The sequence below is a fragment of the Lontra canadensis genome, unplaced genomic scaffold (assembly GCF_010015895.1).
Source record: "Lontra canadensis isolate GAN:19392208 unplaced genomic scaffold, GSC_riverotter_1.0 scaffold52, whole genome shotgun sequence".
NCBI classification, from domain to species: Eukaryota; Metazoa; Chordata; class Mammalia; order Carnivora; family Mustelidae; genus Lontra; species Lontra canadensis.
In genome coordinates this window covers 1,214,228-1,502,585 of record NW_022631046.1, presented here as the reverse complement: position 1 = coordinate 1,502,585, position 288,358 = coordinate 1,214,228, and the positions used below count along the sequence as shown (strand labels likewise).

At 34.3% G+C, this 288,358-nt stretch overlaps 3 protein-coding genes and 2 non-coding genes across 10 annotated transcripts; 2 read left to right on the top strand and 3 right to left on the bottom strand.

Annotated features, from left to right (window-relative positions):
• Positions 1-13,038: 13,038 nt before the first annotated feature.
• ALX1 (ALX homeobox 1) lies at positions 13,039-33,837 on the bottom strand. 2 transcript variants are annotated; one of them, XM_032874142.1, is made up of 4 exons: positions 33,713-33,837; positions 29,970-30,274; positions 26,871-26,999; positions 13,039-13,641 (listed from the first exon to the last, which is right to left on the bottom strand). In XM_032874142.1, the coding sequence occupies exons 1-4, from the start codon at positions 33,801-33,803 to the stop codon at positions 13,321-13,323; spliced, it is 846 nt and encodes a 281-aa protein (XP_032730033.1). In that variant the 5' UTR covers positions 33,804-33,837; the 3' UTR covers positions 13,039-13,320. The 2 variants fall into 2 exon arrangements, with proteins under 2 accessions (XP_032730033.1, XP_032730032.1); XM_032874141.1 differs by lacking the exon at positions 33,713-33,837 and adding an exon at positions 33,171-33,531.
• Positions 33,838-50,785: 16,948 nt separating this feature from the next.
• LRRIQ1 (leucine rich repeats and IQ motif containing 1) lies at positions 50,786-261,296 on the bottom strand. 4 transcript variants are annotated; one of them, XM_032874162.1, is made up of 28 exons: positions 261,224-261,296; positions 257,061-257,208; positions 255,635-255,746; positions 250,021-250,112; positions 248,273-248,390; positions 247,239-247,462; positions 242,529-242,603; positions 237,311-238,936; positions 230,162-230,314; positions 228,049-228,199; positions 211,099-211,292; positions 210,458-210,585; positions 204,391-204,464; positions 197,796-197,889; positions 181,971-182,150; positions 179,350-179,796; positions 177,340-177,550; positions 170,659-170,778; positions 158,466-158,555; positions 157,694-157,815; positions 157,063-157,158; positions 156,750-156,832; positions 149,892-149,993; positions 79,065-79,197; positions 78,355-78,405; positions 77,138-77,198; positions 68,100-68,220; positions 50,786-51,426 (listed from the first exon to the last, which is right to left on the bottom strand). In XM_032874162.1, the coding sequence occupies exons 2-28, from the start codon at positions 257,205-257,207 to the stop codon at positions 51,284-51,286; spliced, it is 5,148 nt and encodes a 1,715-aa protein (XP_032730053.1). In that variant the 5' UTR covers position 257,208; positions 261,224-261,296; the 3' UTR covers positions 50,786-51,283. The 4 variants fall into 4 exon arrangements, with proteins under 4 accessions (XP_032730053.1, XP_032730054.1, XP_032730056.1 ...); XM_032874163.1 differs by lacking the exon at positions 78,355-78,405; XM_032874165.1 differs by lacking the exon at positions 179,350-179,796.
• Positions 89,345-89,450, bottom strand: LOC116877518. The gene has a single exon (XR_004384658.1). It is a non-coding gene; the product is annotated as a U6 spliceosomal RNA (small nuclear RNA).
• Positions 104,754-104,857, top strand: LOC116877521. Its single transcript, XR_004384661.1, has one exon. It is a non-coding gene; the product is annotated as a U6 spliceosomal RNA (small nuclear RNA).
• Positions 261,297-261,343: 47 nt separating the features above from the next.
• On the top strand, positions 261,344-285,944 carry TSPAN19 (tetraspanin 19). Of its 2 annotated transcripts, XM_032874166.1 has the most exons (9): positions 261,345-261,418; positions 269,648-269,740; positions 269,824-269,896; positions 272,504-272,628; positions 276,131-276,205; positions 280,454-280,564; positions 282,553-282,696; positions 283,995-284,078; positions 285,344-285,944. In XM_032874166.1, the coding sequence occupies exons 2-9, from the start codon at positions 269,675-269,677 to the stop codon at positions 285,410-285,412; spliced, it is 747 nt and encodes a 248-aa protein (XP_032730057.1). In that variant the 5' UTR covers positions 261,345-261,418; positions 269,648-269,674; the 3' UTR covers positions 285,413-285,944. The 2 variants fall into 2 exon arrangements, with proteins under 2 accessions (XP_032730058.1, XP_032730057.1); XM_032874167.1 differs by lacking the exon at positions 280,454-280,564 and having other exon boundaries at positions 261,344-261,418.
• Positions 285,945-288,358: the final 2,414 nt, after the last annotated feature.

The window sequence follows — 288,358 nt, the reverse complement described above, 5'->3', positions numbered from 1 at the left end:
AAATTATATTGGGATTTCTGGGTAGCTCATCGATTAAACGTCTGACTTCGGCTCATGTCACAATCTCAGGGTCCTAAAAATGAGCCCAGTGTCTGGCTCCATTCAGTGGGGAGACAGCTTCTCTCCCTCTCTTGCTACCCTTCCTCCCATGCTCACTCTCTCTCTCTCTTTCTCAAACAAGTAAAATTTTTTTAAAAAATAAATTATGTTTATTATATACATGATTACATATATTAAATATAGTATTTATATCTATCTATTATATATGTATATATGTGTGTGTGTGTGTGTGTGTGTGTGTATATATATATATATATATACACATACATATAAAAGCAGAAGAGGGTTGGGATTTTATGTTCAGTCAGTGGAGCTTCCCTCTGCATTTGTGTCTGGAGCATGCCAGTAAGTGATCAGATATATAGCTCTACTTTGTACCACATTGAATGCAATCACGGATATGGTTATTGTGGTAAAAACATCTGCAAAGAATATTGATAGTGAGAAAAGGACAGAGTAGAGCAACCAGAATCACATTTAAGCATAGAAGCGTAGGCTGGGGGCAAAGAGGAGAAGGAGTAGGGTGACTGGGTGAGTACGGTGCCACAGAAACCAACATGGAAAGCTCTCCTGAGCAGGAAGGAGGGTGTAGTCAGAATCAGAAGTACCAAATGAATCCGAGCCTTTGTATTAGTTTCCTCGAGCTGCTGTAACAAAGCACCACGTGCCAGGAGGTTTAAGTCGCCTGGGATGTATTCAGTCTGAAATTGAGGGGTTGATAGGCATTGCAATTCTGGAGGGTCTGAAGGGGAATCTGTCCCACACCTCTCTCTTAGTTTTGGTGGTTGTTGGCAATCCTTGGTGTTTCGTGGCTTGGAGACCCACCACTCCAAACTTTGCCTTCATCATCACATGATATTCTCTCCCTATCTGTCTATATCCAAATTTCTCTCTTAAGAATGTCAGTTATTGGATTAAGATCTGTCCTAACTCAGGATGACCTTATATTAACTTGATTCAGTCTGTAAAGACGTTACTTCCAAGTAAGACCACATTCGTGGACACTGAGGGTTAGGACTTTTAGGAAGACACGATTCAACCAAAAACAGAACTGATCAAAAGAATTGAAAAGCTGGGCGCCTGGGTGGCTCAGTGGGTTAAAGCCTCTGCCTTCGGCTCAGGTCATGATCTCAGGGTCCTGGGATAGAGGCCCGCATCGGGCTCTCCGCTCAGCGGGGAGCCTGCTTTCTCCTCTCTCTCTCTATGCCTGCCTCTCTGCATACTTGTGATCTCTCTCTCTCTGTTTCAAATAAATAAATAAAATCTTAAAAAAAAAAAAAAAAAGAATTGAAAAGCAACCATTGGATTTAGTTTGCTAACTTGAAAAAAGTAATTTTTATGAATTGGTGGAACTCAAAAGGCTATGGCAAAGGTTTGAGTATTCAGTGAGGGGCAAATGAAAATGTAAAGATATTGAGTGCAGATATACCTTTATAGGAAGTTTTGGGGCAAATCTGGAAGCAGTGAAAGAGCATGAAGATCTTTTTGCCAACTTTTATTATCACTATTTTTTAGCAAATGAGATGGGTTGTAAATGGCTGAAAGGAGAAATTTAAACAGACAGGAGATGGCAGAAAAACCATGACAAGACTGGGAAGGATACAGCACAGAATGAGGATTAGAACTAGAAGGGAATGTCTCTTCCCTTAAAATAAACCAGAAGAAAACAACACTTATTGATATAGGTACAGTTGTAGGTGTAGCGGCAAGAAATTGGCAGTTCCCTTAGGATGGCTCTTTTCCACCTTTTTTCTTATGAAGAAGGTGCAGTGAGATGGGAGAGCACTACATTAAATTAAAGATTTGAAGAGCAGACAAGCTGCAAAATGTGTATGGTGGAAAATAGGAAGCAGGAATGACAATATTTGGCCATGCAAAGCTCCCTTTGGGACGGAAGACACACATTTTTAGTGGAGATAATATACATTCTTTTCATGGAGCTAATCTGCACACATTCCTTTTTAGCAACTTCATTAGCCCAGGTGGAGGCAGGTGTGATAAAAGGAAAACAGCAGGCCTTTGAGCATATTGGACAAAGAGTAGTTGAAAGACGGGCTGTGAGGTGTACGAAGGATAAGAAAGGAAGTAGCTATGGAAGAGGGTGTCAGGGAAAACAGGCTAAGATCGAGGGATAGAGGATTTGATGAGGTTAGATAATAGGCACACTGAGGAAACGAAGTTAAAATGTTTGACTGGTGTGGGGGACTGCCAGAGGACGAAAAGCTGGGCTTCCATTTGTCCACGACGGCACAATTCTGGGTCGGCCAAAGCGCTGAGCTGTCACGGACATAGATGCCCAGAGTGAGGGGGAGGCAAGAGTTACTGCAGTTAATGCTGCAAGACACTGAACAAGTTATAATCTGCTTGTTACAGTTTTTAAAATACTTGAAGTATTTCTACATCAGTCAGAAATAAAATATAGTTGGAAAATGTTAAAATATAGTTGGACAATGTTAAGAGTATATTTGTTCTAAAAATATGCAGCATCCTGCTATAAGCAAGGTTGTGAACTGGTGAATTTTATGTAGGGATCCTCTCTTCTTCTTTGTTGGTAGTTTTTCCTAATAGACCAACACAACCCCTCCTTCCCAAGGACCCCTTTGCTTTCCTCAACAGTTCCTCCAAGCCCCTAAGATTCTGTAGTTTTCTAATTGGACTCTATCTGTTTCTGTATACCTTGGATTTTCGAGTCTGTTCTCTTAAAAATGTTGACTAGGTGAATAAGTAATTCATGTGGGTAAACTGAGAGAGGGCGAAGCAGAGAGAGCTCAACTAGATCAAATATCCGGGCCAGTCCTTGTCCTACCATTTACTAGCTGTGTGACGTTAGGGAATCTTCAACTCTCTCTGCTTCAGTTTTCTTATCTGAAAAAGGAAATAAGAGAACCTACCCATTTGTCATGTAGTAAGCCCTGTTTAAGGGTTTGATAAATAAAATGAGTGTTAATAAATTTATGTTCTTTCCTCACATAACCTGTTGGGACTCCTGGATATAATATTCTCACTACAAAAGAGAACTCAAGTGGAAGGCACAATTTCACACCAGTGAGCATGATTGATGATCCGCTCTTTCCCCAGATCGTATGGGTGTAGACATCTTCAACACCCAGGCAGTGCCATCTACTGGTAAATATAATAATAATAATAATAACTATTATTATTATTATTAAATTATAAAAATAATATTAATAATGTGAATTTAATATTTCCCTCCATAATAAATTTTGCAAAGTTTCTGAATTTTTAAAAAATGCATTGAGATCTCAGATCTTTTGCTAGTCTGATATCCTTCCCCCTTACCCATATTTCGTTTGTTTTTCCAAAGGTAGATTTTTGTCAACTAAAACATAAACTGAGCAAAATACATGCACAAGATTTTTAGAAAGGATGACATTCAAAATATCATTTGTAGGATGAAATGATAACTTTTAATCTGTAAGTGTCTAAATTGCTGAGTGGTTTACAAACTCAGGCAGAAAGACAAATGAAATAGCAAGACCAAAGTGTTGCAGGTCGATGAGCAGCCTTTCTGTGGCTTATCAGCTGGGTTTACTCAAGATTATGTCAATCAGTGTAATAGCATTGGCTGAACATGCCCTGCAGGGGAAGCAAGGAGGCTGCTTTTTACTATTGCTCTTGTCCCAGCGATTGGTAGCGGCTCTTTCCCTGAATATCACCTAAGACTTTAGACTTGAAGAATGGGTTTTAGCTGGGTATGGGCTCTGGGAAAGAGGAAAACAGATAAAAGAACAAGGGAAAGATAAGGAGTGGGGGAAGAAACTATAGAAAAGAGACCAGGCATCAGGAAATGAATCGATTAACTAGTGAGTTGAGAAAGATGCAAAGCACAATCTTTTCCGTAGATATTATAAATTGTCCTCGAATGGAGTTTTCCGTCATTTTATATAGGCTGTCATGCTTATTTCTACTTTTGGTTTATACATTGCTATCAAATTGGTTTTATGGATCTCTTTAATAATTTCTGATCGATACAACCTATTGATGATGGTAATTGACTTATGATAGCTGAGGTTAAATCTGTATGTTTTTTTTTAAGTGTCCATGAAATTCTGTTTGCCTGGAAAAACTTTAGAGATGAATTCTTATCCCAGAGTTTAGCTTCTTTTCAGGTTTTCAGGTGATCAGATACCCTGGTCTTTGCAAAGTGGCTGTGAGGGCATTTAAAAAAAAAAAAAAAAAAGTTTCTATTGGAAGACTAGGATAAAGGCAATCTGCCCCAAAGGGGTTTGTTTGTTAATTGCTTTGGTCTACTTTACAAGGTCAAATCCATTCTCTTAATGACGAATCTCATCTGTTCTGGCAGAGAAAGAAATGTTTTCTTTCACTTCTACGTGTGGCAAGAGCTCATTCATCTCAGTAAGTTCTGAAGAGAAATCTAGCTACATCAGAGAGAGGAGTATTCAAAGGGCAACTGATGGCCAGGAAGATATATGGAATTCACTTTCCTGAGACAGACGTTCAAATGGTAACAAGTGATAGAAAACAGCTCTATATTTCAGCGTGATGTGTGTTCACTCCTGATGATTAAACCCCCTGTGAGCCATCTGCGTTTAATGGGTTAGAACTACTTTGTAGCTGCAGTTTTTTCCTTCCACTGCTCTCTTATTTATTTGAGAGGAGACCGAACTCCACTCTTTAAAAGTTAAGCATGTAAGAAACCCTGCCAAGAGAATCAGAAAGAAAAGGCAAATTTATAGCCTAGTGTTGTTTTAAGCATTTAGTAGTATAAATAAGAAGTGTAGATAAATGTGTACAAGTAGACGCATAAGTGACCCTCTGTTTATCTCAGTTACATTATTTGCCTAAATTCCAGAGCCGAATTAACCCAATTAGTTTATATAATGGCTAATGCTGTCCTTCAGTTGAGCTATTAGGGATGTGCATAACTGATGCTAGATGGGGGATGGTGTTATTTTACTTATAAGTCAAGCCTTGGGGACTGTGATTTGTATCCAGTATGCAGATAAAAATCAAAATCCTGTGTGGAAATTACTGTACCTCAAAGCAATGTACACTGTTGGTGTTATTAATGCAATTAAATCAAACTTCTGTTTAAAACACCGACGATGATAATGGCTTTCTGTAAGTAGTGCTGTCTTCCTCAAGACTTGTCACATTTTACTCACATCTCATTACTTTTCTCTGACTTACAAAAGTCGGCAGCCATAAGCACTCAATAAATATTTGCTGAATTGAATTGAACTCTGAGAACGGAGAGGTGAGGTGGCACTGATCATTAGTGACACTTCTGGGATCCGAATCTTGATTCTCTTCTGCTAGATTGTTAGTGATCTCAGCGAAAGCCAATCAAACTATTACACAATTTTAAATCTAAGAAATTTGCACATAGGTACAAAAAGTTAATCTGAGTCACATAACTACGGGAGCCTGGCAAATTCTCTCTTGCCATGTATTTTCACTCTTAATACTTTAACTAATTTAAGGGTTCACTGTCTGACTAACATCTAGCTACACAGCTCTCTTCCTAGATCATTACAATTTTCTTCTAAGGTATTTCTCAGAATAATTTTTTTTCCTGCCTTTTTTCTCCTTTGAACCAGAAAACATCTCTACAAGGGGAGCTGTCTTAGGGCTTAAAAACATCGATCAATTTCACAGCTGGGAAAAGAGGGATCAAGATAAGAGAGCAATTCCTCGTTAAACCTCTGTTTATAGAATTTAGGCAAGAGTTTTGTATAAAGTGAGACAAACTTTGACCGTACCGAGGCAGACAAAGAGTTAAATTAAAGACACAAAAGCAACACCCAACTGCTGCTTCTTTTCCTTTACCCTTTCATGGAGCGGGGAGTATTTTTCCTGCAGTGACCTCAGAATCTTCTGTCTTTTTCTTGGTCAGAGATCAAGGGGTATACCAGGGTGAAACCTTCTCCTTACTGAACTTTTCTATCAGCTTTTTGCAGATGTGTATTTTGAAGCTGCACTTGGGAATTTTTTCCCCCATTTTTTCTGTTATGTATTTATAGAGAAACCTTATTAAAATACGTGTGCTATAATTTCGTGAGAGACAAATTTTAACAAATGTCATCTATCCAACCAAACCGAATATCCCCTGAACACAAAGGTCATAGCTTACATTTATTCAAAACCTCCACTAAGTAATATTATGAGTTTGGCACCCATTCGTTGTATTACTTGAGAGTAGAGACTTATAAAACCTCATTGAATAAGATAAATTATTTCTCTGGTGAATCTGATAACTTTGGTTCAATTAATAAAATAATACTAATAAAATAAGGAGAATAAATATTTAAAATTAGAGAAGAAATTGTGGTATGATGTAAACAAAACATTGAAAATATGGTGGTGGGTATTAGGGAGGGCACGTATTGCATGGAGCACTGGGTGTGGTGCATAAACAATACATCTTAGAACACTGAAAAAATAAAATAAATTTTTTTAAAAATTGAAAATATTTTAACTAGCATGTTGTTCATGCTAGTTTAGCTTTTTAAAACGGATTTGGGTTTTCTTTCAGAGAAAAAGAGGTAAAATGATACATTATTATAAATTCCTAGTCATCTTTTTTTAAAAGATGTTATTTTTTTTATATATTTTATTTATTTATTTGAAAGAGAGAGAGCACAGAGGGAGAGGGGGAATCAGACTCCCCGCTGAGCAGAGACACCCCCCCCCCCCAATGCTGGGCTCAATCCCAGGACGCTAGGATCATGACCTGAGCCAAAGGCAGACGGTTAACTGAGTGAGCCACCCAGGCGCCCCTAAGATTTTAATTTTTAAGTGGTCCCCACACCCAACGTGGGACGGGAACTGACAACCCAAGATCAGGAGTTCCATGCTCTACTGACTGAGCCAGCCGGGCACTCCCCCCTATTCATGTTTCAGTGTCGGACCCAAAACACTTCTTCTCTGCAGCTTTCCATGACTTACAAAGGGTTGAATTAATTGCTCACTTACCTGTTTTCCAATATATTTTGCAGGAGCTACGTCTGTGTCTTATTATAGCTCTTTATGGTCACTGTTCACCACCCCAGGCAGCATGTTAATTTCTCTAAGGTCTTGGCACAAAAGGGGTTCTCAATAATTTTGTTTGTTAATTGAATAAAACTGAATTTGAAGATTAGAAAAAAAGGAGGAAGAAAAAAATTAACATTGACTCAATAGGAGGAATAATTGGAATCTGTTTTAAAAAAAGTATGTCATTTAAGCACCTCACAGACTACAATAAATTATTTTTAAATGCATATTTCAATTTTTTTTTCTGCATAGCCTTAAGAATAAGAAGGCAGAAGGAGAGACTTTGGATTTAGAAATTTCTTATATTCTCTGAGTATAAATTACCTCCTCCATGAAATGCAGATGATAAGAAAGCCCCTTGATACAAAATTGTGAAAGTCAAAGGAGAAAATAAATGTGAAAATGCCTCGTTAACTTAAAGATTTATGTAAGTTTTTCACTGTTTTCAATGCAAGTTTTTCATTGAAAAAACTAAGGCTCAGAGGGACTGAATGACAGACCTAAAGTTTTAAAGCTAAAAAGTGGTAGAACTAGAAATCCTAAGGCCATATTCCTTCCATGACACCACCTGAACCCTTCTCTCTTTCTTCAAAAGCCTGGTCCCTACCTGTCTGGGTGGCTCAGTCGGTTAAGGGTCTGACTCTTGATGTCAGCTCAGGGCATGCTCTTGGGGTTCTGAGATGAAGCCCCACCTTGGGCTCTGCACTCACTGGGGAGTCCGATAAAAACTCTCCTCCTCTGCCCCCTCACCCTGCTCATGTGCTCTCATTTCCCTCTCTCTCTCTCAAAAAATAAGTCTTTAAAAAAAAAAAAAAAAAGCCTTATTCCTCTCTGGTGCATCCTGGCTTCTCAGTGATCCTCCTTAAAATCCCTCATTTATTCATTCGTCCATGAATGCTGTGGGGCTGCCTGCTTTAGAAAGCTCCATTCTCTTTCAATCTTACCCTCTGCTAGTAAGAGATAACCTGGCAAACTATTATGTACTCGATATTACTCCTCCCATAACGTATGACTAAGCTCTGGGGTGAAAAATTATTGGACATGGAGAAATAATGCTGACCCATAAAAAGGTTTTTTTTTTAATCCCTTCTGCTCCTTGAACCCTTCTGGCAGTTTAGTGGTCTTGTGAACCCCTTCTTAGAGAAGGTATTTTAATAAATAAAATGTATAGGCTTATGAAGGAAACCAATTATATCGAAACACAGGTGTCCAAATATTTATAATATTAATTCATAATATTTGTGTATCTTTACTGATAGATTAAATAACAAAACCCAGCAACAGAGCTAAAATTTATCTTAAGGAAAACTGTCCTGATAAAGTGATAAACTTGAATTATAATTATTTCAAGATATTTGTATTAACTCTAATGTAATATGCAAATACCTGTTCCTTTTCTTGGTGACAAAATCACAGTACTGTTAATACCACTGAGATCTGTTGTTCTTAGTCATAAATAAAAGAAAATGCCAAGTTTCTTTTAGGGGTTACGGAAACTAAGGGCCTATTTTCCCATCTCAGGATAAGGACCCTCTCTGACTTCTAAACAAAGATACATCCTTCTCTACCTCCACTCCCACCTAAGTCATGAATCTCCTCTAGTGATTTAGTAAGATTTTTAAGGATTTGAATCTTTTGTATGTTCATCATTTGAACAGCATAAATAGTTTGTAGGGTGCTCCTTTTGCCTTCTACTTGAAACTTGTGGTGTTTTGACAATGCTGGTGATGATTCCGAATTATTCTCTTAAGTCTTTAGAGTGTATGTTAAGGGAAATAAGTAAGAAAATAATACAAGTGTACATGATGTGAAAATACATGAAAAACTTCAGGAAGTAATGCCTCTCAAGTCAGACATGCTACAGAATAACGTCATGCACATGAAATACTCAAGTGAAGTCATTTATTTGCCCCTGAAACTGAAAGAATGCATAGTGGTATACAGTGCTAAGGCTAGCAAGGAAAGAAAAGGCTTTTTTCAATTCTCTCCTCTTCCATGCAGCAGAACTGAAGAATTAGCTACCCCTAGTCTGGAAACCTTGTTCACAATTTTTGCAATATATTTCTAGGATAAACAATGGCGACATGTTCACTTACAAAGGAGAGTTATTAAAACAGAGAAAAAATCCGGTCTGAGCATTTTCCATGCCCTGGAAAACAAGGATCATGTTTAATCTGTTTTTGAAGATTCCTGCCATAAATGAGGACTCGACTGCTAAGCATTTCACTTCTGATTTTGTTTTCACTTGGATCATTAGTGACATTGCCACCTGGCTTGCACAAAATATATGTAATGAGATTAGACGCTAAGAACAAAAATACTATTTAATATAGCGTTTTATTAAAAGAATCCCTTACCAAAAGCCATAGTTTCTTCAATGCAAAATATGAATAGCTATAAGGAAATCATGTCTGCTGAAATTTCTGATGCCCTATTTCTTAAAGTAGGGATGGCTGAAAGTTAGCAATTATGTTTTAAATAGTAAACATACATCTACATTTCAAAGAGAAAAGAAGTGAGCCCAACTAGGATTTTAAAAATAAGATCATTTCTATTTCTCCCAAAATATTTGGCAGCAAATAAAAAATGACTGAATTAATAATTAAAAATTATATCTAACAATTACCCATCATTTATAATTCTCCTTGAATTAAACATTGAAAAACAAAGGCCAGGGTTACTGGTACATTCAGAAAATTATTTAAATATTTCAAAGAGTTTATGCAAACACTGTAGTTGATCTTTCCACTTCTTTTTTTAGCCAGAGCATTGGTTTAGCTGTTGACAGTCTAAAACTACAGCATTATACGGAAAACAGCACTATATAAAACATAGGGAGGTGATAAAAGAATTGCAGATGGAGGTCAAATAAGCAGCTAGTATATGAGACAAGAAAGCAAAGATACTAAAAGGAAAGAGTAACGTATCATTTTTGTAAGAACCCGTTAAATGCATAGGTATGCCTTTTCTTCCCTTCCTTGGAGGTAAAAAAAGAAAATCAACAGCCTATTGAAACAACGAAGCTAATACATTCCGGTAATTTATATACTCAATTTCATGAGTTTCCTCAAGGTTATATAGGTTAAGTAACTCTGTTATTCTTTGGGGATAGTTGTCAAGAATGAGGGCAAAGATTACAGTGGCTTTCTTTTTCTGATTTCATGAGAAGTTATTTAAGGAGAAAATAATCACTAATATTCTCAAGGAAATTATGTCTTCAAAAATCCACAACCCATTTTCTGAAATTTCATTTTATGTTTATGAATGAAATTGCAAACCTTATCTAATTCCCCAATAAATTTATCTCCTGAGGACCAAATCTTAACCAAATTGCTCAGGAGAAAGAGAAGAGTACTAGAATCATCCCTTAAACTGTCTATGCAAAAAAAAAAAAAAAAAAGTGTGAAAGGGATAAGTAGGGGATGAAAATGGCATGGGAAAAAATGTCCAAGTGGATCAACTACTTCAAGGACCCAAACTCCCAGGATCACTTCTGTTAGTAATTTGAGCCCAAATAAAAGAATTAAAACACTCCTTAATGTTTCCTCTCTTAGGTGTGTAAGCTCAACACTTTTATTTTAAAGACTTCATTTATTTATTTACTTATTTATCTGAAAGAGAAAGAGCAGGGGGAGGAGCAGAGGGACAGGGACAAGCTGACTCCACACAGAGCACAGAGCCCAACTCAGGGCTCCATCCCACAACCCTGAGATCATGTTCTGAGCTGAAATCAAGAGTCATATCCTTAACAGATTGAGCCACCAAGGCAGCGCTGAGATTTGTGAGCAATCTGAATTCTAGTATATGAAATTGAGATTAACCTCAGTGCAGAAATTGCATGAGAAAATTCAGGAAGTGCATTCTATGCATTCTTTGTTTTAGCTTTATCTTTCCCATTGCACCAAAAGTTCATTTTCTTATATCTTTATTTAAATATGTAATAAAATCCAGCCAATGAAAAAGAAAGGTTAGAATGTTCTCACCAAGATTTGCATTCAATTCTTAATTGCCATCATAAAATGTGAGGCATGGCTGAGAGGGTAAACTTCATGCATGCATCAGTCCAGGAAGGCTGCGAACTCAGAGAGGACAAAGCCATGGTTCTATTATTTATTTTTTTAATCCCCAAAAGTGCTTCACACATTGTAGGTGTTAAAAAAAAAAAAAAAGTGCTGATTGAATTAAATTTATACAAAGCATTGCAGATATAGAAACTCAATTAAAAAGATGTTAAAATTTAAAAAGAATAAGTTACAGAAGCTCTAACTAATTATTAGAATACAATGAGAAAAAAAGTGTAGTAGGAAAACTAAGGGATGATGTGAAATTCACACTTGATTAAAAAATGAGTTTTTCCCCTCATTTTAAAAATATAATGTATTAGCTGAGGGACATTAACATTTCAATTAAGAAAGCAGGAGAAAATGAACACGAACACTACTAACCTGGGAATTTTTTAAAAGAAAATCTTACACTTTCGCTCTAAGTTTTAGTTACCAACCTCCTATTGACCAGACACATGAATGTATTAGAAGTCCTTCTTTTTTAAAACATGAAGGATATTTGACAGCTGCCTAAACAATCCTCTAACAAGAGTTCCTGCATGTAAGCATAATTCTCAGGGCCAAAGTTGAACAAGTTTGTCCTGGGAAGAAAACTAAAAAGAAAGAACCCAAAAGTAATAAAGAACAGAGTTATTATGAAGTCAAGGGATGTTTGTTTAGGACATCACTCATCTCCATCATCTGCTTGATTTTAAAGTTTTATTACAAAAAATGTCTAACTGCTATAAATATTTTTCCTACTAGGAAGAGACACTGGATTTAAGTACCTTTTCTGAAATTTAGTTTTTAGAATTCTTTTATTCCTATCTTTTAGTCTAGAGGGTTTCCAAGCATATCCCTAAATTCCGCAGGAACCACAAGGAAGATTCTAAGGGAGTACAAAGAGCAGAACTTGCTCTGATCCAAGCCATGGGAGCCATCTTCATTTCAATTAATTTACTTTGCCTTTATGAATTAAGAGTCTTTTAAGGAGGTTGACATTTCACTCATCTGAAAAAGCTTGGAATGTGACAGGGGAAAGGGAGGAGAAGTAAATCAAAGGGGTTAGCAATTTTCCAGATGCAATGTATTTTTCTTTTCTTTTCCACCAGAAATTTTAGAGAGCCTCTGACATTTTAATTCCCTATGCAAAACCACAGTAGCAAAAAAATGCTTACGGCTTATATATCAAAAAACAAACACACACACATGTGCACTTGCATAAGCCCAAGAAATAAATATTAATTTGGATTTGCTGCTCTTTTAACTGAAAATGTTTCATAATAAAGCATAATGTGACATGTCAAAAAAAAGTTTCTTCTGGTGTATTTATTAGAAGTTTGTGCATACACTTTAATTGACATACTTTTAGTTTAAAAGCAGCAGCACGTTTTGTAACTTACATTTTTCCTAGTGGGTGATGCTAAGTCGGTTGGTGTTGGCTTTTTCACTGAATTGGTGCTGACTTTTTCATTTAAAAGGTAGCATTTATAGAAACTATTCTCATGACTGTATTTTAAATCACACCGGAATATTTCAGTTATCACCTTTAGCCACATGGTTCCAGGAAAGTATGCCCAAATATTTCATGCAAATGCTGGCCATTTCAGAAGAGTTCTATTTCATGGGAAATTCACTAAAACATCTATAAGTAAAAAAATCTTTTAGGCCTGCAGATAAATTCTCGGCAACGGGGGATATGCCCATTGTGTCTTGGAGTCAGAGAAAGAGAAATAACAGTCAACTCCCCAAAACACCCTGCTTCAGTATTTACCTGACAGCTTTGGTATCTTGACACTTTCCCAGTGCATTTCCTCCTTTATCAGATATTATTTTACAAGGGATTTCTTGTTATACAGAACTGACATAAATCAATCTATAACAGAGGAATTTGTTTAATACATTTATTCTTTTAAGAAGTTGCATGGTCGTATTTCATCGACTTGTACAATAGAAAAAAAAATTTACTACTAAAACAGAGTTTGTGGAGACTGATGGATGGTAAACCTATTTAGTCTTTTCAGAGGTTCATTCTTAGATTTTAATGTTAAATAATAACAACTATTCATTTAAGCTGGTCTCACTGTATATCTTGACCTTTAGCAATTCCACACACAGCAGCTTATTGTGGTATCCTTTAAATATGAGAAATAGAATGTTTTACTTTGCCATTAAAGGAAAAATAAAAGAGTACTGTATGTTACATGGCCCATGAAATATTGGCAGTGTGCTCCTTGGCTTTCATTCGAAGAACTGCGATACTGGAAGACCTCCTTTCAAATTCTGGCTTTGTTTCAAATGCATGTCCATTGGTAGCCCCAGTAAGAAGAGAGTCAGTGAAAAAATTGTTGAGGGGCACGTGGCTGAACTGGTTCTGGTGGTTTGAAAACCCTGTGTAACTGGAATCTGTCCGAGGCGAGTGAGAATAAGGTGTCATGCAGGAGGACGTGTCACGTGGTAACATGCATGAAGTAACCACAGAACCACCACTCGCATTTCCTGCCCACAAATTGTTTTGAATCTGGAATATATAAAACAACAAATATTACATTTACGCATTCTCACTTTTGTTGCTTTACATTTGTTAAACAGCGTTGACTCAATTTTGTCAACTAGTCATTGTTTGCCCATTGGGTGGTCTGTAATGACATTCTGAGTACATAAAGTGATTACTAAAAAGTAATTATTTGGAAGATTCTTCCAATCTGTTATACTGTAATAGATCACCAAAACCCACATATCTGACATCAAATACTCTCAAAACATGTCAGTCTCTTGAGGATTCTTTTTATAGTCATGATTTTTAAAATGAAATCTAGATTTAGTCAAGATTCACGACAAATTCACGTGTTTAGAAGAGCAGTTTAAAATACGGTTTTAAGTTTAAATATAGCTTATCTTTCTAAACTCAATGACACAATTTCATTATCTGAAGTTCTGCAGTTGGACTTAGTGTGGCAGCTTTTGTTGGAAACCATTCCTGATAGTTACTCTGTAGATTCTTTAATCAAACTCATTATTGGGAATGTTTAGTCTTTCATTGCCTTCTATTTCCTATAGTCTTAAATATATAGCTCTGTGAATATGAGCAATATATACATATTTTAAACATTTTTTCTACGCTTTATCTATGATATGGTGAGGTTACAACAGAATTATGACATGTAAAATAAATTAAAATTCTAAAACATGACCATTACCAAATAATGAAAACAACTGAGAAAAATATGCGGGTACTAGCAAAAATATTATAAGAGTACAATTAAAATACTATATAACATTTTATGTAAGACTGAAAACTAGATTGTCACTTGTGTGCAGAAAATTCAACATTTCTTAGTATTAGGAAACAACAAACACAAATTTCTCTAAATTTACTTGCAGGTAAAGGAGACACTAAGTAGAATTAGTATAATATGAGTTTTAAATAGGAGGTATCTTAGACCAGCTATTCAAACTAAGACAGGGAAAAAAAAAGTGATCCATGCATTACTGAGAAGCACAGAGAAAAATCATGCCAACAGTAGTAGCTGAGTTAAAATGAGAGTTTGAGCCTTAGAAAACAAAACTTTAAAAGTGCAATACTATTACAAAAATTTGAATTACAACAGAGCAGTAATACCTATGTTTATCACATCTGGCTTCCTTTTTTAAAATCAGGATAATTAGTATCATATCCTCAATTGGTTTTAACACATATACAAATAATGTTTGCTTATATTTATTTTTACATAAAAATTCCAGTCTACTGCATATAACCTCTGGTGTACTCTCACAATACTCACACTTAAATCCTTATTTTTAGGACAACTTATTTTCAATTAATAGCATAAAATGTCACTGAATCTTCTACATGGCACTGGTGGAGATGTTATTCGGTCACTCAAGAAAAGACTGCTTAACCAGTTTCAAACATAAGAGAAAATCTGAACGACTAATTTCATCTGTTAGTTGGGACTTCAAAGATTGGCACAATGCTCACTTCAGTGTTATTTCAGAAATAGTTATTTATATAAATAGATTTATAAGCTGCTTTAAATATATTAAACCTGCGAGACATAACATATAATGGTTTGCACATTTTATTAATCTTAAAGTCACCATGGGTTATGTTGTTTTAATTTGAGCTGATTCTACTAAATGGATCCCACTTGAGCCAAAATATAATGACTGGTGCCACTGATTGCTGAGTTATGTATCTCAAACCAGTAAGAGGGACTGTTAATGTCATTACTCTGTCAACCTAGCTCTTCTAACTTGATCTGGGTGACTTTCCTCTGACATTCAATCAAACATTGTGCTACACTGCAAAACCCACAGTCACATGTCTGACAAAAGGGCTTTCAGGAAATGAAAGTGAACTTGCTTGCTTATTTTTGAAAAAATAAATGAAAGGCAAAATAGCGGTAAAGAAAGATTATTTACATTTTAAGTTTGTTAAAGGATTCCTCAATTTATACATAATATTGCTGAAATTTATTATTAAAATCATCTACTCATATTTCAAATGCATAGAAATATATTTAATAACTAAGTTTAAAAAAAGGAAATGAGGATGATAAAGGCAAGGAAAGTAATCTATGAATGTAAATTAAGAAAGTGTTCTTTCCCTAAAGAATTAATATTAATCTATTAATTAATCTCCCTAAAATAATTCATATTAATCTATTATAATTCATATTCATATAATTCATAATAATTCATATTCATATAATTCATAATAATTCATATTAATCTCCAGTTTCCCTGGCACAAACAAGTATTTTTAGTTTGATCAAAACTTCTTATCTGGACATGATCAAACAAGTTAAATGTGCTACTTTTGGTGACAGAATTTCTAGCGTATAGAAAGAAATGTTTTCTTAACAGAACAGACTGGTAAAGCACGTTACTACAGCAATATTTTAGTCGGATTTGAGAAGATACCCATATAGTCCCTTGGGTAGTGATAATGTTGCACATTTTTACTGGTATGTCCTATCTCCTGATCTCTATCTCCTCCACCCCATATCTTTCTTTCATTTAAAAATTCTTGGCTTGTCTTCATCTGACTTTAGGGTTTTATTTGGTTTTGATATCGAAAGTTAGATCCAAATCATAAAAAGACAATATCCCCAATGAATTGAGGTTTTGCTTCCTCTGAAGCATTCCTTCTGGGTGATTAAAGATCTGATGACAACAATCAAAATCATCCTCAAGACAGCTAATGGCTATCAATTAATTACTGCATGCAGGGTATTAGATGTACTGTGAAGACTCCTCGTCATTTCTACACACTAAAAGATGCTTCTTTGCTTTTAGTAGCCCCATTTTGTAAAAGGTAAAACTACAGATACAGAGAGCTTAAGAACCTTCCACAAGATGTGTAACTGCAATGGTAGAGGTCAAATCTGAACCCAGAAAATCTTAAGAAATGCAACAATGATATAAAAACTAGTCTTACAAGCTGAAATTATTTATTTACTTATTTCTAAGTTTAGCTTTGTGGGGGTTCATAGGCTCTATTCTCTGACAGCAAAATCCCCAATGTTTGCTCATAACTTTTTATTCATCCTGCAGCTTAACACAATACATAATAAGCACTTAATATAAATTTATTATGTGACTGAAAAAAACTTGAGGAATATGAAATTTGAACTGATGCATCTTGCAGATATAACCAAAATTTTATGGACAATTTATGCTCATGTATCTAAATTTGTTTCATGATATGAGCTCCATAATCACTGTTCTGTATAATCTTGACAATTATCGTGAAAATTTCATCCCCAGACACTATTGACTGTATTTCTCTAGGTAGTTTTATTTCCCATCAAGTATTTACTCTTCATCATAGACACATCTTCTTGGAGATTCCAACCCATTAAGCATGGGGTGTGGCTTATGAGATCTGTATTAAAATGAGGGCAATGACAATATTACAGGAATTCTGAAAATCACCAGGGAGTAGGAGACACTACTGAAGTCCAACTTCCTTCAAAAGGCAAAAAAGCCCTCGTACACTTTCAGTTATATTTAATTCTTGTAATAAGAAGCTCACCTCTTTAAAAATTTTTCATTCCCTTTAGGGGAGCTCTGTAAAAAAGTGAGCTGTTATCTTCTTCTATCACTTCTATTTCCGTTCTTTAAAAATGATACAGAAGAGGTAGCATCCTTCTTTCATGTGAAAATCTTCAAATAGCTTAGGCAATTATGACACAAGTCTCTTTTTCTTAAACATTCCTCAAAGGCAGTATTTCATCAAATAAGAAAGCTGTTAGAGCTTGTGGTTGAATAAATCTGCTGTCAAGGTAGGCTCAGTCTATGGGGCCTCCACCCCTCCACCAATTCTATTTTTATACGAGTGGTCATGTTAAAACTATGTTCTCGAACCTACAAGGCCTATTGTCTAAAACTGTATATATATTTGTTAATAGAGAAGCCACACAAAAATCTCGCTAACTCATTAGAAGAAATATATTTGCTATTAGATTTTGGAATGAAAGAATACATTTTTTTTTCCTAAATAGGATCACTACTTTTCTTTTTTGGACTATTTCAGAGACACCTACAATGGTGGAGCTCAGTACCAAATAAATTTTAGGTTTGTTTTTTTTTTTTTTCAGGCCTCTAATTGCAAAATAGTAAGTAGCCTCACAACCAGGAATACCATTATTAAATAATATCCACGTCTTACTTTCCAATGTGCCAAAAAAAAAAAAAAGACTGCCTTTACATTTTTTCTCTTTATTGTATTTAAAAGAAGTAGAAAATCTAAAAACATTCCATGTTTTAACCTGCTTCACAATGTTTTACAAAAGTTCTAGGGGTACCGTTCAAAGCATTGTCCAGGAACTTAGCCAACTGTATTCCATTAGCATGAATGGAGGTTCGAATGACTTACTACACTCTACTTTGAACATGTGCCCCTTAATGTTTTTCTAATCAAATGATAAGTTAAATTTTAATTATTCCATGACTTTGAATTTAGGAGGAAAGTTGTTGTTCTTGTTGTTGTTTTGTCTGATTCTTTCCAAATAGAAATAAAATTCATTTAACACTCATTTTTCTTCCAAGGAATTAAAAAATAATATATAGGAAAGAAAGGGTCAACATGTATTTGTATTTTACACACACACACACACACACACACACACACCACAAACACACAAAGAGTTTTTCACTGTGGATATATATTCATGTGTTGAAATCATATGGTAAATAATGAATGATAAATTACAAATCTCATTTACCTTTACCTTAGAAACTTGATATATTCTTTTATAATCAAAACTAAAAACAAAATTTTAATATATTAAACCTAGAGTATTTTTCTAATATATTTACTGATTTTATTATAGTAAGCAACTTTTCATATTTGAAAAAAACCTTTTAAGAGAAATGCAAGTTTGTTTCTCTTTGCATTAGCTGTAAAGTACCATGAGGTATAAAAAACAGTTTCATGATAGCATCACATATTCTATTTCCTAATGTCACTGCAGTTTAGAAGCCACTACTCTATGGAATTTAATCTGTATCTAAGAGACACACTTAATAACATGAAATCAATGAGTAACAATCATTCCCTAATTTTAAAGCAACTCTAAAACTAAATATTTTTCCACTAAAACAAATTTATTTAACCTTACTCCTTTTCTCTATATAGATTGCTCTTACCTGCCACCAACATTCATATGTACACACATACACACACACAGCCCACACACACATGCTATACTCATACTACCTTCACACCATATGCCTACACATGTCCCTGTGGGAGTTAAAGGTTGCTTTAAAAAAAAACACAGGTCAGGGATTCACAAAGAGGTATCTGTAATAATGCTTTAGCAATAGCGTCTTTGCATTAAAATCCCAAAGTTGATTTTTGGTTTTCCTCTTTGAGAGAATGTTTACATTTATTGTATATTATTGAACTTATTATATAGATTTACTACTACATTATCACTTCTATAATTGACCAGATTTTTATATGTTCTCTTTAAAAAATGCTAACATGACTTTCTGCAAAAGCAGTTTAATTTTTTAAAAGGCCATTAAATTCTTTATTAGCATAACCCTCCCTTTAAAATTTAGGGTGATAAAATGTTAATAAGAATCATACACTTAGTAACTTGAAGATATTTTTAGCTGTTGACTGATTTTAGGGTTCTAATAACTTTTTTAGTAACTACATCAAGAAGTTGCTGGCAGAGAGAAAGAGTATAAATGTTTTTCTAAATAGTAAACTTGCTACCAGTGAGTAAGTCTCACTCGCTACCAGAGAATAAGTGAATAATTCTCAAACACTGACAAGTTTGTCCATCTGAAAAAAAAAATCCCAATTAAATTAATTACAATGTGAAAAGATTTATCTGAGTACGTTCTGGTATACTTAAGATAGAAATGAGGGTACATTTTCATCAGTGCCTACTTATTAGCTGTAATTTTCACATTAAAAAAACAGATAATATAAAATTATTAAGATTTTTTTGGAACCAATTTACATTTCAAAAATTTCAAAAGTATACCTTTTAAACATATAGTATCATTAAGATGTAGTGATTAGAAATTACTTATCAGGAAAAGGTCATATATTAAATATTGGTTGCTACTTTAATTTTTTAAATAAAATTCCATCTTAGAAATGTGTGCAGAGATTTGGAACAAGGAAGGGTGAATTTTCCATTAAAAAAAATCACTATAAGATATACCAATCATATGAGACAAAAATCTGAGAAAACTGCCTTACAGAAAAGTAAGTATATATATATATATATATATCTTTTTAGTGTAAATATTAAAAGCACTAATCTTCATAAGAAATGGTAATGTCTGGAAATTTTCAGAATGACATCACATTAATGTGTTTAAATTTTGCATTATTTAAATACTATTTGAAATAGGTGCTCCAAGTCAAAAGCCTAAGAAACATTAAGGACATACTTTTTCTCTTCTTTTAGTGTTGGATGCATTCTTAAACTGTATGGTAGTTATGGTCATTAAAAAGACTAGTGGGAAATCTCACTTTATATTCCTAAAATGACACTTTTCAAATCAACTCACTTAAGGACAGAATAAAATAATAGGATTTGCTATTTTGCTCATTATTCAGCAACAATGATCAACATGGAGTATTTTCCAATTAACTGTCATATTATTTTTTATGTATTTTAATATATGCATGATAGCCATTGTTGACAGTGCTTGATTCATTTTTAATGACACAATTCTCCAGTTAAAACAAAATCCACAATTATAAGAAACAAAGATTAAAATATAAACTAAGTTTTCCTTGTGAATTAATAATTTAGAATATAAATCCAATATGCACAGAATATTTTTAAATTTAGAGGTTACATGAGGCTTAATAAACATGGCAAGCAAAACCTCTAAATTAAAACATATTCTAAGTTAAGGAGGGCACGTATTGCATGGAGCACTGGGTGTGGTGCATAAACAATGAATCTGGGAACACTGAAAAAATAAAATTAGGTTAAAAAATAATAATAAAATAAAAAATAAAATAAAATATATTGTGAGTTCACATTAACAATAACAGCATGTGCTGCAGATTTTAACCTACAGATCGTTGTCATAGACTTCTCAGGCTTAATTTCCCTCCCGGTTCTTCTCCATCCCCTGTAAGATAGTTTTTATATGTATAAGCAACAATAGCACTCTTCAATAATTTATTTTTGCATTTGCCTTATTATTTATTTTGGTAATATACTCAAATGCTGACAATACCTGCTTCATGTTACATGTAATTTATTTTTAATATGTACTTAAACATATATATGAAATATTCTTCATAAAAATTATTATACAGCTTGTATATTTTTATACATTAAATTATATTAGCAATTTCATATTAATATGACTTGTTGACCCAATGATGTTAATATTTTTGTCCCTCCATTCCTCCTAAGAGAAGTTTCACTGTATCACTATGGGACCATTTCATTGGTTGTTTCACAAATATGAGAATATTTATTATACAGTGCATCAAGTATAGCTACATTACTAACATTAAAAAAAGATTCTTTGTTATTTATTTACTGTTTCAGATGCCTTTCAATTGCTAAACCACAGTGGCTGAAGGAGACAAGTTCCATATTCTTTCTTTAGCTTAAGGGAACCTTTAAAATTAGTAGAGAGCTAATGCTACTCTTAAGAGGGGCAGAGTGAACAATATTTTCATAATCACTATTTAAAGAAATATGAACATTTCCTTAAAAAACTGTAAATTACAATTTTTGAAACAGAATTTATTAAACTAGAAATACTGTACAGTGTTCATCTGTATTTTAAGTTGCTCCAATGACTATATATATATAAATATATATAATATAAATAAATATACATATATATATAAATTATTTATAACTTGAATCCAGTCTTTGGTATGTTCAAACTCCCAGTGACATACATTTATTAAGTCATTAAACAACAGAAAGCAAGACACTGCATGGGTCCTGTTGTATATTATGTAAACAAAGATTTAGTTATGATTCTCACTATACACTAAGTAAAACCCTATGGAAAATTTTGGTGGGAAACAACTTCAAACCTTTTAAAAATTTTTGATGAAAATATTTTCTTCATGAGAAAATAATTTTGGTGGATTAAAAATACACTCAAACATTCCATAAAGTACTGTATTTGGTTGTCTTAATTTAAAGAGGAAAGTACATTTAACTAAATCTGATCTTCCCTAGACTCTTAAGTAGTGAATTTACTCAAAAATCGGATTAGTTTAAATGCTACAATAACAGAACATTCACACCCCTTAGCTACCTCTCTACTGTAGAATCAGTAATGACTAATGGCTATTATAGAGTTGTTACTATTTATTGAGCACTCATTATGTACTAGGCAATGTCTTAAGTACTTGGCAGAAACTACTGTTTCTCATCTTCACAAACATCATATGAACTTGTATTCCCGTTTTATAAATGAGGAGAAACATGCCTAGAGGTTAATTCATTTGCCAAAGTTCTAAAATCTATTAAGTAGCAGAGTCAGGATCTGAACCCACAAGTCCCTGGCTGTGAAGCCCACAGTCAAACATTAACACCTGGTCCTCCTCAAGTTCCATGACTTGGTTGTACCAATTGTTTGGAAATCAATTTAATTGTCACAAAATAATCGTCACAAATAAGAAAAAGTAATCTTCCACACCACCAACTCTTGCACCAATAATACCTCCGTTTTACAAAGAAAAAATCTGAAGATCAAGGAAGTCAGGAGACTTACCCAAATTTACCCAGAAAGTAAATGATAAAGTTGATGCACATGTGATCTAAGCCAAACCTAAGGTCATGAAACTAGAGATTCTTTTAAGAATGAAGGCTGGCTCTAATCATCCAGAAAATGTTTAGATCTTGAAAACTATTTTATTCAACAAAATAATTATTTTAAAAAATGCTTTGGTGTCCATAAACTAGAAATAAATTAGAATCTACTCTTGATAGATCCTTGCTTTTTCAACTCTAAGACAAAATTACATAGGTCCTTTTGGTCTGCTGGGTATGGGTTGCATTAAGAAGTGTCTGCAGAATTTGGTATGAATATCACCTAGTTTGTAATCTTGCCCAAAAAGGAAGATATTTTTTCTGGATCATTTATATAACCCCCGTGCCTCACACAGTACCAAGCATATATTTGTTGCCTAAAATGCAAATAACTCTGGAAGAAAAAAAAAATTAAGTTGAAAGTGTTCTGCAAAATCTTTGTAATCTCTTTCTTTCAACGGAGGAAGAAATTGAGACTCAGAGAGGGAAAGTGAACTGCTAAGGACCGCAGAGATCCAGAAATCATCTCTTTTTACTGAGAATTGATTAGTTTGGGGTTCATAAGATATTCCAGAATGTTGAAGTGAAACGACTTTTTTTCACATCTATTCAGTGTATACATAATTTGCTTAATACTGTTGTAATCTTTTTTTGAAACATAAATACTTTTTTAAAAAGAATACCTGAAAACAGTCTAAAAAGTGTCTACATTTTTTAACCGCTTTATATCATTATTTTATATATTTAAAAAATGAAAGCATGCTTGCTTTCCAAAATGATTTGGTCTTTTAGGGTCAAAATTGAAATATTTCATTGCTCAGTGATGCTGCTTAAAGAGCTCTGAATCCCTGCACTCAGAAAATCTGGACTTAAGTTCAATGAGTTAATGGCCATACGAAAGAAGCCTGGGTTAAAAAAAGCCCTCAACTGCTAGGTATTAATTTTACCAGTAGGGCTGTTGTTACTATTTTTTAATGAGATCAGTGGAAACAAAGTATTTAGAACACTTTAGAAAATATTAATTATATTCATAAATAAACCTATTATAGGTTACATAGAGATACTTTTATAATTGGCAAGATTATTATCCGCATTGAACAGACCTGAAGAGACCATTTTCTCAACCATTTCTGTTTTCATGTATTTCTGTGTGTGCTTTTGTTTTCCTGCCAAGTTGTTAGTTCTTTATTTCTGTCCTGTTTCTAGTTTCCAACTTTTTGGTAATTAATATTTTTTTCTGTAATTAGTAACAGTAACCAAGCTCAGTGTCTTATTGCACTAAGTTGTTGGATTCTGTTTTGGTTCTTATTTTTCTGATTATAATTTCTATTTTCAAGGCACATGCTCAAAAAAAAAGTTTCCTTTAGGCTGAAGCTTGCGAGACATGATCTTGGCATAATTATTTCTTCAAAATAAAAAAAAGTCAACCACATATTTTTAAGTTCAGATGGAATTTTCCTGACTTTATCCAATACCCACAGTGGGGAGTGAGAGACATTCTGATTTCAGTATTTTTGGCAACCAAATGTCTAATGACTTACCAATATAAAAAGTTACAATAGATTTTACAGTATTGTTTTATTACTGTTGATGAATTATACTGTCAAAATAACTTCAAAAACAATAACTTCAGCATGTGATGCCTGTGTTGCCATACTTAATTTAAGAGTTGGTATAACCAATGCACATAAATTTTGGAAAAACCACAGGGAAAATTAGTGCAAAATTCCCATGACTTGTGAAGGGAAATTTTTAAATTAATCCTTTGTTGGAGTGAAAAAGACTATCAAATGTATAATTTGATTGTACCATCTCCCTTCCTGCTTGAGGTACTTAGTACTTGAAGTACTAGTAGGTTACCTAGGTGTGCTAACAGACCATCTCTAAAGCTATGAGGCAAAGTAACACAATGGCAAGATAATCCTAGGAAAAAAGAATGACTAAGAGTGTATTAAGTTACATTAAGCCCTTATAAAGAGTTTAGTTCGTGCCCAGCACTCTTCTAAATGTTTTATGTTGCACTGAAGAAGAAAGGTAAGTTAGAGATAAGGCAACCACCAGCAAGGCACAGGGAAGTGGGGAAAAAAAAAATCAAAAACCCACAAACAAACAGAAATTGGGTTTCCAAGGAAAAAAACGAAAACGAAAAACGAAAAAATAAAAAGATGCAAAAAAAAGTATGTTGTAGTCAAGTGTGATGGAGCACACTTGACTAGTAAGAGTATATGAAGTCCATTTGAAAAAAGTTCATTAATTTGTAACTTTACTATTTCTAAATTTATCACAGTGAAGTAGTTCGAAATATTTCAAATACCTGCCAATACACACCATCTCGGTCATATTCATTATTATTTTACTGGTTCTGTGTTTAGTTCCTGCTCCCCTGAGCGAAACTGCAAACCTGCATAATGCAACTTAAGCTTTACGCTCCTTTGGTATTCATTTATTAATTATTCAATCTTTTCAACACAGCCGTTGGGAGAGAGTCTATTGGATGGGTTAAGATCTTGCACGTAGGAGCCAGACTGTCTGCGATGAGATAGATCCCAGCTTCGTCCCTAATGAAGGTAAGTATCTCCTCTCTGTGTGTCTCAGTTTACTCATATGGAAAATGAGGATAATTCATCAATAACACCTATTGTGTAAGATCGTGATAAGGCTGAAATGAGTTACTCCATGTAACCCTCTCAGAACACGGCCTGATCCTATAAGGGTCATGGCTGTGTTAACAATCACAAACCCACCACAGTGCCTGCTCTCATGGAGCTTAGAACCTACCAGGGAGACTTCCTCACAGCACTTTGTTCACTACTCAACTAGGACACTCAAAACTACTGGGTGAATCAAAGCTCATTTGCCCTATGTTGATAAGGAGCAGAATATATATATATATATATATATATATATATATATATATAATTTACTATATATTTAAAGGCATGTATATATATATAATTTATTATATATTTAAAGACATGTGTATATATATAATATATAATATTTATTATATATTTAAAGGCATATATATATATATATATATATATATATATATGCTTTTAAACTGGAGGGAAAAAAAGGAACTCCTTTAAGATAAATTCCTAGAGTAAGAAAAACAAGGTTCTCCTGAGGGCAGGTATGGACCTTTATTCCGAAAGCTCCTGTCGTCTTCTAGTAGACTGCAGTGGCAAGGCTTAGCTGCAGCAGCCCTTCACAGGCTGTCCTGTGAGGACACTCCTGTGATCACGGGTCATTGCTGTCATCACGGGCTGATTCCTTAACTCCCCATGGGTCTCGTTTCCTAACGTTTAGAAGGACGGAACCAGGTGATCTCTGAGGCTTTTACTCACATATGATAATACATTAATAAATTTGGTGAATTTATCTGGAAGGGTGAAGCTCTCAAAATAGGTTTTTAAGAATCATAAAAAGCATCAGAATAGAAGGATGCACAAAGCTAAAGGACTGAATTTGTGCTCACTAGGTATGAACTTAGAGTTGAAGTAAATGAATACCTTTCAGTTTGAGGTTGCAAAGATTTGGTTACTGGACTGTCAAGGTCTTCCCCGAGCATATATGTTACATATTTGTTTTCAAAATGGTCTGTAACAATGTATATCCTTAAACAGTAAGGAATGAAATAACAAATATCTCACTCCTTATAACACAAGTGTTCCTTATCATGTATCAAATATAGTTCTGAATATTGTAACTCAGGAATAGGAAAAATGAATGTCCAATTAAAAAGATAAAATGTATCTTGTTTACATGAATTACAAACTGTGAGAAAGAAAAAAAAAAAGCCTCAAAATTAAAGGGAAATAATGAGAAGAAAAGGAATTTCTACATGCTCTTTAAAATGAGATGAGAACTCCCATAGAAAGCGGTGGATGTGTTTTTAAATGTGGTAAATTTTTTAAATGATCTTCAGTACTAATACTATATATGTTTTAAGTAACCAAAGGCTAAATGTTTCCCTGAAACAATGGACTAGAAACAAAGCTAGAAAGACAACATAGAAAAAGAGATATTTTTAGGTGGAACTGAAGGTTTCATAGACCACACCAGGCACTAGGTTAGGGGATGGCTCATAAAACATTAGCCACAGAAACAGCATGCCAAGCAATGCTTTATTTATTTGTTAAAAAAGTTAACAAAGGAAATAAGTCTGAATAGTTAAAATGTAGACTAATTAAAAGGCTTATACTATGAATGATGCTACTTCAGTTGTTGGCAATGTGTGATAAGGAAGGGACCCTAAAATATTTTTGAACAAATGGCTCTAAAAGTAAATAATAATGAAATAAATTTTTAGTAAAATAAGCATCTAACAAACATGCAAAAAGTCTTCTGGAGGTTAACATTTTCATTCTTGACTATTGCATCAGACATAATAAAGCCAATGATAATATTTCTTTTAGGAATATACAAACCACATCTATTTTTCGCGATCAGTATTCTGTGACGTTTACCATACCTGTGGATAGCTGTCAGTCCTTGGCAAAACTGATATATCATAGGTGGCAGCAAAATGGCTTTTAGCTTGTTGTATTTGGCCATAACGTTCTCTTTTTCTCCACTTGGCCCTTCGATTTTGAAACCAAACCTAATTTTTTTAAAAAGTAGAATTTTAGCTGAGGAATATTTGAAAATGCAATGGTGTTGTTAAAAGACACAGATCAGAAAGAACAAACCAGGTGTACAAAATCACTAAGAAAGAAATTTATGTCACAAAAGTAGCCACAAGTTTTACTTTCTATTTCACCCTGGTAAGTGGTATGTCCATGAGGCAATATAAATTAATAGAAAGGGAGGAGATACTTTAAAAAAAAAATATTTACTATGTCTCAGACTCTGGGTTTGTTTTTTTTTTTTATTTTGGAAAATAAAAAGGAATTAGATTATATGATTTTGAAGACTCCTTATGTCTCCAAATTATCATAGATAATCTTCCTCTCAGAGAATGCTGCAAATCTGGAAGACATTCATGGTTTTTTAGTATGGGGTTATGCACATAACATTAACCCAGCCAAACTATAACCAAATTAATATCTGGATCTGTCAAAACAATTATCTTTAGAACATGTCACAGAGTGAAGACTGTGTTGGGTTGTACCCATACCTTAGATAATCTTAGAAAAATTTAAACACAAAGATTACATCCAAACATATGGTACTGGCAGAAATAATTATTTAGAAACAGAAAATATTAAGATCACATATTAGATTGAGCATGATAAAGACTATAGGTAAAATGGAACCATCTGAAATTGAACTCTGGTTTTAAAATATACAAATGTGCTTAGTACATAAATTACACCATTTATAATACTTATCTTCCCTTATAAGAAATGCTCAAAAATCTCCAAATCATTTTTCCAATATAAGAGACTTATAGGTAACACAAATAATAAGATAAATGGGAAGATATACCCATGTTCAAGAAAGCCTATGAGTTACTAGAGCCTCTATAGAATCACTAAGCTCTCATCCAAATTTCTCTATTTCTATACTAATAATATTTATCATAATAACCATCTTCCTCATCACTAATTCACATGTGGAACTCTCCAGAATCTTCACTTAATATTTTAATGGATTAAAGGGAAACACAAAAAGTTATATTCAGTATGTGTTATTTGATATTTTTGAGTAGACATTTCACAAGCAGCTGTCAGGAAGCTCTTCAGCTCTTCTGAACTATGTTCAGAATACGAAATACTTACAAAAGAAGCTGGAAATCACATTATCAAAGTGCAGACTGTTAAAATTTACTTAAAATTTTTACTTTTTCATAATCAATTATAATCTTCTCTATCTTTACCATCATACTTATGCATACATATTAAGCCTCAGTTCAATATGCAAGCATGTGCTGCAAATTTAAGGTGGGACTTTAGTTTCCAGCAATTAAAATAAGGCTATGAGAGCTACCTGTTTAGTATGGTTTCTTAGAACACTGCTGGTAAAGGTGTATTACACACAATGCCTAGGGCCCATAATAACAACAACAAAACAAAACATAAAATATTTTCTCCCTGTCTTCACAGACACTAGGAGTATAGTAAGGGAATTTAGTAATGAAGTTTTTCTTTTTTTTTTCATTGAGAAAAGAGATCTTTACAATCTCCTTAAAATAGGTATGAATTATCGCTCTGATATGAAAAGCCAGAGAGAAAACCTGAGTAAATTACATTCAGGTTGGCTCTCTGTGCATGTTTTTAGACAAAAATTAATCAGGAGTTGATGAAATGTTAAGGCGAAAACATCCATTGCGCATAGCTGATCACTCTATAAGTAAACAAATTTTTCTATGGTTACAAGTGTAACTAATGCAAATATATGAACACAAGGCAAAAAATAATAATAAAAATAAAACAGCACACATATGGGACTGATGTTAACACTTGACAATTCAGAATTCTTCATTAGCATCAACTTTCTGTATATTTACTTCCTGAACTAAAATAAACTATTCTCTCTACAAGCTAAAGAAAAATCCTGCTGCTTGGTATTCCCACACCACAAAATGTTGCCTTTAATGATGAAATGGCCTTGCAATGGCTTAATCTTCAGAAGAAACACTATTACTCTCATGACAAAATTCTTCACTATCTTATTCATTTCTCTATTCTTATACTGTATGGGAATTGCAAACTCTAATATTCTCCTGTTTGGCATAGTAAAAACGCACAAAGAAACAGACAATTCCCTGAAATTGTTGTTACTTGAGAACCAATAAAATGTTGTTTAAGAATACCACCTCTAGTAAAAATAAAATATGCCTAAGAGATAGAAATTTACTTAATATAATTTTTTTCAAATGATTTAAAAAGTTTAGTATATTGTGCCACCCAATTTGATGATTTGAGTATAACTTAAAATATAATTGAGTATATATTTTTAAATTACTTTAAGAGCATTATTTCTATTGCTTCTGCAAAAAAGATACAAACTATCTACATTTAAAAGTTAAAATGGAATGGCAAGGCAACTATTAGAGCTAGAAAAATTATAAGTGAGCTATATGACCTTTATGTGTAGTAAAAATAAGTTATTGTATATGTAACAATTGCAAATTTGTAAGATTGTTTCATTTTTTTCTTTGTTTTATTATAACCCCAACCTAATAAAATTATAGATCTATGGGCCCTTACACAAAGAATTTACCAATTACCTGGTGTGTAATGTAAAAAGAACCTTAATGTCTGATAAAATAGAAAAAAAACAAAATAAAATAAATGTATTAGTAAATAGATAGCTATGATTCTGGGTTTTTGCCCTTTAAAAATTAATATTTAAATTAGAGATATTTATGATGTTCTGGTTTTTTTTAATAATCATTAATTTGTATGCCTATGTAATAAGTCAAGTGTTCTTTTAGGTTTTTGTGTGAGTGATTAAATTCTTTGCAAGGAAAAAGAAATTTTAGTAGACCTACATGCATATAGTACATTGTTCTATACCTTTAGTTGGAGAATCAGTTTCTTCTTTTGTGGCAAAATGCAACCGCTGAATTATTCTAACAGTATCTCTCACTCCCAACACACACCCAAGGCCTTCATTTGGCTCCTACCTGCACCCTGGCCTCCGTGAGCTCTGTCCTCAGAGCAAGCTGTTCTCTGACATATACATCCGGGTAATGGGTTTTCTGAAAGACCTTCTCTAGCTCCTCCAGCTGCAGGCTGGTAAAGGTGGTTCGGTGTCTCCGCTTCTTACTGCTGGATACGTTGCTGTCACATTTATCCCCAAGTTCATCCAGTTCTCCCTTTTCTGGCATCCCTTTCACGGGAGACATCCGGAGACTGTTACAGTTGTCCATAGCTCTATTTAGTTCGGTGTGAAGAGGCTGTCCTTCTACTTTAGTGATCCCATAGTTCACTGTACCCAGAGGGGGGAAAACAACAGTTCTGAGGATTGTGAAACATTTCAATGAAGAAATTAAGTTGAATAATTTACAGCATCGGAAGGCGGTCTGTTAATGATTTACCGTGCCAGTATTAATCAAACATCATATCTTGTACTATTATTAATCCACTTTGGGCAGGTTTAAAGCCATTTCAAAATGTGTGACATGGAACTCAAATAATTTACCAGATTTTACAGTTCTATTTTACAGGGCTAACGTAATAATGATTATGCACATAATTTAGAATCAAATAAGGTGATCAAATTAAAAGATGTTCTAGATTTTTTAAAAAAATTGAGCTTAATCTTTGAAAAGTGAACCATATTTAATATAAGTAGTGTATGTATTTATTCACAGCAGACAAAATTGAGCTACTTACATGGCTCAATACAGTTCAATTTGTAAAAATTGAAAATTTTCAATTTTAAAAATAATTTTTCTAAACCCAAATCCAAACTCTTCCCAAAAGTTATCTTCCTGCTCCACACAAAAGGTATGGACTACAGATTTAAGATATGTTTTTTTCTACTGTATGTTGAATATTTTGACTGTATATTCATGTCTGCTTTTTAACGTTTTTTTCAAAAAGTGACCTGCTAAATTAATGACTTTCATGTCAGTTTCCGGAAGTGCTTCTTTTAGAACAGAATAAAATTTAAGTTGACTTCTTTAGTGTAAAAACTCACTTGTGATTCTTTCTCAATAGCTCATATATATGATTAGGTCATAAAATATGTTTTAAGACAAAAAGCTTTATTTTTCCCTAAAGCAGAGACATTAAAACATCTATTAAAAGATTACAAAAGATGTCATCTCTCATTCTGTTTAGGAGTGTTTTACTCTCAGTGATTTCCTCCAGATTTGATTGCATGCTTGCAATATGATATAAAACAAAAATCTATCACATGGTGCCACACACACACACACACACACACACACACAGACATGCAATGGACGCACGTAATAAAACTGGAAAGAGTTTTTGAAAAAGTAAAGAACCGAGCTGGAACAATAATTTCCAAGGAGCTGCCATACTTTTTTCATTTTTATCTGTTTTTAAATTGTCTCATAATGTATTTTAGCAACTGTTCTAATCATTATACCAATGTTTTGAACTTTAAGACCTAAAATAACTTAAATGCTTAATATCTGTTATGCAAAAGATGTGATGTAAAACTAGATATAAAGAAGAGCCATGACTGATTAACAATAAGGTTTTGTCTAGGGCTGAGTTAAATAGGGGAACTTCGGTAATTAGGGATGGGGGAGGGGAAGCAGCCGTGAGGCTAAGGGCATCTCAGGAGAAAGACAGGAGCTTTCCTAAATTTAGCGAACTTTGCCTACATTCATCTTGCTTAATACTTTCCAATAAAATTCAACCTAAAAGTGTGATATTTGTTAAAAAGTTGTTAAGGTATCAAAAATCACCTATTTCTCTTCTTATTTTGGATTCCCGACAATTTAAAATAGGATGTAGTCCTATCCAGCAGTTGTTAGGACGTCAGAGAATCGTTTTTTTGTTTTTTAAATCCTGTCCATTCGAATAATTTTACGTATACATGTAAGAATTCCAAAAATAAAGATACTGCAGTCTGAAATACAACTAGGAAGCCAAAAATTAGCATACCAAAAATAAAAATTAATTGCGTGTGTCTTTCTAAATAAATGACAAACGATTTAACTGATTTTCTCTGTCCTTCCCACCTATATTTTTGGTTCAACCTTTCAAGTCAAAAGTAATTTGCAACGCGGAATTAGCAAAAGATAGGAGGTTTTTTTTTTTTTTTTTAACTTACTGTGTACAAAGTATTTAGAAAATGAGATCCTATGAGCCAGTACCTTGCTGGATTTTGACTCTCCATTAAAACAGGGGGCGGGAGGCTTGTTGTAAATATTTCACACTTAATTCGTTTGTTATTTTAAAGCAACCCGCTCCTTACAGCTTAACTGTGGAATATATACAATGATAAGGAAAAGTCCTCTTGGAATTGTAAACTTGCTTTAGCTGTCTCAATCTTAAAAAAATAGGTTTGTATTGGGTTACAAGATAGAAAAGATAGATGGTTTGTTTTGATAACATTTTGACTTTGAGATACTTGGCCGTTCAAAGTTGAAGATTTCACCCAGAAGCATTCCGAGAGAGGGCTCTTAGGTGACTTTTAATGTGGAGTCAGAAAAATAGACAATACAGAGTTCGGGAGTGAGTGCTTATATTGGGAATTCTTTATCCGAAGCTACTGAAAGTGATGTGGTGTTTAGGGGAAAAAAAAATTATATGTACTGTATTGCAAACCCAAAGAATCAGAAGTCACAACTTCACACAAGCTAATCTACCGATCTTCCAATCTCACAAAGAGAAATACTGCTACGTCTTGGGAAACTTTTCTTAAAAGGTTTTTCACCTAAAGGAACTCAAAGTTTCTTATTCGTGACAACAGTGACATCCTCTAACGAGCTATGATCGATTTCTGCTCCGTCTGCGAGGGCAGCGCGTCGGGCTCACAGAGGGAGAGCGCTGTCTTGACTCAATTACACTCTCTTTACCGCCCTATCAGTTTACGCCTGGGTCCTGGACAGAGGGAGTCCGGGACCCAGAAGGGACAGCACTCGACAGCTAAAAGAGAACCGCGCGGAGGCAATCTAGCGCCTCGTCCTTCCTTTGCCCTTCCAAGTCGGCGGCAGCCAAACACCGCTTCTTAAAACGCTCTCTGTTCCATTGCCTTCCTCCGCCCTCCGGACTCTTTCGCTCCCCCTTTCCTTCCTTCCTTCCTTCCATCCTTCCCTCCTTCCTCCCCGCTTGCCTGTCCCGACACTTCCCCGCACTTCGGGTTTGCGGAAGGGTGGCCGAGGCTCGGGCAGGCGACTCACCGCCGCTCTCCTGACAAGGCGAGGCTCTCTCCAGGCGCACGTGATGCTCGGCGCGGGGCAGGGGCCCGAAGGCCTGCACGCATTTGCCCGCGGACGCTTTGCTGTAAAAGGACTCATTGTCCAGCGTCTCCATAACGTGCTCCAACGCGCCTCCTGCGCCCATGTAGAAGTCACTGTTTTTACTCGGCGGGCTCTTGAGGGCAAACTTCTCGCTCAGAAACTCCATAATCCTGGAAGGCTGTCGCGGAGCTCCTGGGGCGCGGAGGCTGGAGAGCGCTGGGGGAGGGAGCAAGTGGGCGGGAGAAGGGAGGGCCGAGGAGGGAAGGGGAAGCGAGCGCGGCGGCGCCGGGAGCTTCCCGGCTCCGAGCCCTTTAATACGTCCGGGATGGAAAGGGGGCACCCGAAGTTGCTTTTATATCTTGAAACTCAGCTGGGCTCAACGGGCAACCTCCCAGTTCTAATGAATATGAAAATAGGCAGGCGACTAACTCCACCCAGGGTCCCTCTCCGCCCTCACCCCACCCCCACCTTCCCCCACTTACCCGGGCAGGGCGCGTCCAGGCCTAGGTTAGACAGACAGCTCCATTTCAGACAAATGCCAGGAGGGACGAGGCCCCCGACACCCAGAAACATTGTCGCCGCGACAGCGGACTGGCATTTCGGAAGAGCTTGGTGAGATCGCAAAGCAGTTAACCCTCCACTCCCTGCTCTCTGCGCCCTTCCGGGCCGGCTGCGCGACACCCGCTCCCCACCCCGCCCCCACGCCGGCCACTCACTACCAGAAAGATTTAGAGGCGTCTTAAGAACTTGAAAGGAAGTATTACTCTAAAGGGCTTTTATTTCATCCGTAAATCGTTTATGTGGAAGATCCACATTAACCCGAGTCGCAAGAAGCCAGTTACGTGGGCAGCTCTTCCCTGGGTCGGCCGCGGTGGAGCGGCTTCTGCTTCTAACCCGGAGGAGCTCCGCGTCCGGCGCTCTCTGCGCTCACGAGCCTTGGCCTTTCCTTTCTTTCTGGAACGCCGCGGCTTGTGGACGTGCTTGCGATGGGTAGGAGAGGAAAGCGGAGCCAGAGGCATTGAAAGCAATATGCCAATACCAATCTACTTCTTCACTCTCCTCCCAACGCTCCCTTTGGTCCACGATTTTATCATTCGATCCAGATTTTAGGAAAACCTGTTAGGAAAAGAGCCTCCCCCAAAGGGCCTTTAGTATAGGCCAGAGGGACGCTCGTTACACAAGGCTTATGAAAGAGGAAGGCCTTCAGCGTGGTTTTTCAAACAATTAGTTTTAAAAGGTGGGGTGGAATTACTGTGAACTGCGCTTGCCGGGAGCGAGGGGCGAGCGCGGAGCTGGGCGCACTAGCTAGGCGGCGTTTCGGGCGCCGGCACGGCCTGGGCCTGGGTTTGGGTTTGGACCCGGGGAAGGGTGGTGGGGAATGCTAGGTTGGGCGGGGAGCTGGCCGCTCCCTGAGGGCAGGGCAGCACTGCGGGGTTGACATCCCCTATGAGTGGCTTTGGGATTGACTCTGGCTTCCGAGAAGCCCGCGGCGTCTTAGGGAAATACGTTCAGTGCCTTGGGCACGAAAAGGCAGCCATTTGCAACGGGCTCTTGAGTTGGCAAATACGGTGAAAAGCTCCCACAAATTGGGACTATGCACTGCACCTTCCCAGGAAGGACTGCGTTCGAGGGTCCTGACAAGCCTTTCTCGCGCAGGCCTTCGCAGCGCCCGTGGCGCTTCCCTAGGCCAGCCTGGAAACGACCCCACGGCCTTGGACACGCTGGGCAGCCCCGACTCTGAGAGTAGTGAAGCCAGACCTAACCCTGGCAAGCATTCTGATGGGTTTGGAAATGTCCAGCTTCTTGCGGCCCTGGCTGGCGCAAGACTCCCTGGTAGACCCTCTTCGAGGCCAGGACAGGCCCGCAGCCTCGGAGGAACCACCTTGGAGCTCTGCGCACCTCTGCGGGGCTTCTTAGTTAGCACGGCCCTGGAAGCGGGCAGGCCTGGAACATCCAGACCTGGGCGAACCGAGCCAGAACGGACGCCGGGAGGAGCAGCCTCTTTGCGCCCGGGACCTTTCTCCCGAGAGGGGGCTGGGGGCACAAGCTCCGTTCACGTGGCGCCCCGCTCAGCGTGGCCTTGAGTGCGCTGTCGGGTTCTCGAGAGTTGACACTATCCCTGGAATTACACAGCTTTTGCTGTCTTCTTATTACTATTTCCCAAGCCCTGCGGCCGGCACCAACAGCGAACTGTTAAATCTCAAGGGGGCGCGGTCAAAAAACTTTCCCGGGGCTGAGCTCCGGGAGATAGCCAGACTGTATCGGTACGCAAGAACAACCCTGGCACCATAGGCTGGAAGGAAAAAAAAAAACAAAACAAAAACAAACAATAACAACAACAACAAAAAACCAACAAGGAAATGCTGGCAGGAGGTTACCCCAGGTGACAGAACCACACTTAAGGCAGAGTAGCAGCCTTGCGCTTCTTCCCGGGCACTTTCTAGCTAGTTCTCTAGCTGTCCTTGCCGGAAAGTTGGGTGTCCATTTATCCACTCATTTCTGCGTGGGGTGATGATTTTTTATTCTCCCCTAGCCCCTCTGTACCTAACCTTCAGAGATATTCTGCAAGTCTGATCTTCTGCAGTAAACATGAAGATAAAAGAAATGGTCATTTAATAGGTTTTTAAAAATTTCCCAGCAGCAAGAATAACGCCTTGCTGACTTGAGGAAACACAAAACAACTCCTTAAACTTAGTTACGTCGCAGAGCTCTGTCAGCTTGTTTATAAATATGCGTCTTAAGAACGCTAAATTTCCTGAAAAACATTCGATGTATTTTAAATGAGAGACATATGATGCAAGCTCTGGGGTACTTGTGTACCGATAAAGATCCAGCTCATAGAAGAAAAACTACAGGGAAGCCAAGGAGGATAGCTGCTTAGTAAACGGTTCCTATCCCACACCTCAAACCCATTTTTGATTGTAGTGGCTGGAGGGATGGGTGCAAGGTGTCACCAAGCACACTTAATATCCCTGGAGCCTCCTGCAAACGCAAATCTATTACACGGAATGCTGTGTTTGGGGACATGTAACCACTTGTGCCCATAACAGAAGGAACAGCTAATGGCAAACTCCCATAACGAATGCTTAATCTGCAGTTTTTGGCAAGAAGTTGGGTCTCTGGTTGCCAAAAGCTGCATTAAATAGATTTTGAGAGGCTGAGATGGAGTTTATGGTAATGACACAGCTTTAGCCCTTGGAGCATTAATAATGCATTTAAAATAATACTAATTAAAATAATAATAATAATTAAATCGTTTCTCAAAGTCACAAGAAGAAGGACAAAATCAGATTGGAGGCTATCCCTCCTTCTGTGAGATCTACCTGAGCTTTTTCTGCCTGATGCTTTGAGGATAACCTTCCTGGAAATTGACCGTAGCACTTCCATAAATACTTTCTACCCAACCCGGCATAACTCTTCCCTCCTCAGCGGGCTTTTAAAGCCACCCCTAATCTTCATTCTTTTTCCTTCCTTTCTGCAAATCCAACCAGTCAGCTTGCTCAGGGCCGCAGGGGTCAGTGTCCTGAGGAACCAACGGCTGGCAAAAAGACCCAGTTTATTAAGTCAGGTTCTAATTGGGATTTTATCTGCGCAGGCGCAGTCTATCGCCCCCAGGCTACCATTCCCTTCTTTGCTCCACCGTTCTATTCTGTCTTTGAGGCTACTAGTGATCTCTTTCTGCACTCTGAGCCTGGGTTCTAAGCTCAGGATTTTGCTCCCCGTCTTTCATGTCAGTCAGATCTACCAGGAGTAAAGTTGCTGTGCCTCCTCTTCTCCTCTGCTTTTTTCAAATCTGAACTTTCTCAGTGGGCACCAGCCCTCGCTGGAAGTGGTGGGAGTGCGGTGAGAGGGGTAGGGAAGGGACAGAGATGGGGAACTATCAATTTCTTTTAAAGCCTTACAAAATTAAGAACATCTTTGAATCCCATCACCTTCAGGTCTCTGGGTGCTGTGAAGACATTGATGTTTCTTCACATCGCTTTGGTGGGGGGTGGGGGGTGGGGGGCAGATGCGACGCAGTGCCTGCGGGGGGCGTCAGTAAGTAATGTACCCTAGTCCAGAAAGCAAAAGGATGAGGGTTAAGGGACCTACTGTAGATTGCATTGCAACCTCTTTGAAAACGTGGGTTTCTCCTCATTCCTCTGGTAGGATCAGTTGCTAACAGGGGAAAGGCTATTTTGTGAAGGGTCTCCAGTGCTCCGATTTGAAGTTACATCTAACATTCCTGCAATCAGTTTGTGGTTGTTGCTGTTGTTGTGAGGTGCCAACTCCCCAAACACAGCAATTTGGAGTGGACTTTTTTTTTCCCCTTTATTTAGCTCCCAATAGAGCCTAGAAGTAAAGTAATTGAATACATTGAAACTAGTTGAGAAGCCCACTAAAGTGACTAACTCTTCCAGACAGGGACACACACACATGTAAATTCATATAAGTCAAGTTCAGTTAAGAGGTTGGCCCTCTGTCAGCTTGACTTATTTTATTTTATTTTTTTTTTTTTACTTATTTTATATTTAAAAGAAATTCTCATGGCCTAAAAGCTGCAGTTAATGTTCCCCTCCCCCATGAGAATATATTCTGGGAAATGAAAAATATTTTGAGTACATACATCAAAGCAGCAGTTGAAGCAATGTGTAGACCACTCTAGTTCCTTTCCTTCTCAGCTTATTGAAAGAAACGTCACACTTATAGAGTAATAGTGGGAATGTCAAGATAGTATTGCAAGGACTTTAGTCTTAGCACTTTCTTTTTGTGGTGAGAGTTTGAGACCTATTACTAAGTACAACGAGGAAAAATGCGTGCTGAATCAGATGAACTATGCCAAATGTAGAAAAGCAAGGGTCTGGAGAGGGGAGGGAAAGCTGGGTGGAAGGAAAAGTCTCATGAAAAAGTACTCAAATAATTGAATGTCATGTATGATGGCAAGAAGCCAGGTGGCCTCGTGTTTGTGTATGCTCTGCTGCTGTTTCCCTTCCCTGGCTTCATCTTCAGCCTTCCCAGGGCTCTAAAGACATAACAGATACAGAAATACATTTTGCATTGAAGCAGCTCTAGAGGTTTCCCTCAGAATAAAAATATATACATACACGAAGAACTATTTAAGCTTTTCTTTTAAATACATGCCCCAATCCATCATCATCTACTCCAGAAAACACACCTACAGACTAATGTATAACTTTGTCATGTTTTTGAAGCTTCTGTATTTCAACTTGAAAAAACAATTACTCGAATTTTAATCAAACCTGTCAGTCTGTCAAGTGTCCTATTACAAAGCTCTCAACTATAATAGATTAAATTTACCTGCAATTGCAATAGTAACATTACGTATTTTGGTATTTCAGAAACTCACATGAGTTTTCAGAGAGCTATGCTTGTCTTTGAATTACAACTTGTTTCAATAATAGTTTTTCACATAGTTGCCCTTTTCTCAAATAGAGAAATAGATTTGACTTCTCTTCTCCTAAAGGATCCAAATTAAATATAAAAATCTGAGTATTTTCCCCCACGAGGAAATATTTTGACTTATCTAACATATGTGATGGTTTACATTTACTATGACATTGTTTACATTTGCTATAGAAATGCATTTTACAAATATAAAAACATCCTAATTCAACCTCGATAGTCTAGTCACCTTTGTTCCTCACTATGGCTGTTGTCATTGCTCCAGGAAATTCTGAATACGTGAAATAAAGGATCACTAAAGTAAGATCTCCTCTGTGACACATATACCTTTAAATAGTTTATAATTAAGCTAGATTGTAGTCAGGTCCTAAACTTAGATTTTACTAGTAATTAATCATTTACTTCTAACACATCTTCCACTATTATATTTGAGTTAGTTGTTTAAGGTTCTATCCATTGCATTTTATATACCTTATTTTTCCTGATTACGTAGATAAGTCTTAAAGACAGAGCCGCTTCTCTTCAAGATGTTGCGCATACACACCCACGCATTAAGTATCCACGTTTCAGGTACAGACATAAAGAACATCTCAGTATAGACAGAGGCAAAAATAACCTGACGGATGTTTCTCCTTTGGACTGGAATGATACAATGTAAGTGTAAAAGTCCACGGTCATTAAGCAAACCCCACCAGGGTACGAGTAATACGGATTAATGGACGGAATCAAGGCAGGTTCAAACAGAAAGCAGCAGACTCTCTGCGGGCTAGACCCCCACCTTCTGCGCCTCTCCTGTGCCCGCGTATACCCTTTACCTCTCGACAAGGTCAGGAGGACAGAGTTTGCACAAAGCCAACGCTGTGCGCTTAGAAAGCACCTCCTTGTAAGCTGCTGAAAACCATTCGCAATCTAGTTCAACCTCTTTGCCGTGGTGCTTTGCAAATTCGAAAGAAAGACGAAAAATACAGAGATGTTCATTACACCCTGGTTTATTTAGAGACAGGGGGAGGGAGGGCCGACTCCTTTATTCGGAAAAATCATTAAAGAACCATAGAGAAAGGTAAAGACTGATACTCACTTCTCCTTTCCAACCTGTCCCGCTCGCCCCACCCGGCAACGTAAATTCCTGATGTGAATTTTGATAAGTGAACTTTAAATTGCAGAGTGTCGCGAGCAGATTTTGGGAACAAAATGCTCTCTGTGGCTCGCAGCAGGAAAGCCGAGCTCGCCGGCCGCCCCCTCCTTGGGATGCCGGCTCCACCCGGGGCTGCGAGCGGCGCCGCCGGCGCAGACCCGCGTCCCAGACCCAGTGCCCTCGCCCAGTAGCTGCCGCGGCCCGCCCTCACGCCAAAGCTCTCCTGTCAGGAACTTGTGCCTCGTCTGTGAGCGGAGCAAACTCCTGGAGGCAAGTCCAGCCGTCCCGGGGCACCGGCGGGCCGCCACCTGGTGCGCACCTCGGCGTGGGAACACCGTCTGGACTGCCCGGGGAGGTGGGGGCGCCGCAAGGGACCGCCCGGGTAGGCCTCTGGGGGTAAAGGGTGCATCACCAAACCTCCCCCTGATGTGACTCAAGGCTGTACGCGAAGTTACCTACGAGCGAGGAGGACGCTGTAGTGGATAGTGCAAGTATGGGGGAGTCTATTCTGAGCAGAGAGAACGCAGTTTCGCTTCTCCCGTAAACTTAAAAGAGCCTCCACGACTACAGAAAGAAGTTAGTGGTTAACCGATTTGCTGCTAATATTTCACCAGTGGTGCTTTCCCTCCTTTAAAGTCTAACTCTTGGAAAAACAACATATTTTAAGCTTTCCATCCAAATATTTATATTGGCAAATAGATCATCCAGCCGTCCCCTGGTTAGGACAGTGCCCTTTTTGTTTTACAAGTTGGCGATCAGAATTAATCCATATCGCAAATTGCTGCAGATTTAGGGGATAAAGCAGAAGACCTGTGACGGACTCTTTTTGACAGCGTGTGTGCGTGTGTGAGTGTGTGTGTGTGTGTAAAGTAACGCACACATCACTCTTCTACCTGTCTTCCACAGCGAATGAGCCGCTCGCTGTCCTGGCTGGGGAAAGCCAGGGTTCAGCCTGAACGCAAGAGGTTCTCAGTGAACGCGTTAGGTAACAGGCAACAGTCTAGTCTCTTTGAGGATCTTGTTTTACAGTAAACATTTCTTAACCTTTACCGGATTTTTTGATATCCTTTTTGTTAAACAAAGCTGACGCACTACCTCTAGAGCAGGGTGTCGCCCAATGCGTGGGGAGCCGGCTGCTAAAAAAGGAATCCCAGGAGCTCAACGGATTACGTCATTTTTCAGTTCCCAACATCACATGGACTTTTGTGATAAAGTCAGAGTAATTAAACTCTTACCTTCACAGTTTGCTGTCTGAGATCACAAAACCTCATGAACGCACGATTTATTAATAAAGTTCAAGTATAACAAGCAATTAAAATTTACTGCTATTCTCTCAAATACTTAAGGGAGCATTTGTTTTTCATGTTACAAAAGGAAGGAAGGAAGGAAGGAAGGAAGGAAGGAAGGAAGGAAGGAAGGAAGGAAGGAAGAAAGGCTTTAAACAGTTTACTTAAATTAGAGTCTTTGTAAGATTTCAACCACTTGTGCAATATATAGACACATATAATATACACATGCAAAATATATTCATATAATAAACTCCGTTCTTAAGGAGGATTTTAATTTTAAAAGGAACTGACTTGAGGGTAATCTCTTTCACGTAGTTACTTTCAGAGAATCTAAATATTTCCAATAAAGTTCATTTCTGATTAACATTAATGAAATTATTTCTTATGTGCTATCTTTGATTCACATGGGCTACTTTTGGGGAGAGGGGTTTACCGTAATTCTTTTGCTACATTAAGAATTGCTCAATACTTGAATTAAGCAAAATCTAAGTGATTATTCTGTTTAAATTATGTCCTTTAATTCTGCATTCTATCTAATGTTAATACAATATTGAATACTGTCTGAGAGTTTAAAAAGTAATATGTCTTGACAAAATGAATTAAAAAATCTTATCAATGTACTTTTATTTTTCATGAAATGAAATAGATGTATGAGCAGTGTCTCATTTGAGCTACACAAACTTTTTTGGATATCTCTAACTGCTGGATCAAAGTTGAAGCAAATGGTATAGGATAGCAGCTCTTCTCTGAAGTATCTCATGCAACTTTTTAGTTCCAGCAGTGAACACAAGAATCCTATTCATCATTTTTAAAATTTCCTTCCAGTATTATTTATTAAAGTTGGACCTTAATTCTAGTAATATTTTCTCCAAAAACTGAAACACAGGTGTTGCACTTATGAAGTTTTATATAAGTAGGTATTCTTAGGAGGGATAAAGATTTAGAATGCAAGAAAGATTGGGAAGCAAATATTTTTGGAGACAGTGGAATGATGGAATTAAACCAATGGAGACAAACATAAAGTTTCAAATTAAGGTTAAAAAATAAATATAGAAGAGGGCAAGCAAAGCTTATAAGGGACCAAACAATAAAGATCTGAGGATATTTTAAGTGCACTGCATGATTTAGCTGCTAAGGTAGTTAGAACAAACTTCTCCTACATTACATTAGCAGAAGTGAAGCATCACACACAGAGAAAGATTAATCCCAACTGTACACTGTGTTATGCAGAAATCTCCAGAACTGAGAAGTGCTCTGGAAACTAGAGAAACTCATCATTTTGAGCTCTTCTAACCATTCAGTGGGTGAGTCAAAGAGGATTTGGAAAAGTTGTCATGCAAAGAATGGTTAAAGGAGTTAGTGATTTTTAGCTAAGAGAAGATGTGCAAAAGTCTGATTACATTTATCCAGCGATAGAACTAGATGGATGGGCTTCAGTTAGAAGACAAGATTTTTAATGCAAAAAGCAAGATTTTTTAATGCAAAAAGCAAGATTTTTAACAATGAAAGTTCTCTGTGACAAAAAAGTGAGCAGATTCCCAAAGCTGCATACTCTGGGCAAGAGATTTGACATAGGTAAATCTGTGTTCTATAAGTCTCTTGCAAATCAAAGCTTCCAGATGGCATCCTTCATGCTTACCATATCATTATCTCTCTGAAGTTTCCATCACCCCAAAATTACTGGACTATTAATTTCCAAATTAGGATTAATTTTCTCTAAGGAAAAAAAATAACTTTTTCCATATTTTCCTTTAATAATGAGCTGAAATTAAAGACTACATTTTGAAAGCAAATGTTTTCTGTCAGATTACCATAGTATCATTCTGGCCTGCCCACATTTTTATTATTTAGATAGCTTTTTCAATTACCTATTGGTAACAGCTTTGGCTAGGTGGTTACACACAGTGTCTGTGGTAATGGGTGTGTGTGTATTTGTTTCATGTGGGAAAATACAGACTAGATTTGGATTCACATGGTTTAGGTCCACATTTACCACCTGCTGGTTGTGTGATGCTGAGAAGGTATGTAACCTTTTATGATTCAGTATCATCTTCCCTAGAAGGGGGCTAGGACTAGTACCTATCTCAACAGATGAGAGTAAATATAAAAAGAATTAGAACCTTTAGGGAGAATGCCTGGCCATATTAGAAGCACTGTGTGTTTACTGTTATGACTTTTTAAATTCAGAATGGGAAAGCGCTTAATAAAGATTATGGACACAACAAAAATAAATGAGTGGTGTTATAGAATGAAATGTAACTTTAAAAAAAGAAAATTCAACTATATAAATTGAAAAAATGAAACATGCAATTACGATTATTTAAGAAAGAGAGAGAGGGGATCACACATGAAAAACAAATCTCCACAAGGATTCTATGTCCTGACATGTGTGTACTAGTTTGAGGCAAGTGTGCTTGCTGCAAACTACAATTCCATCAGGTTGTAAACATAGGTATTACCTCTAACAAATTTTCCTGTTCCCAGGTCTATTAATAACCATCTATTTGCATACACCTCAAACAAATACAGTTACCTTTTAAAGTCTCAGCTTCTCTTGTTAGAATATTCCTATTGTAAGCCATGAATTGAAAAAAGAATATACAATTCTTATCAATTAAATAAACTACATGATTTCTAAGACACTGCTATGGACTGAATGATCCCCTCAAAATCCGTATGTTGGAACCTTAATTCCCATTGTGACACTATTTGGAAGTGGAGCCTTTAGGAGGTGATTAGGGTTTTATTTTTGGTCCTGAGAGTGGAGCCTTCATGATGAGATTAATGCTCTTACACAGGGATGAAGAGATGGGAAGTCTCAATCCATACCATGAGAGAATATGGCAGGAAGATGGCCACCTGTAAACCAGGAAGAGGCCTCTTGACCAAACTGACACCCTGATCTCAGAATTGAAGACTCCAGAATTGTAAGAATTAAATGTTTCTTGTTTAAGCCTCCTACTCTATGGTATTCTCTTATAGGAACCCAAGTCAACTAGGACAGAGACTTTCATCGTTCTTTGATTCTAATATATTCAGAGTAAATAGTAGGAATTCTAGTTTTTTCTAGCCATTATTAGACTTAGAAGTCTCAGCACCATGTTCCTGAAGCTTCATGGAATGCTCTCCCTTGAGCAGGGCAGCTCGTTCAGGATACCACTGTCCGTATCCATGTTCCTGTGGGAGGAGCTTCTGCAGAGAGTACAGCCCATGTCTATACTCGGAAGCAGCCTCACTCAGATTGAAGTATATCAGCATATATGAAACCAACTCTCAACAGACTTTGGTGGAAGTAACTTTATTGCTATCATGTCATATTTGAATCAAATTAAATTTTTCCCTGATCATGTCTGTTTTGAGGTTATCCCAGTAATTATTGGTAATAATAACATTGCCTTCCTATTTTTGAAAACCATCACATAGCCATTTTCCATCTAAAATCTACAGGTAGGACAGATCTCAGGGTACTTTATCCAATCCTGCTTCCCAATGACATTTCTCAATAATTCCCTGTCTCTCTCACCAGGCTCTCTCTTTTCTGTCCAATAATCCAGTCTCTGGATTGTTCTTTCCATTCCCTGGACATGTCACTGTTAGCTGTCTCCAGGTATCTATTCAGTCTGTATCCTTTGCCTAAAATGCTTTTCTCAATATCAATTCATCTTTTGAGGCCAATTAAATAGAATGTGAAAGCACTCTTTTCCTGTCCATTCTCATTTGAAACTAATACTTCGCATACTCAAAACATTTTTTGTCCCTTTTGGGATGCTAAAATAGAAGTTCCTTATACTGTTGTTTATTGGATCTAGGCTAACACTCATCTTTTGAAGTTAGTTTAAATTCATGAAGATTTAAAAAAAAACAAGTTTCTTATTAATCAAAAAATGAATAAAGATTAAAAAAGAGATAAAACCAAGGGATGGTTATGCTTTTCTTTGTCTTCCTAGAGAAACAATGAGCCAATATTTCCCTTTGATGGGGAGGGGACAAGAAGTGGAGAAATGTGAGAGAATGGAGCATGTGCGCCCATCTAGCCAGTTACCTGGCATCCTTTTTGGGACTTGATAATGGAAAGATGTTATGGTTCCATTTTGGAGTATAGAGCACTGCCTACAGAGTTCCGGTTCTGGCATATTAACCTATTTTCTAGAAATACATGTTTTACTTGTCCATGTGAAGAAATAAACTACATGCTTTTAGAAATGTATGCTTTTTACATTTCCAAAGTATTCCGTATACATTCGGTGGAGAATGCTCAATATAAAAGTGTTTTTTTTTTCTATATATATGTATTTGAAAAATCAAATTCTACTGTCATTTTGAGGCAAATTTAGAGAAGCCAGTTTTAAAGATCTTTTAAAAATATTTTCCATTATTTCATAGAAATACTTGCTAAATAAGGTATGCAGAATCAATCCAATTTTTGGCTTAATTTTGGAAGATGGGTCTGGAAAGATTTTCTTTGCCAAGTCATCATTTATTGAGTACTTATGATACCGAAAGTACTGAGCCAAGGGTTTCTCATATACTTTGTCACCTGACTTCATAGCACCCTAGGAGTTATAAGCCTACTTTAGTGATAAGCAAGGAGACTCATAGAGCTTGTCTACTTGTCTAAGATGACATATCAGGGCACCTAGGGTGGCTCAGTGGGTTAAGCTTCTGCCTTCGGCTCAGGTCATGATCTCAGGGTCTTGGAATCGATCCCCATATCCAGCTCTCTGCTCAGTGGGGAGCCTGCTTCCCCCTCTCTCTCTCTGCCTGCCTCTCTGCCTACTTGTGATCTCTCTCTCTCTGTGTCAAATAAATAAATCAAAATTAAAAAAAAAGATTTAAAGATGATATTACAGAGTGAGGATTAGAACATAGGACAGATTTGGCTCAGATAATGATCCCAGGGTCCTGAGATCCAGTCCTATGTGGGGCTCCAGGGTCAGCAGGGAATCTATCCCTCCCTTTCCCTCTGCCCCTCCCCAGGCTTATGCTCTCCTGTCCAGTTCATTCTCTATCTCAAATAAATAAATACAATCTTTTAAAAAAGAACATAAGACAGATTACAAAGAATATGTTCTCTTCACTTTCTTCTGTATGCTTCATTCCAGAACATGTACTGAACTGAACAAAATTGCTGTGCTGACTTCTTACTTTCTTTTATGTATTATATTGAGTTATTCTAAGCACTGGATTCATTTCAAAGTTAATAGAAAGTCCATGGCTAGACAAAATCTGAATGATTCAGAGAGAGATGAGAAACAGATCTACCCTTACTATGTCTGTGATACATATCAGTCAGAAACCATCTTATTTTTATACCATTTTATTTTTCCCCAAACATGTTAATTTTAGGGGCTAGGATAGCTGAAGGTTGTTTTGTTTTTTTCTCCTGTAAGATAATGTCCATATAATTCTATTTGATGAAAAAAATGTACCAGAGGTAATAGGTTAAATAAAATACATTAATTTTATCAATGTTTTACATTTGTAAAGAACTGCCAGCAAATTTATAATTATGTATGTGGCTCACATTTTATTTGTACTCTACAATGCTGATCTAGAACAATTCTATGAGGACCATAAACAAGTTTGAAGTTTCTATTACAGTTTTTGCAAGACAAAATTAATTTTAGGAAATCACAATGACACTAAAAAAAAAAAAAAAAAGCTTTTACATTTACTCTCTTGGTTACCCCTGGTAGATGCATTCAGGCTTCCATAAAGAAAGCATAGACGAAGTAATTTCTCATCTTTCCTTTTGCATTGGAAAAGTGGTTATGCCAATACCTAAAATGTAAGGATGCTATGAAGATATGCTCAGTCAGGGTAAAAATAAACATTGAAATAAAAAGGTTGTTATATAATTAAATTAGTTCACTTTTCTCATAACTTCCCTAGAAAGGATGTCCTTTCTGTAGCACCTTGGCCAGCTACTGTCTGAAGGCAAAGATGACAGACAAGGGCCAGAGAAGCCCTTACTCTAAGCTCTCAGTGTAGAGCAGAACTTACCAGTCATGGCAGTCTTTCCTGCTGCTCTGTGAGTTCTTCACGGAGCTCTAGAGTCTTTATGGTCCTTTCTGCAGGTGGTTGGTCCAGATCTACTAGAGGGGGCTCTCGCTCTAAAGTGCTGGTAGGGATATGTCCTAAGTGAAAAGTCACGTGAAATGTTTCACTTCAATTTTGACTCAGGTGAGATTCTGGCTCCTAGGAACAGTACATGAATGGCATAATATTTGGAGAGGAAGGAAAAATGGTGGTCAGGCACAACCACATAAAGCACATGTTGATTATATGCTTTCTAGAACTTAGAAACACTCTATGTGCTGTTTTCAGATGTATCATATTCATTTATGCAAATGTTAGTGGCTTTTCATGTTTTATGTATGTTAGTGGCTTTTCATGTTTTATGTATTAGAATAAAACTGGATTTATAATACAGTAAGATGCCAAATATAATATTGTTCCCATTAAAAGACCTTATTTATGTCACAGATCAAATCATGCCATTTGAAAATTAACAGCTGTACATATGTACAACCTGAGATAACATAGACTAAAAGGTGAGTGCTTGCCACCAGTAACATAAAAGACTTTGACTTGACTTTATAAGATGGTCTCTTATTAAAAACAAATAAAAACAAAATGAACATATATATATGTTAATTTTAACTGAATTAAATTTAATTTTACTATCTTAAAGTCTAGAACCACAAGTGAGGTTATTTTTCCTTTTTATTTCATAATATTCACTATGTTTAGCAGAATCAAAGTTTTCTTTTCTTACAAACTAGAAATTTTGTGCCCTGTTTTCTGGGGTCACTATATTTTATCTACCATCTCACCAATTATTTTCCGCATCAATAACACCCTACCTAAGTTACCTCAGAAAAGAGCCTCCAGATCAGTTACATGTAATTACAAATTTTTCTAGTACTTACATCTTAATAAATACAAAAAAATCAGTAATATATTTTATTTAAGCCAAAATACTGTTATTTTAACACAATCAATATAAAATTATTGGGCAATTTTGCATTCTCTTTTCATACTAAATGCTCGAAATCCACTGTGCGTTTTATATTTACATCATCTCTTAATTCAGACTAACTGTATTTAAAGTACCAGGTAGCTTACATGTGGCTAGTGGCTAAGGTTGTAGATACCATAGGTCTAGAATACAGTTCTTTAGCTTCTGGAAAGAGGCTTTCTCTGAATCTCACAACCATCAGTGACAAAAACAGCAGCATCTAGGTAAGCAAAGATATCATGGTAGATAATGGATTTCATTCCGTAGGGGAAAGACAGAATTACCTCTCCTTTTTGTGATGAGTTAGAAATTAGCCCTGGCAACCATTATTCCAAAGAATGAGAAGGGGTTCTTTTTCCCCTAAATTAGAGTATTCACTGGATTACTCACTTTCTCCTAGTAGAGTCATGTAAACCTTAAATTCAGATGGTGAATTATTTTCTGGGCCTTAAAGATGATAGAAGCTGCATTTGGTAGAAAATATGGTAATAAAGGAAATAATAAGGGGGGACCTTACCAACTTATTTTTCTTTTCAAAAAATAAGCAAAAATGTTTCTCTTTTTAAAGAAACTTATAGTTCCTTCAACTATAGCATACTATCAGTAAGATATTGTTAAAATATACCCTACGTATTTAATTTTATTAGTCTGAACTTTGGCTCAATGTTACCTAGATTTTGAGAAAAATGAGAGAATATGAGCAAATTACAAGCAACCAAGAGAAAATCATGACAATGGCCAATTCCATAACAGCATAATCAAAACATGGAACATCCAAAGCTGCTTATGTTGATGATGTGAGGATTTAAAATTAGACAGAGATCTCTTAAAACACCACTATTTATTGTTCATTTGCAATTTTCATGTAAAAACCTTTTAATCCCTGTCTGTGCCTTCCAACTTATTCTTTCTGGCTAAAACGCATTATCCATTGTTTTCTCCAAAAAAAGAAAAACTCAAAACTAATTTCCAGGAATCTTTGTGTATTCTCCCTTTGCCTTTAAGGCAGAGTGTTGCCTTTAACAGTGCTTTGGCTTTTGCTATACTATTCTGACTTTTCTGCTTTTTAATGTGGTGGTTGTACCTTTAATTAATTTATGAGCACAACAAGAAATTGGGCTTTGGAATGCTTCTCAAAATACCTAATGAGCTCTCCTATAATGCACTATATGCACAAAGATGTTGGCAGACCGGACTTTGGGAAGATGATACCTCCATAAACCAATGTAGTTAACTCTCATATCAAAACGTTCTGGAATCTCTAAACATTGCCCAACACTTCTACCAGTCTTTTTGTGATCAGGGATTCACGATGCCATTCTCACTGGAAATGCCTGGTGATTCTGATAGCACTGGGGTGAGGGACAGGTAGGAAGGTGAGAATTGAGTTGGGAAGGGTTCAGGAAAGACAAAATGTCATTTGGGGTTGTGCATTTGAATAGTAACATTGCCTGGGTCCATCACTATCAATCCAAAATTCAGTCAGCTAAGCAACAATATAGGCTCATCTTTTTGCCTTCCCAAATCTTAAAAGACAAATATTTGCCTTAATGTCTCTTCACAAATGCAAATAAATTAATGTTAAAAAATGATGCTTGAACTCTGATTTTGCAAATGAACATTTTCAGGCCAGACACAGTAAACAAAACTACAAAGAACTTCCAATTTAACACCATAATTAGGAAACTATTTTGTTGACATCTTCATCAATCATCACCCACAAATTTAAGAAGCATCAGCACCCATCATCTTCCTCAGAATTAATATCATGAAACAATTACACAAATCACAGAATAAGGAAACTATAGACTAAATTGTTTTTAGGCACTAAAACAGTTTAATCACAAACATTTCACTTTTCATGCTAACCTTTCCATTTCATTGATTTGAACATATGAACCATAAAACCCCATCAGTTTCAGCTCTGATGTGGTTTTCTCTTGCAGGGTTCACAATAAGTTGAGATAAAACATTTTCCATCATTACATTTTGCTGGTCTGCGGATGCTCTTAGGAAAAGGACGACATAACAGCATGTTCATAAAGCAACTACACATGGAGCTTATGCTCCGAAGCTCAATTTCTAGGCCACAACATATGAATCTCTGTTTCCTTTGACTGACAGCTCAAGGTTCATTAATATTTCTATCTCAATCAAGTTAAAAGAGATTTATAGGTCTGAAATGCAATAGAGCTCTAAAAGTCGATAGGGGGCATGAACCAAATAAATGCATCTCTAAATCTGCTTAGTCAGTTTTAGATTAAATACTTCAGTAGTGAGTAGGAAAAACAAAGGGAAAAAAACTAAAGTTTAGTGGATCCTATTACACAGCAACACACTGGGAAGTCACTGGAGAACCTAGCTTGGTGAAAAAAGCTCCAGACTCAGGAAAATAAAAATCCTAAGGAGCAGGAGAGGTAAATACAGTATTTTGCACATTGTATTTACTAAGACATCACAGAATATTAACCACAAAATAGTAAGAATTTAATAAAACTGGTCTGTAACTAAAATAGACTAATATAAAATTCTAAGATGGAGCTTCGAAAAGATTTTTTAAATAAATTTTGAGGCACCTTAACTAAAATTAAAATGATAGAATACATAACAACATAAATATTTAAACTGATATTTCATTCTAGTTTAAACAGAAAGCATATTTTCTTAACTCTAAGATGACTTAAAGTAAAAAAAAATGAAGGCCATTTTCATTGTCTACTCTCAATATTTTATATATTAATTTATCTTTGAAATATCCAATGATAATAATCTGGTCAAATAAAAATTTATCAATGTATTAATTATTCATTAATACTATGGACAGTGTCAATAAACTATAGTTATATTCTCTTACAATATGTGTATGGTATTACAACTTATTACTGGTAACAAAAACCATCTTTAATACATATGTCATAAAATCTTTAAACAAAAGAAGAAATTGGATATGCAAATTCCATTCAAATATTTTAAGTATTAATTCTGGAGGCCATTCCTCATAAACAAAGGGACCATAGCAAAACTGTATTTTATAGATTGGAAATCAGATAACTCCATCAGCAAACAAAATTGTGGAATATGTATAATAATACAAATTAAATGCAGTACTCTAAAACCTTGTGTTCAATTGGTAACATGACCAGATATCCAGAGATCTCTTGAGAAAACCGTGTGCCATATGTTTTGAATGCTGAAGCTTGAAGAATTAGTTTGAAGTTTTCGCCTTCTTTTTGCCACTTCCCCATCCACCACTGAGTTGTACGGGATAGTCACGGAATGATATACGTCCTTTCTTAGAAGGTCTTGTATTTGTTATCACGGGTGCAAATATTCCCTTAACTGAAAAACCTAGACAGTGATATTAAATGGACACGTTCACTTAACTTGATTCAAGTAGAATTACATTTTAAAGTAAGAAATATATTTGTCAACAACACACATTTTAGAACTATATGGTGAATTTTTTTTGAAAAGCATACTGAGTTTCCTTTTTGTTTGCAAAATTATCAAAGTTTCGTATAAAATACATTTTGTTCAAATAAAAGGAAATGATTGAAAAAAATAGATATGTTTTCTTCTACCTACAAATCAAGACTGGTATCTCAAGTCTGAGATTATATATCTTCCTAGTTTTTAGATATCTAAATTTGTTTATATTTTCATAGTTTAAATTTTTATCACTGTGCTTTCAAAAATGAGTATGTTATGATTAGTTTTAGAAATAGTTCTTTTGAATTAAGGACTTCTTCAGAAAAAAGAATTCTTGGTAAAACAGAAAACACATTATATCTAGAATCTGAAGATAGTCATGGGTTCTAGTCTGGCTGCATAAAACCCAGTTCTGTGACTCCGAACAGGTTACAACCTTTTTAAGCCTTAGTTTTATAAAGGAAGAAAACAATCCATGCATTGCACAGTTATTGTGAAGGGTACTGACTTTCTGATTATATTGCAATTGTGGTAAGACTTTTGAGAGTGCTTTGTAAACAGGTGCTATAAAATGGAAGAAATTATTATAGTCAACAATTTAGAACTTATCCAGAAAAAAATACAAAAAAAATTGTTAGAGTCTATAAAGAAATAGTTGTTGAAAGAATAGGATGGTGGATTAAGAATGTTTTACTCAGCAAGATCTCAAGATGCCATATTAAAAATGCTATTAAAGAATTATGATCATCTGCTTTAAATCTCCTGAGGATTAAACAAGCACAGGGCTGGGTCTGTGGGGAAAGAGTTTGAAAAGCAGCAGAGTGAGGAATTTCAGAGCTCCTATAGAACTGTCATGAGGCAAAGCTTCAAACCATATTACTCTCCATTGCGATGCTATTATGCTTTAAATAAGTTTAGGAGGGGAAATATCTATTTTTTTTAAATTACTGCTTTTCCAACTAAAACTTAAAATATTTTTTTTAAATGTCTAAATAGAAAGGTTAGGAAACATTAGATCGTTTGTGGAAATTTGCCTTAATTTCAAATTTGGTGCAGCATGATGGTAAATATTGATTGTAAAACCCATTTTATATTTAAAAAGCCCTTTTAAAACTGTACTTCTTTGAAGGTATGTGCTATGGTGAGTGCTGTGAATCGTGTTAAGACTGATGATTCACAGATCTGTACCTCTGGGGTAAATAATATATGTTAATTAAAAAAACACTATACATCTTTTTGGATTTTTATACTAAAACTGTGAAAACAAAGGCAAGGTAGTTAATGCACTTCTATAAAGGTAGCATATTTTATTTTTAGTCTACAAAACGAATATAGTGAAAGGCAGGGGAAAAAGCTATCTATTTAAGAGGGGGTATGCTAGACAGAGAGTAATATCTAGGGATCCAGGCTCAACTCTGTAATGGAGTTAGAGACAGAACATAGCTCAGGAGTTTAGAGACCTTCATAGCTGGCACTTACAGGCAGTCAAAGATGGAGGGGTGAAAACTATGCCAGGTAAACTTGGCTTCCAAGTGCTGGCCAGAGTTAGCCTGCATGAAGCTACTCCCTGTAATCAGGCAGAGTACTTTGCAAAACTGTGTGAACTCTTTCAAGCAACAGGAATATTACTAATTCAGAAAAGCAAGAATTTCCATTTTTTAAAGAATTTCCTAATGATAAAATAGTGGCCTAAAAAAATGTAAGAAAGTCTCCTAAAAACTTATCATCTTTCTACCTGCTAGTTACAGATGGAAAATGTATTTTTTTCCCAAATAACAGAATGGAAAGTCTTCTTGTTCTATTTTGGAAAACAACAGTAAAAGCAAACACTCACGTTGCCCCAGCAGTAAAAATTCTTTAGTGAATAAACTCTTTCCTGGGTAGTAAGTATGTATGCAGCAGAACACATGATTTGGGGAGAAAGCTGAGGTTGAAGACCTCAGGGAGGTCTGAGAACTGAAGAACAACTGCGACACATCTAGACCTCAGGTATATTTATTTAAGACAAAAACAAAAAAAGTAAGCAGATTTCTACAAATGGCTGACACAAATGTTTTCTTCCAATAGAGACAGCTAAATCAAGTTCCTTGCAAGCATTAACCAAGATAATATGTACAAGTATGCACTTTAAAATATAATCCAATCATATAGTTCATTATTGGTTAATATTTTCTATGAAATTTATCTTAATAGTATAAAGATGTATTATTTAATGCCTTTGCTCTTAATATAAGCTTTTTATCAAAGATGGCAAATAATATATAAGGAGGGAGACACTTTCTGTACAAAGTATTGGAATATTTATAATTTCATACACTTCTAAAATAATTATATCAAAATAAAATAAATTGAATTGCATTAAAACATGGCTTTTACCAAATCCTCATTCTTAACAGTGTTTCTGCATTCTAACGGATTTTTCATTTGGCTACAAATTTACTGTATGGTACAAGTTTTCTTCCTATTATTGCTCTGCTGTCTCTGTTATTTTGAAGCTGTTGATGAGTCTTCAAGTCTTTTTGTACTTTTCTACAATGTAACCCTATATTTAAAGGGCATTTAAGGGGCAGCTTATAAATTTTTCATTGTTTTTTGTACCCCCTTCAGCAAATAATTTATCACATACATATTGTGTGATATTTTAAAACACTTGTATAGTAATTTTGAAGTATATTTTCAGTGGAATGAAAATGCTATAGGAAATTAGTCTTTAAAATTACATAAATACTTATGCATACATATAATTTTAAAAAATACATTTTGATGAGATTAAAAGCTTTCATTTTATTTTTTTGTTACTTGTACAAAAATAATTTGGGCAGTAATCAATATAGCTTATTCTCACATTGCATTTAGTGAGACTCTTCGTGTTGTCATATAAATTCTTGAACCACCAAATACATGGAACATAAATCAAGGAGTAAAACAACACGTTTATAAAGGAACCACATATTGGCATTTATTGTAAAGCTATTATTACCTTGTCCTGTAACTACTCTAGAAATGGAAAAAAAGAAAATAAAGAAGCAATTTAATACAGTCAATGTATAATCATTCTAAAATTACTTACCCCCATGAAAATACAATAGTGAGAGAATCTTGCCTCAAAAAATTGACATTAGAGCTAGACCTACTGATGGGCTCCTGGAATAAAAAAAACGACTAAAGGACTTTTACAGTTTTTGTCTCTTTCCTGCAACATTATTGTTATAGATTTTATGTTTCTTTAACAACCGTCTGCTGCATATTTGCAGGTGATCATACAAATTATCCAATCCATTTCTTACATATATGCTGAAAGTATGTCTTGATAAGTATACTCTATCTTCCAATAAGTCACTTCTTTGCCACATAATCTGTGTTCTGCTAAAGATTTGTTCTGGTCCTTTAAAAATTTTTTTTGGTTAAATCCTTGGTTCTTCAACAAATGTCAAGGTCTATATATGCTGTGTTTTGATAAGTAATTTAATATGTAAAATGCTTTGAATGACTCTTCTGGTATGTATAAAAAAAACTTCGTTAAACCGGTCAAAATAGAAATTTCATGATGTATAGTAATACGTCATTGGATTTTCATCAATACACCCAACACTGGGTGTCTGGATATAGAAATCCTTTCAAAGTCCTTCCCATATTGTACTGCTTAACAGCAGATACAGCACAAGTAAAGCATGGAGAAAAAAAAATTCAGCATTTTAATGAAAGTGACCAGAACAAATTTTTAGCAGCAAAGCGTTTACATCACTTTAAGTGCTATGAATGAGTTACACTGGGTAAGTTTGAGGTTGAAGTAGTTATCACAGTGTTCAAATAACGGTTGCTTCTTAAGGTCATTGCTATGTCCAACCTTGAATTATAATGACCACTTACGGTCAACTTCAGTTCGTTTAAAGTCTAATGCTGAGAATGAAAACAAAACAAATAACAAGTTTTCTGTATTATATTCAGATTTCCTCAATAAATCATGGTGATTTTGCTTGTCTCTCAAATTGTTTGCAAGCTTTTTCAGTGACTATAATTTTTTTCCTATAACTTATAAAACTATTAATAAAATTTCTGTTTCTCAGTATTTCAATTGGACAATGACATTTACAATTATTCATCTTACCCAATATTTAAGTGACACATATGTCACAAAGAAAATCAGTTAGGTCTGGTACATTTGATAGAAAATAACCACAGTATTTGTTATTATTGGTAAAAATCATGATGCCTACTATTTCTAAATCAGACACATATAATTTGCCTTGGCTACATGTATTTATTGAAAAACAGTTCTTAATGAGCATAGAAGCTAGTACATATCAAATAGAGTGAGGAATTTTATTTTGATAGATACTGTATAGATTTTTACTTTTGTACTTTGCCTATTTCTTAATTTTATAGTAGCTATGCTTCATATTTGATCTAGAATTTTTAAGGCCTCCTTATTGTACGCACTGTCTGCCAGGTTTTACTATTTGTAACACACTATTGTGTTGATTTCTTCTTGAAGATACCTTGTGGCTGTCTCTACACAAAGATGGATAAAATGTGGTGCTAAAAATATTGTCTTATTTCTATAACTTCTGTGGTTCTTATACTAATATTGTTCAATATTATTTTTTTTCTAGAGGAATGTTTTTGAGTGATTTATTTTTGGTTGTAAAATACAAATAGATTTTGTGATTTTTTTTTCAGAACTGGGTTTGCTTTCTGACATGTGGCCTTTAAATTAACTAAAACTCTTCTTTCCATTGTAACTATTCTATGTAACTTTGATTAATGCAATTTTATGGTTTCCTACTACACTAGTAGATACTTATTGAGTGTTTAAATTTCCAAACTGACTAGGAAATAAAAATTGTAACTCATTGAGGACTTAACAATCTAAAAGCTACCCAGCTATCCACTTTCTACTGCACACTGTTTCTTCTAAAAATCAGATCATATGTCCCTTATCATATTAACAAGGGACATATGATTGGACATATGACAAGGGACAAATTGACTCTTGTCAATTCAGGTAAGGTCTATTCCCATCTCCTTTAATAGTTTTTTTTTTAATTGTTTATTACTCTATTCAATTTATTATATTTACAACCAAGTGTCCATGGTTCTTTGTAATTAAAGAACAATGGCATAAATGATGCTAATAATTGAGAGTAATTTCTACCCTTAATTGATATGTATATTCCTTTGAAATAACCTAGTTCTTATGTAACACTGTATTTTAATTTCTAATAATCTTGTCTTACCCCCCACTTTTTCATGTTAATTAATTTAGCCAAAGTAAACTTTTAGCAAGAATATGCATTTTAGGGGTGCCTGGGGGGCCTCAGTGGGTTACAACCTCTGCCTTTGACTCCGGTCATGATCTCAGTGTCCTGGGACTGAGTCCTGCATCAGGCTTTCTGCTTGGTGGGGAGCCCGCTTCCTCCTCTCTCTCTCTGCCTGCCTTTCTGCCTACTTGTGATCTCTGTCAAATAAATAAATAAAATCTTATTAAAAAATGCATTTTAAGTAAATCTTCAAATGTTTATCAGTAAGCAGTTATCCTTTGGAATTTAAACATTTAAAACCCAAATCAGATTTTTGAGATCATTTGGGGTCTTTGAAAGCTTTAATTTAAAATCTTCATTTTAGGGGCACCCGGGTGGCTCAAACAGTTAAGTGTCCAACTCCTGATTTTGGCTCAGGTCATAATCTCAGGGTCCTGGGATCCAGCCCCACCTAGGGCTTGGCACTCAGCAGGGAGTCTGTTGGATTCTCTCCCTCTCCCTCTGCCCTTCCACCCTGCCCCCTTACAGAGCTCTCTCACTCTCTCTCAAATAAATAAATAAATCTTAAATTTGTCCTTTTATTTACACAGTCATTCAACATGTCTTTATTTAGTGCCCACTTTATAGCACACACTGTTCTCTTCTCTTACGGTGGACCTTCCCTGTCAATTTTCTTCCATGTGCCAAATCATATTAGTAACTATCACACTGTAGCTGCTTTCCATTTTACTCTATTCTAATAATTTCATCTTTACAGTCCTCATATGGAACTTGTATAAAACAAATACTTATTTCCACATTCCCAGATAGTGAAGACTTGTGGATAGATTTCCCAAAAACTTTTCATGGAAACTTTCATTATCCCTTTTCATGCTCATTAGTTCTTAGCAGGGAGACATTTGGCAACAATAAACATCACTAGCCTGAGGATTTATTGTATTATGGCACTTCAGTTTCATTCATTCGACAAATGCATTTCACATTTTACCATACCCATTTATTTACTCACCAATTTAGCTAGTGTAAGAAATTGGTGTTTGAAAGCAACAACTATAACAACCCCCCCCCAAAATTCAGAGTATCGCAGTTTATTTTAAAAAAGGAAATGAAAATGAAGGAAAGGCATAAGAACTAGAATACTACAGTTAGAAACATGATGCTTTAATCTAATATCAATAGAGCATACATGGATCCTGTCCTCAAAAATATTACAAATGTATTTTTTGTTTTTTTACAACAAATAAATGTAATTGACATATGTACAACTAGTTTTCTCACACAAGTAGAGTTGAAATTTGTCATTCTCTGGATAATGTCAGATGCTGGTGAAACTGCTCTTTTAGATCTGTAAACACTGTTCTGTGGTTACTAACTGTGTAACTGTGGAATCATTGTTGACTGTTTCATTAAATTGTCTTAGGCTTGGAAATACTCAGTATCAAGCTGTTGAAGGACATTAAATCAATAGTTATTTATTATGTGCCTACTTTGTACCAGACTTTTAATACATATGTATTAGATGATCACCAACCATGTAAATATGGTCTTGGTATAATTGAGTTTGATTATCTAGTTCAGGTTGTGGGAATGTTTTAAGAGTTAAAGTGTTGAAGTGTTTGATTAATTGTCAAAGTTCAGGAACAAAAAAAAAAGACCTATCAAATCTGTATTTTTAAGGCTTCTGTCAAAAAACTTGAGACCAGGAAAAGTCAGAGTTAATGGTTTAAGCAGTAATAAAAAGGGCCTTAAAATTTACAACTTTACATCGTTAGAGACCAACTCTTGCTGAACAAAAATTTTTAAAAATTCTATGTGATATAGCTCTAGCTTTTTTATTGACATATTACTTTAAAGCAAACACTTCAGATTTAAAAAAAAGAAGAAGAAGAAGAAGAAGATAAGCAAAGCCAGATTTCGTATATAGAACCAAAAAAGTTTAACTTGGTCATAATTGTTTATAAAGTCTTATCTTCACCTTCTTTTTATCTGGAAAATATATATCATCTGTAGTGGGATGGAAGTTTGAACAATTTAAATGGACAATATGACAGTTTTTAGTTCTTTTAAAATGAATTTTTGCAATAATCAGCATAGACAGTGGTATCATGGAATTATTTTATTAGAAGATTTTGTAGATAGAACACTATCACTTATGCCATTTTGTATAGCAGATAATTAAAAGTGCATATATTTAACAGCTCTTTATTATGCATTTAGCTTAACAAAATTTTTTGCTTGACAACAGTTATATTACTTTTTCTTCTCAAAATTATTATGAGTATTAGGTAGCCAATGTGAGATGCATATCTGTTTTTTTATGCCTTGGAATGGAAAGAACTGTCCATTACCTGGAAATAAGGCCTATGAAACTAAAAATGAATAAAATGTATCATTGAAAAACAATATGGTCTTCAATTTCTGTAAGTGAGGAAATATAAGAGAAAGATATTTCTATAGGTGTATCCATATCTATGCCCGCCTATATTTTTATATTATTTCATAAACCGTAACATGCTTTTTAAATTTAAGAATTACTGAAAGTTTTTTTTCAGACTTTCTTACCCTTTACTTATGCTACTGTCTCTCTGTTTACCCCTCAAGGCATTGTAGATGAGTTGTTACCAGAAGTTTTGAAGTTGTTCAAAGAATACTCCCATATTTGAGTTGATTTTGGCTTTACATGAACACATATGTTAATAAAGTAATATTAATGAGTAGTGTCTCCTTGAACTTAGCAAAATTTGATATGGAATACAAGAGACTACATTTTTTTTTCAAGATAGTATATGAAGAAATATATCAGAATAACGTAACTATCTAGATTTTTTTAAAGGCCAGGTACAAGTAAAACCAACAAGCTAATTAATGGACAATTGAACCAAAACTCAATTTATTCTTTTTATGTATAGTTTCAGCTTATGCTGAAAAAAATACAAATATTTACATGATTAAATATAACTTTTACTCACCTTTGACTGCTCTATGTGACAGAATATAAGTTATATGTAAAACATTTCTAGACATCCAGTGAGAAAATCCACTGATTTGTAAATTTAAGTGACACAATGTAAAGGATCAGTAGGAAGTAGCAGAGCTGTCAAAGACGTCAAAATGCTAATTAGAGAAGAAGATGTGGTATATACTACAATGGAATATTACTCAGCCATAAAAAAGAATGAAACCTTGCCATTTGCAATGATGTGGATGGAGCTAGAGAGTATTATGCTAAGTGAAATAAGTCAGTCAGAGAAAGACAAATACCACATGATTTTATTCATATGTGGAATTTAACCTACATTTTTTAAAACATTTGCTATATTAAGTATAATTCTAAGGTAGAGAGGCTGACCTGCATTTTTAAAAAGTTCAGAATTTTGATATTTAATTTGAATTAAATTAAATTTGAAATTATACCTATAAAATAGCATCCTACCTAATATATATTAATTACTCAATAAATGTTCATTGACTAAGACTGCCACAAATCACTTCCAAGGTACAATTCATTCAAAGTTAAAATAAAATATTATTAATATTAACTTCATCTTCAAAAACAGAACCCTTAAAAAAAGATACTGCCTCTCTTTCCTTCTAGTTCTGGACTATAAATATACTAGAGTTATCTTCAAAACATACTTCAGAAGGGACTATAGCCCTGGTTCTCTCATATTCTGCATGAAAACAATCAGATTTAAAAGCAAGGCCACCCTTCACAAAGTCTTAAAATTAAAAAAACTGAAACTTTTCCTATAAAGGACAGCTGCCTAACATGTTATTCCTTTGTTTTTCCTATCATAACATTTTACATTGGTACAAAACATCATAGATTTTATTAATTACTTTCAGGATAACCTATTCATTATTTATCTTATAGCTGTATGTCTATACCTAGTTTCCTCTTTAGTGTCTTCAATATTAAATTTACAAACAACTTCTTTCTAAAAAGTAAACATCTAGCTAAGGATTAAGCTAAAGATCATTTCCAAGTACACCCTATGAAATGCTGATTGGGTCCTTATTAGGAATTTTTCTTTTTGTCTTTTCTCACATTAATAAAAAAAGGTAGTAGGACATCAAGATACCCACTACTAAGTATTTATAGCACAATATACTTAAGCCAAATTTTTACAATAGGCATGTTGAGTTTCAGAATCACTTCTAGCTTTTTAAGATTCAACTTGACTCTACGAAATAGCTATCATTTCTTATAAATAATGGGGTTTTCTGATCTTTTTTGGGAAACATTCAAAGGAAAACATTTTTTTCCCATCTCAGTTGAGTATACTTAGCTAAACTAATAGGGACAATTTGAAAATATTTGAAATCAGTTTCATAAGTATTATGGTGTGGAGAAAATTTTCAGTTACAAACATGATTTTCATACTATAAAATACCGGAAATAATAGCTTTTGTTGTTTTTTAATTGGGAAATTGTCACAAAGTTTTATCATTCTATTTGTGGAATTATGGAATTCTAAAGCTATCAGGACTCTTGAGTCTCCTTTATATTTGTTTTTTCTTTTTCCATCTTTTTTCACATGAGGGCAAAAATAAATAAGAATATATTTGTCTAATTTTTCATGATATTTTCTAAATGGACAAACTGAACCTGAAATATCTCATCCAAGCTCACAAAAACAAAAGTGTGAGAAATGGAATTCAGATTCAGATCTGGCTTACTCCAAATTTATTTCCTTTATTCCAGGCTGCCTTTTACCTACTAGATTTACAAAGGAGTTGTAAAGGACTTAACTAAGGTCACAATCTGGTAAGGAGCCATGACAGGATTAGAAGTCTGTTTCCCTGTCTCTTAACATATACTCTTATCAATGCCACACTCTCTCTCACTTGTTTAAAAATGCAACTGGCAGGGGTGCCTGGGTGGCTCAGTGGGTTAAAGCCTCTGCCTTCGGCTCGGGTCATGATCTCAGGGTCCTGGGATTGAGCCCGGTATCGGGCTTTCTGCTCAGCAGGGAGCCTGCTTCCCTCTCTCTCTCTCTCTCTCTGCCTGCTTGTGATCTCTGTCTGTCAAATAAATAAAATCTTTAAAAAAAAAATGCAACTGGCATATTAATTATTTTTTACTCTGGACTTCATCCTTCTAGTTTAGCAAGGGCTATGCTACACTTTATGAAAGTCATTCCTGGGGTGCCTGGGTGGCTCTGTTGGTTAAGTGTCAGACTCTTGGTTTCTACTCTGCTTGTGATCTCATGGGTGGTGAGATGGAGCCCCACATGGGGCTCTGCCCCTTAGCAGGGAGTCTGCTTCAAGATTCTCTCCCTCTGTCCCTCCCCCATGGTCTCTCTCTCTCTGTCTCTCTCTCACACAAATAAATAAAAAATCTTAAAAAAAATAAAGTCATTCCTTAGTTAACTATTTTCCCTAGTTAATGACATAGTTTTACAGGCTGGAAGTAGCCTCTAAAATTTATCAGAAAGCAAAAAAGAATGATGGAATGACATTCTCTTAACAATTTGAGGTCTTCTTATGCTTTTCCTCAATTCTTCTCAATTGTGAAAATTTTTTACAATTTTCCTCACCCAAGCATATTTCCTAGCCTAAGATGCCATGAGTAAAATAATACTAGGCCTTATTTGGTCCAAGCTGTGATTGTTTTAAAGAGAAGAACAGTGAGTCCAATTTACTTTTGTAAAGATGTTTTATATATATATAAAATATATAAAATTCACATAATTATATATGATACATTTGCATATATAAATATATATGTGTACATATATAAATATATATAAAAATTTATATCCTATAATTAATAAAATATAGATAATTCATCTACCTATATAAGTTATTATATTCAGCAAGTAGTAATTTAGTGCATGCATATGTGTCCGTTATCAATTTATAAGCAATAAATATACCTTTCATTATGTTTTGTGATAAAAGAATTTAAGCATTTCTCCTTTAAAGTGAGAAAAATTGTTACGCTTTCTCAATAGAGGGTGCTGAAGGAACACTGCTAGAAGAAGGGTTTTGTAATCTCTGGCATAGATGGGGATGGAGTTGGCCTTGTGGGTTCAGGACCTCTGATGCAGCCTTCCTGAGCCACTGTCCCAGAACATGATTCCTCTACAAGGCCCCAGCTTCATCTGAGCAATAATCTGCATGCTATCCTCTCCACAGGGAAATCAAAGGGAAACCACCTTCTGCCTTATCAGAACCATTCTCCTTGCATGCCTATGCTACCAATTGCTCATTACTTACTCCCCCTCCTCTATTCCAGAGAATTGCCTATTGTTTGCCCAGTAACTCCAGATCAGCTTTGGTCTAGCCAAACCAGGGGACTTGTCTGCTATCTGGTGGCTGAACCACACCTTCTCCAAGGAAGTCTGAATCCCTTCCAAGTTTGTCCTTCCTTGGGTGCTCTCCCTCAGCCCTAGGGTACCATATATTTCTTTATATTTCATAGCCGAAATGGATAATACTCCAGTACAGATAATAAGACTTAAACTTTCCCTGTTTAACCTACTGTATGATAGCTGTCTTCTGATTGGACCCAGACTATTACAGCATATGTTTATATAAATCATAAACTCCATGAAGGCCAGATATACTGGTGTTGCTCAGCACTCTCTCACTTGTGTGATGCACTGAGACTTCATATTTTTGATTGAACAAATGACAGGATTTTCTTCAAGTCAGTTGGATCCATGGGAATCTGAATCTCATGATCGGTTGTTTGAAAGACTTACTTGCAAGAGAACCCTTAGTGTTTGGATAGATTGTACATACCAGGATTCTGGACAGATCAGGTGCTCTTAGAAGCTTTGACAGATACTGTTGAGGTCTACCAAACAGTTAATCTTTTACTCTCCTCCTTTGTCAGAACAGCCTGCCTCTCACTATGGAGTAGTAAAATGTCAAATACTCTCTTCCTAGCACTTATCTGGCATTTCCTGCTTCACAGTGAAGCGTATTCATTCATTCAGTCAGTCAGTCAGTCAGCCAGTCAGTCAGTCAGCCAGTCAGTCAGTCAGTCATCCATCCATTAATTCATTCATTACATACATATTACAGGGCTTGCATGCCAGGGAGCTGTTCTAGGTACCTAGGATTCTACATTAAATTCCCTGCCCTCCGGGAACACACATGCTAGCAGGGGAGAAGGAGAATAAACAATAAACATAAAAAAATCAGTATGATACTGCTGTGGTCAATAAAATCTGAAAGGAAGTCTGATTAGTACTACTGAGAGAGATTTTCGTCCCTGCGAGGGACCAAGCCCTTCAAAATTCTACTTTACTTTCAAGCTTACCTGAAACTGGGTTTCATCTTTAATTAAATCTTAGTTTGTGTTACTTCAGTGTATACAAGCTCTGGTCCAGACATACTATTCAATGTTCAACAAACATATATTCATATTTTACCCTTTGCTTTTGTTAAGATGGCTTTCTTCTACTTCTTTCCTTACTTACATCCCAAATGTCATTCCAGGTACAAATCAAATATTTTTCCTCTGAGAAGCCTTTCTCATGCATTTTAACTGCATTAGCTGCTTCTCTTGTAAAATAAATACATTTTTCCACACTCAGAAAATTAAGTACCATATTAAAAGGCATTATATTCAAGAGAATTTAGATATACTTAGAGAAAAAATTGACTTTGGGCTAATTATGCACAATTACAGGAGTACTGTAGATTCTCAATCCCTAGCTAACTCTGGAAATGGAGTACGTCCTAGAACATGCAGAAATTATTGGGAGGAGGCAACCGGGAACCTAAACTAGGTATATAGTGAGCAGTGATCATTTAGTAAATGTGTAAGAACTACATTAATTATGTTCTATTGTTACAGTTAAGCTATTATATGTTAGTGCAGGGAAGAAAGATAGCACTGGCTTTGGAATAAGAAAACATAGGTTCAAGTTGTGGCTTTTCCTTGCTAAATTTTTTGGGCCAAAGGCAGAGTAAATAAACTCTGAGTCTTATTTATATTAGCTGTCAAAGAAAAATAATTAGTATAAATAAGAAAAGCTCATTAACATAAATGTGTAAAGCTATAAATTGTTATAGCAGTAAAATTATTATTAGTATTATTGTTATTATTATGCATCCTTTAAGTATCAAATGGAAAAATTAGTTGAGAAAACCAAAGTCATTTAAGGAAATCAAATATTTTGTCTAAATATTGTGTAAATGAGGAACTTATTTGCATACTCATTTTGTAAATGGTATTTTAAAAATAAGAATGTGACCTCTTCTAACTTTTAGATTAGAAGGCCATATAGCAGAAGACTGTCTTGGCCTTTTATAAGAAAGCAGAAAGACCTAAAAGAAAAGGAAGAGAACTTAGGAAATTCTCTAAGACAGTTTTGCTTGAGATGACTGGCGTGATGCTGAAAGTATGCTGTTCTGGTGTTATCTGACACACAGAGAAGGCAGACAATTCTACTTTAAAGTTGTTTAAAATTATGCAACAGCAACATAAAACATACAACAAAAATAATATAAACAAGTACTTATTATATTCTAGGCAATATATCACATACTTTATATTTTCACTCATTTCTTCCTCGCCCAAACTCAATGAGATAGACATTATTATCCATTTTCCCAAGTTAACTTGTTCTTAGAGTTAAGGTCACACAACTTATGTGTGATAAAGGAACTGACTTTATCTGATTCTACAGAATACCTGATACAAATATTATAACAATAGAGAAAGAGAAATATCTAGAAAAGTTCAAAGGTCAATAGAGTTTTAAACCTGCAGTCCATAAACTACTCTCTAGATTTGGCTTGGAAAGCTAAAAGAAATACTTTAGTTTTAATAAGGTGACAAGTTTTTTAAGAGAGAGAAAAAGCTGGAGGAAAAAGAGCTTTCAAAATACCAAAGCTGTACAGGGTTGGCCCAGGGCCATGGAGGCCTAGGAACCAAGGACATTGATGGTTAAAGTTTTCTGTGGATAATAGGGTACCCAAAGTTTTTTAGTTAAGTAACTATTAAGAGTAGGTTTCTTATAAGATGAGCTAGTTAGGCCATGCACCGCGATACTAGTGACTTTAATATCTTACTTCAAATTATTCTTCTTTATGTCTGTGTGTAAGTGGCAATTATAAAGACTATTAAGTACCTGTTTTGTGCCAGATATTGTTTTAAATGTTCAACATTTTAACCCAACAACAACTCCTCAAGGTAGGTATAGTACTTGTCTTAGCATTCCTGTTTTAAGGATGAGGAAATTGTCATGGTACAAGTTCAAGCAAACTGATGTCAGGGCCCACACTTTACCATTATATTATATAGATGTTGTAGTAAACTAGTAACTATAATAATTCAGTAAGTGGTATTTTATTCATAATCATTCTTTTATTGGATAAAAACTCTATTTTTCTAAAATGGTTTATCTTAAAATGTCACTTAGTGAGCAGATTTAATGATTAGTAGTATTTGTTATAATGTCATTTAGTGACAACCAGTTGGAATCAGTGAGGATAGCCATATTACCCTTAGAGAATGTGTTGTTGAATCACTATATTGTATGTCTGAAACTAACATAAAACTGTATGGTAACTATACTGGAATTAAAATTTAAAAAGAAAATAAGACTATTTAAAAAAATTAACTCCATATAATCTTGTATTCTCTAAAATCTATAATTTGATGTCACGTAAGTGAGAGATAAAGCTTGTACATTTTAGCATGGTTGCTGATTTACTGAGCTATTAATGTTTTAATAGTCAGATGATACATTATATATAGAAACTTTGATATTCTGTAATGTGACAAGGCAAGTCCTTTGTTTTGTACACTGCTCCAAAATGATATGAGTTCATAATATATAATTCTTAAAATGGAAATAACACTATTCATTATTATGTGTAACACAGTTTGATTACTTCTGAATGTAATATATATTTTGAAAGTTGATATAATTAACAAATTATATTAATAATGCAAAAATTTTATATTAGATCAATAATTAGTGAATAAACCTAAAACACAAAATGTTTCTTTCTTAACCATATTGACTAGAACAAACTTTTGTGATCAGATTCTATAATCAAGTAAAGAAAATTCAAACATTCTAAGAACTTTGAAGCTTGGAAATATTTTTAAATTAGATATATTAAAATCATTATTTCAAGACCAAATTAAAATTTATCAAAATCACCTTGTATATATTAATGGATTTAAATGACTAGACTCTAATAATGCCACATGTCTGTGAACATGTGAAAAGTGAAAGACAATCATTTTTAAGTTTTCATTTACGTAGAGCACCAATTTTGGATAATTTGAATTTCTCACACTGAATCAAGTATTAACTTTGTGGGGTGTCTGGGTGACTCAATTGGTTAACTGTCTGCCTTTGGCTTGGGTCATGATCCCAGGGTCCTAGGATCAAGCCCCACCTCAGGCTCCCTGCTCAGTGGGGAGCCTGCTTCTCCCTCTCCTGGGCCCTGCCCCTGGTTGTGCTCTGTCTCTCTCTCTCTGTCAAATAAATAAATAAAATCTCAAAAAAAAAAAAAAGTGAGTAATAACATTTTTTCAAAAAAACCTTAATAATTATAGCAAAGTGTAAGTTAATATGTGGACTTTTGAGGTTCACTATACTTTGGGGAAAGTTAAAAAAATATGATAGCAAATAAAACATCTTTCATACTAATATACCAAAACATTTTAGCAGATATTTCAAAACCTCTAGGATATATGAAGAGTTTGAAAAAATTAGACTCTATTACCACAAGATACAAGTATTTTAAAATGTTTATTTTTTTTCAGAGTTAATGCAATTAATTGCAATGCAATTCTTATTGAAATCATATTAAAGATAATAGATGTGTGACAAGTTTACAAGTGTAAAAAGTCATCATTAATAAATATAAACTGCCATCTACTCAGCAGAAATAATATTTAAAGCAGGGTATTGACAGTGTAGTATTCGTGTCTAAAATCTGCTATTTTAAAAGTTTCCTTTAAAAGTTAAGGTTACCTACAATTAAATCGATGAAAAAAGGCCAAAATACACTAGTTTGATATATAAATCCATTCCAATTTACAATTAGCCAAAAAGTTCCTTTAGAATTAAATGATCATATGATTCAATATAATTCATGGCTGGTAAGGGAGTAGAACACTGAGTTACATAATATAATTTTAAAAAATTGATGCTGTTAGTTTTGTAAATAATTTAATTTGGTTTATATCAAAAGAAGACATTTAAAGAAAAAAAAATTCAAACACACACTTTGAGGCAGTTCTGGTTGCTGGCATCCTACCCCTTATCTATAAAAGAATGCTTGTTGGCATTATGTTCCATCAATTCGTTTGTGATTTCTAAATTAATTCTGAAGGAAACCACAACTTACTTGAAGATCCCGCTGAGTGTCTGTGTGCCTGATTTTTTTTCTCTCTCTTCACAGACAAAGCACTTCCACTGGTCATGGAAAAAAGGTCTAAATCCGTGTCTTCTCTGCTTACAAGTCTTGCCTGGGAGCAATGGGAGAGAATGTATACAATCATGAAACAAAATATGGCATTTTCTGAATGCAGCTCACATTACCCCAAATAAACAAACAGGCTCTGTCAAACAACCTTCTTCAAAATGATACCACAATCCTTTAGTGCTGCCCAGGCAGAACAAATGCACTATGTCAAAGCATTTTTTGCAAATAAGAACCGATTTTAAAATTGAGGTTTGCGATTTGAGTGTGTACAACAAAAGAAAACCTTTTAGTACAGCAATTTTGATGAAAATCAATCTTAAAGGCAACTGATGAAACTTTAAACAGCTTAACATCATTTATTTACCAAGAATATTATTTAACTCTTAATTGAATGTTAGAAATGTCATATTGGATTATTTTCTGCAAAATTTATATTTTACCATGACAAGTATTAGTCTTCTCAACAATATTCCTCAAAGGGCCTTTCATCTCATGTTTATATACTACAAAGTCACAAAAGATCTCTACCTTCTCATTAAAACCATTTTTAATATAAAATGTTATACATTAAGTCTAATTTAAGGTGATTATAAATATAAAGAAAATTCAAGATATATTAAGAACATAGAATTAAATAATTGATCACATCTAAAATTACTATTTGAACTACCTGGGACTGAACTTAACAGTTGAAGAATCACTTCTTGCTTATAAAATATTATTTTACTTAATGTTTAATATCATTAAGTACCAATTTATCAGGATTCAACCCTTAAGTAAGGGAAAATGTCATGATGGAAAGCAAAGGAGCCTCAAAATAACTGGGATTTAACCCAAACCACAGGATGCTTGAAATCCTGTGAGAAAACACTGTCCTAATGTTCGATGTGAGAAGAATTTAAGTAGGGCAAAATAAAGCCATAAAACCATCACTGTACGTAAAAAGCTATCCCCATATGATGGGCTACAAAATCCCATGAAAACAGAATCTAAAAATCATTCTTTTTCAAATTCAGATCTTTGCCCTTCTCCTTTACGTTCCCCTTCCCAAATTCTTCTCACTGTAACAAGCATGGACTTCTCATTGTTAAGTAAGCAAGTTGGCTATTGCTGAATTCAGAATAGAAACCATTTTATGTCAGTCACTTGTTTGTTTGTTTGTTTTTTTGTCAGTCACTTTTTGATGTATCCGGCTAAGCGATACAATTGTATTGTCAAAAGACCTCAGTAGAAATACTTTTAAAAATGAAATAAAAAACAGTTGGCTTCCACTTTATACTTGTGATTGGTATGAAAAACATACATTTTCTTTCTGAACTTTATTTCAGTTAATGTACAAAAGCACATATCTATTATTTCTATTACAATAGCTCCATCAATACTAAGACTTAATAAGAGCCAGTCAAGAATAAGGGGGATATAACAAAGTGATACTACAGTTTTGGTGAGATCAGTTACAAAACAATGAAAAACAAGGTAACAACACAGGGACCCTCCTGCTAGCTAAAGAGGCTTTAACTACAAGACTCAAGGTTTGAAAATCAATAAAACTACTGTGAACATTTGTGTGCGGGTTTGTGAGTGAACCTGTTTATTTCTCTAAGAAAAATGGCCAGGAGCCAAATTGTTGAGTCATATAAGTGTATATTTAACTTTATAAGAAATTGACGGGTTTTTTTCAAAAAATAGTAATTTTTTCAAAAAAATGCAGCCACCATTCTCAGCAAATGTATGAGAAATCCAGCTGCCCCGCATATTTGTGAGCATTGGTACAGTATTTTATTTTAATCACTCTAATAGGTGTATAGTGATATTATATCGTGGCATTAACAATTTTCCTAGTGATTAATAATATTTAACATCTTTTCATATGCTTATTTCTATATTGATAGTCTCTTTGTTCATTTTGTTCATTTTCTAATTTCACTATCCAATTTAGATTTTTTACAGATGGCTACTGTGATGATTAATTTTCTGTGTTGACTTGATTGGGCCACAGGATACGGACATATTTGGTTAAACATTATTTCTGGGTGTGTTTTCTAGGGTGTTTCTGATGAAATTAGCATGTGAATCTGCAAACTAAGTATACCAGATTGCCCTCTCAGGCATCATCTAACCCACTGAGGGACTAAATAGAACAAAAAGATGGAGGAAGGGAGAATTCACCGTCTCTGCTTGACAGATGAAGCTGGAACATAGGTCTTCTGTTTTAAGACTGGAACATACGCAATCGGCACTTCTGGTTCTCAGGTCTTCAGAGCTGGACTGGCTCTTACGCTATCAGCTGTCTTGATTATCAGGCATTTAGACTTAGACTAGAACCTATACCATTGGTTCTGGTTCTCAGGCCTTCAGAGTCAGACTGGAGCTACACCACCCAGGTAGCTCCAGGATCTCCTGGGTCTCCAGCTTGCAAATCATGGGACTTCTTAGACTCCATAATCAAATGAGCCAATTCCTTATAATAAATAGTACATAGTTTCTTATAATAAATACATAAATCTATCTATAAAATCTCTTTATATATATGTATATACATCTCTCCCTCTTTCCCCCACCCCATTCTCTCTCTCTCTCTCTCTCTCAATTCTATAGATAGATAGACCAAAGGGCCAATGGTGTAAGTTTCAGGCCAAGTCTGAACATCTTGAAATCAGGTAGTATGACTCTTCTTTGTTGTTTTTCAAGGTTGCACTGGCTATTATAAATTCTGTTTACATATACAAAGAGATTTTGTATAAGATTTTATATATTAGTTATAGATAAATACAGTTATAGATATCCTGCTGATTCTGTTTCTCTAGTGACCCCAGCCTAATATAAATAGCAAATGATTCCTTTGTACCTCTTTCCAGTAATTTATCCTCAGAAGCAACAACTGTTCTGATTTCTTTTACCACAGTTTTTTTCTCTCTTGAACTTAACATAAATGCAATCATACAGTATTTTCACTTACTCTACTGTTTTTGATATTCACTTAAGTTGCTGTATGTAGCGGGAGTTCATTTCTTTCCATTCTGAGTAAGTATGCCATTGTAAGAATATACCACAGTTTATCCATTCTGCTATTGATAAACATTTATGTTGTTTGATTTTTTTGTTTTTATCAATAGAACTGCTATGTAATTTTCATATAGGTTTTTATGAAGACATGTGTTTTCATTTCCTTTCAGTAAACATCCAGGAGTAGAATTAATGGGTCATAGAGTAGGAGTATCTATAACTTTATAAAGTGCCTATTTTCCTAAATGGTTTTATCATTTTTCACTACACCAGTAATGCATGAGAATTCTAATTATTCCATATCTTTGCCCACATTTGTGCTTTCTGGATTTTAACTTTTAACAGTTCTAGTGTTGTGTAGTAGTGTTTCATTTTTGTTTTAATTTAAATTAGTGTGCTTATTAACCATTCAATTATCTTCCTTTGTGAAGTCTCTCAAAGCTTCATCATTTTTAAATAACTTGAAGTATTTGTCTTTACATTGTTGATTTGTGGGAGTTTTTTCTACATATTCTGGATGCAAGACCTTTATTAGATGTGTATATGTGGGGAAGATGTTTGTATGCAGAGGGCTGTGGAGGGCAGAGAGAGGAAGGGAGAGATTGAGAGAGAGAGAGAGAGAGAGAGGAGAGAAAGAAAATACAAATTTTTCTCCCAGGATGTGATTTGACTTTCATTTCTTTTTATTTTCTGAATTATGATTAAGTACAAATACTTTACATCTGAAGTACATTTTATCTTTTTTGATTTATGCTTTTTGCGTTCTATTTAAAAAAATCTTTGCCTTCCCCAGGTTTTTGAAAATATCTTTTCTTGGAGAAAGTTTAGAATTTTAGCAGTTACATTTAGGCCCATAATTCATCTCAAATTCATTTTTAGGATGCAAGGTAGGAATCAAGATTCACTTTTTTCCATGTATACAGTTGTCCAGCACTATTTGTTGAGAAAAAAAAAATTATTCTTTTCCTCTTTTAATTGTTTTAGTACCTTTAAGGAAAATCACCTAACCTTATAAGTGTGGTATTTTCTGTACTATTATGTTCCGTTAATTCATTTTTCTGTCTTTTTGCATATAACATATAGTTTTGGTTACTGACTGGGGCTTTATAGTAAGTCTTGAGATCAGGTAGTGTGAGTCTTTTTTTCAAGATTATATTGACTATTCTAGATCTTTTGCATTTCCACACACATTTTAAAATTTGTCCATTTCATGCGGTGCCTGGGTGGCTCAATGGGTTAAAGCCTCTGCCTTCGTCTCAGGTCATGATTCCAGGGACCTGGGATCGAGGTCCACATCGGGCTCTCTGCTCAGCGGAGAGCCTGCTTCCCCCTCTCTCTCTCTGCCTGCCTCTCTCCCTACTTGTGATCTCTGCCTGTCAAATAAATAAATAAAATCTTTAAAATAAAATAAAATAAAATAAAATAAAATTTGTCCATTTCTGCTAAAATGCTTTCTAAGGGTCTATTGAATTTACAGATCATTGAGAATTGGCATCTTACAATTTGAGTCTTTATACTCATGAGTATGATATATCTCTTTGATTTATTTATTTTTCTAATTTTAATTTTTTTAAAGATTTTATTTATTTGTTTGACAGAGAGACACACAGGAAGAGAGCGAACACAAGCAGAGAGAATGGGAGAGGGAGAAGCAGTCTTCCCGCTGAGCAGGGAGCTCAGATGAGGGGCTAGATCCCAGAACCCTGGAATCATGACCTGAGCCGAAGGCAGATGCTTAAGGACTGAACCATCTGGGAACCCCTCTTTGATTTTTTTAAAGCAATATTTGATAGTTATCATTATAGGAGCCTCGCACAACTTAATGTTAACATAATCCTTAAATATTTTAATTTTTTTACATTGAAGTGAATAGAATATTTTTAATTAAAGTTTGTTGCTAATACATAATAGGGTGTACAAAGTCCTCTTTTAATTAATTATGACACATTTCTTTCCATAATGACTGTACCAGCTTTTACTTTGGCCATACATCAGTGTTTCCACATTATTGATAGCACTTTGCATTACCCAGTTTTCTGATTTTTTCCGTTCTGATGAGGATAGTCACACAACTTCTTAGTTTTAATTTTTATTTCTCTGATCATATAACTGAGCATCTCTTTACATTAATTTATGCATTTATCGTAATCCCTGTAAATTGTCTATGTATGTTTTTTCTATTGTATTTATATTTCTTTTTCATTAGCTGACTTTATATTATTTATTTGCAGAAATTGTTTCTATATCCTGATATTAAGCTATTGTTAGCTTTAGTCACTGAAAATAATTTGTTCATGTCTGTAATCCATCTGTTAACCTTTTCTATAAAATTCTTCATAGGAAGTAATATCTAATTTAAAACAGTCGAGTCAATCAAAAAATTTGCAATATAACTTGTATCTTTTAAGAGAGTATTTCTTTACTGTGAATTTGCAAATATATTCTCAATTGTTTTATTTGATCAATTTTATAACTTTACTTTTCACACTTGAGTCTTCAAATCTTTTAAATTCCATTTGATTATTATAGTGTGTATGGGTTATATACAGCCCTGCTTTTCAACACGAGTTTGCTGAATTCTATTTACCAATTTGACCTTTCCCACCTTTGTTATATACCATATTCCAATATAGTCACAGGTCTATTTCCAAACTAACTATTCATATCCATTGGTCTATTTATCTGTACCACAAAGTTTAGTTTTATACTGTCTTTATATCTTATGATGCAAGTTGGCTCTTCTTTTTCAAAGTTGACTTATATAATATTGTGTTCTTATTCATCAATACACATTTTACAATGAGATTTTTCAGTTTCCTAAAAAAGAAGCTATAATTTTGGTTCAAATTAGTTTTACTTTATAGATTTATTTGGAGACAGTTAACACATTTTATATGCTAAGTTGTATCTATGAACAATAAACTTAATGAATATAGTGGATATTATCATATGCCACTCAGATCACTTTAAACAACTGAGTCAGATTCTCCCAGCTGCTGAAAAGTATGGCTCTTAGCTGAATATCTCTCTGAAAACCGTCCTTAGCTAAAGATGGCTGTCTTGCCCAAACCATACCCTCTCCTGAAGAGATGCAGGAGAATAGGAGCCTGATCCTCTTGCCTCAAGCTGGGACAGCTTAGAAGGGCCTTCACACCACTGGAGCTCACTTCCTCTCCTGCAACTCTATTGAATTTTACCTTTTCCCTCTGCTCAATTATGCTTCTTTCACCCCTCAAAGGAGTTGTTTCTGAATGCCTTCTCCAACAAATGTTCTGCACTCAAGTACAGGAATCTCGGAATATGTTTCCTGGAGAACCTGAACCAGGACTGTCTTCTACAGAAAAATCCTGGAGTTTGGGGGGATAAAGTTAATCAGCAATACAATTGTATGGCTCTGTGGCATGTCTTCTGATAATATATTTGGAAATAAGTAAAATGATATCTTATTTTCATTTTTCTTATTCCTGTCTGCCACACAAAATACTTTGATCTTAGACAGAGATGTTATTTATTAGCTTCTTTAAAACCCAGAATTTGAATGTTTTATTATATCTTATTCTTACTCTTGAAGGTTACTGGAGAGTATTCTGGATAATATTTATATCTATCTCTGTTATTAAGAAGTGACTCCACTCTTTTTTGGTATGCATTGTTTCTGCTATAATGTCAGCTGTCAATATAATTATTATTCCTTTGTAGATAATCTTTCAATTCACTATGTCTCTCTTTTATGATGTCCAGTCCATAGTTTATTTCAATGGTAATATTTTATATAGATAGATTTTTTTTAAAGATTTTATTTATTTATTTGAAAGAGAATGAGTGAGAGAGAGCATGAGAGAGGAGAAGGTCAGAGGGAGAAACAGACTCCCCAAGGAGCTGGGAGCCCGATGCAGACTCGATCCTGGAAGTCCGGGATCATGACTTGAGCTGAAGGCAGTTGCTCAACCAACTGAGCCACCCAGGCACCCTAGACAGAATTTTTAGTAGGCTTATTAACATATTCATAATTGTTTTAATCAAAATTTTATCATTTTTGTTTCATGATTTTCTATCCTTTTATTATGGGTGTTTTCCTTATGTCTTGGAGGAAAAGTGGCAGCAGTTCCAGATTTTTTTCTTTAACTTTACTTTTAGTTATGGCCTGGTCCCAAATGTGCAATTATCTGCCTCCAGTTTCCCAACACATTCCCACGACTCTGCAAGATATCTATTTTGGGCATTCAATTAGTCCAGTATCCTTTTGACATAAGTCTTTAATCCCTTCTCCTACCTCCATTTACATGAAAATAGAAACAAACAAAAAACTTATTTCTGTTCTACTATCATTTACTTTGTTTTTGTATTCACCTATATCTCTTCAATATCAAAAAAGCATTTATCATTGCTATGTCATTGTCATATATTTGAATATAGTATAATACAATGGGATACAGAAGAAGGAGATTAATGTCAAAGCATTAATCTCATAGAGCCATCTTTTTTTTTTTTTTTTTTTTAAGTAGGCTCCATGGCCAGCATAGAGCCCATTGTGGGGCTTGAACTCATCACCTGAGATCAAGGCCTGAGCTGAGATCACGAGTAGGATGCTTAACCAACTGAGCCACCCAGGCACCCCTCTCATAGAACCACTTCAATTAGAAATCTACCCAGTCTGTTTGCATTCATTTTTAGAAGTATAATCATTCAATGTTAATATCAGTTTCTTTATCCTGGCATTCCTTGGGACTTTTATATTCCCCATTCTTGCTCCAAAGTGACAACTCAACACTCTGTGTGCAATTGTTAGTAATATGCATGGTGTTCATTGCTTGAAATATCAATTTTCCTAGGGCAATCTACATGCCACTCTGCCAGATGAGCCTGTATTAAAATGCAAGGAAATATTTGTTTAATGAGTATTTCAAACTTGTGCATAGGTTCTATAAATATTTTTATAAACACATTAATTTTAGCTATTGCCCTAATTTTGCTCCCTTTTCAGGAAGATACATTAATTTTAGCTATTGCCCTAATTTTGCTCCTTTTCAGGAAAATTCCTTGAATGAATTGTTCATGAGAATTATGAATATAACTACTCTGGATACCATCATACTAGATGTATTAGAAAGTGTATTATCTTTTTATGCTAAATTCTACTTGGCAAGCTAAATTAAAATCAGTTTCTTGGTGAACATAGAATCTGAGCAAGGAGTATTAATTGGTTGATATAAAGGGAAGGTGTCATAAAGTTAGGGTCACCTGAGGCATCCATTTTCAACTGCTAAGGAGGCCGTACACTTTTATCATTGGTTAGGGTACCCTCTTCTCTGGAAATTTCCGGAAACACACTGAATGTTTCTTGTTTTGTGGGATCCATTTCTCTAGACTCCTCACTGGCCATCCTTCTTTTGTTAACATAGTCTTCCTTCTAATAGCCTATAGTACAATTGACTTTAACAATGCACATACAGTTATATTGTCTAGAGTTTTACATTCTGGTCACCACGTTTAGAACTTGGTTGTTCCTAAAGCTTCAGTAATTTACACTTTATTACTTAGAGTGGTTGAGTTTACAATTACTTGTTAATTTTTATCTGCTTTGATTTTCTAAGTTGTGAGAGTCTATTTCTCTCAGTAACCTACTCTTAAAATATTCAAGTAAATAAGTTCATTATGCAATTCCCGTTCAGAGTCACGTTATTTTAAATATGGTAGCAAGTTAATATTTTTAAATCTACCATATAGAATCAATATTTTAAAGTAACAGCAGATTTTAAAGTTATATTACAAATCAAGAAAACATGTTATTATTACAGGTTATTATTTTAATGTATAGTATTTTGAGATTACCCCAAAAAGATTGAGTTGTGATATTTTCATAATTTACACTAATTATGGACATATTTTAAAGTGTCAGTTACTGAGGATGAGCATATACAACATTTTTCTGTAACTTTAAGCATATTTCTTACCACAAGCTGAACTCTTCCACCATTAAGTACTTCTGGATCTAACTCAGGCAAGAAGTGATTGCTGCAGAGTGAGAAAAACAAAGATTATATTATTATATAAATGTAGAAGAAGAATATGAAATAAATGCCCACCAAAAAGTTTGGGAGAAATTAGTAATCTATAAAATGGAAATAATAGTTTTATTAAATATATAAAATAAATATAGTAAAGTATAGACAAAGATATATACCAATTTTCATGTTTTCATTTGTTTATAATTCTAAGGATATCATCTTATGAATTACACTAAAATGATTTATACCAACATAAAAGAAATTGTGCTTGTATTAATTGGAGTACTTAGTAAAATAAAAGTTCCCAAATGCTGATTGCTTTACTCCTACTTTCTTTTCTCACAATTAAATAATACAAAAATATCCAGATTATAAAATGTTGTTTTAATTTTACTTTCAGTCTTCACTTCCTTTTCCATATTTTTAAAGGAATTACATGGATGGAATTGACCACATATGAAAGTCTCAATTTATATATATATATTATAAAAAGAGATTTCATTTTTTACATATTTAACCTGCTTCTAAATTGTTTTAACCTTCATAATTGTTGTATTTTGTTAGTCATTTAAATAGTTATTACATTATATCATATGTATTGGAGATTATATTCTATAGAATGCCTGGAAACATTCCAAAGCATTATCTACATTTAGATTAAATATTGATTTATATATTTAGTTAGTGTTTATATTAGCACTTTTTTATTTTCTTATTTTATTTTTATTTTTTATTATTTTATGGATATATGTAGATAAAATGAAAGTTTTGAAAAATTATGCCAAAAGTATTATTTCTAGACTTTTATTTCCCTAAAACTTTGGTTCAGTGGTTATGCATATATATTATACATTATGTTGATTTTTAGCTTTTATGCATTTTTAGCATTATGCATTATACCACATTGCTGTGGGCTGAATTTTGTTTCGTCAGAAATGATATGCTAAAGTCCTAACTCTCAATACCTCATAATGTGATGTATTTGGAGATAGAGCCATAAAAGAGATAATTAAAGTAAAATAAGGTCATATGGGTAGGCTCTAATCCAATATAACTAGTGTCCTTATAAGAAGAGGAGATTAAAACATAGAAAACAGAGATGGAAGGATGATTGTGTGAGGGCACAGTGAGAAGGTGGCCCTCTGCAGACCATGAAGACAGACCTCCAAAGAACCAAACTTGCTAACTCCATCTTGAACTTGTACCCTCCAAAACTGTGAGAAAATAAATCTCTGTTATTTAAGCCACACAATCTATGGTATTTTATTATGTGGTAACAAACTAATATGTACTTTAATGTAACAAAAATTAATTGATTACCTATTATATTCATGTTTCCTTGTTTGTTATTAAGGGATATAAACATTTGACATCCTCAACCTTGTGATCGTACCTCTACCTTGTGAGATAGATAAGATACTACCACCTCACTATAAACGAGTGGAAACTGAAGAATGGAGACATCATTGGAAATTAGTTACATGACTGGTAAAGTGGAAGCACAGTGTTGAATTATAAATTTAACTGTCAAATGTAAATGATAGAAATGACACAAAACAAAATATAACCTCCCATACATACTATATTTATAAACAGTTTATTGATACCATGCATTTTACTTTATAAAATAGAATCATTTGTGTGTTTCATCTGTTGGTTTTAAGCATTACAGAAACAGAACTCTCAAATATTTTAAGGTGAAAAATATAAAGAGTGATTAAATCTATTCCAAAGAAGAGGCCTTTTATAACCTGGCAATGGGTATATTAGCCTTTGGCTATAAAATCATGTTTGTTTTAACACAATAACCTAGGTTTCATTTTTCAAGGTATGTTTGCAATACAAAAATCTAATTTAAAGGAAATGACCTCACCATTTCATATTTCTCGAATTAGTTGTTTCATGAATCCCAACCTGTGTGTGAAGCCATTGGTATGTGTATTCTTTACTCCTTTCTAATTTTTCATCCGGAGTGGCATCCTTGTAGATAAGTTCTTCTTTCTTACCTGGGGAAAAATATGGAAATTCTATTTGTTATTTAAAAGAGATCAAATTTTGGCTGAGTAGATCAGTCTAGGCAAACAATTTCATCAAAATAAAAACAAACTAATTCATGGGAGCATAATCATCTGTAAGAAAAATGTCTGTCACTTACAGATTAAGTAATTTTCCTGCTTGAGTTTCAAAATCACCTATTTTTAAAAATAAAGACAATGGTTCAATCTAGCCAACATCTTTCAGGACTTGCTTTTTTTTTAGCTTTTAAATTAAAAATTCAAAGAATTATTCTTGGTAGATAGTAAAATTCTAGTATAAAAAGAATATCTGTCCACTATGATGTCTTTGGAGGCTTATTTTAAAGTCTAGTTCTTGCATTAACCTTGTATGTACATAGAATTCATAAATTTTATTGAGGGTATTTGAAATAGAGTTTTAATTTTGTATATAAAACTAAGCTTGGTTTGTGTAAGCTAATACAATATTTTAAGCGAGGAATATAATTATACAAAGTTTAGGGAACCTGTGCTTATGCCAGAGTAGCCATTTCAAGAAAGGAGGTAAGGAAGCATAATATAAATGGATATGGAAAATATGCAAGGGGAGAAATTATATAAGGTAAGAATATAAGGTAACAACTATATAAGAGTAAAGAAAAAGAAAAAAAAATTAAAAATCCAACCCTTGTATTTATATGTAAAATTTATACATTTGTGTCATTTTAAAAAAAATCTGTAGATGTTCTGCTATGACAATGCCATGCTTTTCAGAATTACACCAAAGACCTGCTGTTTTAGAGCTTTCCTTCATGGACTAGATCTCATTTGGAGGCATTTTCGTGTTTAGAGACTTATTAGCTTGGTAGGATTGACTGATAGTACATCAGAGATAGGCCCCTCTTGAAAACTAATGCAGGGTAATCAAACTAACAAGAATCCTATAATTTAAGACCTAATATTTTATATGTTAATTTATTAATTCTTTCACTATAGATCTTTGTATACCGCATACCTTCAAGCTGTTTGGAAAACAAATGAAGCATGGTGCAAGGCCTGCTTCGAATGCTTGGTGCATGTGCCACACGCAGTCATACATATACGTACAAGGTTAGCATTTGTCATTCTGAACATGCCAGGAGTGCTACACCTACCATGTAGATTTTTTCCTTAAAAATTGTTGCTGAAATTAGTAAAATGACTCTAGTTTAGAGATATTGTAGCCAATTCTTAGAAAAGATAAAAATTAGCATGTTTTTTCTCTAGACTCCGTGTTACTTAGCAAAGTTAACTTGCTGTTGCTTCTCATGCCACCTTATGTTTCTAAGATGGCCATATCCTTTGTATCCTGAGCTTAAGCCAATCCCTCCATACCTGCTATATTGAAGGAACAATTACTTCACATGCAAAGGCTGACCATTGAATCCATGAGCAGACACCATTCTGATAAGTGGTCATATAGGTATACAAAAATTATAAGAAAATCCAACAGAGGGAACCTTTGGCATTGTCACTTCCCATTACTGCACAGCATTAAGTCTTTTCCCTGGCGAAGTCCCAGCCTTTTACCCCCCCTTTTTTGGTTGACCAGACCAAATGTTGGACCCATAAGTGCCGTGACAGAAAAAAGTGAGTGGCCACTGATAATCAACTGAGCCTATAGCTAGAAACTTAACTACTCTTGATAAGTAGAGAATCCTTTTGTAACGATTTTACTCTCTGATAACACTCCGTAAACCTTAAGTGGTTTTACATCAGAGTTCAGCTAAGGTTCTAAAAAACAATCCCTGGGTAAAGATGAGAGATTTCACTGTAAGGATCCAGTTCATATTAACCTTTTTCACCCTAAGGCATAGATTGGTAGATTGGCGTGTGTTCAAGTGTAATAACAGAACAAGCATATTGGTGAAGTTGGCTGGATGTACTTGAAGATACTGTAATTTACATACTGAAGAAATTGATTCCATTTTGGCTAAACCATTTCAGGATTACTCCTGTCATTGAGAAGAGGAAAATAAGATTAACTCTTTTAAACTTGTAGAAGAAGTTCTGTTTTTAGCATCTCACATAGGAAGAATAATGGCAATTTGGATTACTTAATGGGTGCTTGTCATTACTCAGGCTGTCTAGTAAAATCTTTCAGTTGTAGAAGAGGCACCATTTTACCTGCAGAACTCAAACCGCTTTACTTCCTGTCCTTTCCTACTTTTCTGAGTCTTGCTTCATGAATTTCTGGAATCCTAACCGAAGGAAAAAGGTCTTTCCTTTGATTCCTGCTTTTAGCCTCATTACTGCTGTCTACATTTGCTCCTTTTCTTCAAAACAAAAATTTGAGTAATTTTATTTAAACAAATTGTTAAACTTTTCTTTATAAAATGAATACATTCTTATTACAGATAATTTAGAAAATGCAGAAAAGTAAAAAGTCAAAAAGAAAAAAAAGGAAAGAAAATCCACAAAAATCCCACTATCCAAAGATAATCACTGAATAATATTTGTAAGGCATTTACTCATAGTTCTTTAATAGATTTTTTGGGTTTTGTTTACATAAAATTATATGTATTCTATGCATTCCATTTTTCTATTAGTATATATCAAATGTATTCTATGTAATGGAAATCTCATCCTAAACATAATATTAGTGGTTATACACTATGATGTACCAGCCTGTTACATGATAGGTTTCTAATTATCTATTTAATTGATCTGTTTTTCAGGTGGGATTAAAGATAACATCTCTAAGGGCACCTGGGTGGCTCAGTGGGTTAAGCCTCTGCCTTCAGCTCAGGTCATGATCTCAGGGTCCTGGGATTGAGTCCCACATCAGGCTCTCTGCTCGGCAGGGAGCCTGCTTCCTCCTCTTTCTCTCTCTGCTTGCCTCTCTGCCTACTTGTGATCTCTCTTTGTCAAATAAATAAAATCTTTAAAAAAAAAAAAAAGATAACATCTCTAAAACTAGAAATATTTTGAGAAACTTGATATAATCTATATGGTCAAATAGTTGTAAAAGCTTTCACCAATTTACCATAGATTATATGAGATTACTCATTTCATTGAGTCCTTGGCGAACACTGGGATGTTAAATATTTTAAAGTTCTCGATAATATGACACAAATATTGTCCAATGTGGCCTTAATCTATACACTTTTTACTGCTAATGAGATTGAATGTTATTCCACGATTACTTATTAATTATAAATCAAATAATGTAAAATACTTTCTTATTCACGCCAGTTCCTAGCATTTCCATTTCCGTTTTTAACTGACCATTCATAATCCTTTATCTATTATCACTGGTGCAAATATTTTCTTTTGCCTATTGTTTGATTTCAGTTCTTATTGTAGTTTCAAAAGGAGCAACTTTCTCTCTAGGCATACAAATTTAATGCTAAATATCTTCTAAACTACAAGTCATTTTCTCCTAGGTTCATATCTCCCATTCATATCTCCTAGGTTCATATCTCCCATTCAATAAACTCATAAAATAAGATATAAGTTTTCAGGGACAAATTCTGCACTCTTTTAAAACTTCCCCTTTCACACTAAAAGCTATTGGTTAACAACATTCTTTTAAGAGACGTCTACTCCTTCTTTCTACTTCTTCACTTTCCAAATCCACCTTAATTTAATCCAATTGAAATTGTCCTTACTAAGAACTGTCTTAATCTAACAAACACAATTATTTCATCTTAATTGACCTCTCTGCTGAATTCAACGACATGGGTCATTTCTTTTGTCTTAAAACTCTCAAGTTTCCCTTTCATGTTTCTTTATAGATTCCTTTAGATGTGCTCCTCATTCTACAAGTATCCAGGACCCTTACCCCCACCCCACTCTTTGCCTGGCACTGTGCTGACTTCTGATGATAGTCAGCCAGATAGACATTGTGTATTACCTGATGGGACTGGCAGCCCAGAGCACTAAATATCACCAGCCTCTATTTTATTCCTGTTCTCATATCCAGCTGAACTTCAGAATCACAACTTGTTTTTAACCATCATAATTCTACTAAGTATATTTTGCCTCCTGAATTCCCAAGTCATCCAGACCAGGTATTCTGGAGTCAACCTTGGCTGCTCACTCCCTACAGTACCAACATCTAATCAGAAACTAGATCTAGTCTACCTGCTGGGTATGTTGCTAATAACTGGCTCCTCCTTTCCATCCCCACTATCCACTTTACTTCAGGCTCCATTTTGAAAGGAGTGAACAGGCTTCTTTGTGGTGATGGAAGTGCACAGGTACCTCTCACCTATCACAGTGGAAGAAGCACAATTTCTTCTAAACACAGTGCTTTCAACTCTGCTCTGAATCTCAACCTTTTTATAGAATCTAGGATCTCTTATCCATCAGTACTTTCTTTTCCTCTGTATTTCTAGTACCTGTCAAAATGGCTTTTAGCTTCCCCTTTAGCTACTCTTCTCTCTCCTTCCCTAATCAGATAAACTTCTTGAAATGGTAGACAAAGACCAGTTTCTGTTGACTTATTACAGTTCATGCTTCAGCTCATTGCAAGATGCCTCCTTCTTCACACCATTTCACTGGAACTGTTCACACCAAGATCATTAGTATTGCTAAATCTTTGGGACTTTTTGAAGTTATTATCTTACTGACTCCTCTTTAATATTATTATGCATTGTTGTCCACCCTTCCTTCTTAAAAGTCTTATTTCTTTTGGATTTTGTTTCATTGCACTCTCCTTGTTTTTTTATTGTGTTGTGTTTTTTGTTTGTTTGTTTGTTTTTTCTTTTTCACACCTTTTGTCTAAACCTGTCTCCTTCAAGGGCTCCTTTTCCCTTGCTATCCCTTCTAATCTCATGATTATTTTCTAGGGTTCAAACCTGGCTTCATTTACTCTTAGGCTATACTTTTCCCGTATGAGGATATTCATTCAATTTCTTCAATCACTTCCATTATTTCCTTTTGAAATACGTATCCATCCAAAGCTTTGCCACTTAGACATCCCACAGGTAATTTAAACTGAGTTTTTAAAAAAGCTGAACTCATGTATTATCCTACCTTTTCCAAGGTCCCATAATGCTACCACCATTGTCAATGTGTAAGTCAGAAACCAGAGTCTTGTATGAACCAGCATTCATCCTCACCCTACATCTGCATACTTTACCTCCTAAATTCTTTTCAATCTCATATTTCCTGGATTTCTCTTGTCACGAATTTATGTCAGACAACCATCATTTTTTCTTATTTACTGTAAGAGCCCTCTCACTCCTTTTTTGTTTTTTGTTTTTGGTGTGTTTTTGTTTTTGTTTTCCTTTGGTCTTGTTTCCATGTATATATCTCCATATTGCAAATGGTCTTGCTAAAATACAAATCTAATTACACTGCTTCATATGTTAAACTCTGGATCTCCATTGCCTCTGGATAATGTTCATTTTTTGTAATAACTTCAGACACATTTGTTAGGTTCTTGCCTCAGTCACTCAGATATGTTAGAATTACTCAAAATGGTCTCTTCTGCTTATAGGCTTATGCTTCAGATTACTCACTTTTGCCAATGGTGTTTTTTTTCTTCATATCTTCATGACATGACAGTTTGGAAATTATGTTCTTTGTGTTAAGTCCTTGATCTCCCAACACTGCATTCCTTACTCAAATTAAGTTGCAGATGCCCTCTAAAAGTTCCTATAGAGACTCTGTAATAGCATTTATTACATTGTATTTTATTTTCCTATTCATGTGTCAGTTTTGCCTAGTATAAATAAGCTCTTTAAGGGGTATAAGTAGGATGGTGTTCAAAAATATTTGTGAAATAATGGAATAATTGTCATAATTGGTTAATGGTCTGTCAGTGTCCTGACAAATGTAGAGCTAGAATTTAGATTTTTAGTGTGTAGACAGACCTGTGCATTATGGAGGGTTATACATTCCTATTTATAACTAACTTAATCATTATAATAGAAACTTCAGCTCTGAAAGTCAGAACTAGTTTGGGATAAAAACTGACAACCAAGGATGGCAAATTAAAACAACAACAACAACAACAACAACAAAACTATTCCATCATATAAGGCTACTTTATAAAATGTTCACAGTGTACACAATCCTAGAGGAAAGCAGTTCAGCTTTAAGAAGTTCACTAAAAGAGATGAAGTCTCTTTTGAAATTAATGGAAATATTCTTTTCTTCATGAAAAACAAAATAAGTGTTCATTAAACCCATATGCTTCAAATAAATGTTTTCTAAAATTTCAGTATAGCATAAATATCCTACACAGAGGGAGATTAAGATTCAATTATCATTTGGGACACACACAAAAAGGTAATTATTTATATTTTAAATACATATGGCAATTTTCCCATGACTATTTTCTTTTCCCTTAATGGCCTTTCTTAGTAATATAATAAAAACGTATTCTTGTTTCACAGATAGAGATGAGTTCATCTTTTTACCAAAAGCTTTTGGAGGACATAGTTGCATGATGAGCAAAATGCTATGTGCAATGGAAATATTTTTGGTAACTTTGATAAATGGCTGATTCTATGTATTCTCATGCTGGAAACACTAAAAATATGTTTCCATTTTAAAGTATAAGCAGTCTGTACATGTTTATTAAAAGAAGTTATTGCATCATACCTCACAAATAAAGCACAAATAAAATTGGAGTTTGGCATAAATGTTACACTAACAGAATTTTAAATTCATTAACATCTGTATAAATACTTGTTGATAGGGTGTTTATGGCTTCTTCCTTAACCAATCCAATCTGTTGCTGGAAAGTTGATGGCATTGGCATGGAACCAGTAACTCTCTAAGATCCATTTATGTGTGACAAGCTACATTCCTATTCTTTTAAAATATATCTAAATATATATGTAATTGATCATTAAGGAAAATGACTTCATGAATAAAGAAGATTGTTGTTGCAAAACTTTAAAAACAGAAATTTTGGGAATAGAGCCAAAGCTGTATGTAAGGGTCAAAGGCTAAATGCAGCACTAATCACTCCTTTACATATTTCATTATATTTTATGGTAGAGAGGCTTAAAAAAAAGTACTAGAATGAAAAATACTTGCTAGTTTCTGACATTTAGATTAATTCTCAAAATTTGTCAATTTGGGGGTTGGGTGATACATAAATTATATGAATGACCTTTAGGAAAGCAAAGGAGAAGTTAGTTACTAAATTGTCTTTTAAAATCTATAGATTTTAATTTTTTAATTTTCAGTATTATCGAATTGCTCTATTTAAGTGACTCCCTCTGGAATAACAGAAACATTCTTTCACAAAGTTGATGTAGTTGTGTGTTTTAACCAATTATAACAAGCCTTTTGTATTCAACTTGCATATAATTCTACTTGAAAGGATACGCTTTGCCATTTGTATTGGCCAGTTGAATTGAATCTCCTCACTATCTTTACAGTGGAGCACCATATACTACATAAAGAGTGGTTCCTTAATTTCTTCTGTGAGAGCCACATAAGTCAAGAAGATTGCAGGTTGTTAAAGTGATATAGTCATACGTATAGTCATATTAATGCATAATGTGTCTCCATGTTCACTGTTAACCAAGACCAGGACTAGGGTAAGTCAAGTGGGGGCAAATGAAATATTTTACTTTGGGCATAAAATTTAAGGGGGTGACAAAAATCTCAGGAATCAAAGTAAATAATAATGTAATATTTTAAAATAAAAATTAATGCAGGGACGCCTGGGTGGCTCAGTTGGTTGGACGACTGCCTTCGGCTCAGGTCATGACCCCGGAGTCCCGGGATCGAGTCCCGCATCGGGCTCCCAGCTCCACGGGGAGTCTGCTTCTCTCTCTGACCTTCTCCTCGCTCATGCTCTCTCTCACTGTGTCTCTCTCAAATAAATAAATAAAATATAAAAAAAATAAAATAAAAAAAAAAATAAAAAATAAAAATTAATGCAAAAATCCACGATAAACAAAATGTAAATGTTTTAAATGACGGGATCAGTAACACTGCTATACCAAGCTGTATTGGAACCTGAGATTAAAAGGAAAAATCTATAATACTCATCCTTCACTGTCATGACATTGGCAGATTTACCCATTTCTAAGTTATAATAAGTGTTAACAGAATATTGCTTTTAGAACTAACTGGTAGCCATTGTCTAAGATTGCTTTCTGCATTTCTGATGAATCTAGCACACCACTTAGTTTTTCACTAGAAAAGCCTCTAAAATTGTGACATATGAGAAGTTAATTCTAGGATAAATCAATTCAGCCTGTATTGGAGAGTCTACACTTTAGTCATTTATTTGCCTAACATCTATCCTGCACACAATAAGTTGGTGTTTTCACTTACTAACTGTGCAAAGTTGAGCAAATTATCTACCTTCTCTCTGCCTCAGTTTTTTTCTCCTAAAATGTGTATGATAAAATAAAGTAACAACACATATCATACCTGACATGTATTAAGGATTTAATAACTCTAGCAATTTTGCTATTTTTTAAGTTAAATGAACCTGATTATACTTCGCCTTAATGCTATCTCAGTTGCCATGGGCCAAGACTTAACTATCCTAGAGGTGAGACTATCTGTAAGAGTCTCTAAATCCAGGACAAGATCAAGTTTCCAGGGAGTCACTGGAAGAATCCCAGGATTAACCACAAAACTAGACAGAACAATTTTCTGGGAGAGTCCAGGAAGTCCTTGTTCAAAGAATTCTAAATCTATAACAGGTATTTTTTTAATGTATTCTATTTCATAATATATGAGGATTTTAGTGTGTCTTTAATAAGGAAAAGTTAATTTTCAAAAGATAACAAGGACACACAGTCCTAATTGATTTCAAGTTATTTCAAATAATTTTTAGCAATTGCTCAGTAATAACCATGAAGGAGGTTCCATTGACATGATTCTCTCCTGTTTCACTCTCTTAATTTAATTACTCTTGGAAAATATTCTTCTATCCAACCTGGACTCCCTTAGGGAGTGTTAATACAGTAGGTCATCCAAACTAGGGCCCACCCAATAGAATAATGCATAGGCTGGTGATGTAAGCAGGTTGGTTTTCAAAATAACGTGGTTATAGTGGCCAAATAAATATTACTGTGACCTGTTTTCTGTTTGTTTGTTTGTATAGTTGGACTTCAGGTTCTTGCCATATATAAAAGCTTCTGCTCTGGTAAAAAGATACCACTAATTCTATTCATTTATGTATATTTATTGATCATGGTCCAAATATATGGTTGAGTTCCTTTACTAGTTTTATTTCAAAAGTACTCAGTAAGTGGTATTATATGGATATACTAATGATAGAGGCTTGATGAATCCAATTAAACATTTTTTGTATCATTGTAATCATTTTTATAGCTATAAAACAGAAATATTTATCATATATATGTTTATACTTTCATAATGCATTTCTCACTATTAATTTCTGCCTCTAATGATTTCTCTACCTGTCAAATAAGAATACAGATATGCTTCTGTTACAGAGCTAACATCACATAAAATGCTGAATATATATTAAAATATTGCTTGCTCTATAACAAAACTAGTAAATATAAGTAAAAATAATTTTCCTTCACAATCTTTTTTAGAGAGAGAGAGAGAGAGAGAAGGCGGGGAGGGGCAGATGGGGAGAAGAGAGAGAAAGACAGAGAATCTTAATCGGCTCCACAACCAGCATGGAACCCAACTCCACGCTCAATCTCCAACACTCAGGGCAAAGCCTAAATCAAGAGTCGAATGCTTAAAGGACTGAGCCACCGACGTGCCGCTCTTTCACAATCTGAATGACAAACATATTAGAGACTAATAATCTTGGTTCCAAACTTGTTGTTTTCCATAGGTAATCACTTAAACTAGTAGCCCTATAGACTAAATATTTTAGAGTCTTCTAAGTGTATACTTTATTAATGCAGAATTTTTATCTTTCATTATATTTTGTTTAAAAAGATAGATTTTTATTTTATGTAGCAGAAATTCATTTGTAAATGAATCAGAGCCTCCTAGTGAGGAAAAAAAGTCAAGATAGGCATTACCAGTCTTCCCTACATAACTAAATTTTGGCTTTAAACTACTTATATAAATATCAAATTGGGGAAGATTTTTTTTTTAAGGGGAAAAATTGGGGGTGGGATTTGCAGCTGGAAGGGACTTCAGTTGGTCAAGTCACTTTGCTTATTAGAGACAAAGTTTTGTCATTGCTCTACATTAGGAAGGAAAGCAAAATATGGAATACTTTATGAATCTGCATTTTGTCCTGGTGCAGAGGCCATGCTAATTTTCTCTATATTATTCCATTTTTAGTATATGTGTTGTCAAGTGAGCACAGAAAGCTCTTTTTATCATTTTTATTTTGTTATGAGATATACAATGTACACAAAATTTGCATATAGCAGGTATTTAGAATTTCAAGCTTTATAAGTAATTTAAAACACATAAAGATTATATATTATATAAATTATGCATACATTGTTTAAAATTATTATATAAATACACATATAAATACATGTTCCATGTAACCTCTGGTCATTCAAAAAAACAAAACAAAACAAAACAAAACAGAACACAGCTTGCACATGAGAAGTCCTGCTCAAAATTCTCTTCTCTTAGGGATAACCATTATGCTGAATTTTATAACATTGATTTTCTTGACTTCCTTTATAAAATTTTCCTACCTATGTATTAAGCAAGCTTTGCTTGCTACAATTCTGTAGGTATTCTCTTGTGTTCATTTGTTCAGTATTGTTTGTGAGATTCATCTATGTTGCTGTGCATAGATGCAGTTCATTATTTTTCAGAATCATACTGTATCCCACAGCATAGAGGTATTAGAATTTATTCATTCCATTGTTGTTGGACACATGGGCTGTTTCTATTTTTGGACTATTAAGAAAAACACTACTCTATCCTTGTACAAGTTTCTATAGGGCAAGCATTTAGGAATGTAATTGAAGGATCATATGAAATGCATATCTTCAAATCCACCACATGTAAAACTGCTTTCCAAATGGTAGTACCAAACTGTAGTTCAATCAGCAAAATATGAGTCTTACTGGTTATGTTTTTTCCAACAATTATGTTTTTGAGGCTTTTTTTTTTTTTGTACTTTGCAGATTTAATTTGCATTTCTGTGCTACAAAATGAGATTAAGCACCTTTTTATATGTTCACAAGTTACTTGGATATCTTCTTTGGTGAAAAATATGTTAGAGCTTCTTGTTTTTTTTTTTTTCTATTAGGCTATTATTTATTTATTTTTAAAAAATTTTTTAAAATTTAAAAATTAAAAAAAGTTTTTTTTTTAATTAAAAAATATTATTTATTCTATTAGGCTGTATTTTAGTGACTTTCAGGAATTATTTATATATTTTGGATATGAGACCTTTGTTGGATATATGTAACAAATACCTTTTCCATCTCTATAGGCTATTGTTTCACTATTATATTTTTGGATTTATAGAGATTTTTAATTTTAATGTAAATATATTTATCAAGATGATGAGTATTTTTAAAGAAATAATTAGATATCCAATGTTATATTCTGCCACATTGTCTTCTATAAGTTTTATATTTTTGCTTCTTATATTTAGGTCTTTAATGTGGACATAATTAGTTTTATGCATAGATAATCACTTAAGTAATATTTATTGAAAAGTCTATTGCCCACTGATTTTTTAAAATTAACTTTAATTTTTTTCAGTGTTTCAAAATTCATTGTTTATGCACCACACCCAGTGCTCCATGCAATATGTGCCTTCTATAATACCCACCACCAGGCTCACCCAACACCTTCCACTCCCTTCCCAAACCCTCAGTTTGTTTCTCAGAGTCCACAGTCTCTCATGGTTTATCTCCCTCTCCAGCTTCCCCCAACTCACTCCTCCTCTCCATCTCCCCATGTCCTCTGTGTTATTCCTTGTGCTCCACAAGTAAGTGAAACCATATGATACTTGACTCTCTCTGCTTGACTTATTTCACTCAGCATAATCTCTTCCAGTCCCATCCATGTTGATACAAAAGTTGGGTATTCACCATTTCTGACGGAGGCATTATACTCCATTGTATATATGGACCATATCTACTTTATCCATTCATCCGCTGAAGGGCATCTTGGTTCTTTCCACAGTTTGGTGACTGCGGCCATTGCTTCTATGAACACTGGTGTACAGATGGCCCTTCTTTTCACTACATCTGTATCTTTGGGGTAACTACCTACTAGTGCCATTGCAGGTCATAGGGTAGCTCTATTTTTAATTGTTTGAGGAATCTCCACACTGTTTTCCAAAGTGGCTGCACCAACTTGCATTCCCACCAACAGTGTAAGAGGGTTCTCCTTTCTCCACATCCTCTCCAACACTTGTTGTTTACTGTCTTGTTGATTTTGGCCATTCTAACTGGTGTAAGGTGGTATCTCAATGTGGTTTTGATTTGAGTCTCCCTGATGGCTAATAATGATGAACATTTTTTCATGTGTCTGTTGTCCATTTGTACGTTTCTTTGGAGAAGTGTCTGTTGATGTCTTCTGCCCATTTTTTTGATGTGATTATCTGTTTTGTGTGTGTTGAGTTTGAGGAGTTCTTTATAGCTCTTGGATATCAGCCCTTTGTCTGTAGTGTCATTTGCGAATAACTTCTCCTACTCCGTGGGTTGTCTCTTTGTTTTGTTGACTGTTTCCTTTGCTGTGCAGAAGCTTTTTGTCTAGATGAAGTCCCAAAAGTTCATTTTCGCTTTTGTTTCCTTTGCCTTTGGAGACATATCTTGAAAGAGTTGCTGTGGCCGATGTTGAAGAGGTTACTGCCTATGTTCTCCTCTAGGATTTTGATAGATTCCTGCCTCACATTGAGGTCTTTTAACCATTTCGAGTTTATCTTCGTGTATGGTGTAAGGGAATGGTCAAGTTTCATTCTTCTGCACATAGATGTCCAATTTCCCAGCATCATTTATTGAAGCAACTGTCTTTTTTCCACTGTATATTTTTTCCTGCTTTGTTAAAGATTATTTGACCATAGAGTTAAAAGGGTCCATAGTTGGTCTCTCTATTCTGTTCCACTGGTCTATGTGTCTGTTTTTGTGCCAGTACCAGGCTGTCTTGGTGATGTCAGCTTTGTAGTAAAGCTTGTAATCAGGCAACATGATGTCCCCAGTTTTGTTTTTCTTTTTCAACATTTCCTTAGCATTCAGGGTCTTTTCTGGTTCCATACAAATTTAAGGATTGTTTGTTCCATCTCTTCAAAAAGTGCCGGTGGAATTTTGATTGGGATGGCATTGAAAGTATAGATTGTTCTAGGTAGTATAGACATTTTAACAATGTTTATTCTTCTGATCCATGAGCATGGAATTGTCTTCCATCTTTTTGTGTCTTCTTCAATATCTTTCATGAGTGTTCTGTAGTTCCTGGAGTACAGATCCTTTACCTCTTTCGTTAGGTTTATTCCCAGGTATTTTATGGTTCTTGGTGCTATAGTAAATGGAATCGATTCTCTCATTTCCCTTTCTATATTTTCATTGTTAGTGTATAAGAAAGAAACTGATTTCTGCGCATTGATTTTGTATTCTGCCACATTACTGAATTGCTGAATGAGTTCTAGTAGTTTGGGTGTTGAGTCTCTTGGGTTTTCCATATAAAGTATCATGTCATCTGTGACGAGAAAGAGTTTGACTTCTTCTTTGCCAATTTGAATAACTTTTATTTCTTTTTGTTGTCTGATTGCTGTTGCTAGGAATTCTAGTACTATGTTGAACAAGAGTGGTAAGAGTGGGCATCCTTGTTGTGTTCCTGATTTCAAAGGGAAGGCTGTCAGCTTTTCCCCATTGAGGATGATATCCGCTGTGGGTTTTTCATAGATAGATTTTATGAAGTTGAGGAATGTTCCCTCTATCCCTATACTTTGTATCATTTTAATCAGGATCATTTTAATCAGTATCTTGTCAAATGCTTTTTCTGCATCAATTGAGAGGACGATGTGGTTCTTCTCTCTTATTTTATTGATTTGTTCTATCACATTGACTAATTTGCAAATGTTGAACCACCCTTGCATCCCATGGATAAATCCCACCTGGTCATGGTGGATAATCTTTTTAATGTACTGTTGGATCCTATTAGCTAGGATCTTGCTGAGAATCTTGGCATCCATATTTCATCTGGGATATTGGTCTGAAATTCTTCTTTTTGATGGGGTCTTTGCCTGGTTTGGGGATCACGGTAATGCTGGCTTCATAAAAAAAAGTATGGAAGTTTTCCTTCTGTTTTTATTTTTTGAAATAGCCTCAGTAGAATGGGTATTATTTCTTCTTTGTATGTTTGGTAGAATTCTCCAGGGAATCCATCAGGTCCTGGGTCTTGTTTTTTGGGAGGTTTTTGATCACTGCTTCATTATTGTTAGTAATTCTCATATCAGATAAATTATATTTTAAACTAAAGACTGCAGTCAGAGATAAAGAAGGGCACTACATCATTCTTAAAGGGTCTATCCACCAAGAAGGTCTAACAATTGTAAATATTTATACCTCCAATACGGGAGCAGCCAACTACATAAGACAACTGTTAATCAAAATAAAGAGTCACATTGATATGAATACATTAATAGTAGGGGACCTTAACACACTACTCTCAGTAATAGATCATCCAAACAGAAAATCAATAAATCAGTAATCAATAAATCAATAAAAAATAAACAAGAGCATTGAATGACACATTGGACCAAATGGACCTCATAGATATATACAGAATATTCCACCCTATAAAGCAGAGTACCCATTCTTCTCAAGTGCACATGGAACTTTCTCCAGAATAGACCACATACTGGATCATATGGTAGGAGCCTCTTTAGTTTTGTAAGAAAAAGACAGTTTTGCCAAACTGTCTTCCAAAGTGTCTGCCATTTTACATTCTTGTCAAGCAACGAATAAGACTTCTGTTGTTCCACATTCTTACCAGCATACCAATACCAAAAGACTGACATTATTCCCTGCATATTTGCAGACCACAGTGCTTTGAAACTGGAACTCAACCACAGGAAAAAGTTTGGAAGGAATTGAAACACTTGGAAGCTAAAGACCACTCTGCTTAAGAATGTTTAGACCAACCAGGAAATCAAAGAAGAACTTAAACAATTCATGGAAACCAATGAGAATGAAGACACATTTGTCCAAAACCTATGGCATACAGCAAAGGCGGTCCTAAGGGGTAAATACATAGCCATCCAAACCTCTCTCAAAAAAAACTAAAAAATCCAGAATACACCAGCTCTCTTTACACCTTAAAGAATTGGAGAATCGGGGCGCCTGGGTGGCTCAGTGGGTTAAAGCCTCTGCCTTCGGCTCAGGTCATGGTCCCAGGGTCCTGGGATCGAGCCCCATATCGGGCTCTCTGCTCAGCGGGGAGTCTGCTTCCTCCTCTCTCTCTGCCTGCCACTCTGCCTACTTGTGATCTCTGTCTGTCAAAAAAATAAAATCTTTAAAAAAAAAAAAAAGAACTGGAGAATCAACAACAAATTAAGCTAACCCCACAGAGGAAGTGAAATAATCAAGATTAGAGCAGAGATACCAGAGATACAGTAGAACACATCAACGAAGCTAGAAGCTGCTTTTTTGAAAGAATCAATAAGATCCATAAACCACTGGCCAAACTAATCCAAAAGAAAAGAAAGAGGACCCAAATTAATAAAATTATGAATGAAAAGAGAGAGATCATGACTAACACCGAGGATATAGAAACAATCATCAGAAATTATTATCAACAGTTATATGCCAATAAGTTAAGCAACCTAGATGAAATGGATGCATTCTTGGAAACTTACAAACTTCCAAAACAGAATCAGGAAGAAATTGACAACCTGAATATTGCCTACTGATTTAGAATACAATCTGTCTTATAGTATCAATGAAGCATATATGCCACTATCAGTTTTCATTTTCTCTACTATTTTACTTTACCCTACCCTGCCCTATCCTAGAATTACTACCATTCCATCCTATCTCATCTCATCCTATCCATACCATAGCATCCATACCATACTATACCATACTACACCACAATATATTCAATGTCTTTTTTATGTCAGCTCTATAATTAGAGTTTATTAATAATAAATTATGGTATTTGACAAGTTCTCTCAATTTATTCACCCTGTTGAGTGTCTCTTGGCTATTTGCAGATTTTGACTTTCTATAAAAATCATAGATTCTGCTTGTCAATACCCATAAATACTTCTTGTGATTTAACTGTTAATTTTGGAACAATTTAAATCTTTGAAATTTAGTCTTTCAATTCATAATTTATTTAGTTTTTCTTTAACATTCTTGATAGAGTTTTACAATTTTCCTGATAAGGCCTTGCACATTTTTTGTAAGACACATTCTGATTTTAAAAATACTCTCACTAAAAAAAATAAAAATACTGTCACTTCTAGGGGTAGCTGGGTGGCTCAGTGGGTTAAAGCCTCTGCCTTCGGTTAGGGTCATGATCCCAGGGTCCTGGGATTGAGCCCCGCATCAGGCTCTCTGCTCAGCAGGGAGCCTGATTCCTCCTCTCTCTCTCTCTCTGCCTGCCTCTCTGTCTACTTGTAATCTCTGTCAATTAAATAAATAAATAAAATCTTAAATAAATAAATAAATAAATAAATAAAAATACTGTCACTTCTTTACCCATTCATCATTGATGGACATTTGGGAGAGAGGGAACAAGCCATAGTGACTCTTTTTTTTTTTTTTTTTTAAGATTTTATTTATTTATTTGACAGAGAGAGATCACAAGTAGGCAGAGAGGCAGGCAAAGAGAGAGAGTAGGAAGCAGACTCCCTGTTGAGCAGAGAGCCAGATGTGGGACTTGATCCCAGGACATTGAGATCATGATCTGAGCCGAAGGCAGAGGCTTAACCCACTGAGCCACCAAGGCACTCCATAGTGACTCTTAATGATAGAGAACAAACTGAGGGTGGATGGAGAGAGAGAGGTGGGGGTGGATGTTAAAGAGGGCACTTTTGGTGAGCACTGGGTTTTGTATGTGAGTGAGGAATCACTGAATTCTACTCCAGAAACCAATATTGCACTGTATGTTAACTAACAAAGTTAAAATTTAAAAAATACTGTCACAGGTCAAAATTTTTTTCCTTCCTGGTTGCTTGCCTATAATGTTAGGTTTAAGGGTAATTTCAGTATCATATTTTTCTAGGAATTGACCATTTTCTCCAAATTTTCAAATATACTGTTGTAGGGTTGTTCACAATATTCCCTTACTATAGTTTTAGTCTGTATCATTTGTCATTCTGCCTCATTTTCATTCCTGATACTGGTTATTTGTGCTTTCCATTCTATTTTCATAATCAGATTTGCCAGGAATTCATCAAATTTCTTTCAAAAAATTTACCTTTTTGATTAATTGTTTTACTTTAAAAAGATTCATTGCCTATTGTTTTTATATTATAATATATAGATTTTTATTATTCAATTATTTTTAAAAATATTTGTGATTGACTCACAAATTTTTCAGATATTTCTTAATTTCCAAGAGGGTAAAGATAATCTAGTTATCTTCATTTATCATTCATTTACAGTTTATTAGTATCATTACTAGTACTACCATTGTATTATTGATATCATTCATTTATAGTTTATTAGCATTATATTCAGAAAATATACTCACATGATTTTAATCCTGATGTTATTTTTGAGACCTGACTTAAAGCCAGCATAAGTTAAAGTTCCATAAATGTCCTGTGTGTGCTTCCTCTAGTTGAGTGTTTTATTTATGTCCTTTAAGCAAGTGTTATTAAATCAATTTATCAAACCATGACCTTAACTGATTTTTTTGAGTGCTTGTTTTATAAATTACTAAGAAAGATATAGTAAAACTCTCAATATAGTTCAGAATTTTTGACTTCTCTTTGGTACTTCTTTAATGTTTGCTTTATATTATTTAAATTTACATCTTTGCTTTATATTATTTAAAAAATAATAAAATTCATTTTTAGAGCAGTTTTAGGTTTAAAACAAAATTTTATGTTATAGAAATTTCTCTATATACTCTCATCCTTTATATATTCAAAGTCTCTCCCATTACTGACATACTTCCACTCCCCACCACAGTAGTACATTTGTTATAATCTATGAACCTACACTGAGACATCATAATCATGCAAAGTCCATAGTTTACATCAGGGTTCACTTCTGGTGTTATACTTTGTTAGTCTGGACAATTGTATAATGACATGTATCCAACATTATGGTAACATGTAGAGTAGTTTTCACTGCTCTAAAAATCCTCTGTGCTCTGCATCTTGACCCCTTCTCCCCAACCCTGGCCATAGTTGGAATCGTACAAATAACATTTTCAGGTTAGCTTCTTTCACTTAATGATATGCATTTAATGTTCCCCCATGTCTTTTCATGGCTTATCTCATCTGCTTTCCTTGTTCATAGTATTCCTTTGTCTGATGTGCTGCTGTTTATTCATTTATCTGTTCAAGGATGTCTTGGTTGCTTTCAAATTTTGGCAATTATGAATAAAGCTGCTATAAATATTTGTGTGCCAATTTCTGTGTGGATATAAGTTTTCAATTCATTTTTTTAAAAGATTTTATTTATGTATTTGAGAGAAAGAGTGTGCGCGAGAGAGAGCACAAGCATGGGGAGGGGGAGCGGGAGAAGCAGACTCCCTGTTGAGCAGGGAGTTCAATGTGATTCCAGGACCCTGGGATCATGACCTGAGGTGAAGGCAGATGCTTAACTGACTGAGACACCCAGGCACCCCAAGTTTTCAATTCATTTGAATAAATACCAAAGAATGAGATTGCTGGATCATTTAGTAAAAATATTTCTAGTTTTATGAGAAAGTTCCAAACGGTCTTCCAAAGTGACTGAATATTTTGCATGCCTATCAGCAATGAATGAAAGTTCTATTGCACCATATACTTGTCAGAATATGGTATTGTTGAGGCGCCTGGGTGGCTTAGTGGGTTAAAGCCTCAGCCTTTGGCTCAGGTCGTGATCCCGGGGTCCTTGGATCAAGCCCCACATCGGGCTCTCTGCTTAGCAGGGAGCCTGCTTCCTCTTCCTCTGTCTGACTCTCTGCCTACTTGTGATCTCTGTCTGTCAAGTAAATAAATAAAATTTAAAAAAAAAAGAATATGGTATTGTCATCATTCTAGATTTTAGCCCTTCTTATAGTTATGTAGTGATATCTTGCTGTTGTAATTTGCATTTCCTTGAGGACATAGAATGGTACATCTTTTCATATACTTATTTGCCACTTGTATATTATCTTTGGTAAAGTGTCATAAAGGTCATTGGCCCATTTTTTAAACTGGGTTACTTATTTTCTTTTTGTTGAGATTTAAGAGTTGTTTATTTTTGATAGTAACCATTAATTAGGTAAATGTTTTGCAAATATTTTTCTCAGCCTGTCTTTTCATTCTCTTGACATTGTCTTCAGCAGAACACAAATTTTTACTTTTATTGAAGTCCAACTTATCAATTATGTCTTATGCATCATGCCACTGGTGTTGTACCTAAAAAGTCATAGCTATGCCCAAGGTCACCTAGATCTAGATTTTCTTCTATATTATATTCCAGGAGTCCAGGAGTTTTCCATTTTATATTTAGGTATGCAAAACATTTTGAGTTAAATTTTGTGAGTGGTAAAATGTCTGTGTCTAGATTCATTTTTTTTTAATTATGAAGATAACCACTCTGTTCTAGCACCATATGTTGAAAAGACAGTCTTAATGTTTTTATTATCTTTGTTCCTTTGTCAAAGATCAGTTGGCCATATTTGTGTGGGTCTGTTTCTGGGCTGTCTATATTCTCTCTTCCATTGACCTATTTGTTTATTCGTTTGCCAATAGCACAGTCTTGGTTACTGTAGGTTATAGCAAATCTTGAAGTCAAATATTGTCGGTCCTCTAAATTTGTTCTTTTCCTTCAATACTGTGCTGGCTACCCTGGTCATTTTGCCTCTTTATATAAATTTTAGAATCAGTTTGTTAATATTCACAAAATGACTTGCTGGGATTTCATTTAACCTATAGATCAAGTTAAGAAGCACTGAAATCTGGCTAGTATTGAGTTTTTCTAACCATGAACATGGTATATTATCAATTTATTGAGTTCTTTTACTTATTTCATCAAAGTTTTGTAGCTTTTCTCATACAGAATTTGTACATATTTTGTTAGATTTATACCTAAGCATTTAAGTTGGGGGTGGCAACATAAATGGTTTTGTTTTTTTAACTTCAAACTTCACTGTTCATTACTAGTATATAGGAAGGTGATAGGCTCTTATATATTAATCCTACATCCAAAACTTTGTTGCAATTGCTTATTCGTTTCAGAAGTTTTGTTGGTTCTTTCAAATTTTATATATAGATGATCACGTCATCTGAAAAAAAATCATTTCTTTCTTCCTATTCTGCATACCTTTTATTTCCTTTTCTTGTGTATTGCATTAGTTAGGATTTTTAGTACAAGGTTGAAAAGAAGCGGCTAGAGTTAATATCCTTGTCTTGTACCTGATCTATTTCTTACCATTAAGTGTGATGTTAACTGTAGTGTTTTTGTAAAAATTCTTTATCAAATTGAAGAAGTTGCCCTCTATTCCTGGTTTATTGAATTTTAATTTGAATGTGGATTTTGTGAAATGCTTTTTTTGCATCTATAGATATCATGTGATTTCTCTTTTTTAGCCTGTTGATGTGATAGACACACTAATTTTTGAAATTTTTTTTAAGATTATTTATTTGAGAGAGAGAGAAAGAGACAGAGAGAGAATAGGAGTAGTAGGGGCAGGGCAGAGGGAGAAGCAGACTCTCCACTGAGCAGGAAGCCCAATGTAGGGCTCAATCCCAGGCCCCCAGGATCATAACCTGAGCAAAGGCAGACACTTAACTGACTAAGTCACCAGGTGCTCCATGATTTTTGAACATTTAACCAGCTTTACATACATGGGATAGATCCCTATTGGTCATTAGATAATGTATAATGTGCATGATTCTCTTCATAAATTGTTGGATTTGATTTGCTAATTTTTTTTGAGGATTTTCTGTATCATGTTATTGGAAATCTGTAGTTTTCTTTTCTTGTATGGTCTTTGTCTGTCTTTAGTATTAGCTTAATTCTGTCCTTACAGAATGAATTGGAAAGTATCCCATCTTCAAAGATCTCCTTTGAAGGAGATAACAAAGAATTTGTATAATTTCTTTCCCAAATGGTTCATAGAATTCACCAGGAACACTTTTAGGCCTGGCACTTTCCATTTTGGAAGCTGATTATTTTTGGTTTCATTGATACTCTATTGAATTTCCATTTAGAATTTTATTGATTTCTTCTCTAATTCTTTTTTTTCTTCTGCTTACTTTTGATTTAATTTACTCTACTTTTCCAAGTTTCCTAAGGTAGAAACTTAAATGATAGATTTTATATCTTTCTTCTTTTCTAACATATGCAGTCTTTGCCATAAATTTCCCTCTAAGCACTGCTTTTGCGGCATCCCACACGTTTTTATGAGTGGTGTTTTCATTTCAATTTCATTGAATTCAAAACTTCTATCAAGTTAAAAATATTTTTAAATTTCTCTTAGTTTAGTAAAGTTTTCATTTCTCCCTAGAGACTCTGTTTTTTCTTACCTAAATATAAGGATTCCAGCTTTATTTTGGTGTTTTTGTGATCTATTTTTCCTACCATTTTGCTTTCAAGCTTACTGCACCTTTAGAATTTAAGTTTGGCTTTTGAATTAAAAAAAAAAAGATCTAGAAGAAACTGTTATCTGCTAACTAAGTTATTTACATGTAATGTAAGTACTGGTATATTTGAGTTTGTATATATACACATGTATCTTATATATACATACTTAAATGTGTGTGTGTGTGTGTGTGTGTCTTATTTTGTGCTTTCTATTTGCCTAAATACACTGTATTCTTTTCTTTCTTTTTTCCTTTCTTTCTTTCTTTCTTTTTTTTTTTTTTTTTGAGAGGGAGAGAAGTGGGGGAGGGGTGGAAGGAGAGGGAGAGAGAATCTTAAACAGGTGTCAGGGTCTTAAGGGTCAAGACCCAGAGATCATGACCTGGACCAAAATCAAGATTCAGACACTTTACCAACTGAGCGACCCAGGCATCCCTGGGTACACTATGTTCTTTTTCTTTACTTTCTTGGCTTCATTTTGGATTGAGTGCTTCTTTTACTTTATTGTTCTGTTTTCTCTTTTTCTTGCTAGTGTGGAAATAACATTGTTAATATATATTCATTTTAGTTTTTCTCCTGGAAATCATAATACACATGGTTAACATAATCTAAAATTAACCAATTTTTCCCTCCTGCTAGGGAATACAAGAATCATAGAATATTTTAACTCAATTTCACTCCATTTTGACTTATATGTAAATTTTCTCTGATTTGACTTGTGACATTTAATTTTACATGATGTGATTATTGCTATTCGTATTGTCAACTTATATTTGATTTTACCAACATATTTCCTATTTCTTATTTTTTTCTTTCTTCTTGCCACATGGATATTTCATCTGGGATTTTCTTGAGAAAAGGACTGTGCCTTTAAATAAGTTTGTTTAATAACTGCCTACTAGTAGCAAAACTCAGTTTTTGTTAATATGAAAATGTCTATGGTGAGGTCAGCTGGGAAGACGGCAGAGTAAGAGGACCCTAAGCTCACCTCCTTTCATGGATACAACTAGATAACAATCATAATCAGCATAAGTAATCTGGAAAATGACCCAAAGACTGGCAGAACAAACTCCAAAACTAAAGGAAGAGTGAAGACACAGTGAGAATGAAACAGACTGTGGATGTCCCCACTGGGGAGGAAGCTGGTGGCACAGAGAAGGGTATAAAACAGACTCTTGCACCAGAGAGCCCACAACACAAGGAAGACCAATCTCCATAATTTTTGCCTTTGAAAGTGAAAGGGGCTGAAATTTTGAGGGTTCCTAAAACCAGTGGGACCTAAATCCTGGAATTTTAAAAATCACTGGGCTTGGCTCTGGGAAAGTACAGATAGCCTTAGGAAGGGGAGTCCCCACACTTAAAAAGACAGCATGACAAACAGTCCATGCAGTTACAGTGTAGACCCAGCGTTTGAGAAACAACAGGGGCAGATGGGAGGGAAAGTGATTTGCTCATCTCAAAGTGTGGCCCAGAAAGACAGGGACCATGGGGACACCTCTCCAGGAAAAAAGGAGCTGGCAGGTGCCATTTCCCTCCCTTCTCCTCCAGCATAAACAACAGTCACCTGTGGACACCAGCATGGTGCTAACACTCAATACATACCTTATTTGCACCAGGCCTTGACCCCTGTGCTTAAGTGGATCAGCCCTTCCCAGTCATGCTCCCTTCAGCCCCAGTGCTACAGGTCCCATCTTCAGAAGACCAGTGCAAACCCTATTAATCATTTATCCTGACCCACATGTTGTGCAGGACCTCATTTCCAAAGATGTCAGGGGCAGATCTTTCATAGGCTGGCCTGTAACCCTGCTGGCCATAGGAGGCAAAAAGAGTCTCTATAGACCACTGACTTGAAGAAAAAAGAGGCCAAGACTCAACAGCAGAGCACATGCAACACAGAAAGGAGACACTCCCTGCAACACCAGGCCCTGGGGAGCAGGGAACACTGTACTACTACAGGGCACTATGGGACCTCTTCTTCATAAGGTTGTTATCAATAAGAACAAGAGAAATGGCTGACTTTCCTAACACATAGAAAGAGAAAAAGAAAGTCAGACAAAATGAGGAGACACCTGCAGATTGAAAGTGAGGGGATGGAGAAACATTATCATGCAAATGGATGCCAAAATAAAGCCAGTGTAGCAATACTTATGTTGGACAAAATACACTTTAAAAAAAGACTGTAATAAGAGACAAAGGACACTATATAATAATAAAGGGGGTAATCCGAGAAGAGGATATAACAAAGGTAAATATTTATGCACCCACCATGGGAGCACCCAGATACATAAAACAATTAGTAACATAAAAAATAATTGATAGTAATACAATAATACTAGGGGACTTCAACACCCCCACTTACATTGATGGACGGATCATCCAAGTAGAAAATCAGTAAGGAAACAATGGCTCTAAATGACACACTGGACCAGATGGATTTGACAGACATATTCAGAACATTCCAACCTAAATCAGCAGAACACATATTCTTTTCAAGTGCACAAGGAACATTCTCCAGAACAGGTCAAATATTGGGCAAAAAATAAGTTTCAACAAATTAAAAATATTGAAGTCGTACCATACATCCTTCCTGACCACAATGATATGAAACTAGAATTCAACCACAAGAAAAAATCTGGAAAGAGCACAAACACACCAAGGTTAAATAACATGCTACTAAACAATGAACGGGTCAACCAAGAAATCAAAGAAATAAAAAATTACATGAAAATGAGAACACAATGGTCCAAAATCTTTGGGATGCAGCAAAAGTGGTTCTAAGTGGGAAGTTTATAGCAATACAGGCCTAACTCAAGAAGCAAGAAAAATCTCAAACAAGCTAACCTCACACCTAAAAGAACTAGAAAAAGAACATGCAAAACCTAACCCAGCAAAAGGAAGGAAATAATCAAGATTAGAGCAGAAATAAATGATAGAGCAACTAAAACAAAATCAACCAAACAAACAAAAAAACAATACAACAGATCAATGAAACCAGGAGCTGGTTCTTTGAAAAGATCAATAAAATTGATAAACTTCTAGTGAGACTGATCAGAAGAAAAAAGAGAGAGACAGACAGAGGACCCAAATAATCAAAATTACCAACAAAAGATAAGAAATAGCAAACAAGACCACAGAAATACAATTGTATTTCAATATTGTAACAGTATTATGAAAACCTATATGCCAACAAATTGGACAACCTAGAAGAAATGGATAAATTCCTAGAAACATATTCTCTACCAAAACTAAAGCAGGAAGAAATACAAAATTTGAACAGCTCAATAACTAGCAGTGAAATTGAATCAGTAATCAAAAAGTTCCCAACAAACAAAAATCCAGGACCATATGGCTTCACAGGCAAATTCTACCAAATATTTAAAGTAGTTAACACCCATTCTTCTCGAAATATTCCAAAAAATAGAAGAGAAAAGAAAACCTCCAAATTCTGAGGCCTATATCACCTCAATACCAAAACCAAATAAAGACACAACAACAAAAGAGTACTATAGGCCAATATATCTCATGAATATAGATGCAAAAACCCTTAACCAAATACTAGCAAACCAAATCCAATAATAAAAATTATAAAAAAAAATTATACAATTAAAAAAATTATACTCCACAATCAAGTAGTATTTATTCCCAGGATGCAAGAATGGTTCAATATTCACAAATCAGTGTGATATGTCACATCAATAAAAGAAAGAATAAAAACCGTACGATCACTTTGCTACTTTATCTGTTTACCAGGGACAAGGAAATTTATATTTAGTTTTAGATCTTATATGATGAGAATAGACATTAATCTTTGCAGTAAACACACATCTTAGGGTTTTCTAAATCCCACAGTTGGCAATTGCAGGATAAATTATATCTATAAAAAATCATTTGCTGAATATCAGCTACAAGGTGAAATATAGTCTCTTAAAGAATCCAGTTCTAAATGCTATATTAATAGTGCTTGCTTCAGCAGCATATATACCAAAATTGGAATGATACAGTGATTAGCATGGTCCCCACACACGGATGACACTAAATTATTAAAAATTCACAAATTAATACTGATTTTGTTTTATTTATTTATTTTATTTTTAATACTGATTTTAATAACAATCAAATATGATTTGACATAAACCACAGCCATGCCATTTTGCCTTACTAACGGATGTGCCCCCCCCAAAAAAATTATTTGGTAAAATAAAATTCTGTAAGCCAAGCATTTTTTTTCACTTTTATCAGTTTTTGGACAAAAATAAGGCATAAAGTCCTAAATCTTCGATTAATAAAATTTTGTTATATTATTATTTCAGAGTTCTCATCATTTCCTCTGAACTGTCTTTAATTATCTGTAGTATCTAGCACTTCTAATTTCTCTGCCCCCACAGAGATTTATAAACCAACAGTTAGCAGACACCCTCTCGATTAACTGCTAGCCTCTCCTTTCTGGGTCTTCCCCCTTCCCTCCATATGCACATTGTAAAGAGAATCCCAGTGGGCATGTTTACTAAAGAGTCACAGTTGATGGGACTCTGGATGGGATGCATACTTGCCAAAAAAGTTATATAAGGTAACCCAATCTTCTGGAATGGGTAGAGTTGGAAGTGGAATCAGAATTGATTCATTCTGTTGCTCTGATGGCTGGAGCATTGACATCTCTAAATCTGGAACTGTTGGGAATAGTATTTTTGACCCTGGGGCCTGGGAAGCAGAGTCAGTCAACAGTGAGAGGGAAGAGTAAAGCTGAGACAAGTGAGAAAGAAATCCTGAGGTATAGAAGGCTCTAACCTCTTGCTTCCTTAAGCTCAGTTGCAGCTCTAATAACCCTCCCCCTATTTTAAATTATGCTAGTTCAAAAAGGCTACCATAATTGCAGCTCCAAAATTCCCAAGTTTGTATTATTAGGGAGACGATGTATATAGCTCTGGCATTCAGTTATCTATAATTTCTAGCACCTGAATTTCTGCTCCCTCAAAATTAAGATTTAAATAAGTTATAGAGACCTGTAGTGGAGTAGTATAAAATTTTCATCCCTCAGATTACTGCTGATGTTATGAAGCTGCACTTAGATATGTTGACTATTTGTATAAAGAGATGAAATCTGTAACCCACCCAGTAACATTCCAGAGCCCTGACCATGTGTCAGGCTTTCTTCAAAATATGTTAAATGCATTATCTCAGTTAATCTTCACAAACACTCAGTGAAGTAGGTACAGTTATAACCAGGGATGAGAAAAGGGAGGCACAGCAAGAGTTTGGTGACTTGCTCACAGGTAGTAATTCCAGGTCAGGCACTCAGACCTGGTAGTCTGACCAAGGCATTTTGTTTTTTGGGTTTTTTGAAATAGCAAGTTTCTCCCATATATGTATTTAATTATTTGTAATTGAAGTATAGTTGACATATAATATTATATAAGTTTCTGATGCATAACATAGTAATTCAACAATTATATGCATTATAAAATGCTCACCATAATAAGTGTAGTTACCATCTGTCACCGTAAAGGTTCTTACAATCTTTGACTACATGCTCTATGCTGTACTTTACATCCTCATGACTTTTTACTGTATAACTAGAAATTTGTACCTCTTAATAGCTTTAACCTATTTTATGTACTCCCCCTCTGGCAACCATCAGTTTGTTCTCTGTATTTATGAGTCTGTTTCTGTTTTCTTTTGTTTGTTTGTTTGTTCATTTGTTTTGTTTTTAGATTCACACATAAATGAAATTATATAGTATTTGTCTTTCTCTAACTTATTTCACTTGGCATAATGCCTTTTCGGTCCACCGATATCATTACGAGTGGCAAGGTTTCATTGCTTTTTATGACTGAGTAATATTACATTGTATATGTATAGACCACACTTTCTTTATACATTCATCTATCAGTGAACACTTGGGTTGCTTCTATATCTTGGCTATTATAAATAATGGTATAGTAAACATTGGGGTACATATTTATGTAAAAAAAACTCCATATGATCATTCCAATAGATGAAGAAAAAATATTAGACAAAGTACAACATCCATTCATGATAAAAATGCTTTGCAAAGTAGGTCTAGAGGGAATATATCTCAACATAATAAAAGCCTTATATGAAAAACCCACAGCCAACACCATACTCTATGGTGAAAAACTGAGAGCATTTCCTCTAAGGTCAGGAACAAGACAAGCATGCCCTCTTTAACGACTTTCATTCAACATAGTACTGGCGATTCTACCCACAGCAATTAGACAATATAAAGAAATAAATGACATCCAAATTGGTAAGGAAGAAGGAAAACTCTCAGTATATACAGATGACATGATATTATATATAGGAAATCCTAAAGACTCTCCAATAACTATTAGAACTGATAAATGAAATCAGTGAAGTCGCAGGATACAAAATCAATGTGCAAAAATATGTTGTATTCCTATACACTAATAAGGAGTAGTAGAAAGTGAAATTAAGAAAACTATCTTATTTACAATAGCCCCAAAATAATAAAATATCTAGGAATAAATTTAACTAAAAAGGGAAAGATTTGTACTCTGAAAATTATAAGATATTGATGAAAGAAATTCAAAGAAATGGAAAGATAATCCGTGCTCATGGGTTGGAATAAAAATTACTGTTAAAATGTCCACACTACCCAAAGCCATCTACACAATTATTGCAATCCCTTTAAAAACACCAATAGCATTTTTCACAGGACTAGAAAAAACAATCCTAAAATCTGTATGGAGCCACAAAAGACCTCAAATAGCCAAACAATCTTGAAATGAAACACAAAACTGGAGGCATTACAATTTCAGAATTAAAGTTATATTATAAAGCAGTACTAATTAAAACAGTATAGTGCTGGCACAAACATAGACATATAGGTCAATAGAACCAAGTAGAGAGCCCAAAAATAAGGCTACAGTTATATGGTCAATTAATCTTTGATAAAGGAGGAATTAATATGCAATGGGAAAAAGATAGTCTCTTCAACAAATGATGTGGGGAATACTGAACAACCTCATATGACAGAATCAAACCAGACCACTTTCACTACACACAAAAACAAACTCAAAATGGAATAAAGGGTTAAATGAGAGACCTGAAACAATAAAAATCCTTAAAGAGAGCACAAGCAGTAATCTCTCTGACATCAGCCATAGCAACATTTTTTAGATAGGTCTCCTAAGTCAAGGGAAATAAAAGTAAAAATAAATTATTGGGACTACATCAAAAATAAAACATTTCTGCACAGCAAAGGAAACAACAAAACCAAAAAGCAATCTACTAAATGGGAGATGATATTTGCAAGTGACATATCTGCTAAAGTGAAAGTATTCAAAATATATAAAGAAGTGATACAACTCAACACCCCAAAACCAAATAATTCAATTAAAAATGCACAGGAGACATGAACTGACATTTCTCTGAAGAAGATATACAGATGGTCAACAAAAACATGAAATGATGCTCAACATTATTTATCATCAGGGATATACTAATCAAAACTACAATGCAATATCACTTCACACTTGTCAGAATGACTGAAATCAAAAAGACAAGACACAAGAAGCGTTGAAGGAGGTGGAGAAAAAGGAACCTTTTTGTACTGTTGGTGGGAAAGCAAACTGGGGCAGCCACTATGGAAAAGAGTATGGAGGTACTTCAAAAAATTAAAAATAGAACCACTATATGATCCAGGAATCACACTAATAGGTATTTACCCTAAAAATACAAAAACACTGAATCAAAGGAACACATGCACCCTTGTGTTTATTGTAGCATTATTTATAATAGCCAAACTATGGAAGCATCCCAAGTGTCCACCAATAGATGAATGAGAAAGAAATTATTGTATATACACACAATGGAACATTACTCAGCTATAGAAAAGAATAAAATCTTGCCATTTGAAACAACACAGATACAGGTAGAGCAGATAATACTAAATGAAAGAAGCCAGAGAAGACAGATACCATATGATCTCACTTATATATGTAATTCAAGAAACAAAAACAAATGAGCAAAGGGAAAAAAGAGAGAGAGAGACAAACCAAGAAACAGACTCTTAACTATAAAGAACAAACTGGTGGTCACCAGAGGGGAGGTTTGTGGGATGGGGAGAGATGAGGGAAATAGGGGATGGGGACTAAAGAACATACTTATGATGAAAAAAAATGAAAAATAAGTAAAAATATACAATCATGATTGAAAACAACAAAAAAGTAAATATTTAAACTTGTACCTCAAAAAAAAAAAAAAAAGAAAGAAGGAAAGAAAGAAAATGTCTCTGTTTGTTCTTACTCTGGTGAATTTCAGTTTGACAGTAAATTTCATTCATACCACTTCCAGATCTTTGAAGATACCCTACTCTCTCCTAACTTCTCATGTTGGTTTTAAGACATCAGCTGTCAGTCTAACTGCAACTTCACTGCTAATGTGTGTCCTCTTTTTCTCAGTAAGATTTTTTGTTTTGTGTTATGTAAAATTTTACACTGATGAGTAGCTCTGGAATTTTTTTTTAATTTATCCTGCTTATGACTCAATTTCTTGAATCTGTCGATGATGTTTGTTATCCATTTCAGAAAATTTTTCAGTCATTATCTTACTGGATATGGCCATTGCTTCATTCTATCTTGCCTATATTCCAGAATTCTATTTAGGCATAATGAAAACTTCTCTAACTTTCTCTCTGTATTTTTATTTCCTAATTTTTTTCATATATTGGCTTCTCTGCACTAGATTCTAGATAATGTTTTCTCACATATTTTCAAGTTCATTATTTCTTCAGCTTTGTTTGATCTGCAGGTAAACCCATATTATAGATCTTAATTTCAATTATTTTATTTTTCATTTCTAAAATTTATATTGTTTTCTCAAATCTGCTCTCCCTTGCAGGTATTCCTGCAAGATAGCTTCTATTGCTTAAAGTAAGTATATTTATCTTATAATCAGTGTCTAATAAAACAAATATAAATTATTTGTACATTTTTTGCGATTCTATTTTTCTATTGGTTTGACTCATAGTGTCTTATTTTATTATAAATAAAAATATTTTTTCCAGAGCTTATGTGATTTCAATTCTATCAGCTATGTAGAGATACTATCAGGTTGTCATCATGTTATAATAAATTTACATGTAAGATTGTTCTTAAATTATATTATGAATTTATGTTTGTTTCAGAAAAAAAATTTATCTATCCTTCTTCATTCCCCCACATGGAAGTTGTTTACCATTTGTTAGCCCCCTAATTCTTTCACTTTTTCTGTCCAAATTTATTCCTGTATTCCAATATCATAAAACTCATATAATGCTTCTTCGTCCAAAAACATTTCTGCGTCTTAAGTTTTAACAATTCTTTATCTTTTGTTTTCTATGTACTCACTGTAAGCATCTTTCCTAAAGTCAAGGCATCACATACAATTAAAGGATTCTCAGTCTATATACAAGAAATATTAACCATAGTTGGCTTTTAGTGTATTTCACTAAGGTGGAAAAATAGATTATTAAAATACTGCTCATCTTTTTTAAATGGTGCAAATTTAATATAGTTTGGTGTGGTGGAGAGAGAATTGAATTACAAATACAAATCACTCCAAATCTTAGTTTCATCAATTATAAAGTGGGAATAATACATGTCTTGCCAATCTGTGAGGAAAACTTATGAAATTATTTATGTACTGTAAATAAGAAACCACTATCATTTTCTTGTTTCTGGTGGATACAAACCTTAAAAATGACAATTTTGATTTTTGAGCCAAGGTTTGCATGATTTCAAGACTTTTTTCTCTCTCTGTAAAAGAATATTACATGTTTCCTGGGATAAAAAGTTTGTGCTAATTCACATAACACCTCAGTTCTAAAATATTTTACGTTCATGTTTTTTTTTTCCATTTTATGTTACTTTATTTCTTTTCAGTGTTCCAGCATTCGTTGTTTATGCACCACACCCAGTGCCCCATGCAATACATGCTCTCCATAATACCCACCACCAGGCTCACCCAACCCCCCACCCTCTACCCTCCAAAACCCTCAGTTTGTTTCTCAGAGTCCACAGTCTCTTAAGTTTTGTCTCCCTCTCCAATTTCCCCCAACTCACTCCTCCTCTCCATCTCCCCATGTCCTCTGTGTTATTCCTTATGCTCCACAAGTAAGTGAAACCATATGATACTTGACTCTCTCTGCTTGACTTATTTCACTCAGCATAATCTCTTCCAGTCCCATCCATGTTGATACAAAAGTTGGGTATTCACCATTTCTGACGGAGACATAATACACCATTGTATATATAGACCATATCTCCTTTATCCATTCATCCGCTGAAGGGCATCTTGGTTCTTTCCACAGTTTGGTGACTGTGGCCATTGCTGTTATGAACGCTGGTGTACAGATGGCCCTTCTTTTCACTACATCTGTATCTTTGGGGTAACTACCTACTAGTGCCATTGCAGGTCATAGGGTAGCTCTATTTTTAATTGTTTGAGGAATCTCCACACTGTTTTCCAAAGTGGCTGCACCAACTTGCATTCCCACCAACAGTGTAAGAGGGTTCTCCTTTCTCCACATCCTCTCCAACACTTGTTGTTTACTGTCTTGTTGATTTTGGCCATTCTAACTGGTGTAAGGTGGTATCTCAATGTGGTTTTGATTTGAGTCTCCCTGATGGCTAATAATGATGAACATTTTTTCATGTGTCTGTTGTCCATTTGTACGTTTCTTTGGAGAAGTGTCTGTTGATGTCTTCTGCCCATTTTTTTGATGTGATTATCTGTTTTGTGTGTGTTGAGTTTGAGGAGTTCTTTATAGCTCTTGGATATCAGCCCTTTGTCTGTAGTGTCATTTGCAAATAACTTCTCCTATTCCGTGGGTTGTCTCTTTGTTTTGTTGACTGTTTCCTTTGCTGTGCAGAAGCTTTTTGTCTAGATGAAGTCCCAAAAGTTCATTTTCGCTTTTGTTTCCTTTGCCTTTGGAGACATATCTTGAAAGAAGTTGCTGTGGCCGATGTCGAAGAGGTTACTGCCTATGTTCTCCTCTAGGATTTTGATAGATCCCTGCCTCACATTGAGGTCTTTAATCCATTTCAAGTTTATCTTTGTGTATGGTGTTAAGTTAGTGTTTTTTAAAACTACTCTATTGTTGATAAGCAGTAAGTAGACACTCATGGTTACTGACAGCATTCCTCAACACAAATCAATCAAGAAGATGGGATAACGTTCACAATTCATTTCTTTCTTAAATTGAGAAATTAATGTTTTTCTACTTCAAGAACTCTGAGGGTTTTGCAATTTGATCACACTTTCAGGTAGAAGACTAGCCTGATACTGTTTTATGAATATTGCCACACGATACAAGATTCCTGGGTCAGGGACAAAGGGCTTTATTACTCAGAGCATAGCAAGCAACCTGAGTATCAGCATATTTGTGGTGGTTCCCTTTGCTCCTTAATTTCCACAAGCGTGAAATGAAGGAAGTCCAGGTAGATACTAAGCTCAAGGTAGGTTTGTGTCACAGCTGAACTGTCCTAAGTTTAGGGAACTCAAGTATCTTATAATGGGTTATAATTTAGCTGCTTTTGTACTGGTGAGAAAACATTACCTCTGTTCTATTGGACAGCAAGCAAATCAGCCCTTTGCTTCAGAGGAGATATCATCTTTATCTCATAAGGCTGTTTGGTGTATAAACATTTTTTAAGAGTCTGGAACAGAAAGGTAGTTAGTGCCACACTTCCAGAACATTTAGAAATGCCAGAGAATTGTCTCATGACATTACCCCTGGTCAATTTTGAATGTGAAGCCAGTAACACCTCTCCTTTCCTTCTATTAGAATTCAGACTAAAGTAACCCTATAGAAATAGTTAATCTATCAAATATATTATCTCTTCTTAATATCTATGATTGAGTATTCAATTTGTAAAATTTTTCTCTTGATAAAAGTTTTCTTAATTTGAAAAACAAATAACTAAGCCAAACCACTTATACTTAAGTTTTAAAAGGAGAAAACAAAAAGGGAAAGAAAAAAATCAACAAGTTCTACTATCTTCAGGTTAAAATATGCTGTTTTGTCTTTTTTTGGAGGGGGGCAGCACAGAAACATAAGTAGCTAAAAATTATTTGAGTTTTTCAGTAAGCATAGATAAGAAGTATGCTTTAATCATAAATTTACTCATTCTCCAAATGTATGAAAAATCTATTATTCAGAAAGTATTTCCCATAATAAAGTACAGCATTACAGAATTCTGTAAGGTTTTCTTTTTTTAACAACTCATACATAATTTTTATGGCAAGCATGCTCATTGTGCTTTTCCATAATTTAATATCTGAATAGGTTTAGTAGAAATTTATAAATTCCTCTGAGACAAAATATGGAAAACTTTATTTCAAAATTATTCCTTATTTTCCAAAAGTTATCCACAAGAGAAAAAGAAACTCTGTGTTTTCTATTACAGCTGGTATATTAAGAACATTTTAAAATGTCATTCATTTCCATATTCAGAAATATGACATTAAGAAGTATTTTGTGGGAAAATATGGCTTCCTGATAAAGAGAGGAAATACTGTGGGCTTTGAAGTCAGCCAGATATAGGTTCAAATTCATACTATTCTTATATAAGCTCAAAACCTTAGCTTCATTCTCCAAATAAATAAATAAATAAATAATAGGGATAATTACCTTTTTCTTACAAGGATGTGTGAATATACAATGAAATACATAAATTCCCTAAAGAGTATTCTGGTTGTTCAACAAATAACATTCTATTCTCCTTTCTCCTGAAGCTGCTATCTCAAAATATGAAGACTAAATCTTAGACATTAATTCCTTGGGTACAGATATTTATTAGAGCTCCTTATCATGTTGTCCAACTACTAACCTAAGGATAGGAATTGGTCTTTATGTATTTACTTAGCTGTACTCAAAGATAAATTCATAAATGCAAATGGATTTCTTTCATAATAATGAGAAAACAATCACTTTATTTCAAATAAGAAAACTAAGATTCAGAAAAGTTAAATGATTTACTCAGGATGCAACAGCTGGTTAGTGACAAATCAGGAAACTTCTTCTAAGTCTTATACTTGTGCCCTTTTCCTTGTATTGTGAATACCAAGGCAATTGGTGAGTTTTGAGTTGTTTGAGACCACGGCTGAGTGTGTTCTATGTTTATATAGGTCAAGAACACTCATTAATATATTTTGAGTTGCAGAGGCAGAGGACAGAAAGAATTTCTTAAGCAAGTTTATAACATTAGATGACAATCCAAAATAGGGGTGCCTGGATGGCGCAGTCAGTTAAGCTTTCAGCTCAGGTCATGAACTCAGAATCCTGAGATTGAGCCCCCAGTCCAGCTCGCCATTAGTGTGAGTTTGCTTAAGATTCTCTCACCGTCTCTCTTCTCCAAACCCCACTTTCTCTCTCTTTCACTTTCTCTCTCCATCTCTAAAAACAAACAAAAAAATTGAGTGTGCTATCTTTGAACATTTTTAGAGATTTTATTTATTAGAAAGATAGGGAGCACACATGAGTGGGGGTGGGGCAGAGGGAGAAGGCTTCCCTCAGATCAGGGAGCCTGACACAGGGCTGAATCCCAGGACTCTGGAATCAAGACCTGAACCTAACGGCAGCTGCTTAACCAACTGAGCCACCCAGGCACCCCTTGTCTTTAGAATTTAATAGCTAATTGTATAGATAGTGCATAACAACAGTATATCATGTTCAACAATTTTTTGCTCAGTTCATCTAATTTTATGTTCTATCCACCTATTAAATTTACATCAATTTTAGTTAATTTTTATGATTTTATCATATTTCATCTAGAATTCCTACTCAGGTTTTTCAAAGCCTCCTAATTTTACCAATCTTTTGTTGATTCATTATGCTTTCAAATCCATTTTTAGTTGTAGAAAGACCAATTATTGTATGTATTTCATCAAATTAAAGATGGCTATTTTTATTTATTTCTATATCTGAAAAAGCTATTACCTGCCTGGTTCAATGGACTAATTTTGTTGTTTGCTTTTTTTGTTCATTTTCACTCTAGTAACTTGTATTCCAAGGTGTTGAGTGATTTTGTTATTGTTTTAGTTTATGTTCTTTAAATCTATATTAATGAAAAGTTTTAGAGGTGTGAGTTTAAACTATCCAACTCAGAAAGATTTCTGACTGCTTCTGCCAGTTTCTGGAGGATACATATACCTCACCCTGGAAAGATAACTCTGAAGCAATTACTTGCTACATCTATATATTTGTGTTTTCTTTCTTTTTTTAAATAACTTTTAACATTTTTTATTTTTAATAATATTTATTTATATATAATTAAGGAGTAGAACCTGCTGATTTGATATACATATATGAAGTGAAATGATTACTAGAGACAATTAATGTATCATATCCTCACACAGTTATCATTTTTTGTGTGTGTGATGAAAGCACCTGAAATCTACTCTCAGCAAATTTTCAGTATTCAATTCAGCATTATTAACTATAGTTATCATGTTGTACATTAGATACCTAGACTTATTCATCCTTTGTCATTTCTCACTTCTGAGAAATTTTCTACCTTTTTTGCCAGCTTACACTTTATTTCAAAATACCTTTTGGAGAATTGATGCTACCCTAACTTCAAGACTTACTATCAAGCTACAATAACCAAGATAGTGTGGTATTGGTAAAAGAACAGAAAAATAGATCAATGGAACAGAATAGACAGCCTTCAAACACACCCCACACAATACAGTCAATGGAACAAAGGCAATACAATGGAGGAAAAAAAAATAAGTCTTTTTAACTATTTGGGCTAGAACAACTGGCCATCCACATGAATGGGGCGGGGGGAGTGGGGAGAGACAGAGACAGAGAATCTTAACACAGACCTTACACCTTCATAAAAATTAACTCAAAATGGATCATAACCTAAATGCAAAACACAAAATTTTAAAAATTCTAGGGAGTGACAGAGTAAAAAGTCTAGGTGATCTTGGGTTTGGTTTGGGTGATGACCGTTCACATAAAAAATAATGCAGAAAATAAATAATTAAGAACTTCTGCTTTGTGAAAGACACTGTCGAAAGCATAAGAAGACAAGCCACAGACTGGGAGAAGATATTTGCAAAAGACATGTCTAATAAAGGACTTTTACCTGAAATTAAAAAAAAAAAACCTCCTAAAACTCAACAAGAAAACAACCTGATTTTAAAAATGGGTATGAATTTATAACATTGAGATATCACTATATTCCGATTAGAATTTAAAATATGAAAAATCCTATTAAAATTTCAGAACATTGACAACATCAAATGCTGGTAAGAATGTGGAACAACAGAAGTCTTATTCGTTGCTTGACAAGAATGTAAAATGGCAGACACTTTTGAAGACAGTTTGGCAAAACTGTCTTTTTCTTACAAAACTAAAGAGGCTCCTACCATATGATTCAGCAATCACTCTCTCTGGCATTTATTCCAGAAGTTGAAAGCTTATGTCTACACAAAAACCTGCACATGGTTGTTTACAGCAGTTTTACCGATAATTGCCAAAACTTGGAAGCAACCAAGATGTCCTTTAGTAGGTGAATGGCATGTATTCTGTTTGTTTCCAACTATGTGACATTCTGGAACAGTCAAAACTACAAAGTGAAAAGATCAGTAGTTGCCTGAAGTTAAGATGGAGGGATAAACAGGTGGAGCCCAGAGAACTTTTAGAGCCTTGAAACTATCCTGTAGGATACCATACTGATAGATACATGTAAAAATACAGATTTTGCTTCTACATTTCATGCTGCCTTTCTGAGGCTACATAGTATTGGAAAGACATACATTTACACTTCTCCATAACTTGAAATCATTAACCATATAATTGTGTCATTTTGCTTTTCAGTATTTTTCTTCATTCTTCAATTACGTCCTACTTTGTCTTTACTCATCTTCTATTTTCTCCCCACCTTTACTTCAACTGTCTATTTTCTTCTACATTTTTCTCAGTGCTCATATTATGGCACGAATACAGACCACATCTCTGGCAGCAGTGAAAGACGCTGAGGTACAGCCTATAAAGTCACTTCTTGAAAGGGCCATTCCTTTTAGAGAGCAAATGTCAGAACCATCAGGAGAGTGCTGATATTCAGTGTGTCTCCTCACTACTACTGAATCTAGCCATTTGCTTTATCTCAGCTTCATGTGTAGGACCCAAGCTAACTATTCTTGAGTATGAGCTACTTCACTAACAGGAAGCATACATGGGCATTCTGTGGTGAGGGAATGCCTTTGAATTAGTTGTCTGTTTGTCATTTACTGAGATTTTGTCCATTTTAATTTGATCTTTCAATCTCACAAATTTTGAGCCTGTGCTTGCTTGGTTTGGAGATTAGCCACCTTGTTCTGTCTCTATTTCTTAAGGCATCAGCTCCAAATAAGGTTTGCTATGCTGAGTCTCATTTATCCATATATAAAATTGGGGGACCACAACAATTCCTTTGTCTTATTCTCAGGGTTGAAACGTATTTTTAAAAATGATATATAATTGGTATGATAGTAACAATTTTTAAGCTTTATACTATGGGCACTGATAATTAGGAGACTAGCTTTGAACTGGAGCAGAGTACTGGAGAGTCCCTACTACACAGGCCATTAATCCTATATTTATTAAATATCATGAGCTTGGGAGAGGATTTCCAGGGAAGAAGCAAAAGCAGCAGTGGGGTGGGGTGGCAGTAGTGAGAAGATGCTCAAGAAGAAGCTATTTACCAATTGGTTAAGAATGTATTTCATTATTTTAACAACTGCTTCATACTTGCATATGCCAGTCTTATTTTATGTCAGCTATTAAAATGCTCTCCAAATTTTAGAGCAGTATATTACTTCATCATACGTATGATGCTTTGATCTTGATCTTGCTGGAAAATGACAAAGATATTCATATCACGTGTCAGCCAACACCTGGCTGACAGCAACTTTTAAACTTCCATTTATTATGAGATGCATTCTAAGTTCAGAGACTTTAAAATGCAAAAAAAAAAAGTGATATGTTGGAATCAATGAAATGCTGAATAAATTATTAATATTTTTGTTAGCACACTCTATTCTATAACATGAAATGTAATTTTCCATAACAGTCAATATTGGATTATTAAATTGTCCTACCCAGAACCAGAATTATGTTACATGATTTTTGATTACTACTGTAATATAAACTTGTACATTTTATGTGAATTGCTTAATGCTTGTATTGTCTACTATTGCCAGGCATTATTCTGAGAGCTGAGGATCTAGTAGCAAACCAACAGTCTTGAGCTTCAGCATACAGTATAAAGACATTTTAATTACAGTCATTAAATATATACTCCCACTAAGAACAAGTCAGTCAGTCTTAGGTTCAGCGGGAAGGGAATTAATCTTTGGTAAAAGCTAATCAGGTACATTTCTTTATAGTGTGATTTGAAAAGCCTTTTAGGCTTTTCAAATGCATCTCAGTGGCTGCTATGGGAAATAGCCAAGAGATCAGACCCACTTCCTAAACCGGAGCAGATGTACTTTTAGCTGTTTTACACACTATATTGAATTTGGAGTAATATTTCATTTGAAGAAAGAGGTTTTCTGCTAAAATATAAAGTTTGAAAACCATTGATCTGGTGGACAAAGCACTAGTCTCAGCATGAAAATGTTTAAATTAAATTTCCAACTACAGTGCCCATTTATAATTTGACTTCAAGTAACCAAACCACGTCTAAACACATGACTGACAAACAAATGATTCCAAATGATTCTGATCCTAGCTTTCATTTAAACTGTGAAGAAAGCTATGCAAATTATTCTATTTGGGCTGCTGTGCATGGAACACCCTTTATCCCTTGCTGTTATTACAAGAATTCTGAAACTACCCTGTGTCCATCATGTGTAGGGATAACCATGTTTCTCTCTCCTTTGGGGGGCATATAAAAAAAAATATATCACCATAATAGCAATGATAATATGTGCTGAGATTATGACATGCCCTTCACATTACATTAATTTTCATTTAATCCTTATAAAACTCTTGAGGGATGCTCCCCATTTTCAAAGTGATAAAAAGGAGTTTCAGAGAATTAAGTAGTTTGCCCATGGTGACAATGGTGAAACTATAACTTAAAGTCAGTGGTCTGTCTTTTCTAATCCTTATTCTCACCACACTATACCATGCTTCTTTGCTACATCAATTTTCTCTACCCTACATATGGTTAGAGGAGGGAGACAGGGGATGAGAAGCAGTTTGTACTTCTCTGAGCTGGGCAAAGGTATAGACATAAAACTAGAACAATATACCTGCTTGAAAATAAATGAGCATTTGTTCTAAAAAACTAATACATCATATGGACTTCTTATTTGAAAAAATGTTTTTCATTTTGCATATTTCACTAGTTGTGAAACACCCCAATTAAAATACTCAGGTATATATATACAAAATAGTAGTTATATATCATGGGGTGGATAGACAGCATATGTAACTCAGAATAAAGGGCTGACATGCAGGCAGATCAACCTTCCTGGCTAAGAACCAGGAGTTACGCTTGTTACATAGAACTCTCAAGAGTACCATGCAATCAGAGGTCACAATCGAGGCAACAGAAGCAATGTCACCATATCAGAGAATGGGCCAATTCAGATCTGCTCCTTGACAGTCACTGAGGTCAAGGCTTGCGGCAAATAATTGTATTAAACAGGAATATTCCCTGCACACTTTTAGAATTGTCATCTGAACAAACAAGTCCAGGTCATCTCTAGGTTAAATCTGAGTTCTTTTTCCTGGTACTTATAGCGTACTTTCTAGGCTTAATCCCTTACAGTTTTTAAATTTACAACTATAATTTTCTTTAGATCAAGTAAATCCTTAATATTTTTTTGTTTTCTGACCTTACTGAACAACAATGAACCTTCATTTAAATGCATGCATTTGTCATTTAATTCATTTTGTTATTTGTTCTCAAATGCTATTTTCAAATTTTGACTATAATAATAAATTTAAATTTCATACTGTTAGTGTATAAAGTCCATTGCATTTAGATAACAAGGAAAATAACCTCACATTCAAATTAAATAATTTCAAATTTTGTCAGCTAATTACCATTTATCTATCACTGCATGTACTTTACACAAAAGCAAGTAAATTCAGAATAGTAATTTTGGATAAAAGATGCAGAATTTACAAATAGTAATTAATATATAACAAAAGGTATATTTGTAAATAAGTAGCTAAAACATGCATTTAAATCAAATATGATAAATAAAATATATATAGGATAGAGTTGCATTCAGGCTTATATGAGATACATGGTGTCCAATATTAGTTCATATTTTCCAACAATTTAGAATTTATGAATTATTACTACTACATCCTAAGTAAAATCAAATCATAATTGCAAATTTACTTGATTTTTAATTTTAGTCAATGTTTCTAATTTAATAATGTTTAAAACATCTTTAGTCATGCTACCATTTTAGTTATTGCTTAATTTAACTAAAAATCGTCGAGAGAATATTTTTACTATAAGTTTTACTTCTTTACATATTTCCCACAAATCATGCTTGAAAAATCATACATCCTTGGGATTTCTTTTGTTCACATAAATTCCAAGAAATAAGAAAATCAAGGTCTTGATGATTGGTTTTATTTTATGTTAATTTATATTTCACTCTTGAAAATTCTTATATTTAATACTCAAATTATATACACACATACACACAACATCCACACAATTCCTACACATACACATACACACAATTCCTTGACATGGTTCCAAATAAAACATACAATAAAACAAATTATAAAACTGAAAGATTAAAACTGGCAATAGTTCAACATGCAACTGAATAAGTGAAACTCGGTTTTTTCATGGCTGTATGATTAGTATATTAACAATACAAAAGTGTGCTCCTTAAGGATAATGTGACACATCACATTCTAAAACAAGATCTGAGATAACAATTTTCTGTTTAATAAACCCTATAGCATTTAGTTGGTTAATTTATAATGATTCTTCAGAATGTGTGAGATCAAAACTTAAAATTTATATTGTCTGATAAATTGTATGCTTCCTGTGAAAAGTGTAAATCTCAGTTTAAATAGCTCAGACTGAGTGTCAGTTTCAGAGACTTTTCTCAATATTTACTTTTTAAAAATCATGTTTTTAAGTTTAGTTCTAATATATTTTTAATTCATAAGTTTATTAACTGTACAAGGGGAAAAGTATCAAATGTATGTTAAACATTAAAACTGTTATTTTAAGGAAACACTTCTTGACCTCATTAAAATAATTAACATTTCATAACATTATATTTTACATCCAACTTATGGAAAAGCAAAAAAAAAAATTATCAAAACAAACTATAGTCAATTACATTTTCAGATCAGCAAAATGCACTTGTAAGAGTCTTCCTTCCCCTAATCCAATTGCCAAAGGCATTTTAGCAGCTCAGATAGGTGAATAGAAACATTCCTGCCATACTTTCTGAAATGTACTTGGTTTTTGTTGTTGTTATTCTTTTATGATTTTCTCCTTTCTGTAGCTTTAAATCCTAATAAAAACAGAAGATGACATTCATATACACACATGCACACACACACACACGCGCACGCACACACATACGTACTCCACACATATACATCTAACTGGAGTTCATTTTTAATGTCACCCTTCTCAAACTATTCTGGTGAGGTATTGAAATAATATTATTTGCATTTTATTTACTTACTTATTTTATAATCTGAACAACTTGAATAGAAAGTGAAATTATACTATAATCTTGAAGTGACAGTTCATGATTTTCCATCCTAACAGGCAATAAAATCAATGGTTTTGATAGTTTTAAATATGATGAACAAATAGAAGGTAATATATTTCATTTTGATTCTTTCATATTCAAGATACGTAACTCCACTTTAAAAGGAAGAATTTTAGTTAAACTGTCTTCTACTCCTTTAATTCTATGGCATTTGACTTGTTTCTAAAATTATCTGAGTTTCGCACTCTAAGACCTGGGTCACAACCTTATTTAGGGACAGGAAATAGTTATCAGGTCACTGAGTGGTCAAATGAAAAAGGATTTGAAATGCTTCAGCACTTAGGACCCTATTCATTGAAATGATTGACTCCTATGTTGTTTAAAGGTTGAAGTTTCTTTACTGGAATTAGTCAGCTTATGCCTATATGATTACAGCAATTTTAAGAAAAAAAATCTGCAGAGTATAAAAAGAGAGATTATAAAAGCATAAGAGTGTACATGAACAGTCTTATACATCTACAAAAAAGGAATAGTCTTTAGGATATGCACAGCTATTTTATTTAACAACTAATCTGAGTCCAGGGCTAATATAACTCCCTTGGCAGTAGGGTGCTATAAAATGGGGGGGGGGCAAAAGCAAAGGGAACATAAAAGTTGCTCCTCTATATTATTTTTCTTCTGAAGCACACTTATAACTTGCCATCCAAGTTTGCAGCACATTTTAGTATCATACAGGATAAAATCGTGTAATTACTCCTATGTAATAATGTTTAACCCAAGCCCATGACAGACTTTCTGTTCTTATATTCACCTGATATTATTTCAAATGAATGCAATCTACCTCAGATGATGGAAATAGACAAAATAGGAAGAGGTTGATACAAAATGAGTAAATATTGGATTTGAGTCATTTAGCATTAGATCAGTTTCCCTAGAGTCGATGATCATTACTGGAAGTCAAAATTATCATTTTGCACAGTTTCCAAAGCCTTTAGTATTAGGGATTTTAGGCAAAGAGAAGCTTGTGGTTGGAAAAAACATATATTTTAAAAATGGATGAAAATTGGTAGATGAGAATGAAGCCAAAGTATTGCTTGAAAAACTCACTCTCTAACGTTCAGAAGCCTAAGAATAGGACATTATGAAAATTGCACCAGATAAAGGTATTCCATATTTACATAACTTTTATATATGATCACTAAAACTAGAGAAGTCGATGTTTTCTTCCACAAATGTTAAAGGAAGCAATCCTATCAGTGACAGAAAGTTGGAAAATTAGGCACAGATTTTATTTTTAAGTTTTATTTTATAATAAGAAACCGGGCTATTAAAACTATGTAACCAAAGCTGGAGTGCGTGCACTGGAAGGCCCCTGCAGTCTTTTACAACTTTTCAGAGGCCTCGGTTGTGAACTGGGTTTGCACTCTGCCAGCAGAGCAGCTCTGACCCATGGAGAGCACTCCTTCAGATCAACACTGCCTCAGGCCTTTCTGCTTTCTCCAAGAAGTCTTACATTTCAGGCATCAAGTTGAATTTCTTCTGGAGATGATTAACCCAAACCCATGACAGATTTTTTCCAAGATATCCAACCCCTTATGTTTATTTTATCCTGGCTCTTTTTTGGATGTACTGGACACAAGTAACTTACTCATTTTACATGTTAAAGGGCTGGTGGAGAGCCATTAATTCCCTTAAAAAATGAGAAAATACTTCAGTGCACTGGGCGCTATTGTGAGAATTCACATTAAATACATGATTTAAAATTTTAAGAAAGGTGTTTCTCCTCTACTGTAGAATTTTTAAAAGCATTTCATCACATCCCAAGATAGGGATCTTAGACTTTTCGGGAAATGCATTCTCGTGGTGTATTAAAAAACATAATGTTAGAAGGATCAGTTACTGTTTCCATAAGCCCGTTTGTAGGGGGTTTCAACTAACCTAAATCTTGGCACACACAAATTTAGTTAATAGTCAAATAAAAAGATATAAAAAGGGTCTATTCTCCTTCTTATATACCAACCCCTGTCATTGTTTCTATTTCTACATTTTCTTATTATTATGGGTGAGATAAGTTGGAGGAAAATAGTTCAGGTGTTTTTACATACTTCTCACAGGAAAATATTTTAAACTCAGAGGTGACTGGATGACATTTTTAGGGATGACTATTAGTAATTTTTAAAGAGGAACATTTTTTCTTCTTTGAAGAAACAGTGAGAAAGGGTAAGATTTTTATAGATTTTTTTTTTGGAGAACACATGCAACTCTCTTAGGACCTAAGTTTCCAAATGCAATGGCATTTATGACCATTCAAGTTAAAATTAAAATATTTTAAACATTAAAATGTTCAAATGTATAAATTATTAACACATACACATAGCAATAGAAAAGCTTACTCAGTAATATATTAAAACATTTACTCTCCTAAAATTGATAGAAATATCAAAGAAAAAACACATAAGGTTAAATTTAAGGGATATAGTATCTGTTAAGACAAACAATTTAAGGAAAAATGTATAAATTCCAATTTAACATTGCATGCTAAAAATAAGAACTCATTTTCTCAGATGGAAGTCTGTATATATGAACATGTACAAATATATGAGAATGGAAACAAGTACAACATGAAATTGGAAAGCTTCAAATTACACACCAGCACAAACACAAATAATTCCATTTAAACATAAGCATCTCATTCATAAGTGGCAATTTTGAGAGATCTGCAACTTTGAGCTTGATAAAAACTTTGAGTTTAGCATTTGGATGGTGATAAAATGTTGGCTCTACAGTAAATAAGTTTTAATTTCTTAAAATTAAGTGTAAATATTATTTACCATAGTAATTCATCTAATTAATTTGTAAATAGTACTTGATATGATCTTTTCTCCTTAAATAGGAAAATCTCATATAGAACTTAAGGTCACTGATACAAAGAATTACAGCATATAGTTTAGAAAACTATGAGGGATAATTTATTTCTATATAATATTGATAACACCTCAAATTAGTGAAAAATTATAAATCTTAGGATCACAACAATTACAGAAAATCAATTCATTGTTTCAGTTCAGCAATTCTGTGTTTGTTTCTTCTATTCTTCTTGAATAAAATTGCAAAATAAATTTTATCTTTATAAAACATACATCAATACCTGAATCAAAATATTTTATCTCCGAGTGGGGGATAAAAACTAAGTTAATTTTTATAATTAGATTTATTACTGGAATGTTTAAAGATATCAGTTTCTTCTTTAATTCATGCTTCAATAGGCTACCTAAGTTCAAGACCTTATACAGAGTGAAGAAAAGAAATGACAAGAGATAGCATATACACTGGGGGTGGGAGGTTAATGCCAGAAGTGTGACTGATTGATTGATTGACATCACTTGAAAAATCTGGATTAAAGCTGCCTATCAAATCTGTCCAGCTAAAACTTAGAGTAAAATGAATCATTGACCAGAATCTGTACCTTGTCTTTTCACTCAAGTATATGCATTTACCTTCACCTGGAAAATCCCTTTCCACCTAAAATTGATCAGCTAAGCAGGATAATACATTTCCCCTATACACATACCCCATATTTTAAAGTATAATTTTTCAAAATGTATCCAGTCACTATAATCAAATTCTAACTTGTACAAATTTCATTGTAAATGGCTACCGTTCCTGATAATAACAGCAGTTAAAATGTATTGAGCTTACTATACATTAGGTACTATTTCCAGCATTTTACATGTACTGATCAATTTGCTCAACTCTCAGAGATAGGCATTATTTAAATCATTATGCCAATTTCAGAAAGGAAAGAGACATAGAAAGGTTAAGTGGATGACAAAGTCATACCTCTGGCAAGGGGTGGAGTTGGGGTTTAAACCTAGATAGTCTGGCCCTACTCTCTTAACCATTAAGTTGAGTATCATTTTATAATTAAAATAATGATTTGTAAAAATCTTGCAGAAGGTAGTGAAGCTGTGGGGAAAACTCATGGGAACTCACAATTCTATTAAACTACTATAAAATCTTGATGGAAAATAGAATTATTTAGTTTTCTAGAAACATAAAAAAACATACCTTGACTTTAATATATTACTCATCTCTATCCTTACAGAAAATGTTAGAAAAAAAAAACTATGAACCTTAAAAATGAAGGGATACTGTTTATAATGATGAAATTTTTCAAGATCCAAAGCCTCACAGCTGGTGAAGCTTAAGTAGGAAATGATTAAATGAATTCCAAAGTTTGCTAAATAGACCCGAAGGGTGGCTGAGGCAGTGGGACCTAAAGCTTGAATGTGAACACTGAATGAGTTGTAAGTTTAAGTTGGGAACAGGCCAATATATGACTTTGAGTAATAGCAATTGGCAGGAAGAGTGTTTCTGAGAATCCAAAGATATTTTTTTAAAGTCAGAACTGTTTATTAATTCAACAAATACTTACTGAGTGCCTAGTATATTTGAATCTAATACTCCTGCTACATTTTGGGGATGGGAGGAAACAGAAATATGACTAAGACTGGATCCATGACCTTGGAAAGATTTATAGTCAGGAGAGGAAATAGATAAAAACATAGTTATAGGACAGTATTAAAGAAACATAGGCAAAGGCCTACAGAAGGTGGCATTAGGAATGATGTGCGGATGAAATGACATTTATCTGAGTCATGAAGGATAAGAAGTCTGAAGCTACAAAGGTGATTAAAAAAAACATCCAAGTTATATAGTATAGATACAGTCCAGAAACAGTTCAATATGGTTAGAGAATATTTTAGGGAGTGTGGAGATGATACAAGGTAGTGCTGGCGAGGTAGGCTGGGAACTGTATATAAAGGGCATTGTATGCTTCAGATTTTGGAATTTGTTCTAGAGGAAATGGAAAGGCATTGTAAGATTTTAAACAGAGGCATGCTATAGCAGAATTGTAGTTTTTGGTGTTTTTTTTTTTTTTAAGCAGAATTGTAATTTAGAAAGACATTGCAATACAAACCGATGACAGCATTTACAATACTGACAGATTGTGTGGATATTAAAAAGCGGGCTATCACAATATTTCAAGGCAAGAGACATTGAAGACAGTAGCTGATGTGGGGTGGCTGTTCATATTCAACAAATAAGAAGGAAAACAGAATTAAAAATGATTTTGATTTTTCTAAGTTGAGTAATTCTAGGTAGAGTGGAATGAATACACACACTTCATATTAGACTTGCTGGGTTTGAAAATCAACAGGGGGAAGGATGGAGATAGACATTTAGTTGTTACTGCCTCTAAACATTATAATGTACATGAGAGGATTAGGTGTTATATCTTTTTTTTAAATTTTATTTTTTATAAACATATTTTTTCCCCAGGGGTACAGGTCTGTGAGGTGTTATATCTTTTTTTAACTTTATTTTTTGTGTGTGTGTTCCTAAAAATTCATTGTTTATGCCCCTCACCCAGTGCTCCATGGATACATGCCCTCTGTAATACCCACCACCAGGCTCAACCAACCCCTCACCCCTCTCCCCTCCAAAACCTTCAGTTTGTTTCTCAGAGCCCACAGTCTCTCAGGGTTTGTCTCCCCCTCCGATTTCCCCCATCTCACTTCTCCTCTCCATCTCCCAATGTCCTCCATGTTATTCATTATATCTTGTTCATTTCATTATGCCACTGGAATAGGTCTGAATTATTCTTTGATGATGTTTGCTTTTGCATATTGATGGAAGTGTAATATCTGACAAAGTAAACATAGGCTATAGAAGTAAATACATATGTGGCTTGAATATACAGTAAGGTCAGAGACAAAATTTCATGAGATACTGATACTTAAGGAACAGGAAGAGACACAGAAGACAACTAAAAAGGAGTGGCCGAATACATGGGAGATCCAGGAGAGAGTGGGGATGAAGATGAGAGGGGAGAAGAGAAGCTCCAGGGAGAGAAATTCTGGAAGAAAGGGCAAGTAATGTGAGGGCAGAAAAGAGGTCCTGAGGTTAGTAATTGAGAGGTAGACATTGATTACTGTATGGAATGTAGTTGAGGGGGAATGATGAAGATGTATAGTCGCCATAACTTTATAAAAGGATCGTTGGTATATGAGATGATACATTTCAGTTTATTCACTATGCTTGTGTCTCTCACTAGACTGACCTTCCAAAGCAGGAACTCATTTTTACTTGTGCCTCCAGTCTCAGGTACAATGAAAGAAAATAGAAGCTCAAAGATGCTTACTGAATAAATGAAAAATGCAGAATGACTAGAAGGTGGGGAATAAAGTCCCTGACTAGACTGTCTATGGAGGCTGCTAAGTAAAAAAGAGAGATGGGTGGGGTAGTAGCTTGAAAAGGGTAGAATCACATTTTCAGTGGCAGACATGCAGCTTGTTCATATGTTGATTTTAAAGAAGTTGGTGGATACAGTAGTAGACAGAAATCTAAGAAACAAAAGACAGGAGATAACTAAACAGTATCATGGGATCAGGCAGAATAATATCCAAAGCAGGGGCGAAATTTTAGCCCTGGAAAAGATGTGGGAAACCACTGATTGAGAGAGAGAGAGACAGATATTGTTGAAGTTTGAAATTGCTAATTGAAATAAAAATAATGGCCTGCCGCATACTGAGGACTGTGCTAAGCAGTGATTTCACTCCTCACAACTACTCTATGAGATAGGTGTTATTCTTCCCATTCAATAGATATGAAGTTAAACACACCCATACCTTGTGGCCACTGTTTCTTTGCCTTTTCTCCCTACCCTACCGTGTTCACTGTATTTACTCCAGTCTAAGCTACCGTCTCCATGCTGGACTACTGCAGTGACTTTTTAACTGGTCTTACCATGTTCACTTTATTTCCTTTCTGTCTGTTCTTCACAACACGTGGTTCACAACCACTACTTGAAGAACAAATCTGACCATTCCATCTTTTGCTTACATTGACTGTTGTTCTTGGAATATAGAAAGCCAAATCCTCAACGTGGACCAGATGGGGCAGACTGAAATTGCTCTGTGCCCTGCCAACTTCATCTCATTCCTTGTTCTCTGGTCATACCAGCCTTTGTTCAGTTCCCTGAATGGCATAGGCTATTCTGGTCTTCAAAATCTTTTAGTAGGCCTATACCTGGCCTGGACGACTTGTTATATACAACTTCTCCATTTGCCTAGTCGCTCTTACTTGAACTTCAAATTCAGTGTCACTTCTTCCCTTATATGATTGGGCTAGTTTCATAAAGAGTACCCCTTACTTTCCCTCCATAGAACTTTATTCAGTTTGTCACTATATATGTACATGGGTATTTATAAATAAACCTTACTCCCATCTCTGCCAGATAGTGAACTCTATTACCCATTGTCTGTGTTTATTTCATTCACTACTGTATCTTCATCTCTTTGTACAATGCTAACCTCATGGTGGACATTCAGTAAATATATATTGGTAGATTAAATAGGGAATAAAAGGAATTAAGTCTTAGTCCACACATTCTAAAAGCTAGGATATTCTTGTATCTTCCAAGCATTTTTATTCAATGTATCTAATGACTTACGTGGTATATATTATTTGCTCCAATTAATGAATGAGAAAATTTAGTATAGTAAGTTAAATATCTTCACCAAAATTACATAGGTTTGGACAGGATCCAAACTTGGTTCTACCTAATTCCAAGCTAGAGTATGTGTTTCTGCTGGGATGGAGAAAGCAAAAAGAAACAGATGAATTAAAGACTCAAAACAAACAAACAAAACTAGGCAAATGATTTGATACAGAGTCATGAAAAACAAAGCATAAATATTATTTGTGACCCATCTATAAATATTCCAAACCAGAAATTACTATCATTGTTAGATATCCTGGTCTAAGTCAATGTTCCTTTAGATTTACCTATGTATTCATCCTACCTCACTCTTCATTATTTCTTATATCTCCAAGATTTCAGCTGGAATCCTTTTCCTGTTGCTTAAAGAATATCCTTTAGTATTTATTTGGGCTAGGTATATCAGTGAAGAATTCTGCTTTGCTTGTTTAAAAATTCTTGTTTTACTTTAATATGTTTTCATTTATTAGCTTTTCATTCAAAACCAGACCCTTTAATGTATGATTTTAAAAATATCTCACTTAATCATTAGGAAAAAGCATCAAGGTTATATATGACATGTTTTTAAGAATGGAAAATGGTTATCCCCAGTTCTCCTCTCCATCCCCAATTTACACTCTTAGAGACAACCCTATGCAACGATCTTTGTCATTTCTTTCACTACAGGTTTGCATGAATTTTGATGTCCTTATTTTTGTGTTTTCATATTACCTATTGACTTCACAGTAGGAAAGAGGAAGATTAAGCACTTTTACAACATCTCTACTATACACATATATACCTTTTCTTACCATTTCCTAAAAATCTCATAATTTTTGTTTAGACCATGATTCAGTGTTTATCTTTTTACAACATGTAAATACATTTACAGCTCAGCCATATATGGTATTGGAAAAGAAGAGTTAATAGCTTGTACTATGGTTTTCCTCTAGACACAGGTAGGTATGAGGATTTGAACCTCATGTCAAGAAATTATTAGAATTTAATCTATGCCACATGAAAGATCAATGGGAATGCAGCTGTATCAGACCAAGGACTTTTACCTCACATTTGAGATTGTTTATTGAGCAAAAGCAAGTAGTATGAATGAGATGCAACTGAACCAGAGAATTGGGAGCTAGCTATATACCCCTAAGTGGACTAGGTTATTAGTTGAGAAGACTGATTATAAAAGCTGTTAGGATCCCTAGAGCTGATGGCTTCCCTTAACTGAAGCTTCCACAGACTTACACCTCATCATTCATGCCCATGTGTTTCCTAAGTGAAGGAGTAGGACACTAGATGCTCTGCCAAGGTGTCACAATGTCCTCTTTATATTAACCATGCTTTGTGGTTTCCTCTCCTTTGTCCTTCCTTAAAGCTAGGTAAATTTAGCGTTGCGTGAAGCCTATTGTGTTTCACGAATTTAAGTGTTCACTTGAACTCAAACAGCTGCTCATAGAAAAAAGTAGCACAGCAGTTACAGATAACATCTTACATCATGTACAATTTTTTTTTTGTTTTCTCACATTTAGTTATCTCATTTTTTTTTACATTTAATTAGTTTTCTATGTGTACTATCATTTCCAAATTCCCTATTAGAAGGCTACATCTACTATACTTTCATGCATTAGTATTCTATACACTTATCCATAGGTTACTCCAAAACTCTCTTCCTGAAGTATATATCTCCTTTCAAATATGTTTGAGCACAGAGACAATCAGAGTTTTTTTTTTCCTCTGAGACATGGTACATGATGTTTTCTTTCATCTTGGAATATTTATTCTCTAAATCTGTATAAGTTGTCATCCCAAATCTCTCCTCCCATCACTGTAAATATTCCTTTGTCTCTTTCTTTGCTAGATTTCATGAATTCCTTTTTCATGGTTGACCTCTTCATTTTTATGGAGTAGTTCCTCCAGTACTTACTGAGCAAGTTTGCAAGGGAGATAAATTAAGACTTGGCATGTTTTATATTTTTAAATTTATTAATAGTTTGTATGTTTACAGAATTCTAGGTTGGAAATAACTTTTTCTAAGAATGTTGAACATACTGTTCTATTATCTTCTGGATTCTGAGGTTAACTTTGGGAATCCAATGCCTTTTAGATAACTCATTCATTGCATGTTCTCTTTTTCTTTCTGGAGGACTTTTTGGCTCTTACCTTTGTCCTTAGTTTTATGACATTTTTCAAAGACATTCCAGAAAGATGGGTTTATTATCATTCATTTTTCTAACATTCAGTGGGCTCTCTTGTTATAGAAACTGGTATCCTTTAGTTTGGGGAATTTTTTGGAATGATTTCTCTGATCATTTCTTTCAATCTATTTGTTGTTGAATGTTCTCTTTTTGGATCTCCTGTTATTTATCAAGGGTTGGACCTCCTGGAATAAGTCTCTTCTCTACATTTTCTCTCATGTTTCATATCACTTTGTATTTTTGCTCCAGTTTCTGGGAAATTTCTTTTAACACTATCTTTTAACACTATCTTCTAATCTTCTGCCAAGTTTTCATTTCTGATATCATGTTTTTATTTTCAAAAAGATATTTTTGGTTCTCTAACCTCTCTTTCTTATTATAGTATCTCATACTTATTTCATGCATGCAATCTTTTTTTATGTCAGTGACAGTATTCGTGGAGTATCTGAAGAATTTTTTCACCTGGTACATGTCTGTTCAAGTTATTACATTTATTAGTTTTTTCTCTATCTTTCATGTTTTAAATTTGCTTCAGGCCCTCATTTTTGTGCTTATAGTTTAGAGTGGTGGTCTATAAAGTTGATAGGAAACTCTGTACTAGTAAATGAGAACCCTTCTGAAAATTTCACCTTAAGATGACTTACCTGAGTCTTATATTGGAAATATCTAATGTTAATATTTAGATGTTTCCTCTTGGACTTATAAGAATCTCCAGAAACACTCTTGCAATCTCTTTCCTGGAGGTTAAAAGCATGGTGCTATGAAATGAATGCTTGTGTCTCCCCAAAATGTCTATGTTGAAACCCCAATTCCCAATGTGATGGTATTTGGAGTGGGGTCTTTGGTAGGTAATTCAGGCTAGATTAAGTCAAGAGAATGGGGCATGAAGGGATTAGTGGCCCTGTAAGAAGAGGAAGAACGAGATCTCTTCTCTCCAAGGGGAAGTCATATTTGTACATAAGAAAGTGGCCATATGTAAGCCAGAAAGAGAGCTCTCAATAGGAGAGCTATATCAGCTGGTATCTCGATTTCGGACTTCCCAGCCTCCAGAACTGTGAGAAATAAACTTGTTTTTTTTAATCCACCCACTTGAACTGACTACAAAACATGATTATCAGAATTTTGAGAGCTGATAAGGGTTGGGGCTTTAGTACTTAACATGTATAACTACACTTATGCTTCTTAGTTTTAGCAAGGTGTCAAGGATGTTCCTGAGTTACAGATTCTGTTTTATTCTACCTAAAAAATTTAACTTCATGAATTTTGCACAGGTAACCCAAGTCTCTTCACACTACTTCCACTGAGCCTTATATCATCAATTCCTAAACTTTTGAGTTTAAAATAGTTCTCATATTGTTATTGCTGCTTTGAGTTTTTGTTATTTATTACTCATATATTTATGTTCTTATCTAAAAAATTATATTGCTGCTGCACCTTCCTTATATTCCTATATTTGTTAGTATGCATCATAAAAATTATCTTTGCTGAAGTTTTAGTGAGGGTTTTCAGATCTATCACTTTTAGCTAGAAGGCCTTATATTGTCATTTAATTCTCAAAATATCGTGAGAAGTAAAGACTGGTGTTCCCAGTTACAGATGAGAAACAAAGATATAGATCATATAGCTAGTGAGTATCTACACACAATTCAAACCTGACTTCTCAGTCCAAATCCATTCCTAATCTCATGAAGCCTTCTTTAGATAGAAAATGAATCTTCTTAATGATGAACTTTCTAAGGTATTGTAATACTTCTTTGAAACTTTGACAGGATTATTGACTATCTCCAAAATATAGAAATTTTCCTATGTAGCAAGTAGGTCGATATCCAATACAGATGGGCGGAGATTTTTTTTTTTTTTTCATGGAGCAAGGGACAATACAGATTAAAAAAAAAAAAAAAAGAAGGAAAGAAAAGGTTGCCATGGGCTTCCTCTCCCAGAACAATTACTGTTGCCCACTTTCTTTGTGAAGTTATTTATTTATTTATTTAATTTTTTAAAGATCTTATTTATTTATGTGTCAGAGAGAGAGAGCACACAAGCAGAAGCAGCTGCAGGCAGAGGGAGAAGCAGGCTCCCCACTGAGCAAGAAGCCCAATGTGGGACAATCCCAGGACCCTGGGATCATGACCTGAGCCAAAGGCAGACTTAACCGAGTGAGCCACCCTTGTGTCCCTCTTTGTGAAGTTTAGCTCAGGAATCTAAGTGTTTTCCTCCTCCTTTCTTGTGGCTATACAAAGAAACAGCAGGTGGGGAACTGGGTGTAATGAGTGCCTTGCTTTCATTTTTGAAGATAAAAGTTTTGCTGGGTATAGACTTCCATGGTGGAACTTACTTTCTTTCAGTACTTTGAGGACATCATTACACTTGTATTAGTCAGCCTGGGCTGCCATAACAAAATAGCACAGATTAGATGCTTAAACAACAGAAATTTATTTTCTCACAATTCTGGAGGCTAGAAGTCTGAGAACAAAGTGCCAGCCAGTTTAATCTCTCAGATGCCTTTCCTTGGCTTGCAGATGGCCACCTTTTCACTGCATCTACACTTACCCTTTTCTCTGTGAGAATACACTCTTGATGTCTCTTCCTCTTTTGATAAGTATACCAGTCCTATAAGATTAGGGACCCACTCACCTGACCTCATTTAACCTTAATTATCTCCTTAAAAGCCTTATCTCCAAGTATAATCAGAGGCTTAGGTCTTTCAACCCCTGAACTTGGGGAGGGGCACAACACAACTGTGGGGCACAACAATGGTCTTCTGGGTTTCATTGTTTCTATTTAGAAACCAGCTTAATTATTCATTATGATTGCTCCTTTGAATAATAATAAATATTTTTCTTTGGCTCCTTAAAGAAATGTTCTCTCTCTCTCTCTCTCTCTCTCTCTCCTTCTTTTTTTTTTTTTTTTTTTAGCAATTTTTACTATGATGTGCTGCAGTGTGGTTTTCTTTGTATGTATATATGTTCTGAGGTTCATGGAGTTTCTTAAATCCACAACTTGAAGTTTTTCATCACTTTCAGTAAATTCTCAACCATTAACTTTTCAGATATTACTTCTACACCATTCTCTCTCACCACGGCTTCTTGGACTATAATTACACGTGTATGAAACATTTTTGATGTATTTCACATGTCTCTTCTCTTTTCCCTATTTTCCATTCTCTTTCATTTCATGCTTCTATTCAGATATTTCTATCAGAGCTATTTTCCCTTCTAGCAGCTCTCTTCTCAGTTTTGATTAATCGGTAGTTCAATCTAATTAGTGAGTTCTTAATTTCAGTTGTTGTGATTTTAAGTTATAGACTTTCCTCTTAAATATTTTTATAGGTTTAATATCTATTGAAATTCTCAATTTCTTCCATATCCCTAAAGTTATTATGTATATTTCTTTAAAAATCTCCATTATCTGAAATCTTGTTGGGTCTATTTTTGTCTATTATTATTCAATTATGATGTCTCATATTCTTCTATACCTATTTTTTTAATTGTGTGCCAAATATTGCATAGGAAGAAATGTAGAGATAAATTGAAGTGTGAGTTGATGCTATCTATTTTTGGAGATGGCTTATGTTTGTTTCTGGCAAGAGGCTAGTAGAAAGTCTATTTGCAACTCACCTATACTGATGACATTATCAAAAGCTTTGCTAGCTTCTCAGCTCTATGTATTTCTTTCTTTTTTTTTTAAGATTTTTACTTATTTATTTGACAGAGAGAGATCACAAGTAGGCAGAGAGAGAGGAAAGGAAGCAGGCTCCCTGCTGAGCAGAGAGCCCAATGCGGGGCTCAATCTCAGGACCCCGGGATCATGACCTGAGCCGAAGGCAGACGCTTAACCCACTGAGCCACCCAGGCACCCCATATGTATTTCTTTCTTGACTTACAATTCTTTACTTCCTTGTTAGTTCTCCAATGACTTCAATTTGATTCTTTAAAAATAATTTTTCCACTTTTTAAGTTATTCTCTTCAAGAGGATTGGTTTGGATTTTATAGTTTCCTAATACTAGAAGTGAAAGTCCTCTTGTATTTTTTGAATGGAAAATACTAACATTTCATAGCCTATATATATATATATCATAGTTCATTTCAAAGAACTCTACGAGCTCTTTGAGAACTCCCTTCCCATTTTTTTTTATTTCCTTGAAGATTTTATCTATTTATTTATTTTAGATAGATAGAACAGGAATGCTGGCAAGCAGAATGGGGGAGGGAGGGAGTGACAAGCAGACTCCCTGCAGAGACCAAGCAGGACCTGGGGCTTTATCTCACAACCCTGAGATCATGCCCTGAACAGAAATTAAGAGTCCAAGGCCTAACCAACTAAGCCAACCAGGCACCTATCCCATTTTTTAATTATATATGCAATATCTATCTATCTGTCTATCTATCTATATAGTGTGCAAATATTGCATAGGAAGAAATGTAGAGATCATTTGAGATATATATATATATATATATATATATATAGTATATACACACACACGAAGCATATATAAGGTGTATACATACATGTAAATGATATATACATTAGATATGTGTGTGTCTATACACACACACACACACACACACACACCCCAACCAACACACACACTGTAGAATATAGAATAAATATTCTCTTTTGGCTGAATTTGGGGGGAAGCAGAAAATAGAAACCATTCATAACTAATTGAATAAAGAAGAATTTAATCAGCTTCTCTCTGACCCTGGACTACTACTTCCTGAATCCACCTTATCCATAAGGTAATTATGGTAATTTTGAAAAATTTAATAATAATTTTTTTAAAATTACATAATTTTTAAATCTTTAAAGTTTGTTTCATGCTCTACTGAACTGAATTCCTAATCAGATTTTTTTCCATAGAAATTAAAATAATTCTGAATCTTATATTTAAAAATAGCATGATAGTATCTAGAATACATTTAGGGAGTTTTAATTACAAGCATGTCACATACACATATTTTCTTTTTTATTGAAATATTTATTGACTACCAAATATATACTTGGCTCTATTCTAAGTGCTGAGGATAATACTGTGAAATGTCTGCCTGACATAGTTCTCCCTTCATGGAATTTACATTCTATTAGTGGAAAAACAACATATAAGTAACTTTTTTTCAAAGATTTTATTTATTTATTTGATGTTGGGAGGAGAGGGAAAAACAGACTTCCCACTAAGCAGAGAGCCTGATGCAGGGCTTGATCCCAGGACCCTGAGATCATGACCTGAACCAAAGGTAGATGCTTAACCAAGTGAGCTACCCAGGTACACTATATGTAACAGTTTAAATTAATAAATAGGACAATAGCATATAAATGCCTTAAATGGAGCAGGTGCTGTGTGAGAGAGTAACTGGGTAGAGAGGAAAAGGCTACTTAGGCAGTGTTGTAAGAGAAAGCTCTCTTATGGGAGTGAAAACATAAACTAAACAATGAGAGAGTCATTTGTGCAAAGTGTGGAGGGCAGAGTTTCCAGGCAAAACAATGAAATACAAAAGCTTCAAAGGAAAGAGTTTCTTATCATATTTGAGGAACTGAATAAGGGTCTGACATTTACAGTCAGGTGGGCCATGATATGGAAGATAGCTTTTGTTCTAAGAGCAATGAGAGGTCATGGAAAGATTTTAGATGCTTAGTTATATAAAAAGCTACATATTAAATTTTTTAAAAGTAGGTTAAAATTGATCTACAATTATCTCCAAGTTGGGCCTCCCACCTACTTTTCAATTTTATTTTATTGCTTTTGACTTTCCCCAAATCCTCTTCTATTAGTCATCTTAAGAAATTTTTTTAAAAGTTCATACAAAAATTAGACAAGATATTTCTAGCTAATCTTTATTTGTAAGTAAGTGCAGAAAGATTTTCACTTTTTTAATAAGAATAAAGTTAAAAGTTTTATTTTCTACCTCAAAATGTTGTTGTGAGGATTTCATTACTTCTTGTAGATAAAGCACATAGAATAATGCCTCATATAAGCAGTAAGTGATAAGCAAAAGTAAAGAGGCTATTATATCATACTACATTTTACTATATGATAGATAAAATTTTATTCAGGATACTGTGGGAACATAAAGGGTGGTGTTCTAAGCTGAAATCAAAAAAAGTTTTCTTGGGGCGCCTGCGTGGCTCAGTGGGTTAAGGCGTTGCCTTCGGCTCAGGTCATGATCTCAGAGTCCTGGGATCGAGTCCTGCATCAGGCTCTCTGCTCAGCAGGGAGCCTGCTTCCCCCCCGCCCGCCTACCTCTCTGTCTACTTGTGATCTCTCTCTGTCAAATCAATAAATAAAATCTTAAAAAAAAAGTTTTCTTAAAATATTAATGTTTGAAACCCACTGCAAATATCATTCTCAATGGAGAAAAACTGAGAGCTTTTCTGCTAAGGTCAGGAACACGGCAGGGATGTCCATTATCACCACTGCTCTTCAACATAGTACTAGAAGTCCTAGTCTCAGCAATCAGACAACAAAAAGAAATTAAATGCATCCAAATCAGCAAAGAAGAAGTCAAACTATCACTTTTTTCAGATGATATGATACTATATGTGGAAAACCCAAAAGACTCCACTCCAAATCTGCTATAACTTGTACAGGAATTCAGTGAAGTGTCAGGATATAAAATCAATGCACAGAAATCAGTTGCATTTCTTTACACCAACAACAAGACAGAAGAAAGAGAAATTAAGGAGTCAATCCCAAAACTATAAGATACCTAGTAATAAACCTAACCAAAGAGGCAAAGAATCTATACTCAGAAAACTATAAAGTACTCATGAAAGAAATTGAGGAAGACACAAAGAAATGGAAAAATGTTCCATGCTCATGGATTGGAAGAACAACTATTGTGAAAATGTCTATGCTACCTAAAGCAATCTACACATTTAATGCAATCCCTATCAAAATACCATCCACTTTTTCCAAAGAAATGGAACAAATAATCCTAAAATTTATATGGAACCAGAAAAGACCTCGAATAGCCAAAGGAATATTGAAAAAGAAAGCCAAAGGTGGCAGCATCACAATTCCGGACTTCAAGTTCTATTACAAAGCTGTCATCATCAAGACAGTATGGTCCTAGCACAAAAACAGTCACATAGATCAATGGAACAGAATAGAGAGCCCAGAAATAGACCCTCAACTCTATGGTCCACTAATCTTCGACAAAGCAGGAAAGAATGCCCAATGGAAAAATGACAGCCTCTTCAACAAATGGTGTTGGGAAAATTGCAATTGCACTACTGGGTATTTACCCTAAGGATACAAACGTAGTGATCCGAAGGGGCACGTGCACCCGAATGTTTATAGCAGCAATGTCCACAATAGCCAAACTATGGAAAGAACCTAGATGTCCATCAACAGATGAATGGATAAAGAAGATGTGGTATACACACACACACACACTATATATATATATATATATATATATATATATATATATACACACACATACAATGGAATACTATGCAGCCATCAAAAGAAATTAAATCTTGCCATTTGCAACAACGTGGATGGAACTAGAGGGTATTATGCTTAGCAAAATAAGTCAATTGGAGAAAGACAACTATCATATGATCTCCCTGATATGAGGAAGTGGAGATGCAACATGGGAGTTTTGGGGGTAGGAAGGGAGGGAGACAAACCCTAAGAGACTCTTATTCTCACAAAACAAACTGAGAGCTGCCGGGGGGAGGTGGGTAGGGAGAGGGTGGTGGGGTTATGGACATTGGGGGAGGGTATGTGCTATGGTGAGTACTGTGAAGTGTGTACACCAGTGATTCACAGACCTGTACCCCTGGGGCTAATAATACATTATATGTTAATTTAAAGAAAGAAAAAGAAAGAAAGAAAGAAAGAAAGAAAGAAAGAAAGAAAGAAAGAAAGAAAGAGAAAGAAAGAAAGAAAGAAAGAAAGAAAGAAAGAAAGAAAGAAAGAAAGAAAGAAATGTAAAACGCCTAAGAACCATTGATTGGTCATATTTGAGCATCACTAATACATGCTATTAAAGTGAAAAAAAAAGACTAATGTTCGAGATGATAAGAATTAACCAGGTGAAGAGATTTCCTGCAATGCACAGGACAGTGAATGTAGCTCATCAAAGGAAGCAGCACATTCAAGAACATTATATAAGCATCCTGCAGTTCCACCTATATTTGAAGCTATTTAAAGGTCCTTTATGTTTTTATTCATCAAAAAAGTTTATAAAGCATCAATTATACATTAGGTATTATCCTAAGGGCCATGAATACTACAGAGCTTCAAATTTAGCAGGAAAATAGTAATTCAAAGAATAGTCACTGTTGCAAACTGAGATATTCATAAACAGATCAGATTTTATGAATATTCATACCCTTTCCTACTTTGACCAATATTGAGTCTTGCTCAGTAGAAATAAGATTGCAAGCATCTCTTCTTTAGAGCATGACTTTCAGGTATTCTTTGGTTGCTTGCATTTATTCCACCATTCTTAATGTTTAATCACATTGGCACTTTTAGCAAGTACTCTATACAGGGTTGGAAATACAAGACCTACTTTCAAACAATCTACATCATGTGACTCTGCCCTAAGCTAGTATTAAAAGGAAGAAAGCTGGAGAAGAAAATGCTTGTAATCATACAATAAAAAATGCCACAAAGGAAGATGGATTAGAAATGCTCTGAAGTAAAAATTATAGAAGTTAAAGGCTTTTAATGTCTTCAATACTCAAAAATTTAATACAAAAATATTTGAACATCTATGATGTAAAAGGACATCTGGTATGTGTAAATCTTCAGTTTTATAAGAGGAGAAATAGAAAGCATGCTAGTGATGACAGCATCAGATGGGGAATTAAGAAAACCCAATAATAAAATCAAGTAAAATGTCCCAGGGAATGGAGGACCTAAGACAAAATTTGCCTTTCTGAGAAAGTTGTTGGTCCAGATCTAATTCTTTTCCTGACTTGTATACCTTCTTTCCTTGGCTAAAGTCCAAGTCTGAATTTGGTATTGGTTTAAAAGTAGCAAATTTTAAAATTTCAGCAGATTAGGGAAAGAAATCATTTAATTTATTGTAAATAAGAAGAGTAAATGAAGCAAAAATATGTTTATTTTGGGGCTACTTGGAGATGTCCTCATCCATCTGAAAATTAAAATAGGTGATTTATAAAAGTATGATCACCCTTAGAGCCTAATAGATTTGGTCCTTAACAATGCTGAGTTATCATAATAACATTAAAATAATATTAGGTAAGACAGGAGCTAATTACAAGGCACAAATCAGATATATATCACCATGTTGGTACTAAACTGTTTCTTAATTTATATTAATACAAGCTATGAGAAACCACTAAAGGACAAAATTGAGTATTTGTTTCCCAGAGTTTTACCTAATTTAATAATTAGTCTTTATTTTTTTCCTAAATATTTTGATTCTAAGTTTGTATATACATTTCAGGGTTATCCAAGAACCTTCGCCCTTCAGTGTCTGCATCTTATTTGATTTTCGCTAGCACTATTTTGATAAAGAGATTATCTCCATTCCCTTCCAGCCACTTACTCTCTGTATGACCTTGGGCAAATCACTTCTCAAACTCTAAAAGCCAGTTTCCTCATATTGACAGTTTTAATACATTCTTCAGAGTTTTTGAGAAGATTGAATCAGAGAATTTAAGTAAAACTCTTAGCACAGTACTTAGCAAGAAATACAATCTTACCAATCACAAACAAGACAAAAAAAATAAAGTTATACTTTTAAAATGACTGTTCCCTATGATTACAAGTTTTGAGCATTTACCTATGTATTTATACTGTGGATTCAAACATTTCACAAGTAGGAACTCATGTAATCTCCAACAACCAGGTACTATTAGTATCCAATTTTACATGTGAAAAACAATTCTAAACAGGGAAGTTAAATAATGTCCTCAAGGCCAGAAACCAATAAATGGTGGAACCAAGATTCAGACTGTGTTAGACTAACTCAGGAATCTAGACTTACATCCATTAAGCTAGGCTTCTTTTTATACCAGTGATAGCTATAGAAGAGTGATGTCAGGTTCTAAATTGAGCATTTTAACATAGAAAAGGAAACTTGTTGGGATATCTTTAAGGTAATAATCAGGAACATGTTTCAAATTCTAAGGTAGGATCAGATATCGAAACCTAACTAGAGATTATGGGTGATACAGAGTAAACCAAAACAGTTATCCAACATTTAATAAATTATAAATAAACAAATAAATCAAGTAAATCAATGCTGAATCTGTAAAACTCTCACGCTCTTAGTCATGTCTCACAGGAATAACTGACTGATACCTAACACCCAGCACATGTCTGATGTTACCTGGGGAACAGTTGTTGTCAAAAGTTCCCCAGACTTCATTAGGCTAAAGCTCTAAATTTGGCAGCTAGACAAAAATTGTCAATATTTCATGAATGTTGTAAAATATTCAAAATTAGTTGTACAGTTTAGAGTTTAAATAAGACCAACTAATAAAAATTTTACAGTAAGCTTTATTTCTTCTTCATAAATAATTATAAATTATATAATTTAAGTGAACAAACAGAAAAATATGGACAAAAATTATAGTATTAATTACTATCACCTAAGATTATTAACAAGGATAGAATTACAATTAAGATGGAAATGATTAATCTGTTGAATTAAACTTAAAAAATATATTCACAGAGCTAGAAAAAAGAATCCTAAAATGTGTATGGCACCACAAAAAATGCTGAATAGCCAAAACAATCTTGGAAAAGAAAGATAAAGCTGAAGGTATCACAATTCTGGACTTTGAGCTATATTACAAAGCTGTAGTCATCAAGATAGTATGGTACTAGCATGAAAACAGAACAGACACATAGACCAATAGTACAGAAAAGGAAACCTAGAAATGGACCCACAACTATACAGTCAAATAATCTTCGACAAAGCAGGACAGGATATCCAGTGGAAAAAAGACAACCTCTTCAAAAAATGGGGTTGGGAAAACTGGACAGCAAAATCCAGAAGAATGAAATTGGACTACTTTTTCACACCATATACAAAAATAAATTCACAACGGATGAAAGACCTAAATGCAAGACAGGAAACCATCAAAATCTGAGAGGAGAACACAGGCACTGACATCTTTGACATTGGCCATAGCAACCTCTTACTTAACAAGTCTCTTGAAGCAAGGGAAACAAAAGCAAAAATAAACTATTGGGACTTCATCAAAATAAAAAGTTTCTGCACAGTGAAGGAAACAACCAACAAAACTTAAAAAAACAACCTATGAATGGAAGAAGATATTTGCAAATGCATATCTGATAAAGGGTTAGTGCCCCAAATCTCTATGGTGCACCTTGGTGGCCTAGTCGGTTAAGCGTCTGCCTTCAGCTCCAGTCATAATCCTGGATCCTGGGATCCAGCACCAAGTGGAGCCCCACATGGACTCCTGGATCAGCAGGGAGTATGCTTCTCCCTCTCCATCTGCCCCTGCCCCCACCGGGCTCATGCCTGTGCTTTCACTCTCTCACTCTCATTTAAAAAAAAAAAAAAATCTATAAAGAACCTTATCAAACAACACCTAAAAAAACGAATAATCCAGTTAAGAAATGGGCAGAAGACATGAATCGATATTTTTTCCAAAGAAGACAAACAGTTGGCCAACAGACACACAAAAAGATGCTCAACATCACTCATCGTCAGGGAAATACAAATCAAAACCATGATGAGATACCACCTCACACTTGTCAGAATGGCTAAAATTAATAACACAGGAAACAACAGATGTTGGTGAGGATGGGGAGAAAAGGGAACCCTTTTACACATCTGGTGGGACTCCAAACTGGTGCAGCCACTGTGGAAAAGAGTATGGAGATTCCTCAAAAATTTAAAAATAGAACTACCTTATGACCCAGCAATTGCACTACTAGGTATTTATTCAAAGGATACAAAAATATTGATTCGAAGGGACACATGCACCTCAATGTCTATAGCAACATTATCAACAATAGCCAAGTTGTGGGAAGACCCCAAGTGTCCATCAACTGATGAATGAATAAAGAAGATGTGATATATATACAATGGATTATTAACTCCGTCATCAGAAAGAAGGAATTCTTGCCAATTTGCAACTAGGTGGATGGAGCTAGGGTATATTATGCTAAGCAAAACAAGTCAGTCAGAGAAAGACAAATAGCATATGATTTCACTCATATGTGGAATTTAAGAAACAAAACAGATGAACATAGGGAAAGTGTGGGGGAAGAGAGGAAAGCAAACCGTAAGAGATTTAACTAGAGAGAACAAACTGAGTGTTGCTGGAGGGAGGTGGGTGTGATGGGGTAAATGGGTGATGAGTATTAAGGCGGGAACTTGTGATGAGCACTAGGTATTACATGTAAGTGATGAATCACTAAATTCTACTCCTGAAACCAATATTATGCTATATGTTAACTAAAATTAAATAAAAACTTGAAACAGAATGAAAGGAGGATATTTTGTAAGGCATGCTCTATTAAAAGGGAATAATTCTTAACCTTACATCATTTAATATAATTTGATATTTCATTAAGTATTCCTTAAATTTAAGTGCTTTTTTTTTTTTGGCCTACTAGAGGATATGCACCATACTTTTTGTTCTGCTGGTGACATTCAGAAAAAAAGCAGCAATAATAAGTAAAGAATTTTAGTACTGTTTATAAGACAAATCATGGAAACTCCTATAGATAATATTGCAAAGTAGAGAAGAAAGGATTTTTAAGTTCAGCTTTTATTTTTTTAAGTTCAGCTTTTAAAAAATCAGATACTGTTATTATAAAATAGGAATAGAGAAAAATAGTCAAATAATACTATCATCTAATCTCAACAAAACAAAAGGAAATAAATAATACAATATTGCTGGCATGCCATTGTGCTGAGATACTGTTCCACATAGACTCATTCAGTCTACGATTATCGTTCAGTCTAAACCTGCAATGAAGCTTAAATCTAATCTCCCTCACTTTGGCGGGAGGGAGGGTAAGATGTCCAGCTATTAATTTTACTTGAATTTTTTAAGGAAAAAGTCCCTCCAATACTCTAAAATGAAATTGTGGTGATAGTTGTATAATTGCAAATATATTGAAATGGATTGTACTCTAAAATTATGTAAAATGTGCATTTTATATAATTGATATTGTATCTCAAAAGACCTTATTTTAAAATGTACCCTCTACTGGGAAACTCGAGTGAATCAGGCTACTAATGTGGAATATGACTGGCTTTCCTGGCCAGTTAGGAAATATTGTGAATCTAGGAGGCTTGTGAGCCACAGCAGCAGCTAAAGATACCATGGGATTCAACCTGGCCAGCAATGATCAAATAACCTTTGCCTCACTCTTTCCTCTTCAAAAAAAAAAAAAAAAAAAAAGACAGAAATAAACATACTGGTTGAAGAAAAAAAGTTCTTCTGTGTACAACTGTTTTTGCCAAGCCCATTCCTTCAAAAACAACAACAACAAACCAACAACCCTGAAAATAACTATCAGTCACTAGAATATCTGGTATACACATAATGACCATTAAATGAAATTAATGAAATGCCAAATGTACTTGAGGTTTCAAAAAAAAAAAAAAAGTAAACTAAACACATTTCATACGGAGAAAAGTAAATAAAAAACATACAACTTCGTATTATGAAGTACAGATAGAAATGTTCCATGTTCTACAGACCACTTTCTATTGCTATTTGAACTATTCTTCATATATTTTATATTAGTACACAAATCTGTAAATAAACCATACATTCATATATACTATTTTAAATGATAACATGTCTTCACATTTCACAGAACAAGAGATAATGCAGTCGAATATGCTGGGATAGATTTCTCCCTTCTGATTCTGAGATGCATGCTAATTTAAAGGGCAAAAAATGCCCTAGTTATTTTTCTTACTAGGCACTGCTTTCTAAAGTAAAAATGCTTTTATTTAACAGGTAATAGCTGTGCAATTATTATTGATTTAGTAGACTTACTGTTCTTTCTTTTATAGTGAAATGATGAAATTAAAATTATGAGATAATTGTTTAAAACCCAAGCTTTATCTTATATTGAAAACATATTTTAATCATATTAAAATACTAATTGACAAGTATTTTTTTGAAATATTAGTTTTTGACAACTTTAATGTCCACCAAAATTTTAAAATGTTTTTCCAAGGAAAAATTTTAATATTAAAAAAGAATGGTAGAACAAATCTCCATATACCATCATCTATTGATCCAACAGTTTCAATACTTTGCTACACTTGTTTTATTTATCCTTTATGTATATATTTATTGTAATACTTTGAAGAAAATTCTAGACCCCATGTCTCCTGCTGCTACATATTTAATAGGCATCTATAGAATCATATAAAATTGGTGTTAATCAATTTTTTCTTTAGTTTGAGACATTACTGAATAGAAATGTTAAAGTGTCTACTTGCAACCATGCTATAATAATGCATAAGATTTATTTAAAAAGTACAGAAGACAAAATATTAAAAATTCCAAGTGGTCCACTTCCATTCAAATATATTTTTCTTATTAGAAATTATAATCCAAAAGTATAGATAAAATGATGGACATTTTAACATTAAAGAAAAAGCAATGGCAAACGTATGTCATGTTTATTTCTCTGATACATTTAATAATTTGTTTGATAATATAAGTCCGTAATTCTTCCAAATGCTGAAATCAGAAATATAATCTTTTATTTTTTTTAATTAACATATAATGTATTATTTGTTTTAGGGGTACAGGTCTGTGAATCATCAGTCTTACACAATTCACAGCACTCACCATGGCACATACCCTCCCCAATGTCCATCACGCAGCCACCGCAACCCTCTCATCCCCCTCCACTCCAGCAACCCTCAGCTGGTTTCCTGAGATTAAGAGTCTCTTATGGTTTGTCTCCCTCTCTGGTTTCATCCTGTTTCATTTTTTCCTGTCTTTCCCCATGATCCTGATCCTCTGCTTTGTTTCTCAAATTCCACATATCAGCAAGATCGTATGAAAATTGTCTTTCTCTGATTGACTTATTTCGCTTAGCATAATATCCTCTAGTTCCATCCATGTTGTAGTAAAAGGCAATAGTTCATTTTTGATGGCTGAATAATATTCTATTGTATATGTATACACCACATCTTCTTTATCCATTCATCTGTCGATGGATATCTGGGCTCTTTCCATAGTTTGGCTATTGTGGACAATGCTGCTATAAACATTGGGGTGCACATGCCCCTTTGGATCACTACATTTGTATCTTTGGACATAATACCCAGTAGTGCAATTGCTGAGTCATAGGGTAGCTCTATTTTCAACTTTTTGAGGAAGCCCCATACTGTTTTCTAGAGTGGCTGCACCAGCTTGCATTCCCACCAACAGCATAGGCGGGTTCCCCTTTCTTCTCATCCTCGCCAACATCTGTTGTTTCCTGACTGGTTAATTTTAGCCATTCTGACTGGTGTAACGTGGTACCTCGTTGTGGTTTTGTTTGTATTTCCCTGATGCCGAGTGATGTTGAGCACTTTTTCTTATGTCTGTTGGCCTTGGATGTCTTCTTTTTCAGAAATGTCTGTTTATGTCTTCTGCTCATTTCTTGATTGGATTATTTCTTCTTTGGATCTTGAGTTTGATACGTTCTTTATAGATTTTTGGATACTACCCTTTTATCTGATACATCATTTGCAAATATCTTCTCCCATTCTGTCAGTTGTCTTTTGGTTTTGTTGACTGTTTGCTTTGCTGTGCAAAAGCTTTTGATCTTAATGAAGTTCCAGTAGTTCATTTTTGCCCTTGCTACCCTTGCTTTGGCGATGTATGTAGGATGAAGTTGCTGTGGCTAAGGTCAAAGAGGTTGCTGCCTGGGTTCCGCTCAAGGATTTTGATGGATTTCTGTCTCACATTGAGGTCTTTCATCTATTTTGAGTCTATTTCTGTGTGTGGTGTAAGGAAATGGTCCAGTTTCATTCTTCTGCATGTAGCTGTTTTCCAACATCATTTGTTGAAGAAACTGTCTTTTTGCCAGTGGACATTTTTTCCTGCTTTGTTGAAGATTAGTTGACCATAGAGTTGAGGGTCCATTTCTGGGCTCTCTATTCTGTTCCATTGATCTATGTGGCTGTTTTTGTGCCAGTACCATACCATCTTGATGATTACAGCTTTATTGGGTTGAAGTCTGGAATTGTGATGCCAGCAGCGTTGCTTTTCTTTTTCAATATTCCTTTGGCTATTTGGGGTCTTTTCTGGTTCCATATAAATTTTAGGATTATTTGTTCCATTTCTTTGGAAAAAGTTGATGGTATTTTGATAGGGATTGCATTAAATTGTAGATTGCTCTAGATAGTATAGACATTTTCACAGTATTTGTTCTTCCAATCCATGAGCATGGAATGTTTTTCATTTCTTTGTGTCTTCCTCAATTTCCTTCATGAGTACTCTGTAGTTTTCTGAGTACAGATTCTTTGTCTCTTTGGTTAGATTTATTCCTAGATATCTTATGGTTTGGGGTGCCATTATAATAGGATCAACTGTTTAATTTCTCTTCCTTCTATCTTGTTTTTGGTGTACAGAAATGCAACTTATTTCTGTGCATTGATTTTGTGTCCTGACACTTCACTGAATTCTTGTATGAGTTCTAGAAGTTTTGGGTGGAGTCTTTTGGGTTTTCCACATAAAGTATTCTATCATCTGCAAAGAGTGAGAGTTTGACTTCTTCTTTGCCAAATCAGATGCATTTTATTTCTTTTTGTTGTCTGATTGCTAAGGCTAGAACTTCTAGTACTATGCTGAATAGCAGTGATGATAGTGGGCAGCACTGCCATGTTCCTAACCTTAGGGTAAAAGCCCTCATTTTTTCTGCATTGAGAATGATATTCACTATGGGTTTTTCATAAATGGCTTTGATGATATTGATGTACAAGGCTGTACTTTCTCAAATGCTTTTTCTGCATCTATTGAGAGTATCATATGGCTCTTTTCCTTTTTTTTTTTTTTTTATTATTGTAGTGTATGACACAGATGTGCAGATATTGAGCCAACCTTGTAGCCCAGGAATAAATTCCACTTGATTGTGGTGAATAATCCCTTTAATGTACTGTTGGATCCTATTAGCTAGTATTTTGGTGAGAATTTTTGCTTCTGTGTTCATCAGGGATATTGGCCTGTAATTCTCCTTTTTGTTGGGGTCTTTGGTTTTGTGATCAAGGTAATTTTGGCCCCATAAAATGAGTTTGGAAGTTTTCCTTCCATTTCTATTTTTTGGAAAAGAAAAAGTATTAATTTTTCTTTAAATGTTTGGCAGAATTACCCTGGGAAGCCATCTGGCCCTGGGCTCTTGTTTGTTGGGAGATTTTTGACTACTGCTTCAATTTCCTTGCCGGTTATGAGTTTAATCTGCCCTTTTTTTTTTTTTTTAAAGATTTTATTTATTTATTTGAGAGAGAGACAGTGAGAGAGAGCATGAGCAAGGAGAAGGTCAGAGAGAGAAGCAGACTCCTGCGGAGCCGGGAGCCCAATGCGGGACTCGATTCCGGGACTCCAGGATCATGACCTGAGCCGAAGGCAGTCGTCCAACCAACTGAGCCACCCAGGCGTCCCTAATCTGCCCTTTTGATGTGTAAATCCTTTGCCCCAAAAGTGAGTAGGACAAGCTTCAAATATAGTAAAGTATTTAAAATTTGAGTTTAATTTATAATATATAATGCAATTTGTGCATATTGGCAGTGAAGTAAATATATTAGACTATCCTTTCCACGTGGGTTCATGTCTACTGATATAGGCTAATATTATCAGTAAGTATAAAATTTAAATAAAATTAGTTATATGATGAAACAGCTTTATAAGACTTTCATATAAAAATGTAAGAAATTTAAAATTATATATGCACTGATACAAATACTAAACTACCATGTGAATGAATCAATACACTAAATTAGTATTTTAGCTCCAAGAACTGCATTTTGACTTTTATTAATTATATTTTATGTATAATTTTTTTCATGTGTACTTTAGGACTATTGAAGATTTTAAAATTTTATTTTTTTTTAAAGATTTTATTTATTTGACAGAGAAAGAGAGAGATCACAAGTAGGCAGAGAGGCAGGTGGGAAGAGGGGGAGGCAGGCTCCCTGCTGAGCAGAGAACCTGATGTGGGGCTTGATCCCAGGACCCTGAGATCATGACCTGAACCAAAGGCAGAGGCTTAACCCACTGAGGTGCCCCCCCCAAAATTTTATTTTAAATATAATTTTCCATCTTCATCTTTTTCTCCTACAAATCTCTTTATTTATTTACTTGTTTTGAGATTTTATTTATTTATTTATTTGTCAGAGAGAGAGCGAGATCATTAGGCAGAGTGGCAGGCAGAGGCAGAGGGAGAAGCAGACTCCCCAATGAGCAAGAAGCCCGATGTAGAACTCGATCCCAGGACCCTGGGATCATGACCTGAGCCAAAGGCAGTCGATTAACTGATTGAGCCACCCAGGTATCCCATATTTTTTTAAAGCCTTTTGTTTTAATCCCAGTTAGTAAAAATACAGTGTTACATTAGTTTCAGGTGTATAATATTGTGATTCAACAATTCCATACTCCACTTTCATCTAAAACCTTTCTACAGATCTATGATTAAACCATACCTTCAAAGCAACCATCTCTTCTGGGTTGTGCCATCTTTGGTGATTTTGTAACAGAAACTTTATTTTCATTGTTTTTTAATAATGCTAGGCAAACCATGGGATCTAGACAAAAAGCAAGATAAGACAAAAGTTCAGCTCTGGCTAATTCCTTCTCTGAAGTGGCTATAATTTTTTATGATACTAAATAGTAACAAACCATTCATATATTTTTGGTTATCTGATTAAGTACATAGCCAATACTTAATATAAAGCACAGAAATACTTGTAATGTGAAAAAATTATAATAAAATTTTCTAGTTATGGCATCATTTTTTATTTGAGGAATTGTTTTACTATTTATTGTTATAGCTCCTTTCTTTAATTCTTAAATATATCTGCTGGAATAAAGAAAAATTTCCATAAATGCATAGTAGGTAAAAGGCATTATTACAGGAAAAATCATATACTCTACTTTTATTTCCTCTGCATATGAGGAGCTGGGATATAGAAGATGTAAGCAAGACATATGATAAGACAAGAAATAGAAAAAAGATCATTTCACTAATTCTACAAATAAATTAATGGTTTCTCTTTTGTCTTAATATCTTATATAACAAAGAAGTTGTTCTATATACATTTTATAGCCAAGAGCATTCTAAATCTATTAATTTTATGAAATTAATAGGATGATTGTAAACACAGAGCCCTATGATTTATTGGTAATGGGGGATTGGTGCAGTTGCAGTTTTTGTTTGTTGAAGAACTGTAAGAAAAGAAAATAGTGATTTAAGTAACAGGGGATAGAAGAAAAAGTGGAAAGTTATGCATTTAAAGTAGGTTAACATAAAACCACTAGTTAAGGCAACATACATTTTCTTAATAACTTACATTATCTTGCAAAAGGAGACTTTAAGAATCTTTGCTTAACTAGTATCTAATGCAATATATAATTGAATATGTTAAATGGAAAATTATAATTTAAATAGTATAAAGTCCAAATTACATATTTTAATTAAATGCTAAGGCAGTATATTTTTAGAATGTTAATTAGAAAAACAGAATAGTAATCGCAGAGTTATTTTTCAAGCATGTGGATACCTAATATTTCCATTAATCTAGCAACAATTTATCATTATTAAGCATGATTTACATGGTTCACAGAGATTATATTTCTCAAGATTAGGGAAAATATTTGTCAATTTTTGGGCATACCTCATAATTATATGTGACCAAAGGTATTTTAAGAGTTGGGTAGTTCTATATGAATTCAACATGACATCAATAAAAATAACAAATATTTTAAAGATTTTTTTTATTTATTCATTTGAGAGAGATACAGAGACAGAGAGAGCACAAGCAGGGGGAGAGGCAGAGGGAGAGGGAGAAGCAGACTCCCCACTGAGCTTTCCTCATTATTATCAAGATTAAATAATATATATAAAATATTTAGGAGAGTTATCTAGCTCGATTCACACAAAAAGATAATTTTATTCATCAGGGGCACATAAAGAGTGCTACATTTTCAATATCCTTTCATTCTAAAACATTGTGATTGCAACCTTAAATTTATTAAAACTTACAGTAATGTAAGTTGCAAAGGGATAATGATAAGAAGCAAGAAAAATAGTAATTCTAGATGGAGAAAAAAATCACTTGATTTTGATAGCCCCTGGAAATATCACTCTGAAATAAGATACTACTCTAACCCCCAAAAATATAAAGTCAAGTAGACATGTCAAGGGACAAGTTTATTGTAAAGAGTACAGCTTGTGGTAGTTTTTTCTTGCATTATAAAATCAGTTTTACACATTTAAATCTACTCCTTTGAGATCATCAATGGTAGGATGATGTTGCAGTTTTTAAAATCTTTTATATCCCAGTATGACTTGCTCAGTGTCTGGGAAATGGGTTTTAAATACATTTTTATAAAATATTTAAAGAAACCCATAAGGAAGCTGAGTTTCTATTACACATATGACTCTGTACTTCATTATCTCATTTAAGTAACATAATCTATATAGGCATTAGAATATTCTTAAAATTATTTCATCCCCTGTATAATCCCTTTTCAGTTTCTAGAGTCCTAATCTTAGCTCACTGGTTGATATTCTTGTTAACTTCATACCTAAAAACCTTATTATCCATTTTTGTATGTACAAGTACATACAAGTACAGTAGTGCTGTAAAATAAGTTATAAGTCAAGGCTGGATGACTAGATGTACTTCATCATTTTATTTATTTATTTATTCATTTATTTATTTATTTTTATTTTTTAGGAGGGGGAGGGACAGAAAGGGAGGGACAGAGGGAATCTTAAGCAGGTTCCATGTTGTGTGGAGCCCAAAGCGGGGCTTAATCTCACAACCCTGAAATCATGACCTGAGCTGAAATCTGGAGTTGGACACTTAACCAACTGAGGCACCTAGGCATCCCATATTCCATTTTTCTAAGGAGTATTGTTTACTAATTTAAATTTGTCTTCCCAAATAGAAACATATACTTAAATGACTGCAATACACACACCCAGTTATACACGTACACACAGTCAAAAGCATTTAGTGACTTTTATCTAATTTACTGCTGACTTAGTTAACAGTTATTTATTGAACTACCATATGCCAAGCATGGTATCTATCAGGTTCTGGGAATTCAGTGGGGAATAAGGAGAGTCTTGGCCCTCCAGGATCTTACTATTTAAATCGACTTTATTATTGTTTTGTTGAGAGCACACATGATCAAAATTCTTATTAATTCTTTTTGGAAATCACTGAAATAAACAAAATAAATCATGAACAAACTTTATTTTGCCACAGTTTTGTCTATACTCTTCCCTTTTGATCCTTAACACTCATTCTTTAGTTACCTGATCTCTTTGCTATAGCCCATGAAGTACTCAATTCATATTAAGAAGTTAGCCTAACTCATTTTCTACTTGGCTTCATTCTGGATTATAACTCAATGTTAACATCACAGTCTCAAGCTATTTTCATCACTGAAATAAAATAAGCAAGTATTTATTAAATGGTTAATATGTATTGAGTGTATATTAGATATTATAAACAGCTGCAAGGTAATTCTTATCCCTAGTTGTGGTCCTACCTTTATAACTAAATTAACCTTGTTTGCTTCATCCTACTCTTTCTTCACTGTCTGAAATTTGAAATGTGACATGCATAAATATGATAAATATTGGAAAATCACATTATGTTTTTGTCCTTATATTCTTAGCCCTCAAGATTCTTATTATTGCTCTCTACCCAAACCCCTATACTCAGAATTCATCCTCTCTAAGGAGAGTTCCACATAAACCCCAAGCATCTATTCTCTTCCCCATCCTGGTCCTCTCCATCTTTCTACCAGTTATGTTCACTACTCTTAGGTTATTGACTCGTGTTTTCAATAAACCAGCAACTCTCGACTTACACATGATGCTCTCCACTGCAGTTATAAACCCTAAACTTCCCTAGGTATCTGCTAAATTCTAACACAGATCACCAGGTTCTAAAATTATTTCTGTTCATGAGGCAACAGTAAAAACAAAAAGACAAATTAAAACCCCATAAAAACAAGACCAGTCATTACCTATTTATGCTTATGTCCATCATATTTATTAAGCAATAACTTACTAGGAATAACAACAGTCAGAACACAAACTCAAACTGAGTAAATATAACTCCCCACAATTTTAGATTTCATCCTATGGCTTCCAACCAATTCCTCTTCCCACTTCCTGTCCTCCTCCTGTTTTTTTCTGTTTAAAGCAGATGGCTTCATTTATCCCAATAGAAGTCATCAATATTGAGTCTCCCCTGATGACTGCCTATACCATATGTCTCCCTGGCCCCCTCCTTCTTCACTAATCAGCAAACTCAGTCGTATTTTTCCTCTATCTGCAGCTTTCTTAAATAATTAACCCTCTGCCTTTGTCCTGTTTTCATTCTCATCTTAAATCAAATATTGCTATGCGGACTCCTACCCCTTGGCTAATAAATACATGTATAAGATACAAACAGGAAGTATGTGTTCGCAACTAAGCAACTTGTGCTAAAGTTTTTCATGGTAGAAATCTGATTAAAGCTTCCATGATATGTGCAATTATGCCCCATCCCCACAAGGATTACTGCCTTGTTAGACGGGAAGTCTTAACTGATTCCATTTAATTAAGTTTCTATTCTCTGATGCTCCACCCTCCCTGCCCCCTACCCCCAGAGATGGCTAGTCTCCAGCAGTTTTATGGACACTGTTGCCCTCTGGTGGCTTACGATTTTCAAGTTGGCAGGTTAGCCATGCAAGATATAGATAGATCAATCCATCTATCTCCACATATATTACTAGGAAATTTTTAAGGTTTAAGTATCTAAAATATTATTTTAATTTATTAGTAAGTAAAAGCTTAAAATTATGGCCATAATTTTAGGCTGATTTAAATAAGTTCACAGATTGAAATGTAAACAGGAAAGATACTAGAAAGTTCTTTTTCTGTAAGAAGAAAACCAGAGGTACAGAGTCTTAAATGATTCAGTCACAGATACAAAGCGACATAAGTGCTACATTATTAACCGAATAGAAGATTAAAGCATCATAATTGGAAAGGATCCTACTGATTTTCGTTATCGTGACTTCATCCTTAACCTTACTTTGGATATTTCTATTCTGAATATATGTTGTGAGGGGGCAGTAGAGAAAAAGAATGAGAAGAATTTTAAAGGTCATCATTAAGTTTTACCTTTCAGAATTCAAATTTTAAAGAAAAAAAATGCTTTTATTTTATCAATCTAATATTTTGATCAAACAAAAGTAAAACAAAAACTTAACAGAGACATAAAACCTCCCACAGCAGTAAGAATGCAATTTGGTTTACAATCATGTAATTAGAGTAATAATCCTTATAAAAAATTATACACTTGCCATTTTGGATTTTTACCCAACAGATCACACATAATGACTATTGCCAAATTGTTAAATTTAAGATGTGGTGTTAACTTGTATGTCTGCTTGTCCTTTTACATTTGTTACCCTACCATGCCACCTTGTGACAGATAAAAATGGGCTTAATTTTTGCCTGATGATGATTATGTCTAATTTTTGTCCATTAAAACAATGGTTTGGTTTTTATGTATGAGCATAAATTCCTTATTAAAATTTTTGCTAAAATCAATTATTTATTGTGCTGATTTATTAAAAATGAGCTCAACAATGAAAATCCCTTAGTTATAAGAATTAGCAAGAAAGAGCTATATATTTCCAGAGACAGAGTTTAACAAAATAAACTTTGCTTTAGCTTCATTATCAGAAACTATTACAAACATTGCAAATATCTTCAAAAAATAGCTATTGAAGATAAATAAGTAATAATTATTTGTTGAACTTTGGCTGAATCAGTACTTAAGCCACTTCTGATATTTGAACTTCCCCCAGGAGTTTCAGAAACTTTCGTTGTTCTCAAAACAGCTACTTATAGAATGTTTGTTGCACCCACTATTGTTAAGAGTTTGGAGTTACTATCTCCCTCGTAACTACCAGATAGTACTCAGTTAACTGAGTTCTGATGAACTTAACAGGAGTTTACATGACAGGAGTATGGGAAGCACAAAGCAAGTTGAATAGAGCACATACTCACATTTTCTTTAAAAATGCTTAAAATTTCACTCTCTCAAACCTACATTATCTCAAAAATTACTACATACTACATTATCTCAAAAAGATAAAAGGTGTCACTAATATAACAATAAAAAAAGAAAGTTGAACATTTGTGAATATAAAAATAAATCATCAGGAATTTATCAATAAAGTGCTATGTCAAAAAATATCAGCTATTTCTTGGAACCAGTGGTATTTTGGTTATTTTTATTTTTGTTTTTTTAAAAAACATATATATATACATTTTTAAAATTCAATGGATTAATGATTAAGATAATAAGTGGGAAAATTAATAAAGAAAAATTAATCTTCTGAATGCTTCTTTGAATAATTATATAAGCTAGAACTATAAGATAGATTCTCTGTTTTTCTCAGGACTAATGGTACTTTTATGAAAACATTTTACTGATGTTAAAATCATTGTAAATTAAGAAGCTGTTGAACAAGAAAAACTCAAAACAGCTTTTAAAAAGAGGTCACATTACTTATATTAAACCCTATGAGTCCATGAGTATATATAAAGTTACAAGTAAATGCTAAGTTATATACAATATGCAAATAATTTTAAGTAGTTTTAATCATAGATATAAAGTCATAATGGCCAGCTATTTTTGCCCTGAGACTATAAACTAGTCCGCTATTAAGTAATGGTACTAAATGATTAGAGGTACCCAAAGAAGCAAATGATTTAGAGAATCAAATGGGATAGAAGAAAGGATTCTTCTGAACATTTCCCAAGTTCAGCATAATCCTGAAGATATACATTGTATTTCTTTCCCAAAATGAAGCTGTGAAGCCCTCACAGCTAATATTCATGAAGCTAACAAGTTTATAGAAATAATTTATCAAACAATCAAGCAATTTAAAAACACAGAAAGGAATAAGCACATGAAGCACTCTTTAGAATCAACACTTGTCAAAGTGAACCAATTTAGAAATAAATTACACCATAATTCTCAGCGCACAATAGACAGAATTATCAATAACAAAATAAATAAGAAATAGGGGGAAGTGAAGATAGCATTTAAGTGCATAACAAATCCTTTAATGTAATAACATAATTCTTGTTAAGTTTCCTTAAGTTTTCAGAATTATTACCATAGATATACTCATATCTGTGAATTTTATTTCTGTTCCTATTAAATATTATTAAATATGATTTGGGAAATAATATTTTAAAAGAATTTATCTTCAATATCAGACACAAAATTATTATTCAAAGAGCATTCATCACCCACCTAATTTTTTCCTTAATTTCTTTGATTTCATCTTCTGTGCTCTCTTCAACATTTGCTGAGCAGTAGCAATATCCTTAAAGCCCCTATTAAAAGATTAAATTTAATAAAGATAAAACAAATATCCAGATCGTATTAATATATGCATATGCATATAAACATACATATCTGAACTATATAGATTCCCATTTAAGAATCTTTAACATGCATACAGTTTCTTAAAACTAATAATTCATAGAGTCTTGAAAAATAACTGCCCTGAACAATTAAAAGTCTCTCAATTTCTTCATATTTTAGTGTAAAATAGACCACATACCATTCTTTTGAAATTTTTTCTTCTTTTTCAGTTTTTAGCAAACTCTTTCTGCTGGTCTTTGATTCAGGAGTCCAGGATAAAGTCCTATTTTGTGATCTGGCAATAGGAAAAAATGATACTAACTGAATCAACACAAGTGTATCAGCACTTTTTAAAACTACAAGCTGTTTATGTTGTCTCAAACTTGGAAATAAAATCCATTTAAGTTACAGAAAAACTTTATCTTGAAAAGTAATAAAAGTCTGCCATTAATTTAAAATGTTTACATTTCAATTACTTGAAGCATATTTCAATCCTTTTGTCGAAAGAAATGCAGCACTGGAATTTTTATTCTAATCCTTATCTCTACCTATATAGTAGTATTTAAAAGTTCACTTGTTTACAACCATTAATGACATTATTTCACTGACACTTAACTTTTGATGTTGCTTTAAGGAAACTACCTCACACTTTTTTTTTTTTTTTTTTACTGAAAACCCCGTAAAATGATTACACTTTTAACATTAAATGCTCTTCCATCTTCTATACAAGCAAATTTGTACCTACTTTTCATCATTTTACTATTATTGTAGTAAGTGCAATACTCTCCTCATGGGTTGATCCTCTAAAAGAGTAATATAATGTAGCTTACCTGCTATTAAACTGTGTGTGTTCTGATGAGAACAAATCTTCTTTCTCATTACATAGCCATGCTTGAGCTGGATGACTTCGTAAATTCAGTGAAGTATCATCATATTTTAAGGTTCCAGAGAACTTATCAGGAAAGTAATGTATATTAAGTATAAGATAAATTGAAAAATTCCAGCACTTATATATTACTTTCCATGCATATTATTGAGCAGTGTCCCAAAGAAAACACATATAAAAATTGAAAATTATAATAAACTTATGCAATAAACATAAAAATGTACTTTATTGTAGTGGTGGGGGGTATGATTTTTGGTATTGTTTGCATATACAGAATGATTAATTACAAAGATCTTAAAAAATATCAGAAAACAAAAACTTCAAAGATTATCAAATAAATAACAGATATTGCAGTCCATTGACCTCTGACTGAGAATCTTCAGCTGTTGCCCTCTTAATGCATATTTTTGTATTTTTAAAGTGCTGTCAACTAGTGATTTTAGTCTACTGCCAAATATGCAGCTGAAGTATATCATTTTTTTTTTTGCTACTGTGAAATAAAGTGTTGAAAGAAATCCAAAATAAAGAAAAAAAATAGGAGCAAATGAAAGAAAAGCTATATGAAAAATTACATCTGGGGACGAGGAGGAAGTCAGAGGCTTCTAAAAGTAATTGTGTTTTTCAAGTCAATAAATTTCATTATTAATCACTGCAGCACAGCATAACCTTAAAAATGAGAAAAGATGGAGCACTAAGAGATTTCCGTGACATGTTACCTTTGGCCAGTGCAGCTGGTTTGGGACAAGCAGTGTTTGTGAAGGAAAGCGGGTGGAATCTAAAGTTAGCCATTCTTTCTCTAAGGCAGCCTGCACAAATAATAAACAATGTACATAATTCAGTTGCATCATGTTTACAAAGAGCCTTTTAAATTGTCTTTTATACGACAAATATTAAGAGAATATGTCGGAGTTTTTATTTCCAGGAAAATATGCTACTTGCTATTGTGAGATGTTATACACCTGTTTAATGCAAACATTGTAAAAAAATAAAAGACTTCTCAGCCCTAAGTGGGATAAAGTGAGAATTTGAGTACTCAAGTGTTCCAAAAAACAGATTGTTCAGTGTATTTAACTATTTGATAACCATGATTCTGAGCCAACTCTGGATGTAACTGAGGGAAATGAGCTTTAATCTCTTTATAATGCAAATTTTAATATTTTCCACCAAACCTCATTATTGAGAATTTATGGTATTTTAACACATTAGTATCAATTTTTCCATAAACACTGTCTATATGATAGCTTTTACTTAATTTCTTCAAAAATTTCACAAATTTTCTGAATAGGTGGAAAAATAAATTTTGTGGCAACATAAAAATCATGGATCCTAATATTAGAGTCTCTAATTCAAGTGTGTGAATGATAAAAAATGTAAATTTAAACTTTGAAATGATACTTTTATAAGTCCCTTCACTTTTTTTTTTTTTAAAGATTTTATTTATTTGACAGAGAGAGAGATCACAAGTAGAGAAAGAGAGAGAGAGAGAGAGGAGGAGGCAGGCTCCCTGCCCAGCAGAGAGCCCGATGCGGGACTTGATCCCAGAACCCCGAGATCAGGACCTGAGCCAAAGGCAGAGGCTTAACCCACTGAGCCACCCAGGCAGCCCCAAGTCCCTTCACTTTTTAATCTTAAAATATCTTTATTCCATTTATGTAATTTATTTTATCTTTTGACAGAGGACCTATACTAAGTATGCTATTGTTACAGCATTTAGGATATCATTATCTAAATTTTATTGCCTGGATTAGCTAATATGGTTTAGAATAAACTTCTGTGGTCCTATAAAGTTTTGTGAATCTTTACAAAAAAGATCAGAATGCCCATAAACTTGTTTTTTTTTAAAGTTCTAAAAATATCAGACATTTGTCATGTTTATTTTTAAAGATTTTTACATTTTATTTATTTTTTTATTTATTTAGATTGTGTTTATTTATGAGTGAGAGAGAGAAATTATGAGCATGAGCCAGAGAGGGGCAGAGAGAGAGGGGAAGGAGACTCCCACTGAGCAAGGAACCCTATGTGGAGCTTGATCCCAGAACCTTGGGATCATGACCTGAGCTAAAAGCAGGTGCTTAGCAGACTGAGCCACCCAGGTGCCCCTTTTTAAAATATTTATTTATTTATTTATTTATTTATTTATTTATTTATTTAAGAGAGAGGGAGAGCAAGAGGGGAGGGGCAGAGGGAGAGGGACAGGGAATCTCAAGCTGACTCCGTGCTGAGCAGGAGCACTACATGGGGCTCAATCTCACGACCCTGAGATCATGACCTGAGCCAAAACCAAGAGTTGGTCACTTAACTGACTGTGCCTCCCAGATGCCCCAATAGTCAAACATTTATGATTTAAAAACTAGAATGATTATATTCTGAGGAGAACTAAATGTTATTTTCCATTTATACAATTTTCAGTGTTTCTCGACTATGCAGTTGTTTGACAGGTACAATGTCCAATTTTTTCCAGGCAGACATTATTAACATACATATCACAGTTATATATGTTTTAAGAATAAATATCTGGTTTAAAATGTGCTATTTGATACAAATAGGATTCAAGGCTCAGATTTTTTTAATTCTTTATTTTATGTGGCAAATAAAGAAAAATTCAGTTCAATCCCAGGAAAGATTAAGGCCCATGGCATAGCAATGATCATCAAATTTGTATTCTTACTCTGATGTAAACTATTAAAGTGAAGAGAGAATGTGAAAATGTGGAGATAATACAATGAAAGGCAATGTGGCAGAAGATTCTGGGAAGATGGTGGAGTAGGAAGAATGGGGACCCTGTCTCCCAACCTAGAAAATGATTGCACTTGCAGAATCCATCTGATGTAATTATTTTGGAACTCTGGAATCTATTGATGGCTTATAACTTCCAGGGGAAAACTTGGATGGTAAATTGGGGTTAATTTTAGTCAATTTCAGCTTTTGGCACAGCTGCCACCTCTACCCCCTGGCCCTGAGTTAGGCAGCTATTCAGGAGTAGCCTGCACATAGCTTGTAGAGCCAGGGTGGACAATAAGGACCCTGTCCTCCAAATATGATGATCTGTGCGCTAATCATTGATTACTTCTGATACAGAGGTGCAAAGACATGGGTGTCCTTGTACTTCCCCTCTTGTTGCAAGCCCCTGCCCTACCAGCTAAGTGATTTCCAAGGGTTTTAATGGGCTGGTGTCCTTCCCTTACCCCTTCACTTTTCTCTTTTTCATCTTTTGGGAGTGAGATATCAAAGACTAGGATGCACATTTTTTTTTTTTTTTAAGGCTAGAATGGGGTACCTGGATGGCTCAGTCATTAAGCATCTGCCTTCAGCTCAGGCCATGATCCCACTGTTCTGGGATCGAGCCCCACATTGGGCTCCAGCCCCACATTGGGCTCCCTGCTTGGTGAGAAGCCTGCTTCTCCCTCTGCCACTCCCCCTGCTTATGCTCTTGTTCTCGCTGTGTCTCTCTCTGTCAAATAAACAAATAAAATCTCAAAAATAATAAATTAAAAAAAGACTAGAATATTCAAAAGCATCTGCATATATGTGGGAAATCAGATTGTCAACAAACATATATAGGGGAAGGCACAGGCTCAGAAAAGACCTGAGGAGACCTTAAGTTTATATAAAACTCGGGCTGATACTCAGCACAGAGACAGACTACAATAATATAGAAACAAACATTAATAAAAGCAAAAACAAAATCCCAGCAAACCCTGGGGAAGAGAATCTAATTTCTAGAGTCACCATAATCATTACATTCAATATCCAATTGTAAATTAAAAAAAAGTCACAAACCATTCAAAGAAACAGAGAAGTTTATGGCACATTCAAAGGAAAAATAAATAAATCAACCAAAACTATCCTTAAATAAAGACCTCATGGCAGATTTACCAAAGATCTTTAAATAATTGTTTTAAAGATATTTAAAGAACTAAAAGGAGGGAAAATGATGTATAAACAAAACAGAAATATCAATTAAGAGACAGAAAATCTACAGAGAAATCAAGAAGAAAATTTGGAGTTCTTAAGTGCAGTAGCTGAAATGAAATATTCCCTAGTGGGATTCACTAGAGAGATATGTCTCCGAGTAGGCAGATAAAAATTAGTGAGCTTGAAGATAGGACAATATAATTATCAGGTTTGAGGAATAGAAAAAAAAAAAAAAAGATTGAAGAAAAGTGAATAGATCCTAAGGGACCTGTGAGATACCATCAAGCAGACCAACATATATACCATGGAAGTCATAGAAGGAACAGAGAAAGAAAGAAGCAGAGTGCATATTTGAAGAAATAATGACCAAAATTTTCCCAAATTCAATGACAGACCTGAATATAAACATCCAAGCAACTCAAAGAACTTGAAATACAATGAACTCAGAACCCACACTGAGACACATAATCAAACTTTCAGAAGCCAAAGACAGAGAATCTTGAAAGAAGCCAATGAGAAGTAACTTATCACATATAAGGAATCTTCAATAAGACAGCTAGCAGATTTCTTATCAGAACTTTGAAGCCCTGAAGGCAGTGAGCTGATGTATTCAAAGTGCTAAAAGTTAAAACAAAAAACAAAAAACAAACAACTGTCAACCAAAATTCCTGTATTGTCAAAACTGTCCTTCAAAATCAAGAGAGAATTTAAAATACTCCTAGACAAACAAATGCTGAGAGAGTTCATTACCTTTAGGTCTCCCTGAAAGAAATGCTAAAGAGAGTGCTGCAGGTGGAAATAAAGAGACAAGCAGCAATTGGAAGTCGTGTAGAAAAAAAAAAAAAAAAAATGAAGATCCCAGTAAAGATAAATACATGGGAAATTATAAAAGCCAATATTATTGTAACAACAGTTTGTAACCTTACTTTTTGTTTCTACATGATTTAAAGAGACTAATAGAGAAAAAAAAAAAAACAACTGTAGCTTTAAAAACTAGTATTATTGCGACTTTGGTTTATAACTCCTCATTTAGTTCCCTACATAATTTAAGGCACTAATGCATTTAAAGAAATTATTGGCTTATGTATATGAAGAGGTAATTTTGTGATGTCAACAACTGGAAAGGGTCGAGATGGAGCCATACAGGAACAAGTTTTGGGGATGCTATTGAAGGTAAGAAGGCATAAATTCAAACTGCAGTGTTACAACTTTAGAATGTTAAGAAACATTGAGGAGTTACTGTTTAATAGCTATATAGTTTCAGTTTTACAGGATGAAGAGAGTTCTGGATATGGATTAAATGGCAGTGATAGTAAAACAACTTTTTTTGTAAAACAAATTTGTAAAACAAATTTTTAAGTACAATGGATGTATTTAATACTATTGAATGTACACAAAAATTAAGACAGTAAATTTTATGTGTATCTTACTAAAATTTAAAAAATTGGAAGAAAAATTTGAAAGGTAATGAGGACTAATGGTGGAAAGGACCAGTATTGCCAGGTAAGGAGCCTTATTTATACACTGTTGTGTACACACACACACATACACATCTTTTCTTCTTTTAAACACCTGCCAACCATCTCCTGTTTTATATTCTCTGGGACTCAAGTTGTTTTCTTTCTACAGCAGGCTAAAGACTCACAAAGAATGATTTCTATGCCATAGCACATAGATGTTGATGAAGTCTCTTTCTTAAGCTATACAAAGTCTGGGGGGAAAACTTAGTCTTTAAATTGATATTTAAAAGTGCAGAAAACATTGAAAATAGTTTTTCTTGATTTTTAATGCAAGGTCACAAACTTTTGTAAGATTCCAGAACAATTCTTTAACCACTATCTCAGAAATTTCTAGAAGCATAAAGAGAAGGCTTAGTATAAAATGCTAAAGATACTTTTAGTGATTATATAATCACAACCAAAAATGTTACCAAGACTACTGATTTATGTGAGTTCAAGCTTATTAATATCTAGCATATTTGGCAGTACTTTGTTGAAAAAAAACTCAAAATGTCAAGAGAAATTGGCCAAGATTATAAATATACTACTGTTTTAAAAATGTATATTATTATATCATGCTTACCACTGGACATTTATACAAATTTCAGTTTTTGCTTAAGAAAATCTTCTGTTCAGATATTCTTTAACTTATAACTGAGGATCTGGAAAGCTTACTGGTTATCAGAAGACTACTAGCAAATTTACTAATATATTAAAAATGAACCTGAATTTAGATAGATCTGTAACTTTGTGTTCACAATTGAATGTTTGATCAGATATATATATATATATATATATATATATATATATATATATATATGGCTTTTGACCAGAGAAGAAATCATTATTCTACAATTCAACTTTGCGAGTCCAGAATATAAAGCTATCATGGAGAAGAGCTACAAATAACATTCATGTCTATTTGGGTATATATATGCAAAATTTTCCAGGCCATCTACTGTAATCTTTTCATTTGATGCATGAAACTAGTATCAGACTTGCCCTAAGTCACAAGTCAGTGAAAATTGAACAAGTCCTTGAAATCATAAAAGCCATGACTTGATATTTTTCTTTCTCCCTTAACTATCCCCTCCCCTGTCCCAACACTTTCCTCTTCTTCTGCCCAAGTTGCCTCTTACTATCCCCAAAGTAATTCTTTCTAATACTTCCTGATAACTTTTGGAGCATCTTAGAATCCTTACAGTTTGAAAATCTGGCCCATTATTAATCTCAAATCTCACTTTCTAAACCTTTTCCTCTGGGGTGCTTGTATGGCTCAGTTGGTTAAGTGTCTGACTTCAGCTGGGTCATGATCTCAGAGTCCTGGGATTGAGCCCCATATGGGACTCTATGCTCAGTGGAAAGTCTATAGATTCTCCTTCCCTTTCTGTCTGCCCCACCGCTGGCTTGTGCTCTCTCTCTCTCTCTCAGATAAATAAATAAATAAATAAATAAATAAATAAATAAATATCTTTAAAAATAAATAAATAAACCCTCTCTTCCATCCTCAGTGAAAAAGCATGGTGGTCCATATTCTTGGAGACTGTTGTTATACTCCATGCATATCTCTTTTCATCAAACAAAATATCACTTTAGTCTTTTTCTTTGCCTGTAATTTAGGTTGAATTTGTTTACTTCCCCATAATGTACTGGCATATGTAACACTCTGTGAAGTTAGGATCAAACATGAACTCCAGAACTGCAAGTTGCCCAGCTTGACACCTTTGTCTCCTCAAAAATTATTCCTGAAAACTTACTGAATTTTACCTTGGTCTGAGAAAAAAAAAAATCCAAATTTGTTGTGGTTTTCTATATTTATATTATATTAGCTTTTCTCATCTTCTCTAGGTTTAGGGAATCTTTAAGAGGACTTGTAATGTTTAAATTTAAAGATAACTTTATTTTTTTTCATATATTGTCTTCTACATAGTATACTTTAAGTAACAGAGAAAATAAACCTTGTTAAATTAAGTCAACAATTAAAAGTATCATCTAAAATTATCTTATAATTTAAAAGGTACAAAATAAAAGTGCAACTGTAGATCACTATGCCACATTAGACTTAACATACCTATTAGTTAGATATTTATTTGTTATTGCATATACTTTATGGCAAGGTGGCAAAAATTTCCCCTAAAGGAAATTGAGACCTAAGTTTATTAAAAATTCTGCTAAAATAATTCTTTTAAAAAGTTTATTCACCTTGAACTGTGAACTCGAAGCCTACAAAAAATGTCTTATTTATCACTGCTTCCAAGGTTTATTATGAGTAATATATAATAATTGCTTAATGCCAGGAGACAATACTCCATGGGTCACAATTTCTGTATGTCTTGTGACAACTCTCTTTCCAGACTATCTTTTCAAGGATCTTTATATAGCTAACACCCTGGGAAGACAGAGATAGTGTTTTCCCCCATGTTGGAGGGCACTATGTTACCCAGGACTCATGTAGTATGAGTCACATTGATTCAATTGATAGGGTTTGGACATTGTTCACAGTGGAGGAAGAAGCTAAAGTTATTTTGTGAGTAGGACCTTTTAGGCTAGTTCAATGTACTGTTGTTGTTGCTTCTATATCTGAATTGTAGAGTAGAAACTGATAGTATTACATGTTTCACTTTTCTACCCCATAAGTGCCAGAGAGGCTTATCCCAAAGGGGAAGAGTTGCAGGTAGAGAAGTGTTGTTGTGATAAACTCCTGTAATTTGATAGCAGTTGGATGATCAATGGGTCAGGATTTAGTCTGAGTACCTCTACTCTGTGATGTTTTAAAATGTGAACACAAAATCATGTAATAAATTTTTCTTCAGGTGTTTTCCAAGTCCATGTAGAGTATGTGTAGGAGAGATACCTAGAATCAAAGGACAATAAGAACACCTGGAGTGTTATAAAGCTAAGAAGAAACTTTATCAGTCACTTGATGCTGTGGATAAAGGGATTAAAATTGAGGGATAAACAAGGTGATGATAACCTGGTACACGTGCCACTTTTAGATGAGAAACCATATTAGCTCAGCCTATAAGAGGAACCAGAAATAACAGCAGCACTAATAAAGCTTGAAAATAAGACTCAAAAGAATGTCTGCTCATATGCTATCTGCCAACAAGATTAATTAAAATTCAATACTCTTTAGAAAAAGAAAAATCTTGCAGGGTCTTTACACTTTTTTTCCATATATTTTTGATACTTAATCAAAGGTTAAATGCTGAAAAAGAGAACTGACTGACTCAAAATGCTAGAAACATACAGTCAATAGAAATAAACCTACAAGTGATCCAGGTGTTGCAATTAACTGAGAAAGCGTTGAAAATACCATACTTGGTATGTTCAAGAAAATATAGGAAGTGATAGAAAACTTCAAGATAACTGGAATTTATAATAAATAATCAAGTAAAAATTCTAGAACTAAAAAATAGAATAACTAAAATTAAGAATTCAAAATATAGGATAAAAATAATTAGGTAACACAAGAGAGATGGTTAGTAAGCTACGAGATATGTCAGTAGGAAACAACCATATTAAAAGACAGAAGAAAAAAAAAGAACAATTCAAAGAGAGTCTAAGACACACATGTGAAATGGTGAGAAATTCTAACATACACAATTTTGGAACCACTTTACATCAAAGAAGAGAAATAATGAAGAAGATTAAATTTTTGAAATAAATGGCTAAGAAATGTCTAAAACTGATGAAAGACATAAACCACATATTCAAGAAGCCATGTGGTCGCCTTAATATAAGCAGAGAAAATACAAATAAAATTACACCTTTGCAGAAAAACACAGAAAATGAACCTTAAAAGTAGGCAAGGGAGTGGGGGTGGGATGATATCTTTAGAGAAGAAAAAGCAAAACTTTTTACTGACTTTTCATCAGAGTCCATGGAAGTCAGAAGCTAATGAAAAAGCATCTTAAACACCAAAATCTTACCTAGAATTCTATACCTAGAGAAGATATCCTCCAAAATTTAAAGTAAGAGAAATGTTCAAGCAATAAAAACGACTCAATCTGAAGCTAAATAATTACTAAAGAAAATCCTTAGGGAAAAGAAAATGAATCCAGATGGAAGCATGTTAATGTAGGGAGAAAAAAGTACATGGAAAAACGACCACAACCTAACAAGCTAATGAATGGGGGAAAAGGAAAAACAAACAAAAAACTTAATTCATTCACAGAAGGCAATAAAAAACTAAAAGGGAATATAAAACACATGAACAAAGAAAAAGCAAATACAAAGATTGCATTTATAAACCTAATTATACTCTTATTAAAATAAATTAAAATAGTCTGAATATATTAATGAAAAAATGTCAGAGTAGAATATAAAAATAAGCAAACCCATTTATATGCTCTCATAAGAGTCACAGTTTAAATATAAAACAGAGAAATGTTGAATGGGAATGTTTAGAAAAACATATACTACTATAAAATTACTAGCCAAAAGAAGGCTATAGGTATGAAAATATTGGAGGAAGTAGCATTTAGTTAAAGAGGAAAACTATATCAAAGAAGGGAATTTTATTATGATGAAAGGGTCAATGACACAGTGTCTTAACTATACGTCTTAACTGTACAAAATATGTATGACCTAATAATGTAGCATCAAAGTACAAAGCAAAATTTGACAGAAATAAAAGCTCATTTAGAAAAATCCACAATCATAGTAAGAGATTCTAGCATTTTTCTGTCAATAACTGATAGAATTCCTCCAACCAAATCACTAAGGATTAAGAAGATTTTTAAAAACAATAAACCTGAAGTAACTGAGATTTTAATAACAAAATGCATATATTCCTTTCAAGTGCATGTGGAACATTTCTCCAAATAGATTATATGCTGAGACACACTGTTTTTTTTTTTTAATCTCATATCAAACTCTTCCAGAAAACAGAAACAGGGGAAATACTTCCTAATCAAATGTATAAGGCTAACACAACCTTGACACCAAAATCTAGATTAGGAGTTGTATAAAAAAGAAAATTTACACATCCAACTTCTTTAATATAAATGCTAATCCTAAACAAGTATTAGTAAATCAAATTCAGAGATATGTAAAAAAGATAGTACATTATAGCTAAGTTGGTTTATTTGAATATGAGATTTAATGTTTGGGAAATCAATGTTACATTCATAAAGAGTACTTGATAAAATCCAATTCATTTATAAAATCATCATCATCATCATATTAATATCTTGGAATGGTAAAAATGTGTTAAGGACAGTAACTTCCTGAATCAAATATAGAGTTACTATAAGAAACCTATATTGAACATCTATTTAGTGAAAGCTTATTTATTGAAAACTTTCTCTCACAGACAAGAAGCTAGAAAATGGTGTCTACTATCATCACTACTCAACACTTTACTGGAAATAGTAAGGCAAGAAAAATAAAAGGCTTAAGAATTGGAAAAAAAGAAATAAAATTATAATTATTTTCAGATGACATGATTGTATATACAAAATACAAAAGACCTGAGAGATAACCTATTAAAATTAATAAGTGATTTCAGCAAAGTGGTTAAATATAAGGTCAACATACAAAAAGGAATACAGTATCAGAAAACATAAAATATCTAGAAATAAATCTAACCAAAAATGTACAAGACCACTATGAAGAAAACTACAGAGCATTGTGGACAGAAATTTTAAATGGCTTACATAAGTGATAGGCCAGTCTATGTTCATGGATTTAAAAAAGTAATAGTCTAAAAACATCAGTTCTTCCAAGTTGATTTATAGATTCACTTGACCCAAGGGAACATGACCCCTTCTTCAAACTATACACATAAAAATCAATTCTAGATGCACCCAGACTTAAATGCTGAAAGTTAATAAGGTTTCTAGAATATCTTAATGATCTAAGAGTAAAAAAAGATTTCTCATGTCACAATTAAAATTTTTGTTTGTAATTTGAAATTAGAAACGTTCTGTTCATTAAAATTATCCATAAAGACACTGAAAAGGTAAGCTCCAGAGGTTAGACAGGATATTTGCAAGGAAAAACAGGGTAGTATTCAGAATATATAAAGAAGTTCTACAAATCAATGAGAAAAAAAGATGTACAACCCAATGGAAAAATATGCCAACCCTTGATCGTATCACAAAAGTGGCTAAATGGTCAATAAGCATGCTAAAAGTTATTCAACTATTAATTATGACAGAAATGTAAATTAAAATAATAAGATAACACCACAAACTTACTGAAATGTAAGAAAAAGACATGAAAGTACATTGGTGTAGATAGAGCATCCTCTGAAACCCTCATATTCTGCTGATAGGACTATAAACTGATACATTCACTTTGAAATAACATTAGGCATTATCAACTAAACATAGGTAAATGTTAAGGCTCAGAAATTCTCTCCCTAAAAGAAGTATGAATATGCACACCAAAAGACATGCATAAAAATGTTCATAACATTTGGTCATAAAAGGCAATACTAGAATAACTCAACAAAAAATATCTTCCAAGTAGTATATACTTTTAAAAAGTGGTATATTTAAGGGGCACCTGGGTGGGTTAAAGTGGGTTAAAGCCTCTGCCTTCGTCTCAGGCCATGATCCCAGAGTCCTGGGATCAAGTCCCACATCAGGTTCTCTGCTCAGTAGCAAGCCTGCTTCCCCCCCCTCTCTCTCTGCCTGACTCTCTGCCTACTTGTGATCTCTGTCTGTCAAATAAATAAATAAAATCTTTTTTAAAAGTGGAATATTCAAATAATAGATAAAAAGTGGTATTGACAAAAGAGTGGTATATTTACACTCAATAACATAGATAAATCTCACAAAATATTATTACATGAAAGAAGAGTACATGCTATATGATTCCACTTACAGGAAGTTCAAAAATAGGGAAAACTACTCTATGATGATGGAGGTATGAATACTAGAGAGGCATGAGGAAGTCTGGGGGTGTTCATATGTTCTATATCTTCATCTGAGTGGTGTTTATGTGGGTGTAACTGTCTAGAGAAGAGGAAGCACAGGGAGTAAAGCCAGAATGTGAAAGGCAAGTGCTTTATACAATAAAATCGAGTTCAATTTGGTTGGAGCATATAGAAGCCACAGGAAAGAAGTGGCATAGATGTCTGGATAGTGTGCTACCTTACTATGGAATACTTAAATAGCAATTTAGAGAGGATGCTCTCATTTCCTAGGCAACAAAGTACTACAAAATGCTGTTAAGCAGGGCATGAATTAAGCTCAGAGTTATATTTAGTGAAGGATAACTGATAAACAAAACATGGCGTAAATCTGGTCAAAGAACATACAGAAACTCTTGTAAATATTCTATGACCACGTTCTGCACACATTTGTAGAGTACAAAAAGAAGATACTAGGAAATTAGAAACATACTTTTTCAAAGGTTATTTTTTTTTAATCTGTAACATAGTGTTAAGAGGATAAAAACCTTAGAATCTGAGTTAGCTCCAAAGTAGTATGCTAAAAAAAAAAAAAATTAAAACCAATATTTATATTTTGTAGTTGGTACTTACTTCGTCAAACGTAAAATCCTCTAAGTTTATTTCTTCATATTCTTCTTCAGATTCTTCATTCTTAATAGCCTCTAAAGCTGTTGTCAGTTTCTTTCTCAAAAGAAAGCCCTTCCAAACTGCCTAAACAAAAATTTAAAGCATGTTATACAAGGTTATAGATCAAACTACAAACCAGATTCTCTGTGTTATCCCATTAGGAAGATAAAACATCTAAGACCTTAGTTTAATGGCTCAATAATCTGTTTTTTGAACTTTATGTGACACTTAAAACTGTAAGATAAATTAAACAACTGCATGTGTCCAAAGTTCTGAATCTCAGGAGACTTTCCTTGTGGTAAGCAGAAAAGAATCTCTAAAACTCCCTCAAATGCACATGTAGGTCAACCAATCAATTATCTGACAATTCCACCAGGACCCTGGTGGGGTCTAAACTAAGAAGAAAGAGATACAAATGAAAAAACAATTTTTCTAATTTTCAAATAATTAGGTATAAAATAAACGAACACACATTTAGGAAAATTTCAACATATACAAATGGCCATATTAGAAAGGTACTATACTGGCCCATAACTATTAACTAATTTCATTTTAAAATAAACTAAGCACATAATAATAGAATTAAATCCATTTAGGTTTCTCAATAATACTGGAGTAGAGAAGCTATTCTAACTATATCTCCAAGAACACAGGAACTTTTAAAGAATAATTGTACAAGGGAGTGAGTTCCAGGATACATTAACTGTAAAAAAACAAGATAGAATTAAGTGTGTTTTGCATGCTACGATTTATCTATAAATTACTGTATATAAATACATAATAAACAAATAAATTATATGAACATATATTTAAATATATATGTATATGTGTTTGCTAATATTTAAAAAGTAAAAGTGTAACTTGTAAAATTAATTTTATAAAAATTATTAAGTATAGAGGTAGAAAATAGAAGACTTAGCTACAGAAGCCAGACTTCTCTGGATATACCTTTCTTAGATTTGACTTTGGAAATGTGCACATGCTTAAGATAATCATAAAATAAACATGAAATAAAAGAAATTCCTGAAGAAATAGAAAAAATACGTTTCATACTATACACACACAGAATTTTTCTAAAGTGACTTTAAAAGAGATTTATTTGACTATCTTCCTAGTTAAATATACTCAAAAGAAAATTTTCATTACAAAAGATACCTTCAATATGTTTTCATATACATATTGTTAGTAATAATATTGGTAGTGTTATTACAGAAAATATAGAATATGTAAGTAGAATATGTAAGATAATAGCCAGATCATATATAACAATAGAAGTCACTCACAATCTCTATAGCAATCAACCTAGAAAGCTAAACCACAACCTTGGCAACAATGAGCCAAGAATGGTCAAGCCTTGGTTAATAAATGACTGTCAGCCTCCCTATTTTTGTCCCTACTTCTAAGTCAGGACCGACCAGAGATACAGATATACTTCCCAACCAATCACAGAATATGCCCACTTCTGGCTGCCCTCTTTCTACCTTCCCCATACCAAAAACCTCTAATTAGACCATATCTGGAGACCTCTCTCCCCTCTCTTTCCACTCTAAAGATCTCCTGCTCCCCTCCCTGCCTTTGAGCTTTATGCCAAAGTCAAGTGATGGTGGCTGACTCCCTTGCCACAGCACTCTGAATAAATAACCTAGTTTGTTTTATCTCCTCATTTGTACGGTCCTTGTTTACTTTCACTATGTATGTGCATGTAAACACAGGCACGGACACACATATACACACAGAAGGTGAAGTGAAAAGGAGGAGCAAAAAAAGAACAATTATGTTAACATTGTTCATTGGAACCAGAACTTTCCATAGAAGAAAAGAAATGTAAATATAAATCAAATAAATAAAAGTCTTATCGTCCTAAATTTAACTTTAAAATATCATCATGAACCCATGGTACATTTTTTTTTAAAGATTTTTTTTAATTTATTTGACAGACATATCACAAGTAGGCAGAGAGGCAGGCAGAGAGAGACAGGAGGAGGAGGCAGGCTCCCTGCTGAGCAGAGAGCCTGATGTGGGACTCGATCCCAGGACCCTGAGATCATGACCTGAGCCGAAGGCAGAGGCTTTAACCACTGAGCCACCCAGGCGCCCCTACATTTTTTTTTCTTAAAAATATGTATTTGTAAGCTTATCACTACAATGAAAAAACTTTAAAAACAATGACTTTACCAGTCATTTACCATACCAACAACATTCTTAAAATCCTAATGCATTCCTAAAACCCAGACTGGTCTCTAAATATTCCCACTAAAGGAATCAAAGATCTTCAGAGCAATGACTGGGCTCAGGCTTGAGGCAAAAATATATACAAAATGAACCTGACATCATGGCATATTAAAAAGCAAGAGAAATTTTAAAAAAAAGAATGAATTGTGTCACAAAAGCTTAAGTTGAAGCTAACTTAGCCAAATGGGACAATTTGAACATCAGTAAGAATGAAACTGCAATGGAATTTAATTCATATATTTTAAAAATTTATGCATACATTATGATAGACCATATTATGGTGACCTCTGGAGGACGCTAGGAAACCTCATTAATCTAAAAATTGGTAAAATGGCATTAAGCATTTAACCTACCTTTCCAGTATGAGCTGTACCTCAAGGTAACTAAACAGTCAGTTAAACTAAGTTGCTCTTTACTGACGTATTTTAGTTAATAAATGAAGAAGTTATATGTAGAGTATCAATATTTTACAAACTGTTAATATAAGAATTAATCTAGGCAATAATTATCAATGGTCACTAGTATTCCGAAAAGAGCGGCGACTAGACATTGTTACCTCCTCACTGTAATACATACCACCACTTACGAGGTATTCTTGACAAAAAGCCAAAACCAAATCATATGAAATTTTAGAATCTACTGTCAGCTTACAGAAAACAAGGGAATAAGAAATATGTAAGTGACACCATGGGAAAGCATCTGGCAAAATTCAAAAAGTAGAAAACTATAGAACAGAAGATCTGGTTTCCTTAATAAATAAACTGCAAGGAAAAAAAGAGAGAAGTTACTACATATTTAAAAGACTTAACATTTAAACTGAAGGCAAGGTAATGACCTTATTTATATTTTGATCAAGAAAGATCTGTAAACAAATATTTATAAAAGAGAGAAATTTGAATATTGATATTTGGTGATAATGAAAAATAATTTTCAATTTCTAGGTTGATAATACAGTTATACTTAAAACAATAGGTCTTACAGAAATTCATACTGAAATATTTATAAAGGAAGTGTTATCTGGGATTTATTTCAAATAATCTGGTGATGAGTGGGGAGAGGTGGCTTGGTTATGAAGAGTTGGTTATAGAAGTTAACAAGGTGATGTGCAGACCTCGGGAAAAGACGGTCTAAAGGGAACTCTTTAATCAGGCCTTCAACAAGGATTGGCTCCCTGTGGTTCACAATGGATCCAGCACGACTCATCAGGCATAGGACTTCTACAAAGCTCTAGAATGCAATACACAGTGTGTGTCATTCTTGTGTGATCCATATAGATACTTGCCTCCTAAATCTGCAATAGGGTCAAGAATTCAAGTTCTAGTCATCTCTATTCAGTTTATGAGAAATAATGGTAATATATAATACGTTCAGATTCTTCTAGTTTATTTGTTTCTGTCGAGGTTTCAACTTTTCACCAGTAATCCATCTACAATTAATTCATCTTTCTCCTACATTCAAATTAATTCCTTGGCCAGGCAATTCTGCCTATATTAGACATGTCTGACATCTTTTTTTTTCCTCCAACTATCAACTCCCACATCCAGAACATACCATATATCTGTTCCCTGTTAAAATCCTTCACATATCTCCAGCCATGTTCGCTCTGTATTTTCCAGTTGTTATGGTAGTCCAGTTTCACTGTAACTTCTTATTATTCCAGTAATATAAAATTCTAGGTTCTTTTATTTCCAGTATCCTTTAAACCTAGAATTCCATTCTTACATATTTACAATGAACCCTATCTATGTTTCAAGGTGTATCCTATATCCTTTATATTAGTTGGGGCAAGCTAAGTATGATAACAAAAATATCCAAAAATGTATAACAACTCAAAAAACAATAGCTTATTTCTTAATTACCTAATAAATATGGAGAGTCTGTAAAGGCAATGGGGCAGCATTTTAAGATAAAGTGATTCTGGTATCCAGACTTTCCCGACAGACAGCTTCCAATGATGCCTCAGAAGCTGTCTTCATTTCAACTAGCCAGAAAGAATAAAGAATATGAAGGAATGTCTGTGGTACACTTAATGAGCCAGATACAGAAGTGGTGCATGTATCTTTCATTCATCTTGCATTGACTGGAACTCGGAAAAAGGGCCATGTTAAAATGCAAGGGAAGGTGGGATATCTAGTCTGGCTGTATACTTCAAAGAAGAGAAGAATATGAGGTTTGGTGAGCAGAGAGAATTTTCTGTGACATCCACCATAAAATTTCCATTTTGCTCCTTCTAAAGCCCAGGTTCTTTCTACCGTATCCTGCTCTACTCTCCAGGATAATCGGGCAGTCTAGAATTCATATTTTAATATGAATGGTTTAAGAAACTAGATGATTGTACTCAGGAAATAAGAAAATGAAATTGAGATGTCTCCCAACAATTTTAAGTACCATGTTGTACAACATAAAGACTCATTCTAAGTCTCAGACAAAGGCTGGATTATGCTTACTTTTGTTACAGATACACAGAAGATCAACAAAAGAACATTTTGCAGAGATATTAGTCACTGAACTAGACTGTTTCACAAAGTAGTGAACTTTTCTTTACTGAACAGAATGAAGCAAAAGTTGAACATCCAGGCACCATCAAGGCTGAAAAAAGTGTAACAACTGATAACAGTAGGGAGTTTGGTCTGCATGATATATTCATTCCTTATGTAGCAGAATAATATTTTGAAATAGTAACTGAGGTTCTTTCTTTTCTTCAGTTTCCTTGAATCCATTGCCCTACCCTGACTCCCACTACCATTCAAGCGTCAGTAAAACTTTTGTCTATGCTTTGCCTTTAGGAGTACTGTTCAGACAAATTAAGTCAACTGAAATACTCAGTCTGATTCTATTATTCATCAGAACCACAGCAAAGATAATTTTGAAAACTATGGTTTTAATAGTGAAAGCCAGCAGCTTAATTTTAGGGCTCTTCTTCTACTTGTATATGCCAATGCCTTGGAGGCATCCATGACTTGTATCTCTCATATAGCACATCCCCATGAACTGATATCATCACTTCTATCTTCAAAGGAAGTATGCCTCAAAATAAACCAAAATATACTTTGGAATGTGATTTTCTTACCACTTCTACTTCAACACTCTGATCCTAGCTACCATTATCCCTTGTCTGAATTACTGTAATAGCTCCTAACTGATTTTTCTGCTTCTACTCCTGCCTTCCTACAGTATAATCACAACATAAAGTAAACTTGATCATGTGAGTCCATTGCTCAGATTCCTGTCATATCTTCCCATGTCATTCAGAGTAAAAGCCAAAATCTCTACCATGACTTATGATTTGTAAGTGTCACCCTTCTCTCCTCCATCACTGTCCAGTCATACTGGCTTCTCACTGCTCTTTAAACACTGTAGTTTGCTCCTAAATCAGATATTCCACGGTCTGGAATGTTTTTCTCCCAGGCATCCAATGACTTCATCTCTCACTGCAATGTTACCTTTTCCAGTCTTCCCTCTCCATCATATCTGAAATGAAAAACTTTCCCTTGACTCTACTATCCTGCTTTTCCTACTTTATTTTTCCTTTTAAGACTTATCACTATCTAACATACTTATTTACTTAACTGCTCATTCCAACAGAATAAAAGCTAGTAAGATTTCTGTATTAAGAAATATTTATTCAAAAAAAGAAATATTTATTCAATGAATGAATAAAGGGAAATGCTAAATTTTTGGTTACTATCTTTCAATTCAAGCACAGTACCATGAATTTCCACAGACCTTATTTTATGTATTTATTTAGTTTATGTTATATTTATGTATTTATTTGGTTCTGCATCTCCCATCAGTATGAAAACTCCATGATGGCAGAGAATTTGAATGGCTTGTTTAGAGTTATGGTTCCTGAGCCCAGAACAGTCTTTGACAAATACTAGGTTCTAAAAAATATTTGACAAATAAATAAATAAAAGGATGAATGTGATGTTGGAACTTCATTTCAAAAGCTGATCTTGGTGACTCTTTGGTTGAATCAAATCTATTCACTTCTTGATTTCTGAATTTTTAATTTGAACGTGTATTTGAAAGCCTTTAACAATTACTTTAGTAGATTTTTAAACATTCTTCTAAAAAGAGCTGTAGATTAGGCCAGATGAGAGTTGCTATGGCTAATCAAAATGTTAGCAGATGTGGCAAATGACATATCTGAGCAGAAGCTTTAAATATGATTGTGTGGTTCAGTTTGGCCCTTGATCACGAGAATAGTATTTCAAAATTACGACTACTCCTTCAGCCTAGATACTAAGCAGAGGCACAGCCAACCTGCAGCCTTACATATCACCTGAGTAAGAAATACATCCAGTAGTTGTAAATCACTAAGATTTGGCAGTTGTCTGTTATGCAGAATAACCTGGTGAAAGATGAGAAATACGTCTCTCAGGACTATTTCACCAAAAGATTAAAACTAACCTGAATAAGAATAGCAGACTTCTCCCTCTGTTCCTGGATAGTCACAGTGTTTTCTCTTTTTTCTTTCTTTAAAATAGTTTTATTCTTGATGCAGTAATTTGGCTCGGGCATCAGGGGTCCTATTGCAGCGGGCTGTAGCTTTGTAGAGAAATGAATACGTCTGCGCACGATGTAACCACGCCAGTATGCCTGGATTACCATAGCTGCCATACTATTAAGAAGAGAAAAAACGTGTTTATTATCTATGAAAACACAGTTGTAGGTGAGAGGTCCTCATAAACTATTTTTGTAAACATGAAATGTGTAAGGTATTGGTTTAAAAAAAGAACTTTTGGCTTAACTATAGGCATATACATAAAAATGGAATGGAAAACCTTGAAATCTGAAGGAGAGAAATGTGCCAATAACTTAGTGAAAAGAAGCCTTCTTATCTGAAGATGAAAGGATGACAAGAAGAATCTGAATAAACAGGCCTTGCTAAATTTACCCCAGTTTACTATGCTTAGCTCATACTCTTTGCCCTAATCATATTTTCCACGACCTTCTACTTTTCATCAAACTTAATATAAAAGTGCTCAGGTTTAACTATTTCTACAGGTCTTTATTTCTTTATGAAGATTCTCATGTCATGTAAAACTTATATTAAATACATTTCTTTTTTTCTGTTTTATTTTTTTATTATTATGTTCAATTAGCCAGCATATAGTACATTTCTATGTTTTTCTCATATTAATCTACATTTTGTTACAGGGATTCCAGCTGAGAACTTAGAAGGGTAGAAGTAAAAGCTATTTTTCCTCCCCTACAGAGCAAAAGTAATCAATTAAATAAATTAATGAAATATAAATTAGGAAGTGTTAGAGCTACTTTCAGTAAAATTTTTAAAAATGTTTTTGCCTTAGGGAATACATACAAGTTTCAGCATATCAAGCTTGTTAACATAACTTTCAGAAAAGAAATCACCATTCATACTGACAACTTCTAAAAGAATAAAGACTAGGAAAAATAAGATTAGCTACCATGATACTCTGCATTCTGCCCTATTCAGCACCTGTTACTATAGGAGAAGCTGAGTTTAACCAATTTTAATTTTGTTGGCTTGACATTGAAGCCAAAAGTAAAAAAAGAAAAAGATTTTGACAAGCCAAAGTAAAAAGTAAACTTTGCTGGTTCAATAAAAAATTAAAGCCATTAGTTTCATAGTTTTTTAGAAGATTTATCTAATTTTAGAGAGAGAGAGAAAGGAGGGCATGTGAGCAGGTAGAGGGCAGAAAAAGAGTGATAAAGGGAGAATCTTCCAGTAGACTCCCCACTGAGCAGGGAGAGCCAGGCCTGTGCAGGGTTAGATCCCAGGACCCCGAGATTGAGATCAAGATCTTGACCTGAGCCAAAGTCAAGAGTCAGATGTTCAACCAACTGAGCTATCCAAGTGCCTACCATTAGCTTTTTAAAAGTATTTCATAGTTAGCAAACCGTGAAACAGACAACTATACAGAACAAACTGAGGGTTGCTAGAGGGGAGGTGGGCAGGGGGATGGGTTAAATGGGTGATGGGGATTAAGGCAATGGGGTGCTAGGTGGCTCAGTCAATTAAGTGTCTGTTTTCAGCTCAGGTCATGATCCCGGGGTCCTGGGATTGAGCCCCACGTCAGGATCCCTGCTCAGCGGGAAGTCTGCTTCTCTCTTTCCCTTCTCCCCACTCCCACTTGTGCTCTTTCTTGCTACTTCTCTCAAATAAATAAATAGAATCTTTAAAAAAAAAGAAAAATAATTTTACATATTCTCATTTTTTAATAAAATACTAGTCAATTAAATCAGAGCCTGCCAATGTTCAGTAAAGTTAATCTGTACTATAATTTTGTACACATGCCATATTATTAAGGGAATTAGTATAACATACAATCGTTATTTAAATCCTTTACCAAATAATCATTTGGAAAATTACCTAAGACTATCCATTAAAAATAAAAGATGTACAACTGTAAAAGAAAAATATTCTATAAATCTTACATTTTTTTACGATGTTCAGCATTTTGGCAATTCCACAGCAGAGAACTTGTCATTACTGTTTCCATGAATGGGATTCTTTCCATGGAGATACTGTTTGATTTGCTGTCTTTTCTTTTTTGGTCTACTATTTCTTCCTGATTTCTTCCTTCTGTATCTTCACATAAGGAGTTGGTAAATGTGGAATGACTAGAGCCAGAGTTCATCCATTTCTCAGAGGTATCTGGTGAGTCCAGTTTATATTTGTCTGCACAAGAGTGGAGAACTCTATTTTGCAGTACGCTATCACTATTTGTAGGGGTCAAATGATTTTGCTGGGTTTCAGAGTCTTCTCTCTGGGTGACACTTACATTCCCATGTTCATGTGAATATCGGCATTCATTACTAAGTGTCATTAATTTATTAAAATAATGGCAGAGATTTTCTGCAGCATCCAAGGTGACAAAATTTCTAAACAACCAAAACATTTAATAAGAATTATGTCAGCAAATATTAAAATTTGTGTAGGTTCTGGAAATTTCCCTTGTGTTTACAGTAAACATGAAAATTAAGCTTTACTACAACATTCATTAAAACCTTATTTCTGGTCGTTTATGTAAAACTGTATCTCATTTCTAACAAATCTGAAAATATTTGTTCGGCTAACTTAGATTTGTCAATCCAGACAAAATGTCTGGAAGTTTTAGAACCATTTTTATTCTAGGTATTTTTGGTACAATTGAATGAGAAAAAATCCATGCTTTTACTACCATAAACATGAGAAATCATGGCTGCCTAAATTTGGAGAAGTTATTTATGAAACACAGTTAAAAGTACTTTCTACATTGACTCTTGCCATGCAAAATATTTGTATTGGACTTTTAAACAAAGAATTTATATTATGGGAAAGTTTTTATTCCCATTTTTCGCTGGAAAAATTATCCATTGCGAAGAGAATTCAAATACTTGAAGGCATAATTGGTTGTGATCCTCTTAAACAACTGTTGAATTTCTATCTTATTGAGGTTATGGCTTACATAATTAATCAAACTTTCTGTTTGCCAGATTTGGGGATCTTAATAGCAAATGTAAAAGACTCACCACCTATATGAGCCTTTTTCTTGGTACATTTTACTTATCTTCCCTTATTTTATTTTTAAGAATTTACTTACTTCCAATGTTTATTTTCTTGACAGTATTTAATATATAGCCAACAAGCTGCCTTATTTTTTTTTTCTGAAACATGCAGGATATAAATAAACATAAAACTTTGACCATATATATAAGCATATATATAAATATAAAACTTTTAACCATACAAAATGAAAGTAAACTGTGGAGATAAACAGTCCTGAGTTCAGAGAAGTAATATTAGACATTAGCATAGGCTCCTCCAATGTACTTTCAATGTTTTGTATTTCATTCATTTTGGTGGCTAATAATGCAGAAAAGGTTCAACTTGATATAAGAATATTTAGTGTGTAGGATTGGTGTTGAATTCACCACCATTGATTATTAATGTAAAATATAGTCTATTTTCCATGATCAATGCCAAAATGAAACATGTTGCAATGACAAGGGGTTATACAAAGGAATTGAGGAATCTGTTTCAACATGAGGGATATTAGGGTCATCTTTACACAAAAAAATTCTACATTACCACACATATACAAAGAAATATAAGTTTAGTTTTTCCACAAAGATAAATGTAAATAATCTTAGAATTTGTCAAAAGCAAACATTAATTATATATAACAATTGGCATTATTTTTAAAGCTGTGAGATTTGTTTTTAATCTGAATAGATTAAATTAAAAACAGTTAAATGGAAAACAAATCTTATATAGATGAGCAAATATAAATATGTGAAGAGCAATATTAAAGACTGCAATTTAATGATTAAGTTTAGGTATTTGGAAAGACATATTACAGTTACAATTCAGTTATAATGAAGGGTCACCACAAGTGAAATATGAAATTGTTTTCTTTTTTATTTGTGTTTTCTGGGGTAATGCAAATTAGAAAATACAGTTAGAGAAAGATCACCTGTAATTCTTTCACATTAACACATTCCTAATTTGGGATGGGGAGTGGGAAGTTCTCTTTCTTTTATATCTGCTTAGGTCTCTACTCTTAGCTTCTGTTCCTCTGAATATGTGCATGTGTTGACTACTTTTCTCTACTCTGCTCGCCTAATATTTTAATACATAAATATAATATATATATACAATATATCTTAATATATAATAAATGTTATACTTATAAAATTTGCCTTGCTCCATTGTAACTATTTGTCTAATTTTCTCTTATGTTAATCTGTGAATTAAGGATAATGTGTAATACTTAGCTTATTATTGTGTCTTGCCTACAATAATGGTCAAACAAATTTATGACTGATTAATTGAATGAATGACTGAATGGATGTTTGATTCTTGTCTTGAAATTATCCTTATGACTTCACTTATTATAACTAATACTTTAGCATTTAAACTATAATTCGAATTATGTTTTTAAGGGAAAATATCCCTAAAACACACAGTCTTAATTCAAAAAATGTGTCATTGTGTTAATCAGAGTATTTTTAAATTATATACAGATACTGAATTATTTCTTTAAATTTTGACATGGAGAAGTGAATAGTCTTACCCTTTTCCATTAATATAGCTTTCAACTAGTGAGTTGAATTCTTGAATCTGAGACTGACAAAGTATCACAAAATGTCCTAATTCTGGCTCATAGTATCCTTCAGTATGCCTTTCTGAATAAGAGTTTAGCATTTCGCCATTGAGGATTCTTAGAGCTGGTAACACTTTAAGTAGAAAATCCCTATTGAAAGCAGAAAAAAAATTAATCATCTTGGAAAGGAGAGTTTATATCTAAAATAACCATGTACCTATTACTTAAACAATATAAGCACAAAGTATCTCTCAGAAAATGCTGTTAACTTTGTAGAGAAAATTATACTCTTAAACTTGTTTAAAAAATTTTATAGTATCATATCATGTACAAAGTTAGGTTTTAGAGACTTAATCATTGAACAATTTTCTTCTTAACACAAATGAGAAACTTAAGCAGCTGGAAACTTGGGCTGGGAGTAAATAAAAGTTTACACTATATAAAGAATAATATCAGATACACTCTTTTAAAAAGATGGTGATATAATAATCTTACTGAAATTTGATGTTTATTTTAGAAGTAGAGGCAAATTCTGATTGTTTCTCTTGGTAAAATATACTTAAGAATAGGGCTAAAATGAGACCAGTAAGAGATCACCCTGTTTATCATGATCTGAAAAATATAAACTTAGATTCCTTCCAGAGTCTTGCTAAGGATTATAATAATACAAATCTTTGAGGTATCAGCAAAAGTCTGTTCAACTTAAAAGCCTAATTCTGTGAAAAACCAAGTCAGATAGCAAAAGCTGTCCACCAAACCTAGCCATTTATAAGTACTTGCCAAACCTTTCACAAGGTTACTGCAGGCCTCTTTTACAAGTCCACTAATGATCACAGGGATAAAATGGAGTTCTTAAATGAATAAAGCCCCTTAGTTAAAAACTTTCATTTCCTAAAAGGAAAAGTACAAACTGATGAAAGATATCAAAGAAGTAAATAAATGGAAAGATGCCCAGTGACATCTTCAGAGATAAGAAGATCAATATTGTCAAGAAATCAATTCTTCTCGACTTGATCTATAGACTCAGTGTAATTCCACTAAAAATACTAGTAAGGTAATATTTTGCATATCAACAGACTGATCCTAAAGTTTATAAAAAGAGGCAAAAAAAAAAAAACCAGTCAAACAAAATACCACCCCAGAATAGCCAATTCTGTATTTAAGAAAAAAGAACAAAGCTGGAAGACTAACACTTTTGACTTCAGACTTACTGTGAAGCCACAGTAATCAAGACAGTATGGTATTGACAAAAGAATAGATAAATAGACCAGTGGAACAGAAGAGAGAGCCCAGAAGTAGATCCCCATGAACAGACTAGTTGCAACTAATCTTTGACAAAGAAGCAAAGGCAATACAATACCAGATAAATGATGCTGGGACAATTAGACATCTACATGCCGATAAATACATACATATATACAGACAGACAGACACAGACTCTGTACTCTTCAGAAAATTTAACTCAAAATGGGTGACAGACTTAAACATAAAATGCAAAACTATAAAACTTCTAGAGGATAACACAGGAGAAAGTCTAGATTACACTGGTATAATGATGAATTTTTAGATATAACACCTAAGACACAATTCAAGAAAGAAATAATTGATAAGCTGGATTTCATTAAACTTAAACTTGTGAAAAACAGTGTCAAGAGAATGTGAAGACAAGCCACATACTAGGAAAAAATATGTGATAAAGGGGTTGTTATCCAAAAATATAAAAAGATTTTTTAAAACTCAACAATAAGAAAGGTGCCTGGGTGGCTCAGTTGGTTAAGCATCTGTCTTAAGCCCCACATGGGGCTCTCTGCTCACTAGGAATCTGCTTCTCCCTCTCCGTCTGTTCATGCTCTCTCTCTCTCTCCCTCAAATAAATAAATAAAATTGTAAAAAAAAAAACTCAACAATAAGAAAATAAATATACCAATTAAAAAATGGGCCCAAAACCTTAACACCTCACCAAAGAAGATACACAGATGGCAAGTAAGCATATGAAAGATGTTCAACATCATTTGTCATTAGACAACTATAAATTAAATTAAGATATTAGTAAAAAATAAAATAAAATAATAAGATACTATTATGTACATATTAGAATGTCCAATCCAAAACACTCATACCACCAAATGCTGGTGAGGATGTGAAGAAACAGAAACTCATTCACTGCTAGTGGAAATGCAGAACCAGTGTAGCTACATTGGAAGACAGTTTCGTGGTTTCTTACTTTTACTTTAATCCAGCAATGTGCTCCTTGGATACACCCAAATTAATTAAAAATTATGTCTGCTCCAAAATCTCCACACAGACATTTATAGCAGCTTTACCTGCATTTGCCAAAACCTGGAAACAACCAAGATGTCCTTCGGTAGGTGAAAGAATAAATAAACTGTTACATCCATACAAAGGAATATTAGCGCTAAAAAGAAATGAGCTATCAAGCCATGAATAGACATGGAGGAATCTTAAATGCATATTACTAAGTGAAAGGAGACAATCTGATAGGTCACATGCTGTACAATTCCAACTATGTGAAATTCTCGAAAGAAGCAAAACTATAGAGACAGCAAAAAGATCAGTAGTTGCCAGGGATTAAGGTGGAGGGTGGGATGAATAGGCAAAGCACCAACCATTTTGAGGACAGGAAAACTATTCTACATAATACTGCAACATAGTGGATACATGTCATCATACATTTGTCAAAACCCATAGAATACACAACCCCAAGAATAAACTCTAATGTAAAGTATGGACTTCAGGTGATAATGTGTTGGTGTGGGTTCTCCAATTATAATAAGTATACAAATTTGGTGCAGGATGTTGATAGTGGGGGAGTTTGTCTATCTGTGGGGACAGGGTGTATGTGGGTATTCTCTATATTTTTTTTGTTTAATTTTGCTAACTTGACCTTCTCTAAAAAATAAAGATTTTTAGGGGCGCCTCAGTGGCTCAGTCGCTTAAGTGTTTGCCTTCAGCTTGGGTCGTGATCCCAGGGTCCTGGGATGGAGCCCCACATTGGGCTCCCCGCTCAGAGGGGATCCTGCTTCTCCCTCTTCCTCTGCCTGCTGCTCTCCCCTGCTTGTGCTCTCTCTCTCTCTGTCAAATAAATAAATGAAATCTTTTTTAAAAAGTTTTCTAAATAAAACAAAACAAAACAAACTTACAGTTCCTAAAAACTAGATGAAGGATGGCAAGATAAGATTACTAAAACGCTAAGGTTTGGGGTGCCTGGGTGGCTCAATGGGTTAAAGCCTCTGCCTTTGGCTCAGGTCATGATCTCAGGGTCCTGGGATCGAGTCCCGCATCGGGCTCTCTGCTCAGCAGGGAGCCTGCTTCTTCCCTTTCTCTCTCTGCCTGCCTCTCTGTCTACTTGTGATCTCTGTCTGTCAAGTAAAAAATAAAATCTTTTAAAAAATAAATAAATAAATAAATAAAAATAAAATGCTAAGGTTTGAGAAGGAAAGCTCCAGTCAGTTATTCCCTCAATCTAAATGGTGTAGTAAGGGTGGACATATCCATTTATATAAACACAGTTGTAAAACATAATTTTATATATCTATATAAATAATTTATATATAATTTACATTTTATATATTTATGTATAATTTATATATAAATGAAGGATGTGGTCCACTAAAGGCACAAATTCTAAAGATTAACTAAAGTCATAACACATCGCTACATATAGTTACAATCTTGATAGTGCTTAATAAAAGATAATCACAAGAAAGGTATAAATATATCTCCTTAAATTAAAGCAAAAAAAAGAGAAGAAAAACACCACAGTTCTTCATTTACTGGGGACGCATGATTAATTTCACACCTTCACCTCCCTTTACTCTCTAAGAAATAAGACCTTTTCTTCTTACAGATATTTAAACAAGGAAAGAGGGAACACAAATAGATTTTGTTCTTCAAGGTAATTATTAGACATTTTACAATGTTAAAGAGTTTAAGCTAGTTATGAAAACTTGGGTCCATCATTTCCTGGCCTCTTGACTAAGATCAAGTGGAAATTTGGGTCTATATATTTTGAACTTTTTAACACTTTTTTTAGGCTTGAAGCTATCAATATTTCTCCTATCATAAACTACCACACTTACCACAAAGGGTTAAAAAAGTGACATATATTATATTTCTGTTTCAATTCATTTTAAGATGTGGTTCAAAAGCAGAATGCTCATTAAGATAATAGCTATTCACCACAGAGGTAATGAAGTAATCAGAGGTAATAAAATAGGTATAACATTAAATATAACATAAAGTCTTTGACTGAAGTTATTGTTGATGCAAGGAAAGGTTAATCTCTAAAACTGAAGCTGATAGGGGCGCCTGGGTGGCTCAATGGGTTAAAGCCTCTGCCTTTGGCCTAGGTCATGATCTCAGGGTCCTGGGATCAAGCTCAGGGTCCTGGGATCAAGCCCCGTGTCTGTCCGGCTCTCTGCTCAACAGGGAACCTGCTTCCCCTTCCTCTCTCTCTGCCTGCCTCTCTGCCTACTTGTGATGGCTGTCAAATAAATAAATAAAATCTTTTTTTAAAAACTCAATCTTATAATAATTAAAATAGGGAGAGATTAACTATCCATATTCTATTCTACCAAGTTATTTATTACATTACTAATGAAACTACATTGCATTCTAAATCTCCCTCTAAGTACCCAGTCAAGTTTTCTTCAAAACATGACTATAATGTCAAACTTATTTAAAGCTATAAAATGCCAGATGTTAAGTAAAGATGCTTTAGAAATGTGGTAATAAAGGGTATTAAAAATTAAAACTATATAGGTGTTCATGACAGTTTTAAAAAGATGCTCTAATCCTATTAATGATCTTATTTCTTTAGATCATATCTCCTAAAATACAGAAAGCAAACATAAGCCTTCAATAATTTGATGGAACTAGCCCTAGACAATAACCAACAGTTCTAATTCTTTGTGTACCAATCAAATTTCTGTCTGATACCTTGGTCTCCAGAATGGACCCAGCCAGCAAAGGAATGAGGTATGCTAATAGCGGGCTTTGGTCTTTGAATAGGTATATCTTACAAGGAAAATTAGATAAGGCAGATTTCCTTACTGTAAATTGGATTTCTTAAGAGTTAGTTAAACCTGATTTGTTTATTTCTTTTGTTCAGTCATTTCTGGTTAAATAACAGTAAGCTGTTGGACCTATAAAACTTTCAACAGGACCGTGGACCCGCAGTGATAATGCAGATGAAGTAACACTAAGACCCTCTTGAACAGCCATCTTTCAGGTTTTATTTTGCCTATTTAATGAGGTGTCAACAAAAGGAAGAAAATACTCATGCTGTTTTCATGAGAGCCACAGAGTCTCAAACATTTATTTTTTATCTTAGTCACTCTCTAGTTCCACTAGAATGGGAATTCAAGGTTAGATCCCTCTGTGGATCTTCAACCTTGCAGGGCAGTGTCTCTGAAAAGATTGTCCTTGAACTACTGTATTAGTAGTACCTGGGATGCTTTTTTAGATCCAGTTATGCTCAAAGTCCTCTGCTTGTGGGATCTGGGGAATTTGCATTTTTAAAATATAGCCTTTCTTATGTACCTTAAAGAATTAAGAACCATTGCATTGGGAGGAAAATAGACTACAAGAAGTTGTGCTAAAATCAGAGATGCTCAGGGCGCCTGGATGGCTGAGGTGATTAAGTTAAGCATATGACTTGGTTTGGTTCAGATCAGGTCATGGTTTGAGATTCAGCCCCACATCAGGCTCTGCACTCAGCAGAAGTCTGCTTCCCCTCTCCCTTTTCCACTGTTCCCCCCAACCCTCCCCATCATGTGCATATATGTGCATGCTCTCTCTCAGATAAATAAATAAATAAATAAATCTTTAAAGCTCCAGGTTGAACTGAAGTTCTAATCATTCATAATTGTTTTATATTTTTAAGAAAAATATAGCTTACTTGAAAACTTGTAGTATGTCCTATATGTCACAGAATTTACTAAAATAAGAGATATTGTGGACCTGGACAGTTATATTCAAATGATCTGCTTACTGATTAACATTGCCATTGGTTTAGTGTAAATGATATGAAAGTGTCTTGGAAAAGTATTCTTGTAACACTAAAGTTACAGAATACATATCACATATACAGAGAAATCAGCTTTCTATTCAGAAATAATTGCTGACAAAATAAGGAGCTATTTTAACTAAATAACCTAATATAAGCTTAGAAGCAAAAATATAATAATTTGCTTTATCAGATTAATGGAAAGATCAATATTTTACTACCAGCATATTGTATTTAATACAACTGTTTGTGCTCTGGACAATTAAAATAATGAAAAATAAGTAAATCCAAAGGCAATATAGGACATTAGGTTTGTTTCTAGATATTACAAATGGCATTATGTGGAAGCTGTTTGGATGTTAACTAACCAGATCAACAAGGGAATAAAATGATAAATTTGCCATCAAATACTATATTTTAGATATGGCTATTGATATAGATATCATTATGTACAATATTATAGCTATAGGAAATAATTATAGAGAATGTGGCTCAAAGGACTTGAATTTTCACATTGAAAATAATTTTTTAAAAGATTATTTATTTATTTATTTGACAGACAGAGATCACAAGCAGGCAGAGAAGCAGGCAGAGAGAGAGGAGGAAGCAGGCTCCCTGCTGAGCAGACAGCCCAACGTGGGGCTCGATCCCATGACCCTGGGATCGTGACCTGAGCCGAAGGCAGAGGCTTTAACCCACTGAGCCACCCAGGCGCCCCACATCAAAAATATTTTCTGGTGCAACCACTCTGGAAAACAGCATGGAGGTTCCTCAAAATGTTGAAAATAGAACTACCCTATGACCCAGCAATTGCACTACTGGGTATTTACCCTAAAGATACAAACGTAGTGATCTGAAGGGGCACGTGCACCCAAATGTTTATAGCAGCAATGTCTACAATAGCCAAACTGTGGAAAGAACCTAGATGTCCACCAACAGACGAATGGCTAAAGAAGATGTGGTATATATACACAATGGAATACTATGCAGCCATCAAAAGAAATGAAATCTTGCCATTTGCAACGACGTGAATGGAACTAGAGGGTATCATGCTTAGCGAAATAAGTCAATCAGAGAAAGACAACTATCATATGATCTCCCTGATATGAGGGAGAGGAGATGCAACATGGGGGGTTGGGGGGTAGGAGAAGAGTAAATGAAACAAGATGGGATTGGGAGGGAGACAAACCATAAGTGACTCTTAATCTCACAAAACAAACTGAGGGTTGATAGGGGGAGGGGGGTTGGGAGAGGGGGGTGGGGTTATCGACATTGGGGAGGGTATGTGCTATGGTGAGTGCTGTGAAGTGTTTAAACCTGGCGATTCACAGACCTGTACCCCTGGGGATAAAAATATATTATATGTTTATAAAAAATAAAATTAAAAAAAAAACAAACATTTTCCTGGGGGGGGAAATATTTTGATGTTATAATTCATCACCTTTATATAAAAATGTTCCCAGTTTGAGTCAGAATATTTGAAACTTCTTTGGATATAAAAATTTACCTTGTTTAGATATTCAAGACTATGACAATATCTTAAATTTGTGATTTATATGATAAATATAAACATTTGACTTAATGTTTTATGTTAAATATTTTTTTAAAGAATTTATTTTTTTAAAGAATAGTTCTCAGATCTGTATAAATTAGTAGTGAAATGGGTTGGCCTTAAGTTCAAATGTAGCCTTATAAGAGTCTATGATGAATATATTAGAAAGTGCTGTAAAAAGTTGATTCATATTGGAAATTAAGTATAAGAATACTGTGAGATCTCAACATTAGTTTTTCCAGCTGGGCTCCTCCTAGCAAAGGGCTGAATCAATATTTCATTTAGTGAAAACTTCCTGGTGAATATTCTGTCACTTAAGAGACTCTATTCATCATTAATGAACGAAACACATTCCCAAAGGAGATTCCAAAGTGAGTCTGTAGATTAACTTTTAAAAAGAGATTTTTTTAGTACATCAGTTTTGTCCATGTTATCACTGGCCAGACATAAAAGTAAGAAGCCAATTGGGAAAATCTACAACTAATCCTTTTGTTGGTATCAAGGGGTTATGTAAAGTTCATTGGAACATATTGCTTAAAGTTTGACTTGATCCTTTCATTAACAAATCCATATTTTATGGATTACTGGATTTTATACCCTTTAGATAACTGAATCTCTTCTTGAAATTATGAAAGCTGTATTAGGCCAACTGATCAAAGTGAAATTTGATAAGCAAAATTTTCAAGTTGGTATGAGTCTAGTCCGATAAAGTTCATTTAAACATAAAAATTCTAATACCTAAATAATTGTACATCTATAAGTACTACCTTTTTCTTTCAATATTATTTCTAACTAAATATTTTCTTTAAAACTGTAAAGTATATATATTTAGTAAGTATATTGTGTATTAGTTTAGTACTAAGTATATATATATACTTAGTAGTATAGTAGTAAAATGTGCATATTTATCTTTATAAATGTAAATAGATTTATATCAATATATTTCTCTATCAGCCTATTTGAGTCAACAAACTAAGTATTTATTCTTCATGCAAAAAAACCTAAATAAATTCAAAGATTATTCAGGATATAGGTTTGTTTCTAGTTACTGCAACTGGTGACATGGCAGCTGTTTAAATGGAACTGATATCAAATCAGCAAGAGAATTCATGTTCTATTTGCTCAACGCCTAATAGAAAAACCATGCTCCCCCCCCACAAAAGAACTTGCTCTGAATAATGGGCACAACCACTTATTTCTGTTTGTCATCATAGATTTGGTCTATATAGCTACTGAGGAAAATAAAGACTTATACCTAAAAATAACCCACCAGGTATTTCATTATAAATAAAATGGCCTGCGAAGCAGAGACTTTTGGACATAGTTACACCCACTTTTTGTATGGGAAGTTTCATTCTAAGGTTTGCTTTCTAAAAATGAGGACCCAAAGGGGCACCTGGGTAGTTCAGTTGGCTAAGCATCTGACTCTTGATTTCAACTCGGTCATGATCTCAGGGTCCTGGGATCAAGTCCCATGTTAGGTTTGGTGCTCTACCTGATTTTCTCCCTCTGCTCGCTCCCCTTAAGCATTCTCTCTCTTTCTCTCTCTCTTGCTCTCACTTTTTTTTTTTTAGATTTTTTTTAATTTAATTTTTTTAGTGTTCCAAGATTCATTGTTTATGTACCACTGTATCTCTCAAATAAATAAGTAAAATCTTAAAAAAATAAAATAAAATAATAAAAATAAATGAAAATGAGGAGGCCTAAACCTGGGGATTAGGGTTTTAAACCCTAATGTAAGAAAAACACAGCCCCAGAACTTGAGCTAGTATATCTAGATGGAGATCTTTACTACTTCTATGCCAAATGAGAGAGTCCTTTTCCCAGTTGGCAAGAGGTCTAGACACATATTTAGGAGGTCTTTAGTAATTTGTCCTGAGATCAGTTTCTCAGGAAACATGAGGAACTTGACAAACATTATGGATCCCTAAAAAGTCAAAGAACCCTAGCTGTAGAACTGACATTGATAATTACTACAAATCAATAATAGGATCAATTGTCAATTTATAAGTAATAACACTTTCAATCACTAAACTGAAATTTTAAAAATTCAATAGAAAAATGAGAGGGTCTGAAACATGCATTTTTTTCAAGTTTTTACACATTATAGTGTAAAATTCTGTAATGTATTCCTTCAATAAATAATTTTGGTCATCTACGACATATATATGTCATATATATGTATATCATATACATATATATTATACATACATATCCTATATACACACATACACACATATATAGTTACCTAGGAAAATAAAAATATCTATGTAAAAATAAACCATCAGGGGTGCCTGGGTGGCTCAGTGGGTTAAAGCCTCTGCCTTCAGCTCAGGTCATGATTCTGGGGTCCTGGGATCGAGCCCCGCACCAGGTTCTCTGCTCAGCAGGGAGCCTGCTTCCTCCTCTCTCTCTGCCTGCTACTCTGCCTACTTGTGATCTCTGTCTGTCAAATAAATAAATAAAATCTTTAAAAAAAATTAAAAATTAAAAAAAATAAACCATCAGATACTTTCATTATAAATAATACCACCTGCCAAGCAGATTATTTAGTAATTATTTAGACATAATTACTCTTCCCTTGTATGGAAATTTTCACTCTAAGGTCACTCTTCTAGCTCTAAACTAGAAGAATCTGTACAATAATCTGAGACCACTCCCACTACTTAATTTTAGCCCTCTTTTTTTTTTTAAGATTTTATTTTTATTTATTTTTATTTTTTTCCCTAGAACATCCTCTTTTTTTTTTTTAATTTCTTTTCAGCGTAACAGAATTCATTGTTTATGCACCACACCTAGTGCTCCATGCCATATGTGCCCTCCATATTACCCACCACCTGGCTCCCCCAACCTCCCACCCCCCACCCCTTCAAAACTCTCAGATTGTTTTGCAGAGTCTATAGTCTCTCATGGTTCATCTGCCCTCTAATTTCCCTCAACTCCCTTCTCCTCTCCATCTCTCTATGTCCTCCATGTATTTGTTAAGCTCCACAAATAAGTGAAACCATAGCCCTCTTTTAATGCCTGGACTCTCTAACAAAATTTAATTTAGCTACTTTCCCTAATCTCTTAGCACTTTGCGGCTGAAAAAAAAATCTTCCCCAAACACTATTTTCCTTTTCATACAACTATTCAAAATTTCTCTATAGGTCCTTAAACAGTGGCTAACATTTGCCAACTATGCTATATGCTAGGCACTACTATAAATTGCTTTTATGCAGCAACATATTTAGTCCTCACAAAGACTGCTGGCGTACTCTGGTGGCTGTGTTCTTCTCTACATTTTCTGGCCTCTTCTGCAGTTAGTTAGACTTTATGACTGGTTACAGCTAGTAGAATATGAGAGGAGAAATCAATGCCACTTTTGAGAGCAGACTGGTTAAATGTCCATTATTCTTTCTTTGTGGCCTCTTTCCCCTCCCTCACCAGAATCTACTACCTAAAAAAGTCAGATTACATTGAAGTCACATGACACAGAGCCACAAAATGGAAGTATCCTAAATTTCTGAGTCTGCTTAGATTAGAGAGGCCAAACTTACATCAGATACAATATAAACAATAAATAAGCTCCTATTTATGAAATCACATAAATCTCTGGGTTCGTTATTATGTGGTACAACCTATATTACCTTAATGGATGAACCCTGAGGTAGCTACTATTATTATGATTATGAAGACACTGAGACATAGCTAGATTAGGTAATTTGTGCAAGGCAAACAGCTAGGAAGTGGTGGAACTAGATGCACCTGACCAGTTTACTCACAAGGCCCATACATATTTCTAATATGCTACAGGCTCTCTAAATGACCACTGGATAAAGGAGACTTGTTCACAATCTAGTGGCAATATATCATGTGGCACAGTAAAGTAAAGTATTTAAATTTCAGGCTTTAGAACTCAAATCCCTTCCCTGACACTTACATCACAGTTGGGAAAATCACAAGGAATCCAAGCTTCAGTAAATATCTCTGTAAAATCAGAATAATAATTACAGAATCCAACTCAGAGTTGCTGTGGAGTAATATGTATAGATAGTAGGCCATTCTCTGACCCACTGTAAATGCACACACTTGATTTCTTACTTCCTTCCAAAGATGTTTCCCCCTCTATCTGTCTCCTTTACACCTGAATAGACCAGAGCCTAACCTTGCCCTTTGCATTGCCTCCTTTTCATTGATATTTCCTCTATCGGAAGTGGGTTTTTTTTTTTCCTTTTAAATTTGATTTTTAAATCCTATCAAACTTTTGATATTTAACCCAAAGTCTGACTCTGCGGCAAAGATATTTTTTCTTCATCACAGTAAATTAAAGTGGGATTTCTAAAGCATATGTGTTGCCTACAATAATCATCTGACCTTGGTATTAGGTACTGAAATGTAAGAGTCAAAGAGCACAAACTGAAGCCAGATTTCATGGGTTTGAATTCTGGTTCTTCCATTAGCTAGCTGTGTAAATTTGGGCATTTTATTTAGCCTTTTTATGACTCTGTTTCCCCTGTAAAATGGGAATACTAGCTAGCTACTTTATCAGGCATAATGTAAATATTAAATGAGAACAGTGCTGGGCACAAGGTAAACACTATGACAGGGTTTGCTGTCACTATTAGTTTTCATGGCTATCATTCGTCGCATACATTTTATATCCTATCAAGATTATAAACATGGTTTAAAATCATGGAGTGCACAGAATTTCCTTTATAATGTCCAAAATGTTGGGACAATGGCTGTATATAGTAGGCATACACTAAATATTTGGTGATTTAATAAAAGCCTATAGTGTGGTTAGCCATCGCATGGAAAATAGATTTCTGAATGTTTACCATGTTTCAGGAATTGTGCCCAACAAAATATGTGACTTATCCCATTCAATTATCATAACTACCCCCATAAGATAGGTACTATTATTATTTCATTTTACCAGTGAGGTTCAGAGACATAGTTGTTACTTGTCCAGGATCACACAGTATATGGCAGGAATAGGATGTCCTTGTTTAAAAACACAGTGATTTCCAAACTTTAGTGTGCATCAAATCATTCAAAGGGCTTATTTAAACACCCATTACTGGGACGCCTGCATGGCTCAGTCATTAACAGTCTGCCTTCAACTCAGGTCATGATCCCAAGGTCTGGGGATCGAACCCCACATTGGGCTCCCTGCTCAGAGGGAAGCCTACTTCTTCCTCTCCCACTCACCTGGCTTGTGTTCCCTCTCTCACTGTCTCTTTCTGTCATATAAATAGAATCTTAAAAAAAAAAAAAAAAAAAAAAAAAGAAAGAAACACAGATTACTAAACATCATCCCTATTTTCTCATTAAATGAGTATGGACAATGTCCAAGATTTTGCATTTCTAACAAGTGTCCAAGTGATGATGAAGTTGCTTGTCTAGAGATACACTTTTGAAAACCACTTCACTGGTTTCTTCTATACTACACAGCTTAAATTGCACCTAGAAACAGATGTTTCTAAAGTAGAAGTTGACAAGTTCTATTTAAAACATGTAAAAACGTACCAGGTTTCCCTAAAAAATAGTGTAACTTTAGAAATTTATGTGGAAATTGAGCTTTAAAGAAAATAGAAAAACATTTTCTAGCAAAGATAATAACTCTATACAAGCTATCAAAAAGTAGCAAATTATACAAGTACTTGATTTGGCATAAAAATGCTATTCTAAAAAAAAAATACTGTTTTCTTAATGAAAGACCAATTAACAAATTCAGGAAATCAATACTTATGGAAAGAGAGTGTCAGAGGTTTGCAGTGGCCTCAGACAAGGGAGGGAAAGAGACTACTTCCTAGACTCTTATCTTGTTCTGCAAGTGGATTAAGTCAGATATAGGAATTTTAAACATGACCAGATCATTGGCTCTACCATAACATACATTCCTTTGGAAGTCTTCAGAAATAGGATCTTCCTGCCTGTGGCAACACATCATAGGAAAACCAAATCAGGACAAAGAATCAACTGCTTCGGCCCTAGGATCAGATATCACAACTTTCTTTTCAATTATGTATCCTTCCTTGTCTATATTTTATTCATAAATGTCTTATTTTTACTACCTGATCAAATTGATAAGATTAACAATTTGATCCGAACTCTGAGGATTCTGAAACAGGTTTTCCACCTGAATTTCAGTACATATTTGCCTTTCTCTATACTTAGTGTGTTGTCAAACTTATCTTGCTAAATTAGGCTATAAGTCCTGTCTATTCTTGACTTCTGTCTTCATGTACCCATGACTTTATATGATACAAATGTCAAATGTATAATAAATCATGTTAAACTGTTTTACAAATGAATGCTGCTAGACATAAAAAGAGAGAAGATCAGATCAGAATCATCAGCAGTACTAGAAGAGGGGACATATGCAAGGTCTTTCAGAATTCTGGGATTTAATTCATCTGGACCTGGGTAAATGAGTAATGCTCTGAAGATGTATAAGAGAAAACCACATACGTCCAAGGACAAGAACCAGAGAGAAGCAAGAGGTAGAAAATTAACAGGAATCCATATAGGGCCGGGAATAATTCTTACCAGCCAAAGGTGAAAGGATATCTATAAGAGGCACCAGGCAGTCAGTTCCAGAGCAGAAAAGCTAAACTGGCACTAGTCTAAAGATTTCTTTGAGACTTCCCTAACAGAACTTAAAAACAAGCTTTAAAAGCATCTCACTAATTTCAAGTAACTTAGCTGCTGTACATCAGAAAGAAAATAGATGTTGCCTAAAGAAAAAGAACAAAATTAAGAAATCGACAGTACCAAATTTAAGGTGTCCAGAATATAATCATAATTGACCAAGCGTGCAAGAAGCAGGGCAACATGAGCCAGAATTGGGGGGAAAAAATCAACAAAACTAGACCCCAAACAATACAGATAATGAAATCAGCAGACAAGGATTTTGAAACAGCTATTACAAATATTCTTCATATGTTCAAGGTGATTCAGAAAAACATGAGCATGATTAGGAGAAAAACTGCAGATATTAAAAAAAATAAATGAAATTTTTATAGATGAAAAACATAGTATCTGAACTCTGAACTGATTAAGTCTGGTTTTAACAGCAAAATAAATATGTTAGAGGAAAATATCAGAAAGCTTGAAGATACAGCAATAACTGTCTAGAGTGAACTACAGGCAGAAAAAAGGCATAATATATAGAAGAACAGAGCAATAGCAACTTCTAGAATATATCAAGTGGTCTGATATTGGTGAAATTGGCATCCTAGTTGTACAAGAGAGGAAGGAGGCAGGAAAAATGTATGAAAAAATAATGGGCAAAAAATTTCTAAATTTTATGGAAATGACAAATTCATTAGATTCAAAGGCTCAGTAGATCTTAAGAAGAGTAAATCTATATAAAACCACAGCAAAACACATTATAATCAAAGTGCTGAAAACCATTGACAAGATAAAATTTAGAAGTCTCCAAAGAGAATGTCATCAGAAACAATGAAATCCATTAAGGAGTAGGGAGACATTTTTAGAGTCTGAGGGAGCCAACTGACTGCAAAGGGGAGAACATAATTTTTTTAAGGTGGTAAAAATGTTAATATCTTACTTGTGGTGGTTTTCATACAATGTTCATACTCATAAATAAAACTGACAAAGTTTGCTGTATGAAAGTTTTCTCAAAAATGCTCATCAGGAAGAAATCAATTTGGGGGAAAATTGTGTTAGCACAGTATGAGAATTTCAGTTTAGAAACATTTTTTTAAAGAAGAAAATTCATCTAAAATATTACAAAACATTTTTTCTTCTATTATGTCTAGGCACTGAAATATTTCAAAGAGAGGCATGGATTCACATAACCTTACAAGTCATACTTTAATAGACATCAAGTCTCTTTTGAGTTATGACAGAAAAAAATAATTTTAAGTAGCGAGCTATGTGATTTAGATAACATGTAAAAAGTAATTCCCAATGTGTTTTCTATAAATACAAGCCCCAAGTTACCCTTATACTAAAATTGTCACACAATCAATGGTATGGATCAAAATAATCTTTTTAAATTTGCATAGCTCATACATTTGCAAAAATTATTTTAGGTTGAAGAGATTTTTAAAAGTACTATTGCAAAAATTTCTTATTTTGAATAACTTTTAAATTATTTTTGTTACCTTTTCCCAAGCAATGAATATACGTGAACAATTGTCATCAAATTGTGTTTTCTGCAACTATAATAAAGTATATAATAGAGTGCAACAATGTTTCTTACCTCCAGTTTATTTCTTGAAGAAGTGGGTTTCCAGTGATAGACAATTCATGGAGAGAATAGCATGCATCAAACCACCTAATGGCACTTGTAAGATCTATAGAAAATAAACAATAAAAATCATTATAGAGGGTAATTACAGAGAAAGAAAAATAATCATAAAGAAATGACCACTTATTTACTGGTAGGTATTAAAGTTATAAAAATTATTTATTTTGCAGAATACAATATACTTTTAAAAAGAGACTATACGGGGCGCCTGGATGGATCAGTGAGTTAAAGCCTCTGCCTTCGGCTCAGGTCGTGATCCCAGGGTCCTGGGATCGAGCCCCGCATCAGGCTCTCTGCTCAGCAGGGAGCCTGCTTCCTCCTCTCTCTCTCTGCCTGCTTCTCTGCTTACTGGTGATCTCTGTCTGTCAAATAAATAAATAAAATCTTAAAAAAAAAAAAGAGAGAGAAAGACTATGCTAAGAACACAGATTCTGGGGGCACCTGGGTGGCTCAGCCGTTAAGTGTCTGCCTTCGGCTTAGGTCGTGATCCCAGGGTTCTGGGATCCAGCCCCACAAGGGGCTCCCTGCTCCATGCGAAGCCTGCTTCTCCCTCTGTCACTCCCCCTGCTTGTGCTCCCTCTTTCACTATGTCTCTCTCTCTTTCAAATACATAAATAAAATCTTTAAAATTACATATTTTTTTAAAAAATTAAAAATTAAAAAAAAAAGAGTGCAGACTCAGCTGTTAGAATATATATTTCTCCCATTTAGCAGCTTTGTGAACCTATGCAAACCATACAATTGCTTTGTGATTCAGTCTCATACCAATCTTATTGGATAAGGGTTAAATGAGGTAATGTGTGTAGGGCTTAGAAGAGTTTTTGCCAGAGTTAGCACGAAATCTGAAGAAGTGAAATCTGAAGTAATAAGTGGTAAAACTGAACACATACTTAGAGTTACATGGACCTATTTTACTTTCAAAAGTAAGAATAGTAGGTCAATGTAGGGTACACTACAGAGTAATTTATAATAAATTGTTCTCCCACAGAAAAATATCATAAAACTAGACAATACATAGGAAGCACTTGTTTTTAAACCTTACTCTGAGAGAAGGGAAACATACCTGGTGAGCCTACAATCACAGGGGTTTTCTGTCTGAATGAAGTTTACCACTTCAGAGCAGTGAGACCAAATAAAGAAGCTCTTTTGCTGACTGAGGAGGCAAATATTAGAACAAGCTGGAATTTATGATGAAAAGTACTGACAAGAAGCTGTGTATATGTATATTGTGAGGAAGGAACTGGGGGAAGAAGTCTATGTGAAGATTCACCACAGGTCCACAGACAAGTGTGAGGTGTCACACACACAGGGAAAGGTCGAAAAACTGAGCAGAAATCGCCAGCTGTAAGGCTGAAGGCTGAATGATGACAGTAAGTTCATGTAGTAGTAAAAGGCACTGGAGTCTCAGCCTAGTCAAAATGAGACCTAATTGAGTATCTCACAGATTGAGCTACAATCCAGAAAGACTATGCAGTAGGAGTGAACACAATGTCTTGGGGTAGGGGCATGAACTGAGTTAAAAACTAAAATGGCTTGTCCTAAGAGTGAATGAAATTAAAGAAGACAGGGGAAAAAAAAAAAAAGTACCCATAAATGCTTTAACTGCCTGCCAGAACTGAACATAACTACCTTTAAAAGGAAGACAACAATTTCTACTCACTAAACTGTATTATATACAATGTTCAATAGATAGTTAAAAACTACTAGACATATCAGGGCACCTGAGTGGCTCAGTTGGTTAAGCATCTGCCTTTGGCTCAGGTCATGATCTCAGGGGACCTGGGATGGAGCCCTCCATCGGGCTCCCTGTTTAGTCAGGGTCCTGGTTCAGGTGGGCTTCCTGTTCACCTTCTCCCTTTCCTTTTGCCCATCCCCTGTGCTTGTGCTCTCTCTTTCTCAATAAATAAAGTCTTTCTAAAAATTACTAGACATATCAAACAAAATGGATTTTACTTCAAACAAAACACACTTTAAAAACAAAGACTGTAATAAGAGACAAAGAAGAGTGTTACATAATGATAAAAGGGGTCAATCCAACATGAGGATATAATGTTGTAAACATTATGTACCCAATGCAGGAACATTAAATATTTAAGGTGAATATTAACAGCCTTAAAGGGAGAAACAGACAGCAACACAATAATCATAGGGGACTTGAATATTTCACTTACATCAATGAATAGATTATCCAGACAGAAAGTCAAGAAGGAAACATCAGTCTTAAACAACATGTTAGACCAGATGGACTTAAGAAATCATGTCAATGAACAGACATTTCTGCAAAGAAGACATCCAGATGGCCAACAGACACATGAAAAAAGTGTTCCACATCACTCGGCATCAGGGAAATACAAATCAAAACTACAATGAGATACCACCTCACACCAGTCAGAATGACTAAAATTAACAAGTCAGGAAATGATAGATGCTGGCGAGGATGCGGAGAAAGGGGAAGCCTCCTACACTGTTGGTGGGAATGCAAGCTGGTACAACCACCCTCGAAAACAGCATGGAGGTTCCTAAAAACATTGAAAGTAGAGCTCCCTATGACCCAGCAATTGCACTACTGGGTATTTACCCTAAAGATACAAACATAGTGATCTGAAGGGGCACGTGCACCCGAATGTTTATAGCAGCTATGTCCACAATAGCCAAACTATGGAAAGAACCTAGATGTCCATCACCAGATGAATGGATAAAGAAGATGTGATATATATATATATATATATATATATACATATATATATATATATATATATATATATTGGAATAATATGCAGCCATCAAAAGAAATGAAATCTTGCCATTTGTGACGACATGGATGGAACTATTATGGTATTATGGTATTAGGGTATTATGCTTAGCGAAATAAGTCAATTGGAGAAAGCCAACTATCATATGATCTCCCTGATATGAGGAAGTGGAAAAGCAACATGAGGGCTTGGGATTAGGAAAAGAATAAATGAAACAAGATGGGATTGGGAGGGAGACAAATCATAAGAGACTTAATCTCACAAAATAAACTGAGGGTTGCCAGGGGGAGGGGGAAATAGACATTGGGGAGGGTAGACATTGGTGGGGTTATAGACATTGGGGAGGGTAGGTGCTATGGTGAGTGCTGTGAAGTGTGTAAACCTGGTGATTCACAGATCTGTACTCCTGGGGCTAATAATACATTATATGTTTATAAAAAATTTTAAAAAAAAGACTAAAAATGACCACTCGCTAAGAAAATAGCAAGTATCAGTTAAAAAAAATCATGTCAAGCATCTTTTCCAACACAATGATATGAAACTAGAAATCAATTAGAAGAAGAAAATGAAAATTCACCAATATGTGGAGATTAAACAATATACTATCAAACAACCAATTCTTCAAAGAAGAAATCAAGAGGAATTAAAAAAGATACCTTGAGACAAATGAAAATGGCAATGTAATATACCAAAATTTATGGGATGCAGCAAAAGCAGTTCTAAGAAGGAAGTTCACAATGATAAATGCCTTCCTCTAAAAATAAGAAACATCTCAAATAAACAATCTAACTTTACACTTCAAGGAACCAGAAAAAGAAGAACAAACAAAGCCCCAAGTTATTAGAAGGAAGAAAATAATAAAGATTGGAGCAAAAATAAATTAAATGAAGACAAAAAAGACAAAAAGATCTATAAAGCTAAGAGCTGGTTCTTTGAAAAGATAACAGAAATGGCAAACATTAGCCAGACTTAGGGAAAGAAAAAAAAAAGACTCAAATAAATAGAATTAAAAATCAAAGAAATGGTACAAGTTTTACCACAGAAATACAAAGGATCATAAAAGACTACTAGGAAAAATTATATGCCAAAAAATTGGAACAACTAGAAGAAATGGATACATTCCTAGAAACATACAACCTACCAAGATTGACTCATGATGAAATAGAACACCTGAACAGATCAATTACTGTAAGATGATTGAACCATCTTAATCAAAAACCTCCTAAGGAACAAAAATCCAAGATCAGACAGCTTCACTGGTGAATTCTATAAAACATTCACAGAAGGATTAATACTAATCCTTCTCAATCTCTTCCAAAAAATAAGAGAGCAAGAACTTCCAAACCCATATTATGAAGTCAGCATTCCCTGATACCAAAACTAGACAAGAATACCACAAGAAAATTATAAGCCAATATTCCTGACAAACATAGATACAAAAAATCTTCAGTAAAATATTAGCAAACTAAATTCAATAATATATTAAAAACACATCACCATGATCAAGTAGGACTTATCAACATCCACAAATCAGTCAATGTAATATATCACATTAAGAAAACAGAAGATAAAAATCATATGATTATCTCAGACAATGCAGAGAAAGCATTTGATTAAATTCAGCATCCACTTTTGATAAAAAATGCTCAATGAAGTGGGTATAGATGGAATGTACCTGAACATAATAAAAGCCATATATGACAACCCCACACTAACCAGCTATTATCATCCTTAATGGTGAAAAGGTAAAGCTTTTCCTCTAAGATCAGGAATAAGACAAGGATATCCACTCTCACAACTTTATTCAACACAGTTTTGGAAGTCTTAGCTAGAGCAGTTATGTAAGAAAATAAAATAGAAGTTATCCAAATCAGAAAGGAAGTAGCAAAACTGTAGCTATTTGGAGATGACATGATATATAGAAAATCCTAAAGACTCAATCAAGAAACTTTTAGAACAAATAAGCAAATTCACTGAAGTTGAAGGATACACAATTAATACACAAAAATTTATTGGGCTTCTTTACACAAATGAGCCATCAGAAAAAGAAATTAAGAAAACAATCCTATTTATAATTGCATCATAAAATAAGATACATAGGAATAAATTTAACCAAAGAGGTGAAAGACCTATATATTTAAAACTAAAAGATACTAACAAAAAGAACTGAAGAAGACAAATAAATGGAGAGATATGTCACGTGCTAGATTGGAAAAATTAATACTGTTAAAATGTCCATACTGCCCAAAGCAATATATATATTCAATGTAGCCCCATCAAAATCCCAATAGCATTTTTCACAGAAATAGAATGAGCCTAAAATTTATATAGAACCACAAAAGACCCTGAATATGCAAAGCAATCTTGAGAAAGAACAAAGTTGGAGGCATCATGCTCCTTGATTTCAAACTATATTACAAAGCCATAGGCACTAAAATGGTATGGTATCAGCATAAAAAGAGACATAGAGATCAATGAACAGAGACCCAAGAATAAACCTACACATATATGTTTAATTAATATATGACAAAGGAGTCAAGAATATACAATGGGGAAAGAATAGTCTCTTCAATAAGTGATATTGGGAAAACTGCATAGTCACATACAAAACATGAAACTTGACCATTGTCTTACACCGTATACAAAAATTAACTCAAAATGGGTTGAAGATTTGAACATAAGACCTGAAACCATAAAACTCATAGAAGAAAACACAGGTGGTAAACTGATGATTTTTTAAATCTAACACCGAAAGAAGCAACAAAAGCAAATATGAAGTTAATCTATGGTGACAAATTTAGAACTATGATTGTTTCCATGAGGGGACTGACTGAAAACTGAGATGTGTAAATTTAGGGAGGGACTGGCCAGTTAAATCAGTTGATCATTCTTTAAGTTAATAAATTTTTAATGGGTGTTTGTACATGTTAGGAGTCAACAAGTTAGACAAATTAATTTACTCATCTTCATTAGGCTATTTACTTCACAGGTAAAAGATACATGAATTCAAATAAAAATCTAATTGTGGTATTTGCCCAGGTGTACCAGAAAGATATGGAAATAATATGATTTTATTTTATTTGTTTTAAAGATTTTATTTAGGGCACCTGAGTGGCTCAGTTGGTTCAGCGACTGCCTTTGGCCAAGGTCATGATCCTGGAGTCTCAGGATCAAGTCCTGCATCAGGCTCCCAGCTCCATGGAGAGTCTGCTTGTTTCTCGGAACCCCTCTCATGCGCTCTCTCACTCTCTTTCTCAAATAAATAAAGAAAATCTTAAAAAAAAAAAAGATTTTATTTATTTATTTATTTATTTGACACTGAGAGAGGGAGAGAGAGAGTACAAGCAGGGGGAGCAGCAGAGGGAGAGGGAGAAGTAGGCAGGACCCTGGGATCATGACCTGAGCTGAAGGCAGACGCTTAACTGACTGAGCCAACCAGGTGCCCCAATAATACAATTTTAAAAGTGGAAAGAAATTTAATGGGATGATTTTACCATGCCTTTGAAGGAAGTAGAGGGCAAGAAAAATATATACAAACAAACTTAAGGAAAAAAAAAATGACAAGTATTCTTTTTTTCTAAATCTATGTTGTATCAGTTTAATTCTTAGGCCTAGCCTAGTATCTTAAGAGGGTGCAGGATAAATTTTTCCTCGTCTATGCCTTATTGTATGGATATGTTATTTGTAAATGCCATTAACACATCTATCCAAAACAAATCCCTTACCACATTTGGGAAAGAAACTCAAAAGCTCATTATATACTTATTAAAAACTATATATTTTTCTAAACTTACCAGAAAGACAATTGTTGCTGACATCTAGTTTTTCCAAAGAAACAAAATGAAAAAGTGGTATGATTTTGGTCAAGCTGAAAACAAAGAAATAAAATTTGTAAAAATTTTAAATAGGGATGTCCTTATTATGACATAAATACATAATAACATATTTACTAACACAATCGTGATAATATTCAATTGTATGTAATTATATCATATATAATTGTACAATAAAATACAATTATGACATTAATAGTACTAATTAAAAATGTAGTAATTATAAAATTCCAAGTATTTATTCTATAATGGAAGATTTATATTCATTTTTAAAGGGAAATTACCATGGACTGTCAATTTCAATGACCAATATCATCGAGTTTAATGTTTACTGGCTATTTAAATAAAAATAAATATATTTTTATTATTATTGATTTTGTTTTGCTTTTATAAAAGGCTAATTTATAGAGAATTTATATTATCTTAATGTTTCCTGGCTCAAGCACATAACTTAAACCATTAAGAGGTAAAAATTTAAAAATATATATTTTTCACTTTTTGACAGTGTAACAGCTTAGAGTTACTAGTTTTGTTTTTAATTAAAATTTTTTTTGTTTACCAGATTGAAAGTATTATAAGTACTACAAGTATCCAAAGTTACACTAAGATTATTTCTAAGTTAGAAATATACTTCCAGGGGCACCTGGCTGTGTGTTAAGTGTTCAGTGTGTTAAGCCTCTGTCTTTGGCTCAGGTCATTATCGCAGGGTCCTGGGATTGAGTCCCACATCAGGCTCTCTGCTCAGCAGGGAGCCTGCTTACACCCCTCCTCTCTCTCTCTCTGCCTGCCTCTCTGCCTACTTGTGATCTCTCTCTGTCAAATAAATAAATAAAGTCTTTAAAAAAAAAGAAATATGCTTCCAAGGAACATAATAGTAGAAGATATTTTATATAGATAGAATAAGCAAGTTTGGCAGAAATATGCTAATATTTTAAAATAATACTTATTATTAATACATATATATATTTAAATTCTAGTAATACTGACTTTTCCTCCTACTTTTTAAAAGTTCCTAACATTTTCTAATATATAATTGTCATTAAGAACCCAAATACAAGCAAGGGATGTAAGTGATATTCAAAACATTCACATCGTTGGGAATAAAAACCATGAAGGGAAAATTAATTTAGTGTGATGTGCATTTCCAACTAAGACAAGTCTACACTTATTCTGTAATATAATATCACATTACCATAGCTATTTGGAAATAAAAATTAAGCCAAGCCTTCTAAATCTTTAAACAACAGAAAAATTCCTTTGCTTCAAATATAATCTCGTAACAAACACAAGTCTCCTGAATCAACCCCACCCCTCTAAATGTTGAAACTCCATACAGTTCAAAATATGCCTCAACTACAGAATATTTCTGGTACCAAAGGAAAAAAAAAGTACGCACTAATTTCTACTTCTTTTGTTTTCTTGTTTTTTATGCTGTCCTTCTAATTGTCCTTGCAGATATTTTTACATCTTTATTTCTACCATGTCCCTGTCATGAAAAAAGAAAATCTATTATTCTGAGGTCAGAAGCTTATAGAATAATACTGTGACTGGGAAGCCTCATGGGGTCTGGCACAAAACTAACCCTGGTACTAACCTTGACTCCTTTCTTGTACTATCCTGCTCTGCATTAGCAGAGAGATAGAACTACCCATGAAAACCAGACCAAATAATGAGGCTGGAAAAAGTTCTCTCTGACTGTAGTTAAACCTAAATACAATATTACTATTTATATCAAACCTATACAACACCACTTTGTAAATACAATTTCTAGGAGGAAAACACCCAAGGTAATAAAAGAAAAAATGATAAAATATTGGCATTACATTTTCTTCATTATTTGTATATATACTACCAAATAGCAAAATTTACTGAAATGTCACATGTACACTGAAAAAGAAAGAAGGAGGGAAGTGAGGGAGGCAAGGAGGGAAGGAAGGGAAGAAAGGAGGACGGAAGGAAGGAAGGAAGGAAAATTAAAATTTTGTTGATACATAATTAATGAATTTAAGTCCTAGTGTTATGATTTTCTACTCAGGCATATATTGGATCATTATTATTATAAGTAAGAAATTTAAGTTTTTCAATATAATTCTAATACATTTATCAAGAAGAAAATTCTTACTTGTTTTGTAGCTTTAATTAATTTTCTAATACTAAATCTTTGTCCTTCTACTAAAAAGGTTTTGAAAGATAAACAGGTCAAGAGTTTTCCTCTTTTTTTCAGATGATTTCATGGTTTTAACCAGTAAGTTATATATGGCAAAGTATAGGTAACATATAGGTTATATGAAGACAACCAGTAAAATAACCAATGAAGCCACAGAATTAAAAATAAAATTGTCTTTTCAAAAATCAATCCAAGTAAAGAAATATTTGGTTTGACAAAATATTTTACATTAAAATTTTATCTTTTCAGATAACCAGTCTTTTAGAATCATGTTCTTTTTCTTTTTAATAAAATTTTGATCTAGAAAACTGGCTATTCATTCACCTTTATGACTATTCATTAGGAAGGTAGAAACCTAATAGTAGAATTCTTTTTTTTAAATCTCTAGAACTTTTCCTTTTACTGACAATCTGTGTATATTTTTTTCCAAGAAAATTCAAACCAGAAAGACAAAGGACATTAGTGAAAACCTAATACCATTTGACCTTGTCACATTAGCCCTGGGCATAAAAAAGATATAAATTTCAAAGACGACAAAAAGCAAAAGATTTGTACAATGAGCAGCCAATGGGTAATAGTTTCCACTTTCTGCTCCTACTTAGACTACTTAGAGTCTCACTGGAAGTAGAAAGACATAAAGCCAAGAGTCTTCCAGTTAGGACTCCACAGAGTCAAACTTAAAACAGTCATATGTCTTAATGAAAATTTAAAACAGAAGTCAAGATGAAACATGGATTTCAAACAATATGTACTTAGTATCATTCTTTATTATATTTCACTTTGAGAGGAAAAAGCATATGGACACATAATTTCTTTCTTGTGGCAAAAATATCAGAAATTAAAAGAAAAATATATACAATTTAAAAGACACACCAATCACAAATCCAAATATCACATTTATAAAACTCATCTGAGGTTTGCAAAATGTATTGACATATATTTTCCTTTTGGATCAATATTTGGCATTCCATCAAATAGATAAGATAGGTATTACTACCCCTTTTACATGTAAATAAAAAAACCAGGCTCTGGTAGTACGAAGAGAGTTATTCAAGGTCAACTGACTGGTAAGTTGTAAATTCAGCATTCAGAGTTGCTGATCCTGAGTTTTACCAAGCCTGATATAGTTGTGAAAAAGTCAATGCACATGTAAAATCTTAATGTACAATGGATAATTCCTATAGTTAATGGTATTAGCTTATTGTGAAAAATCCTAAGGTTGCAGATCATTTTTACACTATGATTTCAAGAAATGATTTTACTACTCTCTATATCCATTTCTATCAATCATATTTCTCTGCTCAGCAGGGAGCCTGCGTCCCTCTCTCTCTCTCTCTGCCTGCCTCTCTGCCTACATGTGATCTCTGTCAAATAAATAAATAAAATCTTAAAAGAAATGATAGAAAATTAAATGTGCAAAGAACTATGAGAGACCATAAAGAATATATTTAAATGACAGTACTCTTAAAAATTTTAATGTTTATAGCAGCGATGTCCACAATAGCCAAACTATGGAAAGAACCTAGCTGTCCATCAACAGATGAATGGATAAAGAAGATGTGGTGTGTATATACAATGAAATACAATGCAGCCATCAAAAGAAATGAAATCTTGCCATTTGCGATGACGTGGATGGAACCAGAGGGTATTATGCTTATTGAAATAAGTCAGTCAGAGAAAGACAACTATCATATGATCTCCCTGATATGAGGAAGTGGAGAAGCAACATGGGGGGTTTAGGGGGTAGGAAAAGAATAAATGAAACGAGATGGGATCAGGAGGGAGACAAACCATAAGAGACTCTTACTGTCACAAAACAAACCGAGGGTTGCTGAGGGGAAGGAGGGGGAGAGGGTGGTGGGGTTATGGACATCGGGGAGGGTATATGATATGGTGAGTGCTGTGAAGTGTGTAAACCTGGCGATTCAGAGACCAGTACCCCTGGGGCTAATAATACATTATATGTTTATAAAAAAATTAAAAATTTTAAAAAAAATTTAAAAATTAAAAACACCATATATTATTATATAATAAATTGACTTCTTTTTTTACATAGTTAAATTCAAAAGATTAAGTTCTTTCATTCTTGAATTTTTTAATAATTTTTTAATGATTTATTTATTCAACTGAGGGGGGAGAGAGAAAAAAAGCAGGGATGGGGAATGGGCACAGGGAGAGAGTCTCAAGCAGACTCACCCTTGAGCATGGAGCTCCATGCAGGCCTCAAGCTTAAGACCCTGAGATTACGACCTGCGCTGAAACCAAGAGTCGAATGCTGAATCCACTGCACCATCCAGGCACCCCTTAAGAGTTTTTTTATGCTAAGGACATATATTACTTAGTTCTATGCTCCCCCAAATAGAAAACATGACATCAATATCCAAATGTTACAAGGTTAAGCAAATGTCAACTTACAAATAAAGATTATTTGGATTAAGTACCCCAAAGAAATGTCTAGTGATCTAGTTGATCTAATTCTTAGTCGTATCAGATTAATATGGGAAATAAGTCATATCAGACTGATAGGGCAAAAGTCTATCAGCTAGTATTAATTTTAACTATTAAAAGGAGATTTCTTTGATAGTTTAAATTGTCCAAAGAAACTAAAGGCATTATTTCTCAAAAAAATGGTATTAATTTGAATATTTTCTAATTTCTTTTAATATTATTTTTGCTCAGTAATGTGGCTTGAGATCCACTTCTATAAAATGTATGAGGTATAAAAAAAAATGTATGAGGTATGTCAGTTACTGAGTGATTTACTGCATATGTCCAAACCATAGCTAAGCATTTCTATTGAAATTGTGTTTCTTACCTGGAAAATACTGTAAAAAGATCCAATAAGTTTGTGGATGCCCAAATTATTTAAACAATAAATACCCCTTTTAAAACCAAATCAACTTTCATATGTTAGATCATTGAAATAATTTGAGGGAATTTTTGAATACAGAGTCAGTTTTTGCTTTGTCAAATAGTGGAATAGTTTAATAGGTGGAAGTTAAATCATTTGGCCCATAAATGCTCAAAGGATGAGCACTACTGTGGAGAGATTGTGAGAAAATTTTATGGTTCTTTTAGGAAAAAAAAGTATGCATTAAAATCGGGTTATACTTGTTCACTTGTTCTAGAAGAGTTGTATAACTCAAAAAAGCAATTTCTTGTTAAAGGTGGTTTCTTTCCTCTACTCCATGTGCCTTTGATGAACAAATTAATCATATTAGAGTGAATAGGTTTCAATGAAATATTAAGCAGAGGGAGACATATACACACTGTGCTCCTGTTTTGGTTTTAGACAGTTATTCTCTGCAAAGATCCAGATGTTTGGTGGTTTCAAATGAATCTTCTGTGTCAGGTACCCATCTCAGTTTAATGTTAAGGTATTTTTTTAAGTGTTACTTTATATCCTTAGGGAAATCGAATTTAAATCAATCTTAACAGTTACAAAGACATGCAAGTTGAGAGCAGATTAAAAATCGTTCTTCCAGGACTTAATAAATACCACTTGAGAGAATGAGACATCCTTCTGAATTAAATTAACTACCTCCTGCATTTTCCAAGGACTATATTCTTTACAAATATAAACAAACTAGCTCTGGGAGATTTCTACAAGTATGTCTTTGAGAAGAAACAAAATGAGTAGGATAAGTGACAGTTAAAATCTACTAAAATTTGAGGGTTTGCCAATATACTACTTTTTCAAATCCTATAAAGATATATTTCTAATTTATGTACTAATTTATTGTGATGCACTTCCACTGAATTGCTGGTAAAATCTAATAACCTTTCTACTTGTTATGAAGATCAAGCATTTACTTCAAACAGTCATTCAGCACATTTAGTGCTTATGCAGTTTGTTTTTACCTGTTTTGAGAGATAGTCAGGTTCTGTAGTAAAGGCAGCCAATAGGAAGAAAGTGCTTCCACAGTTGAAATGCTGTTATCATCCAAGTGCAATTCTCTTAGTAGAACATGATTCTCCAAGGATGGAAGCTATATTTAAATTTGAGTCATTAGCTTATATTAAGTAAAATATTTTTGTCATTCAACAAAATTTAAAAACATAAAACCTATTAAAACTAACAAAAGGTATAGTCTGTTAAACTGTATATCTAAATCAAAGTATAATGTTATGAGAATTTTAGGATGAATAAAATTTATAAGAATTAACTTTATAATTAGAATTTTTTAAATAAAATTTACTTCATGGTAAATTTTATTTAGAATTTCATTACAGATACATTTGGCTCCACTTACATATGAAAATATAACTGAAAATTATGATTTATTTTAGTGTTGTGAAAAACTTATGTTAAATTAGTTTTTTACAAAATATTCTATGTTGAACTTTTTTTTTAATAGAGATAAGTATGTGACAGTTTCAAGTAAACTGGAAGTCACATACAGATGATAAAAAACAAAGAAAAATTAAAGTTCCTTTTAATTTTTTCTATCAAAAGAAAAATGTTGTATTAATCACAGAAGCCAATAATTCAAAGAAATTACCTCACTTAGATAATTTCCCTGTAACTTCAGTACCTGGAGCAATCCACAGTTTTCAATACCTTCAACTTTAGTTAGATGATTATGTGAGCAATCCAGGTATATAATGGTAGGAGTATCACAAAGACCTTTTGTACTAATTAACTGATTGTGGTCCACAATTAGTTGCTGAAGATTCCTCAAAGATTCTAAACCACCTGGAAGAAAAATTTTCCAAGATCACTTATATCAAACATTCTTCTAGAATCTAAGATGCAATTTCTAATTAATTGTACCTATTTTCCAATCTTTCTAATTACAAGTGAAGATTTAGCCCCTATTCTTGTGAAAAATGTGTAAGTGTAAAAAGTATTCTTTTTTAAACTTGTACCTAAAAGATATATTTTTGAATGACATTGTTATATACCAATTGAAAACTGAACACAATACTAAAAAGTATACATTGGGTGGACACTGATGTTTTACTTTATTTTCAAAGGCAACAGAACAAGGGAGAAATAGAAGGACTTGTTTTCTTAAAAAAAAAAGTTTCCAACTCAGTTTTAGGGTCTTTGAAGTTTGATTGCTTCCTTAAGATTGAATATATAATGTTGGAATGCTATTTTCCTACAATCCCATTGAGATAGCTATCTTAAATTCCCAAGTGAAGTAGGTGCAACCATATTGACAACAATGAAATATTAACATATTCTTCAGGTATTTCAAGATTGACACATGTATCCTCCTTGTTGCCCAGATAAGGTTAAAACTAATATGATACTATATAAAAAATACCAGAGGAATCTTCAACTATAGCTCAGCACTTATAAGGAAAAAACTGAGAAGGTTGTTCAAGTAAGCCATCAGGAATTAGCACTGGAAGTCTGTAAACATTTCATGAAAGATACTAAAAATCTAGAAAATGTTACTTAGATTGAATATTGGACTAGATATGATATCTTTAGGTTACCACACTATTACATGAAATAGGCAGTTCTAGAAACTGGAAATATGGTTTAAGTTCTAAAGTAGGTACTGGTAAGCAGACGATCTTCAGTGAGTATTGTACATATGGGAGTCATTGAGGCTGGACCTTGGAGAATCAAGCTTCATTGTGATTTTCTTGTTGAGCCCCAAAATATTTTATTCAATTTAATGTTGGAATAAACATGAGTTTTTTTGCCCCAAAAAAGTTATTTGATAAGAAACTGAAAGATAATCTTGAAAAAAACATAATTAACATATAAAAACAATATCTAGAATTTATGTAATAAATTTATCCTGGAGAAATTTAAGGCACTAACTCAAGGTTTGTTCTTTTGATTACACATTGTAACTTACAGAAAGAAAGGGCAGACAGTTGGCTTATATGAAAATGGAGAAATAAAAGGAAGAATCAAGTAATATTACCAAGATTTCACAAGAAAACTTATTGCTGTATCACATTTTAAAAATTTAGATAATAGAATTGAGTGTATTGTACCAATATTTCATAGAGATACATTTGAAGAAAAATTATATTTCAAAATTGCAGTGTTTCTAATAGTTTGAGTCAAAAGAACTTAATATTATGGGTGCTTATTCTGTATAAAAAGGAATACGTTTTTATGCTAAAGAGTTAATTTTCTTATAATGATAAATTACACATTATCTAGGAAAATACATAGAAAGACCCATAGAAGAGAGGGACTTAAATTTAAATTTAGGAAGTAATTTTACATTTTTTAAGTTCTTATCTAGGATTGATGTACTGGTATTTTCCTGTAATGTAAAATAGTAAGTATGACTTAGAAAAAAATTGTCATCTGTTATTGTTCAAGGAGCGAATAGTTCTGCCCAATAAGACAGTTGACTAAGTTTAAACAACAGAGTCAACTATCTTATATATATTATATATTATACATTATCAATTCCAAGTTATTAAAAATAGAATATTACATACAATAGTATATATTAGCTGAAATGTAATTTTAAAGTCTGCTGAAATAGAAAATACTTTGGAATTTAGTATGCCTTATGATCATATCGAATGAATATCAATTAACCCACTGAAGCAGTTTAAAGACATTCAAGGAGGAAGGAAATAATAAAAATTTATAATTGTGTAAAATAAGGTGTCCTTTATTAAATATTTAAACATCCCAAGCAATCTACTTCCATAAGCTTAGTATTTTTAAAAGCCATGGACATTACTCTTAAGTTTTTCAGAGCTATTGAGAACTAGAATCTTCTATTAACTCATTTAAAGTTGGGAATGCATTGGTGAGACTTCTCAAAGGTAACCCAAGAAGAGAACCAAGAATGAAACAACATTAAAAAAAACTATCTTAATGACAAAAAAAGGAAATCATTTAAAGAATATGTGGAACTGAGGTCTGCCAACCAACAAGTGAATGAGCTTGAAAGTAGATCTTTCAGCTTCATTGAGCCTTGAGATGATACTAATCCTGGATGACAGCTTGACTGCAACCTCTTGAGAGATCCTGAGACATAAACACCCAGTTAAGCCACTCCAAGATTCCTGATCCAAAGAAAATATGCAAAGTGTTCGTGATTTTAGATTGCCGTTCTAGGGCAATCACAATATATATTTGCTTCACAACAATATATAACTAATACAGTAAAGATTCTATTTGAAAGAAAATATGAGAAAGAAGAAAATATGTTGAAAATGCTTTGGGCAATAGAAGGATATTTAAAGAAATTTAATGTAATAAGAATTCAAAGATATTAAAATAACAGAAACAGATAAATAAATGGACCAAAATAACACCATGACAGAACTAATAAATAATTTTGAAACAACATTGTACATTAACAGAGAGCTACAGCTTGGATTGCCCACAAAAAAAGAGATCATCACACTGAGAATAAAATATGAAGAAAGCCAAAAATAAAAAGATATAGATTAAATTAATTAAATAATAATAGACATGAAAGACAAACTCAACCAAAATATGGATCATCCATGGTTGAAAAATAGAACCAAAACAAAAAAGTTTTCAAATATATGAAAACCAAAATTTTCCAGAAACAAAGGAATAACTTAATCTGTAGTTTGAAAGGTATATTATATTCCAAAGCAATTTTATGTGGATTTATTGACTATAGGATGTTTCTTGGTTAAGTTACTGACTAAGGACAAGGAGTGTTATTCAGGTATCTTCACAGAAATCAGTTATAAGAACAGAAAATCAAGTTAGCCTCTTACTTGCAATAGCAATACATAATATCATGTATGCAGTGAAGCAAGGTCACAAAGTACTAAATGAAGTGTTACCTAAAAATAGAATACACAGCTTTCTTCTCACTCAAGAATGAAGGCAACTGACAGATATTCTCAAACTTGAAAGAATTCAGGGATAATAGGATCCATCTTTCTTTGAAAAATAAGATTTAAAAAGAGCTAATGAACTAGGTAATCCAGATAAGCAGAGGGTGAAAGGAACAGTTGTAAAAAGCACTGGTACTAACCCATTGTCATATAGATCTAATGCCACTAAAGGATATGTACATAAAGTCATAAATCCTGATGTGAATAATAATTGTGGGAGGAAAAGGAGATTGTGAAAAGTATAAATATTCCAATTTATTTTACTTTCTTAAAAAGAGTTAATATTGTCTAAAATACATGAATCAAAAGCACATGTTTTAAAAATTTACTTAACAAGAATATAACTGGCAAAACTGGAAGGTGGAGATGGTAGTATAAAGGAGATAATTTTATCATCTTTAGCTTGAGAAGCCAGTCTAAAATTCTGAAGTCAAAACAGTTTCATATACATTCTTGCTCTATTGTTTAACAATGCTTTTGAGTTTTTAAGTATGTCCCATCTTAGTAAGCTGTAGAAAAATTGACTGAAAAGGAGTGTTCCCAACCGTAATTCACATAGGGATGATTTTTGGTTTTGTTCATCATAAGATTATTTTACATACATTAATATATTTCAACAAATGCTTACTTTATAAATCATGGTACTTTTTTTTTAACATTCTTTTTTAAAATTTTATTTATTTATTTGCCAGACAGCGATCATAAGTAGGCAGAGAGGCAGGCAAAGAAGAGGAAACAGGCTCTCTGCTGAGCAGACAGCCCAATGCGGGGCTCGATCCCAGCACCCTGGGATCATGACCTGAGTCGAAGGCAGAGGCTTTAATCCACTGAGCCACCCAGGTGCCCCTAAATCATGGTACTTTTTAAAAATTCAAATTGATGTTTGACTTCAGTAGTGGTTAAAGTTATGTCTGCATCATCTCAAAAGCAGCACTAAAGTGGTAGCTGTTTATTTAATGTTAATAAAAATTACACGCCTAGAGCTTATCTCTTTATATGTACTGTAATAATGACAGGTACTATTAAAGTTTATCTACTGTTTAGTTAAACTTTACTTAGTTAACTACCTAAACTTTTTTAAATTAAACTTTACCCTAAATACACTTATTTATATAGGAAAAGTAAGCACAATTGGCTGAAGAGTTACATTTATTTCAAGTGATTTCTTATTTTGATTACTTTGTTCTTTCATATAAATTCATCTTATATATAGAAGGATATTTTGTTCACCATTTTATATTTGTTATTCCTCAAAGATTTTTGTATTTCTATTTAGGTGTGAGCTATGTTTTTTACAGTTTTATTTTCTTAATACAGGTATATGACAAAATTTTCTGTGATTTTTTGAAATAAACAGAGTAGCTTACAGAAACACATATAAATCATTTATATTTTCCACATTTCTACTAAAAATATCAAAATCTATTTTTGCAGTTTACTTGTAATATAAAATTCATCAGAGATCCATTCTATTAATTTCAGCCCTGTGTTATGTCCACATGGAAATAGAAAAATAATATAGACAGAATCTCTCCTCAAATATGTCTTAGTTTATCAATTTAACTATTTTTTAAATTATAACATGTAAAAATGTTAACAACTTATCGTGAACTGAATAAATTACAAAACAATATTATTACAGTAGAGTTCTTTTAAATGGCAGAAAACAATCTGAAAAGACAGCAATTATGCAAGAAATTTAAAAAACAATCCCATTTATAACTACATCAAAAAATAAAATAAAATTCCACAGAATAAATTTAATCAAGGAGGTGAAAGATCTATATATTAAAAACTATAAGACACTAATGAAAGGAATTTATGAAGACAAATAATTGGAAAGACATTCTGTACTCCTGAATTAAAAAATTAATATCACTAGAATGTCCATATCCAGAGCAATCCACTAGAATGTCCATATCCAGAGCAATCCACAGATCCAATGCAATCCATTTCAAAATCCCAATGGTTTTTCACAGAAATAGGACAAATAATTGTAACATTTATATGGAACCACAAAAGACCCTGAATAGTCAATGCAATTTCAAGAAAAAAACAAAATTGGAGGTATCACACTCACTGATTTCAAACTATACACCAAAGGTATAGTAATCAAAACAATATGGTATTGGCATAAAAACCTATTGGCATAGGTCAGGAAAACAGACTAAAGACCCCAGAAATAAACCAATTAGTTTATTGTCAATTAGTTTATGACAAAGAGGCCAAGAATATAAAATGGGGGAAAGAACAGCCTCTTCAATAACTAACATTGGGAAACTAGACAGCCACATGCAAAAAAATGAAGCTTGACCACTGTCTTACGACATACACAAAAATCAGCTCAAAATGAATTGAAGACTTGAACATAAGACCTGAAACCATAAAGCTCAGAGAAGATAACATAGGTGGTAAACTCCTTGACATGGGTCTTTGGATGATTTTTTAAAAATCTAACACCAAAAGAAAAAGCAACAAAAGCAAAATAAACAAGATAAACAAACTAAAAGCTTCTGCAGCAAAGGAAACTATGAATGAATTGAAAAGGCAACCTACTGAATGGGATAAAATATTTGCAAATCACATGTCTGATAAAGGTCTAATATCCAAAATTTATGAACAACTTCAACTCAATAGTGAAAATCCAATCTGATTAAAAAGTGGGCAGAAGTTCTGAATAGACATTTTTCCAAAGAAGACATACAGAGGGCCAACAGGCACATGAAAAGATTCTCAACATCATTAGTCATCAGGGAAATGAAAATCAAAATCACTACGGGCTATCACTTCACATCTGTTAAAATAGCTATTCTCAAAAAGACAAGAAATTAACAAGTGTTGGCAAGAATATGGAGAGAAGAGAACCCTCTCACACTGTTGGTGGGAATGTAATTGGTGCAGCCATTATGGAAAATAGATGGGGGGGTCCTCAAAAAATTAAAAATAGAACTACCTTATGACCTACCATTTCCACTTTAGGATATTTATTTAAAGAAAAAAATGCTCCTGACATGAAAAGATATATGCATCCCCATGTTTATTTGTTACGACATTATTTGCAATAGCGAAAATATGGATACAACCTAAATGACCACTGATGCGTGAATGGATAAAACAACTGTGGTAATTAGATGTACAATGGAATATTATTCAGCCATAAAAGAAAAGAATGAAACCTTGCCATGTGTGAGAACATGGTTGGATCTCAAGAGCATTATGCTAAGTGGAGTTAGACAAAAACAAATGTTAGGGGTACTGGGTGGCTCAGTCGTTAAGCGTCTGCCTTAGGCTCAGGTCATGACCCCAGAGTCCTGGGATCCACCTCCGTGTTGGGTTCCCTGCTTGGTGGAAAGCCTGCTTCTTTCCCACCCTCCCTGCTTGTGTTCCCTCTCTCACTGTGTCTCTGTCAAATAAATAAATAAAATCTTTAAAGAAAAAAAAAAGACAAATGTTATATGATCTCTCTTATGTGGAATCTAGAAAAACCAAGCAAACAAACCAAAACACAACCCATATATGCAGAGAGCAGACAGAAGGTTATCGGAGAGAAAGGGGGTAGAAGGGCAAATTGGGTAATGGGGGTCAATTGTATAACAGCAGATGATAACTAGATGTACTATGGTGATTACTCGTAGTGTATATATACAAAAATCAAATGATGTACCCCTGAAAGAAATATAATGTATCAATTTTATCTCAAAAGAGAGAAATATTTCCAAACACAAACACACCAAAAAAAGGGGGGCACTTAAAAAGTGAGTGAATCTTAATGATATGATATTATAAAATAATACTGTCTTAAGCCATTCCAAATACACACACATATAATAAAATGCATGACAATAATAGCACATTAATTTGGGAGTGAGTAAATAAAGTTTAAATTTTCTAAGACCCTAAACTGCTTTGAAAAAATACCAAATAAATTTATATTTAGTAAATCAGGAAGGCATGCCATATCTACAGTAAACAAAAAGAATAGTAAAATAATCTGTAACTGGTAATAGAAAGGAAAAAGGAAATAATTTAAAACCTCAACTAAACCAAAAAGAGGCAAGAAAAGAGAAAAAATAGAACAGGCAAAACAAATAGAATCAAATAGTAACATAATAGATTTAAACTCAAATATATTAATAATTGCACTTAATTATTAACTGAACTTAATGCGTTATTAGAGACCAAAGGCTAGAAACAAAGCTAAAATTTGTCAGGCAGCCCAGATAAAACAATAACAAAAGCAACACATTTTCACATTACATAAAAGAAACCAAAAATAGAACGTAGAAAGACTGTAAGTAAAAGGATAGAAAAAGATATGTTACGGGCACCTGGGTGGCTCAGTCGTTAAGTGTCTGCCTTTGGCTGGGGTCATGATCTTGGGGTCCTGGGACCGAGCCCCATATCGGGCTCCCTGCTTGGTGGGACGCCTACTTCTTTCTCTCCCACTCCCCCTGCCTATGTTCTCTCTCTCACTGTGTCTCTGTCAAGTAAATGAATAAATTCTTAAAAAAAAAAAAAAAGATACGTATACACTAAAGTAGTGATTCTCAAAGTGTGGTCCAGAGACCAATCTCCTACAGACACTTTTAAAGGTTCCATGGAGTCAAAACTATTTCATAATAATTCTAAGATGTTATTTGCCTTTTCATTCTCATTTGCTCAAGAGCTTATAGTGGTTACATGAGGTGTGATATTGTAGCAAATTGAATGCAGAAGGAAATACGGAAATCCAGCTGTCTTGCGTTAAGCTAGACATTAAAGAGATTTGCAAATACATGTAACAATAACCCTCTTCTCACTATATCTTTTAGGTTAAAACTATGTTTACTATTTATAAAACTATTACTAATGAAAAAACTTTATTATCATAAGCTCTGAATTACTAAATAAGAACAAATTTTTTCTCATTTTTTTTCTATACAGTAAATGCTAACAGAATAAATGAAAGGTGTTTGAGGCAGGTACTCAATAATTTTTAGGAGCGTAAAAGGATCTTGAGTCCAAAGGAAACCTGGTTAGGGTAATATCAGACACAGAAGACTAAGGCAGAAAGCTTTACTACAGATAAAAAGGGACATTTAAAAGTCATAAAATAGGTCAATTCAAAAGAAATATATAACAGTTATAAATTTACATAAAATGAATAGCATGGCCTCAAAAATATTTAAAGCCAAAAAAAGTATAGTCTCTAAGAATAAAGATCTACAACCCACAATCATCAGGGGAATCATGTATATAGCTTTTTTCTACAACTATGCTAATAACATGGTCAGTAGCACATGTTGATTACAGGCAGTATGGCATAATAAAAACACAAATGGTCTCTGAGACAGATAATCCATGAATTTCAGGTCTATTCCAAAACTAGCTGCATGAATATAAAAACATTACCTAACTTCTCTGAGTCTTTGGTCCTTTATTTGGAGTGAGGGTGATTGGGAGGATTAAAAATAGTATTTGAACATAGCTTGTACAACACTTTCACATATTGGCTACTAAAAATAATAACTATTATTGTTTCCTAACAATTATCCTCAATGAAAAGTAGTTAATAACTATTGTGACCAAATAAGACTTCAAAGACAAATATTTGAGCTAAACTTTGAAGATGAAATAGGATACTAATACACACTTTCAAAAAAGTCTATATACAATTGATTAAACAGTAATTTGATCCAGTCAATTCATTTGGCTCAAAAGGGGGATTCTAGATGGGAAGGAAGTTAGAATAAGCTGCCCTTTCCTCCTTTAATCTTACAAGTTCTTTGCTATCAAATGAAGGAAAAATAACTGAGCAAAATAGACTTAGAGCAAGCCTTACCTTAGAATACCATTACTTTCTCAACATCTCTAAGAAAATGATTCTCTCCCAGTCAACATTTCTATTTTGTCCATTCCCCATCCCAAATAAAACAAAACAGTAGCCACAAAAATATTCAAGCGCTTCTTGCAAATTATGTAAATATAACAAATATAAAGTATCACTTAAATATTGAGTCCACTGCTTCAATATATTCTTTATTAACTCTTTAAAAGTTTCCTACATCCCACAAAATAGAACTGAAGCCAAGTGTGTTTATCCCTCAAAGAGCCCTTGCCCATGGCAAAATTAGCATTTGGCTATACTTGCTACAAATATCTATTTCAAAGAATTCCTCCCACAGAAATGAGCCAATGGTCTAATAAAACATTCCTGTCACAGTGGGGGGAAAAACCTCTCCTGAAAAGAACAGCAAAATTAAAGATGTTAAATTAGGCTGGAGGTTTTCACTAAATAAGTGTTTGGGAAAGGTCTACCTCCTTTAGCTACTCAATGATTGCTATGTTTGACAGTTATGTACAAATATGCTGAGCTGCTCTTAAGATTTTTAATTTCAATGCAAAAGTTCTTCAGGATCATACATGTCGTGTGGAAACAGGAATAGTGAAACAGGAATCAGAAAACTTGGATTCTAGCCCCACCTCTGTTAGGAGTTTGAGGAAAATTATGTGAGTCTGTTTTTTCATCTGTAAACTTAAGAAGCCTAAATTGGCAGATCTGTAAAATCCCTTTCAGCTTTGTACTGGGCATTGTTGCATTTCAAAACTGAAGAGTAAGCTAGCACCATCTAGTGGAATACAAGAAATTCACTAAGTATACAGCTGTGAAAAGCATTGCTACAAGCAAAATATCCAGAGCTTTATTTTATTTTACTTCATTATTTTTTTTCTACTGTTCCAAAGACAACATTGGGTAACAAGAATTAAGCCAAGAAGATTTCCCCTATGAGTCAAGACAGTAATCAACCTTATGTGGAAAGTTTGCATTATTTCAATATCTTTCATACTTTTATTAGTGTCACTTTTCCAGAAAACAGTATTATCTGAAAATAAAGCATCGGGCGGGGGGTGGGGAAGTCTCCTAATACTTCTACCTATTTATAATATTTTCTAGGAATGTATCACCTGAAATTTATAAATTAACAAATTAATTGCTGGCATTAAAGAAACATGTTTTTCCAGATAAAAGTTTTCTTCACGTAGCAGAGATAGAAGCTTCATGAATGAGAAGATAAAAAATAATTATTTGTTCTTACACATTAATCATACTTATTTTCGTTTTTACTCAATAGTCAATAAATGAAATATAGCAATTTATTCCAATTCTCTTTTTTTTATATAAATATCACTAGATAATCTAGGTGAAAGTCAGGATACTCATTTGCTTTGTTTATTGCTGCATCCTCAGCAATATTCTATTACTGTGTTCTAGTGCCTGGAAAAGTGCTTATACATAGTAGCTGTTCAATAAATTTCTTCATTATCAAATTTATTAATCAATAAACCTTAAAATTTTTACTTATTTCTGCATAAAGAGTTTTAATATGCTCTAATAAAATAGTAATAATCTTAAATGTTAAATGCATATTTATTGCAGAGGCAGTGGAATGAGGCAATTAAAAAAATCAGATACCAGAAATAGACTTGAGTTTCAAATCCTGGCTCTATCATTTACTAACTATATGATCTTAGATAACTTATTTAACCTCTCTGTGCCTCAATTATTACCTGGGGTGTGGGAGGAGCACTTAATAGTAACTAACTCATTGCAGTTATATGAAAAGCAAATGAATTAAATGTATAAAGCACATAAATATATGGTGGTTAAAAAAGTAATCTATTACTCTATTTATCATGTTAAGTTGTATTTTTTCCTGTAAATAAGATTCATAAAACAATTTCATCATATGGCATGAATTTTTTCAAATTAATTCACTTTCAGAACGTTTCTCTTAGAAAGTCATTAAAATCCAACATAAAAACAAAAGAAAACAAAGAAAACTAGATTATAAATTATAAATCACCTATTTTTCATTTGTTTTGGCTACTTGTTAAAAAACTAAGTCAAAAATACTGTCTCAAAATATGAAAAACTTCTCAGAGTTATTCAACATCCATTCAAGGTATGTTTTTCCATATTACTTTTGGAAAATAGAATGTTTTACCAATTTTACCTGAAACTTACTTACAGGAAAATTCAGGCAAAAGAAAGCATGAAATATCATAATGATATCATAATCTTGAAATTTAAACTGCAAATCACCCAAATTAAATTGAGTTACAAAAGACAGTACAGGAAAAAAAAACCTTCCAGAGGAAAAAAAATAAATAAAACATTTTAGATTAATAAAAAGTATGAAGAAATCTGTTGTCTGATTAAAATAAATCAACTAAAGTGAGCTTAATAGATTAAAATTAAGAAAATATTTTGACATTCAAAATATGTAATAACTCCAGATCAAATAAAAATATTCTATAATCAAAAATATGCTATGCAAATAGAATCAATTATAGAAAATAATATTAAAATGTTATACAGTAGTCTTTAAATCAGCCACAGCACACAATATGCTTAAACATTAAATCAAACATACTTAATTTTTATTAAATTAAAAATACACAATTAACTTTACATAAATTTCCATTTATAGAATTATATTTTAAGTCATTCCTTTTAAAAAAGTATACTTTACATTGCATTTCTATTTCTGTAATTAGGCAGTTTCATTAGAACAGTAAACATTTAGCATAAATAATTTCAAATGAATTTCCTTAAACAGACTGACAGTTCCTATTCTCATTCACTTAAATGCAATGAAATTCAAATAAAAATGTGCATTAACGTTTTCTAATAAAAAGAGTAATTAAAGTTAAACTTACATATTAACTACTGCAATAATTACAGCTTAGTAAGAATTAGGAACAGATTAAACTTGAAACTACAAATGCAGAATACATGGTATTGCTTCCAATTTTATTTCACCTCCTTAAGAAATATTATAGCGTGGAATAGTAACCTATTAACTTATAAACACAAATCTATCTTTGTGTCCCTTCATGAGAGTTCTTAGCATCAATACATCATTGAAAGACAAAATCTATGCTTTTCCCTTAGCTCAACCAGAATCTCTGTAAGCAGTTCCTGAAGATGAAAAACAGACTCCAAACAGTCCTCAGAAAATCTACTTTTTCATGTATACTCTTCTCACACTCAATAAATACAGTGTTTTCATTGTACCCAACAGACAGCAAAGATGTCTTTTACCTTGTTTGCTCTGTACTACATAAAGATACCTCAAGTACATCAATTAATACTATGGCAGTTTCCACATAAATCTTGCAGATATCCTATCCCAGGAAATCCACTGGTTACAAGAAATCCCATACAGCCCTGCTGGCAATGAAAATGAAGTGAATGGGAGTCAAAGCATTTCTTCTCACAAACAGCCTTTTTCTTTTTTTTAAGCTTGCTTCAGTGTGTGCCAATATAGCAACATACATTATCAATGCACTTGTCTTCATTCCAACAACAACAAAATTATTTCTTTTAAACTGAAATTTTAAAATAAAAAAATTGTATCAAAAGTATCACTATTTCCATACAGGAGAAAATATGAGTAGTCCCAAAGCAAGCAGCACATACACACTGACAAATAAACACACTGAGGAGTATTTTACATTTTATTTTCAAAAGTGTGCCTTGAAATGTCTGTAAAAGTTTGCTTTGTGAAAACAACTGTATTTTTTCCCATATTAAAAAAAAATCAGAGATGACGGTGACTGCCTTGATCCAACTTTCTCCATACCTCCTCTAGAAATTCATAAAAAACAACAAGTAAATAAAAATACCCCAATCTATCTTTCCAGTGTAAATGGGAGATGAAGAAATTACAACCTGAATTTTTCTAAGTGGGATGGTAAGTATCTGTAACCAACACAATCCAGGCTAAATCTACACTGGTACAGAAGGAATACTATGGAAACTGGCCAGATATGTAAGAAATGGAGATGCTTCAGTGGTGGAAGAACCCATGTATTATCAACAAGACCTCCTTCCAGAAAGGGAGCATCATCCCAAGTGGGATAACAGTACTAACACCAAGGATATAAGTTGAATTACTAGTGCAAATGGTCCTGCTCTATATGAAACAAAAACATTTAAAACTGGATCAAAAAATAAAACCCAAATCTATGCTGTGTATAAGTACACACCCAAAACAAAGTGTTTCTAAAGTTTTGTGGGGTTTTTTAATGAACAAGTAGACAAATACAAATAAAAAGAAAATGTCAGGCAAGGTAGAATTTAGTCTCAAAACATTAAAGAGACAAAGAAGGAAACATAAATATCAAGACTAAAATTCACAATAATGATAACGCAGTTAAGAATATCTACAAAACAGCATGGAGCAACACTCAAAAAATGGAAACCAAAGGATATACAAAAAGAAATAGGCTAAACAGACACATGAAAAAGTGCTCCATATCACTCAGCATCAGGGAAATACAAATCAAAACCACAATGAGATATCACCTCACACCAGCCAGAATGGCTAAAATTAACAAGTCAGGAAATGACAGATGCTGGTGAGGATGTGGAGAAAGGGGAACCCTCCTACACTGTTGGTGGGAATGCAAGCTGGTGCAATCACTCTGGAAAACAGCATGGAGGTTCCTCAAAATGTTGAAAATAGAGCTACCCTATGACCCAGCAATCGCACTACTGGGTATTTACCCTAAAGATACAAACGTAGTGATCCGAAGGGGCACGTGCACCCAAATGTTTATAGCAGCAATGTCTACAATAGCCAAACTATGGAAAGAACCTAGATGTCCATCAACAGATGAATGGATAAAGAAGATGTGGTATATATACACAATGGAATAATATGCAGCCATCAAAAGAAATGAAATCTTGACATTTGCGATGACATGGATGGAACTAGAGGGTATCATGCTTAGCAAAATAAGTCAATCGGAAAAAGACAACTATCATATGATCTCCCTGATATGAGGAAGTGGAGATGCAACATGGGGGGTTAAGGGGGTAGGAGAAGAATAAATGAAACAAGATAGGATTGGGAGGGAGACAAACCATAAGTGACTCATAATCTCACAAAACAAACTGAGGGTTGCTGGGGGGAGGGGGTTTGGGAGAGGGGGGTGGGGTTATGGACATTGGGGAGTGTATGTGCTATGGTGAGTGCTGTGAAGTGTGCAAACCTGGCGATTCACAGACCTGTACCCCTGGGAATAAAAATATATTGTATGTTTGTAAAAAATAAAAAAAAGAAACAGGCTAATTAATAATAAATGTATTTATACTAGCTCAACTCCGTCTATAGTGGGTCAAGTAGATATAGAAGATCTAAATCAAATGATCACCAAGCTAGAACATAAAGATAAAAATATAAACTCTATATTCCAATTAGAAATACAATGACCTCTTTCCAGGTGCACATGAAACATTCCTGAAAATTGACCACATATTAGAAAATCACAATAAGTTCCAAAAAGTAGAAATGCCACAAAGAGAATTCTCTCCCTATATATAATGCAATAAAACTAAACAGAATAACAGCAACAACACAAAATGGTCTTACCATATAGAAATTTTAAATCTTAGCTAAAAGGCAAAATATGTCATAAAATTGTAGAACTGATGAAAACAGAGAAGTTACAGACCAAGCAGTGCTCACAGAAAAAACTATAGACTGAAGTATTTATGTTAACAAGGGTGAAAAAGAACAAAAACAAAAAAGAATTAATTATTTAACTCAGAAATAGAAGGAATAAAATAATAAAGAAAGGTGGAAGGAACTGACATTAATGTGTATTAGTGGTAGGAGTGCAAAATTGTATAACCCATAAATTGTGGATGGCACTATTTTCCTAAATTACAGATGTCCTTTGCACCAGCAATATACATCGCAGAAAATTAATCTAAAGATATAACTGGTAAAGTATAAAATGATATAAGTATCAGATTAGTTATGGCAAATGTGGAAGACTGGAAACCATCAGCGTCAATCAACCAGAAACCAATGGAATAAAACCTAATTAATCTACAAAATTGAAGACTATGAAACCACGGAAAAAGAATGCTCCGAACTCCGTAACACGTTGTTAAGTGAAAGCAAGATAAAGGACAGTACTTAAAATATTCTATATTTTAATCCTAGAATTAGGATTAATATATACACCTATATCTCTTGGATATATATATGTGTATATATGATATTTAAATGTACATACATATACATATAAATGATACACATTAAATGCATACAGATGTTATATGTGCTTATGTACAAAAACATCTATATATAAAAATATATTGGAGAACAGAGTAAAAAGGACAGGGATGAAAGATCAATCTCTTTGAGTATGCCTTTTTAAATGTAGTTTGGCTTTAAAACATATATTTGTTTTATACATCAAACATAAAATTAAATCAAATGAGAAAAGTGAACTTATTCCTACTACCCCACCTACTCCCATCCCACTCCCTTCAGTCCAGACCATATTTCCTAATGATTTTAGGATGAGGAGGTGGAAAAGATAGTACCTTTTAGGTGTCCAAAATTTAAGTTATTAGTATTTTACCATGAAAAATTTTTACCTAGTTCCTGACTTTTTAGCAATCCTTCATTATTCATTAACCATTATTTAAGCCCCTATCAAGTCCCTTGAGAATCTCACAAGTTTAAATAAAAACAAAACAAAAACCAACAGAGAATTTTAAGCCAGGTAGTAAAAAATACAATGATATTTTTATTTTAAAATTATCACACTGCTAACAGTATGGAATTAAGTTCTTCCTTTCAGCAGAAAGAAGAGGAAAGTTGGGTAGTAAAAAGTGAAAGCATAAACAGAACACTTTCACAAAATTTGACAGCGAAGGGTAAGAGAGATGAGGCAATGGTAGAAGTGGCAAAAGGAACTGTTTGACAAATGACAGGTGATAAAAGATACAGCATCAGAGGACACTGACAATTATATTTATAAACAATAGAAGGACTGGCCTTAAGAAGGCATTCTCATTGCTGAACTGTATGGACTATAAAGTATGAGGGTGGAAACAGATATAGATAAATAGGGATACAGATATACAGCTGGAGAGATGGAAAAGATTAGGGAGATTCAAACCGATGGATTTCTCTCATGTGGTGGTTGCCTTATCTAAAAAAGGAAAAGTTAGGACAAGTGGTGTGGAAAGCAAGGAAGGGAGTGATGACAGGGCTTTTTAGGGAATAGTTATGGTTGTTGCTAAGTGCAGAAAGCATAGAATCTATAAAAATATGATGGTACTGAACCAAGGTATCATATTCTTCAGTAGAGCTCAGATCACCACTAGTTAGAAAAAAAGGAAGGGGCGTCTGGGTGGCTCAGTGGGTTAAAGCCTCTGCCTTCAGCTCAGGTCATGATCTCAGGGTCCTAGGATTGAGCCTCGCATTTGGTTCTGTGCTCATCAGGGAGCCTGCTTCCTCCTCTCTCTCTCTGCCTGCCTCTCCACCTACTTGTGATCTCTGTCTGTCAAATAAATAAAATCTTAAAAAAAAAAAAAAAGGAATAGGTAAGTGAATATACTCATTTAAGAAGCCTCTGATAACAAGCCATTTGCCACTGGTGGGAGCATATTTCCTTTATATATATTAAAAATGGTCTTATTATTTCCTTCATGTATTTGGATAAAAGATTAAGTATGGCATAAATAAAATTTAAAAATTAGTAATGGTGGCCTATTCTTGAAAAGGAATAAATGAAACAAAATGTAATCATGAGAAATAAATGTCAATAAATTCAAATTCCCTTGTTCTTACCAATTCGAGTGATTTTATTATGTGAGAGTTCAAGATTCTGGATATTAGTGCAGCCATCCAAACCATGAAAAGAAGTCAGTTGATTTTTATTAAGAAGAACAACACAGAGATTGTCCAAATTTTCACAATTGATAGTCTCAATATGGTTTTCCTAAAACAAAGAACAAATGTAATTAATTTTAGTTCAATGGCTTATTAGTGGAACATTTAAAGCTTACAAAAAGAGGAAGAATGAGATATGATCTCCAAGTAAATAACTGAATCTCTGACTTTTACGATAAACATACAGAATGTTATATTATCTAAATGAAAATATTAAGTGACCTAATAAATAATTACCTGATTTTATATTTATTAATCTTTGAAAATACAGAGAATCAAAATAAAATATTTCAAACAATCTAAATGAACAAAAATGAACACTAGGTCATGGTTCCTTTAAAACTGTTAAAGAAACCAAACATTGAAAAAGTTGGTATCTCCCTACTTCCCCCTTCTCAGTCCCTTTTGCTCCCTTTCTCTCCAAAGAACACCAATATTGTAAGTTAGGTATGTATCTCATGTATAGGTTTATACTTTTACTACACATACATATTTCTGCAATACATAATGTTGGTTTCAGTGTCAAGATCATGTGTCTAGGACGTAACAACAATTTTATTTTTTAAGAGCTCAGAAAAATAAATGGGCTTTTAAGAATCCTAAGCGTGTAGTCCCACAGCATCCCTCTCAAATATATTTATAAGCATAGCCTTTGTCTAATGGAGGAAACCTAAAAAAAAGCATAAGAAATCCACAAAGTTTTCAAAGAAAATCACATTGGTGGAAGCACTGTGTGAACTGAAAAGAATATAAGTCAAATGAAAAGAAGCTTCTAGCCTACCACCCACACCCCTTCTTCTATGGGAAAGAAACAGGCTCAGGAAAAATCTCAGCTGTGACTAGTATGTCTTGTGGATAAAGAAGTATGCCTTGAGAAGGTCAAAACCCCAGTGGGCAGAACCAGGGGTCACAGAAAACCATCTTCATTGAGCAGAACCAAGTCCTTATTAAGGAAATGAGGATATGTGCTCAGCTATGGAATAGGGACACATGGGCTTCTTGTTTTCTTTCATTTTGAATGGAATAGCTATTGTAATTAATCAAACCTATCTCACCACTGTATTTTGAGTGTGGGGGTGGGAGAGGAGGAGAGAAGATACTTTTCATTGTATCTCACAGATCTCTGAAAGAGTGCTACCTGAGCAGATCACCTCCACCTGGATCTGATATAGATGAGAAAATTTTGTGCTTCAAGTCTAAGTCTGAGGCCACAAGGTTGGTGAGATTTAGGGGTCTCTGGACATGAGTGTATTTTGAATGTGGGACGGACGTGACTCCTTAGGACCCAGAGGGTAGACTGTGGTAGACTGTTACTTTGCCCCAATAAACCTCACATCCCAAAATTCACAAATCCACCCAGCTCCTCTCCCATACAAATTCAGGTTTGGCCAATAGAACATTAGCTAGTATATGCCAGCAGATGCCTGAAAAACACCTGCATATTGGAGCTTGTCTTTTTTGGAATGCTCACTCTTGTGATTGGGCCACTCTATAGAGAAGCCCCAAAATGAAAGAGACAGAGACACAGATACACAGAGAGAGAAGAAAAGAAAGAGAAATTGAAATTCTAACCTCCCAAGGCACCAGACAAGGCATTTTGGACATTCCAGCCCCCACTCCAAATTACATAAAAGATCCAGGCAACAAGACACAAATCAGAAGAAACACCCAGACAAGCCTGGCCTCAAATCATGGCTGGCCCACAGAACCATGAGAAAATAAAATGGTTGTTGTTATAATTTACTATAATAAAATGGAAAATGGATTTATGTTTATATTTCAGCAATAAAAATTTTGAAGAAATAGTTACTATATAAACAATAACCGATAACTTAGGTTCTAAAGATGTCAAGGATCAAACAAAAAGTATAAAGACAATAACTATATCATCTGCAAACAGAGATGAGTGATTTCCAGGCCATACTTCGTAATCATCTTTCCTCAAAGGTTCTCACAAATTTTGTTTTCTATTTTATTATAGGATAAATAATGAGGAGAACAGAGGACATACCTGGGCATCAATATGCTTCAGTTTTTTGCAGTTACTCAGGCTGTGCAAAGAAATTAATCCACAGCGTCGAAGAGACAAAAACTGAAGATTTGGACACTCTGCTAGTGTGGAGAGACAACAACCTGGCAAATCTTGAAATGTAACTGTTGTAACCTAGAGAATTCAAGAAAATGAGATTACATAACATTATCTAACAATAATGAATATAAACTATATCAGCCTTGCAAAATTCCTTTTTAAAAATTCATTAAGGGATGCCTGGGTGGCTCGGTTGGTTAAGCGTCTGCCTTTGACTCAGTTCATGATCCCAGCATCATGGGATCAAGTCCCACATCAGTCTCCTTGCTTCTCCCTCTCCCTCTGCCCGCCACTCCACCTTGTGGAGTGCTCTCTCTCTGTGTCAAATAAATAAATATTTATTTATTTTAAAAATCTTAAAAAAAAAGTCACCAAAAAAACTAATGATATATATCAAAATTGCATTTGTTAACAATTCCCTTTCAATTAAGCTATCTGGTTCTCCTTTGTTCCTCACATAGAAAGGCAAAATAATGCAATCATCCATGACCAACTCAAGTTCAAAAATCATATGCATAGAAGCAATAATAAAATCATCTATTAGCTCATTTGCTGATATTTCACCAAATTCATTTTCTGTGTGAATTATTTTGGCACTATTTTCAAGATTGTAATACACAAATGTGTATTACACAAATGCTTACTGTACCAAACAAATGCTTGATACTATCAAACACAGGATACTGTGTTTGACAGTATCCTAGGGATACCTGGGTAGAAATAGTAACAGGAGCCACAATATGTCAGGGGATAGATTCTGTGTCCAGCCTGCCCATGATTCAATTAGAATGACTCAACTACCTTCCAAAAACAAAGAAAGCCTGAGAAATTATAGGACCTGTAATAAATAGGACCATGCAATAATAATTAAACCATGTAATAAAAATAGCTTTCTATTACAAGTTCACTGGTATGAATCATTCCTTATTGGCATGAATCATTCCTTACTGTTGAATAATGTAATATACTCAGAGCATATAGTATCTCTGATGTAACATAGCATGAATGGCATTTTTCTGGTATTTTCAAACATTTTGAAGACCATATTATGAAATTTCTTATTATTGAAATATCACTGTGGACTCAATAATTCACAAAGGTTTTTCTTAAAGAATTTTTCTGTCATTTTGGTTTTAGTCTTTTTAACTAAAGAAAATTCAGTATCAAAGAATGTACTCAACTTTATGGTATATATATTAAGAACTACACTTATAGTGGCACAGGAATATGTCAGATAATGGGAATATTTCTGTATTACTGAAAAGCACTCTACTTATTAAACTCAAGAGCTCTCACATAAAGAAAATGGCAGAGAAATAAGTATAGCATGTTGGTTCTTCACTATAATTAAGTACATGAATGGAAATAACTATATATGTTAAATTTTTTATAGTAAGAATTATTTCATATTGTCATATCAAAAATCCTAAGGCCAGGTTTCTCATGTACTGAAAAACAACTTTAACATTATTAGCTTTATAGGAGGAGTCTAGTATATATCATACTGAATCAGAAATTTTTTTTAAAGATTTTACTTATTTATTTGACAGAGAGGGATCACAAGTAGGCAGAGAGGCAGGCAGAGAGAGAGAGAGAGAGGAGGAAGCAGGCTCCCCGTTGAGCAGAGAGCCGGATGCGGGGCTCGATCCCAGGACCCCAGGATCGTGACCTGAGCCGAAGGCAGAGGCTTTAACACACTAAGCCACCCAGGCGCCCCGAATCAGAAATTTTAAAAATGTACTATTGTAATTTAAAGCATTATTGTTTCAGAAAATCTATGAGAGTCTTAAGAACAGTAACCCCTCTTCCTTCGGAACATTTCCTGTGCATTAAATTAAACTAAAAGTTTTAAATTTACGTATTTATGTAAGTGAATGGGAAGATAATATGTTCGTGGAGATATAAAGAAGGGATTAAGTCCACTCCTTGCTTTGAGTAGCAAAGTTATAAGCAATATTTTTCAAACTTCAGGTGAATAAGTTTCTCATTTCATAATTATTTCAGGAATTTCTGTTATTCATAGTCTAAAATGACTTTTGAAACAAATTTATATTTTATGGTTTTTCAGAAAGAAAAATATTCATCCATTTGCGGCAAAAAAAAAACCTGCTGTGTATTACCCATTTTATTTGTCCACAAAGAGAACTTATAAATTCTGTAACTGGCAAGCTAGCTGTATACTAACAAGTATTTTAACACACAATTTAGAACTAAGCATTTAAAAACCAAAAACTCCACAACTGTAGTTTTATAGTAACAAATGGTTCTCTACCTTCTTATTTATATTATCCTGCCTGACATAATCATACACTGCTTAAATATCACCTACGGAAATGGTTAGATTCCAGTTTTTATGGTGGTAATTTCTCTAGTTAGTTTAATTACAGTACAGGAGTGACAACTGTTGCACAGTCATTATTAATGGTATCTACTTTCGAATATAAGGTATTTCATAATATTTCCTCCTCCCTTTTATGGAAGATTTTTAAAATTTCCTTATGATATAGTAATTTTTTTTAAGATTTTATTTATTTATTTGACAGACAGATCACAAGTAGGCAGAGAGGCAGGCAGAGAAAGAGGAAGGGAAGCAGGCTCCCTGCTGAGCAGAGAGCCCAGTGCAGGGCTCGATCCCGGGACCCTGGGATCATGACCTCAGCCAAAGGCAGAGGCTTAATCCACAGAGCCACCCAGGCACCCCAACGATATAGTAATTTATTATCTATCCTACCTTAGGTTTTTCCAAACATATGAGATCAAAATAAATTTTTATATTAATCATTTGTTGATACATGCATGACAATAATCATATAAATAACTGCTTTATGCTCCAAATAGTAAGGTCAGTATAGAATTAGTACTTACAGGTGTTCATCACTGCATGGTCTGTTGAAAAAGGGCAACTGGAGCATAGTGGATGTTCACTAAATGTTTCAGAAATAAATGAATAATAAACTGCCCTATGGCAAAACTAAAATACAGCATTCATAGTTTCTTTCCTTAATAAAGGGTAATAGAAAAATATTTCAAAAACTAGTATTTTCAGGTTCTCATAACTTAAACTCTTCTACCTACAGAACTTATGACTCATTCATTTTATCTTAATAAAAGATAATAAATCAATTTATTACTTAATCATCCATATTTCCCTAAATCCTTAACAGATCATGGTACATAGGTACATGACCTAAAATAGCTATGTAATTTTAGAGATTTCACTTTCAATTATTCTTGACTTCAATGCAAGGAGTGCCAGTGATTTATGGTAGACTATAATACAAAAATAGTGAAAGCAGTAACTCTTGGTTTTTCTTTTTGCAGAACATCTGTTCAGAGATAAAATTTTATATCGCTTCAATCTAAAGAAATAACATTTAAAAAATCAGCTGCAAAAGACCGAATCTGAGGTATGATAACCGGATTAAATGAAGCAGAATCTAACTTCTAGTAGCTCATGTACCAATACAACACCAGTTTATTAGAATTTGCCTTGTATAAAATGTGAGACATTCTGATCTAAAAGCTAGTAACAGCTAAAATGTTATTCTTCATGTCATGTTATAAAGCCATATAAAAAAATCCTTAAATTCAGCACCCTCTTTTTATGATTATTTAAATCAAGTAATCATTAGTAACAAGACACCAAAAATAAAAGAAAAATAAATTAGAACACTAAAACTAGAAAACAATATATATATTAGTTGTGTATAATCTCTGCTTGAGATCCAAGTTTGATAATGACTATTACATATACTAGGAGCCCTAGACTATATTCTTTGTATATGTTATTTTATTTATTTATTTTTAAAGATTTTATTTATTTATTTGTCAGAGAGAGAGAGAGAGCACAAGCAGGCGGAGTGCCAGGCAGAGGCAGAGAGAGAAGCAGGCTCCCCTCTGAGCAAGGAGCCCGATGCAGGACTTGATCCCAAGACCCTGGGATCATGACCTGAGCCGAAGGCAGCGGCTTAACCCACTGAGCCACCCAGGCATCCCCATATATGTTATTTTAAAATTCAACAATCCTATCCAATAGATATTGCTCTTCCCAGTTTATAGAAGACAAAACGGAGGCTCAAAAAGGTCAAGCACCTTGCCCAACGTGACATAACCAATAAATAGCAGAAATAAAATCAGGACACTGATCTTACTTGACAGAGGGCTTATTAATACTTTATTGAATTATACTCAAATAATTTTTACATTAATTCCCTTTTTAATTAATTTATTCTATCTAAATTGTGAAGCTAGCAGTAATACAGAGATAAGATTAAGATTCAGTCAGATTATTTATTCATCCACTTGTCCATCTTCCCACTTAACCACCCCACAGTCAAGTAATGAAAACCACTATTGTCTGACAAATTGTAAAGAAACATAGACAAGAGTCAGACCGGATTTCATGTGCTGAAAGCTGAAAGTGAAAAATTAATATAAGCAAAATGAATTCATCACTGGGTGAAATTCTAGAAGAGTAAACTTTTCTAAAGGTCTTCTCTAGAAGGACCTTCCAAAGATAGCAGTGGGTGATCAAGGTAAGGATAAAGATGTGAAGCCTTAGCAAATCAAAGTAAGAGACTTATGGATCAGGAACAGTAGTGAATAAAGACACCAGTATAAACCCATCTCCCAGGGTCATTACAAGATGGCATTTTATAACACTTCTGTATTTATAGACATATTCATAAATACTTTTCAACTTTATACTGTACACTTGATGCCTCAAAGAAAAATGAAATGTTCAAAATAATTGCTTGAGCAGTAGTCAGAGGATTACAGTGCCTTTTATAACATTTCTAATCATATTAATCCACAGGCCAACACCAAAGCATCATCCAGGAGCACTGCAAAAATGCAGAACATTGGGGCACCTGGGTGGCTCAGTCAGTTAAGCCTCTGCCTTTGGCTCAAGTCATGATTTCAGGGTCCTGGGATGAAGCCCCACATCGAGCACCCTATGGGGTTCCACGCTCAGTGGGGAGTCTGCTTCTCCCTCTCCCCCTGTCATTCTCTCTCTCAAATAAATAAAATCGTTTTTTAAAAGTGGAGAACATTGAGACTGACCACCAGACCCAATGAATCAAAATTAGCATTTTAACAAATTCCCGGGAGATCTGTATACACATTCCAGTTTGCAGGGACCTGCCCTAAAAAGCAAAAGGAATAATCCTTACTTTATGTATATTGACAAGAGTTTCACAAAAGGAACAGAGTGGATAGGAGAAGAAACACCAAGGGGACAGGTTCACACATCTTAACTTCCTCAGCGCTCTTCTCATTGAACAGAGCAGAGACCCACAATGAAAAAGAGCACTGCTGTTTTCCTAACTTCAGTTTACTCTAGAAACAAGCACACGGTGAGCATGAAGCTGTCACTTATGCCTGGCTCAAACAGATACGTATAGGAAAATTACCCAAAATAAAAGTTAGTAGTTAATGTTACCAATTCAGAAAGCCTACACCAACATCTTAGGGAAAGTAGAAAAAGAATGATTTCAGAGATAACATAGCCAAAGAAAATAATTAATAGAAGATTCTATATGTAGCTCTATAGATCTGATGGATATGAAAATACATTGCCTAGGAAACAGAGGAACTTCAAAGTAGTTCTTGTTCCTTATACCGCTTTTTCACATCCCAGAGATCTCTTTAACACCCACTGTCTTATTATCTTTATTATCCTTCTAAAGAATACCATGAAATCTTATTTACAGCAATTACCAAAATCTATAGTAATGTAATTGGCATTTTGTTTGTTTGTTTGTTTGTTTGTTTAAAGCCTTTTTGTATACCAGAGTCACCTCCATAATGTCAACGACTGGGGTTTCTTTCCGTCCCTAGTCCAACAATAAATATTTGCTGAGTGAATAAATTAAAAATCCATATATATATATTAACTTGAGTGTTTCCTTTCCTAGGCATCTCTCTATATCAAAAAACTAAATACATTTTATTGAATACATTTCGGTTTCAGGCCTTAGTCAGATACATGTATTTTAATCCTAAGTCCTTTCTAGTGTTGTACTATTTGAAATATTCTTTCCTGATTTTCTACACATTTGTTAGTTTCTGATTTTTTTAAAAAATATTTTGTTGGGGCACTTGGGTGGCTCAGTGGGTTAAGCCTCTGCCTTTAGCTGGGGTCATGATATCGTGGGATAGAGCCCCACATTGGGCTCTCTGCTCAGCAGGGAGCTTATTTACCCCTCTCTCTCTCTCTCTGTATGCTGTTCTGCCTACTTGTGATCTCTGTCAAACAAATAAAATCTTTAAAAAATTTTTTGTTTATTTAGTTGAGAGAAAGAACAGGCGCATGAGCACACATGAGTGGGGGGAGGGGCAGGAGGGAGAGGGACAAGCAGACTCCCTGATGAGCAGAAAGTCCAATGCAGGGCTTACCCCAGGACCCTGGGATCATGACCTGAGCCTAAGGCAGACACTTAACCGAATGAGCCACCCAGGCGCCCATTAGTATTTGTCTTAATTTTGGATGAAAATATGGGCTTTATAAACATATAAAATTCATAGTGGTTGGTGGTGATTATTTAAATTTCAGACATATATGCACTGTGCTTATATAGCACATGACTAAATATGTTTCCATATGGAAATTCTAGAGTCTTCTATTATAAGCCCTTCTTTCACAGCCCTTGTCAGATACAGAGAAATCCACTTCATTCCAAAAGGAGCCAGTAGGTGGTGGTGTGCCCAAGACTATAGCAAACTAACTGAATATTAATTTAGGAATTTCCTTCTCTAATTCAACACTAAATTCCCAGATACTTCCACTCTTAGAAGCTTAATAATGGCTACAGGACCCTTGAACATAGCTTCAAGATATAAATCAAAACTTTCTGTAGTGCTACACTGAGGAAGAAGATGCCCTGAAGAATTTTAATCAAGAAGATCTTTTAAATACATCCCCTCTCGAATGGGTCAATATTTCATTACCAATTTCACAATGAAGAGACAAAATTCTTGGATACAATGCCTTCTACTGATATTTAAAGTTACATTTCAGAGGATCAATTGTAGTTAAATATGAAAAAGTATTATAAAGTTACAAAATACCTGCTGTAAAGTCTTCCAAGAGCCACATCGAAGAATTTCTAACGTATTCAAAGGGGGCATCATGTTGGCTGGGCATTTTACAGGTCTCTTCCTCTGAACAAATTTTTTTTGTTGGTTTTTTTTGAAAATTTCAAACCAAGGTTTATGTGATTTTATCCAAGCTAGCCTCTTTTCTTCAATAGAAGATAGAAGTGTTGGCTTTGATAAACAACAGGTCACAATACTTTCACATTCAGCTCTATTTTCATGACATTCTTCTGGGATTTCTTTAAGTTGAGATTTAAGAGAGTTTATTTCTTTAAAAATTAAGGAGCTTTTTGCATTATAGCTACCCAAGTCTTCACAAAGACCATTTCTACCGAAAATATAATCTTGCTCATTTATTTTGCCTTCTATAGTTACCATGGAATCACTGCTGTTAAAAATCACAACACTATTCAGAGTACTACTGCCTTTTGGGACCTCCTCGCTTTCCTTGGATTTTAAATCAATTTCTTTATCATGTATTGTTTTATTTTCCCCTATAACTTCAGAATTTTCTAATTTTAGTGCTTGCTGCTTCATTGAAACTACTGAAATATTATTCTCTTCATATAATGTTCCATTCTGTTCTGTTAGCTCTTCTTTTTCTGCTTTTTGTATCTTATTCTGTTGATTATCTTGGATTATTTCCCATGCTTCATTGTTTTTCACCTTGTTAATTTCTTCATTATGTCCTAATATTATTTGGGTATCTTGCCTCATATTCTCATTTATGGCAGTTTTCATATGTTCCCCTTTTTGTATTTGAAGCTTTAATTCTTGCATCTGAAACTGCACTTTCACATTTTCTTTTAGATCTGGCTTTTCCAATTCAGTTTTTTTGTCTGTATTTTCACATTTTCTTTCTTCCTTTATAATTTTTTCAGAATATTGCTGTTTTGCCAGGTTTTCATTTTTTACTTTAAATTCTGCCAAAATTGCCTGGTTTATAATAGGATCTTTTGATTGCACTTGTATTGATTCTTTTAATACAAGCTGTCTATCTACATTCTCTGTCCTATTTGATTTTTCAAGTAGCCAGAGGGGAACATTTTCCCATTTCTTTGACTTTTCATCTCCTACCTTTTTGGCTATGTCATCCGTATTCTTTGATGTATCTTCAACAGTCACATTCTCGATATTATATTCATCTTTCTTTAATGCTCTACTTATTATTAGCTGTTTGTGTGCATCTTCTCTTAATCTTAATCTTTCCTTGTTTAGTAGTTGCTCTTTTTCTCTTCTTATGATGGTCTTTTTTTCTTCATATTCTTTTTCTCTCTTCCTCCTTTCCTCCTGCTTCTGCTTTTTTCTCTCTTCTTCTACCTTTTGTTCTTCCTCCAATCTTTTTAGTTTTTCTTCTTCCATCTGACGTATTTTTGCTTCCTTTTCTTTCCACTCTTGTGCTTTCCTTTTCTTACTTTCTAATTGTTCTTTTATGATGGGGTTATATTTTTGGTAGGCCACAAAGGCTTTATATTTAGCCTGAATTGTTACAGCTGCATTATGCTGTCGTTTTAACAAACGCATTTTTTCTTTTTCTTGTAGATCTTTAAATCTTATTCTTTCTTCTTCCATTTGTAAATGCAAGCTTTTAATAAACTCCTAAAGTAAAGATAAATAGTAGTCAGCATAAACTAAAGATATTAAAATACCATCTAAAATACAGACTGAAAACAAATAGTAAAATTGAAATCACAAGGAAGTTGCTATAAAATTCACTTAAAAGAACTAAAACCATTTAAAGGGAATTAATCTTCTAAAATACTTGGGAGTTTTAATCATGTTAGTAAGTTGATATTCTAATATTATAGCTATACTAAGCCACCCAAATATAAATTGAGGAATTCCTTGAAGATAGAGAGCGTATGAAATCAGAATGACAGAGAAAAAGCCAGAGAAACCACAAGCCAAAATTTGTGTAGGTGAAGAGGACTTCAAACTTTCTGAGATGGTAGTTCTGATAAAGGAGACTCCCAGAGCTAGCACAGACTGCAGAAGCAGGGGACTATTGGGTGAGATTTATGATACCAGGAAGGCAAGGTAGAACATACATATAAGCAATATGAAGAACTAGCCTTGTCACATATTTTATCCTTTCTCAACTATGGAGAGAGCTGATAAGCACATATTGCATTAAATGAGATCGTTTGGAGTTAGGTGAGAAAAATGTCATTGTCACTATAGAGTCCTAAAACAAAAGTAAACAAATTAAGCAAATATTTGAGCAAAACTAACATAAAGGATGTGAGGCAATCAAAATAGTTCAATAAACAGAAGGAAGTACTAGTTTCTGAGAAAAGAGAGCTATTAAACTAAATAAAAAATTTACAAAAAAAAATTTTAGGAAAAATATGTTTAAATAAAAATAACTTCACATAAAAATGAAAATGCAAGTGATCAAATAAAAAAAATATGACTCACGCAAACAAAAATTCAAGATAGAATGGCTTAAATAGGTGTTGGCTAAATAAAAACTTCCAAATTACACACTTTCCTGGAACAACATACAAAATAACAAAGATATGAAATCTACGACACAGACTTTCAGGTATAAAGACAAGGAACACAGAAACTCCAATATGACTAGTAGGAGTTACAAACTAAAGACCTGAGAAAAAGGGAAAAAAAATTAGAAAAATATTTTCAGGGACACGGGTGGCTCAGTAGGGTTCAGTGTCTGACTCTCGATTTAGGCTCAGGTCATGACCTCAGGATCCTGGGATTGAGCCCTACATTGGCCTCTGCACTCATCGGGGAGTATGCTTCAGGATTCTTTCTCCCTCTGCCCTCCTCCCACCCTGGCACTTTCTCACTCTCTAAAATAAATAAATACGTCTTAAAAAAAAAGAAAAATGTTTTCTAAGCCAAAAAAGTTTGGAAGATAAAGAGTAGAGTTAACTTTTCATGCATGCATATAGACAAACACACTGATACACTCACATGGAAGCTAGCAATACTTCAGAACCCTAAGGAAGTAAGCTCCGTGAAGGCAGCATTTTCCATTCTATCCAGTGCTATACCTTGAACACTCAGAAGCGCCTGGCACAAAATAAGGTATCAGTAAATATGTACGATAAATGTAAAATGTGAAAAATCTAAAGGCTTCAAAAGAATGTAAGGAATGAGTATCAAATTTACAATGATAATAGGCAAAAATATACAAATATGCAATGGAGTTATATCTTTAAATTGTTAAAACCAAATGGTAATAAATCTGGATTCTATATGCCAGGAAAGGAATCGTTCGGTTGTTAAAGCAAAATAAAAAAAAATACTTTCAAGTGTGCAAAGACTGAGAAAAGTTGTTATCCAAAAATGTTTTCAACAAGTATTTAGGCATACAGGAAATGAAAACTGAGACCAGAAATCAGGGGATGACTCAGGATTCAAAGAACGCTAATGATCAAAGAAACCATTAACACTTAACACTTAAATTGTTTTTTCTATTATCTTCTTTTCATCATTTCACTTAAGAAGTCAGCTATTGGGGCACCTGGGTGGCTCAGGGGGTTAAGCCTCTGCCTTTGACTCAGGTCAAGATCTCAGGATCCTGGGATGGAGCCCCTCCAGGGAGCCTGCTTCCCTGCCCCCTCTCTGCTTTCCTCTCTGCCTACTTGTGATCTCTGTCAAATAAATAAATAAAACTTTAAAAAAAAAAAAAAGTCAGCTATTGGTTTACTGTTGGTCCTTTTAGGTAATGTGCTTTTTTGCTCCAGCAGCTTTTATAACTTCTTTCCCCTTGTCTTGAATTTCAATAATTATACTATTCAATTCCCAGGTATGATTTTCTCTGTATTGATTCTGTTTGGAGATCATTAATCAACTTTGAGTGTTCAGCCTGAATTTCTTTTAAATTATCTCAACTATTATTTCTTTACCCATTGTTTTTACTTCATTCTTTTTCTCCTATCCTTCCAAGATTACTATTATATACATTTTATCTTTTCACTATGTATCACATTATTTCTTGTACTCTCTTCTGCTTTCCAATTTTTTTGTCCTCTTTGTGCTTTAATTTGGATATTTTCTCTTGACCTTGCTTGTTTCACTAATGGCTGTCATCAAACAGATGCACCGAATCTTTAATTTTATATGCTAAACTTTTCAACTCTATAATGTACATTTGATACTTCATTGTAGATCCTACTTCTCTTTTCCTATCACCTCTCTGTTAAGCATCTTGCTATTGTATGACAGTTATAGGTATTTTAATAGCTCTCCTAACTCCAACATTTGGGTTTACCTGTAGGTAAGCTACTATTGTCTTTTTTTGTCCCTTGTCATTCATCTGAACTGTCTGTTCACATGCCTAACCAACATGTTAATTTAAATACGCACAGTAGAGAAAATCATGTTATAATATATAACATTATTAAATCAATACACTGTACCCTTTAAATTTACACAGTGTTAAATACCAAGTATATATTTTTTTTAAAAGATGGGTAGTAAACCTTTTTTTTTTTTTAGAAAAAGATGGATAGTAGGAGTGTGTTTATATAAAGAAAAGACTTGAAAGACTAAGAAAGATAATATGTTTAGTCAGATAACAGGATTATAAGAAATTTTGTCTACTTCATGCTTATACTTAAAATTTTATATAAAATCTTTGAGGTAGGGGCACCTGGGTGGTTCAGTGGGTTAAAGCCTCTGCCTTCAGCTCAGGTCATGATCCCAGGATCTTGGGATAGCCCCACATCCCTGCTCACCAGGGAGCCTACTTTCCCCTCTCTGTGCCTTTGCCTGCCTCTCTGCCTACTTGTGATCTCTGTGTGTCGAATAAATAAATAAAATCTTTTAAAAAAATCTTTGAGGTAAATAACCTTATAACATAATAAATGTGTCATCAGAATGATCTTAAATTCAAAGGCATTATTTAACATATTCAATTGTGTTCAAGAAATGACCTTTCATAACCATATTCAATCATAGTGAAATATTTATAATAGTATGTTTCCTCAAACCTTAAAAAATTATAGAATTACAATTTTATATAGACATGTTCATTCACTAAACCAGTTTATTTTAATATTTAGGACATTATATTTCAAGGAGAATTTCTGATGATTAATATTTAAAGATTTAATAAATTAAATCCTATACCAGACAGGCAATATTATGTCCATTTCAAGTATAATAATCTATTTCAAATGAAGAATGATTATTGTAATGATTAAAAACAAGGAATAGTTACCTCGTGCTTTTTAAATTTCTCTTTCCACATTTTCTCTTCTTTGTGGAGTTCATCATTCATCTTGTCCTGTTCTTGCTGAACATATGGTAAATACTGAGTTATTATATTCAAATATCAAAAAATATTATGTTCATTATAGTTGATTCTGACAACGAATATTTATAAATAATAGTTAAAGATAACAACTCACCCAATGATACTCTGTTATTAGTACTGGGACAACAACCTTAATCTCAACCTAAAGTATCACATAAATGATATCTAGGGTTCCCATTTTGAGCACATTAAGATGTTTGTGACCTGGGTAAGTTGTTTTATTTATCTGAGTATGTTTATTCACATAATAAAATGCATTGGCTAGATATGCTCTTGGGTAATGCAAAACCCACAAATAATAATGTTTGTAAGATGAGTTTTATATTACAATTTTTCTTCCTCCACACCATCCCATTTAATTCACATAATCCATCAGTTCGGTGGATAACGATTTTCTTGATTAGCATCTATTTTGTTAAGGCTCTGCAGAACAAACAAGATCAGTAAAATAAAATCCCTTTCCTCTAAAATTTTACCTTTAATATGGGAATGCAATTGTAAGTTCACATATTACCTCAAATTTAGCAGAATAAATTTATCAAGAGAAGACTATAAAGGACCACTGTAGAAATAGGCATTATAATTAAAAAGAAGATTATGAAAAGTTTCATATAGAAGACTGTATATGAAGGCATTTATTAAATGTTTTAAAATTAGGAAAATGTAGCTCTGTTTTTAGGAAAAGTAATAGGTTACATTAAAGACAAAAAGCCAAGGAGTCACTAAAGAGATCAAAGATGTAGGTATTAGAGAAGTCCATGTAAGCAGCAAGGAGGGCCTTCTGTATAGGGTGATGGGAGTGAGAAAAATACAAAAATAATGTAAAAATGAAATTGCTACAAACCACCAAGTGTCCAGAAATAAAGTAACTGGGAATCTTTCTTTGGATATAATCTTTACAATGAGAATTAGGCAGAGAAATAACTTTAAAAAGCCCTCCTGGCAGTACTATGGTGAATGGGTTTGTGGAATACAAGACCAAAAGTACAGAGATAATTGGCAAATTTAGTGAATATGTCAAGCTAGTCATTAGGACACCATGGAGTACAGAGTAACAGCAGATAGGTGGGTGGATGAGAAGATGGATAATATAACTATTAGAGGGAAGAGGATAATAAAGAGAAGGAAGAGCCAAAGATGGTCCTTATCTTTCTAGCTTAGACTCTGATGACAGTGTAGATCATCAAAATGATGAATGTAAGAGGAGAAGCACAACTCAGAGACAATGCCTTCAGTTTTAGACACATTAAGCTCTGAGTGTAAAGTATCTGTAGTAGAGTTAGGTGGTTCATTTTTCTTTTTTGTTATAAATATAGATTTGTTTCTGAAAAGCTATATAACAGATTTGTATCTGTCAGCTATGAATGACATTATCAAGAGAGAAGGTATATGGAAAAAAAAAAAAGGACAAAAGAAGAAATCCTTGGTAGTACCATATTCAAGAAGAGAGAGAGAGAGAGAGACAGAGAAGGCTAACATGGACATAAAGGAGGAATTGCCAAACATGTAAGAAGAGATTCAAGGAGGTGTGATCCCACGGAAGTCAAGGAAGAGAAAAATGGTCAACAATCAGGGGTGCCTGGGTGGCTCATGGGTTAAAGCCTCTGCCTTCAGCTCAGGCCCTGGTCCCAGGGTCCTGGGGTCAAGCCCCACATCCAGCTCTCTGCTCAGCAGGGAGCCTGCTCCCCTCCCTCCCTCTCTGCCTGCCTCTGCCTACTTGTGATCTCTGTCTGTCAAATAAATAAATAAAATCTTAAAAAAAAAAAAGAAAGAAAGAAATGGTCAACAATCAAATTTTTACTGGCATAAAATGCTATAGAGGCCATTATAAGAACTGAAAAACAAACTGTGAATATGGAAACTTAGAAGTCATTGGTTATTGGACACCTGGGTGGCTCAGTGGGTTAAAGCCTCTGCCTTAGGCTCAGGTCATGATCTCAGGGTCCTGGGATCGAGCCCCGCATCAGGCTCTCTGCTCAGCAAGGAGCCTGCTTCCCCCCCTCTCTCTATCTGCCTCTCTGCCTACTTGTGATTTCTGTCTGTCAAATAAATAAATAAATAATCTTTTTAAAAAATTAAAAAAAAAAAAAAAGAAGTCATTGGTTATTTTTGTTGCGAGCAGTTTCATTTGGTGGGGGTGATGGTGATATACACTTCATAGTTTTAGGATTCAATGAGAGACGAAGACATAAATATAGCAAGACTACTCTTTAAGAAGCCTTACCATGATAAGTAGAGCTAAAGAGAAGCTAAAATGAGACATAAGAACAAAAGTGATCTTGTGATTTTTCTTTTGTTTGATTTCTAAGATGGGAGAAAACTGAACATGCTTATAAACAATAAGAAGGGAGGAAGTTGATGGGGTGTTTCAGCATACAAGGTAAAACTATAAAACAAAAAAGCAGGGGTAAACTGAAAAATATTATAGAGCAGAGCAGGGAAACCTAACTTTTAGTAAAAGAAATCTTTCCTACTGAGTGTAGAGCAAAGACAAGGAAAAAAGGTAGGGTGAATACAGAGGCTGGTACAAACTAGATATAGGATTAGGAAGAGGAAGTTTGCAATTCATGCAAAAATATAATGTGATCATTTGCCCATAACGAGGAAGGAGAAACCAGGTGGAACTCTTAAGGAAAGAAATTTACAATAGCTTCCTATTTCATTCCCCCAATAGCTAACAAAGGACACAGAAAACTACTGAAAGTAAGTAAATTACATATTTACAATGCATCTTTTTAAAATTATGGCATGGTCTCATTGGAAAAGCTTTAAGCCCCAAGGCATAACAAAGTATACATTTAGGAATTCATTAAAATATTTTAAACTATAATCTTATGATAAAGCACAAATTACTTTCAGAAACTAAGCTGGAACTCTTTGAAGGTGGGGCCCAGATGTCAGATCTCTTTTGTGTCATTGAAGCGCATAGCTGAATGCTTTGCCATTGAGGTAGTCAATACATTTTTTGTTTTAAAACAATTAAATATGACAATTTGGGTAAACAGAATTTAAAAGTCGGATGTTTTCTAAATCTGAAAACACCACTAACAATCAACAGCAATGATGCATTTCAACATAAGACTACAAACACTACTCCTATAATCTAAATCATACTAAAGCCTATCCTAGAATAAAGATTCTGACTTTTGGAAATGACCCCAAAAAAAGTCTGTGTAAAGGAAAGCTAAGGGTCCATAGTTCACATTATTAGAAAAAGCCACAGCCATACTGAGTATACAGTATAATTGCTTTAAATTTATTTTCTATAATCAGGAAATGCAGTGTACTCAACATGGAGGGCTAGAACACACTGAACTGCCCAAGTGACCACATGTCAACATTCTCTATATGTAACTCTCAAAACTAGTAAGTGTGGTAATATGCAGGTCAATTTTAGTAATGTAAGACAGAGAAGTCAGTTCTGACTGTTATCTATACATTCTAACGATCCTGATGGTCATAAAGTAAGGTCCTAAAAATCCACCAGTTTCTCAATATACCACTACCATGACCTAAGCATATGGATCTCCTGGGGTGGGGTTAGGAGGAAACAGACAACAAAACAAAAACAACACAAAACTCCTTCACACCAAAAAATTTCTAATCTTAGGAATTAGTCCAATTATGGGAACAAGGCACAGATTATTACCTACATGGGTGAACCACTATAACCAAATATGTTTTATGTAATTGTTATACATTAGACCTCATAGCAAAGACATTTCATGATCAGGAAAATTTTGTTGCCTTCTTGCATGATTAGAAGTATATGAAAAAGCAACCCTTATGTTGTAAATATCAACCCTTCTAGGACAATCTGTAACTTCATTGACCCCAGGGGGCTCCCAAGATCCAAAGCAGCATCTGAAATTTCAATGAATTTTAATAAATTTTTAAATAAATTAAATTAATGTATATAATAAATTTTTTTTTTAATTTTGAATGCATAAATTTAAGGAAAACTAATCAAGTCCATAGTAAATACTGTTACCACAGTCAGTGGCTTCAATTATCAAGAGTACCTAAATCCCATAGAACAGAACTCAATCCATGCCATAATCTAAAAGGATCAGTACTATTCAGAAGTAGTTACTGATTCAAAAAATGTATAAAGAGCCCAGATATCCATCGACTGATGAATGGGTAAAGAAGATGAGATATATATACATATATAAAGGAATATTACTCAACCTTGGAAAAGAATGAAATCTTGTCATTTGCAACAACATGGATGGAACTAGAGGGTATTATACTAAGTGAAATAAGTCAATCAGAGAAAGACAAATACCATATGATTTAACTCATACGTGGAATTTAAGAAACAAAACAGATGAATATAGGGGAAGGGAAGGAAAAATAAAATAAGATGAAAATAGAGAGGGAAAACCATAAAAGACTCTTAACTATAGGAAACAAACTGCTAGAGGGTAGGTGGGGGGCAGAAGAGGTCATTGGGTGATGGGCATTAGCACTGGGTGTTATGCAACTGATGAATCACTAAATTCTACCTCTGAAACTAATAATACAGTGTATGTTAATTGGATTTAAATTTTAAAAAGTTAAAAAAAAAGAATGTATGAAAAACAAAAACAAAACTTAAAAAAAGTACTTTACCTTCTGAATATTCTCTAATTTCTTTTTTTCAACTTCAAATTGTTTCATCCAGCAATGTCTCTTTTCTTCTTCTTCTTGAAATTGCTTTTTTTCTCTATCCCTTTGAGCTTTGAGAGTTTCTTTCTCCTGGTCTTCCAGTTCTTTCTGTTTCTCTTGCCAAGCTTCAAAAGACTGCCTACATCTTTCTTCCACTTCACAGTATCCAAAATTTATATCAGCATCATCTGTATTCATGAAGAGAAACATTATTATTCTTAAAAGCAAACCCCTCAAAACTGACCTAACATAGAGTATGAAAGTAGTTTTGAAATGAAGAAATAAGGTCAATGTATTACCAAAGTAAAAGTGATAATATCCAAAAAGAGGTATTTTAGAATATACATTAAAAATCCTATTGCTGTCATATGCAAGGAAGTTCCATTTCAGTTAATAAAGAAATCACATAACTTGCCTTAACTATACCACAAAACTTAATATAAAAACATAATGTGTATGTGTGTGTGTGTGTGTGTGTGTGTATGTGTACACCAGTTAAAGGAATATAGTTAAAGGATACTTAAAAATCCAAGGCTGGGGGCACCTGGGTGGCTCGGTCCATTAAGCTTCTAACTCTTTGATTTTGGGCTCATGTCATAATCTCAGGGTCCTAGGATCAAGCCCCACATCGGGCTCCCCACTCAGCAGGGAGTCTGCTTCTCTCTCTCTCCCCCTGCCTCTCCCCCTGCTCACTCTCTCTCTCTCTCTCACTTTCTCCAAAATAAATAAATAAATCTAAAAAAAATCAAGGCTGGATATAACTATTTCAGTCAGATATATAGATGGAAAATTTAAATATATTTAAATCAAGTTAATTTGGGAGGCATAAAAAGCTATGAAAATATGAAATTAAGTAAGTACAGTAAAGGCATAATAATTTTCAAATAGCATGATTGTATTTTTCTAAATGTCAAAAGAAAACTGTGTAAATTTTTTTCAGAGAACTATGGTCAATCACATAAAAAGTATCAAAAACATCATTGAGCAATTTAGCATACCTGGCAAAACATGTTTATCCACAGGCAAATCATGAGGATCAGGCTCTGGAGTAGAATCAGGACCACCACAATGGGTTTTATTCCTCAGAAATTCTTCTTTTTCTATTTCAGACAACATCTAAAAAGTTAAAGAATACCAATAATTAAAGAAAAAGTAAAGCAATCATTTTTAACAATATATCAAGCTATATATACACATATCCAGAACTTTATTTACTTTCAATCTCTCTCAAATACAATCCTACAGCACACTAAAAATTGTATTCCCATGCAAGCAGACTGCATTTTATCCTCCTTGTTTTTCAGAACTCTAATCATTCTCCTGTATTTATCCACAATATTCAAATAAACTGCTTGAAAATCTGTGGAATGAATAAGTCATGGGAATAAAAGCTACAGCATTAGGAACATAGTCGATGACACTGTAATAGCTTTGTATGGTGACAGATGGCAGATACACTTGTGGTGAGCAGAGAATGATACATAGAAATGTTTTATTATCATGCTGTGTACTTGAAGCTAATGTAACGCTGTGTGTCAACTACACTCCAAAGCAAAAAAATTTCTTGAAAATTATTTCCCAGTGTTTCTGCTAATGCTTGCTTTCTTCTTAATGAATTTCTATATTTCTTAACTACAGTGATTGCTCACATCTACAAACAGCTAATACTTTCAGCATGTTTAAAAAATGGAACTATTCTCCACTTTAACCTGAATTATGCAAAAGTCATAATGTTTATGAATACTTTTCCATAATTAGTCTTCTACCATATTCTAGTGGGAAAGATATAGGATATCTATTTCAATGAAGTAGCAGTATGATAATTCAAAATTAATATTTCAAGTTTGTTACCAAAAAAGAGAGTAAGATATATATATAGATAGATATAGATATAGATATAGGTATATATATGAGCAATTTTCAAATTATATTGAACATCTTAGGAAGCAGAGTAGAGTTATTGAAAATCAGAGATAGTTAGGTAAAATAAGCATTGAAAATGCTAAAACTGTAGGAGAAATTTCTCAAATGTATTTCTGGAGTTTTTAATCAAAATTGCCAGGCTCTCCCTTACTGTTATTTCTTTAGGAATTTTTTATATTTTATCTTTTTTTAAAACTAACATAAGATGTCCCACATTTACAATTTCCATTGGATATATAAAGTCTCTGCTGGAACATAGTACATTCCTAAGCAGGATAATAAACATTATATTCATTGTTTTCCTTGGAGTTTTTAGGGAAAAAATATCACATAGTATGGTTCTACTGTTTTATCTACATGCTTTTTAAATTCTCAATTACTGATGATTCAAATTACCATTTCTAATATTTTTAAAATTGAAATTCGAATTTTTATAATATTACGAGCAAGAAGAAAACATAAAGTCAAAAACAATTAAATTTTTAAGTTCTAATTGGCAGATTACATCTTTACTTTTGTTAAAGATTTACTTATTTGAGAGACGGAGAGAGAGAGAGTGCACACACTGTAGGGATAGGCAGGAGAGGGAGAAAGAATCTTAAGTGGACTCTGTGCTGACATGGGCCTCGATCCCACAATCCTGAAATCATGACCTAGGCCAAAACCAAGAGTCACCAAGAGTTGGACCCTTACAGGACTGTGCCGCCCAAGTGTCCCTACCATGGAACTTTAAATCAGTGAACTATCGTCCTTCGTAAGAGGGAACGGTAAAAAATAGCTAACTGTAATATTGAGTACTTTCAGTCAAATATTGATCCGATACCTTTATTAACGGTTCCGGGTGTTCTTTATGTTCAGTTGATAATTCTATCCTTAAATGCATGTGATTATTAGGGACCACTCCATAACTATAGCCTAGAGAAAGAAAAAGTACTATAACTTTAAATATTAGAGCAGGACAAAGCATGTTTAAATCTCAAACCACGTTCATTATCCTTTAATCTCAAATTCCATCATAGTATACTCTTGATCAGTGACTCAAAACAATAGGAAAATAATGAAAAATAAAGAACAGAGGAGATCTGTAATCTTTGTTCTAAAAATAAAAGTAATAAATTTATAAAACACTCTCTAGACTTAAGTCTGTTTTCTATGTACACAGTGTAATGCTGAGTTTGATACTGCAGCGACACCTTGATTAGAAATCAATAAAGGTTCAATTCTACTGCCACAAACTAGCAATATAACCTTGCAGAAGATACTAAACACACTTTAATAAAGGTATTAGTTTAAAAGATTATAGGGGCGCCTGGGTGGCTCAGTGGTTAAAGCCTCTGCCTTCGGCTCGGGTTGTGGTCCTGGGGTCCTGGAATCGAGCCCCACATCAGGCTCTCTGCTCCACGGGGAGCCTGCTTTCTTTTCTCCTATCTGTCTCTGCCTGCCTGTCTGCCTACTTGTGATCTCTGTCTGTCAAATAAATAAATAAAATCTGGGGTACCTGGGTGGTTCAGTGGGTTAAAGCCTCTGCCTTTGGCTCAGGTCATGATCCCAGGGTCCTGGGATCAAGCCCCGCATCCAGCTCTCCACTCAGTGGGGAGCCTGCTTCCTCCTCTCTCTCTCTGCTTGCCTCTCTGCCTACTTGTGATCTGTCTGTCAAATAAATAAATAAATATCTTTTTAAAAAATAAATAAATAAAGTCTTAAAAATAAATAAATAAATAAATAAATAAAAGATTATAATTACTAATGTGAATGAAGTGAGCTTTCATTTCTGATTTTATGAGTTTTTTGAATTTTATTATCCTTTTATCATCTGTGCAGATGCAGTTAATTTTTTGTCCTTTTTCAGCGAATGTGTTCTATCATGGTAGTCTTCATTAACAGTAAACTATTGTTCACAAATGACTGTTTTGCTGGTTAACTAACTACTCACACCTATTTTGCCAGACATTACAAATTTTCTTCTTCAACACTTATTCACAGTCTCAGCAGCTTGCTTTCCCATGTGAGGGGCTGACAAAGCAAAAATAACATTCTCCAGATTCCTTTGAAGCTAGGTTTCTGAGGGTGATTAAGGTTCTGTCAATTGATATATTTGCATAAGTCTTTATTTCTATAAAAATATCATGTGTGAACAGAGACAAGGAGCAATATTTTCATTTTTCTGGATGAGACTATGATAGAGGGAGCTCTGGGTTGGAGATAGGAGTGTGTATTAGAAGATCAACATCTCCAAATATCTTAATTATATCATACAGCAGCTCTTTCTGCAACCCAGTTTAAGGATGTGTGTGTGGGGGAGGGGGTGGGTACGCACGCACGCGCACGTGTGTGTATGTTTTACACTTTGGATGCTTGGACTAGAGTGTATTTCTTCAATTCTATTGACAATTCTGTTATTCATTAGAACAGCTAGTCTCCAAAGATGTCCCTTTCACACTTCCTGGTATGCATATACTGTTTAGTTCCCTCCCACACAGAACCGGGGCTGACCCTGTGTAACCACCAGGGTATGATAGAAATGATGTTGCATGACATATGAAACTAGGTTATAAGAAGTCTTACAAGGTTCCACATTAGTCTATTGGAATTTTTTTCATGGAACTCCTCAGAAGCCAGGTGCCATGCAAGTCATAGAGAGATCACAGGTAGGTGCCTCCAGCTGCCATCCAGGTGCCACAGTTGAACTCCCACCCAACAATTAGCATCAATCAACAAGCATTTCAGTGAACCACCCTTGGAATTCTAATCCACTAAAAACTTCAGATGACGGTGTCCCTATTCAACATCCAACTGTGAATGCACACAGAAATCCAAGCAAGAATTGCCTAGCTAAGCTCAGTCAACCCACAGAACCATAAGAGATAATAACATATTGTTATTTTAAACCACTCAGTTTGATTTGCAGCAATAAATAGCCAAAATGTCTAACTTCTACCCATAAAAACAAAGACACAAACATCCCCAAAACCCTTCTGCCTAAAGCAGCTGAAGTAGCTTGTGTCTATAACTGAGAGCCGCAACTATTATATCTACATTCATAAGTGAAATTAGCCTCTGGTTTCGTGTGTGTGTGCGTGTGTGTGTGTGTGTGTGTTATGCTTTGTATTTGAAGTATGGAGGTTTTTATAAACGAAATATTACATAACCTGCAGATTTGTTTATCCTTGATGGATTGTAAGGATTCAACTGTAAAATCATACTCATTTCTTTTTTTCTTTTTTTAATCATACCAATTTCTAATGACATTTAAGAAGAAAACTTTTTCCTCCTTCTTGCCAGATTATTGATTTAATCATGTTTTCCACTTTTTTCAAGCAATTTTGATAATGTGAATTTTCTTGGAAAACATCCTATTCATTGAAACTATCATACTTATTTGATCAGAACTATATGTGAGATCTCATAATTTTCTAAACCACTGCTATAATTATAATTACATAACCTTTCATGTAACTAATTTTCTATAATTGTGTTTCCTTTTTTTATTTATTTTAAAGATTTTTATTTATTTGACAGACAGATCACAAGTAGCAGAGAGGCAGGCAGAGAGAGAGAGAAGGAGGAGGCAGGCTCCCTGCTGAGCAGAGAGCCTGATGTAAGGCTCGATCCCAGGACCCTGGGATCATGACCTGAGCCAAAGGCAGAGGCTTTAACCACTGAGCCACCCAGGCGCCCCAATTGTGTTTCCTTTTTTAAATTAAACTATATAATTGCCAATATAGTTATATTTCCATTGTATAAATTTTAGTAAATATACATAAGCAAACCATTAATATTCCCTATAACTCAACTACAAATAATCACTGACAAAATTTGAAGCATCTACATAGAGTAAGTTTTTACATATCCATTCACCCAGTCACTCAGGACAAAAATCTTCCAGTCAGTTTCCTCTCCTGCTCTCATTCCAATCCATCAATAAATACTTTCGGTTCTTTTTACCTTAAAAAATGGTTTCTAGAGGGTTGTCTGGGTGGCACAGTCATTAAGCAACTGCCTTCAGCTCAGGTCATGATCCCAGGGTCCTGGGATGGAGTCCAGCATCAGGCTCCCTGCTCAGAGAGAAGCCTGTTTCTCCCTCTCCCACTTTCCTGCTTATGTTCTCTCTCTCGCTGTCTCTACCTCTGTCAAATACATAAATGAAATCTTTTTAAAAAATGATTTCTAGAATGTGACTATTTTTCATTTCTACTCCAATCACTCTCATTCCTAACTATACTATTTTTTTTTTAAGATTTTGTTTATTTATCAAAGAGAAAGTGAGAGAGAGCACAAGCAGGGGGAGCAGCAGGCAGAGGAAGAAGCAGGCTCCATGCTAAGCAAGGAGCCCAAAGTGGGACTCCATCCCAGGACCCTGGGACCATGACCTGAGCCAAAGGCAGTTGCTTAACTGACTGAGCCACCAAGACATCCCCCTAACCACACTATTGCAACAGTCTTGTAGTAGACTCTTGCTACCTCAGGTTATCTTTTCTACACAATCACCAGAATGAATGCTTCAAAAATGTGTCAGATATTGTCATTCTTTACTCAAAAACCTTCACATACACAGAGTAGAATCCAAAGCCCAGACCATGATTTATAAAGAGCCCTATATGATCTGACCCCCATAAAATCAGTGCCTTGACCTTTACAGACTCTTTTTTCTAGAACACTGGCTCTCTAGATATCCATGTGGCTCACCTCATTCACTGAGATATCCATGTGGCTTTCCTTCTTAGTCATTGCTCAACTATCACCTCCTCAGAGAGGCCTTCCTTGACTTACCCTATCTAAAAGAGCAACCTTCAATCTCCATGCCCTATCTTAAATTTTTTACTTCATTGAAGTTATCAGTATTAAAATATGACATATTAATTTGTTTCTAGTCTGTCTCCCCACACTGGAGCATTAGAATAGGAAAGCAGGACCTTTGCCTATTTTGTTCTCTGTAATATTCTCAGAGGCTGAAACAGATCCTTTCACACAGTAATATTTGTTGAATGACTATCTATTAATATCTACATTGTAATGTATACTAGTATTTGCATAAATAAAACTGAATTTTATAATAATCTTATATATTATATCATGGACACTTTTTTTTTAATATATTTTTTTAAGATTTTATTTATTTGTCAGAGAGAGAGGGAGAGCGAGCACAGGCAGACAGAATGGCAGGCAGAGGCAGAGAGAGAAGCAGGCTCCCTGCCAAGCAAGGAGCCCGATGTGGGACTCGATCCCAGGACGCTGGGATCATGACCTGAGCCGAAAGCCGCTGCTTAACCAACTGAGCCACCCAGGCGTCCCTATATCATGGACACTTTTATTCCATTAAATATTTTCTAAGCCATCTTTTTCAGTGGGTGTTGCTGGATACACTGAGGCCTGTTGAACATTTAGGCTGTTGCTATTTTTCATTATAAACCAAGCCATGGTTAATTCTAGTTAAATCCTTGACCATTCTATTATTCTTAGAATTCCAAGAAGTAATTTTGCTCAGTTGAAGCAAATAAAAATTGTTAGGCTTCTGATGTAAATTGTGTTTTTCTCCCCCCAAAATGTATAAACTGATACTTCTAAAATATTCGTGTGACTCATTTTCTTTTCTTCTTTTTTTTTTTTAAAGATTTTATTTATTTATTTGACAGGCAGAGATCACAAGTAGGCAGAGAGGCAGGCAGATAGAGAGAGAGGTGGAAGCAGGCTCGCTGCTGAGCAGAGAGCCTGATGCGGGGCTCGATCCCAGGACCCTGAGATCATGACCTGAGCCGAAGGCAGAGGCTTTAACCCACTGAGCCACTCAGTTGCCCCTCATTTTCTTTTCTTAATGCAAAGTAAAGATGACCCTTGAACAACATAGGGGTTAAGAGTGACAAGCCCCCATGCAGTCAAAAATCTGCATATAACTTTTGATCCCCTAAAACACACCTACAAATAGCCTACTATAGACCAAAATGCTTACTAATAATATAAATGGTCTATTAATGCATATTTTATATATTATACATATTATATATTGCATTCATACAATAAAGTTAGCAAATGAAAATGTTATTAAGAAAACCATAAGAAAGAGAAAATCCATTTATAATACTGTACTGTAAAAAATCTGCACATAAATGACGTATGCAGTTCAAACCTATGTTGTTCAAGAATCAACTGTAATAGTGTCTGGTTTTAATTAGGACCAGTAAAACAAACTGTTGGTGGCTAATATTTATTGGACATATAAAGGAAGTAGTCAGGAAAAAAAATTAATGGACTAAATTAAACAATCCAGCATATTATAGATATTATAGTAGAGAGAAATGCACATATATGTATATAACAACAGCTAAGAACTTCCAGCAGCATAGTTTTCTAAATTATAAATTAATCATGACTACAGAAAACTTATCTGCCAAGCAGATAAAAACTATACTTAAAAAAAAAAAAAAACCACAACTACTTACTTAAAACATCGGTATCTTCCAAGTCCTGAAGAATGAGCTCTTCCGCAGTTTTGCTCTTATTCTTTATGATGTTAATACAGTGAAGAACTGACTCAGGTAATTCATCCAAATCCTAATTTTTTTTAAATGAAAGTAACTATTAAATCATTTATTAAAACTATGTATCAAAAATTTCATAAAAGTTTTCATACACCAAAACTTTGAGCAAGATGTGTAAATCAGTTCAAACAAGTATATTTGATTAAAATTTGCTTTTTCTTTTCAGGCGACTATGAAGTACATCCATGATTCTGCTGTTTTTCATATCTAAATGAAGAATTTCAAAATTCTCACTTGAATTAGCTATGGATAAAAAGACATAGTAATATACAAATTATAACTTTCCAATAGTAACATATAGCTTATTGCATCCTAATTAAAAATGAAAGTATAATTATCCTTCAAAACTTAACGAATGAGTTTTCTTTGGGAAAAAGTTTAGTGGAGAAAATTTTGAAAAAGCAAAGCAAGGAATTTGACCTGTTTGATACTTAATAAAAAAAACTACAATAGGGGAAAAAGTAACAGAATAATGGAAAAGAATAGAATGCCTTGGATAGATTATATGTATAACAACTAAACATATACAAAAGATAAGACAAATCAATTAAGAAGAGGTAGATTGTTCATCAAGTGACATTAATAATATTAACGAAATATATGCAGGAAAATTTCTATTTAGATCTATGTTATATAACATATTTGAAAAAAAATCCCATTAGTTTAAGGATTTTGATGCAAAAGAATGAATCTGTGAATAAATATTCTTTTTTTTTTTAAAGATTTTATTTATTTATTTGACAGACAGGGATCACAAGTAGGCAGAGAGGCAGTCAGAGAGAGAGGGGGAAGAAGGCTCCCCACGGAGCAGAGCCCGATGCAGGTCTCGATCCCAGGACCCTGAGATCATGACCTGAGCTGAAGGCAGAGGCTTAACCCACTGAACCACCCAGGCGCCCCTGTGAATAAATTTTCTAATCATATAAACATTGGGGGAAATACACAAATGAAAAGACGATAAATTTGATTTCCAAAAAATAACTATTTCTATAGGTCTAAAGATTCCACATAAACTTTGCTTTTCATATATCTCTAATAACATTAAAAAGCTCATAATTTAAGTTTTAAAAGCAGGATACAAATAAATAGTTCTATGTATAATACCAATATTGCAAAAAAATGCACATATATACATGTGAAATTATAAGTGAGTTTTATCTTCAATGTACTTTTTATATTTAAATATCTAACAATGCACATTGTTTAAAAGTGATCCTAAAGTTAAAAAATGAGATAACAATGTTAAGAAAACTGAGCAAAGTAATATTTCTCCCACAAAGTTTACTCCAGTTAAAAGGATCTTAAAAGCCCAGCATTTAACACTTACTGTATCACTATCATCACTCTGGATGTCTGATATTGAATCACTATCAACATCATCTTTTTCTAATGAAGAAATGCTGATTTTATCCAATTCAGCTTCTATTTCTTCCTTGAGCTTTGTATCTTCATCATCACCATCATTTTCCATCATCCTTTGTAATAAACACAGAACCATTTAAAGAAAAATGAAAAGGATAAAATGAGTAAAATCTATGGGTTGTTTAATGTGTCATACCAATCTAACATGTTCTGTGTAAATATGTTTTCATCTAGGATACCTTCATCGTATCTTAAAATGGTCGTACCATATATTAAAGAACGTTTTTCCCCCCTCCGTTAATTCATTAGTTCTTTAATGTTTGATACAAAATGGCCAACTCTAATAGTACTCTCTTAATTCTCTAAAGGAAAAGTCACATGGAATGGACTGTCTTGGCTTCCTGAACCAAGAAATGTCACAGTAAAATTCATCCTCATGGAAATAATTGAGGGTGAAATATCTCTGAATAGCTTGAGTATTCAGAGAATAGAATACTCATTAAAAAAAAAAAAAAGAATACACATTAGAAAACAACCTAAGTCTATATATGGGGCAATATATGGTTAGTTTCTACTTATTAACTGACAGTTGTTAATTTACTATAGACAGCCACATGTTTTTAACAACAATAATATGTTGTAATAATATGTGGCTTATAAGACCAATATTTATTATTTAAACCTTTAATGCTTGTGATGGATATGGATCAAGCAACACATTAGAGTATATCTTCCTGTAATCATCACCATCATCAACCACCATTAGCTTCCATGTATTGCATATTAGTGACAAGCCAGGCACTAAAAGACACTGTGTGAGTGATAATCATCAGAGCAATGGAACAGATATAAGGCCATTATAGTCATTGTATTGATAAGAAAACCAAGGTTTAAGGAGTGTACTTAAATTCGTATAGTCATTATGCTAATCAGTAGTGAGGACATGGCCCTAACTGAGAGATCCTGAATTCAAATCCAGTGCTTTTCCCACTATGAAATGGTCTCCAAACTTAGTCAAACTCCTCATCTTCCCAGCAATCCTTCTGAATATCCCCTAGTCCAAGAGTCTTCAAATTGTAGATGATAACTCTTTAGTGGATCAAGACATTAAATCAGTGGCTTCTCATCATAAAGTTTTAATGATGGAATAGGATAGGAAAAATTAGGGTAGATAAGCAAATAGACTATAAGTGTACTATATATGTTAAAGATAAAAACTGTTTTAAAAAAACTTATGTTTTGATTGTAGGTGGGTATATACGTAGGCATGTGAGCATGCGCGGCAGTGTAAAGTGTAATTTGTTTGTTTTACTATGGGTCTTGGTTTAAGAAAAAAATTTGAAAAATACTCTACTCCTCAACTATTATTTTATTTTCCAGACTATTCCAAACTTTCATTTTTTCTTCAAGTCCCTGATATTTCCAGTGCTACTTTCTTGACTCACCCTCCCTTCCTTCCTTCCCTCTTTTCCTTCTTTCGCTCATCTCAAAATCAACTTTTTGGGAGCCCACCAGGTACATTAACAACAGTGCTAGGTGCTATGCTGATTAAATAAGACAAGTAGTCTATGTTCAAAGTTTACAGTCTAGTTAACAAAGAAAATGAAACGCCCTCATTTTCCTATTTCTTTTCCTGAAATCTTTTCATATTCCTCTTACTTGGAGAAGAATCCCTTCCTAATAAGTGTAATCTTCTGCTATTCTCTGAATCTGACATTTTTTCACCTACTCAACTATGCTCCATCCACTAGCCTTTCTGTTTACTGCCTCGTCATACATTTTTATTCTGTTTGCCTCTCTTCCCTACATAAACACAATTAATTTACTCCCATCCAAAACAAAACAAAACAAACAAACCAAAAAAAAACCACAAAACCCTGTGCCTGTCTTTCCTCTAGTTATACGTTATCACAGACCTTTCTTTCATATATAAATGATTTAATTGGACTGATCTCCATGTATTGGCTATACTTTTAGGCACTTTTCCCAGAAAAATGAAATTTGATGTTCATATTAAAACTTGTACATGAATATTCACAACAGTTTTATTCATGACAGCCTCAAACTGGAGACAACCAAAATGTCCCTCAATAGGTGAATGGTTAAACCAATTCTACTACCTCCATACCAGGTAATACTACTCAACAATAAAAGGGATACCGACAAATCTCCATGAATCTCTAGGGAACCATGTTGAGCAAAAAGCCCAAACCAAAATGTAACATACTACATGATTCCATTTATATAACATTTTTGAAGTGACAAAATGGCAGGGGTGGATGGAATTGGAGGAAGGTGGTTATGGTAATAAAAGGGCAACATGAAAGATTCTTGTAGCATTGGAGCTATTCACTATCTTGACTGGAGTAGTAGATAAGTGCACATATTCAGATGATAAAAACTGTATATAATACACACAAATGATTACAAATAAAAGGAAGGAAATCTGAGTAAGATTAGCAGACTATACCAATAAAAGTGTTACCATTGGGAGATACTGGACAGTGTACAAGGGCTATTTCCACATTATTTCTTAAAACTACATTTTAATCTACAATTTTCTCAATAAAAGATTTAAAAAATAATGAATACTAAGGAAAGTTAAATAGATTATGATGGATTCATAGAATGGAATACTATGTAAGTCCCTTTAAAAATGGGTATATTTACTGTGCTGTGGAAAAGTAGCAAAGAAGAAATAATTGAAAAAAGGCACGTGGTAGAAAAATATGCAGAGTAACTATCCACACATACACAGTTTTTTGAAACACAGATATTTTCTGGGAGAAATTGGGGATCTTTTTAATTTTCATTTCAGACCTTTATGTTGAGTGATTTTTTAAATCATGAATTCTAAAAGCTAGTTTAATTTTACCCATCAGCTTCCTCCTCCAAAGGAAAACAAAACCATAAACAGAGCAGTATAAAATATTATCCTGTTATCAAACTTATTTAAAGTGCAATTCAAAAGATTTGCTAGGTAGGAAAATTACATTTTTCTATAAAGCAGAATGCACAGGTACACAAAACTTTATGTGGAGAGCAGAGTAAAGGTAAAAGTCATTTTCATTGTGTCCTTCTCTGCTCACCAACTGGCTCTTTATTTTTTTTTTTTTAAGATTTTTTTTTTTTTTTTTTTGACAGATCACAAGTAGGCAGAGAGGCAGGCAGAGAGAGACAGGAGGAGGAGGCAGACTCCCTGCTGAGCAGAGAGCCCGATGCGGGACTCGATCCCAAGACCCTGAGATCATGACCTGAGCCTAAGGCAGAGGCTTTAACCACTGAGCCACCCAGGAGCCCCCAACTGGCTCTTTAGATCAGCCCTGTCCAACTACATATCTAAGCACATATGTGATTTTAAATTTGCCAGTTAGCAAATTTTTTAAGTAAAGAATAACAGGTGAAATTCGTGTTAGTAATATATTTTATTTAACTCGTTATATCCAAAATATTATTTAAACATGTAGTCAAAATAAAAATAATTTATTATTAAGATCAACGTAAAAAGCTTATATCTTTGTTTTACCTAGTAATTCTTCGAAGTGTGATGTGTATTTTACACCTACAGTACGTTCCCATTTGGACTAGCGGTTTTTCAAGTCTTCAGCGACCACCTAGTGGTTTGGTTAATCCCAACGTAAATGGTCTACAGTAAACTTCTTCAAATTGATAATAAGTCACCTGGAGCTGGCTAAAGCTGCCCAAAGTGGGAAATCTTAAAGAACGCTCCTCTCAACTGTAGTTTTTCAATTATAAATAAAGGGAAGGAAATCTACTTTAAAAGGTAACTATAAATCATTTCTAAAATAGGAAATAAAGGAGGAAAGTGCAGGGAGGGAGGGATGAAAGGAACTTTCATTTAGAGAGGGGAAAAAAACAATTATCGAAAGGTCCCTAGATCCTAAGGATGGCTCTCTAAGTTTTGGGTGAACTACAAAACCTCCAAAATCTAAAGGAGCCTAGGGCTCCGCGGACTTCAACAGCCAGCCCCTCAGCCCGCGGTCCCCACACCGTTTGCCTAAAGCCCGGCCTTGGCAGAGAGGGGTCTGCCTCCGTCTGCGCTCCCTTAGCTCGGTCTCGCCTCCCGCGCCACCACCCCCAAGGCTTGAGGAGCCCCGGCTCACCCACCGGCTGCTATATCCCGAGGCTTGGTTGGAAGACAGCGCCCAGAGCCTCCAAACAAAGCGTAACCACGACAACAGCCAATCCCAAGGAAGATGGACCGGTCTTTTCTTACCGGTGCCCCAGTAGGACAAACTATCTCCACTCGAAATTGGCCCGAACGCTGTACCTCAGGAGCTGAATGAGGAACGTTTTTTCCAGGTAGATTTTAATATTTAAATACTTTGGGAAAGTATTTAATAAAAAAACGGCATTTTGCTACAGTTACCCAAGTAAAGGTAGCCTGACCTTTAAATTGTTTCTGATCTATCTATATTTATTACTTGCAACTAGTGAATGTCCAGTTGCCCACGTATAAACGGTTCATTCCACCAAATCTTAATCTTGCATAGTGATTTGCGGGGCCTGAAATATGGAAGTGAAGCCAATAAATTGCTTTCCATGGCAGCAATTTATTTTTAAAAAGACAAATAAATCAATTATCACTCAATGCCCATCAAAAAACCTCCAAGGGTGTGGGGTGAAATATGTTTTGTAAAATATTGACAGTGACACCCATTGTTTTAACATAAAATTTGAGGCTTAAGTATATATCATGCTGTTTAATTTTAACTTAAAAATTCATCAAAGTTGGGGCGCCTGAGTGGCAGCCTCTGTCTTCAGCTGAGGTCATGATCCCAGGGTCCTGGGCTCAAGCCCCGCCTGGGGCTCCCTGCTTATCAGGGAGCCTGCTTCTCCCTCTCCCTCTGCCTGCTTGTGCTCTCTCTCCTTCAAATAATTAAATCTTTTAAAAAAATTCATCTAAGTTCCTTTTACTGTGGAGCAAATACATAGTGTACAAAATGTGAGATTTATTTTAGTTAATAATAGATATTTCTGTTCAATTTTTTTAAGTTTACAAAGTATTAAATTCCAAGAGGAAGTGGCTAAGCATAATTGTAAAAGATATCTGACACACAGTATACTAAAAGCAAACATTTCCTTTGAGCCTTTGAAAGAAAATAGACTATTTCCTGGTAACAATTAACATCGCATCAACATAAGAACTAATAATATAGAGTGAGAAATAGGTAGGTCTTTGATATTAAAAGAAACACATGTTAGTACCTCACTCAAAGACAATGATTTTCAAAAACCAACTAGTTCTGGTTTCAAATCTAATTAAAATTTAGGATATTTTCATTATCAAAGTCCATGCTCAAGTGTTATTTTTTCTCTTTCTTTCTTTCTTTTTTTGTTTTTTTTTTTTTTTTTTTTTTTTTGTTTAGTTTTGTTGCAAATTTACGGACTATTCAAATTCTTCATTTAAAATACTCAGGCTAGGGGCGCCTGGGTGGCTCAGTGGGTTAAAGCCTCTGCCTTCGGCCGAGGTCATGATCCCAGGATTCTGGGATCGAGCCCTGCATGGAGCCCCGCATCGGGCTCTCTGCTCAGCATGCAGCGTGCTTCCTGTCTCTCTCTGCCTACCTCTCTGCCTGCCTTTCTGCCGACTTGTGCTGTCTGTCAAATAAATAAATAAAATCTTTAAAAAAATAATAATAAAATAAAATACTCAGGCTAGGGACACCTGGGTGGCTCAGTCTGTTAAGGGTCCCACTCTTGGTTTTGGCTCAGGTCATGATCTCAGGGTGGTGAAATGCAGCCCCCCACCGCCAAGTCTGCTTGAGATTATGAAACAATTCATGCTTTTCCTACAGAATATCAAATCCATTAGTAATCAATTAATATCTATAACTATTTTTTTTAGAGATTTTATTCATTTATTTGAGAGAGATTGAGAGCAGGAGCAGGGAGGAGGGGCAAAGGGAGAGAGAGAAGCAAACTCCCCCCTGAGCAGGGAGCCCAATGTGGGACTTGAGTCCTGGACCCTGGGATACTGACTTGAGCCAAAAGCAGATGCTTAACAGACTGAGCCACCCAGGCGCTCTCCAGAAATAATTTTAAATTAGCTAAATTAGTAATCAACTTTTTTTAAAGATGAAGTCTGAGTTGCTTTTTTTCTTAAATCTTACCTTGTCATATAAATTGATAGCAAAAAAGAATAATATTGAAATTCTGAAGATAGTTTATGGTGCATGCTGCTACATCTCTTATATTGTTATTTTTTACTGTGGAGGAAAACTGACAATTCTATCAATTAGTCATAACTTAGCTATCACTAATTAATATTACTACATAAGGAACAAAATACTACAATTATCTCATATAGTTACAGATTATAAATCAATTTAACTTGAAACTAGTGTTTAACTGTGCAGCATTTAACATAAGTTTATTTAGTTGAAAATTCCTGGATATTATAGCCTAAAATTGAGTATATCAGTTTGTCCATAACATTTTAATCTGAGTAGGTTTTTTTTTCTTTTTAATAAGCAGTTTTCATTTCATTAAATTTTTTAAAAGATTTTCTTTATTTATTCATGAGAGGCAAAAGGAGAGAGAGAGGGAGGCAGAAGAAGAGGGAGAAGCAGGCTCCCAGAAGAGCAGGGAGCCTAATGCAGAACTCCATCCCAGGACCCCAAGATCATGACATGAGCTGAAGGCAGACACTGAACCAACTGAACCGCCCAGGCGCCCCTCTTTTCATTAAATTTGATACTATATTGAAAATTATCTGCAGGTCTGGTTAGTTTATAACCTATTGACCTAACACAATATACTTCTCTTAGAGAGCACATAATATTTATTGAGGATGTGAAAGGAGGAAAGATAACTGTCCGTTCCTCTGACATCTGACAAGAATAAGATTTCTTTGAAAATGTTAGTTAGGTGGTGAGATGACTTTAATTTAAAACCATTATTCAACAGTTGTCTTATTTTTTAGATGGCAGTGATATAATTTAAAGATCCCAGAATATCATTGTGAAGCTCAAATAGTTGCCTAACAGATGTTTGTTTTATTTTCTTGAGGATGACTGTTGTGTAATAATATTTTTAATGTGTGACCTACAGTGTTGGATTCTTAAGACTTCTGCTTCTCTTTCTCCCTTTAAAGACTGTCGCAAACTCTCAAGGTCCTTCTCTAATCCTCTTTGTGATCTCTGCAGCTCCCAATGACCAACTTATGTCCATCACTTTGCTACAGTTCCCATTCCCATTTCCCAACCTCTTGTGCTCCTCTTTTTTGTACAATTACTATACTATCACAGGATTAATAGGTAACATTTAGCCAGGTACTGGACTAAGTGTGTTCCAACATAATCTCGTTTGATTTTCACAGTATACCTTTGAGGTGTGTGTTCTTACACTCTGCATTTACAGGTGATGACACTGGAGGCTTGGGAAGAGTAGCAAGAGAATGGTTTATATCTATGGATTTGAATCTCAACCCTGCCACATGTTAACTAGTTGAACTCAAGAGCATTATTTTGCCTTCCTTAATCTCTTTTGTCATTGGTAATACTGGGGATAATAACACAATAGTACCTAATTGGCAAAACTTTGATAGTCAAGACAACCAATGTAAATGACATTTGTAGGATATGCCATAATTGTAATAGCCCAAGTATTTAAGCTCTATAGACCTGAGTTCAAGTTTTATTTTGGTTTCTTTCTAACAACCCATCGCTGGCAATTCGACTTCCTACTATATCTCTCATGTCCCAGTTATCCCCAAAACTGTCTTACAGTTTAGATGACATCATTTGTTATGAACTAATACGTTAGCTTTGTAAAGTAGCTGCCTCTCTTAGGTGTCTTTTCTAATTTGACTTCCACTCTGATGGCTAAAGTATGGTTCTCTATTACCTGCAGAAGAATAAAAGCAAATTCTTAGCAAAGCATATCTGATCTTTCAAAATCTTTACTGAGTCTATTTATCTAGCCTTATTTTTCATCTCTTGCCATTCTGACCCACGCCCCCATGCCCTTCACTATAAAGCTTGTGAGCACAGTATTCCATCTGCCATGAAATCTACCCCATTTTTGTCTGACTAGGACCTTCTTAATCAACCATCAAGGAATATCTCAACTTTGTCTTCTCTCTGAAATTTCCCAGTTCCCTTTACTCCCTGTCCCTACACCCTCAACACATAATTCAGAGTAGACCAGAGGTTTTAATATTTGACTCCTTGACAGGTTATTTATTCATTTCTGTGCTCCCATCTCCCAGCAGTGAGAAGGAATTTACAAAACAATAACAAAGTAATTAGGCTATTATTTAACTAGTGAAAAATGACACCTGTGAATAGGTGAATTATTATAAATTGTCCTTTTCTATATCACTTATACTATTAAAAATGTCTGTTATTGGACCATTAATTACCTAATCAGGGAATGATAAAAAAAAAAATGCCACACCAGGACCTTATCTGATTAAGTTAAAAACAAATTCTTTATCTATAGCAAAAACAATGACAAAAACAAACCAAAAAAACCCATAGTTCCTCCACACTACAAATATTTACATAGGAACTGCACTAACTTATTGTGTATCTTTGTGTTAGCACCTCTTTATTTTCATTGACGTTGTTTCCAGTATTTGGTGCTTGTGACTGGAAAGATGAGCACATGACCATCTCCTCTTCTCATTCTGTGCAAATATGGGTATGCACTTCCTTGACTTGTTGCTTAGACACCCTGTTTGTTGTGTTCTAATTCTTTAACCTGAACTGCTTCCTCTGGTCTGAATGTTTGTATTACCTCAAAATTCACATGTTGGAATCTTCATAACCAATGAGATGGCATTAGAAGATGGGACTTTTAGGGGGTGATTAGGTCATTGGGGGGATCCTTCTTGCATGGGATTAGTGCTCATAAATGAGACCGACGGAGCTCCTTAGCCCGTTTCATCACAGGAAGATACAAGAAAAAGTTTGAAACCTGGAAGAGGGTTCTCACCCATGAATGCTGGTGCCCTGATTTCAGACTTCTAGCCTCCAGAACTATGAGAAACAAATTTCTGTTGTTTTTGTTGTTGTTGTTGTTTTCTCAAGATTTTATTTATTTATTTGACAGAGAGAAAAGAAGCATAAGAACAAACAGGGGGAGTGGCAGGCAGAGAGAGAAGGAGAAGCAGGCTCCCCGCTCAGCAGGAAGCCAGATGTGGGGCTTGATCCCAGGACCCTGGGATCATGACCAGATGCTTAACTGACTGAGCCACCCAGGCTCCCCATTTCTGTTGTTTATATGCATCCTAGTCTGTGGTATTTTGGTATAGCAGCTCAAATGAATTAAAACACTGCTGTTTTGAAGTTACCATGAACAACTTTCTTACCAAGTTGGCTGACTTTAAGAGTATTGTATTCTTACCCTTTTTGACCTTTATATCATGCAACACTATTTTAGAAAATTATTTCTCTACTGATTTCCATGAGATCATGCTTTGATTACATTCTCATTTTGTAAGAGTCTGCATTAAAAAATTCAAATTCCTAATTATGTCATTCTTTACTATCAAGCATCTACTCACTTTTATCTGCAGTCAGTCCCCTCTTCCCCTCTCTTCTATTATTTTCCATGACATTAGCTCCTTGTGGATAATTCCCAAATCTGCATAACTTATGCTATCTATTTATTTGCACTCCATTTCTAGTGCTTAACCACAAAGGTATCTTCTACAAACTCAAACTCATTTTTTTTAAAGATTTTATTTATTTATTTCACAGAGAGAGAGAGATCACAAGTAGGCAGAGAGGCAGGCAGAGAGAAAGGAGGGAAAGCAGGCTCCCTGCAGAGCAGAGAGCCCTATTTGGGGCTAAATCCCAGGACCCTGGGATCAGGACCCGAGCCAAAGGCAGAGGCTTAACCCACTGAGCCACCCAGGCGCCCTCAAACTCATTTATTAAACATGAAATATATGAGTGACACCTGGGTAGCTCAGTCAGTTAAGCATCTGCCTTCAGCTCATGACTCCCAGGGTCATGTGATCAAGTCCCACACTGGGCTCCTTGCTCAGTGCTTTTCCCTCTGCTTGCTGCTCCTCCTACTTTTTCTCTCTCTCTCTCTTTCTTTCTCACAAATAAATAAATTAAATATTTTTAAAAATAAAAAATAAACATGAAATATATGTTTTTTTTCAATTTTCTGAATTTTTCTATTGTCAGTGATTATCACTTTCTTTCTTTAATTTTTCCATCCTACAGGAATCCTTCTGATTATCTTTACTTCTTTCTTTTCTATAATAAGGCATATTGAAACTATATCCAAGCCCTCTTTTTCTCCTCTATCTCTTACAATGCACTTTCTCAACTGTTGGGCATTTTGTGTGGCTCTTCTCACCCTACTTCACTTCTTTCCTTCATCTTGGTCACATAGTTGATTCCATCCAGGTCTGAGACCTGCCATGTGACTTAATATGTGCCGATGGAATACGAACAGAAGAGAAGTAGGCAACTTTCACCTCACTTGCTTGAAAGATGCTTCCCCGGGTTTACTCAAACTCCTTTCCTTTCTGCAGACTATACAGGATGATGCCCTGAGGAAATTTGGGAGCCAGACATAAAATAGGCGGAAGCAAGCCCCAAGACCCTAAGATGATGTCCTAGAAGAGAGCCAATTACCCACCTTGGACTGAAAGAGAAATAGGCTTCAGTTTATTTTTGTAGGTGGCTCCTTTAATAAAGCATGTTAGCCCTGATTCTAACATGCTAATTATTACCAAATCACAGTCAAGTCTATGCCTCTCAGTTCTTCACCAGAGTTCCTGCCATGTTCTTGTTCATTACTCTACTTTCTCGTTCTCATTCACGGAGGCCCAGGACTTTGGTCCTGAGAAATTGTTTTGGCAATAGGAGAGGGTCACAACTTTCTTATAGGCTGAAGAAAATAGATTTGAAACCAAAATTATATATCTACTGTATCTTAGGGAGAAATCAAAATAAAAATCAGGTAGTCTTGTTCTATCCAAACAGGCCGGACACTAGAAGAATCTAAGAATAAGTCTGGAGACGGAAACTGGAGAAACCAAATGGCAGTAGGGGACTTCAAAGCAAAGGGTGGAAGACAAAGCCTGGAGAGACTCCTTCAGCTGGGAAGGAGGACCATGGTGTTTCAGGGGAGGAATGTGGCTTTGGGGCAGAGGGGAAGTGCATAGATTCTAACCTAGACATCTCTTATTTCTTCACTTTCCAGGGCGTACTTTGGTTCAACAAACAGAGGTCTTCCCAACTAGAAACAAATGGCTTCAAATTAATCTTATTAAATCTGCTTTCAGGGGCGCCTGGGTGGCTCAGTGGGTTAAAGCCTCTGCCTTCGGCTCAGGTCATGATCTCAGGGTCCTGAGATCGAGCCCCACATCAGGCTCTCTGCTCAGCAGGGAGCCTGCTTCCCCCTCTCTCTCTGCCTGCCTCTCTGCCTACTTCTGATCTCTCTCTGTCAAATAAATAAATAAAAATCTTAAAAAAAAAATCTGCTTTCATCATGTCAATTATGCACTGCATGATTAAAAACACTATAAACTATGTGATACCGGGTAGCTAAGTCAGTCAGGCATCTGCCTTCTGCTCAGGTCATGATCCCAGAGTCCTGGGATCAAGTCCTGAATCACGCTTCTTGCTCAGTGGGGAGCCTGCTTCTCCCTCTGCCTGCTGCTCTCCCTGCTTATGCTCTCTTCTCTCTCTGACAAATAAATAAAATCTTAAAAATATAAAACACTATAAACTATAATACTTTGTAAAATATGGTACTAGCCTGAACTGAAACAATGAAGGAAAAGAGAAAACCCAGAAACATGCCCAAGAAAATTTAGAACCTTCATATTTAATAAAGCACCAAACACCAATGATCTAAGTGTTGATTTTGCCATAGAAGTTTTAGGAAACCAAATTATATACTGTTAATTAACACAACCTTAAGTTGGTTTGTTCCCTTCCATTGTATGCCAAATTACTCCCTAATTAAATAATCTGATTCACCTACTCATTTATTAATTCAACAAATATCTAGTGAGTAGCTACTGTGCCCTACACTTTGGGATTATAATTGTTATAAGACCTACTCTGTCACTAATAGACCTCAGAGTCTACATGGGAAGAAGAGACAAGTAAAGAGAAAATAGAGGGGGCAACAAATTGAGGTTAGGTAAAGGTTTCCAAGGTGAGACCTCAGTGAGGAATCAATATTAGTCTGGGAAAGAGGAGGGACAGGCAGAGGTGAGGGAAAGCTTTCCAGCAAGGAGAACAAGGTATGTTAAGACTAGAAACAGAATAAAATATTTTACTTTCTGAAAATTAAAAGAAGTTTAGGAAGGTGGCTATTGGCATGTTATTCAAACTCCTTCTTGGTCTCAACTGCCTAGTGCAGATAGAGAAGATAGGCCCAGTCTCAAGATATCTTCAACATGTCATTATATTCGTGAGGGTGGAGGGGAATGTTATATTGACAACTGATATCAGAAGAAAAATGTGCAAATAAATGACATGAGCAGGCAGAATTATTTAAAATTGTTAATGTGTTGACTATTTATAGTAAAAGTTGTGGTTATCTTTTCAGGAACACCAATATCCGGGGAGAAAAAGAATGTTAAGAAAAAACAAAACGTTAATTTTTAAATACTTTCTTAATCTCATTAACGGAGCTTTCTTGGTAAGAGTCTTTATAATTATTTCATAAAGAAAATGTAATGCATTTTTATTGGCAAATATAAGCACTGACTCTCTTTTCTGTAGGTTTTTGGACTTTTACTCATGGGATTTGGTACATGGCTCTTACTAGATAGAAATAATGTTTTCATAGCTTTGGGTATGTATCTATTTTTCTTTTGCTCTCTGAGTGAAGCCAGGCATTCCGTTTTAAATAATTGCTCGCATGATTTATTCAGCAGGTGGCACTATTTCTCCAAAATTCATTAAGCATTGTGCAAGAATGGAAGACTGTGGATTGTTCTAATACACTCTGAAAGAAAAGAGTGTGGAGACCAACATAGTGCTCAAGTTAAATCATTTAATTTTTTAAAACTCAATTACTCTCACCATCACGTTACAAATAAAATATAATATTATTCAAATATAAATGAAATAGTTGAATGTGTTTAGCTGAATTTAGAAACCCTTCATTTTACAATTTTGTGGTACACTGTGGTCACTATGGACTGAAGTTTAACAAAGTGTTATTTTTGTACGCTTATCCTTGGTGGTTGGAAAGGAAGCCATATTTCAATAGTTCTATATGGCTATTGGGTATTGCCTATGTTATTAGGCCGTGCAGATTTAGATTCTTTCCACTCGTCAGTAAGTTCTATTAGACAACACTGTTGTCATTAAATGCATGACAAAAGGCATGCGTACTGTAGAACAAACTCCTTTGTGGACTTTAAGTAAGAAAAAAATACATTTGTAGGAAAACAAAAGCTAAATAAAAAGACTTAATAGGTAATAGAGTGTTATAAAATATTGAATAATTTAGTTAAACTTCACCTACACCTAAGTGCCTGGTATCTTTATTCTCTTCTGTTCATATGCTTTGCTTATGGCAAAGTATTCATGATGTCCGAGTGCACACCTGGTTTGCTCAGAGTACGTGGGTGTGTGGAGATCTTACGACAGCCTTTCTGTCTTCCTTTCCTTCCCCAGAAGAATGGCGATGATACCTTCCACTTCTTTAGTGTTCCCATACAGTATCTACTTTAATAATGTAGTAGTTAAGGTAGAGCAAAAGTTGTTTTCTTTTCTTTCCCTTCCTTATGGAATTGAAAGATAATTGTCATTAGCCTTAACCTTAATTCACCTTGATGTACTCGAATGTGTGGGGGGGGGGGGACCAAAACAGTCAGAGACTTATCCTTTAATTTCTGTTTGTTTTTTTTAATTATATATTTAAACATTTAGCGACATCTCAGCTAAGATTTTAAGATATGGAACTGAAAATAACCGGTTTGTGGCAAGACACTGGTTGGTTCCTCCACTCTCTTTTATCTGCAACTTCCAGTGAACTTACCTCTTCTTAAAAATGATTCTGCCTTCACCTCTCCATTTGTAGTAACACCAGGCCACCAGTGATCCCTATCTTCCTCCCCTTTGCCACGAAAATAACGTCCAGTAGCCTTGTGTTCTGATCTCCTTTCTCAGCCATCTTCCAAATGTCACCGAAATAATTTAAGATGAAAATCTACCCATATAACATGAAAAGCTTTTTTCTGGTTCCCCACTGCTATTTTTTATTCATAAGACAAATACTTACAGAGTCTATTCTACATGTTAGGCACAATCCTGTCAGCGGAAGACAAGACAGATTTTTGTCCTCGTGGAGCTTAATTCCAGTGATGAAGACCAATAAGAGCCTAAAAGTGTGTTTAATTTGGCCCCAGCAAACCTTCCCAGTTTCAACTTCTTCCGACCCTAAGGACCAGCAAAGCTGATTTCCAACACATACTGTGCTGTTCTGTGTCCCAGAAGGCCTCTGTCATTCCAACCGAGATCCTTCCAGTTCTCACTTGAAGCCCAAGCACAGTGTTGCCTTCACCAGCAATCTTAGCGAACTACACTCTCCAGTCTCCTCCCTCTACTGGCTTAGGGGCTCCTGTACCCAGGGGTGTGCTGGTACATGTTTAACAACTGGCTCTGGGATAGAAAGTCTTGATTTATGGTATTTGCTGATTTCTGTGGTTTAAAGATATAATGCCATGATCACTGATTTCACTGTGCCAACATGAACTGAGTTGGCTGATGAATTTTGTGAAAATTGAATAGTTGGCGTTTATGAACCAGAACAGGCTGGCTCCAACAACTGTTCTCCCATAAAACCTGGGGCATATTTAATTTATTTTTTCTTCTTCTTCTTCTTCTTTTTTTTTTAACAAGTATTTGTTAGGCACTTAGTGTTCTACAGTCTGTGTCATAACACGAAACATTTAACAGTTAGTCTGTTGACTATATAAATATATATATAGTCTCTAGCAGAGAGAGCCCAATCTAGATGGAGAGAGAATAAAATATAGTTTTAATGGGGTCATATTACCAATAAACTCAGACTTTCATATAAGAAAAACTTAACCCACATGTGTGTAGATGCCCCCCAAATTTTTATGAATAAATTCATAAACGTTTAGATGTTCATTAAACATAGAAGAGTTCACCCCAGGAAAAAATTTCTGCTTTCATAGAAGACAATGAAGATAAGGCAAAGGGAAAGAGATCTTTTGAGATTGAAGAAATTTTCTATTATATCATTAATGGAAGAAAAATTATTGCCAAGGCTAAGTAAGAGGGTGCTAGAATGAAGTTTTAAAAAGAGAGATGGAGAATCCTACAGGTTTGGCAGAAACTGCTTGGGGAAATCTTGAGTTACTACATATATTATTAAATAGAACATAACATTACTTGATAATAATTTATTTTGTGGTTTCCACAGATGAAAATAACCACTTGATAGTATATATTTTTCAAATTTTGATGGGAACTGGATCTGCTATCGTTCTTCTTTGTCTCTTGGGTTATTTGGGAATTCACAACGAAATCAGATGGCTCCTACTTCTGGTATGTATTTCATTTTAATAACATGAACTAATTTGTATCTTCGATTTTGAGTGTCTGTGTCTCACCAATGAGAAATAATGATTTACATCACCGTAACACTGCAGCATAGGGAATAAGGTAAATGAAGCACTCCCTTTCGAGAAGCTTCTAGGCAGAATGTTCTTGGAGAACTTTCCATGGATCAAATCTGGGCTTCTGCACTTAACACTTAGATATTACTTTTTAACAGAGTCAATAGGAATCCATCTCCTAGGATAAACTACAATTAACCAAAATTAAGAATCTGAAGACTAAAATCCAAATAAACTATTAAGGCCAACAAGCAATGGGACCCAGCAAGGAAAAGAAAACATGTCCTGTACTCAGCATGTTTTCTCCCTGTGGGAATGCCACGTGGGAAGCTAACTTATAACTGAGATCACAATTTATTATTTAACAAAGAGAAATAAAACTGCTGAGAGGCCAGACTCTGGCATCCGGCTAGCACACTATGTCTCCCTAACCATATAATGTGAAGAGATAAGCTATAATTAGGAATATAGACATGAACATGAGCCATTTACCATACATGTGGCAGGTATGGGTCACAATTCACACACTCAGATGAAACATAGCTTTTTAACATTTTATTTTAATCAAATCAGTTTTGATTCGCAGATACTCTCTTGTCCAACAAAATGAAATTCAAGTGCAGACATTGTGTCTCTTACCAGGAAGAATGAGGAAAGACTTAGCTTTTATGCAGCACTGAAAGTCTGGGTGGTTGGTTGGTCACTGTGGCATTGGTTATCAGTCTTCACTGGTTACCATGAAAACTCTCACATTCCCAGCTCGCAGGATCCCTTCCGGTCTACTCATTCTGCTGTTGGAATGGTCTAGGGTGGCAAAGGCAGAGCAGCTCTTCATGCAGTTTACAGTATATCATCCAGAATACCATATAGTTTACTGTACAGTGCAGCAGTGAAACCTTTTGTGGAGGACTGGTAGAGAGCATGACCTCAGCTCCTTCTCCACAGTATGCTTCCCCTGAAACATTCACCCTCCCAGTGACACAGCAATTAAAGGACTAACGCCTGACACAGGGATTAGTTATTTCCCAGTAATTGATAGCTCTTCTAATTTGAATATTCCCCCAGCAGAGGCTTTTTGCGCAAAGCTGGAAACCACACTTCCTTTTCCCTCTGTGGTCTGACTACTCACCTGGGGAACTCCAGGAAGCCCAGTGAGAGACTCTGTTGTTCTGGGAATGAAGAAGCCTCCACGATCAGTCTCAGACTCTTTTTAGTCTAAAAAGAGACTTCACTCTTCTCAAATCCCACCTTTCTCTTCTTCCATGATACTGAGCACAATTTTCTCACTGGGCTTCTAATTTTGGATCTGGAGACCAGGACAGAAATGACTTACAGGAAAGTTTTGATTTGCTCCTTGCCATAAATTTCCATTTAGGCAAAGAAAGCACAGAGCTAGGTACTAGTGTAAGATGGGGTCAGTAAGGAAAGGGGAAACTAGAGGGAGAAAAACAGACATCTTCTAAGTTTCTCCCTTATGGGATTCAAGTATTAATGGGCTGTGACTGAGAAGTCTGACAGACCTCATCATAAGGAATGTACATAAGACTGGGTCCTGGAGCCAAGACACCACACTCTTCTCTGGATGCCCCAAGGAAGGGCACTGCTACATTTGGCCATCAGGCCACTTTTGCTCTTCTCCTCTGAATTTACCAATACTTTTCTGATGGATACATTTTTCCTTTAACCATGTTAATTCACACAGTCAGGTTATGGTCCAATTTTATAGGCCTAAGTACTATACTTTGGCTTAATGGTGACTTTGCACATGCCTACTCCAATTGAATAGGTACTAGTTTTACAGTTTAAACTTTGTTTTTGGCTGTTTGGGGTTTTGTTTTGTTTTGTTTTGTTTTTAGGATTTTCTTTTCTTTGGAGAGGGAAAGAGAGAGAGCATGACTTGGGGGAGGGGGGCAGAAGAAGAGTGAGAGCACACTCCATACCAAGCAGGAAGCCCCACACAGGGCTCGATCCCAAGACCCTAAGAACATGACCTGAGCGAAAGGCAGACACTTAACTGACGGAGCCACCCAGGCGCCGCTTTGGGACAGTTCTACTTCCCTTTTTTAAAAGTTCTTGGGCAGTATCTCACTCTACTCTCTAAGTACTAATAACACGTAAATAACTGAATTTTTCTTATTACGATAAACATCTAACTACTGTTAAAAGGGAATCTTCAAAGGTAAAAATCATGCCTTACATTTGTGTCAAGGAACATGTGTCAGAGACTTGATTTAAATCATCAGTAAGGGAACAAGTAAGAAGTAAAAACTGGTTAAAGGAGAATTAGAGATTTATATTCTCTATAGACTATATTCATTTGCCTTTCTATGAATAGGAATCATTTTGCATTGCAATGGACAGGGAACTTTTGTATTACTATCAGAATTCTGTAAGTTAACTGTATACAGAATTGAATGGTAGGTTCATCAAAGGTAATATTGCATACCCCCACAGGATCAGAAACCTGGGAATGTTCATTAGACCACAACCAGCTTGCCATTAAAAAGAAACCCAGTAATATTCTTTTATTGTTTTACACAATTTTTCCTGCCTCTACCAATTTTCTTTTAGTGAAGATTAACAGTTATCGTATATAGAAGTATTAAAAATCTGAACTTCTAAACAGATCTAAAGACCATATTTTTGTCTCTGAAAATAGGAAGTATAATTTATATCAACCAACAAATTTTAGTTAACTGTTTTAAAGTAGTGATGTTTAAAATATGTGAAATTAAGAATACTAACAGTAAGTCATTCTTATATTTTAGTTAGTTAAATATTCATACTGCTAATTTTAAAAAATCATTATAAATTCTAGATAATATGTGCTACTATGTGCTCCTATCATGAAGAAGATTGCAGTGACCATAAGTTTAAAAAATATAGTTACATAAGTGTGGAAATAATTTCACTTGACTTGGATAGAAGTATTTTCGGTTTTCAAAGGAATAGTTTAAATGTATATAAAGACTTAATTTTACTCTAGCAGATGCTTTTGTTATTTTCTGGGGGTTTGTTGTTATTGTTACTTTGCACCTGACAGGTTTGTGTAATAAGTCTCAACTCAGTGAGATTTCTAGTGTTAGCAGACTGGATGTTAAGGGAAGGTCCAGATGAGTGAGTTCCCTGCTATGACAGTTTTGGATTTGAATGAAGGAAAATCATCAACAACTTTGTTAGACCAAGTGGTCTATAGCGTGCTCACTGAACACTCTCACTTCTCTCTTAATTCTTATCCAAATGCTCAGTGAATTTTATTCTTTGCCTTTTTGTTTGAATAACTTCACTCATGTATATGAAAGCAGAGGACCATCAATACCTGTGTGTATTTTAAGACTGTGTATTTCCTAGACATGGGTTTTGCCATCCCTGAAGCATCTAAGACACATATTAGAAGCACAGTTGCCATCTCTGTTTTTCTTTTGTTTCAGTACACAGCACTGCTAATGTGGGCCTTTGGTGTTCAGGTTGTGCTTTCAACATTCATCTTCATAAAGAAAAAGGAGGTATGGAAAGATCATCTTTTTATTTGAAATCTAAAGAAAATTAGATATCTAAAATTATTGAGAGCTATGAGCCTATATTAAGAGTGAAAGGTAAATGGCTTTGCGGGGTGGTGTGGGGCAGATTCATTGGAAGTACTATACAATTCTCTAAGGAAAGGGCCAGGGGTCAGATCTGAAAAGGGGCTAGGAAAATTTATCTTCAACTCAGCAGAAGATTGAGAAAAATATAAACAAAGAACATGGGGGAAGACGGGGTGATACTGAGTGCAGGGAATCCAAAATTGGCCCCCAGCCAACTGTGGCTACCATGACTGACCCAATTCTATTTTTCTATATAGACTATACTCTATTTTTTGTAAAGAAATACCTTTAGATTTGTACAAATTTGAAATTTAGTGACTTTACTTAAATTAGATAAACTGGAAGCACCTAGGTGGCTCAGTTCACTAAATATCCAACTCTTGGTTTCAGCTCAGGTCATGATCATGGGTTGTGATATCAAGCCCTGTGTCAGGCTTCCTGCTGAGCAGAGAATCTGCTTGAAGATTCTCTCCCTCTGCCCCTCCCTGCCCACCCCCTCAATTAATTTTTTTTTAAATCTTTAAAATAACAAATGAATAAATAAATAAATATGAACTGAATAATTCATGTATTTTGCACAGGTGTGGGTCATGAGTGATATGATTAATCACAATAAGATTTACATGTATCAAATTAACACAAAAACATATAATAAATTATCTGGAAAAAAAACTTTTGGAAACAACACTTATCTTTTAAGGTCAATGATGACTTGTAATTTTTAAAGACATTTCATGGTTTCAGTGCAATCATGGTCTATATTTGTGTTGTGGGAGATTGTCCTGCAGGGAAAGAACACGGACTTGAAGTCATACAGATCTGCAGATGGCAAGTGCTCAACAAGCTACTTCATAGCCCTGAACCTATGTCTTCATCTGTATATATGCTTCATTCCTACTTCCCATATAGAGGGACCATCAACTGACAACTTAAAAAGTTTCTGTTACAAAGTAGCTACTTAAGGATTCTCTTCCTTTCCTTAATTAATTTCCAAAGAAAGCCCCTGACTCATTCCTGTGCTTCCTAGCCTTCAAATTCTCTCTGATGTAGAATCCCAAACAATGACCAAACACCCCAAAAATCTTTCGTACATAACACCGTTGCCCTCAAGCTTCATTTGCTCTCCTGTGCTTGCTATCTATCCTGGATATTTAACCACCCAGGACTTCTTGCTAATGACCTAACACTTAGTACTAAAATTTCTTCTCGTGTGTGAGAGAGTGTGTGTGTGTGTGTGTGTGTGTGTGTGTGTATGCAGCATGTGAGTTCTGTAAAGCTGTTTTTGTGGCAAACCACTACATCTTAGCTGATCAGCCTCTCACTTTGGGATCTGGTGATACAACTTGAATATAACACTTAGGGATCCTTTGCACATAAATTTAATTCATCAACGTTGTCCATAGTCATTTAGCTATTATTCACATACACATCTCTACTAAGAATCAGAAAGGCCGGGGCACCTGGGTGGCTCAGTGGGTTAAAGCCTCTGCCTTCGGCCCAGGGCATGGTCTCAGGGTCCAGGGATCGAGCCCCGCATCGGGCTCTCTGCTCCATTGGGAGTTTGCTTCCTCCCCCCTCTCTCTCTCTGCCTGTCTCTCTGCCTACTTGTGATCTCCGTCTGTCAAATGAATAAACAAAATCTTAAAAAAAAAAAAAAAGATTAAAAAAAAATCAGAAAGGCCATTTGAGAATAATTGCCATGTGCCAGAAATTGGGATAAACACTTTATAGGCAATATAGTTTTGATCCTCACAACAACCCCCAGAGATGCATTGTTAGTCCTACTTTCTAGAACAGGAGACTGAGGCTTTGAGAGGAGAAATACTTGCTAAAATACGTCATGGCCAAATGATAGTGCCTGGATTCAAACACTTATTAACTGAGTCTAGAGCTAACAGCTTTGTTTACATTGATTTTTCTTCTATATTCATATTAGATTAAGCTCTTAGGAGCCTCTAAATCTTTTATGCCACTTACAGCACCCAACAGTGTTGAAGGTACAGTAGGGCTTCAATGGATGTTTGTCAAAATAAATATGGGTGAAGGAGTTTTATTTATATAGTAGTCACAGAGATCATATGTGATACTCTTATGTACTAAGATGTGATTTATATACACTCTGGATCTCCTGAATAATGCTTTAGAGGGTAAATAAGGGCTTAAGTCTGCTCCTTCCCCACAACAATATAAAACGGAAAAATATTTTCTATTCTAAATAAAACTTGGATGCCTGGGTGGCTCAGTAGGTTAAGTGACTGCCTTCGGTTCAGGTCATGATCCTGGAGTCTCAGGATCTAGTCTCACATCAGGCTCCCTGCTCAGTAGGGAGTCTGCTTCTCCCTCTGACTCTCCCCCTTCTCATGCTCTCTCTTTCACTCTTTCTCTCTCAAGTAAATAAATAAAACCTTTAAAAAATAAACTTAGAAAATTAGTTCAATAAATAACTTAGAGATCTTGTACACATGGTTTAATTGTTGTGGTACTCCCACGAGGAATTTTATTTTCCTTACTCAAAGACAGCATAATACAATGGGAAATCATTAGACTAGAATTCAAATGAACCATATTTAAAAGTTTTAGCTCCTCATTATTATTCATGTAAACAAAGCAAATAACTAAACTCTCTGAGTATCTATCTCCTTGTTCACAAAACAGAAATACTATCTCTGCTTTCTACCTTTTATCTTAGTTATGAAAGTCATATAACCTTTTAAATATTTAAGTAAGTTACTATTAAAATTTACTTCCACAATATATAGATTTTGAAATAGTAGTTCCCCCCAAACCTTCAAATCTGATTGTTTTATTATAGTATTTTGAAAGGATAATTTTTTTCAATTAAAAAACATAATTCTTGAACTAATATACAGTAGGCACAAGTCAATGATTTTATTTAACATCTGGATTAATGTGGGAACTGGTAAGAAGTGAAAACCAGTTTGAGGGAGAGTCCAAAGAGAAGACAGTTATAAAGATCATATCTTACTATATACAAAACATGGTTGAGGGGCAATACCAGTTACATGCCACCAGGAAAAATTCATTTGTATTTCTCCGACAAAGAATCAATTGTCTAATAATAGCTTACTATGACTTACAAAAGTTGTAAAGTAAGTTAAAAACTGAGAAAGGTACAGACCCCCATAGAAACACCCTGAAGTTATGCTAAAGAAAGCCTATTCCTGGGGCACCTGGGTGGCTCAGTTGGTTGGGCGACTACCTTCGGCTCAGGTCATGATCCCAGAGTCCTGGGATCAAGTCCTACATCAGGCTCCCAGCTCCATGGGGAGTCTGCTTCTCCCTCTGACCTCCCCTCTCATGCTCTCTCACTCTGTCTCTCTCTCCAATAAATAAAATAAAATTTAAAAAAAAAAAAAAAGGAAAGCCTATTCCATTGGAAAAATACTCAGCAATCCTTTTGGGTCATTTCAAGGTCTTTCACAATTTTTTTCTGAGGGTACAAGAAGAAAGGCAGAATCCTTCAACATTCAGAAGAATGGCACATAACTTACTCCCTAATCATAAAATAAATCCATATATTCCTCCCATAGATCACAATGCAAAAAACCAGATGCCTCCACACTCACATGACATTGTTCAAAAAGAGAATAAAAAAGAAAAAGAAAATGCTTAGGAATAAGCAGAAAACAGCAAACTAACTAGAATACTCTCTTATTAAGAACCATAAAGAAAGTTTCTTTCAGATTTTAACCTTTTTTCTTTCTAGGTTTTTATTTAAATTCCAGTTAGGGGGCGCCTGGGTGGCTCAGTGGGTTAAGCCGCTGCCTTCGGCTCAGGTCATGATCTCAGAGTCCTGGGATCGAGCCCCCCATCGGGCTCTCTGCTCAGCAGGGAGCCTGCTTCCTCCTCTCTCTCTGCCTGCCTCTCTGCCTGCTTGTGATCTCTCTCTGTCAAATAAATAAATAAAATCTTTAAAAATAAAAAAAAATTAAAAAAAAATAAATTCCAGTTAGTTTATAATTCCAGGCATAGAATTAGTGATTATATATGCAATAGAATATTACTCAGCCATAAAAAAGAATGAAATCCTGCCATTTGCAACAATATGGATGGAGCTAGAGAGTATATGCTAAGCAAAATAAGTCAGTCAGAAAAAGACAAATATCATATAACTTCAGATTTTGACTTTTGATCAATTTTCAACAGGTTCACCAAGTATTGCATAATAAAATTGACTTAATCATTATTGAGTATGGATCTAAAGATATGCCTGAAGATATACCCAAATGGATTATTCTGAATTCTCTACAGAAAACAGTAAGAAAAAATGAACATAAAACTAAAAAAAAAAAAATGAATGTCAAACGTGATCACCATAGTGTCAATGGAGGGAGGTAAGGGCAGGACATAGGGACAGAGAAGCAAGAAGTTTTTGTATTTCTTTTCCCCAGAACTGGCTTAATAACACTGTTCCCACTTACAAATCTTGAGTTTTATCCTTATTTTGTAACTTATATCTCCTATTCTTGGTTAACTGATGTGCATTTTAACCTGGTTTCACCTGTAGAAGAGCTGGTGGTCTTCTGCCAAGTGGGGTAGACTGCCCTGCGGCACCTGTGAGAAAGAAGTCCCAGGACAGTCGTTGCCAGCTGCAAGGAAGCATGTTAGTTAACATTTGAGCCAGAATGTCAGGTTTGCCACATAGCTTTTTGACCCTGGACAAGTAAACCTATTAATTTCAAGTTCCATATTAGTAAAATGGACAGAATAATCCTTGCCTCTGGTTGGCAGGAATCAATGAAGTCATATATAGAATGTATAGGGAACCTTGGATCTGGAACATAATAAGTAACTAATACTTGTTAGCTAACATTATTAGGATTATTTCACAGTTCAAATATATCTAGGCAGGGTACAGGAATGGATACTGTCTCCCAGATGGTTTACAGGAATAGATCAGCAGCTGGAAGACCATAAATGCTTGATAAAGAAAATAGCAAGCATTGACATAGCCCCAGACCTTTTTGTAAGTGTTTTGCATGTATCAACTCATCTAATCCTTCCAACCCAATGAAGTAAGAACTATTATCCTCATTTTATAGGTAGTAACATACCCAGGGTCACACAGCTAATTAAGTGGAAGAGCCAAGATTCAATTCCAGAAAATGTAGTCTTAGATGTTGTACTCTTAACTACTATACTAGGTGCCCCCACATAAAAATAGTTATTATTCTTGGTGTGTATATTAACAGCATGGCATTTTAGGAGAATTGAAATATAATTATAAATGCTTTTACTCGTCTTGGTTTTTTTTCCCCCTCCGATATATATGTGTGACATGTACATGTATTGCCTTTTTGGATTGCATTAGGACTGATGGCAGAGAAAGAGACCCTCCTGTGAACATAAACTGATGAACAGGAAAACAGTTCTATGTATGACATCACTATTATTAATGAGAATTAAGCTTATAGTTCCTGTCATGAGTGTAGTTGAGATAGTACATACAGATTCGATCAAGCTCATTGTCAATACCCAAACTCTAAAGCATTATTTTAGTCATTCATTTCCAAGATTGTTGGTACATATTGTGACATAGGCAGGACTGATGTCATAATTTTCAATAACAAGGTTAGAAAACAATGAAATATTCACTCCAACTTTGTTTCTGATTCTTGGTGACAAAAACATAAGCTGATTCTTTCACATCCTTCCAATTCAACTTTATAGGATTGGAAATGAGATATTTCTTAAATATCTTATCATTTCTATGGCTGTTTGCCTTATCATCCTTTTTGGTTCTCTGTGGCCATTTTCACACAATACAAAATTGGAAGTTAATATCTTACATTAATCCTAAGAGAATAAAAAGAACCCTGAATCTCTCTATGTATATTACATACATATGGCAGCATTTGGGGGATAAATATAAAGAAAACTGCTACAGTGGGAAGGGAGATATGGCAACGATTTCCTCTTCTGTATTCTGGTCCAGGCATAATTTGTAGCTTCAGTAAGGCAGGTTCACCTTCCATCCTGGGTTCCTTTATGCTAAGTTCAGACCTAACAATTTTATGCAAACATAGCCCACTTATATTTAAAGGTCTTTAGTTCTGGTTAGCATCAACAACGGTAGCAATAAAGTATGGATTAAACCAATAAAACTATGCTTATATTTGTAATTCACTACATTCCAATGGAGAAGAATACATCTTCTTCACAAAAACTACTTTATTGTGCCTGGGAATCATAATTAACGCATTCTGAATATTTTATAGTAAAATTCATAGAATTTTTTTTTCTAGTTGCAGTGTTGTGGCCAGTACAATTACACAGATTGGATAAAGAATAAAAATAAAGAAACTCCAGAACAGGTGCCATGTTCTTGCACAAATTCTACATTAAGAAAGTGGTTTTGTGATGAGCCACTGAATGCAACTTACATAGAGGTAAGGTTAAGGCTCTCCAAGTGTTTACACTGCCTTCTTTGTTGTTGTTTTTTTTCCAAGTCAATTTAGAATTCTGAGCAAAGTTTTATATAAAAACAATTTTATTCACAGTGATTAGGTTCTCCAGTTACTTTATGAAACTAAACTCATAATTAGATGAATAATTATTTCAGGTATATAATAAATAAATTAAACTTTCTGGAATTATGCCATGTAAGTGCTCCTAGAACTTAGAATACCATCAACCTTTCTCTCCAATCCATGTTCTCAAATCCCTGCAAAGAGAGGAGGCACTTTTGGTAAATATCTGGTGTTTAGGGTTCGTAAGGGAGTTGCAGTACCAGAAGCAAAGAGTTATGAGGATTGGCAAAAACTGAAGGGAGGGGAGCCTAGCAATGACACAAGCGGTGTTCAGGTAAATGTAGCAGAAGCAAGAGTAGGGGTTCATCTGCTACTTACAGTTAGAGGTTACTGATAAATGAGATTTTCATCCCAAGAACTTCTAATATTTTATATAGTTTGTATGCTGATGTTATTCTAACTGTAAGATTTATTTTTCAATTACATAATTCATTCATAGATAAATAGAGCCTTATGTTGTTTTAAAAGTCTTTTCCTGGGACGCCTGGGTGGCTCAGTCATTAAGCGTCTGCCTTCAGCTCAGGTCATGATCCCAGGGTCCTGGGATCGAGCCCTACATCCAGTTGCCTGCTTGGTGGGAAGCCTGCTTCTCCCTCTCCCACCCCTCTGTTTGTGTTCCCTCTCTCACTGTCTTTCTCTGTCAAATAAATAAATAGACTCTTTTAAAATAATAATAAAATAAATTTTAAAAATAAATAAATAAATAGCTTTTCCTATTTGAGAAATAATCATTTTAGGTTGAAGTATATACCTTGCTGAATTACAGTAATCTGCAGAAAATTAAATCACTCTCTAGATTTAATAAATTTCTGATTTCAGGGCACCTGGCAGGCTCAGTCAGTGGAGTGTGCAACTCTTGATCTCAAGGTTATATGTTTGAGCCCCACATTGGATGTAGAGAGTACTTAGAGATAAAATCTTTTAAAAAATTTTCTGAGTTTAAGTACATAACATCTTAGCAAGTTTAAAAGTAGTAACTGAGATGTCGTGCATCATATGAAGTTCTCTGGGCTAAAAAGTCTGGTCTCCAGTTACATATTTACTTGCTTTTTAGACTTCGGTAAATTATTATCTCTATGTTTCTTCTTCTTTGTAATAGAATTATATATAAGACAATTTCCATCTCCAAGTCAATCCAAATAACTTTTATTCCTTAGGGTTGTGAAAATAAGATCAACACATGGTATAGTGGTAATGCTTTAACATTAATCGGAATTAACTTTGGACTTTTGGCTTCAGAGGTAAGCTTTTGTTCATATGTTTAAAGGCAAAAAAATATTAAGTAGAAACCATACATTACAAACTACAGAACAACCAACCGGAGTCCTAATCAGACTAATACACTAGGAGTCAGGATCTTGAGACTATCCACATCCAGGAGAGATGCACATCCTAACTGGAAGTGATATCCCCAAATCAGCCAAGAGGGATGATCAGTTAACAAATGTCACCCAGGAATGTAGTAATTTCATTGCTTTGTGAGATAAAAAAAAAAAAAAAAAAATACTTCATATCTCAGCAGCAAGAGCCCATGCCAGACAGTCTTCATGTTGGCAAAATGGAAATCTAGACTGATGTTTGTTTGACATTAATAAGTCTCCTATTCACTCATACACTCATTCATTCATTCATTCATTCAATACATTTGGAAAGGGGAGAACATCTACTATGTCAGGTACTGTGCTAGCTGTTAGAGATACAGCGGGAAGCAAAACAGACACATTCTGTGACCTGCAGGGAGCCAGCTGCAGGATCCAGACTCAAAAGCAGAACCTCCTTCTCTAGCCTCTGTGAAGATCAATGAAAACAGGGAAAGGCTGTGAATTTGAAGAAACTGTGAGAGTGAATACATTATTACAGTGTAGACTGTAACATTGCAATGAATATATAGCACATGTTTTGGTCAGAACAGGATACAGCATTTAATTTTATGTTGATCCACAAAGGCACTGACCTAAGGTTCCATAAATTCTCTTCAGCTGGTAACCGTTACAGTCTCAGAATGGTGATTAAGACACTCTTTTAAGCAACAATACCGTTTTGTTGAAATGTGTATTCTCTATTGCATTTATGCTGCAGTATTTAAGACAAGACTGAATGGGAGATGGTACCTGTGGTCCATTTTATTTTCTACCCTTTGCACACCATCTTTAATGATCCTATCACAAAAAGAAGCAATTTGGTAGGACTGAGGACATAGAGAGATGAGGAACAAGAACCAGATCAGCAATTCGAGATATCTAGCCCAATGGGAGCCCATGTAATTAAAATGGAACCGTCTATTATTAGTCCCTCCATAAATGAACTTGGTGGCAGCAGGGTTGCTGTAGAAGACTCACTTTGCAGACTTCTTATTTGCAACCATATGTACCTTACTCCAAAATTTCCCTACCCTCTTTGATCCCCTTTCCCTATACAGCATACATTTAGGTGATTCTAAGTCTTAGCTTTGCAAATCACGCTTATTGATTACATTTTGATCTCCTATCACTTCCTTTTCTTCCAGGTTTTGCAAATCTTATTAACTATTTCTTTCGTTAGACACATCAAGAATAGAATATATTCAGGAGTGTGATCTTTGGATTTTAATTTGCCCAGAAGAAACCAGCTAATTCTCAAAATAATCACATCATGTTCTTTTACTCTGCGCCCTGCACCCACCAAAACAGTTATGAATTATATTAGTTAAGTTTAGGACTTATTCAAGTCATTGGTTATATGTAACATAGAATTATTGAATATTATAATAAATCACTCTGTGAAATTATTATTAATTTTGTTTTTCAAAATATCAAATTCTGCAGTTCAGAACTTTACCTTGAGCTTTCTGAATTCAGAGGATATCATCATATATACTGAATTCAAAATGTGATGAAGTATCACCATATTTCAAGTTTCTTTTGTAAAAAAAAATACTTACATCACATTCAGAAAACATTAATTAAGTAAGCAATTATGACATGCACCTTACATTTCCAAATTTTAACAAAACAACACTGATCTGTGGGAGATTTAAAAGAAAGATTGAAAACCATGACACTGACCTCTGTACTGAATTAATCGTTTATTTCTGTCTTCTGTTTAATGCTTCAAAGTGGATAATAAACTTAAAATTTTAAAGACTTGGGTGTATGTCAATGGCAGTAATAAAATATTAAAATCACACTGAATTTTGAACTGTAATGAAAATGTCTTAAATGATCACCGAATTCCCATACCCAACTTGCTCCTCATTTTCTTTTTTTAAATTTTGTTCAGTGCACGCATACACAATTCTCTGAAGGATAGAAAAATAACCTACCTGTTCTATTTTCCTAAAAATGATTTTGTGAGAACAGAAAAAAAAAAAAAATCCTTTGACAAATAAGAAGTGCTATGTAAATGTGAGGCAATCATATCATTGTTCCTTGTAGCAAAAAGACTGCCTTGACCTTGATGAAGAAAGGATAAATTAACCGAAGATCTGCATTGCTCTCACTCCTATAGAAGGCTCACTGTAATTTACTAATTCAATCATATGTCTTTCATCCATCTGTTCAGTACACTGCAGATTTCAGAGACCTATGAACTTTTTAAGTCAGTGCAAGACAAAATAGAATAACCATTTTCTCTAAAGCATCCTGTAAACACATGCCTTCATTTCTTTAAGAAAGATTATTTGGGGCATTTTTTACACTTTATTATTTTTTTAATTTTTTAATTTTTTTCATTTTAATTCCGGTAAATTAACATACTAATATATAACTAATATATTAGCTTCAGGTGTATAATACAGTGATTCAACACTCTGTACATTACTCAGTGCTTGCCAGGATAAGTGTAGTCGCTATCTGTCACTGAGCCCTCTTTACCACTCCAGAGCCTCACTCAGCACTTGACTATGTAGGTGGCCACCAAATGCCAATGAACTTTAATAAGTCAGATTATTCAGTATGCTATCAGATAAAACTCAATTGCCCTCTTAGATTGTCTCACTCCTACTGTATTCAATGGTTTTGATTTCATTTGGCCATCATGAATATAATCTGTCCAAACTCGTCTGGTAAACAGTAGCTGCTAGTTCAATTAGTCACTGCCACCCACATCTCCTTTCGCCAGGAAATGAATACGAGATGTTGGCAGAGCAAAAACTTCTCTAAAAGGATTTCATTGAAACACAGTTTTAATAGAATATTGCAACAGAAATACTGCCAGGCAACCGTAAGTGTTTGTTTAATGTTTGCAACATCTGTGTAATATTTTTATACATTTGTTTTCTTTTTCTGATCTTAGAGGAGTAATTCTTCAGTGTAAAAGTCCCTGGCAAAAGAAAAACACAAAAATCTAATCTTTCTCGGCCATGATATAAGGCTGAAAAAAATAAATAAAAATAAATTTTAAAAAACTATTTCACACCACCTGTTATTTATCATTGTGTAGCCTCTGTTAAATATTTATCGTCTATATCCCTTTTTATTTTTGAAGTCATCCATTAGATGAAAGAGAATAATTCCAGGAAATCTATAAATGTTTACTGAATAATAATGGATTTTAGCCCTATACAAATGATAAAACCTGGGAGAGCAGAAGCTATTCCTTGACAAATTAAATTATAGAGATTAAGCATTTGCTTGTATTCAGAGTATTTGGAACAGTAAAAGGAAGTATTTCTGTATAAAAACTTTGTAATATGAAAACAAAGTGTATAACCATTTTTTAAAAATGGTCATTACTCATTACATTCGAGGACAGTAGATGTTCTTCTGCATTTCTGAAAAAATTTATGGAATGAAATATACAGAACTGCTGATTTCCTTAATTGATATTTCGATACAGTTCTTTAACAGTTGTAACAGTTCATTACAGTAATAAGTTATTTTATATCCGGGAAAGAGTGTGAGAGATACTAGACAATAGCTTATTACTGTAATAATCTCTACAGTATTTTAAGAAAATTCAAAATTTGTTTAATATGTGTATAAATAGCATTTAAATTATCCTATGTGGTGGAATTGGAAAGAAGATATTGCCTGAAAAATATTAGTCACTTTATGAGTAATTTTCTAAGGTCTAGATACAGAAAAATGCAGGCAAATCAGATTTTACAACTGATATTCAAATGTAAGTTGTTTACTATTTATTCACTTATTTTATTTCACTCAGGAGGTAATAGTAATTTTTTTTCATTCTGTAACATAATTGCTATAACTATTAAGATTCCAAAAAGTAGGAAGTATCAGAAATATTTAAACAACAAAATCAGATTTAACCACAAAATCAGCAGTTTTCATATTGTATTAAGTATACCACTATCTAGTTTTTCTAAATACTAGTAAATGAAAAATGTAGCATGACACGGACTGCAAATTTAAACCAGTTGAGATTCTAAGATCTTCTGTATTAAAAAATGCAACATGTTTTAAAAGGGCTAGAATGATTCTGCAACAAAGTTTAGCAAACATTACCAACAACTTCAAAGTGAATTACAAACAAAACATTCAAAGCATTAGGAAGGTTATTTTTAAGTCTGTATGAAAAGGTT

Coding starts and splice junctions, on each gene's coding strand:
- ALX1 (XM_032874141.1), bottom strand. CDS start 33,396: ATGGAGTTTCTGAGCGAGAAGTTTGCCCTCAAGAGCCCGCCGAGTAAA. Junction 27,000..29,969: donor TCACGGAGGCCAGGGTGCAG/GTAGGAGCCAAA, acceptor TAAAAAAATTAG/GTTTGGTTTCAAAATCGAAG. Junction 13,642..26,870: donor GGACTGACAGCTATCCACAG/GTATGGTAAACG, acceptor TATATATTCCAG/ATTCAAAACAATTTGTGGGC.
- LRRIQ1 (XM_032874162.1), bottom strand. CDS start 257,207: ATGATGGAAAATGATGGTGATGATGAAGATACAAAGCTCAAGGAAGAA. Junction 170,779..177,339: donor AGTCTGCTATTCTTATTCAG/GTTAGTTTTAAT, acceptor ATTTTTGTTTAG/GCAGTTTGGAAGGGCTTTCT. Junction 79,198..149,891: donor AAGAGATGGTTGCTTTGAAG/GTATGGTTTAAT, acceptor ATTTTTCCCCAG/GTAAGAAAGAAGAACTTATC.
- TSPAN19 (XM_032874166.1), top strand. CDS start 269,675: ATGTTAAGAAAAAACAAAACGTTAATTTTTAAATACTTTCTTAATCTC. Junction 282,697..283,994: donor TGAATGCAACTTACATAGAG/GTAAGGTTAAGG, acceptor TTTATTCCTTAG/GGTTGTGAAAATAAGATCAA. Junction 284,079..285,343: donor TTGGACTTTTGGCTTCAGAG/GTAAGCTTTTGT, acceptor CTTTTCTTCCAG/GTTTTGCAAATCTTATTAAC.